Genomic DNA, 202,152 nt, shown 5'->3' with positions numbered 1-202,152 from the left:
CGCCTAGTCTGGTTTTCCCACTTATACTTCCTACCTGGCTACTGGCCGATCAGCATTTTATTAAACCAATATGAGTGAGAAATCTTTACAGTGTACAAGAGCATTATCCCACAGCAGCTTACAATTCACAATATATAGCAGTTTGATGTCATTTTGTGCAATCTATTACTGAGATTTTCAGAACTACTACAGCATATTTCAGAAGATTCAGTTGCTGTAATCTATATTCATAAATGATGAGCACTTTTATAGATCATGTCAGAAACTGTTCTAAATGTATTTTATATTTGATTCAATCTACTTTAGGTAATGCTCACCTTGTTGGCTACTTTGTTTTATATACCCCATCTGCCTTTCCCAACATCTACATTGTGAACTCAAGTGCCCAGAAATAGACAAAAACAAAAACAAGTGATGACTATAAAAAGGTTCTAAAAGGGGTTGGACGTGCTAACACCCCTCCTTCAGTCCCAGTATTCGAGAGGCAGAGGCAGGCAGATCTCTATGAGTTCCCAGCCTGATCATCATAGTGTTTCAAGCCAGCCAAGGCTGCATAGTGAGACCCTCGTTCAAAACAAAAACAAAAACCAAACTAACAAAAAACTCAAAACCTAGAAACAAAACCAAGAACTCAAACGTGCTATTGAGGCAATCTGATTGAGGCAATTTGGGGCCATGTTTCCCCATGTTTGGATTAGAATAAACAATCGTTTCTTTTAGGCAAGGTAATGGTTTTACATTTTTATTTTGAGATTGGAGCGATGGCTCAGAGGTTCAGAGAACTGGCAGTTCTTGCAGAGAATCTGGGATTGTTTCTCAGGACCCATGAGGTACAGTAACCATCTGTAACTCCGATTCCAGGGGGTCTGATGCTCCCTGCTGGCCTCCACAGGCACCAGGTGTGCACGCAGTACCTGAACATACATGCAGGTGAGCACTTCCATGTGTAAAAATCAATACATCCTTAAAAGAAAATAAAATCTGTATGAAATTTTCACACATTATCCTCTTTCCTCCCTTTCCTGCCACCGAGTTTCTTTCTCCAGACACTTCTACCTCGCACTTGCTTGTCATTGGGGCGTGTGTGTGTGTGTGTTCTGTGAGAGGGGGAACCACCTAAGGTTATGATCATAAAATCTAATCAGCAAATAAAAATGTAGAAATAAGAAAATTATTGATATATTCCAAACATTGAAGAAAATCTATAAAGTACAAATGGCTGCGGAGACAGATAAAACCTACTGTTTTTTTGTTTTTCTTTAAAGTTCAATTTTTTTAATATTTTATCTATTATGTATACAATATTTTGTCTGTGTGCATGCCTGCAGGCCAGAAGAGGACACCAGACCCCATTACAGATGGTTGTGAGCCACCATGTGATTGCTGGGAATTGAACTCAGGACCTTTGGAAGAGCAGGCAATGCTCTTAACCTTTGAGCCATCTCTCCAACCCCCAAAGTTCAAATTTTATTTTATGTATTTGCAGTGGTCAAAAGAGGGCATCAGATTCTCTGAAACTGGAGTTACAGACAGTTGTAAGGCACTATGTGGGTGCTGGGAATTGAACCCAGGTCTTTTGCAAGAGCAGCCAGTGCTCTTAACTACTGAATCATCTTTACAGTACAATTTTTAAATAATTGTGTTGTGCTGGCATGTAAGTATGTGCACCACATGCATGTAGTGCTCAAGATGGCTAGAAGAGGGTGTAGGGTCCCCTGGAACTGGAGTTACTGATGGTTGTGAGCCACCACGTGGGCGCAGGGAATGCAACCCAGCTAGAGCAACAGGTGCTATCTCATCATCCCCTGAGCTACGTCTCTAGCCTTGGCTTTTGTATTCTTTTTGTTTTGTTTTGTTTGTTTTTTTGAGACAGGGTTTCTCTGTAGCTTTGGAGCCTGTCCTGGAACTCGTGCTGTAGACCAGGCTGGCCTCGAACTCACAGAGATCCACCTGTCTCTGCTTCCGAAGTGCTCGGATTAAAAGCGTGTGCCACCACAGCTCAGCTGCATACTGTGTTCTTGATTACTTTAACTGTAGTTATAATTTTTGTACCATGGGGTGAAAAGGTACACACAATCTACAGAAGTTTCTAGATGGTTTCTGGCATTCTCCCACTCCCTGCAGTTTAGATCCACTTTCCTGGACTGCAAATAATAAATGTGGCATCCTTTCGTGGTCTCCTGGGAATTTAAGTCCTGCCTCAGACTGTCAGGGATCATTTGACTGGCCTTTGGGACATGCCTTGAGTTAGGTCTGTCTCCTCATTTCCCAGTGTCCAGCCTGTTTTGTGATGTGTAGTAAATGCTGTTGGGAAACAATTTATAGTATGTATAGGTTACATTCAAAATGTATAGGACAATGCCGGGTGGTGGTGGTGCACGCCTTTAATCCCAGCACTCGGATGCAGAGGCAAGCGGATCTTCGTGAGTTCGAGGCCAGCCTGGTTTACAAGAGCTAGTTCTAGGACAGGCTCCAAAGCTACAGAGAAACCCTGTCTCAAAAAAAAAAAAAAAAAACAGAAAAAAAAAGTGATAGGACAGTGGAAGTCTGTTAGGGTACGCCTGGTCTCTTCCAACTTCCTAATCTGTAACCTTCACTTTGTGACCACCAAAAGTTGACAACCAAAAGAGGCATGATGTAGTTGGCAGAATAGTGTCTCCCAGAAATACTCATGTAGAACTTTTTTAAAGATTGAATAAAGTTTTCTCTCTCTCTCTCTCTCTCTCTCTCTCTCTCTTTCATTCTTTTTTGACAAGGCTTCTTTGTGTAGTCCTGGCTGTCCTGGAACTTGCTCTATAGACTAGGCTGGTCTTGAACTCACAAAAACCTACCTGCCTCTGCCTCCCAAGTGCTGGTATTAAAGGTGGACACCACCATCGCCCAGTGAATAAATTTTTCTCATGGGATGATTTTAAACTGGGGAGATTACTCTGGATTATTTACCTTTGCCTGAGTAATCAAGTATTGAAAAGTGGACGAGATGGGTAGAGGGAGCCAGAGAGAGACACGAGGCAAAGGAGGCAAACTAAAGAGATGCTGCGGTATTGACTTTGAAGATAGGAGAACAGCTATGAGCCGAGAAGCAAAGTCAGCATCCAGAGGCTAGGAAAGGCATCTGTCTAGCACCTCCCTGTCCATCAGCCTCCAGAAGGGACCACAGCCCTGTAGACACTGCAGTATTAGCTCAGAGAGACATCTGTCAGGCTTCTTGAGCTACAGCTGAGTAAGACAATTGGTGCTGCTGTATGCACAAAGCTTACCATAGTTTGTGATGGCAGCAAACATGAACTGGGAAAGATGGGCACTGGATGTGTGCTCTTCATGATCAAAGAGAGTTGTAGCCATGTCTGTGCACGACCAGCATTTTTAACACCATTCATTCTTCCAGGATTAGAAAACACAACTGAGTTTTGGAATACTTCCATTTCCTAGTTATTTGAAATTATATCGCATCAATTATTTTATCCTGATAAATTTCAAGTTGGCTATTTTGTTTGTTTATTTATTTATTTATTGGTTTTTCGAAACAGGGTTTCTGTGTTGCCTTGGAGCCTGTCCTGGAACTAGACCAGGCTGGCCTTGAACTCGCAGAGACCTGCCTGCCTCTGCCTCCCAAGTGCTGGGATTAAGAGCGTGCTCCACAACCGCCCAGATAAATTGGCTGTTTTAAAATCCTCAAATATGAAGAATATTTTTGTTTTGTGGGGATGGAGAGATGGTTCAGAGGTTAAGAGCACTTACAGCTCTTGTAGAGGACCTGGGCTTGGTTCTCAGCACCCACGCTTCCAGCTTCCTGTGACTCCAGTTCCAGGGAATCTGAAATTGATCTGACCTCCAGCCCTGGACTCATTTGATTATAGGAACTGGTGGAAACTGGGATGGGAACCATCATTGGAGATAGTCACAGACCCTGGAACTGTAAACTGTGTTCAGAAATAGTCTCTCTGACTGCTTTCTGACTGCCAGAAGGTGATCTACTTTGCTCAGAAAACCCAGGCTCAGAAAGAATGGAGCCACCCCAATGTAGATGGAAACCTCCGAACCCATGAACCAGAATAAACTGTCTTCCTTCATCAAGTATTTTGGCAGTGTTGAAAATTGATTAATGCCTGGTGAAATTGGCAACACCTCAGCAAATAATATGGCAACTCTAAAAATTTCAAGCCTCCACCGCATTCAAAATATATAAGATGTAAGCAACATTCTTAACCAATTGTGCTCCCAGCAGAACTATTTACTGAGCACTCACTATGTGCTAAGTGCCTGTTGTATATTAAGAGGGATCACGGCTGTGAGTCGTTTCAACATTCTTGCTCTCATTTTGCTGTTCTTTTTTTTTTTTTTTTTTTTTTGGTTTGGTTTTTTCGAGACAGGGTTTCTCTATGGTTTTGGAGCCTGTCCTGGAACTAGCTCTTGTAGACCAGGCTGGCCTCGAACTCACAGAGATCCGCCTGCCTCTGCCTCCCAAGTGATGGGATTAAAGGCGTGCGCCACCACCGCCCGGCCTCATTTTGCTGTTCTTTTTAAAAATATTTATTGATTTATTATGTATACAATATTCTGTCTGTGTGTATGTCTGCACACCAGAAGAGGGCACCAGACCTCCTTACAGATGGTTGTGAGCCACCGTGTGGTTGCTGAGGAATTGAACTCAGGACCTTTGGAAGAGCAGGCAATGCTCTTAACCACTGAGCCACCTCTCCAGCCCCCCATTTTGCTGTTCTTAAGAAATTTACTTGGTTTGTGTCTTTAGAATTGAGAGGGAAAGAAAATAAGGACAAAGAGCTGGACATTTCTTTTTTTTCTTTTCTTTTTGACACAGAGTCTCACTACGTTGCCCCTGCTCTCCTGGGTGTCCTATGTAGATCAGGCTGGTCTTAAACTCACAGAGATTCACCCGCCTCTTCCTCCCAACTGTTGGGATTAAATGTGGCACCACACCCAGCTCTTTCAAAGAGCCAGAGATTAAAACAAAAAATTTACGTAGATCTCCTATTCTGTCCTTGCAGGGAACTTTGAACTTGAACCGGAAACATCCCAAGGCTTAGTGGATGTGTAAAATAGGTAGAAGCCTATAGTTGTGGCTATCACAATAGTGGGTGGTGAGGACAAGCAGAGGTGACCCTGGAGCCCACTGAGGGAGGAAATGAGGTGTGAATATCTGAAGGTTCTTGGTCTTTATGGTTCTTCCTTTCTGGCAAATAACCTTGGCTTATAGCCCTGCATTGCCTGTCTTTTGTTTCGAATGATAAATATCCTAGCAGAAGCTCCGAATTCACCTTTCCTTTGTTCACTGTGGAAACAAACCCTGTGAAACAGTCCTAGGACCGACGCTTGTCAGCAGAGAGACCCTGCTCAATGCAGGGGTGGACACCAGCCAAGGGCAAGAGGAGAGCAGCTGGTTAGCCCTGGCAGGGCCAGGGGTGAAGAAGCACCCATCGTAGCCCACCCGGCCACAGCTGCAATAAGGGGACCAGAAATGGCAAGGATGGACAAAACTCATTTTCTGAATGGTGTCCTTGTGGCCTTCAAATCTCCCTGGCTCCATAAAGGGAGTTTTGTAAGCGAGGAGATGCTTTGTTACATGTTGAACACTGGATCCCTAGGTCAGTCACCTAATCAGGAGCCAAGTCGACATTCATGCTCATTTCATATACACAAGATCCGTGCTGCATCCCAGGGCTTAAGACATTGCACAAGGTGGCACACATCTTTAATTCCAGCCTTTGGGTGGCAGGGGTAGGAGGTGTGAGCCCAGCCTGGGTTACACAGTGATTTTCAGGCCAGTCAGGAATTCACAGTGAGACCCTGTTGTCAAATAAAATAATATGCATATTTTTTTTTCCCCTGGGAGGGGATGGTGGTGGTGGAGGGAAGCGCACACGCCAATACTAGGGAGGCAGAGGCAGGCAAATCTCTTAACTCAAGGTCAGCCTGGTGAACACAGGACTGCATAGTGAGAACCTTTCTAAAATGGAAAGAAACATTGGGCGGTGGTGGCGCAGGCCTTTAATCCCAAGACTCGGGAGGCAGAAGCAGGAGGCTCTCTGAGTTCAAGGTCAGCCTGGTCTACAGAGTGAGTTTCAGGACAGCCCGGGCTACACAGAAAAACCCTGTCTCGGAAAAAGAAAAAAAAAAAGAAAAAAAAAGGGGAAGAAAAAAAGCCGAAAGTCAGCGGCCTATAGAGATCTACAGATTTCCCGCCAAAGCTTGGGCGGCAGTGTCAACGCTGAGAACGCACTGACAGCTGCCCGTCTCTCTGCTGCCAGGGAGACGGCGGCGGCCGCGCGGCAGGGGCGGAGCCTGCGCGTGCGCGCCCCCTGGCGGGGGGCGGAGCCCGACGCGCGGGCTAAGGAGCGCATGCGCGCGCGCCCGAGGCGAGCGGCGGTCCGACCGGCAGGCGGCGCTGAGGACCCATGCGCCGCTCTGCCTGCCCCCCGGGCGCCGTCCGCCGCGGTTCGATTGGAGCAGCCGCGGAGCAGCTCTTGGCGCCATTTTGAAGCGGAGAGGAGGAGGAACGGCCTGGACTGGCTGCGGAAGGGGAGGGGGGGGAGGAGGCGATTGGATGCGGCGGCGGCGGCGGCGGTGGCGGCGGCGGCGGCGAGGGCGGCGGATCCCGGAGAGCGGCGGAGCGCGAGGAGTGTAGGAGCCGGGCAGCCGGAGGTAGGAGCGCCACGGGTAACGGAAAGGGAGCGCCTCTTCCTCGCCTCGGCGCTCCACGCTCCATTTTCCAGCGGGGCTTGCGCGCGTGGAGCCGCCGCCCGCCGAGCCTCGCGTGTCCCGGTGTCCTCGCGGGGCCGCGGTGGGGGCCGGGGCTGGGGCCGGGGGCGGGGAGGCCTCAGGCCGCTGCTAGAGCCGCCCGGGAGTGACCTTTGCGGGGGCCGCCGCCGTGCCCCTCCCCTCCCCCTCCCCCGCCTCCTCTAGAGAAGCCCCCCGCGCCGCTTCTCCCTTCCGGCTGCCCGAGGGCCGGGCGCGAGGGGTGGCGCGCTCGCCGCGCTGCTCGGGAGTCGGGGGAGAGCAGCGAGCCGGCCGAGCGACTCGTCGGGCGAGCGAGGGTGCAGCCCCACGGCGGCGCGGAGGGCGAGCGGTGTGGGCTCGCCCGCCTCTGCACCGTTATTCCACTGACACTTGAAAAGTTTGCGGTCTGGGAGAATCTCTGGCGGCGGCGGCGGCGGCGGCAGTGGGTCTCCTTTTTTGTCTTGTTTCGGTTTTTGCTCTTGCACGTTAAAGACTGCTGTTAGCACGTAGTAGCAGGCTTGCACCGTGCAGCCGACAGGTGTTTGCAGGGCTGACTCTGAACCCCGAAATTCAGCACCTGCTCTTCAGAGCTGCGTGCTATTCCGGTGTGAGCTCTGGAGGGGTTTGAAAGAGGAGTGTTCCTCCCGCTCCATCCTCAGGAACCCGACCAAGAGTTAACAACCTCCCCCCATCCCCCTTTTTGATCTCCAAGAACCCGTCTCTGATACTTGTGTTAGAAACTGACGGGTGGCAGTACTGGCTCCCAGGAGCGGTCTCTCTGTTGGATACTTGTGGAAGCTTTGAATGTAGCGGTTCATTTTGAAGGCTGGTCTAGGGCTCTGAGAAAGTTAGTCTTTAAAAAGTCATGTGTATTTAGATGTAGGAGGTGAGCTGTAGCTAAATCATGATGACTGAAATCTTGAATGGCAGGATAAGCATTGTTCACAACGCGTGCAGATAAGAGTTTCAGGAGAGGATATTTTCTCTGTTAGCTCTTGCAGAAGTCAAGTAAAATAGCACAGACTCGGGTTTCGTCTCTTAACCGTGCCGTAGTCATATCAGATGTTAGTGTTTGGGGGACAGTAAAATGCATACTTGTGTGGTATGACAGGTCGCTGTGGAACACTTAATCCTCCATCTCATGGTGACAGCATAAAATCGAACTGGATTTCCAGCGGTGAATTTGGAGGTAAAAGTTACATGATAAGATTAATAAGATAAATTTATTCTCAAAACTTAAATATACAATACTCTTTTTGGTGCGGGGGTGGGGTAGTATCTCCCTATGGTAGCCCAGACTAACCTGAAACTGGCAATTCTCCTGGCCTGATGTGCAGGGATTGCACCGCCCCACCCAACTCATAAAAGACATCTTGAATCAAAACGTTATTTCTTTGAACTCATATTTGCATATGATGTAAGTGTGTGTGTGTGTGTGTGTATATATATATATATATATATATATATATATATGAATGAGATGTGTTAAAGTTTGCTGCTAAGTAGTAACTTTTTTCCCTTGTGGGACACATGTTTTCCTCTTAGCTGGACTGTTTGAAGTGTTCCTGATAAGAAGGTAATGCTAATCTTTTTGCTTGATTTCTTTTTAAAAGAACTGTTGTCTTTTTGGTTGTAGTTTTCATGAGGATTCATCATTAACTTGCTTTTCCTGCAGCTTTGTTAATGCTTCCGTCGCCTTTAACCGCTTGCTTTGGTTCCCTCTCCCTTTCTCCTCAGCTAGAGGAGAGTATGTGACCATGGTGATTCTGGTCATAAGATGGTGTGTACTCAGGCTGTTTGTACCAGGGTTCTAAGAGCTGTTGATGATCACAGTTTTAGTATTCAAGTTTATCCTGCAATTCTGTAGCTTTGTTTAACAGAACAGTGTTCTGAGTGCTAGGCTTTGTCAACTGCTCGGTTTAAAAAAATGACACCTTGTTTTAGACACCTCTCGCCCAGGTGAATGTTGAAAGGCTGGGGTACCTAAACTTTGGGGAGGAAGGGAGTAATTTGAGGGCCGTGTGTTTTCTTCTTCCTCTTGGCACATTTTAAGATTGTCCTTTGGCTCCCAGCATGCTACTTCTTGGGTCACATTTGCTTAGCATTAAGAGAACTCACTCTGGTTTACAGATTCTTGGGTGACATATACCGTATACAACACTATAAAAGCGGAAACTTTTTGGTTCCTGTCCTGGAACTAGCTCTTGTAGACCAGGCTGGCCTCGAACTCCCAGAGATCCGCCTGCCTCTGCCTCCCGAGTGCTGGGATTAAAGGCGTGCGCCACCACCGCCCGGCTAAAAGCGGAAATTTATGTAGCCTTTGTAGGCATTAGAAAATTACAGAGAAACTTGAGGATGGTTGCTAACCTTTTTATGAATGAGAAGTTAGATTCAGATTTTAATGTACATGAGATTAGTAGGGTCACAGTCATACCAAGTGGGGGAGTGAGTAGTCATAGAGCTTCGGAAGTTGGTCTCACCTGGAACTGACGTCATTGGATACAACACTCTTGTCTCCATCCTGCTCTCACTTTCCAGTCAGTCATTCCGCAGTGAGAGTAAAGCTTCAAAGTCTGTCTGAGACTCTGGCTTTAACATCTGCTGTCCAGGGTTCAGTCCACCTAGCTGCTCTCCGAAGATAACTATCTTGCAGCCTCTGTGTCCTGGAGCATTTCATTGTTTGACACCATGTGACATTTATTTACCAGTTAAAGTTTGTCTGTTTGTCATTTATATGAATAACAGCTTTTAAACTTATAAGCCAAAGTGGTTTGGAAAAGTTTGTATTGAGCTTGTTTTGTGACTTTATACATATGTGTGTGTGTGTGTGTGTAACAGTTTGCCACACAAGTCATTTGTCACTGCCATTTACAACACACATTTTATTTGGTTTGTGTATTCCTGCTTGGCATTGTCAAAGATTCCAGAAATAATTTAGTGTAAAAATAAAACAAGTAATTTCCCCAAGAATGTTAACCTTTGGTTTTGTGAGACAGTGTCTCACTCTGTAACCCAGACTGTCCTCAAATTCAACTATCAACCCTCCCACCTCAGCCTCCTGAGTGCTAGGATTACAGGTGGGAGCCAGCATGCTTGCTGTTTTCTAAGTTTACGTAAAAGCTGCCAAGTGCTTTGCGGTCCTGTCACTTGGGAGAGTGAGCCCTTTCCTCATTACTCTTTCATGAACCCCCTGATTTCCATCACTTCCCTCAGTACTTGACAAATACTTTATAATTCTTTCTCACTAATTAGTTCAAAATTAATAAGCTTGCAGCATTGAGAGTTATGTGCCGTGAAAAAATTAAGATGATAAAGCTCAGTGCATAAGAAGTTAATGCTTTAGTGCCATCAATCTGAGATATTTCAACATACCTGTACTAGTTATTGCACTTTAATGATTACACATGAATAGTGAGCGACCGTCTTGGTTGAGTTTCATGAAACTGAAAAAGTATGGAGGACAAACTGAGCAAAGCAGGAAGACATTTTGAGACATCTTTTATATCTAAAAAATCTTTTATATCTAGTCTTATGTTAACACACAAACTAGAAGTATCTGAAAGGAGGGAAACTTAATTGTGAAAATGCCTCCATAAGATCCTCTGTAAGGTGTTTTTGTAATTAGTGGTTGATGGGAGGAGGGCCCAACCCATTGTGGGTGGTTCCATCCCTGTATTAGTAGTCTTGGGTTCTATAGGAAAGCAGGCTGAGGGGCTGGATTGATGGCTCAGTGGTTAAGAGCACTGGCTGCTCCTCCAGAGGACCCGGGTTCAATTCCCAGCACCCACATGGCAGCTCACAACTGTCTGTAACTCCTGTTCCAGGGGATCTGAAAGCTTCACACCAATGCACATAGAATAAAATTAAATAAATTATATTTATATATATATAATAAAGCAGGCTGAGCAAGCCATGGAGAGCAAGCCTGTAAACAGCATCCTTCATGGTCTCTGCATCAGCTCTTGCCTCCAGGTTACAACCCTCCTTGAGATCCTTTGGTGATGAACAGCAATGTGGAAGTATTAGCTGAATAAACCCAACTTGCTTTTTGATTATGGTGTTTTGTTGCAGCAATAGAAACCCTAACTAAGGCACCACATCTTATTTTGGGTTTGGCTTTTTGAGAAGGGTTTCTCTGTGTAACAGCCCTGACTCCTGACTGTTCTGCAACTAGCTCTTATAGACCAAGCTGGCCTCGAACTCATAGAGATCCGCCTGCCTCTATCTCCCGAGTGCTGGGATTAAAGGTGTGCGCCACCACCGCCTGGCGGGCTTAGCTTTATAAAAAGAGAAACAGTTTCTTTCAAAGCAGTAATGGTAGCAGTTGTTCTTTCTTTTTTTCTTTTCTTTTTTGATTTTTTTTGAGACAGGGTTTCTTTGTAGCTTTGGAGCCTATCCTGGCACTTGCTCTTGTAGACTAGGCTGGCCTCGAACTCGCAGAGATCCACCTGCCTCTGCCACCTGAGTGATGGGATTAGAGGTGTGTGCCACCACTGCCTGACTGGTAGCTATTGCTTTCTTAGCGTTTTTTAGTTTTACTTCCTATTCCTTACTATGATCTCACTGTAAGTAGTCTGCCAGCGGCTTCTTATGCTGAAGTGCATAGAAAACTTGGGCTATTGGTATGTCTGTAATACTTTGGCTTCCAACAATTCCTTTATAATGTACTCCCATTTCTCTCTCCCTCCCCTGTGGGTGCAGATGTCTTCATGTACCACAGTGTGTGTGGTATAGGTCAGAGGACACAGGTTTTCAGGAGTGGGTTTTCACTTTACATCTTGTGTTTAAGGCAGGAGCTTTCTTTTTGTTTTTTCGAGACAGGGTTTCTCTGTGTAACAGCCCTGGCTGTTTTGGCACTAGCTCTTTAGACCAGGCTGGCCTCGAACTCATAGAGATCCTATGCTTCCTGAGTGTTGGCACTAAAGGAATGCACCACCACCATCAAGCTAAGGCAAGATCTTTCTGTGTTTCTGCTACTCCACTGTACCTGGCCCCTTTGTCATGTTTACCTCTAGTCTAGGCTATTGGTTTTCAAAGGGGTGATTTTGGACCTCCAGTTCTTCCTACCCCAAAGACATTTTGCAGTGTCTGAATTTAGTTACTACAAATATGATACAGGATAGGTTTGCCACTAGCGGGTAGAGGCCAGACATGGGTTCTGCTAAAACATTCCATACTTATATAGATCATCTTTCTACCACAAAAAGTTACCTAGCCTAAAAATGTTAATTGTGCCAAGATTGACACACTCCTGTCTTTGCAGAATTGACTTAGTAGGCGTGTATTCACTCTTGGTTTAGCTGAATTAGGCATGCCCCACAATTTAAATCATAGTAACCAAGCAGTAGCAGTGCTTCATAATCTTATACTGTATCTCTGGGCACTTTCTCCCTCTTTATTTTCAGCACATTTCTTTAGACTTTTCTTCCCCAGCTTAATGATGTTTTGTAATTAGATCAGGTCTTTATAGTCTTTCAAAGTTCTAACATTTAAGACTGAACACCTAGTCTGGTGTGGTGGCACACACCTTTATTTCCAACACTCGGGGGAGGCAGAGGCGGGCAAGTCTCTGAGTTCAAGGCCAACTTGGTCTCCTGAGTGAGTTCGAGAACAGCCAGGGCTATATGCAGGGAACACTGTCTACAAAACAAAACAAAAACCCCAAAACCAAACAAACAGAAAGACTAAATATCTATAGCACATTTAAGCATTTGTTAAGTTGCTTAATGATTGGAGTCCAGTCTAAGGACAGCATCAAGACTTGACTGTTACTCATTTAGTTTAGCAGAACTGCTAGAGTTTCTGTCCTGTCCTGTTACTAAATAACCACGTTTAAATCACCTGGTTTTGAAAAAAATCTCAATTTTTAAAATCTGTAACTAAGAATAGTAATATAACTCATTATGAAAAACAGCTTTACTGAGGTATAGTTAACATATCCTATGATCTTTGCCTACTGGAAGTATATAGTTAATTGTTTTCCAGTCTATTCACAGATCCATATAACCATCACATAGCCTGGCTTGGGTTATCTTGTTCCTGTTACAAAGAAGATCCAGAACTATTATTAGGCCTCCTTCCTTCCTTCCTTCCTTCCTTCCTTCCTTCCTTCCTTCCTTCCTTCCTTCTCTAGATTTATTTATTTATTATATATTCAGTGCTCTGGCATGGAGGGCACCAGATCTCATTACACATGGTTGTGAGCCATCATGTGGTTGCTGGGAATTGAATTCAGGACCTCTGGAAGAGCAGCATGTACTCTTAACCTCTGAGCCATCTGTCCAGCCCTAGGCATTACTTTCCATCACTCCTTAAGTCATTTTTTATTTTATTTTTTATTTATTTTTTTATTTTCGAGACAGGGTTTCTCCGTAGCTTTTTGGTTCCTGTCCTGCCTGGAACTAGCTCTTGTAGACCAGGCTGGTCTCGAACTCACAGAGATCCGCCTGCCTCTGCCTCCCGAGTGCTGGGATTAAAGGCGTGCGCCACCACCGCCCGGCCTGTCATTAGTTTTTAGGATAAGCTAGGATGGTGTTTAGATTGGAGACAAATATGTAAGGACAAAGTAAAACATGCTTGTAACTTTTTATGGCTTGGCATACATGGTGCTGCATGTCTGTAAATCCCAGCACCTGGCAGTGTGATGTGCTGAGGCAAGAAAATTGGGAGTTTAAATCCACTATGAGCTACATATGATACCTTGTTTCAATCAAATAGAGACAACCAAACTTGTTTGCAGGGAGATTATTGGTGATAAAATGTCTAAATACATCACTTTAGAGAAGACAAAGTGGGGTAATAGTTGAATGGATGATTGCATGTTTCATTAGTTTGTTTCTTTATTTTTGTTTTTCGAGACAGGGTTTCTCTGTAGCTTTGGAATCTGTACTGGAACTAGCTCTTGTAGACTAGGCTGGCCTCGAACTCAGAGAGATCCGCCTACCTCTGACTCCTGAGTGCTGGGATTAAAGACATGTGCCACCACCGCCCAGCTAAGGATATTCACATGTTTTATTGTTTGAGAAAATTGCTCTCAGGGCTAGAGAGAGAAAGATGGAAAATACTCTTGTAATAAAATATACATGCACCCCACATATATTCATTTCAAAAGGGGCTGTTAAGAAAATCATAAAACAAGGTAGAATATGGAAGGCATATTCAGCTCCAAGAAGGAATCTGACCAAAGATGAACGTTATTTTATGTAGGAATCATGAAAGACTCTTGTGAAAGAGGGCGTTTGCTCAGGTGCAGTCAGGTGTTACAGAGCTGGGCCTTTTGGTCCAGGTGATGACCACTTCAAGCTATGTCTTAATTTCTCCTTATGTTGTTTTTAAAAGATTGCCCTGGTAGCTTCACCCATAGGTAGATGTTTCTAATTTACTGTGATCCTGGGGAAGTAAGTGTTTTAGCTAAGTTTTTAGTGAGTGGTTGATGTCTTTAAAAAGAGAATATCAATCTGTGGTCTTGGGACTGAGAAACTTGCTTTTTTATTTAGTTTATGCTCTTGAGGTTTAGTTTCACCCCAGGTTAATTGACTTTATAGAATAAATAATTCCTAAATAAATTAGGTTCTTATACATATTTTCCTTTGTCTCCTTCATTAATTGCATCCTGTGGCTTCTTCCAAATTTCCTTTTTCTCGTGTACTCTTAGGTGTAACATTTTCAAACTCAGTTTCCTTCCTTTCCTGTAACACTTTCCCAATGTTCACTTCAAGTTAGTAGCAGACTCCCCCAGCATCTGTTGTATGGGGTGACTGCCTTTACACTCATGCCAGAGACTGGAGTGGCATCCTGATCTCTCCATTTTTTTTCTTCTTTTCCATCAAATAATTACCAAATTTTGTTAAAGTTTTAGGAAACCATACTCATATGTAAAAAGCAGCCTATACTCTTTCCATCTGTCTCATTTCCAGATGCCTATATAATTTGGTGATGTTAATGATTTTTTAAAAAAAGAATTGTTATTTTTAACTACATGTAGTTGTGTATGTGTAAGTATGTAGTATGTGTACAAGAGAGCAAGTACTTGTGGAGGCCAGTGCGTTGTAAACCACCTGACATGGGTTCCTGAAACCAAATTCAGGACTTATGGAAGATCAACAAATGCTTTTAACCACTGGGCCATCTCTCTAGCCCTCTTTTAATAATCTTTTAATAATATAATAGAGATATAGGAGATATAGACCAGCTCAGTCTTCTCTCATATTTTACACTAATACTGGGAACCATTAACTTTTCTGCCTTTTTTCACATTGAAAAATACACCCTGGAGATCTTCCCTTATTTGTGTATAAAGTACTTTCTCTCTCTGGACAACTGCAGTGTTCATTTTTATGCCATGCTTCTACTAGCTTATTGATTGTTTCCAATTTATTCTGTTATAAAATTGCTATTATTTGTACATATGATGCATGTTTGTTTGTGGTGCAGATTCCTAGCCATGGAATTGTGAGCTAGAATGCAGCAGATAGAATTTACATGGTGTCATGTTGTACTTCATAGACTTTGCAGCACTATTAATATGTGAAAATACTTGTGTCTCTGTAGTGTTGCTAACAGTATATAATCAACCTTTTTAGGATGTTTGTCAATCTGACAGGTGAAAAACAGTATCTCTATTTTATTTTTATTTTTATTTTTTTTTGGAGACAGGGTTTCTCTGTAACTTTAGAGCCTGTCCTGGAACCAGCTCTTGTAGACAGGCTGGTCTCGAACTCACAGAGATCCACCTGCTTCTGCCTCCCCAGTGCTGGGATTAAAGGCATGCTACAGGGAGCAGGGCCCCTTGTTCTGGCCGCCCGGCTAGCTTACACCTGAAATTATCGCACAGAAACTGTATTAATTAAAACACTGCTTGGCCATTATCTCTAGTCTCCTATTGGGTAACTCTCACATCTTGATTTAACCCATTTCTATTAATCTGTGTTCACCATGAGATCGTGGCTTACCGGGAAAGATTTAGCTTGTGCGTCTCTCTGAATCTGCTTTCTTCCTCCCAGAATTCAGTTGTCTCCTCGCCTACCTAAGTTCTGGCCTATCACCAGGCCCAAAGCAGTTTTTTTATTAACCAATGAAAGCAACACAAATACAGAAGAACCTCCTACACCAAAGGCATGTGCCACCTCCACCCGGCCAGTATCTCTATTTTAATTTACATTTTCCTGGTGCGAACATGAGCATTGTTTCTTGTGCTTGAGCCATTTTTATTTTTTCTGAGAAGTGTCAGTTTCTCACTTTTATCTTTTCTTTGTGTACATGGCTCTCTTGGATATCTGAAGCCTTTCCCCTGTACTTTTGTGTCTGCTAAAAGTAGAAGGTTGCCTGTTTCTTCTGCATTAGTTGTCTTGTTTACCTCCCTGCTCGCAGTTTCACCCCTGTATCACATTGTTCACAGATACTTCTGATCACGTTTGACTAGCTCATTCCTCCTTTAGAGCTTCTGGGTGGCTCTAATTCAGAATCCTTACATGAGCATGACACCTGCATTTATTTTTTTTTGGTTTCCTGTAGCTTCCCTGAGCCTCCGCAAACACGGAGCTGTTCTTACTCCCTTCTGTATTAGACCTTGTGCCAACTGTATCTTCCCATGTATCTTTCTGCTGAGTTTACATTGCTCATTTCTGCTTGTGCACATATCCAGAGTTGAACATTTCACTCAGCATGTACGCCAAATGGTCAGGTAATTTAACTCTTGCTTAGGCAATATATAGAGCTTTCTTCTCTTGTATTACTTGTGTCCGTGGGAACTCCCATACCTCATGTTGTTATTTCGGATGTTTGTGTTTCCTTGCCCTAGAGTTGTATACTTTTATTTTCTTCTTCTCTTCCTCCTCCATCAACCAATCAATCATCATCATCATCATCATCAACATCATTTTAAACCATTTTTCTGTGTAGCCCTAGCTGACTTGGACTTGACTGATGTCTAGAGAAGATTGGCCTCTATTCTACAGTAGTGCTCCTGCGTCTGTCTCCCAAATGCTGAGATTATAGCTGCATACCTTCATCCTACAGCTTGGAGAGCTTTGATACTGACATTGATAATGATATTGAACACCATTTCAAAGTTATGACAGTTACTGTGTTTATGTGGTAGAATTTCTTTTTTGGAAAGAGGGTCTTACTATGTAGCTTTGACTTTCCTGAAACTCACTATATAGAGTTGGCTGGCATTGAACTCACAAAGCTACCTTCCAAGTGCTGAGGTTGAAGGTGTGTACCAACACTCCCAGCCTCTGGTAGAATTTTTTTCAGGTTTTTTACTTGTTAAAAAATTGCTTTACGCCGGGCGGTGGTCGCGCACGCCTTTAATTCCAGCACTTGGGAGGCAGAGGCAGGTGAATCTCTGTGAGTTCGAGGCCAGCCTGGTCTACAAGAGCTAGTTCCAGGACAGGCTCCAAAACCACAGAGAAACCCTGTCTCGAAAAACCAAAAAAAAAAAAAAAATTGCTTTACATACCTTTAATCCCAGCACTCAGGAAGCAGGACGCTATGCGTTGAGGCCAGCCTCGTCTACAAAGTAAGTTCCAGGATATCTAGGACTGTTATACAGAGAAACCCTGTCTTGAAAAACAAAACAAAACAAAAAGCAAGCAAACAAAAAATTGCTGTCTTGGTTGGGCTGTGGTGGTGCGTGATTTTAATTCTAGCACTTGGGAGTCCAAGGTAGGTGGATCTTTATGAGTTCAAGGTCAGCCTGGTTTACATAGCTAGTTCCAGAACAGCCAAGACTGTTAAACAGAGAAACCCCATCTCAAAAAACCAAAACCAAACTAAAACAAAATTGCTGTCTTAAATGTTTTTAATTACCGTATTTATTTTGTGTATGTGTATGGCATAGTGGCATAGTGCATGTGGGGGTCAGGGACTACTCTACGTACAGGAGCCAGCTCTCTCTCTGCCATAAGGGTTCTGGGCTCCAAATATTTTGTTGGGTCCTAATTATCTTTTTATTGTTGTCTTGTGGGAGTTTTTGGCGATGGGATTCAAATATATGGCCTTATGAATGAGAGGCAAGCATTTTGCTAACTGAGCTAGATTGCTAGTCCTTCCTCAATACATTCTGGATATAAATTCTTTGCTAGATCATAGATGAGTTATTTTTTTCCCATTTTGTATCTTGTTCTTACCATAGATTTGGTAAGTTGAAGGTTTTAGCTGATGAGCTCTAATCAGTCAGTATTAAAATGTATTATGCTTTTGAGTTCTAATAAGCTTTTACCTACTCTTTTTTTTCTTTTATCTACCCTTAAACCATGAGAATACTTTCTTGTGCTTATTTTGTATAGAAGATTCTTAGTTGTATTGGTCAGGTTTCTTTTACTATACCAAGTAAGTGAGATAATCAGGCCATACAGATTTAGATTGCATTTTATTATACCTCAGTAAAAGTAAACAATAATTATTAATGAACTTGTGAGCTTGATATTGTATTAAATTTCCTTTCTTCGCTTGCCATCTATATATTTGGAGGTTCCATTCTATGATCTGGTAACCATTGCTGTTGGTCTTCTGGAGAAAGAACTGGATGGCAGTGGTGGATGGGCTGTGACTAGAGTGAGGGGGTGGGAAGGAACTGGGGTTCCACGACCCCTTTTGAGGAACTACCAGTAATTTGAAGACCTCCCAATAGGCAGCACCTTTTAAAAAGCTTTCACTACCTCTTGGGGATCACATTGGCCTTTGAACACCACTCAAGATCCAAAATATAGCCATAGGCTTTACATGCAGAGATTTAGTCCATTTCAAATTTGTGTGTGTTGTTTTATGAAAGAGAGGGTTATGATTCAGTAAAAGAAAAGAAAGGCTTCTTCATTCCAGCATCGTTTTGTTAGCTTTTGAGTTGAGTTGGTTGTCTTTGTCCTCCCTCCCTCCCTCCCTCCCTCCCTCCCTCCCTCCCTCCCTCCCTCCCTCCCTCCCTTCTCCTGTCTGTAGGCCAGAAGAGGGCACCAGAGCTCATTTTATATATATATGGTTGTGTGCCACCATATGGTTGCTGGGAATTGAACTCAAGACCTCTGGAAGAGCAGTCAGTGCTCTTAACTGCCGAGCCATCTCTCCAGCCCCTGCATTCTTTTTTTTTTTTTTTTTTTTTTTTTTTTTTGGTTTTTCGAGACAAGGTTTCTCTGTAGCTTTGGAGCCTGTCCTGGAACTAGCTCTTGTAGACCAGGCTGGTCTTGAACTCACAGAGATCTGCCTGCCTCTGCCTCCCGAGTGCTGGGATTAAAGGCGTGCGCCACCACCGCCTGGCTTAGCCCCTGTATTCTTTTCCAGTATTTGAACCCTATATATGTATCTTTTTGGCCTCTATATTTGAATCCTAGTCATCTTTTTGTTCTATGAAGGAATCAGACAATCTTGATTACTGTAGCATTATATAGGGAGATTTGTTTTATTTTGTTTTGATACAGGGTTGTTCTATGTAGCCCTTGTTGGCCTGGAACTTGCTATGTGAACCAGGTTAGCTTCAAACTTGGAGATACTCCTGTCTCTAGCTCCCAATTGATAGGTGGCTAGCTATAGTGAGTTTTAAAGTTGGCTGAGGGTGGAGAAATGTCCCAACAGTTAAGAGTGTTTATTGTTCTTTCAGAGGGCTGGAGTTTGGTTCCCAACACTTCTATCAGGCAGCTCTTTACAGTCTGTAACTCCAGCTCCAAGGCGTCTGATGATGACCCCTTCAAGGAGCCCTTAGTGCTTTCCCAGGCACGTGCATGCATGCGAGCTCTTTCTTCCCTTCATCCCCCCCCCCGTACTACCTAAATACCGCACATAAATAAAATAGATCTTATAATATGAATCCTCTTAACATTTTTATCGCCACTCTAGGTTTTTTTTTCCTTGTTTGTTTTTGTTTTGTTTGTGTGTTTCAGTATACATTTTAAAGTCAGTTTTGTCAGTTTTTAGAAAAATAAGTCTTTGGGGGCACTGAATATGATTGTGTTTTACAATAGATATGCAACTGCCCCCTAACAACACTGACGAATTTAGTCATCAGCCTCTTGAGTGGTCCTACTAATCCCTGCCTCCTGATAATTTGCATTCTTTTATGGCCACCTTCTACACAGTACCAGCATTGGTTTGTGTAGCAAGAATATGCTTTTTCTGGTACCAGGTTATGAAAGACATCATGGCTTGTGTATTGGCTATCAGTCGTCATCCCAAAGAAAGCCAGCTGCTACTAATTAGAAATGTTTGAGGTTTCCTTTGCTTGTTTCCTAGCAGGTTGTACTGCTGCCATTTCATAGATTCTTAGAGAAGACAGGAGACTCCTGGGTTAAGAGTCAAAGGATCCTCCAATTTTCCATTGACTAAGTTAGACCTAGCTAACTTAGTTGGGCTGCATCTTCATGAGTGATTCGAGCCATTGGGGAGCTAACCCTGGGCCTTTGCATATGGTAGGCAAAGTACTCTACCATTGAGCTACAGAGCTACACGCCTTGCCCTTTCCTAGGTTCCTTCCCTCCTGCTCTCCTTTCTTATTTTTTTTTTCCTTAAGACAACATCTCAGGTGGCATGGATGACCATGAGCTCTAAGTGATCTTCCTACTTCCCCCTGAGTGCTGGGATTACAGTGTCCCTCCATTGACTTTGTAAGCTCTGCCCTATAATTTTGTAATGCTTTAGGAGGTACCTGCTCACTGTGGGCTCTCACATGTAGCTGGATCACTGCCTGTAAAAGATCCTCATATGATTGCATTCAGCCTTTGTGTAGTTTATGTTATTTTATTTTGCTTCACTGTTTCTTTTTTGCTTTAAATAGTTATCTTTTAAAGAATTTCAACTCTTATAGATAATTACAAACTTGTTGTTTCAGGTTTTCTTTATCTTGTGTTTGAGTCTTGCCAGCACTTAATTTTTTTTTAAATACAGGCTACTGTGCAGCCCTAGTTGACCTGGAACATGCTATGGATAACAGACTGGCTTCTAGCCACCACACCCAAGGAAATACTCTTAAATGCTTTTGCAAAATCTACAGTTTAATGATGATCTTTCAGCTTTTAAGTGATTATATAGTTGCTCGTATTTTTCTAATTTGTGTTTTGTTTGTTTTTCTGGATGTAGAATTGTAACTTGATAGTCTGAAAGGTTTTTTTTTTCTGGTTTCCGTTCAGTTTTTTTTTTTTTTTTTTTGTCTTTTTTTTTCGAGACAGGGTTTCTCTGTGGTTTTGGAGCCTGTCCTGGAACTAGCTCTTGTAGACCAGGCTGGTCTCGAACTCACAGAGATCCATTCAGTTTTTAACAATTTGATATGTATTATTCACTTTGGAGTTTGCTGAACTTAATTTGTAATTGATAGTCTTCAAGTTTGGGACGTTGTAACCATTACTTAGAAAATACCTCTTCTGCCCTATTCACTTTCATTGTTCTTTCCAGGATTCTTGTTACATGCTGCCCTACAGTTTCTTTTAAATGTATAAAATTATTTTTCCCCTCAATTTTTTTAGTTTAAATAATTCGTGCTGTTTTATCTTGTAGGTAACTTTTTGTGTGTGTGTTATTTCTTGTGTGCTGTTAAAGCCATTTTAAAATAATGTACCATTTAGTTTTTGTATTTCATTAAAAAAATTCTGTCTGTTGAGATACTTCATTGTAACCATACACTGAATATATTTATAATAGCTACTTTAGAACCCTTATTACTTTCCTCACCTAGGTTATCTGAAATAGTCTTTCTCTTTTGGCTGCAGTCTTCTCATTGGATTGCATTTGTTTCTTTTCATATCTAGAAAGTTGTAATTTTAGAATGTACTTTGGATCGTATGTATCTCTAAATTCTCTTTCTCTTTCTGTTTTAAACATTTTTTTTTCTTTTTTTAAATGTCCTACAGGCTTACTACAGTCTAGTCTTTTTTAAATTATTATTTGTTTTTCAGGGCAGGGCTTCTCTGTATAACAGTCCTGGCTGTCCTGGAACTCACTTGTTAGATCAGGCTGGCCTCGAACTCATTGAGATCCACCTGCCTCTGCCTCCCAAGTGCTGGGATTAAAAGTGTGTGCCACCACTGACTAGCCCATTTATTTATTTATTTATTTATTTATTTATTTATTTATTTATTTTGGATTTTTCGAGACAGGGTTTCTCTGTGGTTTTGGAGCCTGTCCTGGAACTAGCTCTGTAGACCAGGCTGGTCTCGAACTCACAGAGATCCACCTGCCTCTGCCTCCCGAGTGCTGGGATTAAAGGCGTGCGCCACCACCTCCCGGCTTATTTATTTTTAATTATGTGTGTGAGTGTGCATGATCATGTGGCTAACTTCAGAGGTTAAAAGAGAGCATCACCTCCCCTAGAACTGGAGTGACAGGTGATTGTGAGCCATCTGAGGTAGTGCTGGGAGCCAAACTTGAGTCCTCTGCAGGAGCAGTGCATGATCTTAATCTCTGAGGCATCTCACATTCCTCTCTTTGTCTTCTTCTTCTGAATACAGTTATGACTGCACTTAGTGGCTGGCTGATTGGCTTCACTTTATAGAAGTGTGTAGGAAGCTTGGCCATCCTCCCAGCCTTGCTTGCCCGACTGAGCTCATGTCTTCTACAGCGGACCTGAACTAGTGCTTTTTTTTGAGCTTTAGTTGCTTTCTTTTGGACTCCCTGAGATCCCAGAATGTATGAAGTTCAAAGGTCAGTGAAGATTTTTAATTTAATGATGCCCATCTAGGTCTGACCATTTTGAATTTTACCTTGTAATTTGCTATATTGTAGCTGTGATTCTAGAACAAGGCAGATTTTCTACTTGAATCTCAACTGTCCTACACTGCTGCAAACTCTGGAAATAACTTGTGAGAAAAGCTGTACACAGTTGAATTGCCCTGTGTTTCTTTTCTTTCAGTGCTCAAACCTCTTCTGTTTTCTTCTACCTTCAAATTTTCCTTTTTATATATATATATAGATTACAATTGAGGGAAAGGCTAATTTGATGAATTGAATGGTGAAAGGGTCAGCTGGAGCTCACTCTGTAGACCATGGTGGCCTCAAACTCACAGAAATCAAACTTGCCTCTGCCTCCCAAGTGCTGGAATTAAATGTGTGCACCGCCTCACCCGGACTGACCACAGCAACTCTTAGAAAGGAAAACATTTAATGGGGTTGCTTACAGTTTCAGAGATTTAGCCCATTATCATCACCATGGTGGAACATACCGGCATGCAGACAGACATGGTGCTGGAGCTGAGAGTACTACATCTTGATCTGCAGGCAACAAGAAGCCAACTGAGTGTCACACTGAGTGAAGCTTGAGCAAATAAGATCTTAATCCCATCCCCACAGTGACACACTTCCTCCAACAAGGCCACCCTACTCCAACAAAGATACCTCCTAATAGTGCCACTCCTTTTGAGCTTATGGGGCCCAATTACATTCAAACTATCATATTTATTTGCTTGTGTGTGCACGAGCACACATGCTGTATATATATGTAGGGGTCAGAGGACAACTTGTAAGAGTTTTTTTTTCCTTCCACCGAGTAAGTTCTGGGGGATTTATTAAGCCAAGTGAGCAAGGCCTAATAACCATCCCAGGATTTCTGCACACCCATATTAAAATACAGTGCCACAAATCAACACAAGTCAGCCAATGGTGTAGTTATAACTATATTCCAAGAAGATAGATGGAGTGTGTGTGCGTGTGCATGTGTGTGTATGTATGCCTCATCTGCTGGGTTATCTCATTGGTGAAGAAGGTACATTTAAAACTGGAACTTGCTCTTCTAAGAAATAAATACCTTTGAACCATGAGTGTTGGTTTGTCTTAAACTCAAATATTCAGATAGTTTTGCTGATAAAAGGGAGTAAACACATGATCACAGCGTATTTTCTGTTTAGTTAGGTTATAAGTGAGCTTGACGAGTAGCAGTTGGAAATAGGGTAGTCTGACTCACAGCTGCATTCTCTTCTTTATCAATTTGAGTTTGATCAGAGAAGGAAATTGTTGTGATTATGTGGGGGATTTATCTTTGTTAGATGTAAGAATTAATTCTCTGCTCATTCTGCTTGTGCTTGAAGTGTGTAGGAATGGCATTTTGGAAGGGAATGTAGACATGAAGCTGGGGAGAGCTAACTGGAGCCTGCAAGGTGGACTTGGAAGTCATGGAAATGGATTAAGCCATTAGCCCAAACCTGTAACTTTGAGATTTGAAATGATGTGGGCAACCCATATTAGGCAGAACACACTTTGCTTTGAAGGTGGGCACAGACTTCTCAGTGAGGGAACCAAAAGAGATCTGACAGGAAGTGGGCCCAGTTACTATCCCCAATCTGTTGAAGGTGAGGCAGGCAAGCCAGAGACTTAGTTGGTGACAGTTTCTGACCTTTTTTGTTATCTCCTGAATGGCTACTTCTTCCCTTTCTGTCTCAGGAATTTCTTTGAGGCCATTCTTAACTCATAGCCATGCAGAGAAAAGAATTTGAAGAAATATTGTAATGAGGAGCAGTGGTGGGCTGTGTCCCGGCTGCCCGGCTAGCTTATACCCAAAACAACCACATGGAAATTGTATTCATAGAAAAACTGCCTGGCCCATTAGCTCTATCCTCTTACTGGCTAACTCTCACATCTTGATTAACCCATTTCTATTAATGTGTATTGCCACTTGACTGTGGCTTACCTGCATGAGTCTAACCTGCATCCATCTTGGGCAGGAGAAGCATGGCGTCTGCCACACTTTCCTTCTTCCCAGCATTCTGTTCTGTCTACTCTGCCTACCTAAGGGCTGCCCTATCAAAAGGGCAAGGCAGCTTCTTTATTCAACCAATGAAATCAATGCGAATACAGAAGGACCTCCTACACAAAAATGTAGTTACAATCTAAAGACATTGATATTGTCTTTCATACTCTGTCCCTTTTAATCACACTTTTGCTATATATTATACAAATGTTTGTTCAAATAGCACATAAAAGGATACTGTAGTTTTCTCCATTTTTGAAATAGTTTCTATTTACATAAGTCACGATGAATACTCATTGTTTTGGAATTTAAATATTGTACCATGGGGTTAGTTGTTTGTAGGTGGATATAGAAAGGGAGATAAAACTGTAATTTGGATAATATATATATACTTTTGTATTAAAATAAAGCAGAAATACTCAGTTATTTCTGCAGCTAGTTATGTGGTTAGAGTCATCTATAATTACCTTCTTCCACAGTCATTCCATAATCTCTGTCGTTGGCAGGTATGTTAGCTGTTTGTGGTTTCTCTCTCTCTCTCTCTCTCTCTCTCTCTCTCTCTCTCTCTCTCTCTCTCTCTCTTTCTTTCTTGACAGGGTTTCTCTGTAGATTTGGAGCCTGTCCTGGAACTAGCTCTTGTAGACCAGGCTGGCCTCGAACTCACAGAGATCCGCCTGCCTCTGCCTCCCGAGTGCTGGGATTAAAGGCGTGCGCCACCACTGCCCGGCTGGAACTTGCTCTTATAGACCATGCTGGCCCGAACTCACAGTGATCTGCCTGCCTCTGGCTCCGGAGTGCTAGGATTAAAGGCGTGCGCCACCACTGCCCTGCTTTTGTGGTTTCTTGTCTGCTGAAGTGACCCAAACTCATTTTTTAAGGGTCTGGGCAATTTGCAGTTCTCCTGGACTATTTCACTGACTTTAATTACAATTGTCAATGCATCATAGAGGAGCTTCTGCGTTCCAGACATTTTTTGTTAGTCTTCTTGTACAGTAGCAAGCCTGCCACTCAAGTTAGTGGGTTGATTATGACATGAAGAAAGGTGGCGGGGTGGCAGTATCATTTATAGTTTAGTGACACGATTGCAGCATTGCTTCCTTAGGAACCAAGAGAGCACCCTCCTGAACCCTCTCCTTCACCCCATACTGGGCATTGAGTCTTGCTTTTCAGGGATGCTAGGCAAGGGTTACCACTGAGCCGTAGTCCCAGCTGTGTCTAGGATCTAGATTAACAGGAGTCTTAAGTTGTGGGAATAGGAAGAAAAAACAGATGGAAGAAATAATATTTATATATCTGATAAAGGAAAATAAATGATTAAGATAGAAATTTATGGTTTGCTGGAGTAAAGAAAGGGTATTTATTTATTTATTTATTTATTTATTTTTTTCGAGACAGGGTTTCTCTGTGGTTTTTGGAGCCTGTCCTGGAACTAGCTCTTGTAGACCAGGCTGGTCTCGAACTCACAGAGATCCGCCTGCCTCTGCCTCCCAAGTGCTGGGATTAAAGGCGTGCGCCACCACCGCCCGGCCCAAAAATCATTTTTAATCTGGGTAAATCTGGTAGACATTTTTATTTTTGGGGGGGAAGTTTGTTTGCTTAAGGTAGACAATTACATGAGTTTTCATAAGTTAATTTTAAATTAATGTAAAATGCTTAGGAGACGATAATTTTTATACTTAATTTATTTATTATGTATACAATATTCTGTCTGCATGTATGGCTGCAGGCCAGAAGAGGGCACCAGACCTCATTACAGATGGTTGAGAGCCACCATGTGGTTGCTGGGAATTGAACTCAGGACATTTGGAAGAGCAGGCAATGCTCTTAACTGCTGAGCCATCTCTCCAGCCCCAAGATAGTCTTTTTTTAGAAAGGAAAATACTACTGTAGCTTTTATGCCAGTGTCACTTGTGCTTTGAAAATTCTGGAAGGTCTATAAAGTAGGGGGATATGCCAGGGGTCTGTATTCCACCTCTTCCAGTAAATGCATTTTTCAGATAGTTGTTCTTGAAACATGAGTGTGATTTTTCTGAAAATATTTGACACTAAAATAATAAAATACTATTTAGTAAACAATACTAATGAATGTATTATTACACATGAATCTGTCGGTCACATGGTTTTAATTATCCAGGCTAGATTTGCCTGGTTTCAGCTGACTTGATGTACCTGTTTGTGTATCTTTAGTGACCTTACATGTTGATTGGGGGACCTGCCTGGTCTAAAATAGTTTTTCACGGTTGTAGTGGGTAGGATGGATCTCTGGGGTAAGAGGCAGGAAAGTGGAGGTGGGATCTTGTTGAGACTGCACTTGGAGCTGCTTGGTGTTACCTGCTGGTGGCCACGGCAAGTCTTGAGATCAGTTAGAATTCAAAATGTAGGAAAATCAGCTCCATGTCTTGAAGGGAAATATTTTTTTTTTTTTTTTTTTTTTAAGTTTTTTGAGACAGGATTTCTCTGCAGCTTTGGAGCCTGTTTTTTTTTTTTTTTTTTTTTTTTTTTTTGGTTTTTTGAGACAGGGTTTCTCTGTGGTTTTGGAGCCTGTCCTGGAACTAGCTCTTGTAGACCAGGCTGGTCTCGAACTCACAGAGATCCGCCTGTCTCTGCCTCCCGAGTGCTGGGATTAAAGGCGTGCGCCACCACCGCCCGCTGGAGCCTGTTTTGTTGACCAGGCTGGCCTCGAACTCACAGAGATCCGCCTGCCTCTGTCTCCTGAGTGCTGAGATTAAAGGCGTGTGACACCCCTGCCTGGCACTGGGAAATACTTCTTGTTGCATTGAGAGGGGTATGAGTGCAAAGACAAATGAAGAATTGGTTCCATTTTTATAATCCTTTTGCCACTCAGTTATGACTCCAAACTAATCTCCCTGTCACAATCTGTTCTCAAATCTGTAGAAATGGCTAGAATACTTTCTGAAAGGTGATTTTTTTAAAAAAAGGATTAAATATTCTATGTAAGTACTTATGGTGGAGTTTTCTCTTAGGTAAGTCTTTGCTTTTTGTTATTTTTGGTCACCCATAGTCCAGAATTACTAAATGAAGACTTCAGAAATATCTTATAAATTTTAGATTATGTTCTGCTCTGAGTAGTATGCTGAAATCTTGCATTTGTGATGAGAGCTTTCTTTCCAACATGTCTTTTTCTTGTGTCTGGTGCCTGTCTGTGAGCTCTCCATAAGCATCTCACTTACAAGATTGGTTTTCCTGGCATCACAGGCTTGTGTGTTCAGGTAACACCTATTTCACTTAGTGAGGGCTCAAAGTGCAAGAGCAGTGATATAGGCTATTTTGATGTTGCTTTAGATGAAAGATGGAAGTGTTTGACCTAGTAAGAAAAGAAAGAAAACTAATGCTGAGTTGCTAATGTTAATTTATTGTGTCTAGTTGATAAATCAATCATGTGTATGTATAGGAAGATGCATTTTGTGTGTGTACATGTGTGTATCTGTGCATGTATGTGTGTATATGTACGTGGTTTGATAGTACAGTTTCAGACATCTTCTAGGGATCATTAAACTTAACCACTTCCTATTGGGGAATTGACTATTATAATGTTTGTATGTACGCCAATAATGCTTAATATAAATATACAAATATTCTATAGCATTTCCCTCTTTTTGTCTAAATAAAAAAGATTTTAGTTTTAACATAAGACTATATACAGTAAGAACAATTGTCAAATAAGAATTACATTTACAATATCCAGTTCGTTTACATTTGACATATTCAGAATCTTTTAGACCTCAAAACATTTTCTTAAATAAGCAATTTAAGCTTTTATGTTTTTCAACCTTATAAACTTTTTAATAAACTTTTGTGAGTTTCTTTTCTGAATTTGGTCACAAGGAAAACAGTAAAACTATGACTAGCTAGTCTTCAACCCCATCAGAGACTTGAGAAGGATAAAATATTACCTGAGTAAGCAGGAAGTACAGAGCATGCAACTTCCAAAACTATAGAAATGACCAAGACAGCTGGCTACCTGGACAATCACCCAAGGTGACTTTGGAGCATCCATCTTCAGCCTACAGGCCTAGACTATATGACAGATATTTCTGTGAAGCAGGAAATTTGAAGAACTGTCCTACTTTGCCTTGGAAAAGTTCAGTTTTTTTCTCTTTGTGTCCTGTGTCCAATTTGTACAGTATACTGTCAGCAGTCAAGGTAAGGGCAGTTTCTTGCCCAAATGTCTAGCTTTGCCACAATGAATGTGAACTCCATATGGAGGTTCTTTGATACCCATCATCCTTTTATGAAGTAGATTGGTGCTTCCAGGAGCAGACATGTCTCACTGTCATGAAAAGCCTTAGGTTATTAAACATCTTAAATGCCATATTCTGTAGGTCTCTGAAGCATTTGAAGATCACCAGTTTATCTAAAATATATGTTTAACCTTGAAAACATACCTAACATGACTACAAGTTTGATTCTTTTCTTTTCTTTTCTTTTCTTTTCTTTTCTTTTCTTTTCTTTTCTTTTCTTTTCTTTTCTTTTCTTTTCTTTTTTCTTTTTTTCCCCTGAGACAAGGTTTCTCTGAGCTTTGGAGCCTGTCCTGGAACTAGCTCTTGTAGACCAGGCTGGCCTTGAACTCACAGAGATCCGCCTGCCTCTGCCTCCCGAGTGCTGGGATTAAAGGCGTGCGCCACTACCGCCTGGCTTAACCTGCATTTTTTGATTATCCTAAACAGTTTGTAATAATAGCTTTAAAGGACTAGAACTTTATATTACATTTTTAAATGTGATACATAAGTACAGAACCTTAACAGAGAGTAGGAACATATATACGGTATAACAAAAATAACCTTAAATTTGTATCAGTATACAAAAATCCATACCAATGTAAAATATTTGAGATGATTTTTTTTATCCTGTATTTTTATATTTCTCAAATGAAGACAAATATTTATAATCTACCAAATAACCAAAACCCACGCACCCCACTTCTTCGGATTGTGGGTGTTATGGACTCTAGACTGCTTCCTGTTGTTTGGGGACCACAGTATCCCCAGGGGTCCTGAGAAAATTGAGATAATGATCAAGTCCTAATAAAACTAGCTATGACATTTGTTGTTCAGTCTCTGTGTTATGGGAAAGTGCAAGGGTTATCTGAAGTCCTTGCTAGAATAGTCTGTGAGTCTGGCTCATCTCAGCTAGTAGCCTTGAAGTTGTTATGAATGTAGAACTCTGAGGAAACTGCAGCAGAGACACTTGAAGGGATGTATCACCTGGGTCACCCATTTTCTTTTGGTGTCTGGTTCCCTTACTTTGAAAATACACAGAACTTTCAAAGGTAATATACATATCTAGATTAACACAAGTATGGACTGTGCATTGTATACAAACCAGCCAAAAATGATATTTTGTTTTATGTTTGAGCAGGTAGAAGACATCTATGAACTTAAGTTTGTTTGGACTGTATTACCAAACCTCAATCCATGCCATATGAAAGTATAACATGTAATAATAAGCCATGAGGACACTGTAACCAACAAGATTTATCCAGTCTCAGAGCTCTTCCTTGTGAAGAGATCAGCATATATGTCACCTGTCTTGTAGTTTTTCTAGGTTTATTTCTTTTATATCTGTAGTCAAGATTTTCAGGGGGTCTCCCCTAATCAAATCTGGTTTCTATTAATTTATTATTTATTTCCTGTGGAAATAAAAGCATAACCTCTCCCTCAACACAATACATTTTCTGAATTCCATTTTAAAATTAAGTCATCCCTAAGGTATCTAAACTGGTTTAATTCAGCAGTTTCTTTTTCAATTTCATGTCACTTAGCAGCTGCCATTTATTCATTAGCATTCAAAATGCACAGTCAACAAAGCACCGTATGGGATCCGGACTCCCTGTGCATTTTCCATCTTTACCTGGCTTATTCTTTTTATATTACTTTACTCTTTCTTTAAAGAGTTTATGTAATTATTTTTAAGCTGTTCTCTACTATGGCTGTCTATATCCATTTTCTTTTCTTATGCGCCTACACATACCATAACCTGTTTAAAGATTTTTTTTTTCTTTTTTGGTTTGGCCCTGTTTTACTGTGCACCTATAATGTTCTCTGACAGCATGAGCCAAACCTTAAACTGCTAAGTTGGCCCCCCCACCATGCGGCTCTGGAGGTTGGCTTTGCAAGTTGGCTCTGCCTCTTCCTCGGATCTGTGAGAGCTGAGCCTTAAGCCTGTGGGCCTGACCAAGAGCTAAGTTTAACTAGGAGCTGCGTTTAACCGAGAAATGCATTTAACTGCCCCAGCTCTAGGAAGTTGATGCCTGTGCTGTGGCAGGCGTTTTTTACTTAACTTGCTGTTTCTACTTAGCATACCAGCTGCTCAAGTGCTCTGCTGCACACTAGAGCCTCTTAAAGGAGTTGTATCTGTTTTTTATTTATTTATTTTTGTTTTATTTTTCTCTATTTTTCAGCTTTGTTAGGCTCTATGTGGAAATTTAGTTGGGCCCCAGGTTGGGTGCCATTTGTAGTTGGAATTTTTTAGGGGACCTCCAACCAGCTCCCAAATAAAGACATGGAGACTTATTATTAATTATGAATGCTTGACTTTAGCTTAGACTTGTCCCACTAACTCTTTTAACTGTTTCTACTCATCTATGTTTTGCCTTGGGTTTTTTTTTGTTTTTTTTTTTGTTTTTTTTTTTTTTCACCTTTCATTCTATATGTCCCAGTTTCCTGCTTCCTCTGTGTTTGGCTGTCTGGCCCCTGGCATCTCTCTGCCATCTCCTTTTCTTTCTACTCCATCCCTAAATTCTTCTTCCTACTTATTCTCCCTTCCCAGAAATACTGCCTATAACTCCTCCCTTGCTGTTAGCTAGACCAATCAGGAGCCTTAGGAAGGCAAGGTAAATAGCAACACAGCTTTACAGCTTTACATAATTAAGCAAATTCAACACATCCTTTACATAGTTAAACAAATATTCTGCAACATAAGCAAATGCAACACCATCTTTACATAGTTAGACAAATGCAGCATATCTTTGCATAGTTAAATACTCCACAACAACATGGGAATCATCACTTATTACAAGAGTAATACGAATTACTCTTGTACTTTATATTTTTGACTAAATTCTTAAAATAATCCTGTAATACTTTCATTATTTCCTTACATTTGAGGTGACAGGGTGCTTAAGTTACTAACTTTCCTATTGATGTGACTCTTCAATACAGTTCCTCATATCGTCATCACCCCAACCATAAAATTATTTTGTTCCTACTTAATAACTGTAAATTTTGCTACTGTTAGGAAGCATGATATAAATATCTGATATGCAAACCCTGTGAAAGGTTTATTTGACTTCCAAAGAAATTGTCACTCACAAGTAGAGAACCACTATACTTAATTGTTAGTTATTTTAAGTTAATGTAAATTGTACATTTGAATAAGTTGGTATACACACATCTTTAAATACACTGTCGTCCCCCCACCCCTACCCCCAAGACAGGGTCTCTTCTATGTAACCCTAGCTGTCCTGGAATTCACTGTGTAGACCAGGCTGGCCTTGAACTCAAAAAGATCCTCCTGCTTCTGCCTCCTGAGTGTTGGGATTTAAAGGCAAGTGCCACATTGCCTGGCCCAGTGTTCTTTCCTCCAAGGAGCAGTGCAATTGCTAAATACATGGATTCTGAAACTTTACTAAGTCTTCGTCCTGCCTTTAATAGCTCCTGAGCTTAAGACAAACAGCAAATCCGCGTCCCACAAGAGGGTGCTCAGATTTGTTGATGAAGTTGAAGTCTATTAGTATATATTAAATGTTTAGAATTGTGAGCTAGGAAGCCGGGCGGTGGTGGCACACGCCTTTAATCCCAGCACTTGGGAAGCAAAGGCAGGCGGATCTCTGTGAGTTCGAGGCCAGCCTGGTCTACAAAAGGAGTTCCAGGACAGGCTCCAAAGCTACAGAGAAACCCTGTCTCGAAAAACCAAAAAAAAAAAAAAAAAATTGTGAGCTAGGACTAAGTGCTCTAAATATTATTTTTTCTTTAGGCATACTGTATTGCCTTTAAACTTTATTATTATTTTTTCTTTTTGGCTTTTTGAGACAGGGTTTCTCTGTGTAGTCCTGGATGTCCTGGAACTTGCTCTGTTGACCAGGCTGGCCTTGAATTCAGAGATCTTCCTACCTTTGTCTCCCAACTTCTGGGATTAAAGGCCTGTGCCACCACCTGGCTTATCAAAACCTTTTAAAACCTTCCTTATTGAAAAGTTTAAGTGAACCCAAAATTATTATACTTTTTAGTGTCATCTAAGTTTTTAATAAGTAATAGTTTTTTAAAATTTTTAAGTAATTTTTAAATTAAGTTTTTATTAAATATTTAAAAAATAACCAAATTTATGATTACATTTCCTAATGTAATATTTGTGTATTTTACTAATGTGAAATTGCTACATCAAGACATTTTGGTTTAGAGAATGATTTTATAGTATTTTATCTTTTTACCCTTCCCTTTCTACTCTCTCTGTTTTTTTTTTTTAAAGTTTATTTAACTTATTTTATGTGCATTTGGTATGAAGGTGTCAGATCCCCTGGAAATGGATCTTCAGACAGTTGTGAGCTGCCATGTGGGTGCTGGGAATTGAACCCGGGTCCTCTGGAAGAGCAGTCAGTACTCTTAACCGCTGAGCCATCTCTCCAGCCCTCTACTCTTTCTGTTTAACATCATTCAATTTTATGGGATTTGCACCATCTTGTTTACTCAAAGTCAGCATCTGGAAGTTTGAACTTCTGATTTTCTCTCATTTTTCTTCTCATTCTAGTTAGTTATTACATTTTCTATTACCTTAAACCATCTTTTCCCCTTTGTGCTTGCATGCTTGCTTTGATTTAGTCAAAGTATTTATCATTTTCTTAAATTATTTTAGTGGTTTCTTAACTTGACTTTGAACTGCAGTAGTACCTCTTCTGCTCTTTCTTCCAGGAGACTGTCGAGACAGTTATTGTGAGAGACACTGATCATCTTAGAGACTTTCCAGAGTCTCTAAGAAAATAAAATTACATCTAAGCATCCAAGATTTTTTGATAAATCTGCTTTCCTATCCTGTAGAATCTTTACTTTTGGAAGGAGTTCTGAGTTGTAGTGTATGAAATTGTTGAAGTCTGTTGTGTTCTTTTCTCCCTCTGTGCGTGTATTGGTACACTTTTCTGTTGGTAGACTTTTAGCCAGATTGCAACTTCTTTAAGATGTAGCTTCTTTATTTATGTATATGTCTATGTGCAGGTGTCCATGGAGGTCAGATGAACATATCCAATCCCCTTTAAGACGTGGTTTCCCAGGGCATTCTCTTAACCCTTTGCCACACTTTCAGACCCTTGGAATCTTGACTTGCTTTGATACATGCTGTTTATTATGGCAGTCAGATCATTATCTATCTATCTATCTATCTATCTATCTATCTATCTATCTATCTATCTATCTGCATATCACCTGTGTTTGCTTTTATTAAAATTTTTCATTATGTGAATTCATTGTACATACCTCTGTGTCTTAATGTTGTTTTGCTGTTAAAGAGACACCATGACCAAGACAACTAAAAAGAGGAAACATTTAATTGAAAACTGGGTTACAGTTTCAGAGGGCTATTTCATGACTTATCATGGCCAGGATTATGACAACAGGCAGGCAGGCTAGCAGGGTATTAGAGCAGTAGCTAAGATTTTTTTTTGTATTTTTTTATTGATATTTATTGAGCTCTACATTTTTCTGTGCTCCCCTCCCTGCCTCTCCCCTCCTCGCTTCAATCCTCTTCCAAGGTCCTCATGCTCCCAGTTTACTCAGGAGATCTTGTCTTTTTCTACTTTCTACTTCCCATGTAGATTAGATCTATGTAAGTCTCCCTTAGTGTCCTCATTGTTTTCTAAGTTCTCTGGGATTGTGGTTTGTAGGTTGGCTTTCTTTGCTTTGTGTTTAAAAACTACCTATGAGTGAGTACATGTGATAATTGTCTTTCTGTGTCTGGGTCACCTCACTCAAAATAATGTTTTCTAGCTCCATCCATTTCCCTGGAAAATTCAAGCTGTCGTTATTTTTTTCTGCTGTGTAGTACTCCTTTGTGTAAATGTACTACATCTTTCTTATCCATTCTTTGATCAAGGAGCATTTAGGTTGTTTCCAGGTTCTGGCTATGACAAACAAAGCTGCTATGAACATAGTTGATCACATGTCCTTGTGGCACGATTGAGCATCCTTTGGATAGATACCCAGAAGTGGTATTACTGGGTCTTGAGGAAGGCTGTTTCCTAATTTTCTGAGAAATTGCCACACTGACATCTGTTGTAGGGAGCTGCGGGCCTGCTTTTCGTCCTGCCCGGCTCCTGCACGGCTAGCTTTATACCTGAAATAATGACACACAAACTGTATTCTTTTAAACAGTGCTTGGCCCATTTCTATTCATGTGTGTAGCACCCCAAGGTGTGCTTACCGGAAAGATTCTAGCCTACGTCCATCCTGGGTCGGAGCTTCATCGCGTCTGCTCTGGAGAGGAGAGCATGGCGTCTGTCTCTCAGAGGAGCTGCCCTGCATCTGAGCTCACTTCCTCTTCCTCCCAGCATTCTATTCTGTTTACTCTACCCACCTAAAGGCTGGCCAATCAAATGGGCCAAGGCAGTTTCTTTATTAGCCAATGACCTTCCTCTATCATTTCCCCTTTTCTGTTTAAACAACAAAAAAAGGAAGGCTTTAACTTTAACATAGCAAAATTACATGTAACAAAGCAGTTATCAAGCTAGCCTTGCAGGAGCCAGGCAGGACGAAAAGCAGGCCCGCAGCTCCTACTATAGACATCCAAAAGGGTTGTATCAGCTTGCATTCCCACCAGCAATGCAGAAGCGTTCCCTTTTCCCCATATCCTCTCCAGCATAAGTTGTCATCAGTGTTTTTGATATTGGCCATTCTTACAGGTGTAAGATGGAATCTCAGAGTTGTTTTGATTTGCATTTCTCTGATGACTAAGGATGTTGAACATTTCCTTAAGTATCTTTCAGCAAATTTGGATTCTTCTGTTGAAAGTTCTCTGTTTAGGTCTGTACTCCATTTTTTTTTTATTGGATTATGTGATCTTTTGGTGTCCAATTTTTTGAGTTCTTTGTATATTTTGGAGATCAGACCTCTGTCTGATGTGGAGTTAGTGAAGATCTTTTTCCATTCTGTAGGCTGTCGTTTTGTCTTGTTGACCGTGTCCTTTGCTTTACAGAAGCATTTCAGTTTCAGGAGGTCCCATTTATTAATTGTTTTTCTCAGTGTCTGTGCTGCTGGGGTTATATTTGGGAAGTGGTCTCCTGTGCCAATGTGTTCAAGTGTACTTCCTACTTTCTCTTCTATAAGGTTCAGTGTGGCTGACGTTATGTTGAGGTCTCTGATCCATTTGGACTTGAGTTTTGTGCATGGTGATAGATATGGGTCTATTTTCATTCTCCTACATATTGATATCCAGTTATGCCAGCACCACTTGTTAAATAGGCTTTCTTTTTTTCCATTTGTTAGTTTTTGCTTCTTTATCAAAGATAGGTGTTCGAAGATGTGTGGATTGATATCCTGGTCTTCTATTCGGTTCCATTGGTCCTCCTGTCTGTTCTTATGCCAATACCAGGCTGTTTTCAGTACTGTAGCTTTGTAGTAGAGTTTGAAGTTAGGGATTGTGATACCTCCAGAAGTTTTTTTATTGTATAGGATTGTTTTGGTTATGCTGTTTTTTTGTCTTTCCATATGAAGTTGAGTACTGTTCTTTCAAGGTCTTTGAAGAACTTTGCTGGGATTTTGATGGGCATAGTGTTGAGTCTGTAGTAGCTAAGATCTTATATCTGATCTTTAAGTTGTAGGCAGAGGGATGGGGAGCAGAGTCAGAGACAGAGAGACAGGGCATGGCTTGGGTTTTTGACACCTCAAGGCCCACCCCCCAGTGACACATCTCCAATAAGGCCACACCTCCTAATCCTTCCTGAACAGTCTACCAACTGGGAACTAAGCAGTCAAACATAACGAGCCTATGGTGGGCCACATATTTTTCATCTATTCCTTTTTTTGGACACTTTGGTTTGTCCTGTAAGTTAGCTTTATAAGTAGAGCTGCAGTGAACACTGATGTGTGTCTCTGTAAGGTACTGACTTGGAGTCTTGAGAAATACACAGGAGTGAGATGCATGTATCTCTCCCCTGTCCCCCACCCCCTTTCTCTGTATATTAATAATTTTTTTTGGCAGAACTGAAAATTTATTCTAATACATGTTAATTAAATACTGATCACAAAGCTGTATCCTTGGCTCTGCATGGGTTTTAGAAACAGCTTTAGTTATGACTCATTTGTCATATAATATACTGAAGAGTACATTCAATGGTTTAGCTCTTCCTGCCTTTGCCTCCTGAATACTGGGGCCTTAGCATATTTTGTAAAGTTTTATTTTTATTTATGTATATGTCTATATGCAGGTGCCCACGGAGGTCAGATAAAGGTATCCAGTCCCCTGGAGCTGGAGTTATAGGTAGTTGTGAGCTGTCAGTATAGGTGCTGGAAAACTGGTTCTTTGGAATAGCAACAAGTGCTCTTAAGTCTTAACTGCTGAGCCATCTCTCCAGCTCTGCTCTTCCTTCTAAGGGTTGGCTTGTCTCTTTAGTTATTAAATTGTAATAGTTCTTGTTTTGTTGTTGTTTTTTTTTTTTTTTTTTGTTTGGTTTTTCGAGACAGGGTTTCTCTGTGGCTTTGGAGCCTATCCTGGAACTAGCTCTGTAGACCAGGCTGGTCTCGAACTCACAGAGATCCACCTGCCTCTGCCTCCCGAGTGCTGGGATTAAAGGCGTGTGCCACCATCGCCCGGCTTTGTTTTGTTTTTTTGAGGCAGGGTTTCTCCGTAGCTTTGGATCCTGTCCTGGAACTAGCTCTTGTAGACCAGGCTGGCCTTGAACTCACAGAGCTCCACCTGCCTCAGCCACCTCTCCCTGGGTAAATTGTAATAGTCTTTCCACATTCTAGGAACTCCCTTATTGAACAAATGATTTGTATAAATTTACTTCCATTCTGCAGATCATTTTTTCTCAGTTTCGATGGAATTCCTGTTCATACAAATTTTAAGTTAATCATGTCCAGTTTATTTTTTTGTTGTCATGCCTAGGAACTGCTTGCATGCTTAATGCAAGATCATCAAGATTTAAACCTCTGTTTTCCTTTGAGAGGGATAAATCTATATCATCCATCCATCCATCCATCCACCCACCCACCCATCCATCCATTCATCCAGCTACCTATTAAGCCTTTATTACCACAGTGAATATTTGTATATGATGTGAAGTTGCTACACACATTACTATAATTTAAAAATTTTTGTGTGTGCATATCTGTGAAGGTGTGCCATATGTGTGCCCAAATAGGCAACGAGATCAGAATAAAAGGGCATTGGATATCATCATAGATGGTTTTGAGCCACCATGTGGTTGCTGGGAATTGAACTCAGGACCTCTGTAAGAGCTGAGCCACCTTGCCAGTCCTTTGTTTCTTTCTTGATCAAATGAAATAAAACAATTTTGTGGCCGGGCAGTGGTGGCGCACGCCTTTAATCCCAGCACTTGGGAGGCAGAGGCAGGTGGATCTCTGTGAGTTCGAGACCAGCCTGGTCTACAGAGCTAGTTCCAGGACAGGCTCCAAAACCACAGAGAAACCCTGTCTCGAAAAAACCAAAAAAAAAAAAAAAACAAAAAAAAAAAAAAACAAAACAATTTTGTGGCCTGGAGAGATGACCCAGAGGTTAAGAGCACTGGCTGTTCTTCCAAAGGTTTAATTCCCAGCAATCACATAGTGACTCACAACCATCCATAATGAGATCTGGTGCCCTGTTCTGGCCTCCAGGCATATATGCAGGCAGTACATTGATATGCAGGCAGTACATTGCATCCATAATATATAAAGCTTTTTTTTTTTTTTAGAAATGATTTTGTTTGAATTTTTGGAAATTTCTGTGAACCTTAAATCTTGTGGCAAGATTTAAAATTTTAATGATATTCAAGCTGTATATTTTCTTATTTTGAATAAATTTTGTTACTTAAATTTTTCTAGGAAATTATGTCACCAAATATCAGATTTATTGACATAAATTAAGAGTCTTCAGCCAGGAATGGTGGCACATGCCTTTAATACCAGCACTTGGGAGGCAGATGCAGGTGGGTTTCTGTGAGTTTGAGGCCTTCGTGATCTTCAGAGTGAGTTCCAGGGCTGTTACACAGAGAAATCTTGTTTCGAAAAACCAAGGTGTTGGGTGGGGAGGGGAGGGAACAGAGTCTTTAGTGTGTCTTTTTTTTTTTTTTTTTTTTTACTAATAAAAACTATATTGAAACATATGTATATCCATTCACATTGTCTGGTTGCATTAGTCCTATAAATACAGAGATGTGTAGTTGTGACAGAAGATAGAATCCCAGACTAAAAACCTTTACTATGTGGTCTTTTATCTTTAAAAAAAAAGGTTCTAATTCCTGATTTAAAGTATTATCTTTTGTTCTTTAAATTCTTTTAGTTTATAGTGCAAGTCTTCATTTTACTCACGTTGTTTTATTCTCAATAATTTCTCTTTTCTATTAATCATTCACTTCAGAGACTTGTCCATTCTTCCAGCTGTTTTTACGCAGCCTCCTATTTAATTTCAACTCTTACCTTTATTTTACTGCTTGCGGGGTGGTGGTGATGCATGCCTTTAATCCCAGCACTCAGGAGGCAGAGGCAGGCGTCTCTGAGTTTGAGGTCAGCCTGGTCTACAAAGCAAGTTCCATGACAGCTGGGGCTGTTAATACAGAGAAACTGTCTCAAAAAAACCACACAACACACACACACACACACACAGAGAAAAAAAATACAAACCTCAGATTTCTTTCTTCTTTTTAGTATGAATGCTTTAAGCTCCAAGAGTTTCTAAGTATATAACTGTCTCTAATTTCTATGTTTTATATGTATTATGCTGATTTAAAAAATTGTTTCATGTCTGTTGGTGTTTTGACTCACTGTGCATCACATGTGTGTCTGGTGCCTACAGAGACAAGAGGGTATTGGGTCCCCTGTAACTGGAGTTACAGATGGAGGTGTGGCCTTGTTGGAGATGTGTCACTGGGGGGTGGTTGTGAGCTGCCATGTGCATGTGGGGAACTGAACCTGAGTCCCAGTGTTCTTAACTGCTGTGCCATCTCTCCAGCCCTATTTCTTGTGTGTGTGTGTGTGTGTGTGTGTGTGTGTATGTGTGTTTAAACCATAGAGTTATTTTATGGTTTGTATGTTTTTTTTTTTTACATTTCGTAACATAGGGTATGTCTTTGTTTTATTAAATTGCATTTTAGTTAGGATGATTTGACTTTGTTAAGACATGCATTGTAGACAGATAGTTGTCAGTTTTTTAAATCTTAGATTGCTTGTTTGAAAAACGTTCAGTGAGGGCTCTGGGGTCTGTAAATCTGAGGTTTGTGTTTTTTGGTCTCTCTCTGCGTGTGTGTATGTGTGTGTGTTTGTTTGTGTAGTTTTTCGAGACAGAGTTTCTCTGTATAACAGCCCCAGCTAGCTGTCCTGGAATCACTTTGTAGACCATGCTGACCTCAAACTCAGAGAAGCCTGCCTCTGACTCCTGAGTGCTGGGATGAAGGCATGCACCACCACCACCCAGCAAATCTGAGTTTCTTAAAACCTTTTCTACTCATGACTTCATCTTGCCTGAGAAATGCTTATTTGACCTGGAGAATAGATGTAAAAGCAGGTGTACACTTACAATATTTATTGGTAAATATTTTTTTTCATTTTGAGATGGTTTCTCTGTGTAGCACTGGTTGTCTTGGAACCCACTCTCGATCAGACTGTCCTAGATTCACAGAGAATCACCTGCCTCTACCTCCTGAGTGCTGGGACTGAAGGCGTGTGCCACCACCGCCCAACTATTTATTGATAATTATAAAGAAATTTATTTTAAAATAATTTTTGTTGTTTATATAATTTTACCATTAAAGAAAAAGTAAATTTGTATACTAGCAATAGATTTTTTTAACATAAAAATTGAATCTTGGCTGAGTATTTGATACTGCAGAATTGAACATCTCAACATTTTTCAGTCATCAGTTCTGAGAATATCCTTCACATAAATACATAGTATTGAGTGACAGAGGTATGCTTATGGCTGTTTTAGAAATTGTTTGAAATTTTCTTTTAATCACAAGCCAGAATATAATATTTTTTGTTGTTTTGACCATTATGTGTGTTGTAGTGCATGCATGTGTGCCTCTGTGTGTGGGTGTGTGTGTGTGGGTGTAGGTGTAGGTCAGAGGATGGTGATGGATGTTCTCCTTGGTCCATTCTATCTTCTTTTTGAGATAGGTATTTCATTAAGCCTGGAGCTCATTGATTTGGTTAGACTGGCTAGTCACTGAGTTCCAGGGGACTGCCTGTATCTCCTCCAGTGCTGGGGTTACAGACAAGCATCAACACATTCAGCTTTGACATGAGCGCTGGGGACCCAGACTCAGGTCCTCATCTTGTTCAGCTGACTAAGCCAATTCTGCCCCATATTTAACAGTTTCTTAATAAAACTCAAGGTAGCAACTGAGAACAGCAGTTTTTAAAATCTCACATGCTAACACAATACAGTCCAAAGATGACTTAATATTTACATGCAGAGGAATGGCCATAGGAAATAGTAACTAAGTCACAAGTCTGTAAGAACAGAAGACTGTGTGTACAGTAAAAACAACAGTCTACTGCACACCTTTTAGCTGGGCCGAGGTACTGTGAGGTGGTGTTGGTGTGATGTCACGTGGTCTCACACGGTGCTGTGTGTTCAGAACCAAGGCAGCATTGAAGTTGTGTGATGCGAATGGGTGTTTTCTTATTTATGTTTTATATTCACTGTGCATTTGACTTTGGTCATTATGTGCTAAGAGACGTTTTAATACTGCCAGAGTTTCTAGAACTGTCACATTTAATTACATGACCCAAACGGGGCTTGTGATCCATAGCTTAAGAAGTGGGGCTCTAAAAATTAGTCGGATTTGTTAATTATGACCTCTGGTTTTTCTAGTGTATAATCTATCAGTAGTAGGAAAGATGTTTTAAAACTTGTACTATGAGACAAAGAAAAACAAAAACACCCCCAAAATTTGTATGATGTTTGATATAAATTAGGTTGATTAATTTTCATGTTCAATAGTTTACATAAATTTGAATCACTTTGCTTGTGGCTTGAATATAATCTTTTCTGGATGGAATCTTAAGTTGGACTGTCCTGGGGATCCTCTTATCTCTACTTCCCCAGGACTAGGATTGCCAGGGGGAGCTGTATATAGGCTCTGGAGTTCAACTCAGGCACTTACACTTTCAAAGTGAGTACTTGACTGACTGAATCATTCTCTCCAGTTCTTTGTGTTTTAAAAACTGCTTGGTCTGTTAAGAGTATAGGCATTCATTAGCCAGATGTTGGCTGAACATACTTTTAATCCAAGTACTTGGGAGGCAGAGGCAAGCAGATTTCTGAGTTTGAGGGCAGCCTGGTCTACAGAGTTAATACTGGTACAATTAGGACAAACTACCCTGTCTGAAAACAAACAAACCACCCCCAAATAATATATGCACAGATATATTACACATGCATAAATATATATGATGCATGCATAAATATATAATATATGCACACACATATATATAATACATGCAAAATATGCATATATAGAGAGGCACTGGGGCTTAGTGGTTAAGAGTGCATATTGCTTTTGAAGGAGACCTGAGTTCAGTTCCCAACACCAACATTAGGCAGCTCACAACTGACTGTAACTCCATCTCTCCCAGATGGATAAGCCTTCTGGCCTCCTTGGGCATTGTACTTACACACACATATCCAGATACATATACACATATTTGATAATAAAGTAAATGTTAAAAAAGAATATAGGTACCTGATTTTGGTTGTTGGCTTCTAAATTATGTTTTCAATTTTGAGGCCTTTTAAGTCAGAGTCTTGCTGGGCCTGGTGGCACACGCCTGTAATCCCAGCACTTGGGAAGCAGAGCCAAGTGGATCTCTTAGTTCGAGGCCAGCCTGGTCTACAGAGCAAGTTCTAGGACAGCCAGAGCTGTTACACAGAGAAACCTTGTCTTGAAAAACAAACAAATAGGGCTGGAGAGATGGCTCAGTGATTAAGAGCACTGGTTGCCCTTCCAGAGGTCCTGAGTTCAATTCCCACCAACCACATGGTGGCTCACGACCATCTGTAATGAGACCTGGCGCCCTCTTCTGGCATGCATACATGAAAGCGGAATGTTGTATAAATAATAAATAAATAAATAATCTTTAAAAAAAGAAAAACAAACAAAGGACAGAATCTTGCTGAGTAGCCTAAGGTGGCCCAGAATTTTCTGTGTAGCCCAGACTAGCATCAAACCTGCCGTATTTATGCTTTAGCATCTAGAATGCTGGAATTTTAGTGACAATTTCTGCTTTTATTTACCATGCCTCTCTTTTGTCTTTGCTTGCTTGCTTTAAAATGGTTTTTTATATTTGTCTGCTAATCTTTTCCTTTTTTTTTTCTGGTGAAATTTACAGTCAACAATTTTCTTTTTTTTTCTTAAAAACCTGTTATGTTACCCTTGAAATCCTGCTTTTTGAAAATTTGACACTAAAGCTTGGTGGTGGTGGCACATGCCTTTAGTCTCAATGCTGGGGAGGCAGAGACAGGCACACCTCTGAGTTCAAAGCCACCTTGTTCTGCAGGGTAAGTTCTAGTACAGCCAGGGCTACACAGGGAAACTCAAAACAAAACAAAATAACAACAAAAAATTGACACAAATACAAAGGCTTCTCAGTTTGTATCCTCTTCCCTTTTTCCATGTTAATGTTGTTTAGTATTTTATTTTAGGGCTTTTTGATTTCCAAATTATATTTATTATGTACAGTGATTGATTGTGTATGTGTGTATAGATTTTTTTGAAGAGGAGTTCTCACTATGTAGCTTGACATGGAACTCATTATATAGATCAGGCTGGCCTTGAATTCACAGAGATAGGCTTGAGAGTGCTGAGATTAATGTGCTACTGTGCTACACAATATTTAAGAATGCATTATTTATTTTAGTGTGTGTATTTGTGTAGTGAGACACACATGCCTGTGGAAGCCAGAGGACAGATTGTGAGAGTCAGTTCTCTCCGTCCACCATGTGTGTTCTGGGGATTGAACTCATATTGTCAGGCTTGATTGCAGGTGCCTTTACCACCTGCTGGACCATCTTAACTGGCCCCTAGCTTGTTTTTTTTGTTTGTTTGTTTGTATTTTTGTTTTTTGTTTTTTTTTGTTTTTCGAGACAGGGTTTCTCTGTAGCTACGGAGCCTGTCCTGGAACTAGCTCTTGTAGACCAGGCTGGCCTCGAACTCACAAAGATCCGCCTGTCTCTGCCTCCCGAGTGCTGGGATTAAAGGCGTGCGCCACCACCGCCCGGCCCCTAGCTTGTTTTGATTTGTATTGGTAGTGCTAGTTGTATAGAAAATGTCATTTTATATTCATATTATTCATATCTTGTGCATACATTTAAGCACAGATCACAGCATATTGGTTATGCCAACACAATTTATTCTTTTTAAAAAGGTTTCTTCTTATGTTTACTTATTATATTTGTGTGTACATATTATGTATATATGTGGGCACACATGAGGTCAGGATAACTTGGAGGGAAGTAGGAAAATGAGGTCCTCAACCTTGCCGCCAAGAGCCTTTATCCTATAAGTCATTTCACTGACCAGATATACAACTGTGTAAAATGATTGTATACTATATTCCACAGTAATAATATTCTACACTTCATGAAACTATATCCTTGTTGATGCCTGGTTTTTCTCATTTTTCTCATTAAAATATTTTTGAATGTAATTCTTCTATTAGAAGAGAATATTGTTGGGTTTCAGGAAATGTGTTGAAAGCAGCTTCTTTTTTTTTTTTTTTTTTTTTTTTTTTTTTTTTTTTTTTTTGATGATTTTCGAGACAGGGTTTCTCCGTAGCTTTTTGGTTCCTGTCCTGGAACTAGCTCTTGTAGACTAGGCTGGCCTCGAACTCCCAGAGATCTGCCTGCCTCTTCCTCCCGAGTGCTGGGATTAAAGGCGTGCGCCACCACCGCCTGGCAAAAGCAGCTTCTTTATTAACCAATGGCAATAAAACATTCACAGCATACATCAAGTCAGTGCTAGCCAGGCATGAGGACCTATGAGAAGTTTCTCATGCATCAGGATAGCATATCCCCAGACAGAAAGGTCTTGGTTTGACACCTTTAATGGATAGACACATGACTGAAGTATAATGAGAAAGTGTTCACATTGGTATATTTTGATCATATTCTAGTAACCGAACTGTAAAAATTTCAATAAGACAGTGACAGGAAGACGTTGGCATATTAAGGTCTTCCTAGCTGCTATGTGAATAATGAATTGGAGGTAGCTCAGATTAGTTTGTGATGAAGTGATGGCTAGCTAAGGGTAGTGGGTTTAATTTGCTTTGCAGATAGCATTTATAGGACTTGATTATTAACTTTTAATATTGAAAAAGAAGTTGTCAAGGACCGTTCCTAGTTTTCTGGGAGATAGAAGTAAGTGCATAAAGGTAACGCTGAGACAGAAGACAAAAGAATGAGAGTTTTGTGGAGTGGGAGGAAATTTGGAGACTTGATTTAGTTCAAGTCTCTCAATTTCTCCGTGTCGTTGATGATCCAAATGTCATATTGAGGAGGCTGTTGTATGCATGAACTGTATGTTCAGAGAAGATAACTTGGTATGTTTTCTTCATTGTTTTGAGGGTTTAATAACAAAGCTTGTCACCATGGAAGAGAAATCTGTGTAGTCAAGAATAGAGTAGATAAATTAAGCACTGGTAGACTGTTGATATTTAGAGGTGTTGCGTGACAGTCTCCTGGAGAGACTCAACAAACACATACATCTATCTAATCACCCCAGGTAAGGGAACCCCCGACAGACCAAATATGGATACCATCCAAGTCCACATTGGTGAACCAATGAGTTTTATTGGGGTTACTTACAGAACTGAAGATGAGGGATTAGAAGACCAGAAATCACCCAAAGACAACTGTATCACCAAAACCCACTCAACATGGGTGACAGCTCATAAAAACTGGGAACTTGGAGTTACTGCACAGCCTGCAGGCAGCTATCAATATGTTGAGGAGTATTCTTTCCACTGGTTCAGTTGATCTGGACCTCTTCTATGCAGCTTGGCTGTTTTCTGCTTCTTTCAGGCAGCTGTTCTGGTCTGTCGTGTCCCGTGTCCCCGTCCGTGTCCTTCCCCCCTCCCCCCGGTTTGTTTGTTTTTGAAGCTTGTCTTGTCTGACTTATTGTGGGAGGGAGAGGCCTAGTGAATCTAGTCAGTTTCAGGGACTTACTGAAGCTAATTGGAGTTGCTTACCTTTTGTGTTAAGGTGCTTCCCTGGGAGATGGAATGTTTCAATCTCAGAGTGTTCCAATTTCAGAGAAAACTGCCATACAAAAAGAGGTTGGGTAGAAGGGAAGGAAGTAAGAGGGATAACTGTGACTAGTAGAGTAGGAGAAAAAACTCAGTAAAAAGTAAAAGTACTAGAGATTTAAGGAAAGTAGTGTCTCAAGAAAGAAACTCTGATCAGCTCTTGTCATATTGTTAAAGGGGAGTAGGTAAGGGTCAGAAGGCATTTCATTTGGTTTAGTAACATAAAAACCTGTGGCATTTATTTAGCTTTCACTGTGTAACAAATCACCCATGACATAATTCTCAGTTCTAGTTCTACAAATTGACAATTTGTATTTGGATGGATTCGGATGATCAGGGTGGTTCTGCTGATCTGTGTGAGGCTTCTCCAGGTATGTATATGTGATAATTTGGTGGTTTGGCTAGGGCTGACTTCTTGATGACCATATTTGGATTAACTGTTTTCTTTCTTTATATGTTTTTTAATTTTGATATTTTGAAATGGGGTTTCATGTAGCCAACAAACTGTCCGCAAACTTGGCATGTAGCTTGAACTTACTATTTTGTCTCTGGATACAGGTATATGCCACCATGCCTGGCTCTCTTTTCTCATTTAACAAATGGATAATTACAAAGGGATATTGTAGGCTTGCTCAAATGTCCAGGACCTTATTGAGCTTGTCATTTTCTGTTCAGGTCAGGTTCAGATTGAAGGCCTAGAAACCTTTCTTAACTTGGTGGTGCTATGGATCAAACCCAAAGGCCTTGTTCATGGTAGACGGGTACTCCATTGAGCTATGCCCCTAGCTCGTCTGTACTTCTTGATGGAGAAAGCAAGTCACATTGCATGCTTGTAGATGCAGGGAAATTGTTGACCTTTCTGCAATCTGCCACACTGATCATGATGAAAATATTACAACTGATTTTAGTGGACCTGAGAAGCTGTATTGGATTAGTATGAGAAATGTAGTCTAAGCACGTGTGCTATTTGCCTTTCCTTCTGTAAATACCTGCCTGCCTTCTGTCCAAGAATAGTGTTTAAATACTGAAAAGATCTAGTAGGTAAAGTATGATACATGGTGAACAGACAAGAGAACTAATGGAGTGAAGCTTTCAGCTGCAGAGCCTGAGGTCTGTGTGCCACAGTGGGTTAGTTTTTCCTTCCTAAGGACAGTAGAAGATAGGTGCAAATATATCTAGACATTTTATTTAGTGATGGGAGGCTGAGGAAGTTCTTGTTTGAGCTTCCATATTATCAGTGAAGTAGTCTATAAAGAGAAGTGGTGCAAGAATGTCTGCCTGAGATCTGATAGTATAGAGGTTCAATCATTTTATTCTGTTGTAATGGACATTGAGTTGACTGCTGACTAGAGAAATAAAAAGGCTTTCAATAAATGAGAACGGTTACTATATATAAAACACGCTACTTGTAAAGAGACTTAATGGAACCTTTTTTATTTTTTTTATTTTTTTAAAGTCCCATTATGTACTCTTGGTTGTTCTGGAGCTGACTATGTAAATCTGGCTGGCCTCAAACTCAACATAAATCCATCTACCTCTGCTGAGATCAAAGGCAAAAGCCACTGTGCTTAACTTTTTAAAGAAGATGAATACAAGATATGACCATGTTTTTTTTTTTTTTTTTTTTTTTTTTTTTTTTTAAATTAACAAAACATGAACTCAAAAATTGATCTGTTTAGCCGGGCAGTGGTGGCGCACGTCTTTAATACCAGCACTTGGGAGCCAGAGATAGGCAAATCTCTGTGAGTTTGAGGCCAGCCTAGTCTACAAGAGCTAGTTCCAGGACAGGCTCCAAAGCTACAGAGAAACTCTAACTCGAAAAACAAAACAGAACAAAACAAAACAAAATGCTGTGTTTTGTTAAAGAACTACTGGAAACTCTGGAAACTGTGGTTATTTCCCAGTGTCTGTTGAATTGGTTCCAGAATCTACAAATGTTCAAGTTCCATACATAAAATGACCAAATTATGTTCACATAGACTCCCTACATTTTCTTTTATATTTGGCGTCTTATCTAGATGACTTTGTTTCCTAATCCAGTGAATGGTTTAGGTAAAGAGTTGTTCAAGCTGTATTGCTTCGAGAATAATGGTAAGTCTGCACACAGCACAGAAGTAAAACAGAACATTCTTGTTCCATATTTACTTCAGCCACAAATGTGCACCAATACAGAGGGAACAACTGTACTATATTTTATTGACACACATAAGAATAATCATTAAAGGAGCATATTTGTAGCGAAGACAATTTAATTAGTTAAAACCAGATGTGTTGTAGTGGTGATTTTTCTCTTTTCATCAGATAGGGCTTGCACATACAACTGATACTGAGAAACAATCCTCTTTCAATACACAAGTGCTGTTAACACCGTCATTAGAAATATTAATGAGTTTTGACAACGTTTGAATTTGATGCTAGCTAAGTTATTGCACACCGTGGGGAAATACCATTTTTGTTTAAACAGTTGGAATATAAATAAATGTTGCTGTAAGGTTATGCATTTAAAGTAGAATAGCTTCATTTATTTGTCCCCCCCCCCACTGTTAAGGGTTTCTCTTGTTAGATTTTTCCATTGTTCTTGACAAGAATAAGCCTAATTTCTCATTCTGTTTAATTGCTGTATGGATTATCTTTAATGAGTATGCCACCTGCTGGTTCTCAGATGTACCATCTTGGGAAAGACTGCAGTTTGGAGTCTTTATAAACTCTATAGTTGTCCTAATTCTGCCTTAAAGGTGAACTCCCAGGAGAAAGAAGCAACTTCAGTAAACATGGGCATGTAGGGATTCTAGTAGTAGCTTGTTCTGATTCAGTGACAGTGAACTTACCGAGACATTATGAATCATTAAGGAAAATCATGGAAATGTCATGATTCATTTCTAACTAGATCATCTTAAAGATAAGCTTGTTTTATTTTTGAGAGGAGTAGTGATTTCTCTCAGTGCTATTTTTCTGTTTCATCCAATGGAAAGATCTTAAATATCTTTTGAGTCAAGAATGAAGGTGGCACACGCCTTCAATCCCAGCACTCGGGAGGCAGAGACAGGCGGATTTCTGTGAGTTCGAGGCCAGCCTGGTCTACAAGAGCTAGTTCCAGGACAGCCAGGGCTACACAGAGAAAGCCCATCTCAAAAACCTAAATAATTCTTAAATTGATTTTTACCCTTCTCCAGGACCATCGCTGTGATTTTAACATACGTTTCTTTTAGATGGTAGAGTACTTAACCCTAAATGGAATGAATAGATAGCTATCACACTCCTAGTCCTAAGGCTCAGGGATCTTTGAGGAAAAGGGGACAGAAAAGAGTTTTAGAGCCACAGCTATACTTGAAGGAAACTTTTTTGTTGTTGTTTTGTTTTGCTCTTTTGGACACCTTGGGGGCTATTGCATATATGAACTCACAGCAATTGAGATGGCCTAGTGGCATTTGATAGCTGCTGGGAAAGAAGAGAGTCAGTTTTCTTAATGGTATTACCCCAGTAGGTCAGCTACACTGAGGGCAGTTTCCACTATTCTGAGTTGTGGGGCAGCACACATTGGACTCCAGGGATTTAAAACAAGAAAAGACAAAACTAACCAAAACCACAAACTCAAACTTGGCTGGATTAGGAGGTGAAGGGGAAGGATGTGAACATGACCAAAATGCATTGTATGACATTTTCAAAATATTAATAAAACTACTTTTTAGAAACAATACATATTTCTTTCCTTTTTGGGGAATATCTCTGTGTTGAGACAGGGTTTCATTATGTATCCCTGGCTGTCCCAGAACTCACAGAGATCCTCCTGCCTCTACTTCCACAGTTCTGGGATTAAATGTGTTTGCTACCACACCTGGCTTTAAAAATAAAATGTAGTTTCTTTTAAATAATTGAGTTCTGCAAAGATTATAGTATGTAGATTATTTCCTTGCATCTATTGTTTATACCAAATACAAAAATAAATGCAACAACATACATATAATTTTTAAATTGAAGTGCTTTCTGAAAGTTTCAAATCACTCACTAAAATAATCCTAGGTTATTTTTTTTACTATAAATTTATGAAAAATAAATTCAGTTGAAATTTTTCATACTTAATTTATTTTTGTTTTATGTGTATAAGTGTTTTGCCTGTATATAGGTATGTGTACAACCTGTGTCCAGTACCTGCAGAGGTCAGAAGAGGGCATCAGATTCCCTGGAACTGGAGTTACAGGCCACTATGTAGGTGCTGAGAAATGAACCCAAGACCTGTGTAAGCCAGTACTCTTTTTTTTTTGGTTTTTCGAGACAGGGTCTCTCTGTAGCTTTGGAGCCTGTCCTGGAACTAGCTCTTGTAGACCAGGTTGTTCTCAAACTCACAGAGATCCATCTGCCTCCCGAGTGCTGGGATTAAAGGTGTGTACCACCACCACCACCACCTGGCTAAGCAGCCAGTACTCTTATCCCCTGAGCCATCTTTCCACCACAATTGAAAAAAAATGCACGAATGTTTTTCTGGCATTTATGTATGCACACCACATGCTTACAGTGCTCAAGAAGGCTAGAAGAGGGTGTGGGGTCCCCTGGAACTGGAGCTACTCAAGGTTGTGAGCCACCACGTGGGCGCAGGGAATACAACCCAGCAAGAGCAACAAGTGCTATTATCCACTGAACCAACTCTCAAGATAAGAGTTTGTATTTTTTTTTATTGAGCTATACATTTTTTCCCCATTTCCCTCCCTTCCTCCCCTCTCCCTTTCTACCCTCTCCTGTGACCCCCATGCTCCCAATTTACTCAGGAGATCTTCTCTCTTTTTTTTTTTTATCCTATGTTGGTCCATGTATGCATCTCTGAGGATCTTCTTTGTTGTCTAGGGTCTAAAGTTTGTAAAAGTTTAGTTTTTACTAATTTATTGTTAAACTTTTGGAGATAAGAGTCTCACTATGTAACCTAGACTGGCCTTGAGCTCCAATCCTCCATTTTCCATTTCCCAAGTACTAGGGTCATAGGCATGTACCATCACCTACAGTTAAAATTTGTATTTTTCCAAAGCTACAGAAAAATCCTGTATCGGAAAAACAAAAAAAAAATTACATTTTTTGAAGTGGAAGTTAATAAATTAGTACTTTGTTTCCTAGTGTGCATTGTATATAGAGTAGAGTCTAACACTAACATAAAATAGGTTCGTTTTTATATAAATTCTTTTTAAAGCAATTACTTTTCATTCTTGTTTTATGTTTATTAAATGAATAGTTGAGATTTTGTTGGGATGAGCCCTAGCAGATCCCCTGGGTGTGTCAGTCTGGGAGGAGCGTGTCTGTCTCGGTTTTCTCCCAAAAGGTGTAGATCCCATTTCCTACATCCCTTTTCTGCCTTGCTTCCTTTCTGCTTCCTTTTCACCTTTCATTTTACCTTGTGATTTGGTTTTATCGCTCAGGAACATTTTTAAAAAATATCATCCACGTTCAAGGAAGTATTTGCTGAGGTCATTTTGTGTAATTACTACCCTCCATCTTCAGACATCCCTATTGTCCTGATGCATTCGTATTTGTTATGCCCCTTGACTTTCTTTCCTGATTTCTTCCCCATCAATATATTTATTTCCTCAGTGTTCAATCTTGGAATCTCAGTTCTTCTTCTACTCTCTAACCCCCTCTTTTGAGATAGTCTTACTCTTGACTGGCCTGGAGTTTGTTACATAGACAAGACCGAACTTGGCCTGTGTCTGCGACAACTTTGCTTTTGTCACCTGAGGGCTGCCACTGTGCTGGAGTTCACATGCCTGTCCTCCTTCTATCCCTTCCTCACTCTCTCCCTTCCTGTGTGTAGGTATGTGTGTTTGTGCAGATGTGTTTGTGATTGTGTGTGTTCAGGTACATGTGGAGGTAAGCTTTTGGTATTGTTTTTCAGGATGCCACCCGCCTCTTTTTTTTTTTTGGCTGCAGATCTCAGGGATCTTTCCATCCCTTCCCTGCTTCCCTGGTTCTAGGATTGATTATGAGTGTGTACCATTACATTGCCTTTTCATATGGGTTCTGGGGGGTAAACTCAGATCCTCATGCTTACGTGACACTTTACTACTCGAGCTGTTTCCTCAATCTCACATTAACTTTTTTTTATGTGTATGGGTGTTTTGCCTGCACCACATATGTGCAGCGCTTGCAGAGGCCAGAAATGGATCCCTTGGAACTGGAGTTAGAGATGGTTGTGAGCCTCCATGTAGGTGCTGGGAATCAAAACTCATGTTCTTTAGAACAGTCAGTGCTCTTTAGTGCTGGGCCATGTTTCCATCCCCTGCCTCACATTTTCTTTATTAAAAATTTAAGTTTGCATAGCATAAGCAGTAGATGTTATCAAAACATTGTATGGTCTTTTTTTTTTTAAAGTTTAGATTTTAAATAGTAAAATAGAACTGCCTTTTAGATGAAACTTAGTTTTCCTCAAAATCTGTTCTGTAGTTTCTACCATCTCTGTTATATCCATTTTTTATATACATTTTTTATATTTGCTTATTATTATACTTGTGAATGTGTGTTCACCTGTGTGCTCTTAAAGCCAGAGCTGATGTTGGATATGTTCCTCTATTGTTCTTTATGCAGTTTTCCACTAGGTTCCTGTTGAACCTGAAGCTCACTATTTAGGCTAGATTGTCTGACCATCCAGCCCCTGGATCTGTGTGTCCTTCCTAATGCTGAGCTACAGCTTATGCCACTGTTCCCAGCCTTTTATGCAGGTGCTAGGGAATCAAGATTTCAGTCCTTATGCTTAAGCAGCAAGCATCCTTCACGTGGAACAATCTCTTCAGTTGCTCATTATTGTAGCTTTAGTACCTAGTATATTGCACCAAGTGAATTCTCAGTTAATATTTAAATAACCAGCTTTTCAGGAACACATACTTTGAATTTTATAGTAATCTCATTTTCTGTTATAATTATTTCTAACTCTTTGAGTCAGTTTTCTTTATTTTAGCCATTGCCTGTATTCCTTTCTTTATCAGTTTCCTAACTGGTCTCCTTCTGTTTCAGCTGTTCTCAATCTATGGTTTGTGAATCATTTGGGAGTCAAATGGGCCTTTCACATGAGTTGCCTAAGACCATCAGAAAACATATTTCCATTATAGTTCATAACAGTAGCAAAATGACAGATACGAAGTAGCAACACAACAAAAATAATTTTTTAGTTGGGAGTAGCCGTAACATGAGGAGAGCTGTATTAAAGGGTCTCAGCATTAGGAAGATTGAGAAAACTGTTCTATTTGGTTTCTTCCCCTGTCTAGTCTGCACTGTTTATTATAACTACAATTTCTCAAAAATAGATGTCATTCATTCAGCAAGTATTTTCTGAGTACTTACTGCTAATAATGCCTATCATAGGTAGTAACAGTAGCATAAATGATACCTCTGCTTGTCTTAAGGAGTTAATAATCTAGGGGAGAAAGAAATACAGTGAGTGTAATGTATAAAAGCCATCTGTACAGACTCAGAATGTGGCTAGGTATTAGGTGGAGGAGCACAGCTCTGCAAGTGGAGGTCAGGGAAAGAACATGTACACTTAAAACTTTCGTGGAGTTGTTTAGTAGATAGGGACTGGTATGTCTCACTCTAGGAATAGCCTGTGTGTATTTACAGCCTTTTGCACTCTGCTTATAAGACTCAGTGCCAACTCAGAAACCTGTCCCATTGTTGGCTCATACCTTTTTTTTTTTTCTTCTTCCGGGGACAGGGTTTCTCTGTAGCTTTGGAGCCTGTCCTGGAATTAGCTCTTGTAGACCAGGCTGGCCTCGAACTCACAGAGATCGCCTGCCTCTGCCTCCCAAGTGCTGGAATTAAAGGTGTGCGCCACCACTGCCCAGCTTATCTTTTCTTTTTCTAGTTCTCTTGTAGCTACATTTTCTGTGTGTTACGTCGTTCCCCTTTCTCCCCTTCAGTGATGAATTCTGAACCTTGCCAGTTTTTTTCCTTGTTTATACAATCCTCTCCATACCTTTATAGAAATGCTAATGCTTAAATCCTTTCACCAGGCTTCATGTTTGCTGTTTCCATTATGATGATTTCAAAGTCTGCTGTGGTTTAGTTATTTAGGGTTATGTGTTTCTTTTGGTAGACTCTGAGATCCATTTTTAACTCATTTCTCTAATAGTTACTGCTGAGATATTATGCAAAAAGTAGGTGTATGGTAACTTGAATTCACGGATTTGCGCATTCTGTGCTGTCTACACTTGAACAGCTCATCTGTGCTGACGTTCTTATATTGCAGACTTGTGGACAGTTGTGAAGTTTGCTGCAACATTTAGGAATGCTCCCCTGGAGTGACTTAGCCTAGGCTTCTGATGAATATGTTGTTTGTTTAAAGGGGCACACCTATGAGCTTCACATTGTAAAGGCTTTTACCTTGATACCTGAATACTAATTTACCCAGGATTCATTTTATGTTTCTATGAAGTATGGGAACAGTAGTACTCTTTGTTTTGTCCTTACTGACTGATATTATCTTATCTTGTCACTGTTTTCACGTAAGTTTCATGTTTTGAGTCTGTTTTAGGCCTTTCCTTAGGTGCCATTGAATCTTTTTTCCCCTCACCAATACCACCACATTGTCTAAATTACTTTAGCTTTGTATTGGTTTTTAATATTTGGTAGAACCAAGTCCAAGCCTTTAATATATATTTGTAGAATACATTTTTCTAATTTCTTTTTTTTCTGCCTCTGTTTCTTTTCTTTGTCTCTCTTCCTCCCCTTTCCTCCTTCTCTTCTTCCTCATACCTCTTCTCCACATTCTCCTTTGCCTCTCTTCGCTCTTCTTCCTGTTTTACCTTTTTTATATTTTAGTAAATCTTTACACACACACACACACACACACACACTTACTCTAAATGTATGAATACCTTCCTGTTTTTTTGTTTTTTAATATAAAGTCTCATATATGGGCTGGCCTGGAAATTGCTACCTATCAGACTAGCCTTGTACTCCTGATCCTCTGTTTCTAGGATTACAGGAGTATACCACCATGTCCAGCTGTCATGTCTCTATCCCCAACCACAAATCCTCCTTGATAGAACTCGGGGTCCATTCACTGAGTTGTACCCCACTTTAGAACCTAGCTTGATTTGATGATTATTAAATCACTAGTCTATGCAGGAAGATATATTTTTGCAGTGTTTTAGTTCTTTATTTCATGAGTTCAGTTTCTTTTTAGGTATTTAGAGTTTTTATAATTTCTCTCAGGCTTCATGAAAATGCATCTTTTCATTGTGCTTTTCTGTGTAAATTGTTGTTAAACTCTTGTTTATGTGACTTTTTATTTGAAAAACTTTTATTTTGGAATAATTATAAACAAAAAGCTACTCCAGATGATGGTTTTTAATCCCAGCACGCAGGAGGCAGATGCAGGCAGGAGAATATTTTGAGTTCAAGGCCAACCTGGATTTACAAAGCAAGTTTCAGGACAGTCAGAGCTACACAGACAAACCCTGTCTCAAAAAACTAAAAACCAAATAAAAACAAAACAAAAATGAAACACAGAAAGTTGAAAAAATATTTTGAGTCCATCATGTATCTGTCCCCTGCACACTTATACAGTTATAGCAAAACCAAGAAGTTGACCGTGGGTATAGCACTAGTTGGTGGATTTTACATAACTTACTCTTGAAGTTGTGGGGTTTTTTTGTTTTGTTTTGTTTTTGAGAAAGATTTCTCTATGTAGCCCTTTCTGTCCTGGAGCTCACTCGGTAGTCCAGTCTAGTCTCAGATTCAGAAGTCTGTCTGCCTCTGCCTCCCCAATGCCAGGATTAAAGACGTGCACCACCTTCACCCAGCGAATTTTTGTTTTTAATTCATGTGTATGGGTGTTTTTTGCCTGTGTGTATGTAGTATGTGCATCACTTTTGTGCCTAGGGCTTGCAGAGACCAGAAGAGGACATTAGATCGCCTGGAACTGGAGTTAAAAACAATCATTAACTGTTATGTGGGTGCCAGGAGTTGAACTTGAGTCCTGTAGAACAGCAGCTAATGCTATTAACTCCTGAACCATGGTTCTGAGTCCCTTATTCTTAAATTTTTGCTTGATATTGTTTGCAATTTTTGTGTAGTTCTGTATGCTTGAATCCTATAAAGCAGTGGTTCTCAACCTTCCTAATGCTGTGACCCCTTAATACGGTTCCTCATGTTGTTGTGAACCCCCAACCAATCTATTTTCATTGCTACTTCTTAATTGTAGTTTTGCTACTGTTATGAATTGTAATGTAGATATCTGTGTTTTTTGATGATCTTAGGTGACCCCCAAAGGGATCATGACCTACAGGTTGAGAACCACTGTTGTAGAGTTTCAACTATTCACAGTTGCTGTGAGGAGGGGGGTTGCCTCCTGTTTTCTCACTCCTCCCCCTTTGTTTCCTTAAAGCTGCTCATCTGCTGTCTTTTTCTAGGTTTTTTTTTTTTTATCATTTTGAGACTGTTGAATAAGGAAGCCATATAATGTATATAATCCTTTACTTTGTGCATAGTGACTGTTAAATTACTGCATGAATCAGTATTCTTTTAATATCAGTTTTTACCCATTAAAAATCATTTGGATTGGTTTCAATTTGGGGATATTTTCTGTAAATGTTAAGTTTTCTATTTTTCTTAGAAAATATCCGATAGTGTGATTACTGGCTCTGGGTTAAATACTTGTTTTTTCATTTTAGTAAGAAAGTGCTTGAATTATGTTACTATGGCTATACAACCAGTAATGTCTCTGACAGGTTAGCCTCTTCACATCCATGCCTACATTGTCACTGCCATTTTACTCTTGCCATGTGTATGGTGTAGAGTAATTGAGGTTTAGTGTGTGCTCTTAGAGATAATACTGCTGAATCTCATGCACTCACCTTTTGCTTCTGCATTCTACAAACTTCTCTTCATTTGTCACTTTATGATTGTATTTTTTAGTTTATTTATATCCCAACCACAACCTCCCCTTCCCTCCTTCCTCTCCACTCCCCCCACATCCACCCCTCCTCCATTCCCTTAAAAAGGGGTCAGCCTCTCGGGCATCAACAGAGAACTGACATATCACAATGCCAGAAAGACCAAACACCTTCCCCTGTGTTCAGACTGGGGAAGGAAATCCAAAATGAGGAATCGGTTCCCAAGAGCCAGCCAAACCACCAGAGAGACAGCCCCTGCTCCCACTGTTAGAGTCCCACAAATAGACCAAGCTACACAACTGTCACACGTATGCAGAGAGTCCAGGCTGGTCCCATGCAGGCTCCCTTGAAGCATAAGTTTTTTGTTGTGCCTCGTTCCACAGCCGTTCACTCCCAAAGAAACACACAGAGGCCTACGTTAATTATAAACAGTTTGGCCTATTAGATCAGGCTTCTTATTACCTAGCTCTTGTAACTAAGCCCGTAATTCTTGTCTAAGTTTAGCTTAAGTGGCTTAGTGCCTTTCATCAGTGAGACATTCTCGTCTTACTTCCTCTGTGCCTGACTGAGATTGCATCTCTGCCTTTCCTCTTCCCAGAATTCTCCTAGTCTCGTTGCTCTGCCTATACTTTCTGCCTGGCTCCTGGCCTATCAGCGTTTTATTAAACCAATATGAGTGACAAATCTTTACAGTGTACAAGAGCATTATCCCACAGCACTCTCTGATTGTTGGTTCACATGAACCAGGCTAGCTGTTTTTATGGCTTTTCCTGCGATGACCTTCCTGGTCCTACAATCCCTCTTTCCTCCTCAACAGGACTCCATCAACTCTGCCCAGTGTTTGGCCATGGGTCTCTGTATCTGCCTTCATCAGTCACTGGATGAAGGCACTCTGATGACAACCAGGGTAGTCAGCATTCTGATCATGGGGATGGTCACTTCAAGCTATGCATCTACTGCTGCTAGGAGTCTTAGCTGGGGCCATCCTTGTTTACTCGTAGAAGTTTCTTTTGCATCAGCCTTCTACCTGACTTGTATAGTTCCCCCCCCCCCTTACCATTCAGTATGATTGTATTTTTATAGTGTCCTTTTGCAAGTTTTTTCTTCTTTTTTTAATGTTATAGTTCTACAAGTCACTTATCAGAGAGGTATATTGTACCGATTTTTTTTCTGGCTTGACTACTGCTTTAAACATTGTACAGGTTTGTTTGGTTTAGAATTTTCATATAAGCATGTACTCTGTGGGGTTTTCGTGCTTGATATCCTTCAGTTAGCCCCAGTGCTAATCTACATTATTATTCTAACAAAGCAATAATTGATTGATTCCATAGTTGTATTTTTGTTGTATGAATAGACCACGGTTTACTTATCCTATGGTTGATAGACACTTGGTGTTGATTGCCTTACACTAGACGTGTGTTTTTTTCTTTTGAGCACATACAAACAAGTGGACCCTGGACCCATGTGGAAGTGCATGCATGTGTGCGTGCGTTCGTGTGTGTGTGATATTTAGATCATGTGCTTTCTTTTGCTTGGCTTTCTAGGGAATATTTTTCTGATATTTTACTTAGAACATCCTCTTCTTTGCATTTTAAACCTCACACAAATGAGTTTCACTGTATAGCCTGACTGGCCTAAAACTCACAAGAGATCCACTTGTTGAATGGGAGCTGCGGGCTGTGTTCCACCGCCCAGCTCCTGGCCACCTGGCTAGCCTATGCCCTGAAATAACAACACACAAATTGTATTCTTTTTAACACTGCTTGGCCCATTTCTATTAATGTGTGTAGTACCACAAGGTGCGCTTACCAGGAAGATTCTAGCCTATGTCCATCCTGGGTTGGAGCTTCATTGCGTCTGCCTCAGAGAGCAGAGCTATAGTGTCTGAGCTCACTTCCTCTTCCTCCCAGCATTCTGTTCTGTTTACTCCACCCACCTGAAGGCTGGCCTATCAAATGGGCCAAGGCAGTTTCTTTATTAGCCAATGACCTTCCTCCATCATCCACTTGCTTCTGTCTTCTTTATGTTACTCTTCACTTGATCACATGGATCATATATGCACAAAGGTTTAACATGTGCTAAACAGTGTTCTGAGTTTACTTACACATATGCTCATACAGACAGCTATCAAATTTTGCTTGGCTTATATGTACTTATTTCACCTATTCTTGACAATCACATTCCTTATATTTAAACTTTGGGTTTGCATATTGAAGATGAGATTTTATTGTACCCTGGCTTATATTGTTGCTACTGAGAAATACTTATTATCAGATGCTCTTGTTTTTAAGGTAGTGTGTTGGTTTTGAGATTTTATTTTCTTTTTGAAAATGTTTTTAACTGAAATAGAATTACATTACTTTTCCCTATATTTCTTCCTCCAGCTACCCTCTAGGACCTCTCCCATGTTCCCACTTCACATATCCTTTTTCTTTTTTTGTTACATACACACATATGTATTTATATGTGTGCACAAGCATATATAAATATGACATGCTGAGTATGTTGAAACTTTATTTTCTTGATTTATTATCCCTTTTATTTTGAATTTATTGTCTTTTGCTTCTTGAATTTGTCAATTGCTGTCTTATAATACTTGTGCAGTTATGTGGACTGTTCAGTCTTCTGTGAGTCATAAGATAGACTTGCTCTTTCTGTGTGTATTTTAGTTTCCCTTTGTTAGGCTCTGGATTTGTCTGTTACTACTTCACTCTTTTTACCTTCTCTGGCTTCTGTAGGGCACAGATTGATTTCTGGGCACCCTCTTTGGGTGGTGTGTGCGGGGCTAGGATAGAAGTTCACATTAATCTCAGGAGATTTTTTTTTTTTTTTTTTGGAATAGGTACATATTCTATCCCTTTTGTCCAATGTGAGCACTGAAACTGAATCCTGGTTTTGTCAGTGGTTTCAGATAACTTTAGAGATCAGATACATAGAAAGCTATAGTGTTTAATTCTCTGGGTTCTTGTTTTTATCCTAGATTTTTTTTATCAGCATCATTTATGATACTTTATTTTTTTATTAATATATTTGTTTCCTTGGAGAATTTCTTACAACTTATTTTGATCATACCCCCATTTCCCAATTTAAACATTTATTTATTTTGGTTATTTTTCCTATTTTGTGTGTTTTGTTGGGGAGAGTTAGTGCAAATTATATAGCTTGCTCCTAATGGTAATAGAATAAATAAATTTGTTTTCAATAATTTTGGAAAATTTTCAGTAGTTTTCATTAGATGACTAAATTACTCTGAATTAAGAGGCTATTACAAAATGTTGGATAAGAACTTTTCTTTTATATTTATTATAGTACATGCATATTTTTAGTTTGTATCTAATAATTTTCTTGCTTTAGGGATACGAACATTTCCATCATGGCTCATTCAAAGACAAGGACCAACGATGGGAAGATTACTTACCCTCCTGGTGTCAAAGAAATCTCAGATAAAATCTCTAAAGAGGAGATGGTGAGGCGCTTAAAGGTGAGTAAACATGTATAGTGCAGACAGCGGGGCAGTGGGGCTTTCCTTTGGGAATCTTCATGTAGGACCATGTAACTTGCTTTGCAAGGGGAAAACTATTTTAAAGACTTCAAATGGTACAGAAAGAGTTTGTGGGAATAGGTCAGGTACAGAACAGTGGGGACCCCACTGCTGCTGGGAGAGTGATTGACACATAGTCCATGATATTTTTATACTGTCCATTATCAAGTTATCTGCTCTTTCTTTCTATTTGATGCACACTGTCATCTCCTCCCATACCCCAACTCTTCAGGTATAGGAAAGAACTTGTAGATATTTATAGGAGTTTTTGGCTATAGGTTTACCTCCTGGTGCATTATTTTTAGAGTAATCAGAGCTTGACTGTTAGTGTCTATCTCTGCTTCTGGCACACAACAGACCAAGACGGGTTGTTACCTTGCATGAGGCATTCCTCTAACAAGGGTTTCTTTAGATTATATTTGAATAATTCTTCACCTTTTTTTTTAAAATGGTCCCTGTGACTATTTAAATGTTTAAAGTAGCGTTAACAGAGTACATGTGGACCTGGTTGACCAGTTGCTCAAGATTACTCTTAGACTTGAGCACTTTTTTCCTTTTATATGTGTGTTATTTAGACTTTTTTTTTTTTTTTTTTGGTTTTTCGAGACAGGGTTTCTCTGTGGTTTTGGAGCCTGTCCTGGAATTAGCTCTGTAGACCAGGCTGGTCTCGAACTCACAGAGATCCGCCTGCCTCTGCCTCCCGAGTGCTGGGATTAAATGTTATTTAGACTTTTGTCTTGTCTGCTATAGTATTATAATACTCATTTTTTTTCAACTAATGGAAAACATAAAATTATACTTACCATTTCTTTCAACTGGTATAAAACAAAATTACACTTATTAGTGAGTTATATGTAATATTTCAACATGTACATTCTGTAATGTTTACTGATCTGTTGTTTTTTTGTCAGTGTTGGAAAACTTTGCATCACTGAAGGGTCAGAAGCCTTACAGAACAGTAGTATATTTTATTTTATTTTTTTTTAAATTTTTTAAATTTTTTTTTGGTTTTTCGAGACAGTGTTTCTCTGTAGCTTTTGGTGCCTGTCCCAGAACTAGCTCTTGTAGACCAGGCTGGCCTCGAACTCCCAGAGATCCGTCTGCCTCTGCCTCCCGAGTGCTGGGATTAAAGGCGTGCGCCACCACCGCCCGGCAGAACAGTAGTATATTAGGTTGCTGTGTGGTGTATGTATATGTACGTGATGTTAATACTACTATAAGCTACACTTGAGGTCTGGATATTGTTTACTTTTCCTTAAGCTATTAGAATGCAGCTGTCAGAGGCTTATTACGTGAAAGAGAAGGTGCTTTGTCGCAGATAAGGTACCCATCCACCCGACAAGCTCAGTCTGATTAGGAACTGTGTCTGTCTCATTCAGTAGAGCCAAGCTCAACTCTTTTTATGTAGGATGTGTTTACTTTTCTATATATTTATCTTTTCTTGTTGAGTTTTTGTGAAACCAGTACATTTATTTTCTCAGATTTATCCCAGAAATGATAGGTAAATACCTATCATGTTTGTGGAAAAAATGCTTTGAAGGCATACCCATACAAGCTGGCTAACAGTAACTTTTATGCATACTATTTTCTCAGATATATTTAAAATTAGAGGTCTCATCTGAGTTATAACTGAGGGCCTCTTCTCCTCCTCTTAAGGCCATTCTTGCTGTGTAGCTCAGGCTGGCCTAGAACTCCATATGGAATCCAAGATGACCTTGAATTTATAATCTTGCCTAAGATTCCTGAATGCTGGGATTAGTGATTGTTGTTAATGGGATTTGCAACACTATTTGAGTACACAGTAGGGAAAATTCCTTTTATCTGGGCTTGGAACAAATTTGATTGTTTCATTGTCTTCATGTTCAGTGTTGTATTATGTGTTTTTACTGTCAGCTGCTTACAGCATCAGCAAGCTGGCTAGTACACAGTTCCATCATTTTTTGTACTTACAACTGCTATGATTTTTAGCATTCTCCTCCTCTGAGAAATAGAAAATAGATTTAATTTTGGATGATGATACTTTTTGCTATTTACAAATACATATAATAAGCTTTATGAATTATAATTTGATAACATATAGGTTTTGTTCTTACATAATTTCTGAGTTTTCCTATAACATTTTATTCAAAATGCACTTTGTTTTCCATTCTTATATGAAGAGATTCTAAAGAAAAATAATTAACTCTGTACCTAACTCTTTATCTCCTCTTTTGACTTTTTCTAGGCCCAAAGATGTTGAGAGTTCATGTCTTGAGAATAGCGCATTTTGTCTATTTTGGTTTTGTTGGATTTGGCATTAGGCATGGCAGAGCAGAGAGGTTGCTAGCGGCGTTGTCCCCATGGCTGTTCCATGTGTTCAGTGTGAATAAAGTATTTCTTACTTTGGAACTTCGGGCCTCCAGCAAGTGGAGAAACCACAGGCTTTGATGCTCTGTGAGCCCTGTTCAACATTTAGAATGTGTAGCACCACCTAGTGGACGCTGTATGGTTACCTTTTGTCAGCATGAGAGTGAAATGTCATGTTTTTTTCAGGTTCTGCAGTTTTCTTTATTCTCATTTGAAGAAGTAATACATTTTGTTGAGTTTTATTTGAAGTAAGGATAGGACAGCTTTAGCTAATCATTTCTACAAAATACTAAACTTAGAAAAAGTATTACAGAATTTAAACTATAAATTCTCACTTAATTTGCTTTCAGTTCCCCTTCTATAAAAATACATATGAAGACAGATCTGTTTCTTGCAACTTATTTCTGTGTAACATATACATGGGTTATCTTGTTGAACCAATGAAATGTCCATATTGTATTTTGTTTTACTGTGACCTAGAAATATTTTTTGTATACTGTATTTAGTCACTTCATGGTAAGTAAAGGATGCATTTTTCTTAGGAATACATCTTTGACATCCTTTAAAAAGAGTGTTTTTTTAAAAAAATTTTTAAATTATGTGTGTCTCTAAGCTGGCTATGAGCACACATACAAATGTAGTGCCCACATTGTCCAGAAGAGGGTTTTGGATCCTTAGGCTCTAGAGTTATAGGTGATTGGGAGCTACCTGATGTGGGTGCTGGCAACTGAATATGGGACCTCTGAAGAACAGTACATGCTCAGATTGTTAAACCCCAGACATTCTTTCTTGAATCTGCATTTTATGGTCTTTTGGGTAGACTGAAATAGAAAAATCACATCTCAAGTAGTTTAGTGACTAATAATACATTGTTGCTATGGCAAAATACTGAACAACAGCAATTTTAGGAAAAGAACTTTGGGCTCATAGTTTGAGGGTACAGTCTGTTATGATAAGGGAAGACCTGATAACAGGAAGGTGAGGCCGTTGGTCACAGTGCATCCATAGTAAGGAAGCTGAGAGATAAATATGACACTTCAATGCTTTTCCTTTTCATCCAGTCAGGGACCCACATTCAGTAGTGGGTCATATGTCTTCAGCTAAACCTTTCTGGAAACAGTCTGATTGACCCTGCCAGAAGTGTATCTTTGTGTGATTCCAAATCCAGCCAAGTTGATGTTAAGATTAACCAGAACAGATAGAAACTGAAATTTTCATACTGGGGTTCTCACGGACTAGAACTATTAGGAGGAGAAGAAAGGGCTGTGATTTTAAGTGCCATAGAGCTCTTCCTACACTGTGCAAGTGAAACAAGTCTCCACAGCTACAGACCCTGAATAATAGCACTGCAGAGGGGGAATTTTAAACTTAAAGCCTGGTCTACAGAGATGTGGACAAATGACAAATACTCACTTTAAACTAGTGATTCTCAAACTGTGGGTTGTGACCCCTTTGTGGGTGAAATGATCTTTTTATGGGTTGCCTAAGATTCTTGGAAAACACAGATATTTACATTATGATTCATAACAGTTGAAAAATTAGAGTTACGAAGTAGCAATAAAATAAATTTATGGTTGGGGTCCACAACATGAGGAACTGTATTAAAGGGTCACAGCATTAGATAGGTTGAGAACTGTTGCTTTATAATTGAGCATTTAATGAGTTTTTTTGAGATGGAGTTTTGCTTTGTAGCTCAAACTAAACTTGAAATCGTGATTCTTCTGCCTTATCTTTCTGAGTTTTGGGATTACAGGCATATGACACCATGCTTGGTTAAAAATATTTTAGTTATATTTTAAAAATTGTTTACCCTTTTCTTGTAGAAGGATCTCATTTTATAATTTTCTGATGAAAGTGTATTTTGAATGAACTTTTTTGTAAGTGCTATGATTTTTTTCCGACATGACTGTTTACAGGAAACATCTGACTATTTGATGATTTTTTTGTGTATAGATGGTTGTAAAAACTTTCATGGACATGGATCAGGACTCTGAAGAGGAAAAGGAACTTTACCTGAACCTAGCTTTACATCTTGCTTCTGACTTTTTCCTCAAGCACCCTGATAAAGATGTTCGCTTACTGGTAGCGTGCTGCCTTGCTGATATTTTCAGGATTTATGCTCCCGAGGCTCCTTATACATCTCCTGATAAACTAAAGGCAAGTACTGATGGGACACACTGCCACATTGACACTTTTTTTTCTATTAAATTGAATGAAATTAAGTAATTTCTTTTTGAACATTTATAATGAAGACCATGTGCATTGTTTAAAAAATAGCACCTAACTAGAAACCTGAATGAGAACTGTACAAAAGATAACAAGTGACTATGTGACAAATATTGTAGTAAATGATTTTAGAAGCTATTGGTCAGAAAATGACTTTCCTTAGGAAGATTATCATCCATTGTAAGAAAAAGTAGCAGACAGTTTGCTTCACTTTACTTTTCACCTGCATTGCATGATATGTAAATGGTTTAGAGAATGATATATTCGTTTCGTGTAAGTCAAGGCTCTTCCTCACCAGATGTTTAGTTGACATTCTCTCAACAAGAAGTATAAAGACTACTTTTGTGTGGACTTCTCAGCCAGTGTGGACAGTAACCTAGCTCAAGGCTTAGGCACGATGAGAAGGTGTTACAAAAGATCTGTTCTCTTTATCAGGGCAGTTATGAGAAGACTATCCGATAGATGAGATAAAGGTCTATGTCGACTGTCTGAAACATTAAAAAGCCCACCTGCCTGCTTCTCTGTCTCTAGAATCAATCTTTTGGTCTCATTTTATATACCCCTTTTTCTGTTTTGGGGATAGAACTGAAGAGTCATTGTGTTTTTAAGGAAGCTTTCTAAGTATTTATGGGATAGTTTTTATTATAATTATCTTCAAGGCCATATTTTTGTCTACATTAGTGCCACATTGATTAGTATTGAATAAGAGAAAATTGTCAGCCTCCATTTTTACCATTCAGTCTCAGTTTGTTACTCTTAGGAGTAAACCCTGATTGGACATTTGGCTTGCTATGAATGAATTGACAATTGTTTCCAGCTTTTGATAGGTCTAGTATGCTAAGCAGTCTCTTTCAGACAATAAAGATTGTTTGAAAAGCTCATTCATGGAGATTATATTTTATATATTTCTACTATGAAAGCAGCCATTTTCAAAGGATGTTTTATAAAGTGTTTTTCTTGAAATATTACTCAGTCATTTCCATATATGTAATATCTTTGCTTTTTGGCTCAGTGGTTAAGAGCTCTGACCTTTGACTGCTCTGCTAGAGGTCCTGAGTTCAATTCCCAGCACAGCCATCTGTAATGAGATCTGATGCCCTCTTCTGGCCTACAGGTTGCATTCAGACGGAATACTGTATTTATAATAAACAAATATTTTTGCCTTTTAAAAGAGGAAACATTTTTCTTATTGATTGGTAGCAAAATTCCTTTGGGGAATTAGTTTTTACTATTAGTTTTTTTTTTTTTTAATTAAGTTTTCCCACAGTTTTCAAAGACTGAAACTCAGGAAAATTTAACTGAAAGTGACTTTTTTGTCTGTCTTTAAAGACCCAGGTATGTACATGGAAAAATATTTAATAAAAAAAGTCTAAAAGAATAGGTAGAGATTGAGAAATTATTCAGGAAAGAAAATGACTCTAATGTAATGATGGTTAAGAAGCTAGATAAACTGACTTCCATTTCTCTTTCTTAAATGTCTAAGCTTCTGTGTGTGATGTGTTTTATTGCAACTTTGTAATTTTGTTTTGGGAGTTTGTTTCCTAAATTGTTTTCTTGCTACATAATTGTTGTGTTGTTTCATGTGTTGTGCTTTTTCAAGAGAGTCCTCAGCTCAGTTATTGCAACACCTTTATTTTAATAATATGGATTTTCTTTGGCTCACTTTTTAAGCCTATTTGTTTAATTTTCTGTATGATGAACATTTTCTTTCTGTACACTAACATGTGGTCTATGTAATGATTTCCTGTGAAGAATAATAGGTGTATCATGATTTTTATACATTGTATTCCTTTGTAAGATTTTTTTTTTTTTTTTTTTTTCGAGACAGGGTTTCTCTGTGGTTTTGGAGCCTGTCCTGGAACTAGCTCTTGTAGACCAGGCTGGTCTCGAACTCACAGAGATCCACCTGCCTCTGCCTCCCAAGTGCTGGGATTAAAGGCGTGCGCCACCACCGCCCGGCCCTTTGTAAGATCTTTTTTTTTTTTTATTTTTTTATTTTTTTTATTTTTTTTTGGTTTTTCGAGACAGGGTTTCTCTGTGGTTTTGGAGCCTGTCCTGGAACTAGCTCTTGTAGACCAGGCTGGTCTCGAACTCACAGAGATCCGCCTGCCTCTGCCTCCCAAGTGCTGGGATTAAAGGCGTGTGCCACCACCGCCCGGCCCCTTTGTAAGATCTTTATGTAAAGTTATACTGTAAAAAGTTCTGCTTTTCTCTTTGTGTTGTTTACAGTTTATCCTTAGATGTTTAGAAGGTTGGTGACTAACTATAGCTAGTCCTCCGAGTGTAACGTGTATTTCCATTTAGCATTCATAATCTAAAGGAAAACTTTGTTTTTTTTTTAAAGGATATATTTATGTTTATAACAAGGCAATTAAAGGGACTAGAAGATACAAAGAGCCCTCAATTCAATAGGTATTTTTATTTACTTGAGGTAAGCAATGTATTATAACTTTAGATGATTTTTAAATTTTATTAATTTTCTTGTATATTTTTAGCAACTAAAATATTTGCCTTTTTTTTTTTTTTACTTTTAGAACATTGCGTGGGTTAAGTCATATAATATATGCTTTGAGTTAGAAGATAGCAATGAAATCTTTACTCAACTATACAGAACCTTATTCTCGGTTATAAAGTAAGTTTATTTTCAAATGAGTAATACTTCTTAATTGTAAAGATTTTTGGTTTATAGTGAATCCTCATACGCTGTTGTGATAAATATTGGCTTATGGTTATAAATTAATTTACATTTATTCTATATATAGTTTCAAATGGATAAAACTTATTGTTATGTATTTATTGGTTAGAAGAGCAAATTAGACTAATTTTTGGTGTTATTGTTTACATATTATATTGATTTTTTTTTTGTTGTTGTTGTTGTTGTGGTAGTCTGTGTAGTCCTAGCTGTCCTGGAACTCTATATAGATTAGGCTGGCCTCGAACTCACAGAGATCAGCTTGCTTCTGCCTCCCAAATGCTAGAATTAAAGGTGTATACCACCACTCCTGGCTTTTATTAACTTTTTATATATGTGGTTGTTTGAAATAAAATTTAAAAGATTTTAAAATACTTTGTCTAAATTTAAGATGAACCTGAGATTGGTTGTGAGATAGCTAAAATTAGGGGCACGTAATTTAGTATAGTTTTTTTCTCCCTTGATTTTTATTTTTTTGAAACAGGTTTCTCTGTGTAACCTTGGCTGTCCTGAAACTCTCTCTGTAGACCAGGTTGACCTCAAACTCAGAGATCCACCTGCCTCTGTCTCCCAGGTGCTGGAAATAAAGGTGTGTACCACCACCACCAGGCTTAGTAATATAGTTTTAAAAATAAATTTTTGTTACTGTAAGAACAAAGAGAAAGAAGTTTGACAGTAATATAGTTTTAATCTTACCATTTTTATAAAGTATGTTTACTAGTATCATATCTATCTCAGATACATTTGAAATAAAATAACTGTTTTGAATTTCAGCAATGGCCACAATCAGAAAGTTCATATGCATATGGTGGACCTCATGAGCTCTATCATTTGTGAAGGTGATACAGTATCTCAGGAGCTCTTAGATACAGTTTTAGTAAATCTGGTACCTGCTCATAAGGTATGTGAAATGTGCCTAAACTCTATTAAGTTAATATTCAGATATTGTGCTTATGTTGTAAATAGAATCTATCCTGCTTTAATATTTTGTAGACTCTTAATATTAAGATACTTATTATTTAAAGTATAACAAACTCATTAAATTTTATAGTCACCAATTACATGAAGAAATAGTGGACTTAGTTCGTATAAAATATTTATGGTCAATGAGTTTTGTGTAGGGTGCGTTTTACACACTTACCGGGGTCAAAAGTTTGGGACTGATGGCTGTCTGTGGCACCTATTAGCATACGTGCTGACATCCTGGCTCTTCCCACTCTGCCCCCTACCCTAAACTTTCCAGTTCATGGGACTCTTATTCCTATATAACCCTGCCATTTTGGCCATGTGTTCTTTTTGCTCTCTTTCATCTTTATCACCCCTCTTCTCCCTCCTTCCCTGACCTGGTTCAGTCTGCCGACCATGTGCAGTCTACTACTTTCTTTCCCTGCTCTGGATTCTTGAGATGCCTCTGGATGTACTTGCCCTCACACCTACAATAGAAACCTTCCCCTCAAACATACCTTAGGGAGGTCATACCCTCACTTTTCTGGTGCCAAAACCCTCACTGCATACAGCAGTGAATTACTAGCTGCTTGGGTAGGTACTGTTTGTTATATGACTTTATGTGTTTTCACATGGAGCCTGGCGGGATTAGTTAGGCTAATGTAGAGACAGAGAACTTAAAGACCAGTGCTTTTTTTTTTTCTTTGCCCTGAGTTTTGTCAACCAAGATGTGTGCATTTCCCCTGCGTTTATATATGTGCTTTGCCTTTGAAAGTCTATGATTCTGGTAAGCAGTTGGAGTGGCAGTTGTTTGATTGAGAAGGGGTTGGATTTCAAGAGAGGAAACAGAAATTACCAATATAAGCAAATATTAATTTTTTTCCTCTTTAAATTTAAGGACTTTCTAGCATTATAGTGTCTTGGTCTATAGTTACATAACATTGGCACAAATAATCCTTCATTGGAATTGAACTCTTAATCTAAAATTTTAAAACATTATAAATCTATTAATGCTGAAAGTAAGCAGGCTCACCAGCAAGTTAACAGACCTCAAAAATTCAGATGATGTATTTAAGTGGAAAATCAGAGGTGTTGATGTAGGCTCTGATTGCCTCCATCTATTCTGTTGCTATGCAGGTGTCTGGTTTGGCTCTTCCTAATTCTGTTCAGCTTGGCTATATACCTGTCACTGATAAACAACCATGAGAAGGAAGGCAGGAGGTAGAGAGAGAATAGACTTCACTGAAGCATATTGTACAACCTCACCCCGCCCCCCTGCACATTGCACCCCTTCCTGAGGCTCTTAGTGCCTACTTTGCCTTTAGTGCCCACATGATTAGGATTCCTGTTATCTTCTTTGAAGGAACTGTAAATTCTGGGGGGTAGTAGTCCATCCGACCTGTTTCTTTGAGGCAATCCACCAGGGTGTTTGGCCTGTTGTCTCAAGCTCGTAGCTCTCTAATCAGGTAGGAGAACCAGTATCATGAACTCTACTGCAGGACATCTGAGGGAGGCTTTCAAGAGTTGATGAAACAGGCTCCCCATGGTGGCTGCTCTCTGGAACCATGCCAATACCTGGGAGAAAAGGCTTTCCCAGACACATTTTAAGTGTCATTGTTTTTTGCATTTAGCTGCTACCAGGAAATCCCAGGCCTCTGTTTCTCCAGGCTGTTGTCATGGGAAAAGTCCATTTGTCAGGGAAAACAAGCAGGTACTTTCTGGGCTAGAGGGTGCAGTTCAGGGTAGCTCAGTTTGCCTAGCATGTGTGAGATCCTAAGTATAATTCCTAGTACCACATTAATTAACAGTGTACACAAACAGACACTTCCCGAGTTGTATGTTTTCCTCGGCCACTGCACAGAGACACTGGTAGAAACAAGAATGCTGGGACCTGACCTCTCGTCTGTGAGAGCAGCTGGAGTCTTCTTGTTAGCTCCTTACAAGTTTAGTCTACTTAACTTAGATGGAACAATTTTGGAGGGTAATTTCCGTTTTCAGTCATTTGTATAATTGTAGTTTTTGATAGCTTAGTGAATGCTATGATACTGAATAACACATTCTAACAAAGCTGAAAACAAATCTTAAGCAGATTAAAGATACAATATATTTTCAGTTACTGGAAGGCATCCAAATAAGAATTAAGGTCATTGTAGTGACTCACTGATGAAAGCCTGGTGACCTGGAGTGTGATCCTTGGGGCCTACAGGAGAGAGTCATTGCCAGAAGTTGTTCTTTGACCATCGTGTGCTTGCTGTGGCGTGTGTATGTACATACACATCATTCACTCTCTAAATAAACAAAATAGAATAAAAATATGAGTTAAAAACTTGTATAGCTGGGAATATGAAAAGAAAATCAGGAGAAAAGCTTATTAGGAGTGAAATATAATCACTGGATTAGTTGAATGTGGACTGAAGTGTATTCTTAAAATTTTAAGATTTTTAAGAGTAAAGAGACTGACAATAATATAAACGACTTGAGTTTCCCACATAACATAGGTTGTCACATTGAGCTGAAGATTAAACCAATTGGCTGATGATAATAAGAAAAACAGCTAAAATAAAGCCATGGAAAGGACTGATTTATAAAATTGTAAGAAAGACTTGATAGGCAATGACAAATGAAAAAGGTCATTTTATATTAATATTAGTGACAGGCCATAGCTCAGTTAGTCAATTGTTTGTGGACCGAAGTTTGATCCCCCAAACCCAAATAAAGCCTTGTGTAGTGTTGTGAACTTAGAATCTTGGTGCTGTGGAGTTGTTGACAGATGAATCAGCTAGCCTGGCGTACTGAAGAAAGAAAAAAGAGGAGGTGGAAGAGGAGAAGAAAAGAGATCATTGGTGCCCAAGGAGTGACATCCAAGGCTGTCCTTTGGCTTCATCATACATGTGCATACATATGTGTATATATTCCCTTCTGTCTAGAACATGAGCGTGCATACTTCCACACAAATATTATACATAGTAGGCTTCTGAAACAGGATCTCTGTCTTCCAGACTGACTTCAGACTCATTTTGTAACTGACTATAACCTTGAATTTTTGATTTTCCTGTCTCAACCTCTTGAGCGCTCTTAGGTTTACTGGTGTGTGTCACCAAACCTAATTATGGTGTTGGATAGATACACTCTACCAGTTGATCTTTAAATTTTCTTTAAATTTTCTTTAGTTTGAGTTTATGTCCATTGCTGTTTTGCAATGGATGTCAGGCCCTCTGGAATCGGAGTTAACAGACAGTTGTGAGCTGCCAAGTGGGTACTGGGAATTGAACTGGGGTCTTCTGGAAGAGCAGTCAGTGCTCTTAACCACTGAGTCATCTCTCCAGGTCCCTGATCTTTATCTTGAATCCCATGTAGTCTTTAATGGATAAATACAGGGTTTATCTGGTAAAATATATAAGCAAAAATTAATGAATTATGACGAGAATGAACATTCACTATTTATTGGGTCATCTTAAGGTGCTTCCTAGTGATTATTTTTTTTAATATTTATTTATTATGTATACAATAGTCTATCTATATGTATGTCTGAAGGCCAGAAGAGGGCACCAGACCTCATTACAGATGGTTATGGGCCACCATGTGGTTGCTGGGAATTGAACTCAGGACATTTGGAAGAGCAGGCAATGCTCTTAACCACTGAGCCATCTCTCCAGCCCTTCCTAGTGATTATTAATCAGAGAAAGGGTTTGTAAAAATACTGAGTCTTTGTAACACAATACTACAAGCCTGATGTCAAGCATCATTAATTTGATGAATTATAATGACAACTGCCTAGTTAAGAAGTCATAAAACATTATCAGAATAAAATATATAAGTAAAAAGCAGTTGAGCAGAAATGAATGAAATAGGGAATAGTGACATTGCTTGAAAACTGCACATTCATAATTTGAAAAATGTATTAAGTAGACAAATAGCAAATTGAATCAGACAAAGGGTGATAATATAGAGTTAAAATGAGCAAGCAATATGAAGACCATTAAAGGACAGTTACATGAATAATAATCTCTGTGAATATATTTGAAATTAGAATAAACTGATTCTCAGTTGCCCAGTGCCATAAGCAATAAAAAATTAGTTGACTCTTTTTTTTTTTTTTTTTTTGGTTTTTCGAGACAGGGTTTCTCTGTAGCTTTTGGTGCCTGTCCCGGAACTAGCTCTTGTAGACTAGGCTGGCCTTGTGCGCCACCACCGCCCAGCAAGTTGACTCTTGAAACTCTACTTAGAATTTAAGTTAGCAGTAGCAGCAGCATGTTTAAACAATAAACCTAAGCTGACCACAGGGAGACCATTGACTATTCATGGAGCAAACAGTCTAATATATAGTCAGCAGAGTTAGTTCCAGAGTGTAGGAGAGGGAGAGATAGTGCACAACTGTTAGCATAGGATGTGGGGAGAGAGCGAGTCACAGACATAGGCACTGTTCTCCTGGGGAAACTAGTTAGAGCTAACCCACAAGAACAGATGCTTCCAGAGTGGCATAAAGTAATATTGATAATGACCTAAGTGACTTTATTTTAGATACGAAAGACAGACTAACATTACAAAATGGTAATGATAGAATAATTATTAGTATTAATAATTATTGATACTCATGACTTCCAGTACTTATGACTAGGAACAAAAATCAATGTAACTTGCCATAAAAACTTTTAATCAGTTTGAAGTAAAAAGCAGCTTTAAGACCCTGAAATATTCTCTATGGAATTAGCAATGTGAGGCATGCTGCTGCTATTTCAAATAACAACAGATATGTTGTTTCTAACCAGAATTCTCTTAGGGGCTGTAAGTTAATATATAAAATGAGACAAAAAATAAAAAGATTAGAAAGATGAAAAGCCCTGAAATGATTTGTAAATGATATTGTCCAGAGAAGTACAACATAGTATGTAGAAAAATCAGAAAAAGAGATATAAATCCATTAGTATAACAAGTTTTTCTTTGTAACTTTAACAGAGATACGATATACTTAGCAGTTTGACACATGACCTTAGAGTTTATGCATTACCTTTGTATCAAACCATTGTAGATGGCTGACAAAGCACAATAGAAGTCTTAATTTGTTGAGAGATTTGCTGTTTGTAGAATATGAAACAATGTCATGATCACTTCAAGTTTCTGCATATGAATCTGTAATAAAATAGAGCAGCTAATTTGACAAATGGAATCCAAAATTTACATAAAAGGGGCAAATGACCAGTAATATAGCCAAGTAATTTTTGAAGAAGAGTAAACAAAGTGGGGATTTCCTTTTAAGACTTTTTCATGTCTTTCATCTATAATTAGGCAATAATGACAAAAGAGTATCTGGAAATAATGGAAAGTTTAAAAATGAATGCATAGTTATTTTAGAAGCTTAGAATGTGCTAGAAGTCATTGGGAGATATTAGACTAAGTTGGATTGGATTAAGGTAACTGACTACCCATATGAAAAATAAAATTATTATTCCAAACTATATAAAAATATTACAGCTAAAGATATCACTTTAAAATTAAGCATACATATCAAGCTACATAAAAGGTGTGTGTATGTGTTTGTGTGTGTGTATGCCAGAAAAGGACGTCTGTTTCTCTGGTGCTGGAATTAGAGGGCTGTGAGCTGACTGACGTGGGTTTTAGGAACTTGGGTTTTCTGAAAGATTAGAAACTGCTTTTACCCCTGAGCCATCGCTCCAAGTTTATTTTTGATGTTTTTGTTTTTTGAGACCTAGCATGTAGCAGTCTTTATTTGTATTCACCTGAACCAGTTTGAATTGGGGATGATATTTAGAATGACTAAATCTTTTATCTAGTAAACATTCATTGACCATTTCTATATGGTTAATATGTTATTTCATGTGAAATTGAAAAATCTGAAAAGAATATAGTTATTTTTGATTGAAAAAGGGTTTTGTAATTCAGTAGCCCAGATTGTTCTAAGGAAAATGAGTTCACTTTCTATTTTTTTTATGGATAGCTCTCTCATTCCATTTATTTAAGAGGCTTTTAAATATACAAATAATATTTTGCTTTTCATAGATGAGGTACAGGGCCGGGGTTATAATTCAGTGGGAGAGTTCAGTAAGCCCAGCATATACAACAAGATTCCACCACTGCAGACATACAAGCATAGTTAGCTTTGTAAAATATATATAATACTGATGTTGTTTGTGTTTTCCAGAATTTAAACAAGCAAGCATATGACTTGGCAAAAGCTTTGCTGAAGAGGACTGCTCAAGCTATAGAACCATATATTACTAATGTAAGTCTTGCGATTGATTTTAGAAGGATTAAGTCTAAATTTTAAAGACTGTTGGAAGCAAATCTCAGCAAGTAGGCCACACTTGTCAAGTTGCTATTGCTATTTAACCAATGACAGTTTCATTTTCTTTCTCTCCTTAAATGTTACATTTGCTTGTTATTTTTGGGAATGCTAGCTCTCTTTGTGCCTTTATTTGCTGCTTTCAAGTTCGTAGAGATAATAGCTTCCCTTTTGGTTAGCAAAATACAACTTCTAATGTTAGCAATAGAGTTAAAGGTAGTTAGATAAAACATATAGTACTTTCTGCTATTCAGACAAGTTGCTTACATCTTTTTGGAAATTAAATTAATTTGTGCAAGAAGATGATATGAACCAATATCGCGATCTAGAAATTGAAGATAAGAATGACTGCCATAGCAATTTGGTGGAAGTTGCTAACATATTGTAATCCCTGAGGGAGATTTATATAATTGTGCCTTTTCTGAGGAAGAGGGAAATTGAAATGAACCCTTTTAAATATCACCCTAGCTTTGGTCACGTATGTGTGACCCTCTTGTATTTATTGTAGAAGAAATAATTCTTAGCCATATCATTTATATTAAGTTTTATTTTCTCTTCACAGCTCTTTGAGTTGTGTCACTGGGTGGCACCATCCCTATCTTACTGTATGTGAATGGTGGTACAGTGTTAATGCTAGCCCTGGGCTTGTTAATAGCTCTTTCTCCTTGCCTTCTGCTCTCACCTACCTCAGCAGCTAGAAGGATGTAAATTTGTATGCTTGAGAAAAGTGAGACAGTCTTTTATTTATATGTAGTTCATTCTTTTGAAGTTTTTTGGAAGATAATTTTTGTATTATGTGAAAATTTAAGATCAGGTTATAAAGATGCTATGAAATGACATCCTGAGAAAGGTAAAGCCCACCGTAAGACAGGACGTTGGTAAATCCTGCTTTTGTTTCTGATTTCAAAGAGTTCCAGCATGTGGTGGTTTGGAAACATAAAATTTATTTTGAAATGAGCTTTCCAAATCTAGAGGATAATATTACGACTTTACTTAGTACCACTAGGATTGTCAGCAGGTTCCAAAATTGGTTTCTGCAGTCTTTTGACACTTGGGTATTGCTTGACATTAATTGGTTAAATTGAGTTTGTCGTTATTGATTTTATGGACTCCTAGTATTTAGACCAAGTCTCATGCTTTCTAATCATCCTTTGCCTTCGGTTGCTTCAAGTGTTTCTTAATGAAAGTTTCCACACCCAGTCTAGCACACAGGGTGAACCCTGCCTGGGGTCTTTTATTTAAATCAATATTTCCAAGTCAGATGTGTTTCAGGAGAACACTTACCTTACTTTGATGCTTTTCCTAAGATTTAGAAAAATAAATATTTTGGCTGAGCAATTAAAGTGAGTAAAACAATGTTTACTGGGACTGCTTGATTTAAGTTGATTATACTGGTCTTTGAATTTGGAGGTGTGTTTGAGAAGGCAATGGAAGATGATAAGGAAAAAAAGGCTCAAGGAAATGTTTTTAGCAATCCCAGATACATGAATGAAAAAACATTCCCCGTCACTTAAGTTAATTTCCTGCTGTTCTTGCATATAGAACTAGAGGTACCACCCCATGTCCATAGTTTTGTTGTACTCTTTAGAATTTGGGAGTGGGCAAAGGACAGTAGACTAGTCATTGCCCCAGCATATTTTGATTTGCATACTTATTTCGGGTTCCTTGTCCATTGTCTTCTCTTTTTATCCTTTAATGGTCTTTCCATTTATTTAAAGGGAATGTGTGTATTTGTGTATGTTTATGTGCACAGATGTATGTGTGTTGTATACATGTGTACATGCCCACCTGTAGTAGGGAGCTGCGGGCTGTGTTCCTGCTGCCCCAGCTCCTGGTCGCCTGGCTAGCTTATGCCCCGAACTAACAACACACAAACTGTATTCTTTTAAACACTGCTTGGCCCATTATATCTAGCCTCTTCTTGGCTAACTCTCGCACCTGGACTAGCCCATTTCTAATAATGTGGGTAGCACCCCAAGGTGCGCTTACCGGGAAGATTCTAGCCTACGTCCATCCTGGGTCAGAGCTTAATCGCATCTGCTCTGGAGAGTAGAGCGGCCTGGCATCTGTCTGCATCACATCTGGCTCTGAGAGGAGCTGCCTTGCATCTAAACTCACTTCCTCTTCCTCCCAGCATTCTGTTCTGTTTACTCCACCCATCTAAAGGCTGGCCAATCAAATGGGCCAAGTCAGTTTCTTTATTAGCCAATGACCTTCCTCCATCACCCACCTGTGTGGATGTTAGTGTGCATGGTGTGTGCACATGTAAAGGCAGAGACTGATGTTGGGTGTCATTTTCTATATTCATTCGCTTTTAAAAATTGCTGATTAATTTTCAAGGCAGGATTTCTCAAAGGACCTGGAGAACCGCAAATGGGTTAGACTGACTGGCCAGTTAGCCACCAGGATTCTTCCATTTCAACTTCCCCATCATTGGGATTATAGGTGCACCCATGGGTGCTGGATCTTCAGGCCTGGTTTCTCATGCTTGCTCAGTACACACTTTGTCCACTAAGCCATCTCTGTAGTCCTCCATTATTGTGTTTTCCTTTGTTTTTATTCCTTGCTTTATTTGAGGTCAGTAATGAAGTCATTAGGAATTGCTTTTGTCTCCCAAGTCAGTCCCTTATAAATCTTATTTTCCACTTGAGTTTTGTGTACTTACATGGAAATTATTTGGTAGTGAACTGAATGGTGTAGTATAAGATCAGTGCAGTGGTAGGATTGTCTTTTTGGATGTGCCAGGTAAGGTGACACTTGCTACTTACCTTCCTCATGTAGCATGGACGGGAGCAGGCACTGAGGTGGTGGTGTGATCCTGCTTACCCCCCCCCCCCCCCCCGCTCCACCTCCAGTTGGCAAGTTTTTTCAAGGCTAGTAGGAAAGGTACCAGATTGGCAAAGGATTATTGTTCTTCATTAAAGAAAAAGTAGATTTGGAGATTTTATTCTAGTGGTTTTTATTATTATTATTATTATTATTATTATTATTATGTAAGTGTTTTGTTGGTGCACCACATGCATAAAGGACCCCTAAAGGCCTGAGAGGGCATCAGATCTCCAAGGACTGGAGTCAGAAGTTAGTGGTGAGTTGCTGTGTAGGTGCTGAAAACTGAACCTGGGTCCTCTGGAAGAATAGTAGTGCTCTTAACCACTGAGCCATCTCTTCAGCCTCCTTACTATTCTTTTATGATCAGGAGATAATTTATAAGTAACAGTTTTTAAGGACAATTAAAATATAACCTGAGGAATTTAAATAGAAAGGAACTTGGTCATTATGCCTGGTATTGTTCATTTGAGTTGTAGCATAATGAGTGGTTTGACTTGGAGGTAAAAAGCCAACTGCCTGTTGTGTATATTCTTGGTTGTGTATATTCTTTAGTTAGTGTTATAAACTTTGTGAATGTACACTTTGTTTATCAGAATGCAAAGGAAGGTGAGAAGGATTAGAATGACATTTTATAATCAAAATAAAAATTGTGTAGTTGAAAATAAGAGTAGACACTACTCTGAATGTATAAGAAAGCTTTATTTTAAATGCTATAATTTTCCTTATACTAATTGTAAACAAGATATGATCTCTTGTCATTAAGGAATTTATCTAGTGAAGTGATTGACTCATTATCTTATGGTTCTCAAGAGAAACAAAATTGACAAAATGTATGTAAGAGTGTTTTTGTATGTATGTATACATGTATACATATGAGGAAATTTGGTTCAGTTCGTTGGTTCATGCTGTTTGGGAGGTTGATGAAGTCCAATGATAGAAGCTGGAGAGCCAGGGAAGCTGATGATTTAATTCTCAGTCCAAATCCAAAGGCTCGAAGAGTACAGATGGGGGTTGCTGGTACAAATCTTTGTAGCCAGAGCCTGCAGAACCTGGAGTTCAAGGGCAAGAGAGGAAGGGCACCCTATTTCCAGGAAGGAGGAGTTCACCTCTCCTCTGCCTTTGCACGGTACTTTCCCACATGGACACTAATATCCCCACTACTAATCTGGATTTATGGTCTTCTCTGAAAACTTTGAAGATAAACCCAGAAATAATGCTTTACCTTTTAGTTGACACAAAAATGTCATGGTCAGACTATAGTTGAATATTTTAGTGGAGGAACAATATATTTCAGTGGTAAGGGTGTTTGCTGGTGTTGGTCATTGGTGAATCAATACTATCTGTGTATGTCATTGTCCGCAAAATGAATTCTGTGTTTTAGGTGTTAGTAGTTTCTCACATAGAAAACGTTTCTGAGTTGCTTGTTTGACTTTATTTATAACAATAAAAAGTTTAATTGAATAGTAAACAAAACTTGAGACAGTTTTTCTGTGAAATTTCTTTTAATGGAGATTTTCTTCTTATCAGTTTTTTAACCAGGTTCTGATGCTTGGGAAAACATCTATCAGTGATTTGTCTGAGCATGTTTTTGATTTGATTCTGGAACTCTACAACATTGACAGCCACTTGCTGCTCTCTGTTCTACCCCAGCTTGAGTTTAAATTAAAGGTAACTATTGTAAAAATATGACTGTGTCAACAAGTTTAACAAGGAGCATTGCTTGTTGCCCTTTGATTCTTATAATCGGTTTACTGAATATAACATGAGAAAGAATGTTGTTATTGTTCATTCATGGGTTTGTGCCTTTTCTGTCTCTGGATCAGCAGAATGGCATCATCCTCCACATATTTTCTAGGTTTTTCTGGGGTTAGGTTAACTTTGGAGGCAAACATTTAGCTTCTATTTTCAAAGTACAGTTTCTAGCAATTGATTGGGCATTAAAAGTAGCTTAGAACTCATTATCTGTACTATGGCATGCTTTTCCTTTCTTGTGTTACACAGCTGCGTGTTAACTTTCCTTTCTGTAATGAAAATGTGAAAGTTTTTAGCATGTCTCTATTGCCCTGACATTATCGAGTTTTATTTGAAGAATTGGGGACCATGGTTTCTCTCCTAACTTATTACAAGATTAAATACAGCTAGTTAGAATTACTAGTTTTTGATGGATACTAGTACATAACCCAGAAAAGTAGATTTTCATATTTCTAAAACTTTTGATCTTCAAAGCCAAAATACAACAAGCAGTTTTTATTGGTATTTCATGGACACTACATAACCAGTAAATTATTCTTCTTTTAGTCTAGAATATATTTTTGGTATATTTCTTAAGTGAGTCCTTTGATTAAGTGGCCTTCCTGTCTTCTTTTAAATATGGTTAGTAATTTTGGTGAGGCAAGATAAGCAACATTTCTAATTACTTGTTAGTTAATCTAGTTTTCTCTAGAAAATTCTAATTACATTTTCTTATATACTATGACTAATAATAAAAATAAGTAAACTATCATCCCTGTTCTCAGCCAGATTAACATATAGTATGGGAGATACAGGATGAAATGCACTCTGTAAAGAGACTAGATGCTGTAAGATTCAGATACAGTACTCAGTAGAAAGCACCATGAAGAAGCATGTAGAAGTCGGAAGGAGCTAGGTACATTGGAGGGTACAGGGGATATGTTACTCATGGCTCTACTTATTTGTGGAGCAAATAAACACGTACCAAGAAGAGATAGGCTATATTTGTGGGGGCTCTTGGATGCTAGCCCAAAACACCGTCTTAAACTTTAAGAAATCCTTATATAGTAACATCCATAGCACCTTGAATTTGTTGGCGTTTGATAGGCCTGATTGTTGTACCCTGTGTGGAAGTCTAGCATTTGAGTTGGTCATTTTAACCATTGTGCCATTTGTTGGTAACAAAGTCAACAATAAAACTGCATTTTCATCTTCAGGGTGCCTGTCATACAGTGAGTAAAGCAGAAGCGTGCTTCATCAAGGCTTCGTGACACTGTTGAGCTTCTTTAAGAATTTAATGTTTGAACAGTGTCTGGTATTAAAAACCTTGTCTTTTCAAAGTAACCTGAATGGTAGGAGAGGCTTTTAGTATTTAGTAGGACTCTTTAGATTTTCGAGACAGGGTTTCTCGAAACTCTTTGGTGCCTGTCCTGGAACTAGCTCTTGTAGACCAGGCTGGCCTCGAACTCACAGAGATCCGCCTGCCTCTGCCTCCCGAGTGCTGGGATTAAAGGTGTGCGCCACCACCGCCCGGCTTTAGTAGGAATCTTAAGACATGTTTTCACATCACAGTACTGCTGTAATGTAACTTGAGATGATTAAAGCATTTATTATAACACTGCATTTTGTGAAAAAAATTTCGGAATATACACATTACCATCTGGATTCATAGAAGTTGTGGGCTTGTTTGTTTGTTTGTTTTTTGTAAATTAGAGAGCCCAGGAAATCCTAGGAATAAGTCATGTTCTGAATGTTTACTTTGAAGTTTAAAGAGTCTGTGCTTTGTTTTAGAGCAATGATAATGAAGAACGCCTTCAAGTTGTTAAACTGCTGGCAAAAATGTTTGGGGCAAAGGATTCAGAACTGGCTTCTCAAAATAAACCGCTTTGGCAGTGCTACTTGGGCAGGTACATGATTCAGGTTTTTCTTTTTATTTTTGGAAATATGCATTTATATCTATGTCTATTGTTTTTTTAAAAATTCTGCACACATTTAAACTATGTTCTCAAAAATCATAAAGTGTTTTCGGGTTGGCAATATAACTCATTTGGTAGAATGCTTACCCAGTGTGACCAAGGCCCTATTTAGGGGTCTCCAGCACCCCATAAACCAGTTGTAGTGAGGCAGAACGATCAGAAGTTTAAGGCCAGCTGGGTGGTGGTTACGCACACCTTTAATTGGGATTCAGGGACAAGTGAATCTCTGTTAGTTCGAGGCCAGTCTGGTCTACAGAGTGAATTCCAGAACAGGCTCCAAAGGTACAGAGAAACCATGTCTCGAAAAAAAAAAAAAAAAAACAAAACAACAACAAAAAGTTTAAGGCCAGCCTTTGCTCTAACCTGGACCACATGAAATGATGATTTAAAAATAAATCAATAAAAGAGGTTTTCATTTTATAGTTTTCAGTGTTGATAATGGTATTTAAATTTTTCATTTATCTTTTCATTTTATTTTGTCTTTGGTGATTAGTTTTTGAAAGATGGTACATTTTAAAGGCTACCTCAGTTTTTGTTATAACCATAAAATAATAATAAAACAATAATTGTAACTGAAAGTACAGCTTAAAGTAATGTAGTCCCTCCCCCAAAGCTATATCTAATTAGATTATTTGGCTATATTGGATGGGTGGGACTGCTAATGAAATTAACAACAAATGACATAGCTGAATGTGGTGATGCTCATCTTTCTAGCCCTCCTAAGTAGAGGCAGTCAGCCTGGCACACCAGCCTCCCCTCTTCCTCATCACTCATTGGTCCAGAGTGTTTGATTCTCCTGCCTTAGGCTATCCGATGCTCGGGCTCCATCCTATAAGTATGTTCCATCAAATACAGCTTTTGTATTTCTTCCCCCCCCCCCCCCCTCGCTCTCTCGTTTTGGTTTTTTGACAGAGGGTTTCATTGTGTAGCTCTGACTGTGCTGGAACTCGCTTTGTCGACCAGACTGGCTTTGAACTCACAGAGATCTGTCTGCCTCTGTCTCCTGAGCGCTAGGATTAAAGGTGTGCACCATTGCCACTGGCAGCTTCAATGTTTCTTAAAGGATGATGGCTTTGGATCTTTCTATGCTTATAGTGGTCCATGAAAGTCCTGAAATGGTTTGAATGAGCTTGTATTTCTCAGTTTTCTGTGGGAGAAGTTCATTACTTTTCCTAAAGAGATCTTTGACCTTAAGAATACTAAAGCACTGTAGATATTGTTGTTGAAACTGCTTTGACCCTGATAAGAGAGGATTTTGTTCCTTCAAATCATGCACAGAACAAATAAAGCAGTCAAGTCATAAACAAGCAAATAGGATTTAAGACTTTGATTCCATTTTGTGTTTCAGTATTTGTATTACTATTACTACTTTTCTTTTTGAACAGTGGTTTTGCTATCATCTTTTGGGGTAAATGCTTTCTGTCTGAACCCCCCCCCTTTTTTTTTTTTGGAGAATAGGGTCTCCTCACTATGTAGACCAGGCGGTATCAAACTCAGTGATCCTTTTGTCTCTGCTTTGGGAGTGCTAAGATTTAAAGATAAACTCCACCATACCAGTGTAATTTTTCTAATGTGTGAGTGTATATGCCTTTCTACTTATTTGTTGATTTCTGAATTTTCAAACTGAGTTCCTAGATTTGATTTTGCTCAGTGATGATATTAAGTGGGAAATTTAGGTTAGTAGATGTTAGACCTTTACAAACATTTTGTTTTTGATTTCTAGTTTGGGGGGTCAGTAAGACAAAATTTTAAGTAGTTTTAGGTAATGCAACTCTGTTTCTAGTTTATTTTACTTTTGTTTTTTGAGACAGCGTTTCTCTGTGTAATGGTGAATATTTTGGAAATCACTCTGTAGAACCACCTGCCTCTGCCCCCCCGAGTGTTGGGATTAGAGGTGTGAGCCACTACCACCACCTGGCCATTTTATTTACTTAAGAAAATAAAAATAAAAAAAATTTATTTACTTAAAAATGCAGTTAGTTACGTGTGGCTGAATGAAAGGGATACATCTTAAGATGCTTGTGTAGGAGATTTGCTACCGATATTGCAGAGTGCATCTTCATGAACTAGGATGGCATGGGCTTACCAGCAGGTAGAATCAGAAGTGGACTGCTGCTTTGTGTGCTCTGACGCTCAAGCGACTATGGAGGGCCTTGCTGTACTTTCACATTTGGAATTAGATTAGCCAGGAACCCAGTCAGCACTCTGCCTGGAAAGTCCTAATGTAACCTTGTACTGCCTTTCTATGCCACTGTAGCTGCTGCTTTTAATTTAATGCACAAAACCTCACACAGAATTAAATATCACTAAATTTGGTCTGGGAATGACGATCCATGGTAGAACACTAACCTGGCATGTGTAAGGTCCAGGGTTTGATTCTCACCGTCACAAAAAGAAAGAAAAAAAAAACCCTCTAAAGTTAGTGTGGTGGTACACATCTTTAATACCTGCACTAGGTAGGCAGGCAGACCTCTGTGAGTTTGACACCAGCCTTTGGGCTACATAGTGAGTTCCAGGTGAGCTGGGACTATATAGTGAGATCCTATCTCAGAACAAAACAACAGTAACAAACTCGAGGAGCTAAAAATATTTTAACAAGTATATTTATTTATAATGATCATAAGTTACATGTTTGTTTGCAAAATGGTGAATGTTTTAATGATGGATACCTGGATTCCAAACACCCCTTATAGGGGCCATAAGAGAAAGTTGTATTTCATGGGATAAATGTTTTCTCCTGATAAGAACAACTTAAGCAATGTGCTGCTGCTGGTTTTGAAAACATGTTTTTATTGCAAAAATTTTAGTTGGTCTTAATAATAAAACCCAGAGTCAGATATAGTGGTTAATGCTGAAGATCAGAGAAACAGAAGAGACCAGATATTAGAGAGTTCTTTTACCTCTACCAGTGCTCAGACTGTGTCTCCAGACTCCATCTGTCTCCACCCAACTTCAGACTGCAATTGTCTCCACCAGACCTCAAATTGCACTTAGTTCCTGCCTCCTTCTGCCTTATATTCCTGTCTTCACCCAGCCATATCACTCCACCTACCTAGTGCTGGGATTAAAGGTGTGTGGTCCCAAGTGCTGGGATCACTTTTGTATGAGCTGTGTTTCTCTTTTAGATGGATTCAATCTTGTGTAGCCCAGGGTGGTCTTGAACTAACAGAGAGCCGTCTGCCTTGTCTCCAGAGTCCTGGGATTAAAGGTGTATGCCACCACTGCCTGGCCTCTAGTGATTTAGCTCTGTGCTCTGATCTTCAGGCAAGTTTTATTTCTTAGAACATAAAAAATCACTACAGTGTTTTCTTTTAAAGACATGCTATTGGGGTACTGAGGTCTTGTGCATGCTTGGCAGTTGCACTACTGCCTAGCGCCACCCTCAGCTTCATCTTTATGCTTTTGTGTATTCTAAGGATTGAATACATGTGACCAGATTTTCAGGCGTTTACCTGCTGAACTATCTGCTGGCCCTATGTGTTGTTTCTTTTGGTGTTAAGTGATTAAGAATACTTAAGCCTTCTGATTTTACAGAAGTAAGACACAGACTTACTGTCTGGAAACACTTAGCTACAGTGTTATTGACACTTAAGCAAAATTTAAAAGTAACTGTTACTCATTCTTTGATGAACTGCTGTGAATAGATTTTGAACATTAATAATTGAAGGACAGTTAGATATCATATGCATACTGATGGGGGAATACAGTGCTATCTATTAGATAGTTTTGCTTAGAAATTCGAATCCTAATGCCCAAAAGTCATGTGTCAAACTCTGACTGGTGGTTTCTAAGGTTAAGAGTGAAAGGTCCCTGCTTGATATCAAGATAAAATGAGCAATATCTAAAATCATAGGAAAGGGTTTCTCTGTAGCTTTAGAGCCTGTCCTGGAACTAGCGCTTGTAGACCAGGTTGGCCTCGAACTCAGAGAGATCCGCCTGCCTCTGCCTCCTGAGTGCTGGGATTAAAGGTGTGTGCCACCACTGCCCGGCTATGGATTTGTTTTTATAGATAATAAATTATAGATAGAGTGTGAGGATAGCCTTGTTATTAGTTGAAAATGAAATAATTCTGATGGTTAATTGGATAAGAACGATTTTTGGATACAATTTGGAATTATAGGATATAAACTAATGTAGTAGTGTAAGTAAGGTTTGCCACACGTTAATTTGTGTCCTATAATTATAAAAAAAACACTTCATGAAGATCTCTTCTCAGACATATGAAGATGAAATGTTTCTTTGAAATATAAACATTTATATAACATATACCACAATATATTTATATAACATGCATACATACTTTCACACTTATTGAACATTTGAAATACAGTGTTTATGGAAAAATATTTGTTTTATTATCCGAATGGAAAACAGAGGCTTATCAGATTTTTACAGTCCTAATAAGACCTAACTGGAGATTGTCCTAGTTTACGTATGCCTCAAAACTGTTAGAATGATTTTGTTACACTTGGCACTTTCTTTAGTGTATCTGTGTATCTGCATGCATGCGAGTATATTTGTGGGTCTATGCTTGTGCGGATGGAGGTCATCCTTCAGAGACTGCCATCTATTCTGATTTCGAGCTAGAATATCTCAGCAGCACCTGTGCTGGAGTGCCTCAGGGGCACCTGAGCTTGGGGAATGGCCTGGACTGTCTCGACAGGTGCTTCTGTTTCTACTTGCTTAGTTGTGGGATCTGAAGCATGTGTCATCACCCATCTTTTTATGCAGATGCTGGGAATTAAATTGAATAAGGATTCAAGCACTTTACCAATCCCCATTATCTTCCCAGACTCCACTTTGTATTTTCATTATATATGTTTATTCATTAGTAAGAGAAATAAATACAAATTGAGTATAGATTAAATTTGTCTGTTTTGGTTGTTTTAGAATACTTACTCTGTTTTTTAAATCTTTTCTCAGGTTTAATGATATTCATGTACCAATACGCCTGGAATGTGTGAAATTTGCTAGCCATTGTCTCATGAACCATCCTGATTTAGCAAAGGATTTAACAGGTAATAGCACATTCTGGATGCTCTTCAGTGGGGGAAAAACTTTATAAGGAAACACTTTCCTTTAGTCCTTCTAGTAGCTGTCTTCTCTCTTCATTCTTCATCATGGAACTTACTTTCTGAAGCTACAATTTTTACCATGTAGTTGCTTGTGCACACTAGAAGCAGTTTTTTTGGAAGTAACTTCATTAATTAAAGTAGTTAATTTGTTTAAGAGCAGCTGTGCACAATTTCACATATTTGGCTTTGAATGGGTTTTGATTTTCTTTGAAAACGTTAGTGCTCTGATATTTTAAGAACTTAGTGAAAACAATTTAACTATAAGCTAGTTTACTGTAATTAATGACGATAACTTGAAATCTGTCTAAGCATTAAGTATTTCACTTCCAATTTTTGAAGTAATGAGAATGTCATTTACCTGTTTAATTTTTTTAATTTATGAAATAGTTCATAAAATGAAGGTTAATATAACAGCCATGTATATCTTCTGCAAAATGTTAGCATTTCTTGTGCTTATGAGGTATAATAGCAAAGGAAAGATAATTGCTGCCAGAATCTTCCTTGCACTAAGTTCTCCTTACTGGCTCCACAGAGCAGTTATCTCTAGAGTTGGTCTGCATTGGTTTTGTGATTTTTATAGTTATGTGGTTATTTGTATCTTTATGTAACTGATTTAGTGTTGTCCTGTGAAATGCAGTTCATTGAAATAATGTATGACTTTGATGGAGATAAACCTCTGTCTTTACTAAGTGGGTTTTTTTTTTTTTTGCATTGCCTATTTCTTTCTCTTGTGTCCCATATTTTTTCTTACTCTGTTTTCTCACTCTACTCTTTGGCATTGAACGGTTATTTATGTAAGTCCCAAGCTGTACATTTCAGGTTGCTTCTGCTTATCAATGCTCCTTAAACCTTCTATTACTTCTGAGTTTCTCTTGTAAAGAAGGCCATAAATTATATCCATCTGTAATATTTAAAACAGTAGCTTATCATAGTAATGCTTCCAAGTATATGGAATTATTGTCACATCTGTAACAGCCCATTTTTTTTATTTTGTTATTAAGCCAGTATCATCCTTTTTTATGGAAGCAACCTACTTGGAACCTCCTATCTTCCTCCTTACATCTGTACTGTGTTGCTCCTGGGACTATCTAGCTTCCTTTCCTCTTTTGCCCTCTGCCGTGTGCGTGCGTGCGTATGTGTGTTTGCTTGCGCACGTGTGTATTTTGTGTTCTATCTATATTTTTCTCTCAATTCTGCTTTCCTATTCTCCTCTTTTTCTCTCTGGATATTCTTTTGGGAAGGGGACTTGTTGAAGGCGTAAGTCATAAACAATCCCACACCAGTCTGGAATTATGATTAATAGGGTGGTATTTATTTAAAGGGGAAAAAACTTACAGATTACCATCCCAGACGACAGCCCTCTGTGCAATTAGGAAGAAGTCTAGTCGCTGGAACCAGAGCAGGAAGTAAAGAGAGTGAGGAGGGAAGTAGCCGCTTTTTTAAAGGGAAAGAGACCACGCCCCAATGGGCTGGTATCACAGCGGCTATTGGCTGGAGGAGCGGAAGGACCTCCTGCAACACCTCCCCCTTTTGTTTAAGTAAGAGAGTTCTAAACCTACTATGAAATTATATACAATAAGTACAAATATCCTTTTCTAACTAGCTTAGGTCTTGTATAATAAATAGCTTGGCTAAGTCATGAGTGGAAAGTAACTACATTTATATAGTCTTCAACCCCATTGAAGATCTGAGAAGGGAAATAATGTTACCTGAGTAATTAGGAAGTGCAATCAAACAACTTCCAAAACATGCAACAAATCACAGAGACAACTAGCTACCTGGGCAATCACCCAAGGTCACGTTTGCAGCGTTGAAGCAACCAACTTTGGCTAAGGCCTAACATAACTGACATACCATTTTCAAAGGCAAGAAACTTGTCAAAACTATCTTACCCTGTCTTGGCAGGATATGACAGTCCTGTTTCTTCAATTCACAGATACTCTGTATTTCTGTCAGTGGTTGAGGTATGGGCATTTCTTTGCCCAAAGGCCAGTTCAGCCAAGAAGAAAGGCTCCAGGTGGAGTGTCTTTGGTGCTCAACATTCTCTTGGGAATAGAGCGGTGTTGCCAGGAGCAATTGTGTCTCACTACTACAAAACTCTGAGTTAGATTAAAGGCCATTTTCTACAGCTCTTTGAAGAGGTTGAAGATTATCTATCTATACTGAGTATAATCTCTATGTATCTAAAGAGCCTGATTAGTCTAATTATAAATGACAAACTTAGAATACTATTGATCTATATAATTCTCAATACCTATCTAACTTAAAGACAATAAACGACTGTGAAACAAATGAGGACAATGACCTCCAAATATAATCAATGTATATGGTAAATATATATCAATACACAAACAATATGTAAGTATCTTACTCAGAGGTAGAAATGTACACTGCAATATGGTAAATATATACAATATATATATCAATACAATATATGTCAATACATAAAAAATGTTTTTAAACAGAGGTAGAAACATGTATGCATACAATAGTCAATATAATTTCACTTTGTATCAATATATAAGAATCGATACCAATACATTTGTCCCGAAACAATAACTCACAAGTACCAACAAGTACCAATCTATTATCCCTATTTTTTTTTTCAAATGATCCCTGAGCTTCTAAAATTCCTTCCCCAACCCTCAACCGTATACCAATTATAATCAACCCCTAAATGATGTCCCTAAACCCAAGGGCAAACTTTACTGGGAGAGGGGACATTGTCCCCTAGAGTTACTTCCAGCTTTCATGGGGGCGACATTCTTTCTGGGGGATCCTGTGAAAGTAAAATGATGGTTAAATTTCAAGATCAATGTCTTTTAAAATTGCAAATAGTCTCTGAGTATTTTGTGCAGGTCTGGCCAAAATGTTGTATAAGATGTGCACTGTTTCAGCTAACCAAGTTGGAACTGTCTTGTGCAGTTCTTCTGGTACCCAAAACAGGTCTTGTAGTAGCGCTATCAGTATCATGACGTCATATCAACCAGGTGGAGTTGTTGTGGGGCCCCATCTTCTTCCTGGAAACTTCAAATGTCACTTCAGGAAAAACTCATTGTTCATTGTGAAAAACTTAAACATTAATCATATAGACATATATATATATATATATATATATATATATATTCAATGAAAGGCATGATAGATATATTCAATGAAAAGTATGATAGATATGAAGAAAAGCAAAGATATTTTCTAAACTCATATTTCTTTCTGTCCTCTATCATGGCTCTTGACATGAGACAGAAACTCCAGAAGCTCTGGGTTTTTCTCTTACCAACAGGCTTGGAATTGGAGAGGGACTGAGCCAGAGTCCAACTTCAAAACCAGCTCTATAAATTTAGAAATATGGTTTAGTATATTTTACTTACACAACCTATTCAGTTTTCTTGATAGTTCCTATTGGGCAGGTATTTTTCCATCTGTCAGTACCCAAACATCCAGGATCCCTTGAATTTTTCAAAGATGAGTGTTTTCCTGTGGAGATAAGAACAGAACCCTGCCCCCATTCTATATGTTTTTCTTACCACCTGTAGGAATATCATCATTGTGGATGAGTTGTCATTTCTCCTTTCCAAGAGGTTTCTCCTCTTCAAATCGAACCTTTATTAATTTTGATGGTATCCACAATTTTTCTTCTCCTGTGGAAACAAGAGCAAAACCCCTTCCCCAACGTAGCACATCTCCTGGCTTCCATTGAGAGGTCAGCACATCTTTGAAATAAATTGGTTGATTTAGTTCAGCAGACTTTTCCATTATCCAATGTCTTTCTGCTGCTGTCGTTCCTTTCTCATTAGCATTAAGAAAATTCAAGGTCAATAAAGCATTATGTAATCTATTTCTGGGGGTATTTTCGTTCCCTTTCTGTTTGTTCAGCATATCCTTTATAGTACGATTTGATCTTTCTATAACTGCCTGACCTGTGGGATTATGTGGTATACCTGTAATGTGTTTTATATTATAATAAGCAAAAAAGCGTTTCATTTTCTTAGATACATATGCGGGACCATTGTCTGTATTTGTGCAGGTATTCCCATTATGGCCATAACGTCCAATAGATGTGTGATTACTGAATCAGCCTTTTCTGAGCTCAGGGCAGTAGCCCATTGAAAACCTGAATACGTGTCTATGGTGTGGTGTACGTATTTTAATTTACCAAATTCCATAAAGTGGAACACGTCCATCTGCCAGATTTCATTTCTCTTAGTACCCTTTGGGTTACTCCCTGCAAGCAACGGTGTTTGATTATAGAAAGAACAAGTAGGACATCTCTTTATAATGTCCTTAGCTTGTTGCCATGTAATGGAAAATTCTTTCTTTAGGCCTTTACTATTGACATGATTCTTCTTATGAAATTCTGAGGCCTGCAACATACTTCCAATCAATAATTGATCAATCTCAGCGTTGCCTTGTGCTAGAGGACCAGGCAGACCTGTATGGGACCGGATGTGTGTTGTGTACATCGGACAAAGCCTGTTCCTGATTATGTCTTGTACCTGGATAAACAATGAAGTCAACTCTGTGTCATCTGGTATAAATTCAGCGGTTTCAATATGCATGATAACTCTTTCTGCATATTGTGAATCTGTAACTACATTAAGAGGTTCTTTAAAATCCCTTAGCACCATAAGAATGGCATATAATTCTGTCTTCTGGACAGAATTATAAGGGCTTTGTTCCACCTTACTCAATTCATCTGACTTATAACCTGCTTTTCCTGATTTATTTGCATCAGTATAGAATGTACAGGCTCCAGTTATTGGAGCTTCACGTACAATTCTAGGAAGAATCCAAGAAGTTCTCTTTATGAGGTTAAATCTACCACTTTTTGGATAGTTGCTATTAATTTCTCCCAAAAAATTAACACAAGCTCTTTGCCATGGTTCATTGTCTTCCCATAACTTTTTTATTTCTTCAGTAGTAAAAGGCACTATAATTTCTGCTGGGTCTATACCTGCTAGTTGACGAAGTCTCAGCTTACCTTTTATAATTAATTCAGAGACTTTTTCCACATAAGTTTTTAATTTTTTACTTGGTTTATTAGGTATAAATATCCACTCTAAAATAATATCTTCCCTCTGCATTAGAATCCCTGTAGGAGAAATTCTGGAAGGCAATATGACTAGGATGCAGCTAAGATTTGGGTTCACCCTATCCACATATGCCTCCTGTAATTTTTCCTCAATCATTGTCAGTTCCTTTTCTGCTTCAGCTGTCAGTTTTCTTGGACTATTCAAATCTTTATCACCATCTAAGGTTTTGTTTAAATGAACTATTAGATCAGGTGTTATCCCAACAGCTGGTCGTAGACTGGAAATGTCTCCTAACAATCTTTGGAAGTCATTAAGAGTCTTTAACCAGTCTCGCCTAATTTGTGCCTTTTGCGTTTTAATTTTCTCTAACCCTATTCTGTAACCTAGGTAATTAATAGAATTTCCTCTTTGATTCTTTTCAGGGGCAATTTGTAATCCCCACCTAGGCAAGACTTTCTTTACTTCTTCAAACATCCTTTCTAAAGTATCTTTATTTGAATCAGATAACAAGATGTCATCCATGTAATGATAAATTATGGACTTGGGGAATTGTTTACGAATTATTTCCAATGGCTTACTTACAAAATATTGGCACAATGTAGGACTATTGAGCATACCCTGTGGGATGACAGTCCATTGATACCTCCTATTAGGCTGAGAATTATTATAAGTAGGCACTGTGAAGGCAAATTTTTCTCTATCCTTTTCTTGTAATGGTATAGTGAAAAAAACAATCTTTCAAATCAATAACTATAAGAGGCCATCCTTTTGGTAATAGAGAAGGCAAAGGAATTCCAGATTGTAGTGGGCCCATAGGTTGAATTACCTTGTTGACAGCTCTTAAATCTGTCACCATTCTCCATTTACCGGATTTCTTTTTTACAACAAACACAGGAGAATTTCAAGGGCTGGTTGATTCTTCAATATGGTGAGCATCTAGTTGCTCTTGCACCAGCTGTTCCAATGCCTGTAATTTATCTTCAGTTAGAGGCCACTGTTTGATCCATATTGGCTTCTCAGTTAGCCATTTTAAAGGTAGGGCTGTTGGTACCTCTAAAGGTTTGGTATTTGCTGTATGTTCTTGTACAGCCTGAATGGCTGGTGACCTTTTCCCATAATATCTCATCATATCCTTCCCAGAATTATGAGTTCCTGGAACTACAGGAATGTTAATCTGGGTATTCCATTGCTGTAGCAGGTCACGGCCCCATAAATTTATTGCAATATTGGCTATATATAGCCTTAGTCTTCCTATTTGCCCTTCAGGCCCTATGCATTCAACCCATCTTCTGCTTTGTTTTACACGAGATAGGGTTCCAATTCCCAGGAACTGAACATCTACCTCTTGAAGATGCCAATTCGGATGCCAAGATTCTGGAGTAATGATACTTACATCTGCACCTGTGTCTAATAAGCCTTCAATAAAAGTGCCATATACAGACTCTTAGCTTTGGTCTTTGATCGTTAATAGAAGTCTGCCAAAATATATGTTTACTCTGTCCTACTGGGTTTTTTTGACTCATCCTCCATGCGTAATTCATCATTTAGACCAGTAATATTTTTTACAGCAGAAATTGGAGCTTTTAATTTTCTTGGTGAGGCATGTTCTCCACTGTGACTGGGAATGACTGGACCACTGTTGACTTGGGGGCCTGCGAGAGGCCCCTCAAGGAGTTTCCTGACGGTATCGGGTTGCCTTGTCTGTCTGTTGTGGACCTGAATTTGTTGGACCAATGTCAGCCTTTACCGCATCTCCTACATATACCTGAAGGCCGAGGTCTCCTATTTTTGTCATTCCCAGAAGGGATATTATTCCTAGAAATCCTTTGCCTGCAATCCCTTTTCAGATGTCCTAATTTACCACAATTAAAACACCTGGCATTTTGATGTCTCCTCATTGCTTTGGAAATCGCTTCTCCTACCCAAGATTCATCATTATAGCTAAACGTCTCAACATTCATTGTATGCTGAATCCATTCATCCATAGGTGCTGATCTAAACTTTAAAGGCCCAATTATCTTTTTGCATTCTATGTTTGCATTCTCAAAAGCTAGAGATTCAAGAAGTAGTCGTCTAGCTTCTGGGTCTGTTACCCCTATGTCCCGAGCCTTAATTAATCTTTGCAAAAAGTCAATAAAGGGTTCTCTCTGTCCCTGCCTAATTCTGGTGTATGATTCAACCCTTTTTGCTGGATCTTGTAGTCTATTCCAAGCATTTAAAGCTGCTTGGTGACATAGACACAGTACTTCATCATCATAAAGAGCTTGGACCTGTGGATCAGCATATTCTCCTGCACCAAGAATTTGATCTTGGGAAACCTCCACACCTTTTGCTCTTTCTTGCTGTTCCATATGTTTGGATTCTTCTCTGAAATAGATTCCAAACATCAAGGAAGGTCCATTATCTAAAACTGCAGACACTAAATGATGGAAATCGTGAGGGGTAGCTCTAGCATTAGAAGCCCAAGTCCTTATCATTTCCTTAACATATGCAGAGTGCAAGCCAAAAGTAACAATAGCTTACTTAATTTCTTTTAGATCATACATTGCTATTGGCATCCATCTAGCTTCTCTGACTCCCTTTAAGCCTTTAGAAGTTGACGCTTTGTCAGAATGAATTACAGGGTATGTCGCTAAAACCCTGGGTAAGCCAGTTCTAATAGCTGGTGGTGGCATTGTGTCCTGTCCTTGTGCCTTCTTCCTCTGTTTACCAGCTCTAATAATTTCCTCAATCATTTCAAGTCTTTTTATTATTGTCTCTTTTGAATCCTGAATCTCTTGACCTGCATGAGTTTCTAGTAAAGATTGTATGGTTCTTAGGGGTGCCATATTCTTCCTAAATGATAGAATATTCAAAAGAATACTGAAACCTAGTAACCAGTAAATTAAGTTATCCCCATAGTCATATAAACCTTGCATGATATAACCCATTGTTTTGGTAACCAAAACAGTAAAATTCGTGTTGGAAATGAAAACTGCCATATTACCTATTATCCAGTAGGTGGCGTTGTTGCCAAGTCGCGACGAAAACGGGGTCCTGTTTCAGTGTCCGCCTAGTATTTGTTAAAACCTGGGAAATGCAAGTTGCTCAACAAAGTAAATGTAATTAAATCAATTCCGTACACGGAACCATAAACCCAGAATCCAGGGGTAGAGAAGAGTAACCCGGAAGCCGTGTATGCCTCCATGTGACAGAGTTGTCCCAAGGGGTTGCAGCTTTCGGCAACCGGTAATCGCGTGCTCTGGTTCGCGCTGCTTAAGAGCTGTGCTTGCAAGGGAGATTTGAAAACGACTCAGAAAAGAGCAGACTACACGGGCCTGTGGAGTTTAAATCCACGTAGGGAGGCAAACGATAGGCTGCGTGGGGACTTGAAGTCAATCTTAGGTGTCTAAAGGTAAAATACAAAGAACCGCAGCAAGAAAAGCCACTGCGTAATTTATGTTAAACTGCTGGCTCCATGCACAAGGCACAGGCCGCAAGGCACATGCCGTGGCCGAACTGGCGGCCGGCAGCCGAGCGGGGGGGGGGGGGGGGGGGAGAGAAGGGGTCCTAAAACCAAACGTTGGGTGCCAGATGAAAGCGTAAGTCATAAACAATCCCACACCAGTCTGGAATTACGATTAATAGGGTGGTATTTATTTAAAGGGGAAAAAACTTACAGATCACCATCCCAGACAACAGCCCTCTGTGCAATTAGGAAGAAGTCTAGTCACCAGAACCGGAGCAGGAAGTAAAGAGAGTGAGGAGGGAAGTAGCCGCTTTTTTAAAGGGAAAGAGACCATGCCCCAATGGGCTGGTATCTCAGCGGCTATTGGCTGGAGGAGCAGAAGGACCTCCCGCAACAACTTGTAACATCCTTTTCTTGTGTTACGAATGCAGTATTTTCGGAATCTGTTAATGCTTGCCTTGGTAGGCAGGAGTCTTTCCTCTTTTAAAAAAATTAGCCATAACTTACTTTTTTCATCCTTTATTTGCTTTTGTTTGTTTCTGTGCATTGAATCCTTTCCTCAGAAATCTTGGTAATTCATAGCCATGTGCTCATGATTAATAGTGTGTGTTCGTAGACTAAACAGAAAGTCATTTGAAAAAGTGCTAAGTGTAAGCATGGGTCTGTAACTGCTAAGATTTTCTTACTGTGATGAGTTATTGTTCAGATTCTTAATTGAGATACTTGTACTTAAGTTGGATCACATGGAAACAAGGTTGTGTCAGCCAGACTCTTAGGTTTCTTCCTTCAGTAACTGTATTCAGGGTTTCACTAATTACAGCATAGAAATGATACTTCATTATTTCCCAGTAACACCAGCTGAATAGAATGTTTTATTCATTTATATGGAAAATGATGATGACATGCTTAACAGTGATACACCTTTTCATGTATATGATCAACTAAATGAGTTAGAGACAGGCTTATCAACTTTCCTGCCTGGAAAACTGGAGCAGAATTTCACTTTTTAGCTGTACAGGCATTTGGTTTTGTAAAGGAATGCCCAACTTTGCCTCTGCCCTCCTTCCCTTGCTCTTAATTGTCTTGAAATATTGAACATTCTACTTAGGGTTTACTTTTGCTGTGTTGATTTTGAAAGGCCTTTCCAGTCTTCTAAAGCAATATGATAATTATTAAAAGTTTAATTTTAATCAGAAACTCTTACCTTTCAGAGTATCTTAAAGTGAGATCACACGACCCTGAGGAAGCTATTAGACATGATGTCATTGTGTCTATAGTAACAGCTGCTAAAAAGGATATTCTTCTTGTCAATGATCACTTACTTAATTTTGTGAGAGAGCGAACATTGGACAAACGGGTAAGTAGGAGAGCAGGTTAATCCCAGAGGGTTTTGTTTTGTGTTTGTTTGTTATTTTATTTTTGAAACAATCTCTCTAGTCCTGGATATCCTGGAACTCTGTGTATAGACTAATCTGGCCTTGAACCCACAGAGATTTGCCTCATTGAGTGCTGAGATTAAAGATGTATAGTACATGCTCAGCGGAGTTTTATTTTTAATACTTGAAGTTTAATGGTATTACATTTGAAAATATCTTTTCTTTCCTAAATAAATTATAAGTTGAAGCTCTCTGAGGTCCAGTATAAAGTAGGGTCTGTAAAATGAAGAGTTGAATACGGATGTTCAGCTAGCTTTCTTTTTTCTTCCATCAGGGACCCTAGTCCATGGGATGTTTCTACCTACATTGAGAGTGAGTTATTCTTTCTCAGTTAAGCTTGCCTGGAAACGCTCTTCACAAATGTGCCCAGTTTGTTTCCTTGGCAAGTCTCAATCTAGTGGGGTTGATGTTGAAGATTAACTAGCACACTATTCTAATGAATTTATGTAATGGAGACTTTTGGTTTTTTTTTTTTTTTTTTTTTTTTGCTTTGTTTCATTTTTGGTTTTGTTTTGTGTTTTTGGAGACAGGATCTCACTGTAGATCTAGGTATCCTGGAACTCACTGTATAGACCAGGCTAGCCTTGACTTCCAAAGAGATCTGCCTGCCTCTTTCTTTCAAGTACTGGAATTAAAGGTGTGTGCCACTGCACCCACTGGTAATGGGAGCATTTTTACCTTATAAAGAGAACTTTTATATGTGTTTATTTTAAGTGGAGAGTACGCAAAGAAGCCATGATGGGACTTGCCCAGATTTATAAGAAATATGCTTTACAGTCAGTAGCTGGCAAAGATGCTGCAAAACAGATATCCTGGGTCAAGGACAAGCTACTACATATATATTATCAGAACAGCATCGACGATCGGTAAGTCAGGGCCCGTACACAGATGTGCTTTTCAGTTATTTGGTGAGTTTTTTATGTTATATACGTTCTTTCTTTGTGACTTTAAATATCCTCTTGTTTTTAGTTTTGGGCAAATGGAATACATAGAGGCCTGGTGTAGCTTTTTGAACTTTCTTATACAGATATGGGCATTTAGTCCATGATACACAGATGTTTTTCAAGATGTAGGACTGTTGCAGAGAAAGAGCACTAAGTTCTTCCTTTGAAATACATTTCTTCTACTCTCGAAAGAAGGGACTTACTTAATTTGTGATTTTTTTTTTTTTTACAGTTTTTATAATTAAACTTAGTATCCTTAAAGAGTCTTTTCTTTTATAGGTTACTTGTTGAACGGATCTTTGCTCAGTACATGGTTCCTCATAATTTGGAAACTACAGAACGGATGAAGTGCTTGTATTACTTGTATGCTACACTGGACTTGAATGCTGTGAAGTATGTCTCCAGTGTCATGCTGCTCCCTCTTTTTTGTAGTATATGAATTAGGCATGAGGGTGGGGGGTAAACCTTAAATATTTAATATAAACTTTATAATAATATAAACATTGTTTAAAGGTTCAAAACACTAAATTACTGGACTATTTCTTTTTCTTTTTAGAAAGTTCTGTCACCAACAGAAACAAAGACAGTTAAAGCTGGCTAGAGCTATTTGGCATGAAATCATTAAGGATATGATTTTTCTTTCTCTCTAGATTTTCATGTTGATGGCATTTCAAGAAAGGTGATATACCTATTCCCCCACCCCCTCAGGTGTTATAAAGGTCCACATTATGAAAATACTATCTTCCTACTCTTAACACGGTACTAATTTAAATTATTCTGTAGTGCAGTAGAGTACAAATTTTTGTGCTGTTTGTCCTCAACATAGTATTGCAGGTTAGCATTAGGGCAAGTCTCACAAATACATTTTTATCCCCATGTTTCATTCAGAGAGTACCTTTGGATGTCTGGGAAGAGAATTGGCATTTTATATATAGTAGAGACACTGCTAATCTAACTGAATCCTATTAAGGTCTAGAGATTTCCTGTAGGTTTAGAAATTCATATTCATGATATTCCAGTTAACACAATTAGAGCTATTGAGGAGTAAGCGCTCTGAAATTGAAACTTTAAGGATACTTGAAATTTGTAGTGGACTTTGTCTTCATTTCCATAGTTACATGCGCTACTGTTACTTTAGGTGGAGTTACAGTTTGTGGATGTGTGGTATATTTGGAGCTCTGGAATGTGTACCCTGTCTCTGCTTTTACGTTGCAACTGAAAAGTAGCAGCAGAAGTTTATGTTTTATTCAAGATAAGTGCAGCCATACAGAGCTATAAGTAGTGAGGTAGTAGTAAGGTAGCCAGGATTTGAAGTCAGTGCTACTTGGTTGCAGCACTTAACTCTTTTTGGTTTTTCAAGACAGGGTTTCTCTGCAGCTTTGGTGCAGTCCTGGGAACTAGCTCTTGTAGACCAGGCTGGTCTCAAACTCCCAGAGTCACAAACGCCCAGCTCAACAGCACTTAAGTCTTTAACTACCAGAGACAACATATATACTACTGTTTGATTTAATTTTACTATGTTGGAAATTTTTCTCAAAGTGGAATGCACTCTCAAATTGTTGCTTTCTTTTAGTTTAGTTGCTCATTCTTTTCCTTAGTATGCACTTAATGGCCTGTTAGAATGGTGAAGTATGATTGACATGTGTCATCTTAGAACAGGTGTTAATTAGACATCTCAGTAAATCTGGCCTTTACCAAATACTGCTTCACAGTAAATTAATAAAGATACCTTTAAGTAAGAATCCAGAAGCAGCGCTCAGAGATCCTATGTGAATAAACTTTAGACTGTGTATATTTATTTTATTTTATGAGAAAGGCAGGTATAGAAGGAATCATGTTCAAGAAGCAACAAAAACTTCAGTTATTTCTGTAAATCTAAATTACTAAAGATTATGAAAGTTTGACTTTAGAAGGAAGAAGTGGGAAGCATGTGAACTGGGACTTATTCAGCACACTCATTGCAGTCATGTTCATTCTTACAAGTGTCCAAGAACCCTTCCCTGCATAGCACAGAGGTCTTCAGTACCGTTCTATACTGCCCACTGTTGGGATTGGTCAATGCCATGCCTTTATATGGGAGGAAAGTTAATATGGCCAGATAACACATAAAAGAGAGGCAAGAAATATACATTAATGTCTTCCTTTAAAAAAAATATTTATTTATTTATTTATTTATTTATTTATTTATTTATTTATTTATTTATTATGTATACAACATTCTACCTCCATGTATGACTGAAGGCCAGAAGAGGGCACCAGATCTCATTACAGATGGTTGTGAGCCACCATGTGGTTGCTGGTAATTGAACTCAGGTCCTCTGGAAGAACAGTCAATGCTCTTAACCACTGAGCCCTCTAATGTTTTTTTTGTTTTTTTTTTCTTTTTTAAATCATATAAACACTAGAACAGAAATGTCAGGTGGTTGATACATTTGTCAGGTGTAGATATAAAAAAATTGATAATCATCCCTACAAAAAATCTTCCGAATATGCGTATAGCTTTTAAATTCAAGGGAGGAAAGATAATTGGTAAGATGTTAATGCCAGAAATAGAAATGAAAAGAAGAAAATACCTGTAAGTAAGAAGAGTTTATAAATAGCAGCCACACACTAAACAGAAACTACTTTTTACTGAAATTTAAGTGTACTTTATTGAATTAGAAAGTGAAGGAATCATTTTTAAGAGATGTGCTGTAAAGTAATACCACTAAAAAGTAGGAGAAAAAACCTATTTGGACTATTGCATAAGGGTTTTAATTTTAGAAAAACGGTTTATGAATGATGTTTAACTGTTGAAGTATTTAAGGTAGGTATTATTTAAAAATGGCTTTTATTGTCGTCGACTTTGTGAAATAGCTGATCATCTACATTACCATAAGTTTTAGAACAATTTATATTCATCTGTGTTACTTCCCAAAACCTCTATATTTTCTTAAGTTTGATAATAACAAAGACCACATACATGCGAGTGATGAAGCCTGGTGATAGTTAAGATGACTATGAGTGTATCCCCCAACTCTTTTATCCTGTCTTCCTTAAAGAGATGTACTGCAGTCTTTTTTTTTTCTATTAAAAACAGCTTTAAAGTACTCGTATGTATGTATGTATGTATGTATGTATGTATGTATGTACGTACGTACGTACGTATGTGTGTATGTATGTATTTCCTTTAATCACTTATTTTTGCACATTATGCAGATAGGATTATCGTATGTATAATCTTCAGGGATGTTTTTCACTCTTTTTGTCTTGTTTTGAGACAGAGTCTTAACTTGGTAGCTCAGGCTGGCCTGGAACTCACAGAGATCTGCCTGCCACATCCTTCTGAGTGCTGGGATTGTCACCCCATTGCCTTCTGTTATCCCCTTTCTACTTATTTGAGATTCTTCCCATCAGTACAATAAGTATGGGCAGATTATTTTGTTATTTAATACTTCAATTAAAATTTGTATTTTCTTAAATACATTGTAATATGAATTCTTAGTCAGTGGGGATTATTTTTTAAAAAATTTCAGCTATGATTATAGTGGTTTTAGAATTTCTTACGATTTCATATTTAAGTGGTAATATCCTAGATTACATAATTTCATATGTTTTAATTCAATAAAGTTTCAATGTGGTCTTTTCAAAGTTGGAAATCATGATTTTTCTAGCAAATAGAGAGGGTCTGACTTTGGAATTCAGAAGTAATTTCTCAGACTGGTTTTTTGAAAGTCTTTATTTATGCAACTCATGCTTTGTTTTAGATTTTCATAGTTCTCTGGTAAGTGATCATTTTGCTTTCAGTTAGCTTATAAATTTACATTGATTAGCAATGCAGTGAAACATGGTGGAACTTTGACATTCAAAAATAGTAAAATGTCACTACTTAAAATTTTTGTCCAAAAGTGAAAATGTTCCAGTACTCTTACTGTTAGCAAGTTCCCAAGTTGAAAGTAGGGTGTGTTCTTTAAAAAACAAAACAAAAAAAACCCTGAGAGGCATTTCCACAACATTAATAAAGAGGACACTGGAGATACTAAAGTGTCATTTCTGTCCAAGGGAAAGCTTGTTTATATGCTTCTGCTTTTTGTCACCGTTGTCAGTGCTTCACATTTGTGTGGTATCGGAAGTGTAGATGATTGACTATAAGCGGTGAAGTCAGTGACGTCTTTTCAGTTGTGCCCAATTCTTTTGCAGTTATGATGGCCTGAGTTTAGGTTCCCAGAACTCATGGAATAGGCCTGGTGCATAGCAATGGTCGGATGAGACATGCTAGCCTAAATCACTTGGGAGACATCTAGGGCAATCAGAGACCCTGTCTCAAACAAAAGAAGGAAGGTGCCCAAAGAATGACCCTTGAGGTTGTCTTCTGACCTACACACACACGGGCAGCTAGTATACATGAACATAAATACATATTCCTGTACATAGATACAGACAAAGTAAACTGATGTAAAATACTTTTTAATAAAATTTCATTAGAAATATGTGGTGCTAAAGCTCTTAACAATGTAGTTATCAGGAAGACATTCATAACAGTAGATAATTTCAACTTGAAGTTTACATATAATGGGATAAATAATTCACAGACACATGTACCCTTTTTCTCATGGGTCTTATCCTTCAGCTTCCCTTAATTACTATCACCTATTACAAGACAGAACTTGGTCAGGTCTTCATTTATTTATTAGGTTTATATTTCTTTATTCTTCTCAGTCCTACTTCTTTAAGTAGGACGTAAAGCTTTAAGTAGGACATTAAACTCCATTTAATCTATCTTTATACAAAGTCAAATGAGCATCACAAATCCCTGCCTAATGGCCTTGCTGCTACTATCCCATTTGAGTCTTTGCCCCTGGGTTGCCAGGTATTTAATCTGTGAATTTTACATCATTTCTCCTGTCTTGCTTTTACCTCCCCCTCTTTTATTAGAATTAATTGTTTGATTATCCTGAAAGGACTTTTATCCTGTTTTGTATGTTTTTGTGTTTTTCAGAGCATTAAATGAAATGTGGAAATGTCAAAATTTACTCCGACACCAAGTAAAAGATTTGCTTGATTTAATTAAACAACCTAAAGTAAGTTAAATTTTAAAGAAAAAATTTTAGAAAGTTTGTATAATTACCATAATTAAGCTTAATATCTTTATATGTTTACTTAGAATGAATATTCTGGTAATACCACATAGTAAGTATGTGGTATTCTGTGTGTGTGTATAGACTTGAGAACAATCCCAAGTGTTTTTCCTCAGTAATGTGTATATTTTGTTTTTTGTGAGCCTTGTTTTGATTTGAGGCAGGGTCTCTGATCTGGAAATTGCCAGGTAGCTTGCTGGCCATTGATCCCTCCCACAACTTGTCTTCACCTCCCACTGGGTGTAACAGCCTGTGCCACTATGCCTAGCTTGTTATGTGGGTTCTATGAATCAAATGCAGGTTCTGGTACTTGGCACAGTCCCTGAAATTGTGGTATTCACCCAGTAAATACATATTTTATTTAGGGGCATTTAGAATGAGTCTAAGCCCCTCCCCTTTTAAAAGTGTTACTTGTGAAACATACTAATTTAGAAAGTGTATCTAGTCATTTTAAATTACACTCAGGGAGGGGCTGGAGAGATGGCTCAGTGGTTAAGAGCATTGCCTGCTCTTCCAAAGGTTCTGAGTTCAATTCCCAGCAACCACATGGTGGCTCACAACCATCTGTAATAAGGTCTGGTGCCCTCTTCTGGCCTGCAGACATACACACAGACAGAATATTGTATACATAACAAATAAATAAATAAATAAATATTTAAATTACATTTGGGGAAAACAAGTTAGTGAGTTTTTATTATTAGTTCAAAATTGTTTTCTTTGACCTCCTTCCATCACATGCACCTCATATGTGTAGGGCAGAAATGAGTAGTTAAGTGTTTCATCCATGGAGAGAAAATTTTCTTAGCTGCCTGCTTAACAATCTGTTTGGCAGTGTTTTTTTTTTTTTTTTTTTTTTTTTTTTGTGATTATTGTGACTCTCACTTGTTTTTTTAAAAACTTCTGTGATGTGAATTTGTTTTGTTTTTATGAGACAGGATTTCTCTGTATCTATCCTCTCTGGCTGTTCTAGAACTTGCTCACTCAGTAATACCTTGAACTCACAGAGATCCACCTGCTTCTACCTTCAGAGTACTGGGATCAAAGGCGTGTGCCACTGCTGCCACAGCCACTAGGCCCATTTTGTTTTTTTAAGACAGGGTCTTACTACGAAGCCTTTGTTGGCTTGAAACTTGACATGTAGATTGGGCTGGCTTGGAACACACAGATATCTGCCTTCGGCCCCCTGAGTGATGGGATTAAAGGCATGCACTACTATGCCTGGCACCTTTTTATTTTTTATTGAATGTAATTTAACCTTTTTTTTCTATGGTCATTGAATATATTGAACCTGTTGGGATCTATTCAATAATAGACAACTTAAACTTTAGTGGCTTCTACTGTCAGTAGGCATGGGTTTCAGTGTTACAGTGCTGGAAGACAGCATACTTCCGTTAGCTGGATGTTCTTCTCTTTGTTACCTAACTTTTTATTCATTTACCTAGTGAGTAAATGTGCAGAAGCTTTACTGAAGTATGGAGTGTTCTTATATTCACATGGATAGCATTAGTCTGGATTTTAGAAACCATTGAAGTCTTATGAGGATCCAGGCAGTATGTTAGGAGCTTAGATAAGGTGTTAAGTGACTCATTTGCAAACAAACATGCCTGCTTTTGAGACTCTCACTATGGAGCTGCTCTTTCCTGCCCATTGATTGAAACTTAGCATCATCACATGGCTTTTGTATTTTTCACTCCACCCATTTATCTAGGATTTAAAAATAGCTAAAGAAAGATACAACCATGGGGAACATGTGGGTCTGGAGAGTTGTTGAAGGTGCCTGTGGATTCTTCTTAGGGAATTTTAATTGTACGTTTTTGTATGTGATTTACAGACAGATGCCAGTGTGAAGGCCATATTTTCTAAAGTGATGGTTATTACAAGTAAGTTATTTTAAATATTTTTTAAAGTTTAAAAGTTAATTGAAGGTTTTATGTAATTATGTTAGATTGTGGTAATCCAAGAAATTATTAGTGTTTTTGTTTGTTATATACAAGACAATTTAGTTCATTTTCTCTTCGATTTTCATTTGTTTTGTGTGCTATCCAGATTTTAAAATTTTCTTTAGTGCCTTACATGAGAAAGCTTGAGAAATAATATATACATTTATTTTTGAGATTTATTACACGAAATTAATTGTTAACATTGAGTCTGTGCCTTGTTTCCTCCTCTGTTGTCAGTCTCTGGCATTAGTTGCTTTTCCCCTCACCTTAGTGGTCATTGTGTATTGACAAGATAGTTGGGAACACCTGGTAGAGTGGTTGTACTATACTTGGCAATAATGAAGAGGTCGTGGGCTGAGCTAAATACTGCAGCTGCGTTCCAACTAACACCAAGACACTAAAGAAAACAGTGACTTTGTCTTGTTGCTCACTTCAGTCCCCCATTTTGAAGAAAGCATTCAGAAGTAGGTCTCATTGAGAGTAGAGCAGCCTCAGCCAGCCCTTTCTTTTGTAGCTCAGCAGCTTCCAGGCTTGTCTTCTGCAGTTGGCTATGGGTGCTGACCTCTGGAGAACCTCATTCTCTGTTGTCTTTCTAATTCTTTAGTATCTATCAAAAAACGAAAGTCTTTTCTAGATTCTGTTTGCAGGAATGCTAGTATCCAGAAGATGTTAATAGAGTGAGAGGGGGAAAAAAATAAAGGATTCTTATGCATTTTGCTGCACAAAGGTGGCACACACCTTTCTTTAATTCCTCTACTCAAGAGGCAGAGGCAGGCAGATCTTTGTGAGTTCAAGGCCAGCCTGGTCTACAAGAGCTAGTTCCAGGACAGACTCCAAAAGCTACAGAGAAACCCTGTCTCAAAAAAAAAATAAAATGCTGAATTTTTTTTGGGGGGGGGGGTTACTGTTTTCTCTGTCACAATCTTTTATTTTGTTTTTCTAAAGAATAAGTCTGGGCTAGAGAGATGGCTCAGAGGATAAGAGCATTGCCTGCTCTTCCAAAGGTCCTGAATTCAATTCCCAGCAACCACATGGTGGCTCACAGCCATCTGTAATGGGGTCCGGTGTCCTCTTCTGGCCTGCAGACATACACACAGACAGAATGTTGTATACATAATAAATAAATAAATATTTAAAAAAAGAATAACTCTTAATATGGTGCCTAACTATGATAAAGGGGCTCTTAAATGACCATTTCTAAAATTAACAACACTATTCAAATTCTAGTGAATTGCTAATTTGGAACATAGTAAAGTTCTACACTAGAACTTTTAAGAAACCTTGTCCCCAGGTGCTATCTGCCTAAATTTTACTGTTATGCAGATAATTGTCTTTTATAAGTCATCATGTTTATTTATTTTTGAGACAGGATCTTACCATATAGCCTTGACTGGCCTGAAGTCACATTGTAGACCAGACTGGCCTTGAACTCAGAAATTTACCTGCCTCTGCCTCTTAAGTGTTGGGATTAAAAGTTTGTGCCACCAAGCCAGATTTCCCTTTATTCTAATTTTTTCTTGTATATAGAGATATGAAAAGGTTATATATCAAATGTTTATTATGACTAGTACAGTTTGGTATTCTTACCACAGGCAGTTGATTAGTCATTTTTTCTAAGACTTAAGGATTTTCAGAATTGTATGTTAATTTGAAGGATAAGTTTACTGTTGTCACATTTAATATGTTTATAGTTTCTTATACTAGGTAGCCTAATCTAGTTTTTTCTAAGCAATTTTTTTCTAATGCTAGTTAAGGTCAGCATTTCCTTAGCTGTAGGAGCTATGAGGCACATGTTAGAAGAGTGCTGTGGTGGTTTCTATGCCAGTAGGACATAACCTAGCAGTCACACCGGGATAGTTTGCCCAGTGTCCGTCGGTATCACATGCTGCATGTCTGTATGGATAAACAGTGCACAAGGAGACACAGAATGTAATTAACTGTCCCCTCTTATGAACTTCTGCAGGACAGTGTAAGCAGTGTCTTAAGGAACAGATGATGGTTTTACTTAGGTTGACACTTAGTGTCTTCAAATACTATAACGGGCTCCGTAGAAAGAGCTTGTGCTCCCCCTGCAAGCAGATCTTCACTTGGATACTTTTTCATATTTTCTCCAAAGCAGATTTCTCTCCCAAATTTTCAGTATAGATGATGCTTCACAATTTAAACTAAGGGCAGTTTGTAGATAAGGACTATTAATTAGAATTACAAAATAGAAAGTACTTTCTATTTTTTTTTGAGACATTATGAAACTTTATTTTTATTTTAAGGAAATTTGCCAGATCCTGGTAAGGCGCAGGATTTCATGAAGAAATTCACACAAGTGTTGGAGGATGATGAGAAAATACGGAAACAGCTGGAAAACCTTGTTAGCCCCACATGCTCCTGCAAGCAGGCTGAAGGCTGTGTGGTAAGGGGGAGCATGGGGAGCACCTGTGTGGAGACACACACAGGATTCTCTCAGTATATCTGCTTTATAAAAGGAATTTATGTTTATTTTAATTAAGAAAATGTTAAATAAAAATTCAGATAAATTATAGTCCTGCAGGGAGAGTTGCCATTAACATTTTCATATATGTCCTTTCAAAATGAAATCTTGTCATATATGAATTTTATACTTTTCATTTTTGTTAAGTTTGGGTGCCCCCCCACCCCCGAGACAGGGTTTCTCTGTGTATTAGCCCTGACTGTTCTGGACTTTGCTTTGTAGCTCAGGCTGGCCTCGAACTCACAGAGATCCACCTGCTTCTGCCTTCCAAGTGCTGGGATTAAAGGTGTGTGTCACCACATCCCACTCATTAATTTTTTATTGTGTATTTCATAGTTCATAGCATGCTATTCGTGTGCATTGTAGCTTACTGAATGCTAACATTCTGGAGCTTTTCCAGTTCTTTCTTTTGCAGTGAAGTCTTGATACCCCAGTTAGGCTTGAATGCACACTCCTGCCTTCGTTTCCTAAAATAACAGAGGCTTTAGTTTCATACCTGTCAGGGACCAGCCTCGACAAAAACATCTCTTGCCAGGGTAGGGGCATTGGGATTTAGAATATAAGGAAAGAATATGAAATGGGAAAATAATAGAATGGAAAAATGGAATAGTACTGAAAGGGAGTTCCAGTGAATCCTGAAATCGCTCACATTTAATTTTCAATTACTTAAAATATCCTGACCCAATAAGATACGATTAAGATAAAAAACTGCATTAACATGATACAAGGAAATGAACAGACCAGTTGAAGGTTGCAGACTACATTCATAGTTAAACATTCTGTTGCTAGAACAGAACAAGTAACGCTCACACACCCTTGACCAAAACATTCTGTAGGCAAACCACTTCCTGGGTGAAATCCAGTGTTATCTCCATAAGACAACTGGAACTTAGTTGAATCCTTAGACTTTTGTTTGAGGTAGAAACATAGCTACTTCTCTATTCCTGAAATACAGGGTCTGGCTATTAGCTACAACTGTTGACAATAACCTTGAGGGAGCAGAACTCTCTGCCTTGAATCTAGGTGGGACCTTTGTTTGAGGTGGAAGCACAGTAACCTTGAAGCAACAGAGGTTACCTCTAATTCTCTGACCTTTGGTCAAGGTAGAAATAGGCTCACATTTTTGGGCTTCTATACATACTTATGCTTCTGGCTCCTCCATGTAATACCTTCATAGCTGAATATTTTTACACATCGTGATTCCTACAGATTTTTAGAAGTCTAATCACATGGGTTTAAAGGTACATTTTTAATGCCTTTAACATGTATTTCTCAATCATAATGTTGTCCACTCATTGTTAGAAACAAAGCACAAGTAAAACTAAACATAAAGTTATTTTGATTGGAATTGTATTTTTTATTTGTCTAGTTTCTGATCACCTTTCTCCTTCAAGTTTTTTTTAATCATTTGTATTTCTTTTCTGAGTTGAATGTTTATGATCTGCCTATTTTTATAGAATATTTTTTTTATCTTGCAACTGGTTAGTTTGTGATATGTCATTTTAGGTTCTAATTTATTTTCCGTCAGCTGTATTTTGCCCTTTTGTTTCGTTTGTGATGTCCATTTTTTATTATGATTTCTATTTTTGCCTAGCCATGGATAATTTTATATGGCTCTTGCGTTTTGCTTTTGGTGTCTTGATCATAAAATTTTATTTGATTGCAAGTTACAATAGTTCATGTTAATTATCAGTTTGACCCCTAATATGGTCACTGGGCGTATATGTGAGGTATTATCTTGATTATTTGAGGTAGGAAGATGTACCCATTTGTGGGTGATGCCTTCCCTTGGCAGGCACCCTGAAAGATGGGGGAAGAGCTGAGCACTAGTATGCACGCATTCATTTTTCTCTGTTCCTGATTATGGATGTGATCTGACCAGCTCCTTCCAGCTCAATTGTGTCCTTTGCTGTGATTGGCTATAGCTTGGGAACTGTTAGCCAAAATAAATTCTCTCCCCCTTAAGAGAGTTGTTGTTTTTGTTAGGGTATTTTATCATGCCCTAACAAAAGGTTAGGAAAAGACAGTAAGACATGTTACAAATATTTATTAGTGTTTTGCACTCATATATTGATACATTTTGAAAAAGATGATTTTTGGCTCTTTTCCGGGTAGGCTGAATAAGAATCTTCAGAATGATGTCTAGCAATTTAATTAAATTCTCTTTGTTAATTTTGCTTGCTGGTTTGTCTTTCCACCTCCGATTTTACTCTTATATTTTTATTCTTTTGAACTTCGTTTTTCGAGACAGGATTTGGAGCCTGTCCTGGAACTTGTTCTATAGAACAGGCTGCCCTTGAGCTCACAGAGATTCTCTAAAATGCTGGGATTAAAGTCATGCCTGTGCACCCCCACTGCCTGGCTTTTTGTAATTTATGACATGAGATAGGAATCAAACCTTGGTTTTACTCAAAGTATCTGTTCAGTTTTTTTCATTGTTATATTGGATAATGTACATCTTATTTGCTTGTTAATAATAATGTACATCTTTGCTTAGAATGTTAATAATAATGTACATCATTGTCTAGAATGTTAATAATTATAATAATGTACATCTTATTTACTTAGAATATATTCAGTGCTTTGTTTTTGTTACTTAGTTTCTCTAAATTTGTGTTTTCCAGCACCAGTACTACAGAATGTTGTAGGTTCTTAACATTTTGAAGTTATTTTATATTTGAATATATTTTTGTAATTATTTACAAATCTGCATTTCAGCGTGAAATAACTAAGAAGTTGGGGAACCCTAAACAGCCTACAAATCCTTTCTTGGAAATGATCAAGTTTCTCTTGGAGAGAATAGCACCTGTACACATAGATACTGAGTCTATCAGGTATTTGTCCTTAAAAATGTTAAGGTTTCTTAGTGTTTCCCAGTCGTGCATTTGTTAGGTCAATGGCAGTCAGCAAACCAGCTGCTTATCTGTGTTTGTGCAGTCATATACACTGCATTTGTGGGTACGGCTTGTGTTCATTCGTGTTCAGATGGGCTGCTTTTCTTGCTTCGCATTTTGCTTTCACTTGATTACTTTACTTCAGAGAGCTCAAAAGGCTATCTTGGGAAGTAGTATTTTACCTAAGAAGGGAGCATAGGTAAATTTTACTTTTACAAATAGGGGAGAAAGAGTATTATAGGCATTGAGACTGTCATAAGACAGACTAACTAGATAGGGAAGTGGGTGTTTGGAAAGTTAGATTATAGGCTAGAGAGGCCTGAGTGCTGTGTGCCTGGGATCAGATAGGAGCTGCTATTGACACTGAGCTTTGGGACTCTTGGTTTACTCTTTAGTCTTTAGAAATGACAGACTTAGCTGGTGAGTGGAGGAGAGGACTTTCTTAAGGCTCTGTTCTGGTAGTCTGTGCATAGATGCTAGTATGATGGGCAAGAAAGAACATATTTGAGGAACGCTTCCTGGCCAGGATGCAATGTTAAATTCGACTCAGAAAGTGACTGCAGAGCCTCCAAAGAGAGACTGTGTTAGTCCCTTAGGCAGTCAGACTCTGGTCAGTGCCTTTTCAGTCTCTGCAGTCTATATATGGGTGAATGTTAGGTTGTACCTTAAAGTGTTGAACTGATGAACATTTCCAAATGAGAAAAAAATTTTCCCCCTAAACATTTCTTGGTTAATTGCATTTCTTTAGGAAATTTTCCTGTAGGTACCTAAGAGAAACATTTTTGTTTTGTTAATTGATTACAGGGATGATAAGTCTAAGATCCCAACGTTATCGTCTAAGTTTAAAATTAATTACACACTTGTATTTGGTTTTTTTCTTTTGGTTTTTTTTATTTTTCTTTTTTACTTTGCTATATTAAGTAGTTTTATTTTCTATGTTTTTATCTATAGTTGATATACAGTTTAGTGTAATATATGAGCATTAGGTTTTTATTGTACATGATAGCTGTTTGTATTAGCTTAATCATTATTGAAAAATGGGATCATTCACATTTGGTTTGACGTGTTTCCTCATTGTTGGACAAATTCTTGTATGTTTTGCATGGACCTGTGTTGATTTTCGTGAGGTTTTTTGGGCAGATTGGTCTCACAGAGGAAGCTTTTTGCTCCTCTTCCCTACATGTTTGGCAGCAGACATATATTGGTCTTCCAGATGGGCAGGAGTATACATGGAATCAGATTGTTCTTTCCCCAAGGACATGGGGATTCAGTTTGTGACTTGTATTTTAGCTTCTCAATGTTAATACATTTTTCCTCTGTGCTTTTTAGTTGACTTTTGCTGTCAGAGAAAATCAGTGTTGTTCTAAGAGCTTTGTTCTTACCACCTTGCTGAATTCTCTTGTTAATTTCTTAGGCTAACATACCAAGTGTATTTCATTATATATGATGTTATACTTGTCATTTGTTCCTCACTAAATACTTAAGTAGCTTTGAAAATAGTTTACCAGTTTGTCATTTTTCTGGCCAACATGTCCCCTAGACTGTGTGTGTGATTAGCTTTTGTTCTGCTCCTGCTTTCTATCTTCTTCTGAGCTCCTGTTCTTAGTGGCCCCAAAGAAGGAACTACATTTTCTGTCATGACTTCCTTTGCAGTCCTTGTTGGATGATACTGTTAAATGTGTGTGTTCACTTTTTTTGTGGTCTTCCTACTCATTGTTATAGAAGAAAATAGAAGTTAAATTTTTTAATGTTCCTATTGTACAGAAGAATCTTGGTACTGTTGGGAATAAGATTTAGGTTGGAGATTTTCATTAGGGTAATTGGAGATATGAGAATAGGTAAAACTCATTACATGGAAACGGAAACTTAGAAAAATAATAAATGGAAACACTTGACAGAAATAAATGCTTTTAATGTATGCATGTTTGTATATGTGTATATGCAGTGGTACATATACAAAGACCCACATTTGGAGGTCAGGACAATTGTAGGTCTTTTCTACTGTGTAGGTCTTGTGAATCAAGCTCAGGTCATCAGGCTAGGGCCCATAAACCCTGAGCCATCTTGTTAGCCAGAAATAGACTTTGTAGGTAAGAAAATTTTAAACTCTTGTTAAAGAGACAGATATTCTTCATTCCTTGTTTGATACTAAATTTGAGCATAAAATATTTTTTGAAGATCAGCTTGAACAAAATATTTCAAGAAGCCTTGTGTAACAAAATTTTATTTGGTATGTTTTATGTCCATACTATTACTTTATTACTTGATGGTTGTAAAAAGAGCAACTACTCAATGATGTGAATGATTCCTTTAAATCACTGTCAGTGAATTACTAAATTTATTTACAGTAAGATCAGCCTGTCTCTAAAGCTGGAAAACATTCCTAGTCTTTGTCTGGTATTCTCTTTTACAAGGTTTGTTACATCATTTACAATTTTAGCAGCAGGTCTATGGTTTCTGACTTTTGGATCTTTGACACAAATCCTTGTTGCATTTTTAGAGTACTTACTGCTGTCCTTTGATTGATATGTATTTTAGACAAAAAAAAAAATCATTCATATGTTTGACGCTAGGTCTCCTCTGGAAAAGACACTAATCAAAGGTACAGGTGACATTCAAAAAGGGCCAGTAAAGTAACTTTGTTTTTATTTGAATGGGTAAAGGAAAGAACTGATTCTGAAAAGATATTTTCTGTAATTTGTTTAACAATAATGTTTGGTTAACAGTCATATAAAATATTATGCAATGTGTAGTTATTTAATATTTAGGGACTTTCCTCAGATACTGCTAGTGTATTACAGTCGACAGAAATAATCCTTTCGTTTTCTTGTCATACTTCAGTGCTCTTATCAAGCAAGTGAATAAGTCAATAGATGGAACAGCCGACGATGAAGATGAGGGTGTCCCAACTGATCAAGCTATTAGAGCAGGCCTTGAGCTGTTGAAGGTAAATACTTCCTAAACTTGTGTGTGATTAGACATCTGGGAGTTTTCACTGTTGCATTTGTTTATTTTGTACGTGTGTGCGCGTGCGGGCTCATGTATCATACAGGGCCTCACTGTATGTCCAGAACTTGCAATGTAGACACAGGGATCGGCCTAACTTGCTTTCCAAATTCTGCTTGTTCTTAAGGTTTGCTTCTGAAAGTTTTATAACCTAACAAGAAGGATTCTTGGTTTTTAAAAAAATAATAATTTAGAAAATTCTCCCTGTTTCCTGCTTTCATTGGTCATCAAACTTATTAGTCTAGGAGACTGAGGACCTATTAATGAGGAGGGGCTGCTCTGATACAGAGTGAGTCTTTTAATGACTATGCACATGTGACTTCATTGTTGACAGCTAAGTTCTTAAAGCCTTTTGTTCATAAACACTAGTTTTAAAATTTCCTTTTAATTAGCAATGTTTAGTTAACATGCAGTTTTATTTAGTTTAAAATCATGCTGATTGTTCTATTTTTGTTTTCCTCATTAAAGCAGTTTTCAGTGGTTCCCTCCCCCACTTTCTTTTCTTGTTTTCTGGTTTCTTTGGAGACAGGGTTTCTCTGTGTAATCCTGGCGGTTCTGGAAGTCACTTCATAGACCAGGCTAGCCTTGAACTCACAGAAATCTGCTTGCTTCTCCCTCCTCAGAGCTGTAATTAAAGGTGTGCGCCACCAGGCCTGGCAGTAACAAATTTTTTTTTTTGTTATTTTTTTGGTTTTTCGAGACAGGGTTTCTCTGTGGTTTTGGGGCCTGTCCTGGAACTAGCTCTTGTAGACCAGGCTGGTCTCGAACTCACAGAGATCCGCCTGCCTCTGCCTCCCGAGTGCTGGGATTAAAGGCATGCGCCACCGCCGCCCTAGTAACAAAATTTTTAAGTGTTGGTTTTCAGCTGTTACTGATAGGAACTGAGTGGTTGGGGAATATTAATTGCTTCTGAGTGCTTCCTCCCATGTAATAGACATTTTGTTAATGTGTGACAGAGGGATACATCACACCACACATTATCTTTTAGTGCATACTGGCTCCTAGCTAAAACAATAAATGTGAAATGGTGACTACTCTACTTCAGTGTATCATAACATTGCTGTTTTCTTATTGTTGGCTTTTTAGATTTTATTCTTATAAACAGTACTAAAGTAAATATTTTTGTGTAATGTCTTTTTTTTTTTTTTAACCTAAAGTCATTACTGGGTTCAGGAGAATAAGACCTTTGAAATTGAAATACACACATAGAATTAAAACTTTTTTTTAAAAAGATTTATTTATTATGTATACAGTGTTCTGCCTGCATGTATGATTGCATGCCAGAAGAGGGTTGCTGGGAATTGAACTCAGGACCTCTGGAAGAGCAGCCAGTGCTCTTAACTGCTGAACCATCTCTCCAGCCCCAATTAAAACTTTTTTTGTTTTTTTTTTTGTTTGTTTGTTTTTTTCGAGACAGGGTTTCTCTGTAGCTTTGGTGCCTATCCCGGAACTAGCTCTTGTAGACCAGGCTGGCCTCGAACTCCCAGAGATCCCGCCTGCCTCTGCCTCCCGAGTGCTGGGATTAAAGGCGTGCGCCACCACCGCTCGGCCACAATTTTTCTGTATAAATTTTTATGTCCACAGATAAATTGTATATAAAAAAAATTTTCATATCATTTTGCAGAGAATTTGTTTCTATATGCCATCTATTGTGTGTGAAGGTACCAGGTTTTTAATGTTCACAAGCATATCATGCTGCAGTTTTAGAAAATGTGCTAATCTGCTTAGTACAGGCAGTATTGTATGTAATTCCTGCAATGTTACTACCTTCTGTACATTAACAATTTCTGTTTCCCATTCATTTCTCATCCTTTTTCATATCTACTGATACCCCAGTCTTTTCTTTTAAAATTTGGTTTTAATGAACCTTTAAAAATTTTTCTTTGCTTTTTTATGGGAAATACTTGATGAATAAAAGCTATTATAATTAGGTTTTAAACTGTGGCATCACAATTTATACTTGTGAAAAGTAAGTAGAATGTTATTTGGTTAGTTTTGCTCACTTTGACAAAGTATCTAAGAAGTATCTAAGAAGGTAAATTGAGGGAAGGACCATCCTGGTTAGTGATTTCTCAGACCTTCATCCAGAGTCACTTGATTCCATTTGTCTCTTAGCCTGTGGTGAGGCAAGACTGTCATGGCAGGGGTTACCTTGTTTGTAGACTGGAGAGATGTTTACTTTGTAGCAGATGAGAAACTCAGAAAAAAGGGTATGGGGACAAGATATATACACTTCCAAGTCACTCCTTAGCTGTGAATTCATCAGTGAATTAATCCATTGTGGAAGTTAGAATCCTCATGAACCAATTAGGTTTCAGATGCTCATCATCTTGTAACTAAACTCTTAATACAGGAGCCTTTGGGAGACACTTTCAGATTTAAACTATATTATTTTACCCTGGCTTCTAAAGCTCATGTTCATCTCATATTGCAGAATGTGTTTTCCATTGCCATGGAGCTTCAAGGTTTTTGTAGTTTCCTTGTTTTTAAACACTTCAACTTCAAAGTGTTTGAGAGTCAAGGCACGTCTTTGCTGAGAGTACCTGTTAAAACTCAAAAACAAATTGCATGTTCTCAATGTGCACAAGGTATAAATGTCTGTCTGTTTCAAAAGGGAGGAATGGGTACATTGAAAGGAGAGATTGGACTGAAACAAGATCAGATCCTAGCAAGGCAAACTCTGAATCTTGGAGTTCTATGTTGAGCATCTGTGGCACACAGTATGAGCTTCAAAGGACTTGGGCGGCCCTCTCCTATACCTTTTCTTGCTATAGAACTTACCGTCATTCTTAAGGGCTGCTTCTGTGAATTGCCTAGAATTTTCCTCAGCAGACATTTTGTGGTCTGGCATCTTTGACTTCCTAGGGTCTTTGGTACAGCAGCCCAGGGTTCACTCTCAGGGGGCTTCCCTGAGGGAATCTGATGCTGCTTTTAAATCTGCAGGGAAATTTCCTTAACTCACAACAGTTGCATTTTGCATATCTGAAAAATTACGTGAGAGATGCCCAGGTTTGCCATCAGATCAAGCAGGAACAGAGCATACTTTGACTATGTCTGCAGCATTTTGTTGGGAAATGATTTCTGGGGAAACTACTACTTATATGAGCAGGGCATGTTAGAATTTTATTGCTAAAGCCTTTCAAGTGCATGTTCTTAAGTCTGGGCTGGGGATCTGGTTATCCCTCAAGGCAACTTTTCTGTTGCTCCGACACAACATATTTGTCTTCTTTTTACCATCTCTTCAGTTACCACATCTTCAGCACACCTGTCCTTATAGATTTATAAACTGCAGATTTTTTTTTACATCCTTTGTTTTATCTTTTTGTGCCTTGTTTTTGCTATAAAGATGACTAAAAGCAGTCAGTAATCTCATGCTAAATTTCAAATACCAAATTATCTCTACATTTTTCCTACCACCACTTTTAAATATAACTCACACACATTCTTGGGGCACCAAAAAACCCAGACAAGTTGCCAGACTTTAACATGGCTGCCTGTCTCTAGCCCAGTTCCCAGTAGAACCCTTGGTCAGACCTATAGTCCTTACAGTTACTGTCAGCATCTGTTCTTTCAAGCTCCCACTGGAGTCTCTCAGTGAATTCCAGGTAAGGCATTCTAGCCTTTTTCTAGCCAGTTTTCACAAACTTTTCCAATTCTTCCCATAAATTAGCTTCAAAGGTTTCTGAACCTCCTGATTAGATGTGGTCATAGTAATGATGCCAGTTTTCAGTACTTATTTTCTGTTTTCGCCAGCCTTTTATCACTGTTAAAAAAATTCTCGAGAAAACCAAATGAAAGGATTAAGGACTTAATATACTCATAGAGTCAGAGATTTCACTCCATGGTCACTTGTCTTTATTGTTTCTAGGCCTATGGTGGGTAGAAATATAATAGAAGGGATACAGAGTAGATTAAAGCTGCTTATCTTATGGCAGCCAGCAATCAGCATCACAGTAGAGTTATAGCCTTCACAGGCCAGTTACCTACATTTTATATTTAAGCCATATGAAACCATAAACTATGTTTACTCAAATTACATTGAGTATTCAAAATGCTATATTAGTTTCCTGAGTGATTTTTATTCCTACAATCAAATCTGTCATACATTTCCCTGAAATTTCTATTTATTTTATTAAAGTTTTAGCTTGCTTATTTGCATCTTTGTATATATCTCTAAATAACATTGTTTAGTTTGATTATTTTTAAATCTTTAAAATATGACACTATATAGTATTATTTTTTTTTTTTTTCGAGACAGGGTTTTCCCGTAGCTTTTGGTTCCTGTCCCGGAACTAGCTCTTGTAGACCAGGCTGGCCTCGAACTCCCAGAAATCTGCTTGCCTCTGCCTCCTGAGTGCTGGGATTAAAGGCGTGTGCCACCACCGCCCGGCACTATATAGTATTTTTGTTATTTACTATTTTTACATTCTGTATTTGAATTCCATTATTCTACATTTTTAACCCTATAATAGGACTAAGATGGCTCAGTGGATGAAATGTTTGCCCTGTAAGTAGGAGGACCTGAGTGTGGGTCCCCAGGCTGGTGGGCATGTGTCTTCAATTCAGTGTGTAAGAGTCTCCACCTACTGAAATTGTGAGCTCCAGATTCAGTGGGAGACCCCATTTGGAGAAACAGAGGTGGAGAGTGATAGGAAAAGATAGCCCAAGTGACCACCACACACTCACAGACAGATGCTCCCATATATGTGCACCCCCCCACACTGATGTCCAAAGTTTTTTTTTTTAATTTTAATTTAAGCACAATTAAATTATTTTGAACGGATTTATGAAGGGGTGTTTGATATGATTTTCTTGTACTGGATACGTGGTTTTCTCAGGATTATTGCTTATCTATTGCCTGGTTTTGTTTGTTTTTAGACAGGTCTTACTGTGCAGACCTGGCTGGCTTTAAACTCATAGATCTCCCTGCCTCCTGAATGCTGAGATCAAATATCTGCAGCAGTAGGCCCAGCTCAATTGCAGGGTTTTGTTTGTTAGTTTTTGTTTTGGGGACAAGGTCTCATGTAACCTAGGATGGCCTTATGTTGCAGATAGTTGAGGTTTGCTGTTTTATCCTCATATATGCCTCCCTGATGATAGAATTACAGGCAAGCATCACCAATTTTGGTTCTGTGCAGTGTGGGGATCAAACCCAGGCCTGTGTTCCTGCCAGGCATGCACTCTTCCCAGTTGAGCTACATGCTGTTGCCTTCTTTAAAGTCTGTTACAATCTGTGTCAGGGTTCTTGTAAATGCTGATCTTGTTGCTTCATCTTTTTGTTTGATTATTTTCTCTACTGCTTTTACAATGTTGATTTGGTTATTGTACTTATAGTGCGTTTTTTGATCGGGTAAGTACACATTTCCTAATTTACTTAAAAAATTCTTACCTAGTTTCTTCTAATGGTTATTTAGAAAAAAGAATGATGCTTTATTGTATTTCTTAAATCTCCTTTATTCCTACCCTCATGTCCTTCCCCTGGAAAAAAAATAAGGATCAATAAAAGTCCAAATTGACTAGAAATATATTGATATTGCGTATAGGAACATAACATAGTCAGTCTTGAATTGATTGTTGATGTATGATTTCTAATGTGTAGTTTAGGTATATATTAAAAACATGAAAAGATTTTGCAGATAATGTTTATAAACCCTTTGTAGGTACTTTCTTTTACACATCCCATCTCATTTCATTCTGCTGAAACATTTGAATCCCTTCTGGCTTGTCTGAAAATGGATGATGAAAAGGTGGCAGAAGCTGCCCTGCAAATTTTCAAAAATACAGGGAGCAAAATTGAAGAGGATTTCCCACACATCAGATCGTGAGTTGAGCTTTTTCTAATAAATACTTTGGATATATTGTTTCTTGAGTTCTGTAGTAATTGAGTTTAGAGGAAAGTTGTATGCTAATTATATTATGCTATAACTTCTTTCTTTTGTGTGTGTGGGGCTTTCTTTTGTGTGTGTGTGTGAGGCTCGGAATTTTGAGACAGGGTTTCTCTGTAGATTTGGAGCCTGTCCTGGAACTCAATCTGTAGACCAGGCTGGCCTTGAACACATAGAGATCCACCTGCCTCCCAAGTGCTGGGATTAAAGGCGTGTGCCACTACCAGCCGGATAGACTTCTTTCTTGTGAAAAAGCATTGGTTGATATTTTAGATTTGTAAGATAGAAGACAAGCATGGTACATCTTTATAATGTTTCAGTGTTGCTTAAAGACTTAAAAACCATTTGATAAAGTAGTGTTTCTGGTGTACAATAGCACAGAATGGATAGTTCACATGGGTCTAAGGCACAATAAGAAATTTCAGAGGGGCTAGTTTATACGTGTGTGCATGCGTGCGTGCGTGTGCGTGTGTGTCTGTATGTGTGTATACACCTTGCAAACTCACCTGTGCCTGACACATGGGCAGGTCAGAGGACAAGTCTCAGGAGAGTCAGTTGTCTTCTTCCTTGTGGGATCCACAAGAAATGAACTTAGATCATCTCATGTGCACTGTAAGTGCTTTTAAACCACCAAGTAATCTTGCTGGCCAGTGTTCTCTTTCATTAAGGGTACTCCATTACTCTTAGGACAGAGCACTTCGTACGGGCTAGGAGAAGAACATGGAATACTCATCTTTATGGTAGTTAGTGTTTCAGTGCTCTAGTATTTCCAACAATTGGAAATTGATAGGCTCTAGAGAATTTCTATAAAGTGCTAGCAGTGTTCAAGATTCTATAATCTCCCTATAGCATCTATCTTCATTATTTCTGTCATCACTTGCTTGTTGTCCAACTTTCTTCCCAGTTTCTGGAGAGACGATCCCACATATGGTCCTTATGTTGTAGGTGATTTGGTTTCATGTCTGGCCGAGAACTGCCCTTTCAGGGAGCTGTGGTCAGGGTTGGTTGCTTCTTCAGAATTGTCTCTGTTTTTTTTCGTCAGTCCACATTAAGCTAACTTTTAGAGGAATGTGTAACTTTTGCTCTTCTGTTCTGGTCATGTGAACTGAAGTGAAATGAAGAAACCATTGGTAAATAGAACAAAGGTATTATTTCAGTGGTAATCCAAACCTACCCAAATTGGGCGCTGGCAAGACAGGGATGAGGCAGTGGTAAGAGCATTGGCTGTTCTTGTAGAGGACCTGAGTTTGGTTCCTAACACCCACATATTGGTTCACAGCCATCTGTAACTCTAGTTTCAGGAAGTCTGACACCCTCTCCATGGGCACTAGGCATGCACATGTTATACATACAAACATGCAAACAGTCATCCACATAAAATAAATCTAAAAGCAAAAAGCCTACCACAATTGTATAACGATCGTCTCTTTGGTAAGAGTAAGCAGCACTAGTGTTTGGAACTGTCTTGCTAACTTGAGTTCATGATGTATGTTTCTCTATGGGATGATGTTCTTGCTAGACAAATCAGATCATAGAGAAGAGTGACTTTTCATATGGGCTGTATGCAACTATATATCATATGTTGTATATTCACCTGGTAGTCTATCTCAGTTAAACTGACTGCTATTCAACAGAATGTGATTATTTATCTAAGTGAAGAATCAGATATCCAGACAGGCAAGTCGTTGTAGGTCATAGCTAGCAAGTAGCAAATGCATGATTTGAATTTAGGCTTGATTCTATTATCCATGGAACTATTTCCCTTTGGGCATAGTTTCTATTTTCTTATTTCTTTTTCTTCCTGACTCTTTTAATTAGCGTGCAAGATAATGGTTCTCACCATACAACACATATACAAACATACACATATATTTATTACATATTTGCGTCTCCTATCCTTTTACCTTCCTTATATTTGCCCATTCCATAACATAAAATCATTTTTTTCTACTGAACTCTTGTTGACCATTTTGGCTATTGTGAGTGTGTAGTGATGGAGGAAGGTCATTGGTTAAAAAATAAAGAAACTGCTTGGCCCTCATAGGTTAGAACATAGGTGGGTGGAGTAAACAGAACAAAATGCTGGGAGGAAGAGGAAGTGAGCGCAGATTCAGGGCAGCTCCTCTCAGAGCCAGATGCGATGCAGCCAGCCGCCAGGTCAGACATGCTGAATCTTTCCTGGTAAGACTAGTGATACACAGATTATTAGAGATGGGTTGATTGGGATATGAGAATTAGCCAGTAAGGGCTAGAGCTAATGGGCCAAGCAGTGTTTAAAAGAATACAGTTTGTGTGTTGTTATTTCGGGACGGGAAGCCATGCGGGAGCCGGGAGCCGGGGTGGCCGGACAGCTCCCACTACAGTGTAGCAGTAACATGAATTTGTAGATACGTCTATATCATACTTAAGATTGTTTCTGCTATGTACCCAGGAGAGGTACAACAGGATCACTTGGTTAGTTCTAGTTTTAGTTTTGTGAGAAAACTGCGTACTGATTTCCTTACGGAACCCTTCCAGTTCACATTGCCACCAGCCATGCATAAGGTTCCATTTATCAGATATCCTAAATACCTCTTATTTCTTAATGAGCCAGAATCTTGGTGTGTCTTAGTTAGGGTTCTATTGCAGTGAAGAGACACCATGACTACAGTGTCTCTTATAAAGGAAATACATTTAAATGGTGCTGGCTTACATTTTAGAGGTTAAGCTCTTTATCATCATGTGTGACATGGTGGCGTGCAAGCCAACATAGTGCTGGAGAAGCAGCTCAGAGTCCTACATCTTGATTCGTTGGCAACAGGAAGTGGTCTTTCTCACTGTACTTGGCTTAAAGCCTGTCCCACATTGACATACTTCCTCCAACAAAACCACACCTACACCAACAAGGTCACACCTCCTAATAGTGCTATTCCCTTTGGAGGCCATTTTCTTTCAAACCATAGTATAGTTTTACTTTACATTTTTCTGGTGGCTAAGTAGATTGAGTACTTTTCCAAGCATTTTTTTTTCTTAGTTTAGTAAATGTCTATTCAATTAATTTGTCCATCATTGATTCATTTGGGAGATGGGGATGTTTGTTTATTTGGAATTTTAAGTTTTGGGATACTTTATAAATTCTAGATACCAATTTCCCGTCAGATACACAGGTGGTATTTTTCCCCTGTTATGTATACAATTGCTGTTGTTTCCCTTGTTGGACATTAGGTTTTGGATTTTATAAAATCCCGTTTCTTGATTCTTGGGATTATTTTCTGAGCTATTGATTGTTCCAGCCTATGCCTGTATCCTGAAGCTTCCCTCTAGAATTTTCCTAATCTTGCTATTAAGATCTTTAATCCAAATTTGTTCAGAGTGAGATTTTTCAGCATGCTGAGGAGATCCAGTTTTTCCTGTACCAACTGAGGCTGATCTTTCTCAATGTATGTATGCTTTTCTCACCTTCATTAAAATTTAGGGACTGTGTTTATCTTTTGAAACATTCTCTCATGACTACGTTTTGCTTCGTTTGCTTTATTACTTTTCTGAATAGTGATGCCAGTTTGATTAGCTTCTATTCACTCTTAAGTCTGCGAATGTGTTCTGTTGAAGTATGTTTCTTTGATACAGCAGTTAGCTGGGTCTTGTTTTATTGTGCACTCTGCTAGTCTGTCTCTTAATTGCAGAGTTAACAACATTTGCATTTGGTTAGTGAGAAAGGTTTGCTAATTCCTGAACTTTTTACATTATTTTTCTAGTTGGTTGGATTAATTCGTTCTTTTATTTCTTCCCTACAGTAATATTAGTGTGTTGAGCATAATAGATTTCTTCCTAGGTCTTCTCTCTTCATCTTTTCCTCACATGAAATTGATTTCCTCTGCTGTCTTGACTGAGACTGTTTTTTCTCTGTGCATGGTGTTCCTCTTGGGTTTTTTGCAGTCTTATTGTGTGAGTTTTTCTTGAGACATGTGAATGTTTGTTTACTTCAGGTAGAATTATTAATTACAGACAGAAAAAATCTACCCAAGTTTAACTTGGTGAACCATTGAGTTTATTGGGTTATCTAGAGGGTTGTGGGTGAAAGGTTGTTTATAGGAGCTCCAGTGATTCAAAGGCAGTTGCATCGCCAAAGCCATCCTGAGAGACTGCTGATAAAGTATGCCTGGAGCTTTCTGCCCTCTGTTGTGTAGTGCCACTGGGGAGATTCCCCATAATGTTTCCTGCATTTGCAGCCCTGTGGAGGCCTTTCACTGTGCCTGATGGGTTTCATTAGGCTCTTGATCTTATAAGGAGGAAAGGTTTCAGTTCTGTGAAAACAGCAGCACTACAGCTGGGTTGGTGATAAGGTGTTGCTTTAGTTCAAGTTTGTTTTGGAATGTCCTTATCTCCTGATCAAATTTGAAAGATACTTTTGCTGCATCTAGGAACCTGATTGGCAGTAAAATACATGAATCTGCCCCTCTGGCCTTAAGCAGTTTTTGTGGGGTGGTCTGTTAAAATTCCTGTGTGTTTGTATTTGTGGGTTTATGTTTCCTCCTATAGTTTTAAATGTATTAACTTTGTTTTACCCTTTCTTTGTCTTGATTGTGATGTGTTCTGGAGAAGTTCTTCTCTGGTCATGTCTATTTGGGGTTTTAAATCCCTCTTGTACTTGGATGCCCATTTTGTTAGGTTTGGGAAATAGTCTAAGATTTTATTGAATAGACTCTCTCTGCCTTTTTTATTGACGTCTGCATGGATCCTTACCTTGGCATCTTGATCATATCTGAGTGTTCTCGGAACTTGTTGTCAGGATCATTTATTTACTTGTTTTCCTTTTAATATCTGAATGTAATATTTCCTGGCCTTGTCACAGTCTCATCTGTTCTTTGGTCTTTTTGGTCTAGTCTAGTGATTGATGTTTCTGTTGCATTTTTTTTAATCTGATTCCTTAACTTTTCATTTCCTTCATTTCTAAACCTCTCCCTCCTGCCCAAAATTCTAGTTCCCTTTTTGACTTTCTCTTCCATATTACTGGCATTCTTACCCATTTTGCTGGCTTTCTCACTGTGCTGCTGACTTTTCTTTTCCATCCCCCCCCCCCCCCGACTAACTTCATTCATCATCTTATATCCTCTTTAAAATCACTGATCATTTCTACAAATAAACTTTGGACTTCTTCATCCAGTACTTTACCCGTTTTAGTATCCTTGAGTTCAGTGAAGGGCTTATGGTCTTTTTGAGGACTTTTGTCTTTATGTTTCCTGTGTTTCTGAGTTGTGATTGACATATTATTTTGGTTCTCTTGTAACCTGGGGATCTACTTAGTGAACAGCTTGCTCCCTAAGGCTCATTTCCTAACACTCCTCAGAGAAGACAAAGCAAACTGCTATTTTAGCAGGTATATCAAATTAAACAAGATACAGAAAGATGTAAAATAATTAACTGCCACTAATAGATCATCAGTGACATAAACTGAAAATGGCACACATGATATAAAATGTGCAATGGGGCTGAATCATTTAAGCAGATGTAGATTAGCAATCGAGTGGATTAAGGAAGCAGCCAGGAAAGGGGGGCAAAAGGAACTCATTGGTATTTTTGTAGACTTCCTTCTCATTTTGCTTTATTTGGGCATTTTTGTCTTAATTTATCTTTTGCTTATGTATTTTAGTTTCTGTTTGTGTGTGTGTTGCTTGTTTTTTAAAGAAAGAAAAAAACAAAATTGGATAGGAATGACATGATCAAAAAAGGAAAGTGGAAAGTAATGTTGTGAAGGTGAAGAGGAAGGAACAAGAGATTAATTAATAAGCAGAACAAAGGAAAGAAGATTTCTCAGTAATGAAAAATACTATGCATGTTAAGTCTAAGGAAGGAAATAGAAAGTAAAATATAGTCTAAAATTTTATTTTTAAGAATAATAAAATCAAGTCAAATAGTACGGGAATACAGGTGAAAAAAAAGGAGAATACATTACCAACAGTGAAAAACTATAAACATGTAGATAAATGTTAAAAGGGAAAAATATAAAGTCTTAAAAAAAGCCTTTTTAAATTTGAAGTAAGTTAACACTAAAAAGTATATTAAAATAAGAAACACAGAGGGGGGAAAATCCCAAAATATGTTTGAATGGCTTCTTCAATTATGGGATGTCCACAAGAGCCATCTTCACTGTAGTCACTTTATAGTTATGGTCTTCTGCTGGTCACACTTAGTTTGTAGTCTGTGGGCTGAGCAGATTATCCCAGTCGAGGCTGGAGTTGGTAAACATAACGGTAACTGATATTCTAGCTTGGATGTATTTCCTAAGTGCACTGCTCCAGCCACCAGCTGCGTTTTAGCTTGTCAGTGTCTGGTCCATCTTTCCTGAAGTGAACACGGGTTGTGTTGTTTACTTGAGCAAGGGCAACTTATCAGTGGCTACACCATTTACATCCTTGTCAACTATTTACTAACTTCCTGTGACTACTTGGGGAGGGGGAAGACCTTCTGAGGGTTGTTGTCCCTTCCCGCCACCCCATAGAATGTTGATAGACTCAGTCTTATGCAGGTTACCACCCCTACCTACCTGCTATGGTTTCATGGATGCAACAGACAGGTCATGCCTACAAAACAGTATTTGACAGACTCCTTCTATCCCCTTTGCTCCCTCCTGCAGTGTTCACTGAGCGTTGGAGCGGATGATCTAGATGTCCTGTTTAAGACTAAGCATTCAACAGTCCCTTGTTTGACAAATTACAAATTTCTGTATTAACTGTTCCCTTTACACACAGAAGCTTCTCTGACCTTGGTTGATGTAGTACTAATCTGTGGGTATAAACATAAATTACCTTTTTTTTTTTAAATTGCTGCTTTTCTTTCCTTTTTTTTTTTAAATTTTTTTTAGAGCCTTGCTTCCTGTATTGCATCACAAATCCAAAAAAGGACCACCTCGCCAGGCCAAATATGCCATCCATTGTATTCATGCCATATTTTCTAGTAAAGAGACCCAGTTTGCACAGATATTTGAGGTAATGAAAAAATTTTAATTCATATAAATACTGATTTTGTAGAATATTCTCAATTAGAGTTGTTTTATATTGTGTATTATTAGCATTTGAATTAGTAAAGCCAACATCAGCAGTAGTTAAGATAAGAAAACTGGTTTTCCATAGGCTTAAGGCTACTTTAGGTTCAGAAGTCAAATACTGCATGATACTTTTTGATTCTGCTGTATGAATTAGTGTTTAGAGTTTTCATTGAGTGATTTTTTTTATCATCATAGTCAATGGCTATAGTAATGAGCTTACTCTATGAGTTTATAAGTTTAATGGTTTGGATTCTAAATGCAAATTGATCCTAATTGGTAAACAAGTTTAGATTTAATGACTGAGCTAACCATACTAACATGAGGTGTATTTTTAATGTTTTATACTATTTTCTCTACATGTTAATTAACTTTCACCTTGAGAAGTTGTTCTATTGCAACCAACTATGCAAATAGTCTTTAACATTATTATTAAAACAGAAGCTAGCAGAAAAGTCTGTAAGAAATGATTCATAATTTTATGTCTGGAGCTTTGAATGGAAGTCAGAGCATACTGAACCTTCTACCATAAATATTTTGACATTTTATCTCTGAGGTACAAACTTTTATGGTTATTTTTATCATATTTTCATGTCTCGTGTTAAAATAACTGAATAGATTATGTTCTGCATCTTCCAAATAACAGCTTGATTTCTGTGGCAAGTAACTTATCTTCATATATATACATTTGGGGATGACTGTTTTTATTTATAAAGATGACTTCATTAACTAGTGTTGATTATAGGAAAATTTTGTTTTTATTGATTAATCTTTCTTTTCCTTTAATGATGGTCACTCTGAGAATAATACTGATAAAACTTGACTTTGAAAAGATTCTCACTGTGTCGCTCTTATAATGGAAGGTTTGCTAGCTTTTTGAGAACTATTTCCTAGTGGTCACTAGTCTTTTTGCGGTTGCCAGTACTCCGTGATCTGGCCAATAGTTTTCCTCTTTTCAAAAATAATGTCATTGATGTATTGTGGAAAATTATCAACTAGCAGTAATAAAATAATTAAAGGCATATTTATGCACCATGTTTTGTTTATAGTATGACCAGAGAGTGATACTTAGGTCTGGACACAGTGGAAGTATTGAGGGAAATGACCAGGAATAGCAAAAGGTCAAGTTATCAAATGTTCTTGTTGGTCTTGTTGTAACCTCATATTGCCCTTGTGTGTTGGAAAATCATAGTTTATATTGCTTGTCAAGTTTGTAATAGTTGATGTACAGTGTTAGAACATAGAACCTTTATTTGCCTTTTGTGTATGTATTCCTTTGTGTTTATGTGTGTGCATAAGCATGTAGAGATCAGAGGTCAACACTGCATGTCATCCTCAATTGCTTTGCACCATGACTTTTGAAATAGGGTCTCTCATTGATTCTAGAGCTCATTCATTCAACTCGACTAGCTTTCCACATAACCTCATGGCTGCTCCTGTCTGCCCTTACAGCGTTGGAATTACATATGTTCTCAGCCTTTTTATTTATGTATGTTGATGGTCCATATTCAGTTGTTGATGCTTATGCGTTAAGTACTTTACCCACTGAGCCACTAAGCCCTCATATTTTCATTAAAATGAAGCATTGGTGTTCTGATAAGTACTCTATTTCCATTATAGCCAGCTTCTCTTTCCGCAGATACTATATGTTGTCACTAATTACTCTTCCAGAGATATTTTATTCATACACAAGTAAGAATGTAACAAACACACATTTTGTGTGTCTTCCTCCTTAACACTTAATGATGGCATATGTAATTGAGTATTTCTTCTGATTTTCCTGTTTCTAAGGTTTAACAATACTCTTCAGTTATCATTCTAAATGAATGTGACATTCTTTTATTGTAATAAGATACTAATGGTTTGGTTTTACATCAGATGAAATATAGTCTTGTTATAGAACTTAGTATTTGATGTTATGATTTTCAAAACACCCAAAATTCAGTTAACTATACATAGGAAAATTTTGTTTCACTCCTGAAAATTCAGTTTCAGTGTTCAAAAGCTTAGAGGCAGCACATATTCTTTCATTGTGCTCCTGCTGGAGTCCTGCCTGCTGGACCTATGTCAAGTAAGTAGAGTGTGTACGCATGGAGAAGACACAGTGCTTATTCTGCCACAGTGCGGGCAAGTGTGGCCTACTTCATTTTCATTCCCACTTCTTTGACCAGATCAACATAGCCTCCTCCAACCACAGAAGAAACTGCAACATGAAATCTTCTTTACGCTTTGGAAGGAAGAGCAGAGTGGATATTGATTAGCCCTAGCAATCTTTGGCATTCATATACATGGTCATAAGATATATGCTATAAAATACGATTGATGCTGAAATGCTTTTTTACCTATTGCTAAAATGTGAGTTGAACAGGACTGAAACTGTTTAAACTTAATATCTTGTAAACATCAGTTGAGTTGCTACTTACACAGGATCTAAAACTTCTGTAGTGTTCATAATTCAAAGGTGAAATACAGAAGCAGTTTATAGAGAAGTGAATATGTTTTCTATCCTTCATTTCCAGCCTTTGCATAAAAGCCTAGATCCAAGCAACCTGGAACACCTCATAACACCACTGGTCACTATTGGTCATATTGCGCTTCTCGCTCCTGATCAGTTTGCTGCTCCTCTGAAGTCTTTGGTAGCAACTTTCATTGTGAAGGACCTACTCATGAATGACCGGGTGAGTTAGGTTTTTAGATTTGTTATCTCCATAGTGTTCTATATGTAGTTTCTATTAAAGAGAGGTGGAATACATAACAACACTTCTACTTGGTTGCTTTCATTTAAGATTTTCATCGGAAATAAAGTAACATTGGCACATTTTTCTTTGAACATGGGCATTTGATCTGAAATAGACCCCTGGAGAGTTGTAAAATAACACCCAATTGTATTAAATTATATAAGGACATGGAGTTTTGATTAAGTGGTAGATTTTTGGGGAGAAGACAGATAGGATCTACTATGTGGCCCTGGGTGGATTTAACTGGCCATGTGGACAAGTTCGGGCTTGAAATCAAAGAGATCTGCTTGTTTGTGCTCTTGAGTACTGGAATTAAAATTGTAGATCGGTATACCTGACAATTCTTTTGATAACGTTGGAGGGGTATACTAAAGATTGAACCTAGGATCTTGTGGGGCAAGCACTTTGCCACTGAGCTACATCCTAGCCTAATTTACTTCTTAATATGAGAAGTAGAGATAATTTGAGGGCCTCAAATTTATATTCAGCAATGTGGATTTGGTCTCACTTCTGGCAAATAATTAGCTCTTGTCAAATCATTTTGGTCCAACTGGAAACTGGACTTCAGGCATTTTTGATCAATGGTTTTGTTTTTCTGGTGCTGGGGATCTAACCCAGGAGCTCATGTGTTGCTAGCACTATTGAGCTTCACCTATCCTTGGCTTCAGTTATTGATAAGTTGCTGTCTTTCCTTTGTGTCTAGGGTGTATTTATTTGGGAACTCCCTAAAACTCTCAGATACTGGGCCCATGATTCCTAATTTTACCCCTTACGCCCTGTGACATGATGACAGGATTAGTGGACCTCTTAGTGTCCTCCTTTTCTCCCCCCCCCACACTTTTTTTTTTTGTTTGTTTGTTTTGTTTTGTGTTTTTCAAGACAAGGTTTCTCTGAAGCTTTCGTGCCTGTCCTGGAACTAGCTCTTGTAGACCAAGCTGGCTTTGAACTCACAGAGATCCACCTGCCTCTGCCTCCCAGAGTGCTGGGATTAAAGGCGTGCGCCACCACTGCCTGGCCTCTCCTCCCACTTCTAGAACAAGAAATCACTTTAGTCAGAAAAGTAATCTCGATGACAGGCTCAACTCTCTTGAGGGATCCCTTCTTCTGAGCATCTGCCCTGCTAATTGTTACTACTTTGGTAAATTTTTTTTGCCTATATACTGACTTGAAAAAACCATCTGGTCTACCCTTCTAATTGTTCCAGTAGGAAAATTGTTAAAAATAATCTAGTTCTGTCTTGTCAGAAATTAAATTCCTTTATGTTACCATTAACCTAACAATGTGTCCTGTTTTAAGTCATATAGGATATGGGCAAAAGAAAATTGTTACATTTATCCAACTTATATTTAATAATACCATTCACTCATGGTTTTATTGCTCGGTAATCTTTACTTTCTATTTCCTTCCTGTTCTGGGTACCCACTGTTCTGAATTTGGAGTTTGTTCCTCAGCCTAAAGTATTTATCACCTCATACTCATCTCATACCTGTCTGGATAGCATATTTCTTTAATTTTGTTTGTTCTTGAGTCTTGCAACAATCTGTCATGTGCTCTGTGCGTACATCCTTAACTCTGGGTTCACTGCTGTACCACTTCTCAGTTACTGCTGACGTTTCCTACCAGCATTTGTTGTCAGGTAGCTCAATCTCTGCCCACCTAATAGATACAAAATTATATATATATATATATATTTTTTGGTTTTTGGAGACAGGGTTTCTCTGTAGCTTTGGTGCCTGTCCCGGAACTAGCTCTTGTAGACCAGGCTGGCCTCGAACTCCCAGAAATCTGCCTGCCTCTGCCTCCCGAGTGCTGGGATTAAAGGCGTGCGCCACCACCGCCCGGCCAAAATTATATTCTTAATTTGCTTTTCCTTTGTCACTAGTTAAGTTTCTTTGGTTAATTAGCACTTATGTTGCCTTCTTTCTTCAACTACTTACAGTGTCCTTTACATGTTAGGCAATCTTTGCTGGATACATGTTGCAGAATAGTCAGTCATACACGGTCTCATTTACAGTGTATATTTTCACCCTCTTTATGTTGTACTTTGAATAAGTTTTAAATTTATCATTTTTCTTATTATTTTCACATCCTGTGTAAGTAACTTACTCTGCTTTAATGTCATAAAATAGTCTCCATGTTTTGAGCTTTAAGCTTGCCTTTTGTCATTAAAAGTTTTAGTCCATCTAGAATTGGTTTTGGTTTTGTGTCACAGAGAAGCCCTCTCACCTTTTGTAGTTCTCATTGGGATTATAAGACATTCCTTCACAATTTATTGAGCGTTCTTACTTTCTGCTTGTCATCCCTTTTCTTTGTTTATCTATAAGATGTCTTTCGTTAGCACACAGTTTTCTCTTAAAAGGGAATTCTGTATACTCTTACAGACCTTAGGTACTAATAATGTTTTTAAAATTATGCACTGTGTTTTGACTTTATATCCATTTCTTGCTAAAAGAGCTTAATTTTTATTTGTAAAGGTTTTTTTCTATATTTGAATATTTTATTTTGGTTTCATCTCGCAGGTTTTAAAAGGCAGGCATACACGTATCTTCAGGTCTTCGGCTTACAGCTCTTAAACTCTTTTAACAGTCTTCTTTTAGTTAATTTTGGTATTATGGCTACATAAATTCATAGATTTTTTTTATACTAGTAATAAAAGTAATGTATGCTAGTGGCCTGCTTGTGTCAGTACCAAAATAGAATTTATATTTTGCTTTTCATTTCTACCTACCTACTTTTCTACCAAGTAGATTTCGTTCTGCTGTGCCAGTACCTTTTTTTTTTTTTTTGTGGCTACTGTAGTCATAGTTAAATCCATCTTAATGTCCTCTGTTTATAATCTGTTTTAAGTATTCATATTTATAATTACTGATGTGGATTATTTTATAAGTTCAATATCATAATATATGTTATCTTTGGATGATTATTTCAAACTATATTCTAATTTGAGGGCCTTATGTCTTGCATTTTGGTGTTCACCTTTGTTCAATAGAAATATATTCCAATTACTCAGCTACAGAAGATTTAAAGCATTGCCTTTTGTCATCTAGTTCTGCAGTTGAGAAACCTGCATTGATAAGATTATTGCTTCTTTTATGAAACTCTTGAGCTGTGGGTTTCTTCTTGGCATGCTTAGTTTAGAAATTTCATCAGAGTGAACCCCACAGGACTCCTTTCTAATGATCTCAATGCCATGTGATGAGACACTTACTGACTCTCCCATTCTATGTATTTAGAAATTTGTGTTTCTGGGTGTTGGGGTTATCTGTTTCATTGCCTGGGCCTTACCTGAGTTGATACTTAATTCCTATTTTCTTTCTTTTTTGACAAACAATTTTTTTTTAAAACTATTTATTATTTATTATATATACAATATTCTGTCTGTGTGTATGTCTGCAGGCCAGAAGAGGGCACCAGACCTCATTACAGATGGTTGTGAGCCACCATGTGGTTGCTGGGAATTGAACTCAGGACCTTTGGAAGAGCAGGCAGTGCTCTTAACCACTGAGCCATCTCTCCAGCCCCGACAAACAAATATTTTACGTTTATTTATGTAATAACATGGGGGAGGGGAACTTGTGCAAACATGTCATGGTGTTTTGCATGTTGAGATCAGAGGTCAACTGGAGCATATTGGTTCTCTCCTTCTACCATATGGGTCCTAGAGATCAGATTCAGACTTTAACCCTGGAGACATGTCACCAGCCCTGAATCCTCATTTTCTGGTTTGTTGATAAAAATAAGATATCACTTGTTCCAGTATTGTGTTCAACTCTTCACCATCTTAATTTACTGCCTGCCTTTGTAAATTCACGTTCCACAGTACCTGCATCTTTCCTTGGGGTTATTTTATGGTTGTGCTGAAAGAAACTTTTTTCTTGCTCTCTTTTTTGCTTATGTTGAATCTGCCTTTTAGAAAGTAAAGTCCTTATGCTGTGTTAATATTGTACCATACCTTTTATTTTCCAGAATCCTATGATTGTGTTCTTTCTGCTGCTCCTCCTTGTAGTGTATATGTGTAGCAAGGGGGTGGGGGATGGCACATACCTTTAATTCCAGCACTTGGGAGGCAGAGTCAGGTGGATCTCTGAGTTTCAGGTTAGTCTGGCTTACAAAGTGAGTTCCAGGACAGCCATGGTCTTGAACCGCCCCCCCTCCCAATTTTTTTATTTTATTTTTTTTATTTTTGCAGATGGGATTGAACCTACTTACCCATGTCATGAACATACTATACCATTACTCTATATCTCTAGCACTTTCCTTTCCTTTTCTTATTTTAAGGGGGGGACGACGACATGTTATTTCACTGAGTTATCCAGACTGGTCTTAAACTCCTATAACCTGGGCAGGCCTTGAACTTGTCATTCTCCTGTCTCAGTCTCCTAAGGAGCTGAATTACAGACTTATGCCACAAAGTCTGGCTAAGAGCTTTTAAAATACCTTTTCTCTTGTTTAAAACTACATTTCTTGTGTCTGGTGAGGGAGCTCAGTGAGTGTTTGCTGCACACAGCATGGAGAGCAGAGTCTGACACACTCACTTAGCAACCAGGTGTGTGGGCTTGTATTCACAGCCACAAAGCTGGTGTGATTCCACAGCCAGCTACTTGGACATAGGTAGACCACCCCAGGTCCTATGGAGAGACCTTGTGTCGAATAACAAGTTGAACAGCTTCTGAGGATATAGTTTGAAGTTCACTTCTTGCCTCTAGATACATGAGTGCCACACATACACAAATGCACACACTCTTCTTAGGATTTTTATCCTTGTCTTTGCTTGCTGGCCTAAATAATTGAATCATCAATCTTTTGAAAGGGTCTACAAAGTAGGTTTTGTGTTATAAAATCTATCCTGACCCACACCTACAAAGGATATTCAAATGCTCCAGCCAGGTGCTGGTGAGAATTTTGGTTTCAGGCCTATTTAGTAAGTAAATGGGGTTAGATGAATCCTAAATATTCGCTATCATTGTTAGAAAGGTAAGAAAAACTATTTTTGTTCAGTAAATTTTTTTTTAATATTTTGTTTTTGTATCCCTACCAAAGTTTCCCCTTCTTTCTCTCTTCCCAGGCTCCCTACCCTATCCACTCCTCTTCTGCTTGTCAGAAAAGGACAGGCTTCCCGTGGATATCAGCCAGCCATGCTGTATCGAGTGTAGATAGGGGCAAAGGGTCCTAAAAGTCAGAAACAGCCCCTGCTCCCATTGTTAGGATCCCACAAGAAGATCAAGCTGCATAACTGTTATCATATATGCAGAGGGCCTAGGTCAGTCTCTTTGCGGCCCTATGAGCCCAGGTTAATCCGTGGATTTTCTTGTAGTGTTCTTGACTCCTGGCTCCTACAATTCTTCCTTCCCTTTTTCCACAAGATTCTCTGAGCCCCACTTAATGTTTGGCTATAGGTCTCTGCATCAGTTTCCATAAGTTGCTAGGTGAAGCCTCTCTGATGGCTAGACATCAATCTATGGGCATAGCAAAATGAACTCTCTCTCATGATATGAGTCTCAAGCTGGATCAGTTTTTGGTTGGCCTCTCCCTCTCAATTTCTGCATCATATTTACTCCAGCACATTTTTTTTTTTTTTTTTTTTTGATTTTCGAGACAGGGTTTCTCCGTAGTTTTTTGGTTCCTGTCCTGGAACTAGCTCTTATAGACCAGGCTGGCCTCGAACTCACAAAGATCCGCCTGCCTCTGCCCCCGAGTGCTGGGATTAAAGGTGTGCGCCACCACCGCCTGGCTACTCCAGCACATCTTATAGGCAGGATAGATATAGGCCAAAAGTTTTGTGGCTGGGTTGGTGACCTAATAATCCCTCCACTTTCAGTCTTTACTGGTTACAGGAGATGGTCGGTTCAGGCTCTGTAACCCCATGACTAGGAGTCATAGCTAGGGTCACCCTCAGATTCCATTTGTCTCTCCCAGTCCTCTCTCCCTCGATCCTCTCCCCATCTGATCTCTCCTGTTCCACACTCCCCCTCCAGGACCCCAACCCCCACCCCCAACAGCAATGTCTGTTTTATTTTCCCATCACAGTGAGATTCATGTGTCCCCGCCTTGAGCCCTCCTAGTTACTTAGCTTCTCTGAGTCTGAATATAGCATAGTTATCCTTTGGTTAACCTCTAATATCTACATTTAAGTGAGTACATACCACGTTTCTCTTTCTGGGTCTGGGTTACCTCACTCAGGATAATCTTTCCTAATTCCAACCATTTACCAGCAGATTTCCTGATGTCATTGTTTTTAATAGCTGAGTAATAGTCCATGTGTGAATATACCAAATCTTCTTCATTTGAGGGAAATATATATTGGTGGTCTAGTTTCTGACCATTACAAATAAAACTGCTATGAACATAGTTGAGCAAGTGTCCTTGTAGTATAGCAAAGCATCTTTTGGGTATATGTCCAGTAGTGGTATAGCTAGGTTTTGAGGTTGATTGATTCCCAATTTTTGGAGAAACCACCATATTGATTTCCAAAGTGGCTGTACAAGTATGTACTCCCACCAGCACTGGAGAAGTATTCCCCTTGCCCCACATCCTCTATGTTACTTGTATTTTACATCTTGGCCTTTCTGACAGGTGTAAGATGGAATCTCAGATTTCTTTTGATTCACATTTCCCTAATGGATAAGGATATTAAACATTCCTTTAAGTGCTTCTCAGCCATTTGAGATTCCTCTGATGAGAATTGTTTAGATCTGTACCCATTTTTTTAATTGGATTATTTGGTTTATTGATGTCTAGTTTCTTGAATTCTGTATATATTTTGGAGTTGAGCCCTCTGTAGGTTGTGGGGCTATATGAAGATTTTTTTCTGTTCTGTATCCTGCCATTTTGTCTTTTTGATGGTGTCCTTTGCCTTACCGAAGCTTTTCAGTTTCATGAGGTCCCATTTAGTAATTGTCGATCTTAGTACCTGTGAGATTGATATTCTGTTCAGGAAATTGTCTCCTGTGCTAGTGTGTTCAAGTCTGTTCACCATTTTCTCTTCTATCAGGTTCAATATATCTGCTTTTATGTTGAGGTCTTTGATCCACTTGAACTTGAGTTTTGTGCAAGGTGATAGATATGAATCTATTTGCATTATTCTACCTACCAACATCCAGTTAGACCAGCACCATTTATTGAAGATGCTTTCTTTTTTTCCATTGTATAATTCTGGCTTGTCAAAAATCAAGTGTCCATAGGTGTGTGGATTTACTTCTGTTTCTCTGGATAAATTCCATTGATCAACCTGTCTCTTTTTATGCCGGTATTATGCTGTTTTTCATTACTATAACTCCTCTATAGTAGAATTTGAAGTCAGGGATGGTGATACCTCCAGAAGTTCCTTTATTATACAGGATTGTTTTAGCTATCCTGGATGTTGTGGGAGGTCCTTCCGCTCCTCCAGCCAATAGCCGCTGTGATACCAGCCCATTGGGGCGTGGTCTCTTTCCCTTTAAAAAAGCGGCTACTTCCCTCCTCACTCTCTTTACTTCCTGCTCCGGTTCGGGCGACTAGACTTCTTCCTAATTGCGCAGAGGGCTGTTGTCTGGGACGGTGATCTGTAAGTTTATTCCCCTTTAAATAAATACCACCCTATTAATCACAATTCCAAACTGGTGCGGGATTGTTTATGACTTACACCTTCATCTGGCGCCCAACGTGGGGCTCGAACCCACGACCCTGAGATTAAGAGTCTCATGCTCTACCGCTCTACCGACTGAGCTAACCGGGCGGTGGTGGTGCACACCTTTAATCCCAGCACGCGGGAGGCGGAGGCAGGTGGATCTCTGTGAGTTTGAGGCCAGCCTGGTCTACAAGAGCTAGTTCCAGGACAGGAACCAAAAACTACAGAGAAACCCTGTCTCGAAAAATCAAAAAAAATAAAAAACCAAAAAAACTTATCAATGGGCTGGTATTTCAGCGGCTATTGGCTGGAGGAGCGGAAGGACCTCCCGCAACACCTGGAGCCATTTCACTGAAGGTGTTTATCAGCTGTAGCAGTTCCCTGGTAGAATTTTTGAGGTTATTTATGTATACTATCATATCATCTGCAAATAGTGACATTTAGACTTCTTCATTCCCAATTTGCATTCCCTTGGTCTTCTTCAGTTGTCTTTTACACAATAAAAATTCAAGTACTATATTGAATAGATATGGAGAGAGTCTTGTTCCTGATTTTAGTGGATTTGCTTTACGTTTCTGTTTAATTTGGTGTTTGGTATTTGTTTGCTTTAATTGCCTTTATTGTGTTTAGGTACATCCCTTCCATCCCTTATCTATCTCTCCAAGATTTTTACTATGAAAGGGTGCTGGATTTTATCAAGGCTTTTTAAGCATCTAATGAGATGGTCATGTGGGTTTTTTTATTCAGTTTATTTATATGGTGGATTACATTGACAGATTTTCATATGTTGAACTATCCCTGCATCTCCGGGATGAAACCACTTGATCATGGTAGCTGGTCTATTTGATGTGTTTTTGGATTCAGTTTGCAAGTATTTTATTGTATATTTTTGCATCAGTGCTCATGAGTGAAAGGTCTGTAATTTTTCTTTTTTGTTGAGTCTTTGTGTGGTTTGGGTATTAGGGTGACTGTGGCCTTATAAAATGAATTTGGCTATGTTCCTCCTGTTTCTATGTTGTGGAATAGTTTGAGGAGTATTGTTTTTTGCTCTTCTTCAGAAGTCTGGTAGAATTCTGCACTAAAACCATCTGGCCCTGGGCTTTATTTTTGGTTGGGAGACTTTTAATGACTGCTTCTATTTCCTCAGGGGTTATAGGTCTATTTAAATCGTTTATCTTATCTTGCTTTAAGTTTGGTAAGTGGTGTCTATGGAGAAATTTTTCAATTTTGTGGAGTACAGTTTTTGGAAGTATAACCTAATGATTCTTTGGATTTCCTTGGTGTTTATTATATTCCCCCCTTTTGTTCATTCATACATTGTCTTTTAGTTAATTTGGATAATGATTTGTCTATCTTGTTGATTTTTTTCTCAAAAGAACCAACTCTTTGTTCCGTTGATTCTTTGTATTTTCTTTACTTCTCTTTTATTGATTTAGGCCTGAGTTTGGTCATTTCCTGTCATCTACACCTCTTAGGTGTGTTTGGTCTTTGTTGTTGTTGTCTTAGAGCTTTCAGGTGTGCTCTTAAGTTGCTAGTGTGAGATCTTTCCAAATTCTGTATGAGGACAATTAGTGCTATGAACTTTCCTCTCAGCATTGCTTTCATTGTGTCCCATAAGTTTGGGTTTGTTGTACATTCATTTTCATTCAATTCTAGGAAATGTTTAATTTCTTTATTTCTTCCTGGATCCAGTGGCAATTCGGTAGAGAGTGTTTCTATGAGCTTGTAGGCTTTCTGTTGTTTGTTGTTGAATTTCAGTTTTAATCCGTGATGGTCTTGTACAGGGAATTTTTTTCAGTCTTCTAGTATCTGTTGAAACTTGTTTTGCAACTGAGTATGTGGTCAGTTTTGAAGAGGGTTCCATGAGATGCTGAGAAGAATGCATATTCTTTTTTGGGTGACATGTTCTGTAGATACATGTTAGGTCCATTTGATTTATAATGTCTACCAGACCCATTATTTCTCTGTTTAGTTTCTGACTGGATGACCTGTCCATTGGTGAGAGTGGAGTGTTGAAGTCTCACACTGTTAATCTATGGTGTTTGATGTGACTAACACATTTAGTAATGTTTCTTTTGCAAATGTGTGTGTCCATTGCTTTTGAGGCATAAATGTTCAGAACTGAGATGTCATCTTGGTGAATTTTTTTCTTTAATGAGTTTGAAATGTCCTTCATCTCTTTTGATTACTTTTGGTTTGAAGTCTATTTTATCAGATACTAGAATAGCTACTTCCTTCTTAGGTCCATTTGATTGGAAATTCTTTTTCCAACCCATTACTCTGAGGTAATGTCTATCCTTGATGTTAAGGTGTGTTTCTTGTATGCAGCAGAAGCATAGATCCTGTTTTCATATCCATTCTATTAACATGTGCCTTTTTATTCGGAAATTGAGTCCATTGATACTGAGGGACATTAATGACCAGTAATTGTTAATTCCCTTTACTTTGTTGTATGGTGGTGGTAGTGTTTCCCTTCTTTGGATTTTGCTGGTATGAAATTATATATTGCCTGTGTTTTTGTAAGTGTGTAGTTAAAACTTCCTTGGGTTAGTGTTTTCCTTATAGTACCTTCTGTAGGGCTGGAATTGTGGATAGATATTGTTTAAATTTGACTTTGTCATGAAATACCTTGCTAACTCCATCTATGGTGATTGGAAGTTTTGCTGGGTATAGTAGTCTGGACTGGTATCTGTGGTCTTTTAAAATCTGTAAGACATCTGTCAAGGCCCTTCTGACTTTTAGGGTGTAATTCTAATAGGTCTGCTTTTATATTATACTTGGCCTTTTTTCCTTTACAGCTTCTAATAGTCTTTCTTTATTCTGTATGTTTAGTGTTTTGATTATTATGTGACATGGGAACTTTTTTTTTTCCTGGTCCAATCTATTTGGAATTCTGTAAGCTTCTTATGCCTTTATAGGCATTTTCTTCTATGATTTTGCTAAATCTATTTTCTAGGTTTTTATTGTTTTGTTTTGTATTTCGTAGCAGCTCTGACTGTCCTGGAACTCTCTTTGTAGACTAGAATGGTTGTGAATTCACAGAGATCTGCCTGTCTCTCTCTCCTAAATGCTGGGGTTAAAGGCTTACACCACCAACACCCAGCTTGTGTTCCATGTTTTTGAACTAGGATTCTTCTCCTTCTTCTATTCCTATTATTTTTAGCTTTGGTTCCAGTTTTCCTGGATTTTTTGTACTAGGGGTTTTTTTAGATTTAGCATTTTCTTTGACCAATGAATTTATTTCTTCTATTGTATCTTCAATGCCTGAGATTCTTTTATCTCTTGTATTCTATTGGTGATACCTGCTTCTGCCGTTCCTGTTTGCTTACCCAGATTTTCCATTTTCACAATTCCCTCAGTTTGTATTTTCTTTATTGCTTCTATTTCAGTTTCCAGGTCTTGAATAGTTTCTTTCCCATGTTTGTTTTTTCTTGGCTTTTTTTTTTTTTTGGCATTCTTTAAGGGATATATTGATTTCTTCCAAGTTTTTGGTTGTGTTTTCCTCAGTTTCTTTAAAGGAATTTATTTTATTTCCTCTTAAAGACCGCTGTCATCTTAATAAAATTGGTTTTATGATCATTTCTGGTGCTTTGGCTGTGTTGGCATTTTCAGATATAGCTGTCATAGGATAGCTAGGTTTTGGTGGGGGACACGTTGCCCTGGATATTGATGGTGTTTATGCATCTGGGTTTGTGATGATTATAGGTCATGTTTATTGATTTCTGAGTTTTCTTAGTTGATTGGGTGTTTTGCTCCTTGGTATCTGTTTCCTCTTTGGTTTTCTGATCCTTGTGGCCTGGATTTCTGGCAGCTAGCATGACCTCTAATCTAGTGGGTAATCTCTGTCCAAGTTGGGAACAGGCCTTCTGTGGTTAACTTGGCCTTTGTTGTAGCAGTGGGTCTCTGTTCTTCTGTTTGGTGTTGCTTATATTTTGGCAGTGGGAATCTGCTGGGGTTAGGGGCAGGGCTGGGGTTAGGTTACAGCAGAGATAGGGGTAATGTAATGGGAGGGCAAGGGCGAAGGCTGCAGGTTGGGTTTTGTGGGGGAACAGAATCTAGGGAGGGGGCAGTTCACCTGGCAGGTGAGTCATTCACTTGTTCTCTTATTCAGTATATATTAATTGAACATAAGAATTCACGCTTAGCCGGGCGGTGGTGGCGCACGCCTTTAATCCCAGCACTCGGGAGGCAGAGGCAGGCGGATCTCTGTGAGTTCGAGACCAGCCTGGTCTACAAGAGCTAGTTCCAGGACAGGCTCCAAAACCACAGAGAAACCCTGTCTCGAAAAAAACCAAAAAAAAAAACCAAAAAAAAAAAAAAAAAGAATTCACGCTTATATTTTAATGTTTCTACCTTTTGTCTAGCTTCCAGGAAAAAAAACAACTAAGCTTTGGGTCCCAGATGAAGAAGTCTCTCCTGAGACAATGGTCAAAGTAAGTAACATACATAGATTTATTTGTCTTGGTATCTTCACTGTATCAAGTAATAGATGTGGGTATCTTTTAAAGTCAAGAATTTGCCTTTATTGTGTTATATAGTATTTCATATATTGTGAGGTTGTAGGACAATGACGTGCAACTCAGCGCCTTGTGAGCAGTAGCATATATAACCTAGTTTGAGGGGGAAAGATTTGAAAGCTCCTTCCATATTTCTGCTTCTTAGAAATTAGCCTTTTAATGGAGTGACTAGTGTCTTCTCCTGGATATACTTCTCTTCAGTAAAAATGCTAATCCAGATTCTAAAATTATCTTTTCTTTGGGATTTAATAAAAGTTTTTATTTAAAAAAATTAATAATTCTTGAATTTGGGTTTATACATAAGGAATTACTTGTTACTAAAATGCAGAGCATCAATTTATTAAAGTCATGTGATATGTGTCAACTTCATTTCAATGTATTTGTCAAGACTTAAAAGTTAGGAGCACATATACTGAATGTTGACTTTTTTATTTTTAAGAATTTCTTAGCACCCTTCTGGGCTCACTCCCACATTGTCTATTTGCCTCTTTCTCTTTGAATATATTTGGTTGTGCTCCGTATCTTGAATTACGTTAGTGTGTTGCTGCAGCCTCAGATTCTGATGTGTCTGCATGCTTGTAGAGCAGCCCTTCTTTGTTTGCAACTGTAGTTCCATCACTGTATGATACTTGTTGCATTTGGGTCTCAACATTAGCCTAAAGCAGCAGTCTTGTGTCATAGAGACAGCACTGAATGAGAAGACAGGCTATTTAGGCTGAGTGTGCGCTCACCAGGTACCCAGGAAAGGCATCTTTGGGACACTCTGTAATCGCACTGGTCAAGCTCAGTTTTGTTGTCTCTGTTTTTTAGAAAGCTGAGGTAAGTCAAAAAAACAGTACATAGAGAGGTATGTCAAAGACTAGTAAGTGCAGAAGTACTCACATCTTCAACATCATACGATGTCTAAAGGCCATATTAATTCTTAGGTAGGCAGGTGGGAACTTCCTCTGCTTAGGAAAGTTAGCATGATTCTAATTCTAGGTCCTAAAAGCTGAGGTGCACACTTGGGAAACATTAAAGTTAATAGCAACAAAAGAACTCATCTTTAGTGAAATGAGTTTTGTTTTGTTTTGTTTGTTCTTTTTTTGCCACTTTCCTAGAGGTTGAAACAACTCTTAAAAGACTGTTATCTTCCTGTATAAAGAATGGAATAATTTATTTTGTCTTAAGATGCATGCTCGTTTTTCTATTTTTTAAAGTTGATATGGAAATTCTTTAAACATAACAATGCTTATTGGTCAATTTGTCTTTTAAATAGATTCAGGCTATTAAAATGATGGTTCGATGGCTACTTGGAATGAAAAATAATCACAGTAAATCAGGAACTTCTACCCTCAGATTACTAACAACCATATTGCATAGTGATGGAGATTTGACAGAACAGGGGAAAATTAGGTATGTAGTTATTGTTTCCAGATACTTGGGTTGTATAGTGTTTCAACTCCTGGTGTAACTGTTATATGTTAGAATTTCTTTTTTTAAAAGATAATGTTAATTTATAGGTATACAGCTATTCTTATTGTAATATGATTTTACATGGTGGTTATTGCAATGTAACAGTCACATGTCTGATAGGGTTCTGGCATCTAGACACTGCAAGTATTTTAAATGATAGATCCTTGCTCTTTGTCATAGTCCATGTATAAGTCCTAGTACAGAGATCTGTCACTACTGTTTAACAAGTTTGCTAGTATCTCAAGGATAAAAACAAATTATTGAATCTGTTTCTAGAATACAGTAAACAAAAAATTTTAAATGTACTGTGCATGTTATTTAAAATACACATGCTGTTTTTGTTTATATGATGAAACATAATTTAGTGCTTTCTATTCATAAGTCCACATCTGTGGCCTCAGCTACCTATGGATCTAAAATACCCAAAAGGCAATTATTTTTTCTCTACTGAGAATGTATAGACTTCCCCTTACCATTTCCTGTACCATGCAGCATAGCCACTGTTTGCCTTGTAATCTAGAGCTGAATGAAGGTTTGTGGGGAGATTGTGCACAGCCCATGCAAAAACGATGTAATTTTTCTATGAAGGAATGAAGCATTGATTTTGTTGTCTTAAGGGTTAACTGATTATACTGTGATTGGAACTCAGATTCAGATCCTGAAGCTACATTCAAACCCTGGCTGTTAGCACTTTCTAGTTAGCTGAACCTAACCAAGTTACTTCAGCTTTTCAGTGCCCCCTACACCTACTTGTCTTAGCATACCACTGTGGTGCAGTTAAATATGTTAGGATATTTGAAGTATTCACAGAACTACATAACATATAGGAACATGGATGATAATAGGGATTATTTTATCAGCATTAGCTGAAATGTCAAGTTGGTCTCACAGTGCTGTTCAGTGACACTTCTTAGCAATCTAAAAATAGGAGAATAATTTCATCTAAGTTCTTTAATGAGAAAACAAGGCAGCAAGTGGTGGCTGCTTTCTACCTTTTCATCTTCATTCTCTTCTTCCATCTCCCCCATCTCCCTTTCCATTTTGATTGTGCTGGGCATCAAACCTATTTCCTTGCATGCTAGGCAAAACCCTGCACCACCATCCCAACCCCTAATATATTCTCTTGTATGTTTTATTCATAGTGTTCCCTGTGCCTAGAATTTAACAACACATATTTCTGAAGCGAGTTAATAAAAATAAAACTTAGTACTATCGAAACAGTTTATGTGCTTACCACTTTTATTCTAATTTGTTGCTTCCCTTCAGTAATTTAGACATGTCCATTATATATAATAAGGATATTTTGGTTTAAGAGTCATACTGCATTTGAGATAAATGTATATTGGTCAGTTCAGCCTGGCAGAGAAAATTCTTGGCATTGATACATTTAGTCTCAATTTATTAATTACATTGTTTCATATGTAGTTATTTATATTAATTATTCCTGCCTAAACCTAAGAACTTAAGAACATTGACAAATTGAAGCCAGACTACACACGTTCAAATTCAGATCTGTCATTTATTGATTGCTTTTATTGTGAGCCATTTCACATCTGCATGCCTATTGTAGTATTTTAGCTACTATACCTGCTTGTTTTAAGTTTAGTACAGTAATTGTGGTAGACAAGTTACCAAGTAAAGATATTCATGCTGGCCTGTGAGTAAACATCACACACACAAATCAGTAGTACTGTAATTAAAATTTAACAGGCAAGCCAACATACAAATAAATGTCTTCTGTTCCTGCTTAGCTTAGGATGTATAGGATCAGAAAATTGAATTACTTTAGTCGTAGCTGGCATCAGCTTATTTAAGAGACTTTGCATTGGTTGGGTTCTCTGAGAGCTCTGTGCTGTATGTAGACTGACTATTGTGGCCCCATATTGCAGAAAGTAGAAGCAATTTCCACCCCCCTCCATCTTCTTTGTAAGTCCTAAGAGCTTTGCCCACTTGACCTCATCACCTTCCAGAAAACTCTCCCCTGTAATACCACCTTGGCCTAGGATTTCAAAGTATGCATTCTGAGGAGGTAAAGAATGTTGAGACTTTAGGACTTTCTGCTTTCTTCTTATAGATGGTTATTTTAAGCATTAGATGAATGAGGTAAGAATGATCTACCCCACCCCACTCCCCCAGCACATGGAAGTCTTGCTTAAATTGTTTTGCTTCTTTTTTAGTAAACCAGATATGTCGCGCCTGAGGCTTGCTGCTGGGAGTGCTATTGTGAAGCTGGCACAGGAGCCCTGTTACCACGAGATCATCACGTTGGAGCAGTACCAGCTGTGTGCACTAGCCATCAATGTAAGGGCAGTGTCTAGTGGGGATACGGTCATGTGCTCTTGGGCTTATAGGAAGAACTTGCTACAGTAGCATCAGAGCCTTGAATGTTTGTTTTCTTTCATGAGAACCACTTGGGAGTTTTAAGTGGCATTTTGTTTCCTAGCATGGTGTATGTAACCCCATTGCTGTTCTTCTAGTCTGTAAATTTCCCACAAGCACTGGATGAGTCTTGCACTGACTGAACCATTCCTCCTTAAGGAGATGCAGGGCACTTGCTTTAAGACTCTGGTCACAAACTTGTCATCTGCTGGTCAGTGTACAGCCTTGCTTTCTGTGTGTCTGCTTAAGAACCCCTCATTTATATGCGTAGCTCTCTGATTAATACTCAACTCAGTGAACAAGCAGCACCTGCACTCACTCCTTCCTCGGGCTTTACTGTGGCGCTTGCATTTTTCTCTGAAAGGCACAGTGTGGTCTTGTGCTTAGGCTGCTGCATTTATCACTTGTTGGGAGCTGTTTAAATGTGTCACCAACAAGAACAACATTGTGCACAAGTGTGTCACCAGGTAGACCAGGGAAACAAGGCTGGGCTTTTCTCTAGGGGTGAGCACAGCAGGGTCCTTCTGTGTTTGATGCCCTGCACATCTCTTTGCCAATGACTAGGTCATTGCTACAGGTGTTGATTTTGGAAGTACAAATAAATGAGCAGACAAATTCCTAAGTATGAAATCTGTGAATAAGGAGGAACAACTATTATCAAAATTTCAAAAAGCTATGTTCCTAGGTTTTTATTTTTTAAGACTTAGGGTAGACAGTTTCAAGGTAGAAGTATTTAAAATAATTTTTTTAAATAAAGTAAATCTTTTAAAAGTGAGAATACACAAACTCATGTATCAGTAAATGTAAAGGCATAACTTAAGCTTGCCCCCCTGCGTATTTCTCTACTTGGCACAGAAGCCGTGACTCTTTAGCTACCTCCTGGTATTGAGTAACTGTCCTGCTGCTGCACTCTTCCACACTCTAAACAGTCTCCCACCAGGACTGTAGGAGACCTGTCTAGTGCTGGGTAAATGTCCCTACGCACAGTTCTCATCATGTTATTCTCCTAGTCAGACACATTTAAGAATTCATACTTGTTTGAAAGAAAGAAACAAAACAAAATGTATTTTATAACGTGACATTTAAGCCTCTATGGTGTTTGGATCTAAACACATACTTTCATGCATTTAATACTACCCTTATAGCAGTGGTTCTTTGGTTTTTCAAGACAGGGTTTCTCTGAAGCGTTGGAGCCTGTCCTGGAGCTAGCTCTTATAGACCTCGAACTCACAGAGATACGCCTGCCTCTGCCTCCAGAGTGCTGGGAATAAAGGTGTGTGCCACCACTGCCCAGCTATAGTAGTGGTTCTTAACTTGTGAGCCACGACCACCAGAAAACACAGCTGTTTATATTATGATTCATAACAACAGCAAAATCACAGTTATAAGGTAACTACTAAAATAATCTTATAGTTGGGGTCACCACAACATGAGGAATTGTATTAAAGCATTGCAGCATCAAGAAGATTGAGAACCATTGCTTTACAGTATACCACTCTTCATCTGTTTCATTTTGGTGAAACTGAGCACTTTTATTCATGCTGTGCTGTGTTGCCTCTGTTTTTTGTCTCACCCTTCCATCTCCACATAGCTGCATTTCTGTTTGGCAGTGAAGGTCCAGATGTGATCTTTCCCACAAGACTTGCCCTGGTTTTCTTAACTGGATGCAGTGTCTTGTTTTAATTCCCTCCAGATTTTATTTTTCACTCCTGCTACATATAAAGCTCAGCCTGTGCTTTTACTTTTTCTGTACACGTGGTTTGTTTTCTTTCTTGAGCTAAGGCTCTTTAAAGGTGGTATTGTTGTCTGTTTGAACGGACATTCAATGTGAAGGACTAGAAGTGGAATTATATGACAGCACATTTAATAGTTGCTTAGGTGTTTGGAATCTGAAATTCAGTTCATGAAAAATTTTACTTTGTGTTATTATGAGATATATTGTTCTAGATTCTGGAAGTGCAAAGCTGAATAAGTTATGGTGGCAGTCCTCCAAAAACAACAGCCTCTTAGAATAAAAAATACAGATAAGTGCTGATAATACAGTGAGGTACCCTACTTCTAAGTACAACTACGTCTAAGGTGCTAAAAGAAGTTTTAAGGATAATTTGTGTTCAGAAGGCCTCTGAAAGTAGACTGAGGTATGGTGAAGACAAAATCAACTTTGTAGTGATGAACTAACTTCAACTGCAGCTTTATATTGTGAGGCAAAAAACTGTAATTTTTTTCATATACTTAACCAATTTTTTGAAATTGAAAGTATAAATGTTTGCCTTTGTGAGAGTTTATTTTTGGTAAAACTATTGCTATTCCTTATTTTACATTTTATGTTAGTAGGGTACCTGTCTTCTTAATTTCCTAGTAATACCTCTTGAAACACCCTATGCATTCAGTTTCTCTCTTCTGTTGTTAATTGTTAGCTCCTTGTCTATGAACTAACAGTTTTATGTCACTAATCACTGAAGACTGGTAGTTTTGAAGTGATTGATAAGTTGGCTTTGTAACAAGTTTGCATTGGGTTACTAAGTGCTGAGCTGTTAGTGAGAGGGATAGAACTTTGATTAGGGATGTGTCTCAGTAGAAGGGTGGTGTGTCTTAAGTGGGATAAGTTTTAAAGAATGGTCTATTCACTGATGACTATGTTTAAAATAGTTGACTTTGGTTATGAAGTTTTAAATTGGCATTTTTGTAGTGAATTGGATATTTTCATAATAGATGTATATATTTGTTCCTTAGTACTGATGAAGGATAACTTTATTGAGTGTGTTAGTAGAAAGACTGAATTTCTGTGGGCACTTGAATAGTGTTTTTAAAGTAGTAGGTATACTGAAATTGAAATGAAATGAAAGGGAATATGTACTATAAGAACTTAAAGATAGGCATATAACACACCCCTACCTCAACTGCATTAAGCAGGCATAATGGTATCTGCCTATAATCGCAGCATTAAGGAGGCTTGGCTGGTAGGATAATGAGACCTTGTGTCAAAAAAACAAAAACCTGGGATTGGCAAGATAGCTCACCCATTGAAAGTACTAGAAGACCTATGTTTGGTTCCCATCACCCACATGATGGCTCACAACTGTTTGTAACTCCAGTTCCAGGGGATCTTACTCCCTCTTCTGGCCTCCACAGACACCAAGTACACATTATGTACATGCATGCAAAACATACATGCACGTAAAAATAAGACTTTGAAAGAACAAAATCAGAAAATGTCCAAGTGCTAGGAATAGAACCCAGCTAATGTAGAGCTCTTGTCTAACATTCTGGAGGGTCAAGGAGCAATCCCTGTATTATAGAGGGAGGAATAGTAAAGATAAGTGTAACACATGACTTAGACTTTGAGGAAGAACCCAGCAGTCATCACAGACAGAAGAAATGATGTACCTAAAGTCATAATAATAAGAAAACACACAAGCTGAGAGGGTATAATTATGAAGGTGTTTGTCATCGAGACACATTGTAACATGTTTCCTTTAGTTTAGAAGAAATTCTGATACACTGTATACTGGCCACTGTGCTACAAGAGTGCATAGAGACACTCTTCTGTCTTCAAGGGACCAGCAAATGAATAAGGCCGACACCTAAACCGGTGTTGATCTATGTTCAAGATATGCAGTAGAATGCTCAGAGCATGGGCCACAGCACAGGGTACAGGTTACATGATGCTTTGAGTAGGTAAATAAGTTGCCCTAAAGAACAAGGAGTTTGCTAGAGAGAGATGGTTGGGTGAAGCAAGTCATAAGATAATCAGACACTTTGCCTAAGACACTAGTGTTATGCTGAGCTATATGCTTAGTCCCTTACTTTCTTAGTATTGTTTTAATCATACTCTTTTAAGTAGGGAGAGCTGTGCTAGTTTCCTCTGTGTTTTTTTTTTTGTGGGGGGGGGTTGGTGTTTTCAAGATAGTCCTAGCTGTCCTGTGTGACAGCCTGGAACTCGCTCTATAGGACAGGCTAGCCTTGAACTCCCAGAGATCCACCTGCCTGTGTCTCCTGAGTGCTGGGATTAAAGGTGTGCACCGTTACCGTCTGACCTTAGTTTCATCTATTTTAAGAGTTATGTTTATTGTTGTCTAACAAATGTAACTGGTAGTTATTGGGTTCAGTTGAGCCTTGAGGCAGAGTCACATCCTCTGTTATGAATCCTCACTCAGGGATTGTCTATCGACTTGATCACATCTGAAGTTATAACTTCTTACTGCCTTGTAGATAATACCTGGGATCATTTATCTTTACAGGATGAGTGCTATCAAGTCAGACAGGTGTTTGCTCAGAAACTTCACAAAGGGCTTTCCCGGCTACGACTTCCACTTGAGTATATGGCCATCTGTGCGCTTTGTGCCAAAGACCCTGTGAAGGAGAGACGAGCTCATGCTAGACAGTGCCTGGTGAAGAATATCACTGTGAGGCGGGAGTACCTGAAACAACATGCAGCTGTTAGTGGTGAGTGCATGGGAGGTGAAAGTGCACCTTCCGGTCTTCCAGTTGCAGTCACATAGAACAAAACCCAAATTGTCATTTATTATGGTGTACACTGCTTTAAAAAGTCAGCACCTTCCCACGGTTGCTTTTCACTTAACTGTATTTAAAAATATGTATAAATGTATGAGTATGAGAGTTTCATTATCTTTGTGTAAATGGCTAAATGAATAGAAAAAGTCTGGCATTGGTGGTATCTAGAAAATAGTCAGATTTGCATAATTTTTGTACTATGTCAGCACTGTCTTGGGTCTTTGTTCTCATGTGTAGCTAACATTCATGTTGGTTGCTTGTATGCCTGCCTTCCCTGTGTTCCCTTCGCCAGCTCCTAAGACAGTCGCTGTGGTACTTGACTCTGTGCCTTAACAGACAGCATGCATCAGCACCTACTCAGTCACCAGGTCAGATCAGAGGCATTCTTTGTGCATGTCTTCCCTTTCTCCAGCCACCAAAACCCATTAGCCCTTCTTCCAGACGTCACAGATAGATGTCTGCTGTCTCCTGCTAGCTATACTTTACTTGAACTATTGTAGATTCTCTTAATTCACACCGTTTTGTAAATGCCTTGCTTTTGTCCCTTCCTTCTGCTTCCCACTGTACCACACTGTATGTTACCCTTCTAGAACAGACCAGTCATCCCTTCATTGAAGGTTGAAATACATGTAGGTTCTCAGCTGCTCACGAATGACATTGACGCACCCGATGGCGGTTCATATTTTATACTCAGTTCAAGCTTATGCTCGGTGTGCAGGGTTACTTAAAGTTTTGTGCAGCCTGCCTCTCCCTACTCTGTTCTGAGCCCTGGAAATCACTTCTCTTCTAGACAGCCATAGCTGGGAAATATATGTAGTTTACACCTTTGAGTCATTTGAGATACAGTTTTAGCGTCAGCTGGCCATTGTGATCCTCTTTCTCTTTTTCCTCACCTTGAAAAAAGTGAAGGCTATGTAGTCACATTCCACCTCTGCATTTTACAGGCTGGATTTGGTCAGGTTATTTAATCCATGTCTTAGTTTGCTTGTTTGTAAATTTTATATAATTATACTCCCTCCTTGTGGTTGTTACAAGGACTGAAAAATCGTGTATACAGTACCTAGCATAAAATAAATGGCCCAGAGAAGTCACCAAAATACTAGCTATTCTTATTTTAGGTACTTTCCCTATAGCTTCCATCTTTTTATACTTTAGTATGAGTGCCTTATCTGGTCCTATTTTTCTTTATATTTTTACATTGTATAGATAGAAAGTAGTAAGCACTTTATACGTATTTGATATAATTTAACTTAAATATCACTGAAATTTGAGTCTTGGTATTATTTTCTCTCATGCTTGCTCCTTAATTACCATTCATACAGAAACTCTTCAGAGACAGTCTGATGCTTATTGGCATGCATTATGCTCCTGGTTGAACATCTGACTAAAATGGAATTGGGAGACTGAATTCAAGTCTTTTTGCATACTGTTTTCCAAATACAGTTTGCATGCCTTTCTGACCTCTACGATATAATTTGCTATTCTCAGTCAGCAGATAAATAAACTTGGATTTATGCTGAAAAGTTGTTTGTATTTACACTGTCCTAGCTCTGTTCTTTTGTATGGTCCTACTATTAAAAACTGACCATTACTTCTGTCTTTATGTCCACTCTGATAGCTTGTCAGAGAATACCAACACACAATTGCTTATAGCATAAGGAAGAAGAGATCTTACATCTCAATCATAAATAGTTTGTGTGGATCACTCTTTCCATGTGCATTTGAAAACTGAAATATATGTCCTTGCTGCTCAGCACCTGGCGTGCTAACTAGGCATTTTAAACTGCTTACCATGTTTCTCAGCACAGGGTGTTTTGCGTGTGTTGTTCTGCCTGCCATATTGTGGTAAATCACTGGGATGTAGGAAATATACAAAAGAGCATGCGATTTGATCTTTCTAACCTGGATGTTTTGTTTGCTTTTTGTCTTTCTTTTATTATTTTGTTTTGTTTTGTTTTGTTTTTTGTTTTTCAGAAAAATTATTGTCTCTTCTGCCAGAGTATGTTGTTCCATATACAATTCACCTTTTGGCACATGACCCAGATTATGTCAAAGTACAGGATATTGAGCAACTTAAAGATGTGAAAGAGTAAGACTTTTTTCATCCCATTTTCCTATTTTCTGAAAATTGTTTTTTACCTCCTTACTGCTGATAATGGGATATTAATTACAGTTGTTGTGTGTTTCATTTTGCTAAGGTTCTTTCTTAGTCACACTGCTCACTTGTCTTTGTTTTTCATCTCTTCACATTACATTTCTTACCTAATTTCCAAAATTGTAACCTAAACTACTAACCTTAGTTCTGTTTCTCTACAGTGGTGGCCTTGCTTTTCTACTGAAGTAATTAATGCACTCAAATTTTTCTCTTCCAGTTCTTTCTCATCTTTTATTTTTTTCTAAATTGTAGGTTTTCATGTGAGGAGATTGTCAATCTTTAAAAGCAGGTAGTAAGCAGGTTTATCTTTGCAGTAACTGTCTTTGTGAAAAGAAAAAGTGGTCTCTTCATAATAGGACACGTTTCACAGCCAGGGGATATTCTTCGTTAGAATTTCAGCGCTGTTCTCCAATTAAAGATGATTGCCTGTGTAGAGAGAGAATAGGGGAATATGGTACATTTTATGACCAGCATGGTTGTTAGAATAAACTTGAGACCCTGGTCTGTTATAATAAAGGGTAGCTCCTATGATTTTGAATCATTTAATACTGTATGTCATTAACACACTTGTAAAAATGATGGTTAATTTCTTGATTTATAGAAATATAGTTATTTAAGGTAATACAAGAAAATTAAATTACCATTAGCAACTGTGATGGGGGGGAAATCCAGTCTTTTTTATTTGCCATAATATCTGTTTCTAAAATGCTTTCTCTAAAAGTGAATTCTGTGTTAGAGTGATTGCCAGTAGAGGAACTTTGGCTGCCTTTCTTTATCTGAGAGCACTGGCTTTTTACGTAGTTGAAATGCACTTAATTGCCCTGGTTGTCTTCATTCTGTGGAGCACAACCCGAGTGATGGTATTTTCTTCTAGAATAGTATCTTGTCTCATATCTCCCTTTCCTGTTATTTTTCTCCTTTATATATCAACTGTAATTCCATTCCTTTCTTACAGGAGAGGGATCATTTAAATTTTTTTTCCTCAGTAAGCAAAGACAGTATGTGTAGGTGTCAGCCATGCTTTCCTTTCTCATTTGTTTGACTGTTCCTAATCACTGGCTTAGGTAATTGTATTCTTTTGAAGATGTCCCATCAGGACTTGAGTCACCTCATTGTTTTATGGCCAGTTCTTCTTTACTGTTTATAGCACTGATTTAAAATTGTTTAGTTCTTTGCATTTCTATGTTTCTTTTAACTTTCCTTATGCAGAATCTGCTGAGATTCTGAGCTTACATCTGCATTACTGACCTATTGTAGTGTGTATATCTATATGTGTGTGTGCGTGTGTGTGTGTAACTTAGGCTTTTCCCCTGCTGGTTTATTTTTAGTTTGTAGCTGCTTCTTTTAAATTTTTTCCTGTTCTGGAGTTATAGTCTAGGTTCATTATGTTAATATTGAGTATCTGTATTTAACAAAAGATCTTTTTTTTCTGTATTTTTCTTTATTTTTGTGTTCTTAGATGTCTTTGGTTTGTTCTGGAAATATTGATGGCTAAAAATGAAAACAACAGCCATGCATTTATCAGAAAGATGGTAGAAAATATTAAACAGACAAAAGATGCTCAAGGACCAGATGATACAAAAATGAATGAAGTATGTAATTCACAATAAGTAATTTTGATGCCTTGCTGATTTAAATATTTTGGTATAGGGTACAACTTCTTTAATATTCTTATTTTTTCTATTAGTATTTATTATTTCTATTACTATTGTTTTTTCTATTAGTGATAATTGGGATTGTTAATGCAGAATTATTATACCAGTACTAGTGTTTATTTAGTAGTAATTTTAATGCTGAATCATAATGATTTTGTTACAATAATATACACAATAATATAAGCCATAGTATTTATCCTGAAGACTTCTTTCATTAGTCTACCATTTAGTCTAAATACATGTTCTAGAATTACTCCTAATTAACAGAGTTTAAGCTATCAATCTTAATAACTGACTAAAAAAAAATACCATTTCAGAAACTGTACACTGTGTGTGATGTTGCCATGAACATCATCATGTCGAAGAGCACCACATACAGTTTGGAGTCTCCTAAAGACCCAGTGTTACCAGCTCGGTTTTTCACCCAACCTGACAAGGTAGTTACTTTAGAATTTGTTTTTGGGAGTTGACGTGAAGTGTGTGTTCAGCACTGGGCTGTGGGAAGACAAGGAAGGACCAGTAGTAATAACTGCCCACTATCAATGCTGTGGAAAGGACACTGGACTCAGAACTGTAGCTCTACACAAGTGTGGACCAGAGTGGAGGCCACAAGGGGATGATCCAGAGTTTGTTTCAAAGTCTGAAGCCATGCCAAGAGCACAGGCAAAACTCTGCCAAAGCATTTGTGAATTAATAGCCTTTGATCCAGAATGGGAATTGTATTGCTGATCTGTGGAGTCTGAAGTTACAAGCCCTGGATGAGGTTTTAGAAGGTGGAGTGAGGAAACAGAGCATAGATATAGGGATAAGCCCAAGGCTCTGGGAGCGCTGCAAGGATATTCACAAACCATGTCCCAGTACAGTTTTCCACAGGCCCTGGTAGACTCTTCTCTGAGCTGATTGAATAACAGCATGGAAAGCACCATCATCCTTTTCGTAGTGAAAGCTCACAGAGCTGTCTTGGTACTCACTGACTGCTTTTTCTCTTGCTTACAGAATTTCAGTAACACCAAAAATTACCTGCCTCCAGAAATGAAATCATTTTTTACTCCTGGAAAAGTATGTTTTGAGACTTGTTTTAGTATTTATGTGGAAGTTAACTTTGGTGTGATTATTGGCCTAATTGTGCTGTTTTGTTTCTTAAAGAATTTTTTGTGTCTCAAGATAGGAAATATTATTAGCTATCTTCCATTTGTTGATTAAATTATACTTACTATGTAGATGCCAGCTAAGCTGCACTTAAAAGCTTATAGTAAAACTATGGAGACCATTATCCTTTAGGCTTTTCTTATACCAATCTATACAATAATCTTAAATATATGTTTTATATCCTTCTATAGCAAGGTTCCATTTTCATGATTGGTCTATATTTCATTTGTTGTCTTACAATGCAAACCTTTTCCTACAAATAATTAAAATTTAGTTGCTCTATTTTTTTTTGGGGGGGGGCGGCTGTTTGTTCTGAAATGACCTTGCTAGATAGCGCAGGCTAGCTTTGAATTTGCAGTACTCCTTTCTCAGCCTCCTAAGTGCTGCAGTTATAGGCATGCACTGTTACACTGTGTGTGTGTGTGTGTGTGTGTGTAAGAGATAATTCAGTTCATTATCTTTATTTTGTTTAGATACATTTTTATGTAATTAGTGTGTAAATATGTTGAAGTTGTTGCTAAGAGTTTTTGATATGTGACTTTCTTTTAGTGTTAGATAAGAAGAGTTATGTATTTCTCGTTTCAGCCTAAAACAACCAATGTTCTAGGAGCAGTTAATAAGCCACTTTCATCAGCAGGCAAACAGTCTCAGACCAAATCATCAAGAATGGAAACTGTGAGCAATGCAAGCAGCAGCTCAAATCCAAGCTCTCCTGGAAGAATAAAAGGGAGGCAAGTGTGAGATCTAAAATAATACCATTATAAATATTTGATGACTGTGAATAGAGATGAATTGATAGTTACTGACAAATAATAGACACCTTTTCATATGTAATCTCTGTTCATACATACAATAAATATTTAACCTTATTGTTTATTAGTTGTTCAGACAGTAGAATACTTGAATCATTAAAAATAATGAGATCAGAAGCTAGAAAGATGGCTGAACAATTTAAGAGCACTGGCCACTCTTCCATTTTATTCAGGTTTGGTTCCCAGCACCCTGTAGCAGCTCACAGCCATGTGTAACACCAGTTTCGGGGATCCAGCACCCTTTTCTGTCTTCTACAGGCACTGCATGCATGTAATGTATAGACATACATGTAGGCAAGTCACTCATACACATAAAATTCAGGGGCCAGAGGGTTGGCTCAGTGTGTAAAAACACTTTCTACTAAGACTGATAACTTGAGTTTGTCCCTGGGACTAACATGGTAGAAGGGGAGAAGCAACTTCCTTGGGGTGTCCTCTGTCCTCTACACATGTTGCAATACTTGAATGCACTTGTACACACAACAGTAAATGAAAAGTGTTTTGTTGGCTTTTTAAAACAGAATTATTACACATTAGATCTGTAACAGAGTCAGTGCATGAGGTAGATTGTATAGAGCAGTGTTGCAGAGCCTTTACTTTGGAATGGCTTCATAATCACACTAGTTTGTACCCAGTAGGAACTTTTTGGTAAAACATAGAACATCTTAATAATGTCGATAATAACATGGGGTGTGTATTTTATACTGTTTGAATTTCTTTTTACTATTTATAAACTTTGCTTTTTATTTAAAAAGTAGTTTTAGCTGGGCAGTGGTGGCACATGTCAAAGCAACAGGAGGCAGAGACAGGCAGATAGATATCTATGAATTTGAGGCAAGCCTTGTCTACAAAGTGAGTTCCAGGACAGCCAGAGCTAAACAATGAAACCCTGTCTCAATTCTCCCTCAAAGTAGTTTCAGCAAGAATTCCTTTTTCTCCTTTTTCTTGAAAAACTGCACCTTCTTGTTATCTAGAGCTTGAGATTCATGAGTTCTACAGTATGTAAACAGATTGGTTTGTTTTGAGACAGAGTCTCTCTGTGTAGCCCTGGCTGTCCTGAAACTTGTTGTGGCAACCAGACTGGCCTGGAACTCACAGAGATCCATCTGCCTTTGCCTCCTGAGTGCTGGGTTAAGTAGATAAGGATGATGCCAAAGACTAGACCTTTGTAAGAACATGAGAACATGTGCCTTAACTTATTCAGCAAGTCTGCTAAGTGTCTGCTCTGAGCCATGCATAGGTTTACACACTTAGTAAAATTGTCAAAAATCAGTGCTTATGTGTGTTAGCTAGAAGAAGAAGTCAGATAAGAAACATAATGACTTTGCATGTTATTGCTACAGAGAGAAGTAAAGATGGGGGTAAGGAAGGGGTATGGCAGGGTTAAGCTGCATGTAGGCCAAGTCAACGTACTAACAACAGGTTTTATTTTTTTTTATTTTTTTTTTTTTTATTTTTTTTTTTTTTGGTTTTTCGAGACAGGGTTTCTCTGTGGTTTTGGAGCCTGTCCTGGAACTAGCTCTTGTAGACCAGGCTGGTCTCGAACTCACAGAGATCCGCCTGCCTCTGCCTCCCAAGTGCTGGGATTAAAGGCGTGCGCCACCACCGCCCGGCCTAACAACAGGTTTTAATTTCCATGCGTCTGATCCAGAATGGAATCTAGTTTTCAAAGCATTATATGAAAAATGAATTTATTATTTATTTTCGTAATTTATTAAATGGGCTACATTGTGTACTGATTTGGTGCTAAATATGATAGGAAAGCATCTTTAAAATGAATAAAGTCTTTGCTTAGGAAGTTATAAAGCTATACAATGAAACAGTTAAAAACTTTTAAGGTTATTTGTTTGTAGAAATAATTGTAGATGTCTCTATTCAAAGGCTTGATAGCTCTGAAATGGATCACAGTGAAAATGAAGATTACACAATGTCTTCACCTTTGCCAGGAAAGAAAAGTGACAAGAGAGACGACTCTGATCTTGTAAGGGTGAGATGCTTGGTTGACTGTGTGATGCTGGTAATAGCAGTAGCTCTCATCAGTTCTGCTCTCTAGCCAGACATTACAATCCCAGTCTAATCTGGCATGTGATGTACTTTCTGTGACTTTATCTTCAGAGGCAAACAAGTTAGTTTCATATTCAGAATTGTTTGCCTTCCTTTTCTGTTTAACACAGTATTTTAGTCATGGTCTTAGGAACAGTAGATTGCAGGTCTCAGAATTTGCTGCCTCCTTTAGAAAGTCCTTGTTATGTTTTAAATATTAGTAGAAGTGGCTGTAGTTTGTAAATGTTACTTGAAGGTAGACAAATTTGGTGAAATTTCATTGAGATAAAGAATTCATTACTCCAGTACAGCCCGGTGGATTTGTAGCTGGGCCTGTTTGGATTCCTCATATGAACTCTGAATCCATTTTCTTGTCTGTAAACTGGATAGTTTAGGCTTGTCAGCCTAGCAATAATAAGTTATCATTCATTAATTGATTAAATGAATTAGCCAGATAAACTATTGATGCTGTCTCATTGTTACAATGATTTATGCCACTGAGCAATAGTTACCATAAAACTAGTATGTCTGAGAGACAGGAGTTATCAGTAAAATAATTATTTTTGCTTTCTTTGGAATTTTATTTCCCCCCCTTTTTCCCCATTGGCATATTTCCATTGTTTCAAGTTTCTCCAGTTTATCTAGCCAGGTTGTTTTATAATTAAAATTTCTACTAAATCCTTATTAGCTATACTGTCTGGCTCAGCAGTTAGCAGCTTTTGGCTGTTGCGCCGGTGACCCCAGATTTGAATTCCCCACACTGTCTTTAACTCCAGTACCAGGGCATCCAAAGCCCTCTTCTGACCTTCACAGGCACCAGATGTGTGTGGTGCACAGATATGCATGCAGGCAAAACACCATTACATATTTTTAAAAGTTTTTCCCAAGTAGAATTAAAAATAATAGCTTAGAGAAACATAGGCTCATTAAAAGAAAGAAGTCCTATTGCTGAATTTCTAGAAGATAATCTTTAAGTTAGTAAAAGTATTTGTATTTTTTTAGTTCTACATCTTAGTTAATCAAGAAAATCCTTCTTTATTGTAATCATGCTTGAAAATGAAGTTATTAGCCAGCTCATGATTTCTTTGTTTTGGTAACAGAAACAAGGGCGTTCTGAGTTTGAGGCCAGTCTTGGCTTTATAGTAAGCTCCAGGCCACCCTGAATGCCACAGGGAGGCCTTCTCTTCTCCTCTGTCCCTCCGTCCCTCCGTCCCTCCGTCCCTCCTTCTGTCCCTCCTTCCGTCCCTCCCTCCCTCCCTCTCTCAAACACACACACACACACACACACACACCACCACCACCAGCAGCAGCAACAGCAACAACATAAAACAAACAAGGTCAAGGGCTAGGGGTGTAGTTGTGCTTGTGTATCGTATACAAGACCTCAAGTTTGATTCCTAGCACTGGAAAGGAAGATATAGAAAGAGAGCATGTATGTATGTGTTCATGCGTATAGCTCACTTCTCTCTGGTGAGTTTTGTTACACATCAGATGGATTCTGTTCATCATAGTGACCTTTGTGTTACAGAAAGACAAGATGGGTATACAGTCTCACCCAGAGCCTTAAACAGAATCTAAAAGAAGTAAAGAGCACTTGTGTGGGAAATCTCAAAACCAGGGTTGAAATGGTGATAGTTTTCTCCCAAGTGAATATGTAATGCAAATGTAGTGATTTTTTTTTCTATCAATGTGTAAAAATTAGTGGACTTTAAAAGGGTCAGGATAACCGGCACTGGCCTAACAAGACACTGGTCTGTTTGGGTGTGGCCAGTGAGATACAGAGGATGCTGCTGCAGCCCTAGACATGCTTTCCTAGGGTGGGGAATCTACCAGCTTAGAAATTCAGTTCCTAGAGACTCACCTCCATCAGATTATCCCCCAAAGCCCTCATCTTACATTGTCTTCAACACATGAGGGACATAAATTCAAACCATACCAAAAAGAAAGTAAAGGTTAAATAGATTTAAAAGAGTAGTTGAATATAGGTAAAGTACTAGGTTTCCCAGGAAACAACCCAGACAAAAGAAATAATTCCCAGAATACCGGGGCGGGGGTGTGTGTGTTATTTTTGAGGCAGAGTATCATGTCACCCATTCTGGCTTTGAATTCACTGTGTAGCAGATGGTGACCTTGAGCTTCTGATGCCTCCCCTTGTGCAGACTGGGACTGCTGCTGAGTACAACCACGCCTGACTTGATGAAATGCTAAGGCTCAAAGCCAGTTTTGTGCATTCTAGGCAAGCACTTTACCAGCTCAGCCACTTCCCCAAGTTAGAGTTTTTGTTTATTTCTCTCTCTTTTTGCAATAAGATTTTACTGTCTGTCTGTCTGTCTGTCTGTCTGTCTGTCTGTCTGTCTGTCTATCTATCTATCTATCTATCTATCTATCTATCTATCTATCTATCTATCTATCTAATCTATCTATCGTGTATGGATATCTTACGTTTGTGCCCGGTACCCATGGATGCCAGGAGAGGGCATTGAGTTTTTCTGGAACTGGAGTCACAGATGGTTGTGAGCTGCCATGTGGGTGCTGGGAATTGATCCGTGATCCTCTGGAAAAGTAGAGGATCCTAACCATAGAACTGTCTTTCCATGCCCTCATTCTGTTGAAATTTTTAAGAGTGTAAACTTGCACAGACTTTTTGGAAGTTAAAATTGCCTGAAAGTATTCATACATCCTCTCATTCTTGGGTATCTATAAAGAATTTTCTCAATCTCCATTTGCTCATTTATACATAAATTCTCTGAATATAAAGTAAGATTTTATTTTAAATTTGAAAACCCTGGTCCTTTTTGTTTATTTGTTTTTTGTTTTTATTTGTTTTGTTTTGAATTAGTTAAATCTGCAAAGAAGGTCTTTGATTCTGTGATGTTTCTGGGTTTCTAGTGTGAGACAAATGTGTCGAAGTTTTGTGTCTAACCTCCACTTAGAAAATAAAAATAGTAATGACATCACAAACGCTTGTAGCACATTGTGTGGTCTGATTAAAGCTAGGTAAATAAACTGGGAAGGGATGCTTTAGTGTCACCTGGATACCCAATTACTGAGTGTGAGGTGCTCATCTTTACTGAGAGACACACATAAAGTACTGATTTGAGAGGGCTCCCTTTGAAACTCTGCATCCTAAATTTAAGAATAAAGACTTCCCAGTGGGTGGCCCCATACCCAGGAGTATATGGGCAGCACAAATTAGAGTTGTGGCTTTTAAGCATTAAGAAGTTGGAGTGTTCTTGGAGGAGTGAGGGTGAGTGTGATCAAAATACCCTGTATTGAGTTCTCCAAGAACTAATCAAGATTGTTGTTTGTTTTAAATGAAATTCTACTCTGACTCCAAAGAATTTTAAAAATCAAATTCTAGTAAATAGCCTGGTGAAGTGGCACATGTTTGTCATCCCTATGACTCTGAACTCTAACATGAAAAGAAAGTTTGATGCCAGCTTGGGTAACCTGATGAAACTTTGATTCTGAAAATTGGTTAAAATAAAAGTAGTAAATAGTTGTGGCTGCAGTATATTTAGAGCTGTACATTTAGATACGTATTCATGATAGAAGTAGATGCAGAGTTTTAGGGTTGTCTCATTGTTCAGGATGCTAGCAGTTTTAGTTTTGTTTGCCATGCTGGAGCATCAGCCCAGGGCCTTGCACATACTAGGCAAGGGTTTTTCCACTGAACCACACCCTAATTCCTAACAGTTCTATTTTTCAAAACTTAATTTTAAAAATTGTGATCCTCCTCCCTCCAGTCTGAGTTGGAGAAGCCTAGAAGCCGGAAAAAAGCACCTGTCACAGACCCAGAAGAGAAATTAGGTATGGATGACCTGACTAAGTTGGTACAGGAACAGAAACCTAAAGGCAGTCAGCGTGGTCGGAAAAGAGGCCACGCGGCTTCAGAGCCAGAGGAGCAGCAGTGGCCTGAGGAGAAGAGGCACAAAGAGGAGCTCCTCGAAAATGAGGATGAACAGAACAGCCCACCCAAAAAGGGCAAAAGAGGCAGGCCGCCAAAACCACTCAGTGGAGGGACAGTGAAGGAAGAGCCAACTGTGAAAACATCCAAAAAAGGAAACAAGAAAAAACCTGTACCTCCTGTCGTAGACGAAGATGAAGAAGAAGAAAGACAAATTGGAAACACAGAACAGAAGTCAAAAAGCAAACAGCACCGAACATCCAAGCGAGCACAACAGAGGTGAGTATGTGTAACCTTAAACTGTAACCATCGATACAGTAAATATACTTACCACAATGTAAATCATAATTTGATGCTATCCACATTTGGGTCTTCCCCAAAGCAGAGCAGAATCTCCTGAAACTAGTGCAGTTGAATCCACACAGTCCACACCACAGAAAGGACGAGGAAGACCATCAAAAACGCCATCACCATCACAACACAAAAAAAATGTGTAAGTTGTAAAGAATATTAAACTTCAATCCAATTTCAAATTATTTTGCAAACTTCATAAGTTTATAAGCCTAATTATTGCTGTATTTAAATTCCCAATATTTTGTCCCATTATACTAGGTAAGATATCTTTATAGACTTATCTGGAGGTTAGTAACCCAGTTAATAGTTGTACATTCTTATAGATCTAGAGAAATCTTTACAAATGAATGCCAAATAGTCGGTTATACAGCCGTATGGTATACAAACATATTCTTCAATGATCCCTATACATCAGCCAGGTTTCCTCATTTCTGCGGACTGTGATTTTTCTCAGTCATTTCTCTTAGTGGTTCCATTTGGAGAGAAAAAAATGGTACTACATCTTGGTTTTCATCCTTTGAGCTTGTGTAAAGTAATTGGCATTTTTCTTCTTAAATTATGTCCATAGAAATGATTACAAGTTGCTTTTCAGCTTTTAGTGTAGTTTGCACTTGCATCTGTGTGTATTTTTGGATAGTTGCACATGTAAATGTATTCATAAGAGAGGCAGAGCAGTTCCTCTGTCCAAAGTCATCTCCACAATAGGAGCACCAGCACTGTCAGCTGCAACTGGGCAGGGCTGTCATCTGTCTCAAAGTAGAACCAGAATATCATGTCCTACTAGCCAGAACTGTCCTCTCTATTCCTGAGAGTGCTCAGGATATAACTACCCAGTACTTGACTTTTTGTTTTTTCATAATTAAAACTTTATTGAAAAATCGGTACTGAAATTGGAGTTCATAGTTTGGTACCTTCAAAAGCAAACATAATTACATTGTCCAGTTGGTAATTAGCCTACTAAGACCTGATACTATGCCTGGCTTTTTAGAGTTTCCAGCACATCTTAGTTAAATACTTGGGTATCATAGAGTTTTCCCTGTTCCTGTGTGTTCCACAGGAAGAGAAAAGGTTGTCTGAGTCAGTCAGTGCTTCATGCTTTTTCCATATAAGTTTTCTATAACATTAGAAGTAAAGGTAAGTACATTATTGGGACAGCTTCCTAAATGTGTTTGGTCCAATGAACAAAACCACTGTTTCCTAAGGAATAGTCAGTAGCCTGACATGAGTTTTATAACAGATAACAGTTTTAAAATACCCCACCCTTATAACTCACTTATTTTCTTTTAATATCTGGACATCATAAAGTTTAAGGCTCAAGTGGTTGTGATTTCCCTTCAAGTTCCATAACTCTTTCAATGAACGTTTAACACTTAACTATATCTTCTACAAAATCAGTATAGAAGTAAACTTTGTTTTATCTTACACTTTCTGTATAGTTCTTTTTCAAACCTGCAAAAATAATAACATGTTATAATTTATCTGTGTTTTGTGTCCTAACTGTAATGCAATTGAAAAACATTATCATTATCATCCGTGTAATTCTGTATGGTGGCACATAGCAGACAAGAACTCTTTTTGTCTTCAGGCTTGCTCTCCAGTGGGCAGGCCATCACTATGTAGTCACATGTAAATATGGAACTATAACTCTGGTATATGTCCTGAAAATACTTAGGGCATTATAAGACCATATAGTGGAAGGACTTGGGAGTTGGGAAAGTTTTCTTTTTGGAGTGTTATCGGGAATTGATTACTTGAAAATCCTAGGAGACGTTGAGATGAGATGGCTCAGTAGTGAATACACTTGATGTGAATCTGACTCTGTGAATTCAGTCCCCAGTACTCACGTGGTAGGAGAGAACCAACTCCCTCAAGTGTCCTTTGACCTCCACAGGTACACTGTGGTACACGTGTATATCACCTAGTGTATAAATATAAAAGAGAAGTTAAGAAAGTAGGGAAAAGATACTTCTAATTGGGATAATACTATAGTTGAAGTTTCTGAAGTATGAAAAAGTTGGTAAATCCAAGAAACTAGAAAAGGCAAGGGATTTACTGGATTGTAACAGGAATAGAGAAGTAGGGCAGGACCATCTGAAGGAATGAATATGCAGGGTTATTCTTGCTTGGTTCAGTACAGGGGTTTGTTCAGGGTGATACCACCTGTTCTGTGTTTTTAAAAGGTCACTTTGTAAAAAGAAAAAGCCAGAGGTGGGAATGAATGGTGGTAGCAGTGTCGGTGGGGAGGGGTGAGTGGGTTCATGTTCCTCTGTACAGTGAGAGGAAAAATGCACAGTTCTCTGCTCAGAGGGTGCTGCTTTGAGCAGCTTAGTGGGTGCAGATGTTCTGTGAGGAGGACGAAAGATGAAATAGGCGTCAGTTTCAGGTGTTGCGAAGTCCTTTGTGGTGATGGTCTTGGTCACACCTTTCTTTTATGTAATGTTTGTAAGATTCTCAGAGTAATGCTTAAGGGTCAAGATAGAAACTTATCTCCTATGACATAATTGAGGATGAAAATGACAAGAATTCATTCATAGGTTATTTTAGGCATTCCTTCTAGTGAGTTAATCCACAACTTAAGATTGGAATTCTCATTTTCTTTGATGTGTTTTGCTCTAGCCGTGTAGGACGCTCCAAACAGACAGCTACTAAAGAAAATGATTCGAGTGAAGAAATGGATGTGCTTCAGGCCAGCTCTCCTGTCAGTGATGATACTGCACAGGAAGGAGCAGAAGAGGAGGACATTTCTGCAGGAAATGTACGTGCTTATTGTGTGGTATTACAGAATGCAAAACAGAGCCAGTCTGTATTTTACATCAGCTCCACTTAGCACTTGCTGTTGTCTCTAATTCTAGATATTTATGCTTTTGTTCATTAGTCTGTCACGTTATTTACTTTCCAACTTGAATAATGGAAAAAGGGGGAGCTTGAGCTTACAAGAATAGGTGAACCTGTCATCTGAATGCCGAGTGGTCTGGGAATTGTAGCAGTTCCATGTTGCCAGTCCGGCACTGATATCCATGAAGTGTTCATTTATATCATGTATGTCTTTGACGTTTCTGTTTTGAGTCTAATGATAGAAACCAGAAGAAAGCCATACTAAGACTGACTCTTGAAGTAAAGTCAACCTTTGGGATTGAAGTATAAACCCACTTTGTATTGTTGGCGCCATATGCTGCTTCTACAGAAGTAGGAGCTGGTGCTTTCCAGAGACTTTCTTCTTTCATACAGCAAATGGTATTGCTAGTTACCACATATTTCTTACTGTAAAAAAAGGAAATTAGCCTAAATAGTAATTGTTTTCTTGACACATAAATACAAAAATTTTAGGTCAGCTCAATCAGTTTTCTTCATTTGGGATACTTGAGTTTGGTCAGTTCCCAGAGCTGGACTTGTGGCATGATTCTGTCTGATGTGTTCAGCAGTCCCATTTGCCCAGGGTCTGCTTTGTTGTTAAGGACTTTGAGGATGGAGAACGACTGTATATTAGGTTCACTTCAAACCCTGCTCTCCTTTACCTGTGCTGTTTTATTCTGACCTTGTTGGATTTTTTGTTTTGTTTGTTTTGTTTTGTTTGGTTGGTTTGTTGGTTGGTTTTTGGTTTTTTTGAGGCAAGAGTTTTTCTGTATAGCTTTGACTGTTTTGGAACTTGCTCTGTAGACCAGGCTGGCCTCGAATTCACAGATATCCTCCTGCCTCTGCCTCCCAAGTGCTGGAATTAAAGGCATGCGCCACCACCACCGGGCTTGACTTTGCTTTTTAATCAGTTTTAAGCTTCCTGTAGGCCTTGCCAGTAAATAATAGTATGTTTGAACTTGAGGTTGTGTAGCTGTGTCTGCAAGGGTTGGGAGCCAAACTTACCAGCTTCTGTCCCAAAATGGTCTAGTCCAAGAATCAAGTGTTTTCTTTGCCACAAAGGGTATGGAGAAAGATGACGAATCTGAGAGTCTTTGCTTGTGGGCTTGTCCATGTGCAAATGTCAGTGAGGCCTACATACCAGAAGATGGGAGGAAAGAAGGAGCTGCTTCTCGAGAAAGCAATACAGAGAAATTAAAAAATCTGTGAGAATAAAGATGGGGTGAAAGCAATGGTTGTTATTTGTTGTGAATGTGGATGTGCTCACATTAGTTAATGGTTGGTTTTTCTCTTCAGGTACGACGGAGAAGTTCCAAACGAGAAAGACGATGAACACATGTCATTAACTTTCATTGTGAAAGCTTTGGGGGAAAAAAAACTTTTTTTTTTTTTGTCAAGTATGAGGCTAAATAAAGCCTTTGATGCACAAAATGGGACTGCCAAAGTGTGGACAGTTGGACCTATGATGACTATGGATTCGTGGTCACATGCGCCAGCCTTTCGCATAGTGATGACATTACTACGGAGTCGTGTGAAAGTATCCTGTGTGATGGCTGTGTAGACATAAACTAAAGAAGAAACATGTAAATAGCCCCTCCCCGTTTCTGACTTCTGAAGTGCTTGTATAGCTTTTATCTGCGGCTTTAAACTGACAGGACCCCGCTGCTTACCGGATCTGTTCATCTGAAAAGCATTTGTTAGGGTGGATCTTAAGCGGTCGTCCGTCAGTGTTTGTTGTATTTGTATTCTCTGCAATTTTACTGTGAAAATTTGTTTTTCAACAATTGGTGTCATTTTCTTGATGTCACCGTTTGTTGGAGTTAAATGGTCTCTTCCCCTCTTTGTGTCTCACCTGTGTTTACCCAGGGCACCCTTCATGTGAGAGGTGCTGGAGCGCCGCCATTACATGAGCGCAGCACTCTGTCAGAGGACACCACGCAGATGGTGAAATAGTTCTGAAGTTATTTGATGGCTTTACACCTCAGTATTGGTCCCAGAATTTTCTGGCCTTTCATGGCAATGAAAATTTTAAGAAAGAGATTTAAAATATTTTAATTTTAAAGAGTGTGTTATAAAATAATGTACTAAATTCTTTATTCCATTCTATCATCTTTTTCAGTTTATATTAATCTACTGTATCAATAAAATTCTGTAATTTGAATGGGCTTTTAATAGTCTAGATTGTTATTGTGTATAGATATTACTTCTTGATCAATATGTTCTGAAAATGCAAATTATTACACTATAATATAAAATCTGATATATACACATTAGAAAAGTTCTTGTTCTCCATAACCATGTAAAGTTAATCAGAAACAAAAAATTTATTGATGCAGTGTATCTTTATAAATCTGTTCTTGAAAGCCAAGTGTTTTGTATTTTATAGTGAGTTGCATGTTCATGAAAAAAATGCTGATCATGAGATGTTCTTTTTCTGTAAATTCATACTTAGCCTTAGCATATGATAGATGACCCCTTAACATAGTTTTTCATCAAGAGTTTATAATTGTACTTTATTTTGGAGCCAAAAAAAATGTTTTTTGGGGGGATGGGAGGAGGGTGGCAGTGATCTATCTAGTCTGGGCTGACACTGTAGGTGTCACACTCTCATAAACACTGAGTTCCACTGCATCTACAACAGGAGAAAATGGACATTTGCCTGGGTTTATCTTAAAGGTCTCTGTTGTCATTACATCTGCAAAGTCTGAAGATGAATTGTTGAGACAGTGTTCTTTATATAGTTGTATGAACTGTATTTTGAACCAAAATGTATTGGTTACCACCTTATGCTCACCTGAATTAACTTTAGATTTATGGGTGCTGAGTTGTTTTTGCACAGTTGTTAACAACAGAACAGAAAATTACATTCTACGTTACCAATTTATTCTGTCAAATAGAGAGCATTTTCATATAGCACACCTTTATGTTTGAGGTATGTGTCTGAAATTGGCTATAATACATTGGGGATGCAATAAAGAAATGACTATTTTGGAAAATGACGTTTTGCTATTTTCCAGTATGTACCACAAATGATGTGATTATTTTTCTTTTAAATATTTCCTCTTGTGTATGAAACACTTATTTTTAAAAAGCTGTTTGAATTGTGTCTTAAATCTTCGAGTGTTGCACTTGTCTGAAACCGGTGGCGATGGGAGGCTGCAGTCGACAGGGCAGCTAACACTGGATTCTGATACTTTGGATTTTAATGTTTCATCAGCTCGGCTCTCCAAACAATGTTGTTTCCGTTCCAGCAGTACAAAAGCATGTTTTTAAATTTATGGCATAAATAATAAAGGATAGCTTTGTATTTTTGTCATCAACTAAACTGCACTGGAAATATTTATGGAAGTCTGTCTTTAAAGCCATTTTATAAAACATAGAATTATTATGGAGGATTTTTATTTGCATGATGATCATTTACCAGATTTCATTGTACATTAATGTTGTACATTAGTTTATGACAGAACATGGTCATTATTGATTTTGTTTCTCTTCTTTGCCAATAAGTCTGTAATTTTTTAACCTGTCTGTTTACTTGTGAGGAGGATTATGATGTAAAATTTTTATTTTTGTGTAGAGAAATAGGTGCAATAATAATCAAAATTTCTGTCCCAAGTCTTCATCTTAGGGACTTATTATTACATTTAAACTTAACACTTCTTGCACTAATATTTAGAGAGCCACATACTTTAAAATGAAGCTAGTTGTGTACAACATTAATTGCTGGCAGTTGTTAGCACACTGCAGTGATCATACTCATTTTGAGGATGTGTACTGTCCGACATTAAGGAACTGTGTAGCTCATTGTAACAAGCGACTGCAGGCTCTGTGCTGCAGTGCAACACTAAGCTGTTTCAGCGCTCTCCACTGTGCCGAGTTAAAAAACGCACTGTAGAGCTTGTTCTAGACATTAAAGCTCAAATGACTTTCTGTATCTTCCTACAGCTTGCAGGTTGTGACTTTTAAGAGTTCCTTTGGTATAGTGAAAGAATATGGGGGATGTAAAGATCTGTTTAACTTAGGCACCTCTCTACCGCATAGTATTATGTTACCATAACGAACGAATGGTCTTAGATAACCAATTTCCAGACACAGTTTTGGATTTTTTGTGAAGTTAAATAAACAAAAGCTCATGTAATTTTATTTTTATGTGACTGAATATATTTTTGCCAGAGAAAGTCATGTTTTGTGAATTTTTTTTTTTTTAATTTTGGATTCTTTGTTTCCCAGGGACATTTTCATAAATTTTATGTTTAAACTTTTCATGCAAAATCTTGGCTGGCAGGAATTCACTACAAAACTATTTAAGTTAAAGAATTAAATACCTAAAAGATAGTGTAAAATTTGAAACTAAGTTCTCTAAAAATAAGTTGTCGGGTAGCTTATTTACTCAGTAAACATTATGAATCTATTACATGGCAATCACTGTTTTTGTTCAGGATAAAGCTGAAGTTTGATTAAGACAGACTAATTCCCCGCCTTTGTGGTATTAATGTTGCTTTGAGTGCAAGTGCATTAAGAAAGAAAATTAGTGAAAAATGCTGTGAACAACCCTGGAAAAGTGATTTGAGAAGAAGCTGCTTACACAAACTTCAATAGCTTAGTTACTCAGAAATGAGATCTGGAGCTGCTGCGTGTCGTCTGTAACTGTAGGGCGTCTTGGGCCTACAAGTGTGCTAGCTGTGTTACTTGGTTCTGAGCCAGTCATACAGTGCTGCTCTAGCTGCTGTTTGTCGTCATATCTTGTGTTTGCATCCTCACTTTGAATTTGTCTGTCTGTGGGACTCAATGTGAGGACTGTCCTCAAATTGATCCTCCTTTGTAAACTATTCACTTTTGTTCTCTTGATGCTTTTCTTTCTCTTCCATCTGTCCTTCATTTCCTTAGACCTCTTAGCTCTATAAAATGCTTGTTTTATTTGCTCTCTTCTAGGAGTTTTTAAAGTTTATACTTGGGTTGTGTTCTTTAGTGGTTTCCCGGTAGGTTACAGCCTATGTTTGACTTCCTGAAGGCTGCCTGCTATTGTGTTTGCCACCTTCACCACAGCAGTGCAGCTGTTTGCTGCTGGTGTGCAGTAGCCATGCTCCACATGCGTGGTATATTTGAGGCTGCTTTCTCCTCACTCTGGTAGTATCTGACAAAAACAGTGTGAGGGAGGAGAGTTAGTTTGGACGTCAGAGCATAAACCTACAGTGGAGTGAGGAACGCAGAGCAACAGGTACCTTCATGGTGAAGGGGGTGTGGACTCCTTACCTCACCTGAGATACCTTGTTGGGACAGGAAGCAGGTTGGGCAGCTGGTTTTTCAAGGCCCTCCAGCCCCAGAGAGCCAGTTGCTCTAGACCTCACTTTCCAAAGGCTACCTTCCCCAAACCACACAAACAGCTGGGGGCCAGATGTTCAAAGATGAGTCTGCGGCCCACAATTTACATCAAAACCATAACTTCCTACTTCTGCCTGCTTAGGTTTATGGTCCTCTCGTAATATGTGTTCAATCCAACTTCAAAAGTTCCCCTAGTTTCACAGCTCTAGTGCTGATCAGAAGCTCAGAGTCTCCTGAGTCAGGGCAGTCTCTGAGAACTGAGTCCTTAAGAAATGAAATGGACAGCCGTGACAGCTAGTGCTTAACAAGTCGACCCATTTGGGGAGCCCCACTTGGCAAAACCGTGGAGTTCTTGACTGAATGGCTGGTTGTTTTCTGTCTGTAACCTTCTCAAATGCCACTGCTATACCTCCCTAATAAGAACACCTGTGGGGTTCTTCCCACAGCCCTTTGGTGGTGTATTTTATGCTTTTTTGGGCACATGTATAGCTGTGAATGGTCAGGAAGATGTACATAGAATTCTCAGTCACAAAGACAGCCTTTTACACACAGCTAACTTTAGACTTCAGAACAAATTCAAAGCAGGCTGGTTGTCCCTAGAGACCAATATACAAGGTCATTTTCCCAGGTGTTATCTTGCTCTTTCAAGGCCAGGATAGAAGCCACCTTAGAAAACATAACTCCCTGCAGCAATGGTCCTTTCTGCACATACTCCCCAATCTCAAGGTTCAGCCATTGTTTACTCTCTGGGAACCTTCACCAGCTTAGAGCTATTTGCATGGGTCAATGTGACATTGATAGCTTAAGAGAAACTACGTGATTTTTTTGTGTTATGAGAATGGGTCGGGCCCTGAAAATGTTACTTATAATTCTCCAGAGTTTGGCTGTGAGAGGAGCAGTTGTGGTGTGGAGAAAGGGCTCTGTAGAGCCATGTGAGAGCTGCTGCAGTGTGTGTGTGTGCGCGTGCGTGCGTGCTATGTGAGAGATGAAGCATGAGAGAAGTGTGAGGGAGTGAGTAAAGAGTACTCAGAAGTGTGTGTGTGTGTGCACGAGATGAAGCATGAGAGAAGTGTGAGTAAAGAGTAACTCAAGTGTGTGTGAGCACGCGCAAGATGAAGCATGAGAAGTGCGAGGGAGTGAGTGAGTGAGCAAAGAGTGATGTAGAATGTGTGTGTGTGTGTAAGAGCTGTGTAAAGCACTGCTCAGTCAGAGGGTATGTAAGTGAGATGTTTAGCTGTAGTTGTGTGGAGATTTGGAACTGGAGGCAAGGATGATGAAGCTGTATAGAAAAGAGATGTAGAAGAGTATGTAAAAGAAAGATGTGTAGTCATGTGGAAAGAAATAACAGACTGTAGAAACATGTAGCTAATAAGCAAGAGAGAGCTGCATATATGTAAAGAAATTGTCAAGAAAGATTATTTGGCTTAGAGGAGTGGCTCAGTGGTTATGAGCACTAGCTGCTCTTCCAAAGGACCCAGGTTCAATTCCCAGTACCCACATGATAGCTCACAACTGTCTATAATTCCAGTTCCAGTGAATCTGGCACCTTTATACCATATGCACATAAAATAAAGTTAAATATTTTTTTAAAAAAAGATTATTCAAGATAAAAGAGAAGGTTCCCAGCAGGAAAGCGTGTGCTTGTTCCTTTTTGCTTAGGTTACCAGCAGAAGGCATGTATTTCCTTGTTTACCCTCAGATATGAAAGTCTAGCAACCCTCAGATAAGTTTCCTAAGCCCTCCCTACTCTTAGGTCTTCTCTTTGTTACCCTGGAGCAGATCTGGGAGCTCACTTTCCACCATCTGCGTCAGAAGATCAAAATTAACATATGCAACGTGAGGAGGGCAGAATAAGACAACATCCCCAAAAGGAAAAGTGTGACCACACAGCAGGTCAGACACCAAACCCGACAGTTGCTGTCCTCACCGCTGTTTGTCATCTGCTATTGCAGGCTCTGGTAGCTCCCAGCTCTTGCCTGCAGCACCTTTGACCTCTCCTGAGCCATCTCCAAGGTGAGTGCTCATGTTGTTGGGGTCTCCACTGTAACTCTGGCTTCTCTAGATCTCTTGGCTTCCTTGTGAAGAATCAGATCATCCTGCAGGATGCCTGCCCTTGATGCCTTTATGAGACTTTGGCACACACTTCCATGACCTCTTCACTCATTCTTAACTTATAAAACTGGCACTATATGGATAATAGCACCAAGTTCTGCTGGCTTAAAATACAGCCTAGTTCCTTTCTGCCACAGCTGTGGCAGTCAGCAAGCAACTGCCTGACTAGCCACAAGCAGTTTTCCAATAGGGAACCTGGAGCCTTTGATGTGTGGGGCCTTAGCCAGTACACAGCATTTCATTAATGGCATCAGTTTCTTTACAGCTCCATTGTTAGTGTTTGCCTTGTCCACAGCTTTAACAGTGGCTGTAAACCTTTCACTAGCAAATTACAGTTCTCATGTCTTTGTGCACTTGCTGACTCTTAAAATTAGTAACCATGTTGTTGGCTGACTGTTACTTTTTCAGTTTCTTCTGCCAGGCAGCTCAGTCTATTAGTTTTTAATTCAGCCACAGTCACAATTCCAGGACATGAGCGGAAGGCAGGCAGATTCTGTGCTGTGATGAACATGAACGCCCTCTGGCTCAGTTTCTGTAGAGCAGTGGGTCTCACCCTTCCTAATGCTGCAGCTCTTTAATCCAGTTCCTCCTGTTGTGCTGACCCCCAGCCAGAGGATTATTTTCATTGCTACTTCATAACTAATTTTGCTGCTCTTAAGAACTATAATATAAATACCTATGCTTCCCAGTGGTCTTAGATGACCCTTTCATTTGACCCAAAGGGGTCCTGACCCACAAGTTGAGAACCACTGCTATAGAGTCCTTATCTCTGAAACTGCATGAGATGGGGCCTCCGCTGTCTGTGTTGGTCTTGGCATGCTAATCTTATAAGGCCCCACCAAAATGGCCTGTTTGTGTATCTACACATCTGCTTAAAGCATTCTAGGGTTCCTCCAGCATGAAGGTCCAACCTCTTTAACATTTCTCCTGTAGACCGTTTCCAAGAGCCTATGAACTACCAGGTCAGGTTTACGAACCAGTGGCCTTCTTCTTGATACCAATAATCTGTATTAGTAACTTCTCTTGTTTTATGAACAGGAAATCTGATGGAAGCAATGTAAGGGAAGAATTTGTTTGTTTGTTTGAGAGACTCCAAGTCCATCGTGGCAGGGAATATGGCTCCCTGGCAGTAGAACATTCAGCTAGGACTCCGCATCTGGGCAGAACAGGAAACAACCTGACTATAGACCTCAAACCTTCCTCCTATCCTGATACCAAGTCACGTCCTCTCTGTGCCCCTCTTCCAAAGAGTCCAAAACAGTGCCAGCAGCCGTAGACTATGTGTTGCGGACATTTGACATCTAAGTCAAAACATGGCCCCCGAATGTTAGAGGCTTTGTCCGTTTGGAACAGAGACTGGTGTGACTGACGCGGATTTACTTGGAGAAGTGGTTTAGACAGAACACTGTGTGGGGCTTTGAGACTAAAGCTGGTGAAAGGAGTGGTGGCAGCTTGAACAGAATGGGAATGTTAGGCAGTGGGGCCAGTGTGGTCTCCTGAGAGGTTTGGAACGGTCAAAGGGCGAAGCTGGGCAGTGCGGTTAGATTGCTGTCATATATGAAGAACTGCGTACTGCCTCAGCCGTTTCTTCACAAGTTGTTTGCAAATAGAAATTATGAGGACCAAGTTATTAGTGCCACTATTCAAACGGTAAATGCTGTGCACATTGAGTAGAAGCCAGTTAAACTTAAAAAAAACAAAAAACAAAAAAAAACCTTAGAAGCAACTCAAAGGAGAATAAAAAAATAACTCCTGTTTGTTTTTATTCTTATCTATTTTTTTTAGACCTAAACCATACTCAGTGCCTTTCTTTTTGTTGTGGTTTGTTTTGCTTTTTTGTTTTGTTTTTTTTTTTTGATGTTCTAAGACGACATTTTTTATTTATTTTTTTTTGTTTCTTTTTTTTTTCTTTTATTTATTTTTTATTCTTTTTTAATTAAAATTTCCACCTGCTCCCCGTTTCCCATTTCCCTCCCCTCCTCCCAAATATTGCCCCCTCCCCCCACTCCCCTCCCCCTATCCCCACTCCTCTTCTCCTCCCCCCACACCATTCCCCCTCCCTCTCGATACTGAAGAGCAGTCCAAATTCTCTGCCCTGCGGGAAGACGAAGGTCTTCTATCTACGTCCAGGAAGGTGAGCTTCTAAACAGGCTAAGCTCCCACAAAGCCAGTTCATGTATTAGGATTGAAACCTAGTGCCATTGTCCTTGGCTTCTCATCAGTCTTCATTGACCGCCATGCTCAGAGAGTCCAGAATCAACCCATGCTTATTCAGTCCCAGACCAGCTGGCCTTGGTGGGCTCCTAATAAATCAGTTCCACTGTCACAGTGGGTGGGTGCATCCCTCGTGGTCCTGATTTTTTGCTCTTGTTCTCCCTCCTTCTGCTCCTCATTTGGACCTTAAGAGCTCAGACCGTTGCTCCAAATTGAGAATCTGTCTCTACCTCGATCCATCGCCAGATGAAGGTTCTAAGGTGATATGCAAGATATTCATCAGTATAGGATAGGGTCATTTCAGGTTCCCTCTCCTTAGTTGCCCAAGGTACGAGCTGGGGACATATTCCTGGACACCTGCGAACCCCTCTAGAGTCAAGTCTCTTGCCAACCCTAAGATGGCTCCCTTAGATAGGATATATACTTAGCTGCTCCCGTATCCATCCTTCCTATATCCCAACCATCCCAATCCCCCGAGCTCCTCCCATCCTCCCCTTCTCATATTTCTCATCCCATTTCCCCTTTGCCCCATGCCACCTCACCCGCAAGTTCCCTCATTCATTGCTGGTGGGAATGCAAACTTGTGCAACCACTTTGGAAATCAGTGTGGCGATTTCTCAGGAAATTTGGGATCAACCTACCCCAAGATCCAGTAATACCACTATTGGGAATATACCCAAGAGATGCCACATCAAATGACAAAAGTATCTGTTCAACTATGTTCATAGCAGCATTGTTTGTAATAGCCAAAACCTGGAAACAACCTAGATGCCCTTCAATGGAGGAATGGATGAAGAAAGTGTGGAATATATACATATTAGAGTACTACTCAGCAGTAAAAAACAATGACTTCTCGAATTTTGCGTGCAAATGGATGGAAATAGAAAACACTATCCTGAGTGAGGTATCCCAGACCCAAAAAGAGGAACATGGGATGTACTCACTCATAATCGGTTTCTAGCCATAAATAAAAGACATTAAGCATATAATGTGTGATCCTATAGAAGTTAAATAAGAAAGTGAACCCAAAGAAAATCATATAGTCATCCGCATGGAGAGGGGGAAGTAGACAAGATTGCTTTTTTGTTTTTTAAGACAAGGTTTCTCTGTGTAGCCCTGGTTGTCTCGGAACTCATTCTGTACACAAGGCTGACCTCAAACTCAGAACTGCCGGCCTCTGCCTCCCAGAACTGGGATTAAAGGCGTGTGTCAGTATTGCTAAGCAAAACCCAGTTTTCTACAACTTTTGCCTTCAAACCCTTTAAAAGTAGTTTGTGTCAGCACACACTAGTGTCATTGTCCTCTGCAGAAACCAGGAAGGCCACATATATTGTCACTGTTGTTCTGTGGCCTCACCCTTGTGGCTGTGTCACAGGTGACCGACCTTACCTGTAATGCCCATGGCTCCTGTGCTGCTACAGTGCGGGCGAGTGGAGAGGCCCTTGAAGGAATTATATATTTGCTCGTTCTCTTTCATGTGTCCATTCTCTTGTCATTACAAATGAAACTGCATTGACCAGTGTTTTCACTTTTTCTAAAACAAAATTAAACTTCTCTGTTGTGTATGTTTCCTATTTGTACCCTTTCACCAAGTCCTTTCTTTTTAAGTCAATATTGTCCTGAGGATGGGTTTTAAATTTTAGTCATACTTTTTTTTTTCTTTTTTGTGAAGAGACACCATAACTAAGGCAATTTATAGAAGAATGAGTCAGTTGGAGGCTTAGAGTTTGAGAGGGTGAATTCATGATCGTGATGTCAGGAAGCATGGCGGCAGGCAGGCAGGCGTGGCATTGGAGCAGTAGGTAGAGAGAGCTGGGGATGGTGCGGGCTTTTGGGTGACACACGTCCAACAAGCCACCTTCTAGTCCTTCCCAAACAGTTCTGCCAACTGGGAACCAAGCAGTCAACATCTGAGGCTGTGGGAGCATTCTAATTCAGACCGCCACACCTTGTGAGACTCCATTTCCCATTTGAAAAGTAGTGTAGTTGGTGTCTGCACATCTGCTGTGTGACTGTGTCACCTTCCTGGAATACTTCACGTACTAAGCTTGCTTCCAGCATAGGGTGGTTGGTTGGTTGGTTTTTGTCACACACTAGAAATGTTTACTTTTTAACTGTTTTTTAGGTGTTGGAGGTCAGCAGTCTGCATGCTAAAGTGGGTGCGCTACTACTGAACTACACCCCACACGGTGGTCACTTTTTTACTCTATTTTGGGAGAGAAAAAAAAATCAAATCCCTGAACTCAGTATTTTCCAGGCAAACCCTGAGTTTGAAATCTTCCTGCATCTTCCATAGTTCCTTAGAATACCATGACTCTAGCAGGCCTAGCTCAGAGTCTTGTTGCTATGAATGCGGATGTGTCTGTGTTTTTCATTGGGCTTTGAAAAAAAAAAAAAAGATTAGCCCTGACTCACTATTTTCGAAGGAAACCCTGAGTCTGAAATCTCCCTGCATCTTCCATAGTTCCTTAGAGTACTTCAGCATTAGCAGGCCTAGCCCAGGGTCTTGTTGCTATGAACGCAATGTGTCTGTGTTTTTTATTTGGCTTCTGTGTTTTATGTTCATTATAAGATATGAAAATACCTTTCTGTTTTCCTCTAATACTTTAACTCTTTACATTAACTTACTTAATAACAAAACTAGGACTAGTTTTGCATATTGCTTGTCACTGTAGTTACAAATGACACAGATTAGGAACAAAGTCTCCCTACACCTCGATCTGTAGTTAGGAATGATACAGGTCAGGAACAGGGTCCTCCCGACAGTCTCCCTACACCTCGATCTGTTTCTGAATTATGTTCTTGGTCTCTTCCTGCTTATGTCAGCATTACCTTCCTACATCTTTGTGGTATTTTTTATACTTACTGTTGTTTCAGTTTTGATTTTAAAAATATCTTGGTGATTCTTAACTAGTCTTGGTCCTTTATCAGACAAACTGCTTGCTAACTTCCATTTTGAAGATCCTGCTGTTATTATTAAAAAGAGCCTTCCATATATAAACTACTTTGCAAAGAATGGAAATCTTTATGCTAGCCTCCAGGGGACAGTTGTGGGGGTGTGGTACAGATGCCTCGTTTGTGACAGAACACTCCATAGACAGTTACACTCTGCACTTTGACCAGGTACAACTTTATCTGTAAACAGACATTCACTATACAAGCTTCTGTAAGGAGACTTGAGAGCTGCGCTCATCTGTGGTATGCAGGATGCTGGACATGCGAGAGCTGCGCTCATCTGTGGTGTGCAGGATGCTGGACACACAAGAGCTGTGCTCATCTGTGGTGTGCCTGATACTTGGCATGCGAGAGCTGCACTCATCTGTGCTGTGCAGGATGCTGGACATTGGGCCAGAAGCCCATGATTGAGCTCACTGGCCCAGGGATGAATCTACTAGCGTTACTTTGAAAATAATAATAGAAATGGACAGCATATCATGCTGCCCTCTGAAACTATACTTATTAACACAATGAATTCCATTAATAGACTACGTATGTAGTCTTTGTCAAATTAAGGCTCTATCAGCTGCTAGATTCAGTTTGCAAACATGGTAGTATTCTTATGTCAAGTCCAGAAACTATAATTTCCTCTTTTCCTTATTCCAGTATTGGTGCATTCCAGGATTGGATATTCCAGAATGAATTGGGAGGCCAGTCTATAGTTCTTTGTGAAACTGTATAGCATAGGATATTGTTTCCAAACATCCTGTATTTTTATTTTTATTTGTTTTTTGAGACAGTGTTTCTCTATGTATCCCTGTCTGTCCTGGAACTCACTTTGTAGACCAGGCTGGCCTTGAACTCAGATCCATCTGCTTCTGCCTCCCAAGTGCTGGAATTAAAGATGTGTGCCACCATCACTCAGATGTTTCTGAACATCTTTGAGATTGCACTTTGTTAATTTAATTTTTTTAAGTCAGAATATTTCACATAACCAGGAATAGTATAATAAACACTCGTGGTCTCATGCCCCAATTTAAAATATGTTAGCATATTGTTCCTCTTTGTTTTAGTTTGTACAAAGTCTGCCCCTCTTTGTTCTCCCTACTCCCTGTAGGTGAGCAATAAAATCCCTTAGGAACATTTAACAAGCTAACTTTTGCTTGAAAAGTGAAATTTCCTACATGTGGGTGCCACAGTGGTTGTGGGATGACTAAATTTGTCCCTTTCTGTTGGAGAGGTAAACTCACCTTTAGCAAACAGAATATCTATGGAAACCTACAGTTCCTGTTATGCCCACATCATGAGCCCCCCAGAGGCCACCAGGATTCTGAGTTAGTATGCAAAAGCAGAGCCTTGATTACAGGCTCAAGCGTGGGCTCTCCATTCCTTCTGACACAGTGGTTGGATCAGAGAGAGCATTAAGTTCAGCTAGGGGCAGAGTTTTTAAGGTGTAAAGGATGAGGGAGGGTAGGGGAATTCCGGATTCATCTGGAAGTCGAACTCCTGATGGGCAGGAGTGGGGCAGCAGGAGTCTGGTCAAACAGGGATTGGCACTAGTGTTGCTAGAGGAAATTGGCAACCTGTATACAAGTTAGGTCAGCTATTCCCAGTGTTCTGGTGCATCCAGCTCTTGTTTGTCTCAATTCTGGTACCCCACGGGGTATAGTTTGTGTTTTATATTGGTTATTGTAACTGAAGGCTAGTCCCAGTATTGTTAATCTGTAGTCTGTCACGGCTGTACTAATGTTAGTTAGGCCTCTTCAGTTCCTTTGCTTGTGCATTTTTAAGAACCTACTTTTAGTAATATAAGCAGTGTTAAAAAGTGCACCTACTGCTTATAGCCACTCCCCATACTTAAGTCATTTTAAGGTCAAAAGCATTCATGTGTGTCACCCCACGCCTGTTCCATCTCTATTTTACACAGACTTTCAAATTAATTCACACAATGTGTTTTAAACGTTCACAGAAAATACTTAAATTTTGAAACTTGTGTTTTCCTTTTGAGATTTTTGCTGTCAAAGCATGTGAATTCAGTGATCTTGTCCACTTCTAGACAAGGGGGTAAAAGTCCTTAGAGCAGTTAACTAAAAGAGAAGTTAGAAACATGCATATCATTACTTTTCTTGTTGCTATGACAAAATGCTTGACAAATACAGCATAAGGACGGGAGGGGTTGCTTTGCAGTTGGTAGGAGGAGAACCGCTGGCCACAGCAGCAGGGATGTGAAGCAGCTGTCATATGGCATCCGCAGCAGGATGTGGAGAGATAAATGGTGATGTTCAGCTTGCTCTCTGTCTCATTCAGTGGGTGACTGCAGCCCACAGTCCGGGCTGAGCTTCTTCTTTAAGCCTTGCTGGAAATGCCCTCACAAACATGCCTAGAGGCGTGCCACATGGCTGACTCCAGATTCAGTTAGGTTGACATCTCAACCTGTAACAGAGTACTTGTGACCAAGATAGGTGATACCTCAACTATGTTGCTATGCTCTTTTTCAAAGCCCAGACAATTGCACATGGCCCAGACTATACTTAGTCTTGCCTGTTATTTTGTTTTATTTCCTATTTATTATATAGTCTATCTATGATCTTAACCAGACTTGAAACTGAGACCAAGCTTCATCTTCACTGCTTATGACCTGTATTTTTTTATTTGGCTTATGGTTCCAGCGGAATAAGAGAGCATCCTGGTGCACATCTTGAACCTTAAGCTCAGGATGGAGAAAGTGAACTGGAGATGGTGCAAGCCTTTATTTCCAAATCCTACCCCTAGTGACCTACTTCCTTCAACAAGGCCACACCTCCTAAGCCTCCCCAAATAGCACCATCAGCTGGGGTCCTGAGACTGTTGGGGTACATCTCATTCAAACCACTATATGACCCATTAAGCTTATCCTTTCAGGCCAAGTATGATAGTGCACACCTTTCACCTCAGCACCCAGGGAGGCATAGACAGATCTCTGTGACTTTGAGACCACCTTGGTCTACATAGATAGTGCCAGGCTGGCCAGAGCAGCATAGTGTGAACCTTTCCCCCACAAAATACTTCCCCCCCAAAACCAACAACAAGAAAAAAATGCATCCTTTTAGTGGCTCAAGTGTTTCATAATATTGCTAAACCGAATGTGACCTTGAAAGTCAACTCAGCTTCCCAGTGGATGTGTCTTTTCCAGGAGAGCTCTCCTAACTCACTCTGGGGGAATCTCCTCATAAGTTGGGTTTCCAGTGACCTCATATGCCTCCTCTCTCCCTGCCCAAATTGCATCCATCTGCCATCACTGTAGCCATACTTCTGTTCTTCCAGTCTTCTGGGAGAGAGACCTGCATAGAAGACTTAATGTTTTCAAATAATTTGGCTTTACTTTCCATGCCACTGCAGCCCTTGTGGGGAAAAGAACCTTTTAAAAGAAGCAGAAAATTGTATATCCTATTAAACAAAGAAACAGCCCTAAGATCATATTACAAATGAGAAAGAATATTTGGGAAACTACTTGGACCTAAAACAAATGAACCCCCAAAGTAATTGCAATACATGGCTCAAGCTTGGAAAGGAAATCTGAAAAATGTCACCACCACCTAACGTCCTTGTAAAGACTCAGTCCACACCTCCTGTGACAAGCGGCACAGAATTGAGGGGAACTTTGGTGAGTCGTGTATCTTTTCTCCATTCTCCAAATGGAAGGTGAGTTGATCTGGGAGTGAAAATCGCCAAGGTTCGCCGCAGCTGCATCCTTACCTGCAGCTGTCCACCGAATTCTGCTGAGAGAAATGAACCATTAGGGGGACTGAATAGTCACCCTACCTCCTGACGTCTGTGTCCTTCCTACCCTCATTACCCACTTCCCCAAAAGGAGCAGAATAAGGAGAAGACAAGTGGAGAAAACGAATAAGGACAGCATCGGCAAAGAGTTTGGTTGGGATATTCATCCTCAGATAATTCGAGGGCCTTGGGTTCTGGAGAAGAACTCACAGAAATATTGTGAGATGAAGAATGAGCCTGCAAATAGAGCATGGGAGGACCAAAAATAATGTTAAGTCCTGTGCCCACGAAACAGCACCCTTTTCTGGCTTCCATGGGCACCCACACATATGGTATCCACTTACAACATACACTAGAAATTCTCTGTCTCTGTCTCTCTCCCCCTTCCCATTGTGGCCCTGGATGTTGTGGAACTCACTATGTAGACCAGGTTGACCTCAAACTCAGAGATCCTCCTGCCTCTGCCTCCATGGGTGCTGGGATTAAAGGCATGTGCCACCACCGCCCAGCTCAGGTCACCGTTTTATAAATGATAACAGTTTCAGCTTTTCTGCTTCAGACATGTAAATAACCTTTACCAAATTACAGAACTTCTCAGATTCAGTCAGGCTTGGTGGCACACATTCCAGCAGCTAGGAGGCAGAGGCAGGTTGGGTCTCTGATTTCAAGGCCAATCTGCTCTATGTTGGAGGTCCAAGGCAGCCAGGACTACATAATGAGACCCTGTCTCAGAGAGAAGTGGGGGATTGCAGTGCCAACAGATTACATACATCTAAGAGCATACTCGGCACTTAAGTGCTAAAAGGAAAGTATTGCTATTGCTTTTCAAGGTGGTCATTGAGGCTCAAGCACAGTAAAGGACGGAGAGCTGTGTGCTCCCTGAGCCCAGACTGCAGCACTGACACAGGCCCTTGGCCATCAGAGGACAAGGCCTTACGCTTGAATGCAATAGGAAGCAAAGCAATCGTCTGCGGAGGGCCCTCTGACTATTGTGGTCAGAATAGACCGAAGTAAGAATGGAGGCTGGGAGGTTCATTCAGGAGCTGCTGTGTTAATATGGGTGACAAGTGGCTGGGGTGAGCTCAGTGGACTGGAGAGGTGACGGATGGAGCAAAAGCAATCAGGATAGTCATTAAAGGTAGAGGCAGGAGGTCCCTGATGAAGGCTCTGATGCCTTGGGTATGAGCTGTAAGAGAAGGCCTCTGACCCAAGCAAGACGAAGTTAACATTAGCTGAGGGCTGCTAATCCATGATGAGAAGAAGTCACATGACCTCAGTTGGAAGGAGCACATACCTAGATCTTAGCATGAGGAGCTTAAGGAGACACATGTGGACTCCCAGTTTCATGCAAAATAATAATGTTTCCAGCACTCGGGAGGCAGAGGCAGGCAAATCTCTGTGAGTTTGAGACCAGCCTGGTCTACTAGAGCTAGTTCCAGGACAGGCTCCAAAACCACAGAGAAGCCCTGTCTCGAAAAACCAAAATAATAATAATAATAATAATATGTTTCCTCAAGAACCTGCAAATGATTGGATAAAGGAGCCCATGCACTTGAGTGGAAACAGTTGAGCCCAACACAGATCTCCACAGAAGCACCTCACCTTCTGCTCTTGTCTGGTATAGGGTGTCACTGGAGAAGACTGCTCAGAATGGGTTAAAGCCAATAGAAAGTCTTTATTAGCCAGCCAGCAACTACACTGGGTGTTCAGGATCCCAGTGTAGCCCCGAGCCTTTCTCAGGATGAGCTTAAGCACAAAACCCATGTCCTACGTTGACGTATTTCAGTTAACAAGAACGGTTAGCCAGAAGTGGAAATACTTTCCCGCACTATGGGCTTTGATGGAATAGGCCTTTGTTTTAGTTTTGGCAGGTGGTGGTGTCTGCGTGCCGAGTTTTACAGCCTGAGTGTGCTTCCATCATGATGTCAGCTGTGCTAAGACTCAGGGGCCCTGTCTCCTCCAGCCCATTCACCTAGGGGCCAGAGCTGCTCTGACTTAAAATCTAGCACGTCACCACTAGAACAAAAGCCAGGGTACCTGCAAGGAGTCACGGAGATCTGTGATCTGGCCTCCGTGATGTCTCTGATTTCATCTTCTCCTGTTCTCTTCTGCACACTCTGCCTCCTCACAAACTTGCTCAGCATCCCTCTAAAGTACCAGGCAGTGTCCATTTCACAGTATCCATCTAAGATTCTTCCCCCACATGCCGGCAAGTCCTGCTCTCATCTGACCCAGCAATGCTTTCCCTGGCTTCCTTACTCAAACCACATTCTGTTGCTCTTCCAGTTTTTACTTCTTCCTCCATAGGTTCATTCCCTCTGAGTAGGTGGTGTAAATTTTGCATTTTATTGCCCTCACCCTCTATTTGAATATGAGACTCCTGGCAGGCAGCCTGCACCATGCAGTATGAACAAAGGAGTTTCGCTTTGTCAATACTGAACCGAGAACAAAGAGGCCAGGCAATTTTCAGCAGCCTTAGGAGACGAACCAAGGCAGCCTTGGTTCAAAGCCCTTTGTAACTGCAACCAGAACATAAACATTTTCTTCATTATACTGACATCAATATATATGCTAATGAAAGCATACAATTCAAACTTTCATTTCCACTTTGAAGTTTGTCTTCTGCTCTGTAAGGTTAATTCTTCCCTAATAGCCAATTCTCCTTTTTGCATTGCTCTAATTAATCTCTAATCTGGGTAGCAAATGCCATGAGCAAGACCCCCCAAACAAACTTCCTCAATTGCCACTGTAGCTGCCTCAAGATCATGACTGAAACAGTAGTAATTTTTGTTTGAGTTTTAAAACTTATATAAAAAGTATAGAACTGATTGGAAAAACTAAAGGCTACCAAAAAAATTGTTGCTCTCCCTAATCAAATATGTCCTTGACTTTCAAAGATAATAAGGTCTTAAATCCTTTCCCAGTCCTCACCATTCTGCCCGCAGATCTGTCTCTCAGATTTCTTTCTGCTCAGCTATCACTTCTCTTTCTTGTCTTGGGCTTAGATTGTGTCAGAGGTCCTGATTGAGGGCACACTCAATTAGAAGGTGGCTAAGGCCAAGAAAGGGGCCACCTACTTTCCAGCTCTCGTCACACCTTCTTGGGGAATTCTCCAAGAACTCTACCAAGACTAATACTTCCTCCATGCAGCTTTGGTGTGGGTCTCCAGCAACACCAGGAGGTGTTCACTATGTTTCTGTCTGAGTAGCTCATTGTCCTCCTTATTGAAGAGGCCTTCAAGAGGACAAACAGTTTTCTCCCACTTGCTACCAGGCAAAAGACATCATCATCTCTACCACCAAAACATGGAGCATCCCATTTTCCATGCCCCTTAAACCAAGCTCATCAGTCACCAAGAGGCACTGCTTTCATACCATGGAAGCATGGGAAGGTGTGTTCTCCATCTTTCTTCTAACCAGGGCCAAACCAATTGCATTTGCTTTTATCAAGGTCTCAAATGTCCTCTGCCTACTGGAAGAGGAGCATCACCCCAAAGCAGGGAACCCCTCTTCCCAGAGGGGGAGTCTGTAAGCCTACATATAACCCAGTGGTTGGCTCACTAAGCCCTGGTAGGTAACAAAGGCCTACCCTCCCACCTGACTCACAATTGACTGCTGTGGGACAATGGTCTTGTATCCTGTAAAGATTTGTTACTTGTATTTTAGTAAATTGCTGATTGGCCAGTAGTCAGGCAGGAAGTATAGGCAGGGCAACCAGAGCAGGAAAATTCTGGGAAGAGAAAGGCTGAGTCTGCAGTTGTCACGCAGACACAGAGGAAGCAAGATGAGAATGCTTTGCTGATAAAACGTACCAAGCCATGTGGCTGACACAGATAAGAATTATGGGCTAATGTATAAGAGTTAATAAGAAGCCTAAGCTAATAGACTAACCAGTTTATAATTAATGTAGACCTCTGTGTGTTTCTTTGGGATTGAATGACTGAGAGACTGGGCGGGACAAAATCTTCTTTCAACAACTGACCACCAGCAGTTGAGATTAAAAGACTAAGGCCTGTCAACTGGCAAGCAATTTGTACTCCAAGAAGAAGGCAGAAAGGAAAAGACAGAAAATAAGGACAAAAAGGTCAAAAGCACAATAAACATGAAAAGAAAAACTGAATGCAGCATGGCTTGCCCATTAGTACAAGAAGAAGGAGGAACCAGAGCCTGAGGTGGGAAATGCTTGCAGAAAGGCCTGACAACCCTGGGGAGACTTAAGGGTATCCCATCCATGTTCTTAGCTGGAAATGTTTGTGATGTAAGTTTTATTTGGTTTGGATACACTTTGATTTCAAGATTGCCGAAATGTGTTTGTATCTTAGACTCTTTTTTTTTTTTTTTTTGGTTTTTGGTTTTTCGAGGCAGGGTTTCTTTTTTTTTTTTTTTTTTTTGCTTTTTCGAGACAGGGTTTCTCTGTGGTTTTTTGGAGCCTGTCCCGGAACTAGCTCTTGTAGACCAGGCTGGCCTCGAACTCACAGAGATTCGCCTGCCTCTGCCTCCCGAGTGCTGGGATTAAAGGCGTGCGCCACCACCGCCCAGCTGTATTTTAGACTCTTACTGTAATGATCTGTCCTGTCCCTGTAAGAGACAATCCCTGCTCACTCTCTCCCCTGTCTGCGGAGGCAGGCAGATCTTCCTTCCTGTTTGCAGCCTGAATCTCTTCCTTTTCTGTCTCTTCCCCAAAGAGACAGCTTCTGCCTCATTCCCCTTCTCCCCTTCCCTTCCATAACCCATCCAACCTCACTCTGCATGGTGTGCCTATTCATGTTTCTGTCTCTCGCCCACTGCATGGCTTCCTGCTCGGGACCAACTGCCTTCAGAGACTTGCGGGGTGGTTTTATGGTGCGCCCATCTGTCTGTCTTTCCTTGTGGGACTGACTGCTCTTTCAAGGTTTCTCACCTACCATGTGGCTCCCTGCCTGGGACTCGTGGTCCACTGCAGCCACTTGGGGAACTGCGCCATCCCTGCCTGGGACTGGCTGCTCTTGGGTCCACTGCCCACTGCTGTCACTCAGGGACCTGCAGCATTTCTGCTGCTGCAGCTACTGGAGATTCTGTAGCAATTTTTATTTTACCATTACACTTACCATTTGTTATAATTGCCCAGTTGAAGTCGGCTTTGTGAAAAAGGAAGGCCCTGGGTTTGCATTGCTCAAGGTATTCACAATGTATTGGTGATTCTCTCTCATGATATCAGGAGTGGAGTATTTTATGCCAAGACAAACTCCCTTTTAAAACAAAGTGGGCTAAGTCAAGCAGTGGTGGTGCATGCCTTTAATTGTAACACCTGGGAGGCAGAGACAGGCAGATCTCTAAGTTCCAGGCCACTCTGGTCTACAGTGTGAGTTCCAGGACTACACAGAGAAACCCTCTTTCAAAAAACAAAACCAAAGCAGGCTGGGCATGGTGGAGCACTCCTCTAGTCCTAGCACCCAGGAGGCGGAGACAGGCAGATCTTGATGAGTTTGAGGCCAGCCTGTTCTACATAGTTCCAGGTCAGCCAGTCTCAAAAACGAAAACCAAACAAAATGATCTTCAAATATTAAAGGCCTTCTTATTGTTCCTTTAAACATCTCTGACTGTCTCGTTTTCCTTTCTCTTGGTGTTTTCCCACTTGAGCCTTCGTACTCTTTGTGCTATAATTCTCCTGACCTTCTTTACTCTGTCAGTGTACCCAGAAACAGTCCTGGTACCTCCCACAGAGAGCAGAGTTTCATATTTTAATGCTGCAATTGTTCCTATAGTCTGTGGAATCTGCTGTAATTAATCAACATTTGTGTTCTGGGAGACAGAAAACAGAGTATGTTGTTTGCCAGGAAACTGAGTCTATTTTGATCGGAACGGGTTGATTTGGAATCGTGGAATTTCATGCTTTTATTTTTCTTTTGTAAATACATTTACTAGTCCCAGAGATATCATCCAGTCATGCAAGATCTTATTGGATGAAATGCTTCGCCTCCACTGGCAATTTTGTCTTGTTCTTTTGGTTGCTGTACACAACTTTCAAAGCTCTTGCATTTGGAGGATAGAAAGGTGCACACTTTGAACTAGTAACATATTTTAATGTTTTGTCTTTTAAACTAAATCTATATAAAACTTTTGTATAAATCAAACACTGTCAGGGGTACTGTATTCAAGGAAAGACCAAAAAAAAAAAAAAACAAAGGAAGAAAATATATACAACAAATATCAAGGAGAAACCAAAATTACAAATGTAAAGCAGGTATTCTTGAGATAAAACATTAGCATTTATAGTATTTATATTTATAAAAATTTATTTAAGTATATAATATTTATATTTATAAATAAAGCACTATCATTTAGAATGATAAAAGTTTCATTTCTCTGGGTCTATAGGTCATTCTGTCTCCACATGAGTAAAATAGCTTCAGTATGAAAAGGGGAGGGTAATGAAGAGAATTAGGAAGCCTGTCATCAGAACTTGTGAGGTCAGAGCTGCCCCTGTCCTCCACCAGAGAAGCTTCTTACTGCAAGCCCTGTTACTGGCCAGAGCACCAGAGGAAGTGAAAGTGTGCCCTGGATGGGTATCTCCATCATCCCCTCCAGGGACATCACAGAAGAGAGTAAGAGCCAGAGGATGGGACGATGGGCAGTAATAAGATGTCTGTGGACATGACTGAGCTACTGCATTCATAAACTCCCTGAAGCTGTGTTTATCTGCACAAGACCCACACACGACTGGACATGTCTGCATTTACTCATGACGGACAAGGAGCCCATAAGAACAGAGAGATGACTGGTTGCTGGATGTGAGTTCCAGGACAGCCAGGGCTGTTACACAGAAAAACTCTGTCTTGAAAAACAAACAAACAGAACAAAAAACAAACAAACAAAAAACACCTCACAGACTAGCATGCAGGTGATCTGATGGAGGTATTTTTCTCAGTTGAGGTTCTTCATCTCATTTAACTATATCTGTGTCAAGTCAACAGAAAACTAAACAGAATACTGGGAGAGAAAATGTCTTATTTTTTGTGGAGGTCCAAAGAGGCCAAATGTCTGAGAGTTTGGGACTTGTTTTTAGTTCATTCAAGGTTATTGTGCTTCTAACTCAAACAAAAGTCCCACCTAGTCATAGAGTTCTGCTCTCTCAAGGCTATTGTCAACAGGTGTGACTAGTTGCCAGACCTTGTGCTTCTGAAATGGGGAGGTAGTTGGTTGTTACCTAAAATAAAAGTCTAAGGATCCAACTAAGTTCCAGTTCCCTTCATGGAAATAACTTGGGATTCCACCCAGGAAGTGGTTTGCCTACAGAGTGTTTGGTCTAGGGCCTGACTGAAGGGCATGAGTGGTGAATGTACCCCATGACTTTCAATCTGTATGCTAATACAGTCCTTTTGTTCTACCCCTACCTTTTGAAATCAGGGGTATATTAAGCTGTTGGAAAACAAAACATGGGCAAATTTTCAGTACTCACTGAAATTCCCTCCCGATACTGTCCTATGTGTTTCTGCATTTTATTATTTTCATTTGTGGCTAAATTCCCACACCTCCACTCTGGAAGAAAGTATTTTTGTCGAGGCTGGCTCCCAACATTTTTTTGAGACAGGGTTTCTTGGAGTAGCTCTGACTGTCCTGGAACTAGCTCTGCAGACCAGGCTAGTCTTGAACTCATAGAGATCCACCTGCCTCTGCCTCCTGAATGCTGGGATTAAAGATATGTGCCACCACAGTCTGTAGGCAGAGACTGTTTGTTCATTTCCCGGCCAACCAGACCTGAAATAATTACACAGAAACTATATTAATTCCAACACTGCTTGACCAATGACTCTAGCATATTTCTAGTTAGCTCTTACTTCTTAAATTAACCCATTCCTGTCATTTTATATTTTACCATGAGGTTTGTGGTTTATCGGTAAGGTTCCCAGGTGTCTGTCTCCTTCAGCGGCTACATGGTCTATGATTCTACCTGCTCTCTCTCTATATCTCTTCCAGTCTGGCTATATTCTGCCTTGCCATAGGCCCAAAGCAGATTCTTTATTAACTAATGGTAATAAAACATATTCACAGCATACAGAGGGGAATCCCACATGAACAGTCTGGCTGAAAATGTCATTTTTATCAGTGTTGTAGCCATTAATAAGTTGTTCAGGCTCCAGTAACTAACTTTGTATTCACTGTCCTGCAAGCAACCCCAGTTAAACTCAGTGGATCTTGCACATAAAGAAGACTTGAAGTAGAAGGAAAAGTCATTGCTAAGAAGAGACTCAGTGAGAGAGGAGAGGCATGAGAGAAGGGAATAGGGGCTACGAATTTTTTTTTTTTTGGTTTTTTTCGAGACAGGGTTTCTTTGTGGTTTTGGAGCCTGTCCTGGAACTAGCTCTTGTAGACCAGGCTGGTCTCGAACTCACAGAGATCTGCCTGCCTCTGCCTCCCGAGTGCTGGGATTAAAGGTGTGCACCACCACCGCCCGGCTAGGGGGCTACGAATTTAACATGGAAATGTGAACTGGATCCCTTTCTATTATGAAGCTAAACACTTAGTAAAGATTAAGAATACTAACATGTAACCGTAACTATGGTGGGCACCAAACTTAGAAAATGCACATTTTTCTTAGTGTTTGGCTCGAGAGAGAGGCAGAGAGAGCAAGCTTATGTGTCACCATGTATTTGTGGATCAGAGGACAACTTCCAAGGCTCACCTGGACTCCATGGGTCAAGCTCAGATCATTAAGCTTAGAGGCAATTTACCTGCTTTACCTACCAGGCCAGTTCACGAGCCTTGATGATGCACATTTTTCTCATGCACAAAAACATTGAGCAATTCTCAACAAAGCTAGAAAGACTTCCATGGGAAATGTGTATTCTGACAGTACCACCACAGAGATAGTTAAATGTCCCCACAAGGACAGAGAGACTGTATCACAAGAGGAGATGTCAATAATAAGCCAAGAAATGACAATAATATGACATTTGTTATGGTTGGGACAAAAGCCATCCTTAGGAAAGACGTAACATTAAACACATTACATATAAAGGAAACAAGGCTGAAAATTAATAATAGTTAAGCAACTGAGGTGTTGGAAAACAAGAATTAGGGCAATCATTTAGAAAGAAAGGAAGCAATGGAAACAAAAACAAAGAAATTGGAGACAAAGCACACTAGACAGATAGGAAAATAGAGAATTCTTTCTAAAGGAGCCTATAGATGTTAAATACACGTATGGAGAGCTTGATCAAGTTGAACACCACAGGTAAGGAACAGATTGCATCAGCAAAGAAGACATATGTACAGAGGTAGAAACAGCAAAGTGATAATTCTATTCAATTTTATATCACTTAATTTAAGAACTTTATTGAAAATGAAAATTTCTCTTTAAAAACAATTACCGAAACTGAAGGGGGAGTAAAATAAATCTTGGCTAATCTCACTGGAACTAGTAATATATGGTATTCCTAAAAATAAGCAACTGGCTCCAGTTTATTTCACAGGTGAGTCCTAGCCAACCTTTGAGATTGTGTAGACTAGGGGGACATTGGGGATGCTCCTCAAACCATTTTGGAAGTTATAATACCATTATAACCAAAGACTGTGGAAAATTCTTGATGGTGACATTCATGTAAAGATATACAAAAAAACCTGGTGTCAAAAACTCTTGAAAAGGACTGGGCATTGTACACATGCTTATAATCCCTGCTCTTAGGAATCAGGCAGCAGGATTGCCACAAGCTTGATGCTAGCCTAGTCTGGCTAATTATACTTACTTTCTTCCAGGTATATGACATACAGTTAGATACAGAGACCCTGTCTCAAAACCACAATAGCAGCAACAACAACAAGACACACACACACACACACGGGAAAGATGCCTGGCAGATTATACATCACAAACCACAGCAAGACATAGTGTAAAAATAGATACTGGTGAGTGTTGATGAGGACTCAAGAGAACCTAGAACTCTCCCATGCTGCTGCTGGGACACAGAGTGATCAGGACCCAGCAGCTTCACCCCCAGGGACGTGAAAATGCGTCTCTATGTAAAAGCTGCATATGAGTGTGTTGTCGGAGGAGCTGCGGGCTGCGTTCCTGCCCAGCTCCTGCACAGCTAGCTTTATACCCAAAATAACAACACACAAATTATATTCTTTTAAACACTGCCTGGCCCATTATATCTAGCCTCTTCTTGGCTAACTCTCATATCTTGCTTAACCCATATTTAGTAATCTGTGTAGCACCACGAGGTGGTGTCTTACCAGGAAGATTCTAGTGTACGTCCATCTTGGGCTGGAGCTTCATTGCGTCTGCCCTCAAGAGGAGTGGCATGGCGTCTGAGCTCACTTCCCTTCTTCCCAGCATTCTGTTATGTCTACTCCATCCACCTAAGGGTTGGCCTATCAAATGGGCCAAGGCAGTTTCTTTATTAACCAATGAAATCAACAGACTGACATATGACCTTCCCACATCATGAGTGGTTGTTCACTGTTCTTATTAAAAGGAGGATGCAGGACAAACGTCTTTCATCTAATGAACAGAGGAGTACAATGGGGGCATATCTCTACAATGGACAGTTAATTGGTGTCTTACTTTTCTAATGTTGTGAAGAGGCACTACAACCCAGGGAACTTATAAAAGAAAGCATTGAATGTGGGAACTTGCTTACAGTTTCAGAAGAGAGAGAGAGACTGACTGACTTGGTCTGGTGTGGGTTTTTGAAACCTCAAAAACCCACCCTCAGTAACACACCCCCTCCAACAAGGCCACACCTCCTAATCATTCCCCAAACACATCCACCAATTGGGGACCAAACTTTCAAACATAAGAACCAATGGGGGCCATTTGTGGAGGTCTAAAAATGTGAGCCTATTTCCACCCTGACCAAAGGTCAGCAAGTTGGAACTGGCCTCCATTCCTTCAAGGTTATTGTTTCTATCTCAAACAAAAGTCCACCTAGATCCAGACCAGAGAGTTCTGCTTGCTCAAGGTTATTGTCAACAGGTGTAGCTAATAGCTAGACCTTGTATTTCAGGAATAGAGAAGTAGCTATGTTTCCACCTCAAACAAAAGTCTAAGGATCCAACTAAGGTTCCTGTTCCCTTAAGGAGATAACCTTGGATTCCACCCAGGGAGTGGTTTGCCTACAGGATGTTTTGGTCTAGGGTGTGATTGTGACTTGTTTTGTTCTAGCAACAGAATGTTTAACTATGAATGTAGCCTGCAACCTTCAACTGGTCTATTCATTTCCTTGTATCATGTTAATGCAGTTTTTTTTTTTATCTTACCCCTTTCTCTTAGGGTCAGGGTATTTTAGGCAATTGGAAATTAAATACATGCATATTCAGTATTCACTGAAACTCTCTCTGGTACTATTCTGTGGTCTTCTGGTTTTATTATTATTATTTTTTATTTTTGTGTCTTCATCCTCTTTACTTCTATTCCTAATTCCCATGTCCCTACCCTGACAAGTGATATTTTTGTTGAGTCTGTTCCCTGACAGTCATTCTCATTCAAATTACCACAATTAGTAATCAAAAGGAATGAGTGGTTGATTCATGCTGCAACATGGATGAACCTTGAAAGAGTGTAAAGAAAGCCAGAGCCTGACACAACAGAAGTTCATACTGTAAATTTGTATATCATATGATGAAGTAACTCACTTCAAGGTATGGACTTTGCTCTGCAGTAAAGCACCATGATATGTAAAAGAATGTCCAAAGTAACTTTGTTCCCCAAAACAGTAAGCATGAATGAACCTGAATATCAGAACACCGAGTAAGAAAAATCAGCTTGGTTACTTTTATTAAGTTCAACATGCAAAACGAATCCTGTATTGTTTCAGAATATATATTTTGTAAGTTCCATGTACTTCTGTTTATATATTGAATGCATTATAATAAGACACAGAAGAGAAAGGATGAACAAACAAGGAGTGGTCCCCTAAGTTTGGACACAGCAATATCTGTGCATATGCTCTGGTGGCATTGTGGGAGGGGCAGTCTGCAGGAGCTCAGGACTCAGTGCATTGGGAAGAGTCAATTGTCCCGCCCCTGGCCCACCATTCCCACCCCTTGGCTTCTGAGTATAGCTTATGGTTTTTTTTCATGTGATGAAAGCTTGGTCCAAGTCTTTGTCCTGAGGAGAGGGGCCTACAGATAGAAAGAGAAAATTGTTATCTACTGCACTCCTAGTCACGGGTATAAAACCATGTGATATGCCAGGTCTTGGAGTCCCCAAAGACTACTAAGGAGTCCAAATTCATGTACAAAAGTAAAAAAATCTTTATTCAAGCTTGAGCTTTGACCCTCTGTGTGCCTGACATAGTGGTACGAGATCTGTGAGTCTTGAGCTCAGTTGGGGTGGGGTTTTTATCATAGCAGAGGTTGGGTGAGGGATTTCTAAGGCCCAGGACCCCTGATTGACTGACATTTGTCTAGGGTATCTTGGTGAAAACCAAAAGCAAAAACGGTCAAGTAGGGCTACGTCAATCTACAAGATTGAGGACAGTCATGATGACAGCAGAAGAGGCCACAGTGAAAGACTTTGGGGCACCTTAGCATTACTGCACCCCCCTTCCTGGGAACCAGGCCCTTAGCATAGGAGGCACCTTAGCACTACTGCACCCCCCTTCCTGGGAACCAGGCCCTTAGCATTAGGAGGCACCTTAGCACTACTGCACCCCCTCCCTGGGAACCAGGACCCTGGTAACCAACCACGCATGCACGGGAGCTCTGAGTACTTTCCATCCCCTTTGTAGTCTTTCTTCAATAGACCTGGACCCTGGAACTGGGGTGAGACGACCTGTAGATAACCTGCAAGTGTTCCTCCTTGTAATCGCCATATCATTGATCAAGTAGAGTTAGCTGACCGTTGAATGAACTAGTCAGAATAGTTGACAAATGATTTTTGGACTTTCCCTTTGATTCTGTACTACCCCCTCCCTGATTTTATGGTTTTTCCTTTAAAAGGGCTTGTAATAGACAAAGCAGGCGTCCTTCTCCTCTTGAGGCTGAGGGACCTCTGCCATGGCAGAATAAAAATTCCTCTTGCTATTGCATCAACCGTGCTGAGAGTGTCTCTTGGGGTGACCTCCTTCTTGGTGGGGCTTTAGGGCCCAACAACAGCACATAAGAAAGTATTTTCAAGCTTATGATGAGTTAATATTAGAAAAATATAGCTAAAAAATCTCAGCAAAGAAGCAATCCAACTAAAATGGGCAAAGAACTTGAAGAGATATTTCTTAAAAGATGACCTAAGAATGGGCAAGAAGGGGTTGGAGAGAAGGCTTAGTAGTTAAAGAGCACTGGCTGTTCAATCCCCAGCACCTGTAACTCCAGTAGCAGGGGTTCTGATGCCCCCTTCTGACCTCTGAGAGCACTGCACACATGTGGTGCGCATACATACAGGAAGGCAAAACATACACATAAAATAAAACATGTTTTAAAAATTAAAAAAAATAAGAAAAAAAGAACAGACAGCAAGTACAGAAAAAGAGGTGTGGACTAGCCTCAAGAGAAATGCAAATCGAAATATGTGGTCACACCCACCTCACACTGCTGAGGATGGCTGTTAATAGAGTCAGAAATGAGCTGGTGAGGTTGTAGAGAGATGGGAGCCTAAGGTGCCATAGCCGTGATGAAAAAACGGTATAGGGATTCCTCAAAACCATAAATAAATAAATAAATAAAACAACTTCAATTCAGAAACACTGCTTCTGGGTACTCACGCAAAGCAAATGAAATCTTGAAGAGGTTTCTGGATCCTCCCATGCTCAATACAGCATTGCCGATAGCAACCAAGGTCTGGGAGGCACCTGCGTATCCACTAACAGATGGATAAATACAGAAAATGCAGTAGGTACATGATGAGCTGCTATTGGACTTCAGCTGTAAGGAACTCCTGCGCGTGTTGACAGCAGCAACTCACCTGGGGGAACATTATCAGAATTGCAGTAAGCCAGACATGGCCAAACAGGAAGTGATCTCACTTCCGTGTGTACTGTAAGAGAGTTGAGCTTAGGCAAACAACCAGCAGAATGGTAAGAAGAAGGGGGCGTGGGTGTGGCTATGGGTCCTGGGGGGCGGGGCAAAGGTCAGTTATGGTTGATGAATGTGCCCTGGAACTCCAACATACAGCATGGAAAGAACTGTTTTACACACACACACACACACACACACACACACACACACACACACACACACACACGAACTAGGTAAGGTACTGCTATGTTCATTACTTTGTGACATTCAGCTCACTTTACATTATATATGTATATCAAAACCTGTATAGCCGGGCGGTGGTGGCGCACGCCTTTAATCCCAGCACTTGGGAGGCAGAGGCAGGCGGATCTCTGTGAGTTCGAGACCAGGCTGGTCTACAAGAGCTAGTTCCAGGACAGGCTCCAAAACCACAGAGAAACCCTGTCTTGAAAAACCAAAAAAAAAAAAAAAAAAAAAAAAACCAAAAACCAAACCAAAACAAAAAAAAACCTATATAACAGAACAGTATTTTATCCATCACGTGTACCTTCGATCCGTGAGAAAAATCTGGAGAAACTGAATCTGATCCTCGTGACGGAATTCTTCTGTCTTGTCTGTATCCACAACCAAGGTGCCATTTCCATCAAAGAGAAGGATCTAGACAAGCTGTGGCTTCGTGTGTCGGGTCCCAGAGACTGCTTCTCTCTCCCCTTCCCTTCCACTCAGGGCCTCCATCTTTGCAGCTGGGTGCCCTGCTTTCCTCCTGGGCTTTTCCTGGCTGCTGCCTGCCTCACCTACCTGGTCCAGGGAGCCGGCCTGCTCTCTGCCGTTCTGCCTTTGTTCCCAGGGCTGTGGTATGAATAAGACATTACCGCTTCCATTTTGCCCTTTCCCTGGCATTATGTTTCTTAGCTTGACACGCACTGAACAAATCTCTTAAGGATCTTCATATAATTATCTCTGTTTTATGTGTGAATGCCAAGGTTGTAAAAGCGTTCTGAAAAATTTAATTAAAAACTGAATATGCTCAGTTGAAAATTGAGAAGTGGCATTTCATTTGCTCCCAAATATATTTACATATAAAGAGGCTGTCATCTGATGCTGGAACTCAAGAGACACTGAGCACTTAGGAACAGAGTCAAATTATGCAGATTCAATCAGATTCAACAATGCAGACCTTGTGTCGCTAAGGCTGCTGGGGAAGGGCTTGGTAGCAACCTGTGCAGAACCGCAGGCTGAACGAGAAGTGATGGGGTGTTTCTGAGACCCTGCAGTGAGTTATTCTGTCATATATGGACACGTGCCTGCCTCTAGCTGGTGCCATGGGTCTCAGAGAGGTTTTTCCTTTGATCAGATTAATAAGTGACCACCAGTCAATGCATTGGCACTCTAGCGGTTACAGTTGTGAGCATAAAGCTGGCATTCTGTGAAGACAGGTAGACACTGTTATTCCTTTTTAAAGATACAGTGGTGGGGGACTGGTCCCACGAGGGGTGGTGGTCCCACGAGGGGCAGCCAGTTCCACAAAGGGCAGCAGTGAGCCACCTGGGGCCTCAGTGGGCCCCCAAGGCCTCTGCAAGTTCCCTGAGTCCTTGGAGGGTCACCCAGACAGATATGCCATGCAGAGAGAGAGAGAGTGTGGGTATAGAATTTATTTAGTGGGTTATGAAGGGAAAATAAAAAGGGGAAGGGGAGAAGGGAGAAGGAGAGAGAGGTGGGGGGGAGCTGGAGAGAGATGGGGGAGAGAGAGAGCAGAAGTTACCTCTTCAGGAGAGGGAAGGAAAGAGAGCACAGGCTGAAGGAGGCAGGGGAGGGGTTGGGAGAGGGCGGGGCTTGTCTCTTAAAGGGATAGGGTACCCAGGTGACAGACCAAGCCAGCAGATCATAACAGAAACCCTTGGCGTCTAGAAAAGCAGCTTTATTAGCTCTGCTGGGCTACTTATTAGAGCACGGATGGATCTGTTGTCAACATTATACAAATAATTATTGGTGTCTAATCTCTGTAGGGTTGGAGAAGGAATGCTCTGATCATAAATAATACATGTGTGGTAAGTACAGCTCAGATGTTAATAGGAATAATTGCTGTGGGCATATTTTTAATATTGACACCATTTTTGAAGCTGCTCAATCCATTATAAAGACCCTGGCATAAAAGAACAAAAGAGCGAAGAAAACTAATTTTTTTTTTTACAGTTGTGGCTATATTATTTTTTAGGGTTCTATTCTTTACTTCATGTATTAGGAACAGAATAGACAGAATGAATATGTATTGAAAATGGGTTTATTAGACTGCTTAACACTGTATAATCCGGGTAGTCCAATAATGGGTGTCTTCACATTAGAAATGCAGTAATTACTCAGTCCACAAGGCTGAATGCTTCAGCAGTCCCGCTTTGCTGCTGAAGGCCTGGAGGCTTCACGGGGAGCCATGTTGGAAGGCTGAAGAGGCTGGGTTGCATGTCAGGTGGTTGCATGTCAGAATTCATGCAACAACATTGTCACTGCAAGGAGCAGCTACAGCAGGATAGATGTAGTCCCAGCAAGGCACACACAGGAAGGCAAACAGAACAAACAAACAAAGCTTTTCCCTCAGAAGGTCCTGCCCATGTTCAGGGTGGGTCCTGCCTTCACATAACCTTAGCAAGAAAACCCCCCACAGGGGTGCCCAATGATTTTGCTCTTAGTCGAGTCCGTATCCAGTCAAGTGGACAGCTAAGAGAAACCATCACATTCCAACAACCAAACCACGACAGGGAGCAGCCTGGAAATCAAGCCAGTTACAGGTGGGTAGAAAGGAGAATTATTAGCCAGGTGTGGTGGCGCAGGCCTTTAATCCCAGCGCTTGGGAAGCAGAGGGGGATGGATCTCTGTGGGTCTGAGGCCAGCCTGATCTACAGAGCGAGTTCTAGGACAGCCAGGGTTACATAGTGAGACTTGGTGGCAAAAACAAACAAACAAAAGTATAATTGCCAGCATCTTAGACTGTAACGTTCAAATTTAAAATAGCATCCCCAAGATGAATTGTTGGTAGAATGAAACAGTTAGATCCACCAGGAATGAGACTGCGTCTGGGTCTTGCGGCAGTGACAGCTCGAGATCCTGAAAATAAACATCACTTTTCTCCTCCTGGTCCTTATATGTGAAGTGGCCACTTTGATCCTAGAAAACCCCCATTTTGTTGGCTTACACAAAGACAATGTATTCTATGGAACCAACAGTCTCTCTCAGGGTTTAACTCTTTCGTGAGCTAACTCATGGTCTGTAGCCAGCAACGGATAAATGATTATAGATATTGCTGGAATTGAGGCCCTCAAAAAGTGGGGTGACCCTGTCAGCAGGGGATGATGAGAGTTCCCTTTTATAAGTGAATACTCAAAAATCTTTTGGGGAACACATACATAGTTTCATTTTGAGTCATCTTTCAGTGTACTGAAAATACTAAGCTTATTAAATAAAATTCGTTTATGTATGTGTTTGTCCAGGAAGGCCGTGGTCCATTTAATGGTACTTTGCTATTCAGAATGTACATTTTCTCTGGTCATGGCTTGATCATCTTTTTATATTTCTAGATACATTCTCAGCAGGTTTTGTTTTTAAAAATGTATGTATACATTTATGACACTTTATTTTATTTGGTGATTAAAAGTCTTACATTGACGTATCTATCAGTTAACAGGAGAGTCCCTGGATCTTAACAATGATGAATGTTCCAGTTCCCATTGGTTTTCCGGGTGAACTCTCAAACACCTCAGATGTGGGATTCTCCTGCTGCAGGCCTCCCAGGGATGTGGACTGTAGCCATCACTACCATGCCTGAGATTTTGCTTGTTTGTTTAATCTTTTTAAATTATTCTTCTCTCATATATTACATTCTGACTGCAGTTTCCCCTCCCTCCCCTCCTCCCAGTCCCTCTTCCTAACCCCCTTCCCCATAAGGGATCTCAATGCAGCGAAACTGACTTAAAATGGCTCAAGCGAGCATGGGTTCCCAGCTAGCACATTAGACTGCCTCTTCTGAGAAGAGACATAGCAGAACTCGGAGCTAACTTTAAGAACCTTAAACTTATTATTATCATTATTATTTTTGCTCTTCAAGACAGGATTTCTCTTTGTAGCCCTGGCTGTCCTGGAACTCCCTCTGTAGACCAGGCTGGCCTCGAACTCACAGAGATTCACCTAACTCTGCCTTCCGAGTGCTGGGATATGCAGCTGGCTTCTTTCCGGCTATCATTCAGACTCACATAGACAGTTTCGCTTCTGTACCACTGAGGCTTCCATGGCAAAGGTGTGTCACGTGCTGAAAAAAAAAAAGAGAAATATTTAGCATAGTTTGGATTAACCCTGGAGGAAAGGAGACTTTATTTTTTAATTTAGAAATATTTAACTATCAATGTTTATCTGTGTACTATGTGCATGCAGTGCCTGGGGAGGCCAGAAGAGGGTGTCAGAGACCCAGGAACTGGAGTTACAGATGGTTGTGAGTGGACATGTAGGTGATGGGATCCAATCTCAGGTTCTCTGCAAGAACAGCCAGTGCTCTTAACTGTGAACCCATGGCTCCAGCTCCCAGGAGGGGAGGGTAACTTGAGGATTACACTCCTCCTGATCCTACCTCAAATGAGACCTCAGCCATTTCTCCTGTGAACTGGTAGTGTGTGTCCCTCTTGGTCTCCTGGTACCATGGAAGCCACATTCTTACCTGCAGAGGATCAGAGCCCAGCTAGGTGGCCCAATGTTGGGCAGGCAGCTGTGCAGCGAGCACAACCTGAACTGCAAGGCTGCTCTGAGCAGCAGAGCATGTCTGAGTGCACAAGGAACAGCCCGTGAGGTAGGTGGACTTCTGATGGAGTGGAAAGACAGAAAAAGCAACCAGTTCCTGCCGGTGCAGTGGGCTCGTGTTCTTTTGATTTTTAAATTAAAGTGACTTTTATATTTAAGTCCTATATTTGAAAATAGCGTGTCGTAGAGAATCACCGTCTGGCATATTTATAAATGGACAGTAACATATTTCCCTCAGGTGGCCTGCGAGAGCCAAGACCTGGAGCAGAGACCCAAAAGAGCCAGTTTCTGACCTTCCTCCAGGCTCTTGTGCGTGTTAGGCAAGCACTCTACCAGTGAGCTACATTCTCAGTCCATACGGCTCTGTATCTGGCAAGAATACTCTGTTATTGACAGCACCAGGCACTCACGTTTTTTAAACTTGCTGTGAATACCAAATGAGTGAAACCAACATGGATGGATTCCATTCTGTGAGCTTCCATGTATAACACCCACCATGGCTAGATTCTATTCCATGAGCCTCCATGTATAACTTCTACTATGACTAGATTCTGTTCCTGTTAGACTCCATGTATAACTACCCCCATGGTAAGATTCCAGCCAGTGAGACTCCATGTATAACCTCCACCACGGCTAGATTCCAGCCAGTGAGACTCCATGTATAACATCCACCACGGCTAGATTCCGTTCCTGTGAGTCACTGTGTATAACCTTGGTTTATGTGCATTTCTATATGATACCTTATTTAATATACATTATTGACTCATTAAGGTTTAACTCCAGGCCCATGGCATTGTATGTAACTCATTCCTGAATGAAGCTTCTAGAACACACACTTTAATCTGCTCTAGGCACATCCTATCTTTTTTGCTCTTAGAAAGATGACACACCATGGTTGGGGAACATTTAAAAATATTTGTATTAATTCTTTGAGAATTTCATCCGATGAAATTTTGATCTTCCCCATCCCCCACTACTCTCACTGACTTCTCCCAGAACCACCCCCACCTGTCTACCCTGCCCCCCACTACTGGTTCTCATTTCTTTGACCCATTCTACTCCTGGGTGTGGGAGCAGTCATTGGAGCATGCTTGACTAGCAGGGGCCATACCCTTAAAGACAACGGATTCTCCCTCCCCAAGAAGCCAGCGATCAATAGCCAGTCAGATGGGAATGGAGACTCATTAATTCCTCCCCAGTCCATGCCAGGATGCTGCGTGTCTTGATCTTGACCAGGTCCTGTGCAGGGAACCACAGCGGAAAGTTCAAGAGTACAGTGGGCTGGCTGTGTCTGGAAGAACCTGTTTGGATCTGGTCCTCCCTTCGGTCTCTTCCACGACGGTGCCCGGGGACATTTTAAACATTGCCAACAAAAACCGCAAAGATGCGAAAAGCGTGACAGCGAATAGTGGACATAACGCTTCTTTACACCTCTGCTGGCTGTAAGGTTGGCTGTTAAAATGTCTCCAGCATTCCCCGTGCCCATAATGGTCTTCAAATATTTGGGAGAACAGATGAATTCTAGTGGCAGGGTAAGTTCCTACACACAGGGTCTGTGAACAGCGAAGGCTAAAGCCTTCAGTACCCTCCCTGTACTTGGGTTTTTTCGATTTTTGTTGTTTTTATTAGTGAACTGAAGATTTCAGTTCACATCCGAAGCCTTCTGGGAAGTGTTGATAATGTAAAGTTGGCTTGTCCTCCGCCACCCTCCTACCTCCTCTCCATTTTCAGCCTGATGCGTCCTGCCCACAGGGACACCCCTCCAGTTTCCCAGCATCCTTTGCCTGCTTTTCTCTAATCTGTCTCTTCAGGAGTTGCTCTATGACAGGACCTTGGCCTTTGGGGTTAATCTCATGTGCACACAGTTTATCCTGTACTTGTTGAAGTGGCCGCTGCTCGACTCTGGCATTTATCTCTTGGCACCTCTTCCTCTGGGAAGGCAGAAGAACACACCTTCTTTACTCTTGTTTCTTCACTGTGGCTGGCAGTCTTTTTTTTTTTTTTTTTGGTTTTTCGAGACAGGGTTTCTCTGTGGTTTTGGAGCCTGTCCTGGAACTAACTCTTATAGACCAGGCTGGTCTCAAACTCACAGAGATCCGCCTGCCTCTGCCTCCCGAGTGCTGGGATTAAAGGCGTGCGCCACCATCGCCCGGCTTGTGGCTGGCAGTCTTAAACACACTCCATCATGATTGTATATGAATCCATGAGTGTATGAGACATTTTATTTTTGTGTTTATTGCTTATTTCTTTGTACTTAGGACATTGCATTTGGTGTGTTTGTTGAGCCAGTGTGTGTGGGGGGGGAATACATTTAGGTTTCTCAAAGTACAGGACTCCTATGCAGCCCTTTGTCTGTAGGTATTTTGTGACTTTTATTGAAGTCCAATTTTCTTTTCTCATTTAGGTGAAAAATGATTTTGGCATTTAGATGTCATGATTACATTATTGATTCTTAAGCTTCTATCCACATCATCCGATTCTTCTCTGGTATTTGTTATCCTTATATATTTAGAAGCCCCTTTGTCGTCTTCTCCTTTCTCTCGAATCTAGGATGTACTTCAACAAAGAGCGTTCTGTGAATCCAAAAATAGTTATATTTTTATTTGCATTTATCTTTGTCACCATGCAGCGGAGGCTAAGAATGCGCCCTTTCAATAACAAAGGCTCTCTTTGGATTGACTGAATAGGCAAAGAAAATACCGTAATCGTGGGGAATGGTCAGATTTAGAGACTAATTATAAGGCGCACCATTATCTACTCATGAAATATGCATGTGGAGGCCCCATTTCCGGGTCCTAGGATCACTGTGGGCAAATGTGGAGCAGGCAGTAAAGTTGCATAAAGCAAATAAAAATCTCATCCGTTTCTCGTTCATGTCCAGGAATCTCATGATGACCAACCTGTCAGGATCAGAAAGTAAGATCCATTTTCTCTCGCAGCTGTCTCACAGTGCTGCAAAAGTACTTGTGTGTGTGCACACCTGTGTGGCATGTGTGTGTGTGTACCCGTGGGGGGCGTGGTGGTGGTGCAGAATGGGTGTCTTCTGGCCTCAGATTAAAGTTCAGAGTCCCCTTTTCTCTCTACAGATGGTTCCTAATTTTAGGCTATTTGGGTCTCAAAACCAGGACTCTGGTTCTCTTTCCATCTTTAAGATAAAAACAGGGTGTGTGTGTGTGTGTGTGTAGAAAGTCCCCTTGATTCTCATAGCAGATAAATCATTAAGAAATGGCTGTCCGCCATTAATGTGCACATTAAATGTGCACGCCTTTAATCCCAGTACTCGGGAGGCAGAGGCAGGCAGATCTCTGTGAGTTCGAGGCCAGCCCGGTCAACAGAATGAGTTTCAGGACA

The 202,152-nt window shown here is 39.4% G+C and overlaps 1 protein-coding gene across 6 annotated transcripts; it reads left to right on the top strand.

Moving 5' to 3' along the window:
• Positions 1-6,556: 6,556 nt before the first annotated feature.
• Pds5b (PDS5 cohesin associated factor B) lies at positions 6,557-167,882 on the top strand. 6 transcript variants are annotated; one of them, XM_057764240.1, is made up of 35 exons: positions 6,557-6,663; positions 60,090-60,216; positions 64,576-64,779; positions 67,193-67,279; positions 67,383-67,480; positions 68,315-68,441; positions 74,646-74,726; positions 79,143-79,283; positions 81,138-81,253; positions 86,246-86,340; positions 96,090-96,235; positions 97,029-97,180; positions 97,538-97,651; positions 102,237-102,318; positions 104,207-104,255; positions 106,583-106,722; positions 109,519-109,634; positions 112,536-112,641; positions 118,448-118,521; positions 125,427-125,550; positions 128,126-128,284; positions 140,315-140,383; positions 141,726-141,862; positions 144,100-144,223; positions 148,543-148,747; positions 150,791-150,905; positions 152,431-152,563; positions 152,944-153,063; positions 153,623-153,685; positions 154,361-154,506; positions 156,469-156,574; positions 160,377-160,816; positions 160,920-161,030; positions 163,508-163,646; positions 165,041-167,882. In XM_057764240.1, exons 2-35 carry the CDS (start codon positions 60,109-60,111, stop codon positions 165,074-165,076), a joined length of 4,263 nt encoding a protein of 1,420 aa, XP_057620223.1. In that variant the 5' UTR covers positions 6,557-6,663; positions 60,090-60,108; the 3' UTR covers positions 165,077-167,882. The 6 variants fall into 6 exon arrangements, with proteins under 6 accessions (XP_057620223.1, XP_057620222.1, XP_057620221.1 ...); XM_057764239.1 differs by having other exon boundaries at positions 118,361-118,521; positions 156,469-156,568; positions 160,923-161,030; XM_057764238.1 differs by having other exon boundaries at positions 118,361-118,521; positions 156,469-156,568.
• The last annotated feature ends 34,270 nt before the right edge of the window (positions 167,883-202,152 follow it).

Source organism: Chionomys nivalis, chromosome 3, assembly GCF_950005125.1.
Source record: "Chionomys nivalis chromosome 3, mChiNiv1.1, whole genome shotgun sequence".
NCBI classification, from domain to species: Eukaryota; Metazoa; Chordata; class Mammalia; order Rodentia; family Cricetidae; genus Chionomys; species Chionomys nivalis.
The sequence above is the reverse complement of the archived record's forward strand: the minus strand, read 5'-3'. Positions and strand labels throughout refer to the sequence as shown.

Bases quoted from the DNA above. Each gene is read 5' to 3' on its own strand.
- Pds5b (XM_057764236.1), top strand. From the start codon at position 60,109: ATGGCTCATTCAAAGACAAGGACCAACGATGGGAAGATTACTTACCCT. The intron at 102,319-104,206 runs GTAAGTTAAATT...TGTGATTTACAG, and splicing joins ATTTAATTAAACAACCTAAA to ACAGATGCCAGTGTGAAGGC. The intron at 156,575-160,376 runs GTGAGATGCTTG...TCCTCCCTCCAG, and splicing joins ACGACTCTGATCTTGTAAGG to TCTGAGTTGGAGAAGCCTAG.